This window comes from Struthio camelus, chromosome 3 (genome assembly GCF_040807025.1).
Source record: "Struthio camelus isolate bStrCam1 chromosome 3, bStrCam1.hap1, whole genome shotgun sequence".
Taxonomy (NCBI): Eukaryota; Metazoa; Chordata; class Aves; order Struthioniformes; family Struthionidae; genus Struthio; species Struthio camelus.
Genome location: NC_090944.1, coordinates 113,228,966 through 113,471,371, shown reverse-complemented (window position 1 = coordinate 113,471,371; position 242,406 = coordinate 113,228,966). Strand labels below are relative to the sequence as shown.

The following is a 242,406-nucleotide window of genomic DNA, read 5'->3' as shown; positions in this document are numbered from 1 at the left end:
TGTCTTCTGCTGAAGAGGGAGGTGACCTTAGCATGGACTTACACGAAGAAAGAGGCAGCGGGAAGGAAGCATCTTGCACTCTGTCATCAGCCAGGAGCACTGCTGCAACCGGTGGTAATCAGTACATTTTGTTGGCTGCCTCAGAAAAGAAATGTGTACCCAAAGGTAACGATACCCGCTGTATCGTGAGGTCAGGAGGCGATACCCGCTGGGATCGTGAGCCACCGCTGTTCCTTCGGGTTAGCAGCCAGCCTGGACAGGATAAAAAGTGTTAGGCTTCAGGATAGTCAGCCTAGACGCTGCAGGCTTCGCAGCCGTCTTCGTGGATCCCTCTCCGTGGCAGGCTGTGAGCGTAGCCCGTCGCCACCCTCAACGTCTGTGGGCCTGGTGAACACTGCTGTCGCGTGCATTAAAACACTTCATAGTATGGATTGGCATCCTCATCTTCAAAAGAACAGCAATAAAGCATAAGCTTTCAGACTACTTCAGGACTACTCCTAAGGCTAAACTATACTGAGAGCAGCCAAGGAGTACAACCAGGCGCTATTTTTACCATCCTTTCTGCGTGCACTGCAGTATGCAGTGTGACAGGATCTTCAGGCGGTAGTATTGTTTCACTGGCCAGTATGAAAATCTTTTCAGCTTTACTTTGTCTAACGTTATGCAGAGTTTCCTGTACTTACTAGAACAGAGAAAATTACCCTAGCGAAGCCACGTACTTTTCTTTTTTTTTGAGGTCTCTAAAGCCTGTTGTTCTCATTTTCTGAGCTCTCAATTATTTTCTTTGTGCTCAGGCTTTTCCTGCAGTCTTAGCAGCCTCCCTCGTATTGCAAGCTTAAATTAATGCAAAGACAGATAGCATGCTCTGTGCAACGTTCCTCATCCCTGCTTCTCTCCCCTTATCAGGCCCACAGCAGTTCAAGCCGAAGGTGATTAATTACAGCACTTTTTGCTCAGATTTGTGTGACAAATTGCAAAGGTTCATGTTCCACCTGCTGGTTCTTCAGGCTTTGACTCTGAGCTGAGCTACCAGCAGGCTGAAATACCAGCTGAGCTGCAATACGGCAGGGGACAGCCCTTGCTGCGTGAGCAGCCCTGGGATCCAGCTGTGCTCCAGCCCTCGGCTCCTCATCTGCTGCACCTGCAGGGGCATGTTCAGAGCCGGGGGGAGGTTTCCCAGCTAGTCTCCATGGGCTGTGTGCTGGCACTCCTGAACCCTCTCAGAAATATATTTAGGTACTGCTGCTTCTAAGAGGTATATTTTATGTGCTAGCGTGCAACGGGCAGCACCTAGAAGATGCCTCAGGGTGTGTAGTCAGAGGGGAGCTCTGCCCTCCGGCTGGTGGAGGGCTCAGACCCCACTGGGAGCGTTCATTGCCTTCACGCTGCTGCTGCAGGTGTGGAAGCACCTGGGGGACCCCCTCCTGGCCAGGCAGGAGCTCCTCCTAGCCAGGGCCTGCGGCCCTAGAGAGCTTGGCTGCCGGGGCAGCCAGCAACGACTCCCAGGGGAGTGGAAGTGCTGGCGTCTGCTCTACTTCAGATTCGAGGGTAGGTAACTGTTACTTACCCTGTTTAAGTTTTGCGTTTGGTAACAGGGGTCCCTTCAGTGCCCTAGGGTGCCTTTTAGTAGTGCTGTAGCAGTTGGAAGCACTCAGGTGCCAATGCTTTTGGGAACTGAGCATGGAGTAAATCTGAACAGTATGAACCAGGTCTCTGCTGGGCTTTGTGGACCTGAAGGGCAGTGAATCTATATGCTCTCTCACATATGTGCCATAGCAATGTTTTTTATTTGCATCCACCTGTTACATGAGGGAACACCAAAACTGTTTCCTCTAAATTTGTGCCACCAATGCTTGGGAAACCCTGTGAGTGCTATGCATCCAGGCCAGGGGGCCCCTCTCTTCATAAAAGTCTCCTGGTATGCTCTGATTTGCCCACCCTAGCAGGGCATTGGGAGTTTGGGGCCTCTTGGCTGATGAGCTGTTTTTTGTGCAAGCCTTGCGCTTCACTGAGGTAGGGCTGGTTAGTAAGGCTATGTATCACACTCAAAAATACTGAAAAGGATGCAAGGTTGTTACGGCATTTATTACTACTGTCAGTATGAGGTGTTTATTTGTAATAGGCATATGAAGAATGTTGGCAAATATAAATATTTTTCACTTAGAAGATTGCATTTTTGCTCCTTTCATTCTAACTATAATCTCTGTGATGGTATATAGAAGCCAGGGGAAACAACCTGTCCTATAAATGAAAGACCGAATAATAAGAGTGAGAGATCCAAAGAGGTCATTAGAGTAACTGAACTCCTAACATGTCTGTCAGAAGAAAAGAAAAAAAACAGTGCACAACCATATCTGCAAAATACATGTGTTCAAGACTTGTCTTTTTTTTTTCCCCCCTTCTTCCCGCTTTCTTGCCCTTTCCTGTTCCCCCTTCCTAATCAAGTTCAAGCCCTCATGTATCAATCACAGCCAAGTTCAAATTTAAGCCTGTAAGTGGCACAGCTGTAGGTTTGAAACAAGCCTATTTTGGGGAGGTTCATCTGTAATGACAAATCCTCAACCCATTTCCCTAAAACTTCCAGCTGGTGCTGTGCTGTGCAGGAGGCAATAAGTGTATGAACAAAATCAAATACTTTGCTTTGGAGATGACACGCTATTGTTCTCAACAGTGTTTCTTCCATTTATTTTCAGCTTTGTCCACTTGTGCAGTTTTCCTTAAAATGAATACAAGACTTGCTTCTTTTTTAAGTGAAGGTGGAAGGAAGTAAAGGTAAGTCTTTACTGTGTGAATCTGAGGAGGATGTGATTTGGTATGAATATTTGCCTCCATAGCCATTCCTCAGGCAGAAAGAAACAGTGCTGGAATAGCTATTAGAAATGTGCTTAAAAAAAAGTATACACACACACACACACACACACACACAGATATATATATTTAAAGGTGGACTAAGGCCTCCTCTACAACAGGGGGTTACCATCTGAGGGGAAATGTTAGGCAGTGTTAGCATGTGAACGCTGCATTAAATCTGGGAGCTATCGTGTGCTCAGCAATAGTACCAGGACAGCTAAACAAGAACTGGTTCTCTGCAAGCAATGGCTTACAACAAAGGAAAATGCAAATAGCTTTCAATCCTCTCCAGTGATCTTATTTTGTGGATTTTACTTTTTACAGTTATTTAGAAGAAATAATGATAACAGGAAAACTTACTGAAAATTCTCAACTGTGGAGTGAGGACAGGAAAGAGAGTTAAGAGAATCTGTGTGTAGCCCCAAACAAAAATAAATAATTTGCTTGGGTTTTCCTTTAGGATGGTGGTATCGAACACACAGCTGTACTGAACTTGGGCATTGGAAGCGTGGAGACAAAAGGAAACTACAAAAGCTGAGCTGAAAGCAAAATTGGAAAAAAAAAAAAAAAAAGCACCCATTAGGACTGGCTGGCTAAGCCTTATTGCAGAAACTGTGGAAGAGCTGCAGCATGAAATCACAGTTCTGGGGTGGTAAAATGTCATTGGTAAGCAGCAAATAAAGCACCTGTAGTCAGGTGTTACGAGAAGCTCTGGGCTGGTTGCTCTGACCTTCGTGGTATACAAAGTTTCAGAAAAGTCTAAGCTCATGGAAGTAAATGAAAAAGGATATACCATTAAAAAAGTTTAGCCTTGGATACTCTCCTGGTGGAGTGAATCTGCTGCATTTCCTTTGTTTAGGAAAACAGCTTCTGACAGAAACATAGCTGAGTCTCAGGAAAGCACTTGAGAAAAGCTTCATTTCTTTAGCCTAGAAAAACACAGCAGAGAGGGTGAGCGCAGTCTGTAAGCCCATCAGCAGGGCAGAGAGTTGTAGTCAGAGGCCCTTCCATCGAGCTACCTTAAGGCAAGTTCTCCAAGTCCTGTAGCAGCCAGGTTAGCAAACCTTCAGACTAAGATGAATATTTCAGGGGAATAAAGAGGCTACAGGTTGATGTGGAAAAGCAGCTCTGAGGGAGAATGCTTTTTTTATTACTATGATTTGTTTAATATTATTATTCTTGTCTGTCATCTGTATCAGCTCCCCATCCACTTCTCCATCTGTTTCTCTCATCTCTGAGGTCGTTCTGTGAGACCGCTTGTCCTACCACGTCTCTGCTCACAGCGAGCAGTTTCTCTGCTCTTCCCTGGCCTTTCCCTGTCTTCCCGGAGAACTCCCGCTTTGCCTCCCTCGCTTCTTCGCAGGGCTCAAACGCATCTACTGCTTCCTGGGTTTTCTCTCCCCCACCTCATGAGTGTCCTCAGTGACCTGTACGCATCGGGTGGGCGCCTCTGCCGTGACAAAGCTAACAGGTCGTTGCTGCTCACTTTCCATAGCTGCAAAGGAGGGGGAAAATTTACCCATAGTTTACAGATGTCGTTCTCCGGAGAATCTCGAGACTCCTGGGGGTGTGGGGGACTGCAAGGTTTTCTCCATGTTTCTTATGCTTTAGAGTTTCATAGCCTGAAATGGGAGGGGTCTGTGGTGACCGGCTGCAAACTTCAAGCCCAGGAAGGGCTGGATTTTGATTCTGTTGCCTGCTGGTTTAGCTTGGGGCCCATGGTAAGGCTGTGCGTGGCTAGGGTACTAAAGGACAGTTAGTTACTTACCTACTTAAGCTACAGCTCTGTCTATGCTGGAGGCCCAAGCAGGCAAAGCGTGGGGCTGGACAAGCGCTTGGCTCACTCGCGAGGCAGCCTGAGCGTAGGAAGATGTTTGCCACGGCAGGCCTAGCTATGCCAGGCACCGTGTTGGCCGCGCAGCAGTGAGAACCGATGAAAGGGTTGGCCTGAAGGCAGGATGCAAAGAGCCTAGGGGAGCCAGCCGAAGGATCACTGAAATAGTTGGAAGCAGAGAGGTGACGAAATGAATGTTATTACCCTGTAACTGCAGCATAAAACTACCACTTCAGCACAAAACTACTACCACAAGAATAGAGAAACTCATAACTGTAAATTAGCAGTAACATTGTTTAAAGAACTGTCTCATGAATGTAGATTCTCTCTGTGTAATAATTTGGATTATTATAAGGTAATCCACATATCCAAGCCCTTAAAACAACCTTCCCTCTTCCAGCAGCAGTCTGAAAAATAACTGAATCTTACTTGTTTCCTAGGATTTTCCTTTTAGATTCCTTTACCCACAGTGTAGAAACTTTGGATCTTTAAATATCATTTCCATTTTTTCTATTTTTGCAACCTAATTTTTGAAATCCAAATGCACTAGTGCAGAGGATATCAAGTTCTATGGTCCATAAAAATTCACTAATTTTCTCAAGAACGACCAGCTCTAGAGGGAGTGCTAATACAATTTAAACATCACGGGTCATAGCTGGAGTCTTGTTACTGTACTATTTTTCAGTAAACTTTAATTTTTCGGTGGTTAGATGACGGATCCATCAGTGGTGATTCACTTCAGCTACCCAACCGTATGTAAAGGTTTTTCTTCAGTCTCTGTAGCTAGTGGTATATTTTTGTTACCTGCATTCTGACCGTTGCTCGGGAATTCGTGTGTCACAGGTATCCCATTTCAAGAATGTTTGACTCATTTCCGAAAGTAGCTGGTACAAATATCTTAGGGTATTCACACTTAAACCAAACTGGACCTGCATACAATGAGAGGTGGTATAACCTAGGCTGTGGTCAAAATTTAATTCTGGCCAGCTTTTTTTTCTGTTAAGTTCTGATGTTAGCTTGACCTGCTCTCACCCAGACCTCTGTGGCTCCCAGCATAAGGAAAGAGGAGTTTTTCAAGCCTCCATAAGTGTGTGTGCTTCCCTTGCCAATGAACAGGCTATTGACTAGTGCTGCCTTGCAGTTTTAATGCTGTCACTGTCTGTGCTGGATACTGAGTGCAGGAGCCCATTTTCCCCTGGATCAATAGTTTCTAAGGCCAGTGACGTTGGCACTGAGGCAAGAGGACTTATGCTGCTAGAGACTGTGGGAGCGCCCCTGAATGGGGAGGCTCACAGGCCGTCTGAAGTTTGGGCCTTGAAACTATTCAGCTCAGCCTCTTGCACAGGATCTGAAGATATGTGGATCAGATCCATTAGAAGTTTTCTTTTTCTTTTCCTCTCCTCCTGGGTGTTGGTGGCATCCCCGAAAGCCTCTCATGCTTGGAGCCGTCAGTGCCTACCCCTAGGCTTGGGATGTCTCAGCTGAGATGGTCTGTCAGCAGCAAGCTCCAAGCGCAGGTGACTCACCTAATTGTCAGATGCTTTAGCAGAACCTCGGCTTGACAGCAGCTCATTTGCCAAAAGTGGAGAATTTGAACAAGAGTTGTCTTTCTTTGTCTTTTCTTCCTTTTACATGCAAATGCAAATAATGACGAAAGCAATCCACAAGCAGCTGCAGGTGAACCTGTTGAATTTGGTGCACGTGTACACAGCACCCCTAGGCATCCAACTTCTGAAGGCGGGGTTGGCAGAGAAATGCACTAGAGAGGGTAGATCTCAGAGGTCACTTAAAACAAGAAGCGATCTATTATAATGCAGATTTCCCTTGTTCCTCAAAGGTGTTACAAACTTGGAGTTCTTCTCAGGCCTTTTGGAGAGCAGTAATTCAGCTGTCCCTGCTGGATTAAAATATATGACTCGACTAACAAGCGGCCGCACATCGACAGAATTATTTTGCCAAGCAGCAACTGGCAGAGCAGCTCTGTCGAAGGGAGGGGGTGACTACAAAGAGCAGCCAGGAGGAAGCTGTGACGTACCATGCATAACAATCCTCCTGCTCTGCGCTGATCTTTGAGGAACATCGCGGCAGCATGCCTGAGGAAGGCAAGCCTCCAGTTAGCAAGCGAGAGCTGCAACTGGCTCAAGGGGCAGCAATGACAGAAGATACTGAGCTGCTGCGCAAGAGAAAGGCGAGGCACCGTGTTATTGCTGTGACTAATAACAAAATTGCTGCAGGTTTTTATAGTTAAGCTGTTTTTCCTATGAGCTGTGGTAAGCTGGTTAGTCCAACTAATCTGCTTTTAGCACTCAGATGTGAAAGAGAGATGTGAGCAAAGCCTCACTTGCCCTCTAATCAATACAGAATTAAAGAAAGAGCCACTTAGCATAATTTTGCCCTCTCCAATAATAATGATGTCTGCAGGTGCTTTGTTAACCAAGTTATGGGGGTGGGGAAAGGATGCATACATGTGTGCCATGATTACTACAGCTTTGTGGTGGCTATTTAATCCATATACTGAGACAGAAATGCTGGGCTAGCAAGTCACTTAGGGATGCTTTTCAGAATCACTTTCACATTGGTTTCCTCAGCAGCCAACATGTGCGTACACCCAGCTCAGTTTCAGAGCCACCAGCTCGTTTATCACTGTGCTCTTATGACCCTTCGGAAGTACAGCAGCAGAGCACCCCTACTTAGGACTAGACTTGCCTCCCTGTTGGTTCAGGTGTCTTACCTGGGGGCATCTTCCCTGTGTATTTCCTAGTTCCAAATCCTAAGGAAATGCTAGTTACAGGAATTTTCCTCCTCCTCCTCCTCTCACCTAGTTTTTTTTTTCTTGGTAACTTGGATGCTTACTCTAGTGTTTTCCAAGCCTCTGCAACTCCCTAGGAGCTTCACAGAGGACTTGCTTGAAGGATGGCATTTATGGCTACCACATAATTTCAAGGACATCAATTACATCGTTACCACATAGTAACGAAGAGTTGCACCCAGGTCAGGCTGAGGAATGCGTCTCCAAGCTGAAGCAGTAAGTGACTGTATATGTTAAAGTGCTTCAAGTGCAGCCTGAGCTCTTAACAGAGCTGTGTGTTTGACCCAAGTGTGTCTCATGCCTTGCCTACAGGTGCTTAGTAAGCAGGATGGATCAGCAATTTCATGAGCGGGCTTGTTCTTGAAATAAACACTTTCAAGCTGGAGGAACAAGAACCCCTTTCAGGCGGAGAGTAAAGGAAAGTATTTATTTCTCATACGATAAATACTCAAATGATAAGAAGCAGTTTCTATTTCTTAATTTGTGCAGGCACACTTCATGCTTCTGACTGCAGACCAGGGCAGCAGTAGTCTGAAGGGAAGTATTGTTTTACTTGCATGCTACAGTTTTGGTGACCATTCACAGAAGCATATGCTGAAATCTCACCTTAACTAATCTACAAAAGGTGTATTTGCTTTTTGCACTTGTTCTGTTAAGGACTGCATGTTCCATATACGGCACAAGAGGACTAAAAGTAACTAATGTGGCTCAAATCCATCTTGCAGGCTTCCAGTGTATAATAATTGACGCTTCCTCAGTGCAGTGATGCATTTACTTTTCTTACACCAAACCATAGCTAAGGCAACGTTCTCAAGCCAACACTCAGTTTGAGCTTTATTTTTAGAAACAAAAAAAGTATACAAAACTGTGGGAGATATGTAAAGCACTGGAAAAAATACATGTATAAAAAAAACAATTAGAAGGAAGCATAATCTAGTTGACCTTCAAGGTCATTTCCATATTGCAGTAGGAAGCTTTGCATGCATACAAATTGGAATTTAATCACTTTTTAGCCAGTCGTTTCATATAACGGTAATCGATAAGAGTGAAGAACAGACTCATGACTTTTTACTCCAATGCTAATTCCATCTAATTACAAAGTTTGAGTTAGGTTTCAGGGAATTCTTGCCCTTAGCTCAGTTCTACTCCAGAATGGAGGCCACTATCAGATACTGGTAGAAAAGTCACAGGCTGAGAGCAGTATACTTCTCTGCGATTGAGAGGATCCTTGTAAGTCAATCAGGAGAGCCACGTCTCTGGCCAATTCACATGCATGGTAAGTCTGACTGTCAACAGGCCACTGTTTACCCTAGAAACTGCTCCTCAGGGAAATCACTGCACTCCGATGGGGGGAACCCTCCCCTAAATGTAAAGGGCCAGAGGGGCTGCCTTGCAAGCAATGAGCTTAGTCTCTGGAGGGAGCTACTGAGACCAGAGTTTCAGAGGTAAAAAACTGAAGCCTCTGCCCTTAATTCTTCATAAACAAATGAAGGGGAAAATGAAGGTGGCCATAATTGTGAGCAGCAGAGACATCAGAAACGCAAGGACTGAGCTGTCTATCTTAGGGACTGAATTTCTGGTTATAGGGTTTATCTCGATCGGACTCTTCTGAAGCTGCAGTAGTGATGGCTGGGATGACACTATCTGCTCCTCCCAACAAGCTGAAATGGCTGCAAGGGCACCCAGAACAAGTTTCGACAGAAATTGTTCTGCTTTGGGTTCAGGAAGAGTCTGTTAGCAGAAGCCTTCTCTAGGACTGGTGACCTTTTGCTGTGCCTAATGGAAAGTCTAGACCACGTGACTAAAGGTCTCCAGGCTGCTCTTCGATATCCGTTCAAAAAGAAACATCTGCTCTATGCTTGGGGGACATCCCTTGTGTCACACCTGAGGAGGATCTCCCTTTCCTTCAGAAAATGGCAAGTGCAGGAGCACTCACACAGCTTTGATGCTTGCAATCACACAGGCATAATTTCTCTCAGCTCTGGGAAACCCTGTGTTTTAGCAGAGATGCTGTTGTAACAGGGCTGGTTGTGGGTAAAGGACGTGCAGCTTTGGCTAATTTGGTACTACTGTAACCGAGGGGGGGTCTGTTCTTTTTAAAGCTCTTAAAACACTACTCCTGCTACATCTTTACTCTTGCAGGAGCTGATTGCCTGAACACCAGAGAATGAAGAAAACTAAATAGGTTTACCATTCAGATGGACCTGGAATATCTCCTTTTGTAGCAGAAAAGAACAGGCGGCAGACTGAACAAGTCCCTTCAAGGTGGGATGCACCCCCATAACAGAGGTAATGTTACATGCTTTAGCGCTAATACAAGGTAGAGAGCACTAAAAGCCCAAGAGGAACTGTAAGGTCGTATTTGATTAAAAAGAAAAGCTGGTCCTTAAGAAAAGACTGGCCTCCCTGCTCCCTCTTCAAAAAAAAAAAAAAAAAAAACTCCTGAAACTAGCAAAGGAAATTGTTTAAATCAGGAATTTTAAATTAAGAAATTCAAAAGGAAAAGCAGACTTTGCTACAGTAAGTAGAAAAAAATGGTTTAAGGCTGAAAAATTGCAGTCAGTGAGAACAGCAGAAATATTCTAGCTTAAACCAGAAAGCAATCAAAAAGAAATGATGAGCATCCTGCCCTTCATGGAATAAAACAAGTGGAGAGTATAACCCAGTGTGCCTTTGGACAGAAGCTGAAAGAGTTTGGGATTAATGGATTGTGCAATGTAGGAAAAGGAAAGTTTTCTTTAATGTGTCGAAACAGGCAGCAAACCATTGGAAGGAACAAAAATGGTCTTCACTGTATGTGAAATACCTATTCTGAGATGCAGCATAATAACAATATAAACACAGTTGCTGTTTTATAAATATAACATAATTCAAAATGCTTTATAATTTCTCCCTGTCCCCTGCCATAGCCAGCAGTGTTTCTGGTTTAATTGCTGAATTTGCAACCCGGAGTCAATTAAATGAGCTTACAGTTTTAGCACGGTGATCATATATTTGGTTTGGCACATTCTTCTGCAGAGGGGAAGTATATCCAGTGTAGAGAAGCCGTTAACCTGTGAACCGTCTTAAAAATCATTCACGACACCAAACCTCCGTGTCATTCTCAATTTGCCGCGTACGTACGCTCCCATTCAATTCCAACGTGCGAGAAGCAGTACAGGAATCCATGAACAGACAGTGTTGCCCATGGCCAGCCTATAAATAGAAAGACAGACAATCCTAGTCAGAATAATTAATGAGTGCTACGAGTAGAAACAGTTTCTTGGAACTTATGAGGCTTCTAATTAATTTAATGACCAATTTAATATTATAACTAGAGCCAACCCACAAAAATCTGAAAAGGGAGATCTGGATTGCCCAAGCTCTTCTCAGCAGAGGCTGACCCATTAGAGACTGGATCTTATCCATTTTCAGGGAACTGGATCAGGTTCGTTTCTGGTCAGTACCTCAGAATGATACTTACTGATGTAAGGATGTCTATTTTAATCCTCTCCTTTGTGGCTGGTTTGTCTATCAGGCAGATCCCTGATTGAACCCTGACATTCAAAGCTGGCTGTGATGCTTCCCAGGAACAAAGGGATGCCTAGCCATTATGTGAGTTATTAAAAAATCAGAACAAATCATCACCAGGTACCTGTTCTGCAAAAAAGGCTGAGGAAACCTCTGATTAAAGCTGTTTTGGATATCCTGCAGCTGGGTGTAAAACTGATGTGCATATTCTATAGCCCTGTAAGAGCTAACAGGGTCAAAGTACTATTGTGCGGGGTGCAGAACAGGCAGTCCTCTTTGCCGGATGTGTTTTTTCTTAGATTTTTTTTAATTATTATCTTCTTTTAACTGAAAAGAATAATCCCACTCCCCTAATATACTCAACTTTTGCTGGGGAAAGAAATGACATGTTTTGCCATTACTTCCAATTCTTTTTAGTGAGAGTCACTTGAACTTTTAACACTTAAAGCAGTAACAGGGGTTGACAAGCCAAGATAAAGGGCTATCACTTTCCAGTGGTGCTGTAGCTCACTTCTTTTAAAAAAAAAAAAAAAAAAGCGCTACATTTCTAGTCTTCTAAATAGGATAAATGAATTTGCTCTTCTTGATACCTTCTGTGGCACCTCTGTTCCCTTCTTTCTCCTTTCTCCTATCTTAGGCTTTATGGCCCCTCCTCCCAGAGGCTGAAAGCCCCGGTATTAGTTCCTCTCAAAGCTTTTGGTTTATTGGGAGGACAGGGTTTGGGGTGTGTCTTTTTGTTGTGGACATAAGAATTTTGGTTAGCTCGATGGGAGGCTCCTGTGTGAGGGCCTTGCTGTCCTCTAAGCAGGAGCAGCTGCTTTTGCAAGAAGGGCTTCAGTGCTCCCTTCAGGAGAAAACTGTGGGCTCAAGGAACTTCCTGGTAGGAATAAAATTCTTCATTCAGCTTTGAAAAGGATGGAGGGAGGATGGGGCCTCTCCACAACATGTTATCCAGGAAGCGCTCTTTCTGAAGGTATGTTGACAAGGGATTTTGCAGGCTGCCTTTGTCCAGGCTTCAGGCCAGTTCCATTCTGGAAGAAGTTTAATTGTGCTAATATCTAGCTGAGCCTTAGCTTAATAGCCTGCCCCACAGCAGGGCTTGCCAGCTTGGGCTCTGGTCTGCACTTATGGGGCCTCCACAGGCTGTAAACCCTCCTCTGGGCTCTGGGAGCCCAGGCAATGTAATACTTCACGCTGGAACAGAGCCAGAAAGGATTATTTTTCCCCTGAGAAGAGCTATGTGTTTCACAAATCTCTAATAATCCCATCCTTTTTTCTTGGTGATGCATGTGGTGTAGGAACCTGAATGACTGTCACTGAGACATTTTACAAATATTAACCACTTGTCTTCAAAATAGCTAAAAGCAAAGCTATATCTTTTGCTTAATCATTCGTTTAAAAAAACAAATATCTCCAAAAGATTTTTTTTTAACACCAAAATAACTTTTTTTCTTCAGTACAATTAGGCTATCGCAGACTGGGGTGAGTAGGTTTCATCTTCAGTAGTAAGATAAAGCACAGCTAGGCTTTGTTTCCCATCAGATTTTACATAAAAATATGTCAATAGCTGTAATAAAAACATACCTTTTTCCCGACAGCAACATTCTGGTGCAATATTCTTTATATAGACAGAGCCAGAAAGTTTTGAATGGACAGATACCAGAAGTGTGTGTCTTTAATTTTAAGAGTGCTTTAGGAAATCTTGCTAGATACATGTTTAGCATTTGTAAATACTTGAAGAACTGACACACAGAAAATGAGTCAGCACTAGCCTCCAGTATGGCTTGTTCCTTGCCCCAAGGCACTGCACCACATCCTACTATATAGGAGATCTTGGCAGAACACCTAGGTATACAACGGAGATCCTCCCTAGATTTCTCTAGATTTACACTAAAATTCCACCTCAGTGCCCATGACACGTGTTTAATGGGCAATCATACCACTGTAGCCGGTGTGTGGTAATCCTCCTGGATGCAGGGAGCTTCTCCTATACAGTAAGAGGTGCCAGGGACTGCACTCAGCCGATTATCTCCTCCTGATCTAATTAAGCTGAGAAGGAAGGAGGCAGAAAAAGTAATGAACTGTGGGAGATGAGACAAAGAGGAATTTTTTGTTTAATCTTGCAGCAGCTGTTCTAGGCGGAGCTGCCCGGGTCCCGGCACGCTTGCTGCGCTGCACGGCCGGGAGGCAGCGGTGTCAGAACTGTGGGCGCCTCGGTCTCACCGGCCCTTTCTTGCCTTGCTTTGAACCACGGGCAATGCTGCTGGGGTGAGGAAATGCATATGCCACTTCCACTGTGAATAAGCAAACCCAAGGTGCACCTCCTGAGGTGCTTCTGCTCAGGTCCAGGCAATCCCAGACTAATTACATTCTGCTCAGTGCAGATTTGCACAAGGGTGTCCACACCTGAAAAGTGGCTCAAAGACAGCCTGAAGCAAGCAGGAGATCCTTAAACTGTTTTCACTTGTCAATTTTATGTACTGATTGGATAGATAATAAAATTTCTTGAAAAGACTTAAAACAAACTTGGTTTCCAGTAAGAGACCTGCCAAGAAGGTAACACTGTAGGGAAAGGCACCTCCAGCAACATTAACCTCGCAAGGACATTAGTTCAAATTCTGTTTAGCGTTGTCTTATGCACGTGCCCTGTGTGTGATCCCTCTGTGTAACCTCTATAATCAAACAGCAGCAGGAGCTGCTCTTTCACAGAGTAACTTCACAGGTACCTTTTTCTTGCTGAAACAGTTTGTCCTTGTAAACCCAAACAACCTAAAGGTACTGATGCGCTTGGATCTCCGATGGCATGTTTTGCCCTTCTGCCCAGAGCATGCGTTGCCTTCCTCCTATGGGCCTTTCGATCTCCCTCATCCTGATCTTACCCCCCCCCCCAGCTCAATTCAAAGGGCTCTGCCTTCTGATGGCTCCCCAGCATCCTCTTACCACCCTAAAGCGCTAAATCTTCATGGAGAAAAATGTCCTTCACATTGTGATCGTTTCCTAGCTCAATGCAGAAGTGTACATATGTGCATTCTAGATCACTGTTGTTCTATAAAATGATGAAGTTTCATGAGACAACTCAGATTTTCACCTTTTTTTTTTTTTGTGTGTGTGTGGAAAGATGAATTAGTATTTATTAACATATGCTGTTTATAAAGCCAGGAACAAATTAATATGCTATTTGCAAATCCAACAATATTTGTAAGCTCCACCTGCACAAATTTCTTTTAAGATGGTTGGCCTTCCCTTGTTATAGAGAAGCACTGAGTGAGGAAGTATTTATGGAATCACAACCAAATTCTCTAATTATACGGGTACAGTGCTCCATGAAACTCAAATATAGACGACTTTGGAAGGAGATGAAGAGGACTGTGTAGTCTGTGGTGAGTAACAACAGCGCTTTAGCTGTCTGTAAGGATGTATCAGGCAACCTACTTTTCCCTAAGAAGTCCCCAGTCCCAACTGTGCGGGAGATAGCTAGTGCTCTGTCGCACACAGCTGATGATACACTGTTCAGTATTCTTGCTGGTTTAAAACCCCATCTTAGGTGTTACCAGTATGTTTATGTACTCAACTCTCAGCATCACAAATAAGAAGCTTGCTTTCATTACCTGGTCATAACAGAACTAATACAAACTAATTCCAAGAGTAACAGCTTTCAGAGTTGCTCCCTTTGAACGTCCCAGCTCCGCTTAAAAAAAAAAAAAAAAAAAAAAAAAAGTGCTTCTGGCCACTTTGCAAGCATGTCTAAAAAAGCCATGTTTCTGGCACATTCGGGATAGTGAATTGAAGGGCGCAGAATAAAACCAAGCTTTCAAGTAGCAGTTTGGCTCACAGCTCTCATTACCTCACTTCAAAGCAGCTGAAACATTTAATTCAATTCTTGTATCCATGATGAAACACTTTCATATGGCCTCATCACAACATCACACACTCCAATCTGTAAGATTTAAGAGCAAGGGACAGTAGTTGCATGTTGCATTTTAAAAAAATAATTGCCTCAGTAGCTTTGGAACTTGAATGCTATTTTTCAAATGTGACTTGGGCACAGTCCTCAAAAGCACAGAATAGCTACGAAGTCAACAGAAGTAAGGAGGCGGCAGCTCTCTCTGAAAAGCTTGTCTTCCGGAGCTTGCATTTTACTGTGATTTTCATTTGTAAGTACCTAAGTTGCTGTGAGATCTAGCATTTGGGAAAATTTATCCTTAAACAAAACATGGCAAAATACTGAAGTAGCTACCCTGTAAAGCAGACTTAAAGAAAGACAAGTGTGGGGAGGAGGAGGAACGGGCACCAATTTGTCAGGCAGGATAAAAAGCTAAAGCAAATCAGTATCTCTTTCTTACCTACAATTACTAGCATCCTTACAAGTTTAGTATCACTGTCATATTTTCAGGGAGGAAAAAACCAACACATTCAAAACTAAAGCTCAGTTGAAATAAACCTATTAATTATCTAGCCCAACCTTTGAAACAGAGGATAAACTACAGATTTTTTTTTTTTCCTAGTACTATTTGTCACTTCTGGGTGGACTGATGCTGCCCATTACCGCAGGACATGTCCAACAGGACACATTACAAGCTCTGTGCACTCTAATACCGGATTACAATGTTCGGGGATTTGGAAAAGGAAACTCCACCCATTTTCAGCTGTGTTATCACTCAACAGGTAGATGTGGGACTAAATGATACAAAGCACATCACAGGTGATCTAATTGGCCTATACAAAATTGCTCTATACTACCTAGGGAATTGGATTAAAAATGCAGTTTCTCACCAGCCTGTATTTTCTCCAGCAGCTACTGCAAGACTTTTGCTGCATGCATCAGATGCTGTAGAAAAGGCTTTGGTCAGGGAAGGAGTCTTCGAATTATTTAAATTCTTCCTAATCTCCTGAGCTGGGGGCTCAATTTTTTTATGCTCCATGTTTGAGGATAGGCCCTTACAAATATGAGCGTATGCACTGCAATAGTAGTAGTGGCTGTAGAGCAGATCCTCTTCAGAGCCAGCAGAATTTTTAATATATGCAATCTTCACCTAAAGGCTAACAAAGGCTCCCAGTTTCTGGGTTTTCAGTGTACAATAGAAGATGCTACTACTTCTTAACACTCAGCTGTTTGAATTTGACAGTGATGCATTTTCTTTTTTAAATAGCTAACATGGACATTACTGTCTGTAAGCAGTCAGCTGCGTCGACTCCTCCTTCCCTCTTTGGAGGCATAACCTCACTTAATGACACCCAACAGTGACACCCAACAGCAGCTCTCCAGAAGCTTACAGTGTAGATCAGAAGCGCTGTTTCCCTTGTATAGGTTACATGCGAGTGGGGGATGCTGGTAATTTCGCTCTATAGTTCTTGATTTTTTTGTGGTATTATGTGACCTTAATTCTGCCTTAAGTATTTTCACTTCTAAATGTTGTAAAAAACAAGAAAGAGTGATAGCAGCTATGCCTTCTGCTTCACATTTTACAATAAAGCACCACAGTCTAAATTTTTTCCAACAGAGGTAGTAAGCGGGAAAAGTTTGAGATTTTAGGCAGCAGTCCTGGTCTCACACATATCAAGTTGACTCTGGAATAATCCAACTAAAAACAGAAGAACTATATTAGTGGAAATGCTGAATGTAAATCAACAGTAAAGAAGACAGATTAAAACGGCCGAGCAGAATCTCTCTGCTCCAGGTGATAATTGGAAGAGAAAGGAAAACCAAACCCCTTTAGTTGCCAGATGAAGAAGGGATAAAGCTATAAATCAGAACCAAGCTTCCTTCTCCTCCTAGGTCTTCAGTTGAGAACTATACACAGGTAATGTGAAATCAAGGCACAATAAATACAAAATCTCACTATTTTGGAGGGAGCGGGGAGGTTGCTTGTTTGTTAGTTTTTAGAACAGAGAAAGCAGGAATCAAAGCGAAAGAGCTACCCCTTCCAAGTAAGCTTGGCATGCATGAAGACAGCAGTATGCTTACGATTAAAAGGCTACTCAGATATTCCTAGTATAACCTCCTTAAATATGGTGTGAACGATTATGGAAAGCCAACACTTGCAAAGATTTTACGGCATTTTCTACTTCTAATTATGTGCTGATAGCGTAATAGATACAAATCAAAATACCAGAGCCAAGAGCCTCCTTTCATTACAGTTACTTGATGAAATATCAGAATAAAAAGCTAAATCCACAGAAAAACATAAGCAGCCTGAAGGTAGCAATAAGGCACAGCTGGGAACGTTGCTACCATAGCCCTGAGTTGCATATCTAGTATCCATCTTTGTAACTGAGCAGAGAGATACCCCTAACACATATGGAGAGACAAGCTGGGCAGAAGAGTGAGTCAACATCCCCTCTTCTACAGCTTGTATTTCATGGAGATATTTGAATCTGTCTAATTGGGGTTCTCCTTTTTTGGCATCAGGTTTGTATGTCAGCCTTTTTTTCACACAACAAAAGTCCTTCTCCAACCCTGGAGTCCTGGCACTGAGGAACTCTTAAGAAATCAAGGCTATGACTGCTCAAAAACAGAGAATTTAGACCAGAATTTCAGATATTATCAATCACCAGCAACCAAATGTTTATGTAAAAAGGTGAAGTACTATAATTTATTTCCCCAGCCGCAATTTCTGGCTAAGGTTCTCTAGAATGGTCATGACTATAAAATGCCCAAATGACCATAAAGGAATTAGTTTGTAAATGTGAAGCACTATTTAAGGATCAATTATTCGCTCCTCCCCTTCCTACTTACAACACTGTTTCAGCTACAATTTTCTCTTGTCCTCCTCAAAAACAGGTGTGTTCCCAGACCATTTCAGCAATGCTATGGTGCTGCCTTGTCCCTCACAGCATTAAGAGCAAGAAAAGGACAGCCAGTGTGACAAATTTAACTACTTATAACAAACTAGTATAAATCAGTTGGAAATTATCACAGAGCTCTTGTACCTGAAATTCTCTGTGTAACAAAAATTACATTACCTGTTATTACATGAAACGCTAACAGAAGGGCTGAGAGCACATCAGTAATTTACAGGAACATTGCATTTGGGATAATTGCTATATCAATGTAAAGCTAGCACTATAGCTGAGGACACTGAAGCAGTTAATCACATAGAAACTAAGCACTGAATCACTTAACAGAAAGCCAAACATCTTGGGGGGGGTGGAAGTGCACGGATAAGCTAACTAAGCAATCTTACAATCTCTTATCAAGCCACAACAATCAATTTAGGACTAAGGCTTGTGTCTTGTTTCTGCAGTGTCACCAAAGGGCGAGAAAAGCACCGATGCTACAGTTCACACACAGAACCGTGAAAGACCAGAGACGGCTGAAGGCAGTAATGGGCCAACAGAAAATGCTGAAATCAACCAATCTCTGTCACAATAGCGATAGATCACATGAAATGTAACAACTGTGGCGTAGGAGTTATCTTTAGAAAAAGAGCCATAGATGATTGAATTACTTTTTGGTAACACAGTTGTTTCACTTGTTACCTTGTACAGCTAACCTGACCCAGCTGCAGTCCATAGTAATTATACACAAAAATTATCAGTAAAATAGATTAATTGCAGGGCACCTGTGTGCAATATTCATTTTAATTGTTTGTTTAAAAATAAAAAGTCTGTGTTAGTCCACCATCAAGGCCATCTGAAACAGAAAAAAAAATGACAAACTTGAAATTACCTAAAAGATATCAATACTCAATTAGCTTTAAGTTCATAATTAGAAAATTGACTTGGATATTCTCAGAAAATACCTTTTGGAGTTGAAGACTAAATCTAGCAAGCTTAGAGAGGAAATGTCTGAGCCCATGCTTTCAGGGTGAACTGGAAGAAGCGCCCTCTGTGCCACTGCACGCAGTGCCTCTACAGTAGACCTGACAATTCAGCCTACATATGTGAGTTGCATAAGCTTCAATCATATCTTTAGCAAAGTCTCAAAAGCCATTTATCACATATGTCAGAAAACTCAGACTAGCAATACACAGTAGCCATTTCAGCAGGCAGAATCTCAGCCAATGCTGCCAACTGCACTGAGCTCTTTTCCTGAGTCCAGCTCCGATTTCCTGGGATCTGGTCTGAGGCCAATACTCATCCATCCAAGGGTAGGATTTCTGAAGACCATGAATCTGAGCTAGTTACATACCACTTTGGTAACCAAGATTAAAAAGGTTCTGACAGCCTAATTCCCTTCATCTGTACATTGAGGACAATGACATTTCCTTGCCTTTGTAACCTGCTCAGAGAAATGCAGATGTTGTTACCATACCCTAGCTATTCTCCTTCCTTTCCTGTTTTAAGAAAGCGTGCCAAACAGCTGTTGCATGGCGCTGTGCACAGTCTCTCTGCACGCAACATTACAAGCTTGCATTTAAGATAGTTGTTGCACTGGTGGAGTAAAGGAAATACATGAACAATCCTGTCACTGTTAAAATAATTTCTTTTAAAAAAAAAGTGTACTTTTTCATTATGTCATTAGCAGCATATTTCATTTTCTAGAAGAAGAAAAAAAAGACCCACAATCACCAGCTCCTTTATATTACATAAAAAGGCAAAATACTATTACTACCCCATGCTAAAAAGTTAATGCCTATATTTAAATTGTCTTATATAATAAAGTGCATCTTACTGAAATAAGATGTAATCTGTCCATGTACTTGCTTGGTGCTGTAAAATTAGCAAGGAGTATTATCTTCCACCTGGCTATTATCCCTCTGACCCACCTCTGCTCCTCCATTCAATGTAATAATGCAATTAAAAACCACTGTTGCAAGTGTTTAACAAGACTGCTGATGGCATTAATATACATATTCTGCTCAAAACCAATACAAACATAACACCTGCCCTGAGGCAATAAGTAAGTGACTCATTTATATACATCAACTCTGCAGTGTTCAACTGGTTTCTTGGCTCTTTGTCCAGGTGTGCAATGAAGTGACAGTTCAGCAGTTCATTTGCCCCTGCCACTTGGCAGCCTTGATCATGTTTGCTGTAGCTGTAAAGCAGGAACAGATTAATTCAAGTCAGCTGTCCAACTCCAGAGTAAGCAAAACTAGATTAGCCCCTCGAGGTGGATTTGCTTGACTCCTCACCAGAAGAGGTATGGACCCTCTGCAGATGTTAGGGACACGAGGGCACCAGCGGGCCATGACCCGATTCATCAGGGGCCTCCACATTGCCATTGCCTTGGGAGCTATATTTAATTATATAAAAGTGTACTGTATGTATGCTGTATATACCATGCCTGACCCTGTATTGACTTCCTGGACCTACTTGGGCCCTGCCTCGTCACTACGGACTTGTCTGGCTGTTGCTGGACCCTTGGCTGACCCAGTTGTTGTCACTGGACCTGTGCTGCTCTCCTTGTGGGGGTACAGTGGGGCTGTGCCCGTGTCGATGAAGCCCCAGCACTGCCTGCCCTGCTGCTGCTCCAGCTCCCTGTCCCCCATGGAGCAGCCCTGACAGCAGAGATCAGGCCTCAGTCCCCAGCTGCAATGGGATTTCTCCTAGGACTAATTTCATGTCTCAGGGAAAAGAAATGTAACGACAGCTGGCTATGAAGCAGTCATTTCCATTTGTAAATCAGCTAGCACAAAGGAAGAAACAAGAATTAATTTCCATATGTACAGTCCCTTCTAAACAATTATTTCTATAAAACTCTTCACAGTGTGCAGGCTTCCTTTCTCTGTGAGATCAGCAGCACAACCAGCATAATTAATTAAGTTAGGCAAAATCTTATCAGCCCAGAGGATCCAGTATAACAGAGCTGGATCTCATTTGTTTTATTTCAAAGATCTCAGTTCACATACAATGGTGTGAACACACTGGTTAGTTGTATTAAGTATAATTTGGGGCTAATTAGCAAATTCCATATCTCAAGTGGACCCAGAATAAATTGAAATAACTTTGTTTACAATCAGCATATATCAAAACACCACTTTCTCATCTCCCTGTTTTGAAACCATAACACCAAGACGGAAAAATACATGAATGAACAAGAAAGAATATATAGTGGTTACAAGGGCTGGCAAAGCAAGCATAAAGGCTGCGTTAAAGCAGAATGGATCACTGAGTTTACCGAGCAGTGTAAAGCCTGGCAGTAAAGATGCTCAGTTCCTTGCCATGAGATGGACCGTGCACTTGGAAGAATAAGATGTGGGGAACAGCTGTAGAGGTGATCTGTCAGAAGTTCAATTTGTCTGTAAACGGCCTTCTTAACCTTCTTAATCTCTCTTTCAGGGTCAGTAAATGACCCAATGACTAAGCAGAGACCGCTCCTAACACAGCTAGCATTTTTTTTAGCATGGCAAGAGAAATGGAAAATGAGGTGAATCCACTTATATAGGTGTAGTAAGATGGCAGAAAGCAAGCTAGCCATGCAAAACAAGCTCTCTAAAAAGCTACCTATGATCATCTAATGGCTAGGGTAAAAATGTACGTGGGGTTAATTTGACTGGAGTGGCTTCATTTTTAGTTAGAATTGCCAAAGGTAGAGGTGGACAAACCTTGGTATGCTGGTGAAAGCACACTGCCACATGAAGACGTCAAAGCATCTATCACTCAGACTTACAAGTTGGAGAAGATATGATTGTCAAAAACAGGAGTAATACTGCCTTCAGAAGGAAAACACCCTATTTCAACAGGGCAAGCCAAAATCTCTCCCTCCTTCCCCCAACAAATAGCAGACGTTAGCACTAATTTCTTTGGCAATACTTAGGATACTTAATAGAAAAGAGAGAGGGTTCCTCTTCTTCCCTTCCCCCTTTATTGCCAGTTGGATCTTCTATTAATAGTTCTATTACTACTAAAAATGATTTCATCACGCTGAACTACATAGTTTGGATGCAACAGAGGAGCTTCCCAAAATTTATGCATGGTCACTTAATACAGCTAATTTTTGCCCAGGAAAATGGACGTTTAAAGACAAATTTTTATTTTATTGGTTCTTTATTCCATTTGGAAATCTAAATGCACTATCTGTTTCACCAGCTACCATACACTGCCCTACTCGTTTCTGTCCAAAACCCTTTTGAATGAATACTGGCACACTTTTAGTACAGATTTCAAAAGTCCTGCTTTTAAGATCAAATTTACTGACACAGGCAACAGCATCCTTCACGCCTGCTCACACTGTGTGCATCACAGGGCCAAAGCTGCTCATGTGACTCTATTCCCGCTCTGGAGAAGTATTTTGCGTTGCGATTTGGCTTGGGATTCACTTTACTGCACAACCCAAAGATAGCTATGGGTAAAAGACCTTCATCCGTCCTTCAGTGTTTCAGTGAGTACTGGACTCAAGTGAAGTGCTAAGCCGCAGTCAAAGTTTGCCGTAACAAAGCAGCCTGATTAAATAAGAGAAATTTATCATTTGGCAGAATCCTTCAGTCATTCATAAAAGGAAAAGTCAAACGCAATACTTAATACTTTAATCAAAAACTCTGCTTAAGTCTTTGACTTACATCCTTGGTGACCTTTAAATTGCATTTGAATACATTTCAATTACTGAGGCAGAAGAATTTTCTTGGCAGATGGACCAAGACCATTACCAAGAAACTATCATCTTTATCTTCCGTTTTGCTGGAGTCCCTGTATCCTCTGTGGCTTTAGAACGACAAATTATTTTTTCTTCTTCAGAATGAGAGAGCTTAGTTTGTTTTAAACCCTTACCTGAACTGCGACAGATGTTGTAATGGTGTGAGATACTTGAGAAGCTGGGGCAAGTTGCCATTTTGATTTGCTACTGGAAGTATCAAAACACCATAAATAAGGGACAGAGAAAGAAGGAAGCAGAAGGGTGACCTAAATGGATATTCACTACACTTGACAAGAATCTGAAAACGTTAAGATTGAAGGGTTAAAGTGATCAAAAGAATCTCCAGTCACGAAGAAGAAATGTCAAAGGCAGACAGATAACTGAACGAGGGAATCGCTAAGAAATAAAAGATGGTCCAGGAAGCACAATCAAACTCACAGATTCAAACACGTTCTCTCTTCACTGAAAAAGGAAGCAGAAGAGGCCTGCTCACCCCACCAACACACATGTATCAGTCCAGTTAGCAAATGGGGAAAGAACGGGTGCTATACGCTAGGCTTAACAATAAATAGTCTCAATCAAGTATGTTATGAGAGTGGTAAAACACTCAATTTTTCTTGTTATCCAATACTTGCTTTCTAGAAAGGAAAGTGCTCAGTAAGAATGCTTTTTAAAAACCCTTAGGTGATTATTCGTAGTCTCCAGAGTGAAAACAAACCAACAACCCCCCACCCAGCTCAACAGCCAACGCGAACTTCCCTGCACTGCTCGCCAGCCTGCCTCCGTGCTGGCAGCCCTCGGCACGCTTGGCCCGGCCCAGCTCGCCTTGGGGCTTTGCTGGAGATGGACACCCCCCAAGTGCAGGACTGACACCGAGGGTCATTTGGCAAATGACATCAAAAAAATGACCAGTTGATAAGACAACTGCTACTGAATTGGGGTGGCCTTTGTTAGCTAAAAATGAGCTCCTGTCTTCTGAGCCTTCTTTTAGAGCTATTTTTTTTTTTTTCTCAGAGTAAAGCTTTAAGTCAGCGTAGAGTGAAGGGCTGTAGGCTTGGGACAACTTGACCAGTAGCTTAATTGTAGATGTATCTAAAGCTTACTGATACAGAGAAAGTTTATTGCCTTCCCTCTTGGAAATACAAGTGGACTTAATCTTATATCTCAGTGAAACTTAACGGAACATTAAATATAAATGCTGTCAGTAGCCAACTTCATTAAAGAAGGCAGCAGTACATAAAGCTGAATTGAATTATTAATGAAATTACTCTTGCAGAACTCATGTGATGCAAGAAACCCCTTGCAAAAAGTGTGCTACGTAAAGGCTAACGTTTTCGAACAAACTAACCACTACCTTTGATTTAGGGGGAATCTAATCAGACTATACATTAATTTTGAATCATTTAAAAATTGTCATGTAAATATTTTGTCTCATCTTCCCAAGCCAGCAGAAATTCGGCAAGAAACCCCACGTAATGCAAGATTCTTGACGTAATTTACTTCAGTGACTAAAAAGCTCATAAAATGTATGTCCTTGGTTAAGTACAGTACTTTCATAGTGTCGGTTTCAAGAGAATGATGGCTCAGCAGTAACTATAGTAACAGAAATATGGGAAGGTTACTGTAGGCATGCCTTTTAAGTTGTTTTATACACTACTGTGTCTGTACTGAAGTGAAATGATAGATACTTTATGTAACACCAATGCAGCTGTTATCACAGAAAGTGTGAAGTGTAATCAGGACAAAAAATAATCTTATTTTTCAAAATCATACTGAAAACTCAGCATTTTAAGATGTGTCATCAGTGTGTGTGGTAGTTTCCTTCTCTGCGTGCTTTTGTTTTTGCCAGGGGTTTGTCAGAGGCTAGTAACATCGACCAACCTCTGCCCACAGCAGTCCCTGCACTCTTGTCGACTCTGGTGTGGCAACAATATCCACTGCATTTGCTGTAATAATTATATAGGAGCAGATTCCCAATGGGAAACAGATGCTTGGCCCCAGGAAGCCCCTGCTGGCATTCAGGCTGGAGCTCCCGGTGCTGGCTCGGGTCTCTGCCTGCACTGGAAGCAGCTTCCATGGTTCAATTAGAGACTTGCTAGGCTAAAAAAAACCAGGAGTTTCTGTATCCTTGTGGCTTGCGTGCTCCCCTAGAGCAGAGGGGAAGAGATAGGTCCCCTCCCTGCTCCACAGACCCCCTTTTGTTTCTATCCAGTAACTGCTTAAAGTAAATAGACTTCCCAGAATGGACAAATGGGCAGAAACTAAACCAAACACATCCTACAGATACTTCCAGCTTGTCCTTACTCTTCCCAAGGAGGCACGCCAAGGCAGTTGTTCCAGTAGCGCTGAGGACATCCCACTACCCCATTTCCTCTGGGGAGCAGCCAATAAAGCCGAGGGCAGATTTTCTCATGTGCTGTGTGAGGCCTGACACAGTACACACAGTGGGGTTGTCAAGCAGCCTGCAAAACAGGCTGCTTCAGTCCAAACTGAAACAGGATCCTACCTCTGTGAAGGCTGGACCAACCTAGATTGTTACCTTCCTACAGGCAACGATGGGGAGGAGAAAGTGTAGGAGCATCACTGCCACAGACTGCTTTTGAACAAAAGCAACAAAAAGCCTTTGCTTTTTGCACACAGAGCCTGCTCTGCAGGTGTGAAGTCAGTGGCAGTGTACAAGAAGTCATGGTACAAAATCCAATACGCTGGAGGAGGTGAGGTTCAGATACGCTTTTTAACCTGTGAGATTTCAGCTGGTTTGAAAGTTGCTCAGATACATTTTATCCCTCCTTATTACTTAACATCTTTAATTACAGTTACACAGTATATACCATTAGGTGCATTTTCCCACAACCTATACTGCAACGTTATAATTACACAATACAGTGTCCAAGAGAGTTTAGACCCTGCATACCTTGTGATCTAGACAATCATTTCCACATTTTGTTTACTTAAACATCTTGTACATGAAATGCCACATCAGAATCTATGTTTTGAAAAATTTAACAGCTTTTATTTAATTAATAAACCTCAAGCCTGCAGAAGACAATGCATCTACAGTTGCATAGATAAGCTGCATCTCCACTTGTGCACCAGGAAGAAGAATCTCAGAGTAAGAGCAAAGCAAAAAGAGAAAGACTACAGCATTAATAAAGAAGCCCAACTTATTAAGATGGATAATCTTGGAAGAAAAGGGGAGGATGGGATGGAAAAAAACTATTTCCTTTTACATGCCACATTTCGCCATTTCCTCTAGAATGCCAAACCAGGTAAATGCTGGCTGAACCTTTCATCAGCAATAATGCTACTTGGAAAAACACAAGATAAAACTCGCGTATTCGACATTAATGCAAGAGCCAGCTTTGCTGAGAGACAGAACGGCAATGCTTACTGTAACGTAAAGATGTATTTGTTAGGGAGTAATCATGACTTTTTAAACAAGGGCTTGGCCTTTCTAAATTGGCATAGGTAGAACAAATTGAGACATGCCTAATTCATGAAAACACCTTCTATATACAACACAGTGAATTTTTCATTCGCTAACCCTGAAGCCTTTACTTTCAGCTCCAGAAGCACACAAACCAATGCACTGAAAGGATTTTCTCACGCTTCTGCGTTCCTAGTTAGAGATCACTTCTGACTCTTCCCTCCGTGCTACTGGGCTCTGCTCATGAACCCCCAAAGAACTCCATGTCTAAGCAGGGCTATAAAAAAATCATCCCCTAGAGAGGAATGAATGCTGAACTGCTAACACCGGCCATGAGAGCCAAGATCTATTCCCAGCTCTGCTACTGACTTGCTACTTTTATCTATGCCTTTGTTTCCTTATTTGTAAAACAATCACAACCACAAAATTCTTTAAATCTTGGCATCAAAAATACCAAACAAGACTGCAAAAGGATTCACTGGTCTATTGTCATGTTTTACAAACCATTGCAATGTTACAGTTGGCCAAAGCAGATTCAAATGACATTAGCAGAAGACACCCTTCTATCTCTCTTCCTGACTGGTGATTAGAAATGAGGAAAGGTGTTTTGGGGCCCTCAGCAAGTACCTTTTTGAGCAGCTTCTTCCTACATGTTCCTACATCGGTTTTACTGCAATAAAGACAGGTGTGATTTCAACTTTTTTTATTTAAAAAATGAAATCATGATGTAAAATTTGCATCTCTTCAAAAAGTTTAGCTCAGACAGCAATGCGGACAGAGCTTCATGACAGTTGACACTGTCTTTCAACATAAGACTCTTTGGAAAGGACGCCTGAGAACAACAGGATGACTTAGCTGCTAATTGGAAAGGCCTTTAAACCTGGATGCTATATTAGGTTCTGGGACTTTGCTACTCAGCAGTAAAGCTGCAAGATGGTAGCAAATGATCTAGCAAACCTATACATACCTTACAACTAATCTAGACACATCAGTTAGCACTACAGTAAGGTCCAGTCCCTGTTCTGCATAGTTTTGCCAGTAGGATTTGCAAGACTATTCTTACCATTAATGTTGTTTCAACTACAGGGAGGAGTTTTATCAAACTGGTACGCGGCATGGATTTACCTGAGATGCCCTGCTGGTACAGCCTGTGGATATTCTGGTACTTGCAGCTGTGCCCTCTGCATAGGTATGGCCCCAAGCGTAATAACTGAGACTAGAGAGCAAGGCATCAACTAGACAGAAGTCCCTTCGTGTTTTTTCCCCTCTTTGAAATGTGTTCCCCCAAAGAGACCTCAGCTAACACCAGACACTCCTTTGGAAGTTGCTATTCCTGAAAAATTTCACATCTTGAGATTACCTGCATCCCTCAGAGCTGACCTCTTCTAAATGCAGTGGCCCAGAGCTTAATTATTATGGCTCTTGCTCTAACTACAGCCAACCTTTGCCCCTTACGCCTAGAGGGAGCCATTAGTAATTTTCCCCCCAGAAATACAGTTCATTATAAGCTGCTGTCGAGTATAAGATAGGCTTTGGCTCCTTTAGGTATTTTTGCTCTTTCCAGCATGACACAGAATAGAAGGCAATGTGCATTGAAGTGCTTATGTGATAAAAGGCACGACCGCCACTACACAAGTTGAAACAGTTCAATAGCTGAAAACAACCACTTCCTGCAGTGAACTCACGTGGCAAAACTTGGACTCATTTTCAGAATCAGGCAACAGATCTTCAGCCCAGTACAGAACAACAATTATATCAAATGCAGGCTGTGTAAAATTCAGCAAGCAGTTTTCCCCAAATTAGCTTTCTGTGAGATGGTCTCACTGACTGCACAAGATTTCTTAAGAACAATACCTTGATGGTATTTTCTAAGGCTATGAATGAATATGTGAAAGAAAGACTGGCTGCAGTAAATGTAAGGTTTAATATATGAGGGATAAGCGCCTACTAATGTTTTCATATGACATAATAAGGCTCATATTTAAATACTGTAGTATTCGTAGATAACTGGTTTACCTGAGAAAAGAAGATACAGATATTTAAAATTAATGCCAGCAAAATCAGTGGGGATTTTGCTGCCAACTTGAATGGAAATAGGATCAGGTTCCCAGGGCATGATGCTTTTTTTTGAATGGCGAACTCCACACCCAGCAACTCAGAAGTTAAAAGTACTCAGTAATTTGGGGGGCTGACTTTGCAAGTAGCTGAAATACTGATACCTTTTTCATCCTAGAAATATACTATTTTCTTGTGACACTTACTGAAGGACTTCACATCTATAAGTACTGGAGAACAGAAACGACTGTGTAATACAGAAGGATATAGCTGGAGGACAGGACACCCTCTCACATGACCCCCTCCAAACATACCCCCCCCAGCTCCCCATCTGATAAAAGGAGTACATTAAATATTCGTATAAATAGCAACACTTGAGTATTAAAATAATGTAAGCTTGTAGTAAAATAGTTGGAATATGGGACAGGAAAACAAACCTAACTTTATAGCTGCTTTCATGAAAAAAAGCAGATAAAATTTTGCATAGATAGGTCAAAATATTTCTGTAAAATGAAACTTCTGTTTATCAAATAACTATGAGACTACAGTGTCAGGTCTTGTACTCTGACTTCCCTGAAAACCCTTTAGGAAACAGAAGGCGACCCTTGTTTCTGCTCTGAATCTGTAAACTTCACTTGAACAAACTTTGCTATAATCTCTCCATCTATCACCTTCTTTACTGCAGCGTTCGGCTACCTCACAGCGACCAAGTTATTTACCTACATGATCATTCTGTACGTGGGAATGGTCCCATCTCTTTCACCAGCCCCATTATTTTTCTCCCAAGCCTGTCAAGCTCTGCTCCGTGCTGTGTCATATGGCGGGGCGGGGGGGGAGGCTGCAGGGACTGCAAAGCTTCATACAGCCCGAAGGAGGATGCTAGAAGGTTTAACAATCGCCTGCATTTGCATACTGTCATGTGAAACAGAAGTCCCATCCAGGACTGATAAACGAGGCAGGAGGGTAAAGCAGCGCGAGGAAACGCAAATAAAGTAACAGGCAGGGACAGGAAGCAAATGCAGGTGGACCCCTACAGAGGGCAGATAGCACAAGAGGAACAACTGCCTAAAAACAGGGCCATACAGCAAAGCCATCATGGGGAAATCACGAGAAAGAGCAGTGTGGAATAACAATACGTGAGGGAGGAGGGCAGAATTACAAAGAAGCTGCCATTTTCCCTGTCATGAAGACAAGCTGGCGCTGTTGACTCAATACTGTAACAAACCCACATAAGCTTGAGTCATACATGCTTATGACCAATACATGCTCGTATGTGATATATTTATGAGCTTGCACATGGCAGGCTTAAGTATCATGTAAACCTGCCCTAGAATCCGAGCGGTCTCCATGCCAGCTGCTACTTCGGGATTCTGCTCCACCTGCCCCAAATCAGCTCGGAGATGAGTTTGCATCTGTCGAGATGTGGGCATAGCACAGGCTTGCACAGTGGCATAACGACGTTCTCTATTCCTTTCCCGAGACCGCACAACACTCTGCTTGTTTTTTCTGCTACTGAGCGGTTGTTTTCACTGGACGGCCACTGAGACAGTGCCAGGCTCTCTCCTGAGTTACTGCTCAGTCAGCCTACAGACCCAAAGCTTGGATTTTGTTCCCTTCCTCCCCTCTGTCAACACACACGACTTCAGCTAAGGTACAGGTGAACTAAATTTCTTCTGCCATTCTATTGCTAAGCTACTGAATCCTCGTAAGATCTTCTGCACCTCTGCATGCTTGCTCCTTGTCTTTTTTAGCCTTAAAACCTGAGTATCATCAGCAAAGTTGATCATGTAAAGCAGGATGTGAGCAGATAAGTAATATGTGCCTCCCAGGCACCTGGCAAAGATTTCTTCTTCCCCAGAAGCAAAGAGACAAAGTCAGAGTCACGGCTCCTTTACAATCCAGTTCAGCTCTTGGGAAAGCACAACTAAGGCTGCTCAGGGCCTGTGGCTAAATCTTAGTCTAGACCAGCATGCATAACTAACAAGCACAAATAAGCAAGACAGAGGGTTGCAAAGAAGCCACAGAGTGTATCGATGTTAAGGCCCTCCCTATCCAGCAGTCCTGGCACAAACTAAGCGTTTCAGACCAGATTCCAGCCTGATTTGCACTGGTGCTAACTCACACAAGTAACAACTATATATCACAAACATATAAAAGCACAACTGTACTCATTAGCTTGAGCAGGAATTTCTGGGTAAGAAAAGAGCGATAGGTCAATTCCTGTAAGACAACAGGCCACATCATGACGGAGGCAGTTATTCCTCACCTCTGGGCCACAAACATAAGTCCCCTCCCTACTTCCCTTCCCTTTCTCTGCAGCTCCTACCACACATCAAGTCTTGACTCTAGCCTTTCACAGAAAACTGCCAACCTGGTTATACGTGCTTCAGACCCATATCTGGAAAAGCCTGAAGTGTTCTGGCTGGGTCTTTTCTTCCAAGAGTTAGCCTGAGGAAAAGTAGAAACAAAAATTCCAAGACAAAAAAAAGCAAAGAAAAAATGAATAATCTGGTAGTGAGAGATCTGAAATTTCTCACTTCAGATTTCTAACCTAACTCTATTTATAATACATAAATTTACTCTATTTCAGGATTAGGATAATAGAGAAATTTTAGTATTAGTCTTCAGTCGTCTCCTAATTTCACTGTAAGAAAAAAGTAAAAGTGTGCAATCTTATTTTCACATATGTAAGTGCTCAGGGTGCAGAAGTATAAAAATATTCAGGTAAATACTTACATATATTTGTTCAAAATTATCCTGCCTGTCAGTTTTCATTGAGTACCTCTTTAACCAGCAGATGTGAAATCTGATCGTTGTCATCTTGCACGTTGTCCCATTGGAGTAGATTTGAAAGTCATGAGTTTCTAAGATGTCTAGTAACTTTTTCCGTACAGTAGAAGGGAATGCTGTCAAACGGCACCTAATCAAAACTCACTGAGTCAAAGAGACATTAGAAGTAAGCCTGACTCAATGAACTTGCTGGTCATTTACCAACTTCCCAGTGCTCAGGGTTTTTGCCTTAGTGAATGTGTTCCAGGCACTTTAGGCACTTTGGGGTTGGAAAAAAAGATCATAAAAACATGTCTTGAAGAACCACAACCTGCAGCCTGTTTGAAATTTTTGTTTTATAGCTTGTGTCAAGTCACTGATTAGCAAATAGCAACAGAGCTCACTGGTGGGCCTTGAACCCCCCCCCCCCCCCGCCCCACACACACACACACACAATATGCTGAACCCAGCTTTCTCTTCATTGTACATCCAAAACACACAACTCATGTAAAAACAGTAGAGCCCTACCAATTTGCTTCTGTGATAGACTCTCAGAATTGTCATTAAGTCTTTTTTTCTTCCTCCTGATTTTTCCAATCTTCTTTCCACTTTAAAAGATCTCTAGAGGTGGCAGGAATAATCACCTTCAGTCTCTCCTAAATGAACAGCTCTAGGCTTTCTAGGCTTCTGCTGAACACAGAAATAAACCAACACAAACAAACAAACTCTGAAACGCAGCAGAGAAAGCTAAAAGATGGATCTTCAGCAAAGAAAAAAACAGCAGTTTTCAGGAAATAACCTAGAACACAAACAACCTTTAGCCAAGATTGTTTCTCAATACTTACAATTACAATAATAAAGTAAAACTCAAAATGGAACCTGTATTTTCTATTTCTGAGAAAAGAGATAATTTCTGTTAGTTTTATGAGTTCAGGTATGTGTTCAGTCTCTACTGCCTTGGATAGGCTTTGCAGCCTGACACATGGCATTTCTGGGCAAAACAAGAAAGAGAGATCCTCCAGTTCCATGTTAGGATTTTTTCTCCACGTGATTTTACACAAAAAGTCCAGATTGTTCATCAGCCACCCATGGCCGATAAGTCACCTTTCAAAAATCCTCTTGAATAGTTAATTCTGCACTTTGTAATTTTAAGCCAAGTCTCTGCAGCAGGAGACCATGTGTGAGGAAGATAAAACAGAAAGCTTAACAAAAAACAGCCTCCCGATGTCCAAGAGAACTCTTAACCTGAAAGATTTGAAACAATAATGCCCGGCATTTCAATAGAGCTCCAACATCAAAGCGCTTTACAAACCTCGTGTACACTGCAATAAAAGCCTAAGACAATATAAAACTGTCCTTCATCAGGACGACAGGGTCAGTAATTGTAGTTTAAATATGCCATGTCAAAAGACTTCCATCAACTTCCCTAAGGGCTCACTCCTAATCTTACAGATTTCACAGCCCTGTTGTTAATTGAGCAATCATTTTTTCAAAAATTAGTATCGCGCACAGATTTAGGCAGTGCATCCAAACAGGCAGTGCACACGTATAATACATATACCTGGTGCTAGAAAGCTGCCAAAGTCTGTTACTGAAATTTTGCTTCTGTGGTAGATGGGAGAGATCTTATGAAGACGGAAAAGGAGATACAGGCACAAGGTGTATCAGAAGACTTAAACATAGCAGTGGAAGGAAGACATGAAGCAGGAGCAGCAAAGACTTAGGACTAAAGACTTGGATGGAGCCAAAACTGGGTAAGTCAGTATGTGTTGATGTAAATGGTCTGACCCAAGGCAGAATTAGATTCCAGAGTTGAGGCCCAGCCAGTAAGAGGAAAGATGCAGTCCAATACTCAGGCAAAGAAAATTATTTTTAATAGTTGCCTTCATGATTGGATGGACATTAAGAAACTTATTTCAAATGTTTTTTTTAAATTTAAATCACATTTTAATGCATTTTGCTTTTTAAACAAACTTGTTTAAAATTTAATATGAACCGATGATGACTTTCTTGAACATGTGAATTTTTTGTGATTATTAAAATAATTTAGATAAGGAATACTGCACCTCTGAGTCATGCTGCAAAGTTTAATATGGTAGAGAGTCATGCTTTTAATTTAATGTAGAATTGGAATAAATAACAGCTGTAGCTGTGGATGTCAATTCAAGTTTCATAAATAATGCAGCAAATAATGCTGTGACAGAAGTATCTGTCTGAGTGAACTCCTGCCCTATTTTAAGCACTTTTCTGCTACAAATTCAAGTATTTTCAATTCTGAGCATGAAGATATGCAAATTTTGTCCTAAGTAATTTTCAGTTTCAATTTTGTTAGGGGATGCAGAAAGACATTTTTGTTATTTGAACTAGCTGAAAGTTAGAAACTGGGAATCTAAAAACAGAATTGCTTGTTTTCTTCTTATAAACTACAAATAAAAGCTGGATGAGAATGGAAGAGTCTGGTGCTAAAGAACTCAAGGATACAGGGCCAGACTTTCTAAAGGTCTAAGGTAGGAAGGGTGCTGATAGAGCCTTAGGGGCTATTGAAAACACCCCCAAACACCCAGCACCCCTTCATTTCAAAGTTACCTACTTACATGCTCCTGTCCATAGGGCACATCATCTGCATCTTTAGACACCAAGTGATCTGGTTTTGATCATCAGGGTTAAATTTTCATCATCAGGGTTACGTTTTCAATTTGCCTACTCATTAAATAGGTTAAATAAATCTCTTAAGAAATCATTTAACCCGAGATGCATGTTTCTAGACTTATTTTGTATGTGTCTAAAATATTTCAGGTAGTCTTACTTAGCTACTAAAATAGATCTGAACTTTAGTACTTATATTTTTAATTCAGCTTTCCATCTAAAAGTAGCCGGACACAACTTGCCTAAAAAGTTATCATCTAAAAAATAACTGTCTTATTTTCAGTGTTCATACAAACTGTTTGAAATTAAGACTCTGAACAAGATGTGTAACTCTTACATGAGCATGTGCATTCACAAAGGAACACTGTGATCAGCTGTGATTAGCAGAAAGTACTAGACCAAGTATAATTTCTTTCGGAAAAAAACCTGAATTTTTATACAGAAATATACCCCTTTTTCTCTTTTTTTCAAGGAAAATAACAAATACAACAACAAAATTGAGATTAAAAGATAAAAAAAATTTCCTGCTCATCTGTTCTAAACAAGGATGTAGAAACACTCTGATTTTAATCACTTTTCGTTAGATTGAGGAAGACTTAGCACTCCTCCTTTGTATTCCTACTCGTGTAAAAACCCTTGCGTTAATTACTATTAGACCCAAGAGTAATTTAGAAATGTTCATGTTATTCCTTCAGAGAGCTCTATTTGAATTTCACACCCTTAATCCCAAGCATAACCCACTTACCACTCATTGCTAGTACCTGCCTTCAAGGCACCTTGCTCTACATGCATCCTCCTCCCTCCCGAGCCAGGTGGCCTCCTCCTTCCTGCCAGGGCTGCTCCTTCTCAGCATTTCACCTCCTTGCTCAGGAGATTCCCAGTTTATCAGACCCTGACTACAGCAGCCCAGCCCGGTGCTGCCAAGATGTAGCATTTCTGAAGACTTTCAGTAGGCTGCCTGAGGCAGGTGTGACCCTACAGGACACATCCTGCACCCTGCCTGCTTCACAGCCAATGGGCCAAATCACCACTGCTATGGAAATACAAAGCAATATCAAAAGCTGCTTAAAAGCCCAACTTTTAAGGGGATAACCACCCCACCGCCTTTAAAAATGGGACCTGAGTGCTGTTCTTATTCCACTTTGTAATAAGAATCTTAACCTACCCAACTGTTTCTGCCACAGAAGGCAACCCAAATATAAACTTGCAACAGCCTCACTTTTATCATTATGTCCCCTGCTCTTTGGTTAAATCTATGCATGATAACATGGCACACTACTTTCTGCCAAATTACATTTCAAAAGTGCCACAAAGAAACCACTGATAAAATCAGTATCACTTGTAGAGAAACACAATGTGTTTTTATATACACTGAGGAACAGTAACTTGACTAGATCAAACCATCAGAAGGTTACGTTTAGAGCATAGGCATGAACTACATCAGCAGGCAAAAAGCCGTAACGTTTAAAATTGAGAGGAAGCTCTCCTCTCCATGCAGCTTGTCAACAATAAACAGCAAATTTTGCTATTCTCCTACAGCATATTTGAAAATATTAAGTCAATTTTATAATATAACAATTCTCATATTTAGAGAGTTTTAAAACATTAGAGGCCCTTCACTGAATTAACCCTACTTCTGAAACTGTCTGTGGCCGCAGATATGCCTTTGACCATATATAAAAGTAGGAATTTCATTCTCTTCCTCCTGCCCTTCTCTAATTTTGAGAAGTACTTAAAGCAAGCATTGCTAATGCATCTTTTTCATGCTTGGTTTTGAGAAAGAATAACAAACTTTTCAGTGTTGACCCGAGGTAAAAACTTTTGTTTGCTTCACAGAATCAGTCTTATGATTTGCATGGGTCAAGTAATTTTTCTATATTCCTATCAGGAATAACGTCCAAAAACTGTATAAACCTTGAAACTGTGAAAAATCAGAAAGTGCAATGTGGTACGAAGCATCCGCTCCAGCACTATCAGGTTACAAGATGTTAAGCCATAAAAATCACTTCACTTTTAACAACTTGCCTCCCATTATCACTATGTTAGAATTGCAGGGTGGTTTTAGCAGGCTAGGTAAAAAGGAGATCTCAAAATCCCTAAGGTAAGTGAACCCTCCTGTCAGTGAACCTCTGGCATGAGGGAACAGTAACATTAAAATGACATAAATAATAACATACTCAAGAGGATTAGAAGGTGGACAGACTATATGGTGTTCAGACTTCATAACCTATTCCTAAGCACTCATAAGGATATTAGATGATAAAAACCTTCTGTTAATTGCAACCCCCCCTCCAATCCTTCACCATAAGGTTTTTTCCCCTGTCTTTTTTGTGCGATTGCTCAAATTTTCTTACAAAACAGCCAATTTTTTGATAAAATCATCCCAAATAGAAATTTTTGTCAGCTAAGTAAAAATATCACACAAAACAACCCGGTAATTTGTTTATCCGTGTGTTAAGAGGTGGCAGAGGTACCTCAATTCACTTATGGCAAAGAAGTGTACTAATTAGGTTGTTTAAAACTCAATTAGGTTTTGATTCAACAACCCAAGAATCAAGATGTAGCACTCAGACACTCATGATAGCTTTAAAGAGCACTACTTTTAAATATGTCTAATCATACTTAGTAAACACAATCAGTAACATTTTCCTCAATGAGTGGATATCCATGGTTGATGCTTATTGGCTGTGTTTGTTTGACCAAATTCATATAATTTAATGTACTCCCTGCACGAAACTGGCTTGTCACAAAAAATTGAGCTGGTAATTGAATTTCAGCATTTCATTACTGTAATTCTGAATTCCTGTGTGTCAGGCAGAAGGTCCTTACTACCATTAAGTCTTGAGAATGCTGAGCATAATGAATGGAGGCAACCAATAAACATCCCTGCAACCAGCCAACTGTGTGACCAGAATGTCAAACTTCACAGGATACTGGTAGTTAAATTGCCTCACTGCACAAAAATTATATGGATTTGAAAGGATGATAAAATGATAAAACATCCCAGCTGTTTTCATTCTTTTAAGTCACTTATATTAATAGATTTGCTGGAGGCAACATTCTTCTGCTGCTTAACTTTCACAGATACTTTACAGCCATCTGTAACAGTAGAGCTCTTCCTGAGTGGATATTGTTTACCTATGGCAGCAAATACAGACAACCTATACTATCCTTTTTTTCTTCTTTTCAAGAGTCAAATCAAGGAGTTAGTATTCTTAACAAAGTTCTTTTTTTTTTTTAATACATCACTGGCAAATAGGAATGCAACTCATTTCTTTCATGTTGGAGGAGCAGTATACTGTGGTGACTGCCAGTTACTACAAACTTGCAATTTTAAGCCTTTTCTTATTTTAGTTCTTCTGTCCAAGCCAACAGTTTCATCAGATGTGCACTACTGAAAAAGGGTAGGAACAGAAGTGAGAGAGATGCAGACGTTCTTCAGAGCTATAATATTTATGCATAAGGAAGGAAAAAAGGGTAATAGCTTGTGACGTTAAATATATTTGTATTTTCTTTCTCACACCATTTTCTAGGCATAAGTGCACTCTAGATTTCCAGGGGGGAGAAAAAAGGAAGTAGCTGGATCAACAACTCATTTCTTTTCACATGAATTTACGTGAAAGCTCATTGCCATCTACTAGTTATTTTGGTAGGAAATAAGGTAGGGATGCTTTCCAGTTCTTAGAGGAAAAGTCCACCCGGTATTACTTGGGATGAGATCTTATCAGAAATAACAAGAGCTGAAAGAGAAAAACGAGCTGCTTTCTCATTAGCACCAGAAGCCCCTGCCAGCTGTGTTAGAAAGAGGTGAGCATACCATGTGGAAGCCTGTACCATTCCACCTCTTGGGTTGACAGACAGCTTTTCAACCTCCAAATCAGATCTTGCATCTAATTTTCCATAACACCAAATTCATTCAGGTGTGTGTGTGTAGATGCATGAGTGCGGAGATTTTCTTTTAAACCTGAACAGCTAGATAGTCTCTTATAAAACAGTGCTAAATCATGTTTACTAATTAGCAATCCTGAAGGGTGAAACAAGCTTGCTTTTCCTTCTTTAATAAGGTAAGATACCATATTTTAAGTGACAACCATGACAGAAATATTTCATGTATTCGTTATACTTCATGTGGTTATATTAAAAAAAAATACATGGTCAGTTACACAACAGCAGGGTGAAGTGGTAGGGGAAGAAGGGAGGATAAAAGAGTCCCCTTCTTCTCCATTTAGATCTTTTGTTATATTAATGACATTCATTACATATTCAAGGGGATTTTAATGTGTGCCAAACCAAGAGAAATAACTTCAATTACTTTAATTAATTTTCCTTCAAAACTACATATAAAAATGATAAATAGAAATGATGAAACTGATTTCCATACGCTTGCTTCTTAGTCCCCAATGAGTGTGGGTTTCTCTCTCTCTTTTTTTTTTTTTTTTTCCTTTCTTTAAAAACCTGTGGCATGGAACAGATTGTCCTGCATAAAACTATCATCTTTCTATGTCACTGTCAGAGATGTTGCATTCTGGTAAAAGCTGATAGATTAATTAGTGAATTGGCAATTCATTCTCCAGTTATGGTTCCCGTTCAGCTGCTGGTAAGTTAACAAACTAGTATATGTACATTACAAGGGAGCACTTGCTTTTAACAAGGGGCACTTATGATTAGAAAAACCAAGAACAAACCAGTAACACACTTCTGAAGGCGTTTTCAAGGTTTTCGTCCAAGTAGTAATGTATTTTCAATCTTTTCCTGTGGTAATTATACTAATCTTTTTCATGTATAAATACTCCAAGTTTTGATTTTAACTCAGAGAAAATGGACCTCATTATTAAATACAAACACACTATCTGGTTTTTAAAATGTCCTACTGCGGCATATCCTGCTCGGATGCTGCGGGGGAGGGAGGAAGGTCAAAGCAGCTATTCAACACTCATTGCTTAGACACTGAATGAGAAAGGCAGCAGTCAGTACAATGCTATTGCCTTAAAACATCCAAACTGCTTCAGCTGCTTCAAAAAATTTGAAGTTTTCATTTACAGCTCTCAGCGTGGTGCTTTCCGGTAAAGAAAACCCAAACTTGAATGTCAGTTAGCACCATGGGGCGAAAGAGTGTGCTGGTTCATCAAAGGAGCCTGCAGGGCAGCTGAAGGCTGCGATGGCTTCAGCATACCCACTTTGTCCCCTGCAGGACTCACCAGGGTGACCACAGCACCTCTGCTTTGCGACTCAAGCCCGGCCAGCTCCTCAGCAGCTCAATGTGAGGGCAGAAGTGCTGGCTGGCTGCAATGGACCACAGCGACGTGCCTGTGACTGGCACGAACACTACCCTGTTTGTACAGACGCATCCCGTACGTAGCGGGGCTGGAGCTAGGTGGGTCTCAGGTACAAAGAGCCCTCTAGTCCCAGCAGTGAGGACCTCCACGCCAGCTAACCCTCACAGGAAGGACATGCTTGTAAAGTGACCTGTTTTTTCACTGACACATCTTAATGTACTCAGAGCTTGTTAAAGTTTTAAAAAAAAAAAACTAATTAGGTTCTTTATTTCTCTAAAAGCTTGACTTCTCCATGAAATTTTGCTCTCTAGCAGGCATAGCCCTTAGCTGCATGATCCTGAGGCAGGCTCCAGCCAGACACTCTGCCCAACGCCCTGACAGACACGTGCTGCTCGTGGCCTCTCCTTGCTCTGCTGCACACGTGCCTGCTGCTGGCATGGACTTCCTGACCAGGTCACTGATCACCTTCAGGCATTTTCAACTCATTGTTAAACTGACTCTTTGGGTTTGGAGACAGGGACTACAGCTGCCTCAGACTGAGGAGAGTTATGACTTTCTATTTTAATTAAGCATTTTTATGAGGATAGCAACAAAAGAACATGTGTCTGCCAGAAAATTAGCAAAGTGAGGATAACAAGATATAAACATCAGAGAGAGTGCTGTGTTTCAGAGCTGCTGAAATCCTTCTCCATCAGATGATTAGTCAATGCCATTTACAGGTAAGAAATCAGCCAGCTACCTGCATTAGAGCTGAAGGCACACATTAGAAACATTCATCAGCCATATGCAAAACTGCAGAGTATGAGACAATAAGAAACCAGTTACAGGCAGAAATATTTACATCAAACTATATGTCTGGAACTAGATCGATGTCCAGTCTTCTGTAGATGTAGAATGTCCCTGTAATTTATATATACTATTGTCTCTTCTACAGACCTACTAGTGATCGGTACATTTTGTCACAGATTGAATAAAATCGGCTGTCAAACACTGAACTGGGTCACTCAGAGCTCACACTCCATTCTGGCCACCGGAGTGAAACTGATGCAGCACTGCCACTGGCATGCTTGCCAGCATGTTGAAGATGAGCAGGAAGAGAAGATATGGTTAGTGAACGCTAGTCAGAGCTTTTGTTAAGACTAGGAAGGCAATCGCTGGTAGTCAAGAAACCAGCAACTCTGCTGCTTTTGAAGGAAAAGAGCTCAATTTGCCTTTATACCAAATATCCCTCTTGGCTGCCAACGGTTAGAAAGCCAAAGACTGTCAAAGGACTGTAGTTGGAAGAACACTGAGACTGAGCTGCCCGCAGTCCTGCTATTTTTTCAGTCTACCTTCTCCATTTAGGACTCCTAACACTTTGTAACCCTGACTGAACTTCTCTCACTTTGAAAAAACTGAGGCTGAGCTTGCAGACACTTTCACACTTAACATGCACAAGTATGTTGCAGTAGGAGCACGCTGAAAGGCATGGGATTCAACACACGGCGTTTAGTTGAGAAACCATGGTAGCCGAGAATTTTTCTGGCCCAACTAAAATATACTGACCTACTGAATCTAAAATTGTAGACAAGGAGAGCCAAATTTGAACCAACTTCAGTGTGGCTTACCATTAAAAAAAAAACCTCACAACTCATGAAACAATCTTTACTATTTCCTATAGAAAAAAATATACTCCCCTCTCCCCAAAACTCTCGTTTTGAAATGCACTCTAAAATTTTCTTTCTCAATAAAAAATTGTCAAGTCTAAATGAAATTTAAACCTAAGCAAACACGTCTCATTGGACCCTGTCTGACAGGTCAAGACATCTAACTGTTCCCAGTATTATGACAGAAAATTTTTTTGGAGACAAAAATATCTGATAAACCTCAAATATCTCCCCAAGATGGGAAACAATCTCCTGCCCTCTTTGGTTTCCAAGAAAGATCTTGCTGGATTAGAACAAAAGGTCTAACATAGGAAACTGTCAAAAGATCCTCTACTTGAGTTGAAAGAGCGCCTACTGACTATCAGTAGGAGGAAAATTCAGTATTGTCACCTCCAGCCATATGCTATACTGAAGAGTCCAGATAACCGTTATGAATCTGGCTGTCTGCACCCAGGCAAAAGCATTTGCTGTGGCTGCGAAGGTGGCTCCAAGAAGCCAAACAGTCAGCGCTTGCCAAAACACACAATATAAAGTGTCGCTACTGTCCCATCTGATTGATCATGCAGCTCTTTCAAAGCTGTTCCTTAGTCACTTCTGTTACATTGCAGCCTTAATAGAGAAGCTTTCTGGAGTATCCGCTCCCATCAAGCGTATAAATAAACGTGACAAGTTTTTAGAAGCGCCCTGTTAGCACTATTCTTGCATTAGCAGACTATCTGCTGCAGGAAGAAATGGCCCAAAGCTTTTAAGGATGAACTAAGAAGTGCCTCTTCAAAGGACCAAACTGTTCAAATGCAAAAATTAAAATTCCTGCTTAGTGAAGTTCACAACATTGTGTTTTAAGCATGAACTTAAAAAGACCTTCAGTTTGCAGCTACACCATTTCCACTCAGTAGCCTAGTGAAAGCCAGGGCAGGAAGCTTCATCACAAAGAACTGATAAACCTTTAAGCTCTTTTATGTAGCTCTTGCAGGGAAAAAAAAAAAAGCTTTACAATAGGTCTAGAGTTTGACAGCTTTACACCTCTTTTACATTTTCAGACGCTTAAATTCAAGCCCTGTATTTTCAGTGTGGACAAGATGGAGAAGGACTTGTTTCCACTAGCTGCAGTGCAGTGATGAAAGCAGAGCAATAAGCCAACTCTCAGTTTTGTTTCATATCCAGAATGGGAGCCTACCTTGCTGCACAGTGTGATTAGCCACAGAAGCAAGCACCTACACCCACAATGAACTGAACTCCGATTAACAGGGGGATACCAGTACATTAGGGAACAACTGACCTAATTTGTTATCAGAGTACAAGCCACATGCTGCAATCCTGGAGCATGCAGGGGTCTACACAATCAATGTGCTCATCACTTGAAGCCATTTTGATTCCTGCCTTGAGGAAGCACTTCTTCACCTTGACAGAAGAGCTCACCTTAAGAAAAAACGAGAATAGAAACTGCTCTGAAAGACAGCCACAGGCACACAAAAGCTTTCTGTGAAACAGCGTTACTCATAGCCAGCTGCTTATGATGTGTATCAGCACTCTTATCGGCTCGTGAGTCAGCAGCACCTGCCCCCCAGCACCTTACTGGAGGAGTAAGTAACAGAGCTCAGCAGCTCTCTCTACCAGCCAGCCTTCTGCAGTAGGATCTTGCCCACAAGAGATGCATTGCAAATCAGCCAATATATACTGGTAAATATAAGCATGCCTTATATTATTGGTATTCATTTTACAGATATACAGGAGAAACCAAACAGCTATCTCATTAGAGCACTAAGTCTAAACAGAATCAGATTTGAGCATAATTAGTAAGGAAAATTTTTAGGACACTTTAGGAATTTTTTGGGAGAATTCAGTAGGTAATACTTTAACCTTTGTTAGTCCTGAACCACTGCTTTAGTTTAAGAGCTTCTCTATTTACGTACATACACATAAATCACACACAACTCTGCTCTTCAAACCAAAAGTTCCTCTTACCATTTTGATGATAAAACTACCCAATACTTACACTACCTGATTATATCTGATGACCAGCTGAAGAAACTGGGAGTAATGCGGGATTTCTACTTATTGATAATTTACATGCACATTACATATCTTAAGGAGTATACTGTTCCATACGCCCAAAGCTGCAATTTCTGTAAATATGAAGAGTGCCTGACATACTACAGGTTTACTGTATTATCTAACTACCTCAAGTAATAAGTAATTTTTCATCCATTCAGTAAAGCTATGATAAGCCTAATGTCCTGGTACTTATTAATTATCATCTCAACAAGCCATTCAAGGAGGAAAGAAAAGCATAACAGGTGGCTTCTTGCCATCCTGCTCATTTGCTGTAACAAATGCTTGCAGAGTTTACAACACATCACATTCAGAAAACCGGGTAGGAGTTCCTGAAAGCAACATTGCTCAAAACATGCATGATGAAAACTGGTATCAGCATTACAAAGGGAATCAAAGGAAAAGATTAGTTCTTCCACTCTTTTCACATATATGGGAATTCACACTTGCCTAAGTGGTCCTATAGCCTATGAGGATAGGCTCCCACTATCCCTGCATAGTGGGAATCGCCTGAATTGCCTTTCATCAGGCGAATTAAGGTTGGTGCTTCAAATGGCCTTTTGGGAAACCCCTTGTGCTCATTAGCAATCAAGGTGGTGCAGATTAGTTCTGGCAAAATGAATTCCTCCTTTACATCAGGAAGCGGGATCGTCTAAGGAGGTCATTTTAGATGACTGAAAGAAAGCCTCTCACCTCCATGCATCCCCCCCCAAAGTATTCCCTAACTATGGTGTAGAGATAAAGCCAGAGTTGAGCCCCCCACCCTCAAAAAAAAAAATAACTCCCCCTTTTAATGTGAGCTGACTCCACTGGACTTCATTATATTTGAAAATGGAGTTAGTGATCTGGAGCTTTTCAAACTGGCTTCACATTTGGCTGTCTGTTTTGGAGACCTCAGTCTTAGGTGGCATCATGCATCACCGAGAACAGTGGAAACTTTTCTCATTCCCAGCATTCAAGCACATAGTTTCAGACACAAATTAGATATCTACCTATCTGACCTATGGACTGCGTCAGATGATCACGTATCCAGTTTGGTCTAGATCACACCCACAAAACATTAAGGCTCACTTCACACTCAGGTAAGTACTGTCCTCTTAGAAGCTTTATCTGTTTCAAAGGTGTGCTGCAGAATTTAAATACTGCAAAGAGGAAAAACCAGAACAGCTCTTGGAGCCAGGCAATCCACATCCTCTTTCTGGCTCCGTTGCAGCCACACCAAGGCTCATTGTTTCCTCTTCTGAGAGATTAAGAATATCCATTTCTGTGGATATTGCAACAATTTCTGCACCAGCCGTGAGTTGTGTGTTCTTTATATACATAGTGAATGGAAAGGTAAGGCATAAAGATAATTCTACAGTTGGTCGCATATGCTGTGCTCCATACATACATCACAGGTACTGCAAGACTTCCCAAGTTACCATTGTGCCTATTTACTCTGACAGCTCTGATTTGACTTTTGTTCTGAATCTCCCTTTCTAGAGAACAAAACGGCAGCGACAACAAATGTTGATATGCGCGTAATAAAAAACAGACCTCGTTATCATTCTCATTTATATGGCAGCATAGTGACATTTTGATTTGCCGTTTACAACATCCGTTTGTAGATCACCTTCGAAGTCTCCTTTTGTATTTAAAAGGTTTAGTACGTGGTGCCAGGCATGCAGTAGCTCCCTCATTGTTCCAGCGAGGACTTCATAACTTAACACTTCTAAAGATTACAGAATTTATTTCCTGTAACACACAGAAATCCTTGGATGCCATTAGGAATTACAGAAAATGAAAAATGTGCTTATTCTCTTCCTGTGCCTCATTAGTGCAGTGCAATTTACATACTGGGAACCATGCATTAAGGACAACAGCAGAGATTTTCCTACTCTTTAGGAAGCCATTCTGTCACAGATGCAGTCTTTATTTGACAAGCTCTCTACTAAGCATGAGGTCAAGCAAAGCAGACTTAGGTCAACTTTTGATTAAACTAAACAGCTTTTCCTGATTCATGTAGGACTTGACTCCAAGCATAAGACATCTGGCATAAACTCTGGAGGCTAGGACATTGCATTTACTTATTTCTTCCCTTTGAGTAAGCGCATATATATGCATATGGAATAATTTTGGAGATAATTTTCTTAAAAGTCCATTTATTTAGTGCATTCACTTCCTGTTGCTCATCACTGCTGCATAAAGTACTTTCAGCTTGAGGAGAACTTTATCAGATCCCAAGGATGGCATGACACAAAGTCATGTTTGCTACTAACTATAGAGGCTACTTATAAGAGGAGAATTATCACAAGATGTAAAAAGCACAGGTATAGAAGGTGAGTTTTGGTATGCAAGTATGTCACTTTGGTTTCTTTTTTATTCACCCCATACAGAGTATTTTGCTCAGAATGGTTACTCAGCATGTGGCCTTAAGTCTTCCTGTCAAGTATCTGCATTATATTATAGTCTGTATATACACCAGCTTACACTATTTTTTCACATGTAGTCAGCATCATTTATTACAGGAATATTAATTGTTTATACCGAATGCTTTATAAGCAACAACATAAAACTTCAGCAAAGCTTTGTAAAAATCTCATTTTGTGTGCATAACATACAAAGATACTTTAGTGATAAGCATCAGAGGAAAGTTCATAAAAAGTTAATTCTGTTCACAGAAGAGAGCTTGAATAATGTTCAGTAGTTAAAGATGCAGGGCCACAGACTCTAAAATATTGAAACAAAACAGTGAATTCCTCCTCTTTAACAGTCAGTGCTTTTTATCCTGTGCACTGAATGAGGCCACCTGGGAAGAAACAGTTAGTGAACAGGTTATTAAAGCCTAAATAGCAATACAAGGAATAGTAATTGATGTTCTTTCACTGTAGGCTTTTGGATGTAACAATTATCAACTGTTTTAGACTTTTCTCACATCCACTGACTTTAGTATATATGAAAAAATATGATAACAAACTATAGATCAATATCAAATATAGACATAAAACAAGACAGGTTCAAAATAATTACTTTTAAATCAGCCTTTAAGAAAGGTGCAATGCTTATGCCCTAACTGTATTATACATTTTCTTACAACGTGGCTATGCAACCAAAGCCAAGAGATTGCATAGGATAGTCTCCATCCTCCTATGACAATGAGAAAAAACACACAGGCACACACACACCACATATAGACCTCACTTTTCTTGTCCTATATGAGCCTGTTCTCTATCACTTTTTTACGTAGTTCCCCATAGTTTAGGGATATAACAAAGTCTCATCAGAATCAACACCTCATACAATCAATCTGCAGAAACTTTTGTGTTGTGCTGCATATGAGCCACTTCAATTGTAAAATTCAAAACTAGCTAAGAGGGTGGAGCATTAGACCAGAACCAGAGAATGTGATTTCCATTTGGGGCTCTGCTACAGCCTTCATAGGCAAGACAGGAGAAATTAGTTCACTTCGGCGGGAAGTCTGCTGAAAGCCAGGGCTTACCTACAGGACTGGAGCAAAATGGAAAGCTGATGTAAGTAACATCTGCAAAATGCATGGAAGGTAGGGCTAAAGGCTCTCAGCCTTTCAAAGAAATAGAGGTAGCCAGATGCCACCCCCCCAGTCAATATATATTTTCTTCTCTTAGCTTGAAACAGCCAGACTGAAAATCCGGAAACATTTTTGGCACAGTAAAATTTGCAGGACAGATTTATTATAAAAAGCAAAAACCAAAAAAGCCTCACTAGTCTTAAAATAGCACTAGGAATCATCTAAGAAATGATGTGGCGAGGAAAGAGGGAAAGGAACATCAACACATAGAATGGAACACATTTCCCCTGCAGTCTCTGCAAGTCCATTTGCGTGCTCCTGATAGGATTACTCCCACCTTCAAATTCTGTATTTTCTTTCTTCCTTGAGCTGGAAACCAGCTCCAAGATGAATACAAAGGAAAACAGTAATGCTGAACTACTATCAGAAGCTACCCAGAATCACGTTTCCTTTCTCGGGAAAATTAGGTGGTTCTTTTTAAAAGCGCTGGATCCTGAAGCGGCAACAAAATTTCAGCTTTTCATTGAAACTAAAAAAGTTTGTTTTCAGCCTTCATTTCTGTGAATAGCTACTTGAAATACTGCTAGATTTCTCAGCTAAAGGCTGAGAAAACGAGAAATTATGTTAGAAAATGGAAAAGAAACAAAGCTCTAAAATGATTTCTATGGCATTAACAACTCTTTTCTTGACCAGGCTTCTCATTTTTTGATATTCACACTGGGCAATGCTGAGGAGATCCAAATGACCCATTTCACAGGCCACTGTAAATTGAGACCATGATCCTCTGTGGCCAAGTCAGCTCTTTTGCACTATTTTCCTGTTAATGTTTTCCCTTTAATGCTCATGAAGGAGGGGACATCTTTGGCCATTTGAAATAAACCCTACACTTTTAATTTTTATTTTGAATCACCATCCTGAAAATTCAAGGTAGCTACTTTGGAAAGCAATATAAACCAATAAAAGAAAGGCTGTTCTGCAGGAAAGCCAGGCTAGTGCATTTAGAAGGCACAAACAAAACTTACTCAACAACAACAACACACGAGAAAGGGGAATTGTATAATTTTGTTCTACATCACATCACGTTTTCAGCTGAATTTATAACTACAATTTATTCAAATTTGGCCTTTACTGGATTTAATAAAGTATGATGTTACCTACTGCCTTTTAACAAAACTGCATGGCAAAAAGTAGTAATGGAGTTAATGAGAGACATCAGGAAAATAGTACTGGACAAGCTGACAAACTCATCTGTACATTATGATACAGACCACAGAAAAACTGTTCTATTTTTTCCCCCAATGCCTAATTTGGTTTAATTAGAGAAGAACTGGGAGATGTGCTGAGTGTTACTGGAAAGACATTGTCAGATATTATAAAATAAGATTTGAAGTCTGTCTCACTAACAGAATTCAAATGCAAAAATCAAATGCTAGGGAAGTGAGGGTTTCAGCAGGGTCAGCTGCTATACCTGAGCTGGCACAGAAATGATAGGACAGCAGTCGCTGCTTCCTAAGCTCCAGTTCTGCTAAGTGGCATGGCCACCTGCCCAATCTCTGCCTGCCAAATGTATGCTGCTACTAATTATAACTAGTTCAAAGATGAACGAATGAAGAGAAGCAGGGGGCCTGTTATTAAAGAGAAATACTACAAAGCATGGTCTTATTCTACCTACTTGAAAGACAGATTTTTGTAACTTAACACGAGCGTGAGCATAATCCCACTAATTTCCATGCAGCAAATCCAGTGATTCTCAGGAACAAAACTCCAGCAGTTCCCACTCTTTCTGTCAGAAAAGATTTATTAGCCAAGTGCTAGGTGAATTGTCCTATTCATTGCTTTTTTTATCAGCTGTGTAATCTGAGTGCAGTATCCTGAATATTTCATGTCCTTGTTCTGATTTACCTATTTAACTTGCAGAATTCTGCCATAAGCAAGTAGCTCTGTGCCCTGGTTCCAACTCTTCACTCTGGTGCCTGCCACTGAAACATTTCCTGTGTTTCCCAGTATGTTTTCATTTCTCCTTGTCTGTAGCTTCTGCAGTTTGAATCTCATTTGAAGATGATAATGCCAGTCCTCTGTACAGCTATGAAAAGCGAAGGAAGTGACCCAATGTGCTGCTTGCACATTGTCAATATATCTTTTTGTTTGCATTTCTACAAAGAAAGAGCAAGTTCTACAAGGCTCATTTCCTCTTCCAGCAGATTCAGAAAAGCAGAGCAGCCCTTACAACCTTACAATTGTGTCTGGTGGGCAAGACACAATCAAGACAGCATCACTCCCAGAGATAACAGGCTTCTGAAAGAAATATTCCCAGGGTAATACTGTGCGGTACAGCACTGCATGCAGTACAGTGATCTTCCATTCTGCTGAGTCTGAGTGTGGAAGTACTGCATTTCCTCCAAGGACTTACAGAAATACAGTACTGACACATTCAGTGTCACTACTTTTTTTCAGCTCCTTCTTTTATAGGACACCAGGGCCACTTCCTGCCAATGCACCTTCCACGTCGCTCCTGTTTCTCTCCTCACTCTCAGTGCTTGACTTGATATGACCATCGTGAGCTGCCACCACCTATCACAACAGGACCTCCATTTAGCTCATCCACCCACCTCTCACAATTCCTTATAGCTGCTTCAGCTCTAGCAGCACATCCACACAAACTCAGAAAGCATAATCAACATTTATAGCTTGTTCTCCTCCCTAGAACCCTGTATCCTGTCTGTGCAATGAGCCCCAGGAATGAGCGCCAACGCTGATCAATACACAGCTGAAATGACCCATTTCATTAGCAGCAGAGCTCTGGAGGCAGCCTCTCTCACTGGAAGTGGGCTGTGTGCCACCGTGAGCTGATTTCAATTTTATCCTCAGTAACTTGACACATCATTGGCAGACAACCATAAAAAGACAGGAGGTGATTGTGCTAATTTCCTCATCAATTTTACTATAAAAAAGGGCAACTTGGGAAATAAAAATTTCCTCAATTTCTCCTTTTAATATGTGACATCCAAGTCAAGTCTAGCATATAAAGCCATATAACTCACAATGAAGATTACAAACACTGTGGACTACAGGGTTCTGCCAACTTCCAATATCACTGTATTGGCTGAATCCTTAAAGTACTACGGTTTACACTTGATGTTAACTCAGCCAATACCATGACGGAAGCTGGTCAGTAAAACTAGAAGCTGCATACTCTGCTTCTCTGCTTGCATCTTTCTAAGTAGCAGGTTCAGGAGACAAATCCATAATTCATGTAAGGTCTGCTGCTTACCTCGCATTCAGATGACTGTTCCAAGCAAAGTGTATCAGATAATGAAAAACTGGGTGGGGATATACAGAACTAAACTAACGGGGGGAAAAAGAGGAACCTGAATAATTTAGCTTTAAAGTGGCTGCAATTGATTAGAATCAACTAGTGGCAGTCAGGAGAGTGAATAAACACCTTTTCATATCAGGCTAATCAAAGGTGACAAAGAAGAGAAACCTGCTTTGAAAAGGAGTGTTTGGACAGGATGCCCTTGACCACCACAAGAGAAAGCCTACAAAGGCCTCGGCGTCATGTTTCGTTGCATGACAAGGGCATGCTCAGGAAAGCTCAGTGACACAAATCTCATGGGTACTCGCCTGCTGGAAGGCCTCAGCAAACCCCCAGGACCTGTGTTCAGTTATGCGCTTGTTACTATTTCTATACTGCACTGCTGCAGAGTGTGTGTGTGTGTGTGTGTGTGGGGGGGGGGGGGGGGGGGGCTGAGGTCTGTGTGATGACTACTGTTACCAACCAGCCATTTCAGTGGGCTGCTGGGGATTTTACTTTTCTGCTTAAACAAAATCATATCTTTCCATGCTAGAAAACAGAAAAAGGAAGACTCTAATGTATTTACAACAATAACTGCACAAATGAAACTGGGCTGGTCACAGCTAATGCTGATGGTGGTAAGAAAAAAAGAAGAAAGAGAAGATGTCAGGAAAAGGGTAGCAAAGAAAGAGTAAAGTGGGGAAAGGAGGAAAGACCTGCAGAAAAAGTAGATAAGATAATGGCAATACAGAAATTCTGGGGATGGTCTATGAGAAAATAACATGCACAGAAGGCAAGGGAAAATGAGAATGGAAATAGAAAAAAAGACCAAAAATTAGAAGTAAAATAAAAAAAAGAGTAAATACTTAAGCTAGAACAGAGCGGAACTTTTAATTGTCTTAGTATTCTTACACTGCACCCATCTTTGAGGTACCTCAAGTATTAAGAGTTTTTGCCTGGATGCCTCTGCATCTCATTTGCACTGTTTTGTTGCATTTGTTATGATAAAGCTAATCCTCTTGTATTATTCCCGTTTGAAACTAGAAGCAACTTTTAAAAGTGTTGAACAATACAGCTGAAGGGAGATAAGCAGCTTTATCTGCTATACTCAGCTGCAAGCCTTATCAAAAAAAGAATTAAATCTACACTTCACTTTTATAGCAGCTCAAGTAAATCTAAAGGCTAAAGTGAAATCTGAGAAACCAAAAAACTATCACAGTACCAGAGAGCATAAAAACATTTGAGTATGAGAAGCGACTTGGAGATTTTCCAATCTACTACAGACCGCCGACTCCTCCAGACTCTTACACAGAGTGGTTTTGCATCAACAGTTTTTTCACCTGTGATTCATTTTAAACAATAAATAACACTTACTCAAGATCAGATCTATCTAGTTCATACTGGATGTTCCTGACAGTGCATTAGGGAGAGCGTGAACAAAAAAAATCACTTTAAAAAAGAAAAGATTCACTTTTGAAGTGAATCCTCTGATTGTCTTTGATCTGCATCACAGAGCAATCGTGACCTGCCTGAACTGGATTCCCTTCAGCTGAAAATAAAAGCTAAAAATGCAGTCCAATAAACCCAGAGTTAAGTAACCTCTCTTCGTGGAACACACCTAGGTGCAGGGGTGTGGATGTAGGGTAAGGCTACAGACTAATTTAGGTGACCTCCAGAGATCACCTGCTCCAACCCCCTACCTAAAGCAGCACCAACTTAGGTTGCTCAGGGCTCTGTCCAGCTGAGTTTCAACTCCACAACCTCTCTGGGCAGCCTGCTCTAGTGCTTAGATATCCTTACTTTGAGGATACTTTTTTCCACTGTATTTAATTGGAATTTCCTTTTTCGCAACTTATGACTGTTGCTGCTTATTCTATTGCTTCTGTCTTCTCATACCATTCCCTTACGTAGTTGAAGGCAGCAGAAAGCTCACCCTTCAGCCTTCCTTTCTTAAGGTTGAAGTTTCTAACACAAATGTAGGTTACAGTATCTGTTCTTGAGATTGTTACAACAGCTAATATATTCTTTTTTTTTTTTTTTTTTTTTTTGTCAAAAGCATTTTGTAATCTGCTAACCCTCAGCACCAACTGCTTTCCTGTATAGGTTTGCTCCTGCCACACAAGGCTACTCGCTTACGTATATGCAGCCCGTAATGCCCCAGTCTGTGCAAAGTAAGAGCAAGGACAAAGTGCCTGGGAGCACTGCCGCTCGCTTCTTAAAGAGATAATTCTTTGGCTTGACTATAAGCTATAAGAAGCTTGATTATATTAGTCCTAATAAGTCATTCAGCAAAAGCTCTTCAACAGAGATGGCCAGCCAAACAGACCCTTGAATACAAGCACATCCTTTCAGCATTGGTTCTAGATAGGAGCTAAGGGGAATGAAAAAGTTTCAGCTCTCACAGATTTCAGTTTGAAGTGGCAGGTTGTCAAGGTGCCCACTGTCCATGGTTGGAGTGCATAAGAACTCATAGGATTTTGTCACCATCACAGTTTCATAGTCATCCTCAACCTCAACATTAATACAGAGCTAATGTGGATAAAGTTCTGGATCATCTCTATTTTTTTATACATTTAAACCTCAATTGCTTCCAGTAGCAACTAATTATTTAATTCCACGACAGAAGATGCCGTAAGAGGTTTACGGTAATTATTAGAAACTAATCTGCTTTCTGCCCTGAACTGTCACTGCTGCACATGAACTCATAAAGCAGTGACTGTCCCCAAGCCCTAGAATTGCAAATACACGGTTTTCGTTCTCAGAAAAGGTATCATCATTGTGCAAGACAGTAATATAAAACTATCGCATTCCCTTTTTTAAACAAAACAGAAGATGACATTTGCATCCATCATCTTCCTGTCATCCTTCAATTTATTTCTGTCACTTTTTGCAGTGGGAAAGACATGCAAATGGAGTTCACAACCAAGAACCCTGCCGACTATTTACAATAATGATGATACACCCCATTGCTAATGCTGTACAAAGCCTATTCTGGATTTATTTACTTTTGCAATAAAGGTAAGAGAGTCACAGAATTGGCTGCATTTACAGAGAATTCTTTACCTTCTACTTATAAATAGCATGGGCTGAGAGATATATGGGGAAAAAAAAGCCTGTAAATCACGTCTGAATCAGCTCAACTTAGGATTTGAGGTATGCAGACAACATACATCACAGCATTCACCAGCTACTCTATCACTAAGATACACTCATGATGAGTAAAGGAAGGAAATGGTAAAAAGAGCCCCTCCTTTCTCTGCTTGACACACTGGGCCATCCAGCAGACACACGCTGGGTAACATATCTTCAAGTTTCTCACCTGACAGTACCCCAGAATTCCCAAAGACCTAGGTAATACACTTAACTACGGTGCCAAGTGATTTGATCCCCCTACCAAATTACTAACCAGTTTTTCTTAAATGATGAAAAGGTAGCTGCAGAGAAGTTAGGCTCATTTTAATGGAGAGCAGCTGAAACGGCTGGCATGTAAATCCAACATTACTGATTAGTAAAAGAATGCAGCAAATATTTAGACAACAACATCTACAACCAACCTCTGTGATGACAAAGGTAAGAGCGATAAGCAGCAATGATTTCAGACAAATTAATTATGTCAGATAAATCCATTCTCTTTCTGGATAAAGAACATAGGAAATTTACTAAATCTAGTTATGAGCAAAACATCCTGGGATGGAGTACAGCTGCAAAAATGTCAAACTATCCTCACAAGGTTATACTTGACATTCTGGGAGAAATGCAAACAACAGAAACTTGGAAGAAGAATTTCTAAGTGTCCTTAAAGGACTATAATTAGTTATTGCAGATCAAAACTATGGAAAAATTATTGCGTGATGGTGACAAGACCAAAAGGAAAGCTGAATTTGCTTCTTTCTTTGCCATTAAATAAAAGAAATAAATGATGGGCACCCCAAAATTCAGACGCTAATACAGTATTCTGGGGCACTGGTGTGGACTCCCATCCTAAAGTAGTAGTGATAATATTGTCATGCAAAATTGAACAATTTATTTTTGCTTTTTCTTTTGAACTGTGGAATGAAATAGTGTTCTTCAATGCAATTTCTACTTCAGCTTCAATATGGTATGCTTTTTAACTTGAATTGCCAGAAAAAAATTTACACATTTTTCACATACTAACTTTTTGAAATGATCTAAAACTAACTGTTGCCCTCTTTAAAAGTAAAAAACTAAAATACCAAAAAAACCCAAATCATAAAACCATAAGGTATCATTTTTGCTCTGAGTTCCCTGCATTTTTTGCAGCCACAAGGACAGGATTGCAAAGATGAAGACACAATGAAAGCATGGCCCTGCTGAATCACTTCCACATACGCACTCTTGTTTACAGTCATTTGTTTAATGTACATTTAATTTAGATGATCACAAAAAAAAGCAAGTTTTTTTTTCCTCTTACAAAAAAGGAGAGCAGTGAAAGTCCAGACCAGAGCTACAGCGGGAGTGGTTTTGATGCATTACATTCTATCGTCAACTCTTTTGACTGACTGACAGATATTCCACAGGTAAACAAATGTTATTAAAAAAATAAATCTCTGTAATTAGTTCAATTTTAAACTCCTACTCTAAACAGAGCTACTACCTGTTTGCAAGCCCAAGAAAAAAAAGCTGCTACATTACCACAGACATCTACTTGGGGTATAGCTACAGGGCTTATTCAACATTGTTCTGAAAGTCAAAATGAAGCTTTGCTTTACAAGAAAAATGTGTTTGCGGCTGTCTGAAGCGACAAAGATGATAATTTTTTTTTAACAAAAATATATTTTAAAATGTAGCTTGTTTAGCAGAAAGAACTCACTCAAGACAAGAGACCTCACAGATGCCATGCCATTAAAACCAGAGTAAAAGAAATCAGAGTTGAACTGACAGACAAGCAGTTTACATTTATGATCTGGAGGTCAAACAATGTGCATGTGGTTCACTTGGAACAGAGTAAAGAATGGAGAGGTAGTTTCTGCACAGTAGCATTGACAAGGAATACGCTATTTTGCGGTAACTCTGACACTCTAAATTCAGTACTCCTTATTTCGGAATACTTCTCTAAATAGACAAGCTGTAAGAATCACTGGAATTTCAAAAACTGCAACAAAATGATTATTTTAAGAACCAGAAATTGCTAGCCTGACAAATTATGAGAGAAACTTAGAGAGCTAATTACTGTCATTAAGGGAGAAACATGAAAATCTGAAGTAAACCCATAAAATTTCGGCCGAGTTAGGTCACAGTGGTTAGAATCATAGTGAACTCCACCATCAGCCTTACGAGAACCAACAGCTGATGGTGACCTCCACCATCAGCCTTACTACTTATGAGATTTGGAGAGTACTAATAAGATAGAAAGTTATACCTAACAGAATGAAACAAAATTAAAAAAAAAAATACAAAATGTAAAAAGCAATGCCAGCACATCATTTTCAAGTAAAGTTATATGTTAGGTTTCCTCATGACGTCTCTTAAAAACATTTAGCTTTTAATGCCCTTTTTCTCTGTTTGAAAACCCAAGCGTTAGAAAAATTGTCAGACAACACTGACGCCAAACATTTACCTAACTTGAATAAACAAGTAATCTCAGACACCCAATTAACCCTTAAAGTTTCTCTGTATAAATTAATCCATTGTAACTACCCCATGTGTACTCTTTGGCCAGCTAACAATGAAAGAACAGTTTTTCTCATAGTTTTTCCTCAACAGATGGTGACTATGAGGAAAAATGGCAGTCATGTTACTTTACGGCTATATATATTTATAGACACACATCTATTTTAATTACAGCTACACCATTGCTAATACCAAATGCCTATTTTATGTTAAGCATTTACCTACAGAAAATTGTGGCTTAATATCAGTCTAAGAAAGGCTACATTTTCAGTTCACTTTAATTAAGCAAATGCAGTATTGCCTCAGTCACTTTTAGGGCAAAGATGAGATAAATTAACAAAACCTCATTCCTCACACCCGAGTCCTTACCATCCTCCAGCTGAGATGCAGGCAGGACCCTATGAGCGCTTGTACTCTAGGACAGTAAAACTGATGCCAACACTGGCACAAGCAAACCTGTTTCTAATCTGTGCAGGGCAAGCTGAAATACTCAGCTTCTCTCAACAATAGCTCAGGTGTTGCGATTAAAGCTTCTTCCAAAGCAAGTATCTGACTACATTCATAAATTAAACCTGTTTTATTCCTTATTAACCTGAAATTAGCCTAAGGTGAAACAATGCCAAGCAAGCATTTTACCCCTTATCCTTTAGTCAACTGCAAGACAGTTGTATTCAAACCATTTCTGCATGGGTAGACGTCTCAGCAAATTTCCTTGTAATTACTATAGAGTAACTAGAGCCAGACTGTATCACTGAACGAAATATAAATACTCAATTTCTGCAGCATCACTATGTTACCTAACCTGGGCATGTGGGCATACTAAAAAGCATCCGGTAAGAATAACAACAGACCTGGACATGACATAAAAAGAAAAATTGAGTAAGTTAGGATTCTCTGTTTTCCAGAAAAGCTGATGGATAGGGACGTACTGAATGTGTAAGAGACCACTTGAAAAAGAAGGAAATACTCTGCTTTATATACCTGTAGTGGGTAGGAAAGGAAAAGAGTTCCTTGTGTAAGCACAGTACAGGTTTTTTAATAGGGAGCTAAGGAAGAAAGGGTTCAGTTAGTCTGAAAAATAGTTAGGGAATCCCTGATCTGGAGGTCTGTGAGATGTTATGCAAGTATCTGTCAGCAGTTACACCGGTACAGTACGCGTGTGCTGCCTTGGGGCAGCGGATAACAGGAATGTCTGCTTGAACGACCTGCCCAGGACTACTTAGCCACCTCCAGGTGTGACAGATAGAAAGCACCTGCAGTTTCAACCATTTTGTTAATGTGTAAGGATTCATGAACTTCATTACAATTCATTGACTTCATTACAGTTTCTGGTATATGACTGAGTGTCCAAATTCAATTCAATCCAATTCTCCCTCTCCTCCCCTACATGTTAAGGTATAACAAGGAAGAAAGCAATACACGCTCAATTTGAGGCATTGCAGACTAGTAAATCCTATACCTGTTATCCAGCAAACTAGTGAAATGAACCTATCAGATTGTTGTTCTTCAGGTATTTTTAATGATTGAGGAAAATTGTAATTATTACAACACCAAGACAGTACCTGCATCTTCTGAAATCTTTGATATCGATCACTGTTGCAGACTGGAAACACTAAGATGGTTCTGAAGTCTGAATTTCTATGTTCCTAAACTTTTGACATTTATCATTATATTACCCATTAAAGTGAGGAAAGGGAAGAAAAAGCAGTGAAGAAAAGAGAAAAGCATGTTATTGCAAACAACTGATGAAACTCTGGTATTTCTTACAGCGTTGCACTGGGGGAAATCTACTCAGTTTGCAATACAAATACAGAGAACGATGAGACTAACGCAAAGCAGTAATGCCGTCTTCAACAACTAGTTTGCCAATTGTGTGCTCAGCAGAGTTAAAAAATTTGAGTATCCTGTTTGCAATTAACGTGATAATCCTCCCTGCTCCTGTAATATCTGCAGACATTTGGTAACACCTTTGTGAATGTAATTTATTATACTGAAATCTGCTTTTGAGCTTTTTAAATCTCATTACTGATTTACTGTCTCCCAAATACATTATCCAAAAAAATGCTAGCAACGCCAAATACATCACTTCATTAATCATTTGCATGCCATTCAGCTTCCTCAGGCAGTTGTCTTCCCTTCAGTGTCATCAGACTTTTCCTTTTATGCTCTTACACCATGATACTTTGGGGTGATTTTAGGATTAGGGGAAAAAACCTTGATATCCTAAATGGCCACAGATATGTGACAGCTATTGCAGAGCAATATGACTGTCAATCTGCCATTCATACAAGAACGATAGGCCATGCATCAAACATCCTCTAGCCCAAAGTGAATTCCAATATCTTTCAACGACCACCAGTAAAACACTAAACTGTCAGAAGGAACAATCAGACCAAGAATTAACAGAAATAAAAGCAGACACAAAAATAGTCAACCACTTAATTGTTCTCTGGAGAAGACTAAGAAAAACCCCAGGCAATCAAATTATCTGTTTCTAAAGGATTAAAATAAAAAACCAAAAGAATAGAATAAGGGCAATGTCCCTGCTTTCACATCTTGCAAGTACACTGTCTGCTAAACACAAAGCCTCACTAATGCTGACAGCAACACATCACAAGAGAAAAAGGCACACTTAATCTTACTTGTATTTCAGTAAAATGTAAGTGTTGATGAAGTCAAACTCTTGTATGTTTTCCTGGAGCCAATGCTACTGAAAATAATAAAATGTCCTTTAATTTTGGAACCTCATGAAGTTCCACAAAGGCAAGTGCAAGGTCCTGCACCTAGGCAGGAATAATCCCATGCAGCAGTACAGGCTGCTGGAAAGCAGCTCTGCAGAGAAGGACCTGGGAGCCCTGGTGGACAACAAGTTAAGCATGAGCCCGCAGTGTGCCCTTGTGGCCAAGAAGGCCAACGGTCTCCTGGGGTGCATTAGGCAGAGTGTTGCCAGCAGGTGGAGGGAGGTGATCCTGCCCCTCTCCTCAGCCCTGGTGAGGCCTCCCCTGGAGTACTGTGTCCAGTTCTGGGCTCCCCAGTAAGAGAGAGAGACATGGCACTCCTGGAGAGAGTCCAGCGGAGGGCTACCAAGATGATTAGAGGGCTGGAGCACCTCTCCTATGAAGAAAGGCTGAGGGAGCTGGGCCTGTTCAGCCTGGAGAAGAGAAGACTGAGAGGCGATCTCATCAATGTGTACAAGTATCTGAAGGGGGAGTGTCAAGAGGATGGGGCCAGTCTTTTCTCCGGGGTGCCCAGCGACAAGACAAGAGGCAACGGGCATGAACTGAAACACAGGAAGTTCCATCTGAATATGAGGAAAAGCTTCTTTCCTGGAACAGGTTGCCCAGAGAGGTAGTGGAGTCTCCTTCCCTGGAGATATTCAAAATCTGCCTGGACGCAATCCTAGGAAATATGCTCTAGAGGACCCTGCTTGAGTAGGGGGGTTGGACTAGATGATCTCCAGAGGCCCCTTCCAACCTCAACCATTCTGTGATTTTTTTTTCTTTTTTTTTGAAATTAGGGAAAGAACATTCATTGAAAGGGATATTGCCAATGCCAGCGTCTATCTATAAAACCTGAAGCTGAATATGGTTTGGCTTTTATTCAAAATCACACTATTTTGTAGGTAGGAACTTAATTTTGGATCCGTTTTATGGGTTTTGTATTCTTTTTAAGGTAGATAAAAAGAGAAATCCAGCCTAAGCGTGTTGTCCTTTATGATGTTTCACTTCAGAATGGTAGACATACCAGAGAAACAAGTCACCCTACCTGTGATACATGAGTATTTTTAAATTTAGAAATAAAGGAGAAGATATAAATGCTCAGGGGCAGTGCAGCCAGAGTAACTGGCCTTTACACCATCCTTTTGCTAGACCTTAGTTGAACTCCCTCAAATTACAGTCAGTCTACTGCACGCTACAGCCAGTAGTCTGCAGATAGCTCTTGTAGGTTACCAATTACCAGCAGAAACTGAGAAAGCTTTGAGACTGCTCTAATCTCTACCAATAATGACAAAGTTGTCTTCATCACCAGAGAGTCCAAAGAGCTGCTTCTCTTGTCCACCCAACTTCTCTTGAGAATCAGCTTTGACCTGAAAAACAACCCATCTGTTTCCAGCAGAAATGGACACAAGAGCTTTGATTGCAGAAGCAACCTTCACAGGTTAGGTAAGTTTTTCTAGGTGACATTAAAATGGATCAGAAAAGATTCAGTTCACACTTCTAATAAAAATCAGCATGCAGGAATTTCATAAGCCTAGACCTATGCACCCTATGATTTGGCCTCTGGGTATGCACAACACTAAGTGCTACAGTCTAACATTAATCCCAGTACTAATCTAAACTAAAGCTTCTACTACAGAGAGAATAAAGTGTTCCTTGCTCATAATATCCATTGCATTTGCTAACTGGATTCATGCTTATGTGCTATTATACATATTGAAAAGGATTAAATTATGGACTGCCTTGATGCACTTCCTTAATACCTGCCCTACAATCCTGCAGCCTTGAGTCATGTTCTTTCCAGAGGCCGGTGTAGACTATCAAGATAAGAGAGAACTGCCAGAAAACCACTCAGAAGAGCCATAATATTTGAAAGTCTCGAGGAAGGTAAGAAAAAAAGAAGAACAAAAAAAAAATCCTTTTACAACTTGGAGGAGAGAGAACGAGCAAGAATTCAGACAATGTTAGAATATATTCCAGCTTCACCAGAGGCAAACCTGAATCTGATCTGCTACTGGTGTTACAGAAGCTTATTTGTACCTACTCCTTTACATAGCATTAAAATATATATATATATTACCCTATTGCTCATACTAGCTTTGTCACAATGCTGTGGTCAGTTACTTCGCCTGGGTTATCCTCAGCACTTGTGACCATTCCAGTCATGCAAGCTAAAGAAGCTACCCTTGGGATCTGAATCTGCAGACTACTTCACAGATATAAAGTGGTGGTCTATATTACATTTTTAAATAGGTATAATTTATTCATTCAACTGAACTTCTTGCAGTGAGTTGCTAATCCTACTGGAGTCTTGCATTGTGCTATATACCGTCCTTGTTCTTCAAATTATCTTGCAGCGGGACCTTCAGCTCCATAAAGCAGTCCAGCGAATGAACTGGACAATAGCTTTTTTCCAAGTGAAGAGTGAGGGCCTCTGCAAAAATCATGGAGGGAATCTGCAAAGCCAGACTAGGGTTAACACACGTCTCTCTTCAAGGTTTGTTTTATATAAATTTGCAGTGCTAAGTAATGCTTGACCTGATTTTTTTCTTAGCTGGGTATATCTTGCTTACATTTCTTTTTTCTATTCTTCTACATAGCTGCTGTCCTTTAATCTCTGCTGGAGCTAAAGAAGGAGCTGAACTCGGAGAGCTGAGACTACAGCTCTGTTCCTCAGAGAAGCAGTTGAAAGAACACTAATTACCTTCTGTCTTTTGTTGTTCTTCCTTTAGTTGTAGGTAAGGCAGAATATTTGACTTCTCTGTCAAAGCAGAAGCGTGCGACATCAAACACACATTGGTCAAGTAAAGAAATAATGAACGCTTCCTCAGTTCCATAAGAGAAATTTACTGTTTCAGGTAGGGGCAATATAAGGCAATTATGTACTGCCCTATGCAACAGGGAATTCACTGCAGAGCAAGTAAGTGACATCTCCACTGACCCAGATTTTCAATGAGGCCTGAGTAGTTTTCATCACTGCCAAGACCTTCTTCAGTCATACTAAGGGTGAAGCAAAAGGACAATGTATAAACAAACTACCCATTGCCCTTTCTGAGCTTGCATTGCTCAAACTGAAGTGTGTGCTAGCTCTCACTGTAATGAGAGCCTTTGCTGTCCTGCACTCTCTAGACCCAGTCTGTTCGTTATGCTTTTTCCCCTGAGCACTTGGTACTAGGCATTAGCTAAGACAGGATACTGCAAACGACAGACCAGCCTGTGTCTGGATTGTATGCCAGGACTGGCCAACATACTAACACTCCGTCCACATGAAAGTCTGCCACACGGCTGAAAGCAGTATTTGAACTCTTGGCAGTTTAAAGGTGGGCCTTTAGCCAAGGCTTGCTTGTAACATCTGAATTAGTCCCTCATCTGAATTAGATACCTCACTGGTATCTATGATACTGACAAATACTGCTTTCTCTATTTCTCCTGCACGTTCATCTAAGAAAAATAAAGACCATCAATGCCTAGCATAAAAATCGTCCTTTCAACTGAAGAAAAGGCTAGCCATTATCACTCTATCACATTGCTGGCCTGCAACAAGTTGTTGATTATACAGCTCAAGTTATAACCATTAAGTTTTCATGGAAGGAGGAGTCACAGAATCACAGAATCATTTAGGTTGGAAGGGGCCTCTGGAGATCATCTAGTCCAACCTCCCTGCTCAAGCAGGGTCACCTAGAGCAGATTGCCCAGGATCACATCCAGATGGGTTTTGAAAATCTCCAGGGAAGGAGACTCCACTACCTCTCTGGGCAACCTGTTCCAATGCTCAGTCACCCTCACAGTGAAGAAGTTTTTTCTCAGGTTCAGACAGAACTTCCTGTGGTTCAGTTTTTGCCCGTTGCCTCTTGTCCTGTTGCTGGGCACCCCGGAGAAGAGGCTGGCCTCATCCTCTCGACACTCCCCCTTCAGATACTTGTACACATTGATGAGATCGCCTCTCAGTCTTCTCTTCTCCAGGCTGAACAGGCCCAGCTCCCTCAGCCTTTCTTCATAGGAGAGGTGCTCCAGCCCTCTAATCATCTTGGTAGCCCTCCGCTGGACTCTCTCCAGGAGTGCCATGTCTCTCTCTCTTACTGGGGAGCCCAGAACTGGACACAGTACTCCAGGGGAGGCCTCACCAGGGCTGAGGAGAGGGGCAGGATCACCTCCCTCCACCTGCTGGCAACACTCTGCCTAATGCACCCCAGGAGACCGTTGGCCTTCTTGGCCACAAGGGCACACTGCGGGCTCATGCTTAACTTGTTGTCCACCAGGGCTCCCAGGTCCTTCTCTGCAGAGCTACTTTCCAGCAGGTCAACCCCCAGCCTGTACTGCTGCATGGGATTATTCCTGCCTAGGTGCAGGACCTTGCATTTGCCTTTGTGGAACTTCAGGAGGTTCCTCTCCGCCCACCTCTCCAGCCTGTCCAGGTCCCTCTCAATGGCAGCACAGTCTTCTGGTGTGTCAGCCTCTCCCCCCAGTTTAGTATCATCAGCAAACTTGCCGAGGGTGCACTCTGTCCCTTCCTCCAGGTCATCGATGAATACATTGAACAAGACTGGACCCAGCACTGACCCCTGGGGGACACCACTAGCCACAGGCCTCCAACTGGACTCTGCGCCATTCACCACAACCCTCTGAGCTCGGCCATCCAGCCAGTTCTCAATCCACCTCACTGTCCACTCGTCTAGCCCACACTTCCTGAGCTTACCTAGGAGGATGTGATGGGAGACAGTGTCAAAAGCCTTGCTGAAGTCCAGGAAGACAACAGCCACTGCTCTCCCCTCATCTACCCAGCCAGTCGTTCCATCATAGAAGGCTATCAGATTGGTCAAGCATGATTTCCCTTTGGTGAATCCATGCTGACTACTCCTGATCACCTCCTTGTCCTCCAGATGCTTAGTGAGGACTTCCAGGAGGAGCTGTTCCATCACCTTTCCAGGGATGGAAGTGAGGCTGACAGGCCTGTAGTTTCCTGGCTCCTCCTCCTTGCCCTTTTTGAAGACTGGCGTGACATTGGCTTTCTTCCAGTCCTCAGGCACCTCTCCTGATCTCCAGGACCTTTCAAATATGATGGAGAGTGGCCTAGCGATAACATCCGCCAGCTCCCTCAGCACTTGTGGGTGCATCCCATTCAGTGAACAAGGCTCATGAATCCTGCTTTCTCCACGTATCTGCCTCTGACTTACTATACAACATTTGCCAAGTCACATTACGAGCGTTTACTTGTATTAAACTGGACACAATACTATTTGCACACCTCTGTGGATTTTTGGCACCTGGACAAAAAAAAAAAGCTAAATACGGTAATTTGCTCCAGTAGAAGTACGAGTTTGATGTTTCAAGGCTGTTTGGGGGAGGATATAGTGTTCAGGGCTCTACTGATGGTTTTCCCATGAGGGTCTCAGTGATCCTTCTTTTGGCTTTAAGTGCTGACTCAAAGTGGCACTTTGCTGCATTGGTCAAGCAGACATCCTGTTATTTCTGATGAAGTGATAACTAATCCATACTGGAAAATAGAATGTTGTTCTATCAGGAGAACTTCCCAGTTAGGATATCTTTACTGAGGCTATGGATAAGACTGATGATAATGAGTCTGCTTTCGCTACTGGAAGTAATATCCAAATTGCCATGCAAGTACTCCTTCTAGCACATGTGGGATAAGAAAAAAAAAAAAATGAAATCCCTATTTTTTTTCATAGCTTTCGCCTCAAATGAAAAAACTATTGACAGGAAAAGGAGAGCAGTTCAGTTTCCAAGCTTATTCTACTGCTAGAGCAGACTGCAGACACACCTTGATACTGCTGAGTTCCTGTTCAACAACAGCAATTTTAACTGAACCCTTCCTCTCAGTTTGTATACCAGAGGCAAGGAAAAAGCCATCAGGTAGTATCAACTCTCAGTTGGTATTGACCTGGAAAAAATTTGAACTTAAGCTAAGACGAAAGACTCTACAAACTATTAGCAATTCTCTAGAGTTATTCAGTCATTTCATTTTTCATATTTCTAATCATTCTACAGGTGGACTGTTCCTAAACATTTAAAAATGCTATTTGGGCAGCAATGAGCAAATTGTCCCCTGCCCTGACACCAGAGTAAAGGATAAGATATCTGTACTTGGGATTTTATCTCTAATGAATAGTGCCAGTCTCTTGAAGGTTATCTAGTTCCATACGTGTGCTTTAATTTCTGATTTGCTACATTAAAAACATAACTGAGGCAGTTTTTACATATAGCAGTGAAAGAACATAAAAAGCATTCTTTGCTGCACGCAACAGATGCTGGAACAACGATGACTCTTTTAAGCATTTTAAATCAAAGGTAATAGCATCTGGGAGAACATTAAGATTCTCTGAAATGCTGGTTCTCAGCTAATTATATGCAGCCTATTTGTTAAATAGAAAATGCTTTCTATATAAATATGACTAACAGACTGAGTGGCTGACAAACAACGGTAGTCACAATATTTTCGAGTTTGCAAATAATTGAAAATAGTTTAAACTATTCATCTCTGTATGACGCATATTAACCAGTAGGTAATGGAATAAAATACTTAAACTTTTCTGTCAATGTTAAGAACTATCAATGAAGGTATTTTACCATCTGAACAATCAACTACTCCAATAACTCTTTACTGCTATTTCTAAAGAGCCAAACAACCCTCCCCCACAACAATACTCCACACAAGTATCATGATTTGAGTTTTTATCCAAATCAGATTCAAGATAAATCTTTATTCAGACATAAAAGTTCCACCATTAGGAGATTTTTTATGGATTATTTGTATTATGAAACATAAAGACATTCTTCTTCCAAGGACTGCTTCGATGCCTAAGTTAGAATTTGTACAAAGATTATTATATTTGATAGAAGGTGTAGCTGTAGGTCTGAGAACAACCACATGAAAGGGGGCAGAAGTGACAAAAATCAATAGTCTAATGTTGTTCTGTGGCTAGGAACATGGACGTTAACAATACAAAAATCTACCGCGCTATTTACTGCTTTTCGTATGCAAGCTGAAGAAATTAGAAAGTACGTTAAAAAAAAATCAAAATAACTAAATCAGTTGTTAGCAACGAAGCACGTTTTCTTCTTAAGATGTTTACATCCTGTCAGATTACTCGACAGCTACAAATGACTCGATGTTTACTGCTAATCCTAGTAAAACAGGTAGAAATACATAGGTCTGGCAGCTTGACAGAGATTTGTGGAAAAAAAGATGCAAGTATCTCAACAACTGTCAGAAATAAAGTGGTGGATCTTTTTAAATCATGAAAGACTAAGACATTTGTATCAGGCCTTTAAGCTAAACTACTAACTGGGTAAATACAACACGTAGGAAGATATCCGCAACCTAACTCATCACAACTGGGTTTTAGTATATATTCTCCTTATATCAGGAATTTTACAAATTAGTAAGTGAGAAAAGGGAAAGATAAAAAGGAAGATAGCTTATTGAATAGAAACCTTCCTAATATTTTAAGCACATCAATTGCTTGGAAAAAATACTCTTGATGAAATTCACTGCTCTGAAACTCATCATTAGTTCACTACAGAATGAGCAGCAGATATCAGATGTAATTTGTAGCAACAATTGGGAACGCTTAGGATGATCTCCAGCTTTACAACTGACTAGTATTTCTTGCAATTTATTTAGTCCACTATTTCACCTGCATACTGTTACTCACACACACACACACAGAAAAAAGTCTGACTTTTCTAGGATTATTAAAGTTAAGTCTGGGAATTGATCACTTAAATAAGACTTCAACTTATACAGCTATACTCTTCACTACTCTAATTCTATCCAGTCTCACAGAGTTAAGTGACCTGAATCACGCGCTTGGAAACAGTGTACCCAAACGATAAGCAGAAGTTACTCACAACATAGCCCTGGAGAACACTGCATTCCTGGGGCGCAGCCTGCGACAGACACAGAATGGAGGCTTTAAGCGCTAGAGACAAGTAGGTATAGTATGACAGGACAGCAAGAATCCTGATCTTTGTTTCTGGGACAATTAGAACAATTACATTCAAGTAGCACACAATTTTAGTTGGGCAAGACACCACACCATGCCATGCCTCTTCATGGGTCATTCCAAATCCTTGCACGCTACTGCTGTAGACACATAAAGCAGATGTTTAATGGTGAGGATGTGTTCATCCATGTTAGTGGCTTCTGTGTACACTTGGCACATCAGATGCAAAGCAATCCTAGATGGGATAAGGCTACAGTTAACTTTGCAGCTTTCTCCTTCCACTCATCACACAAAAAAGCCAGACATCTCTCTACCGCATGTCCTTGGGGACAAGACAGTGCCCAAAGAGATCAGAAAAGCTGTAGAGCCACATTCTTCTCTGTTTATCCATTCTTTACAACTGCCGCAAAAGTAACAAAACTACATCAGGGAACAAATCGCAACTATCTAGGAGGGCGGTACACTTCTGCCCTCTTGGGGCTGCCTAGGGACATCAGAGCTAAGTTCACCCCACAGTATGGTGCTGTTTCTCATTTAGTTTGATCAAACTCACTCCAAGTTTGAAATATTCTAAGCTGGGCATGAACTTAAATTCCAACTGGAATTGCATGGTTTCAAGTCTTTGTGGGCTGGGGCAAAGCGCTCTAAGGAAACATGCACTAAATGCTACAGCGTGCTATTTGGTATGACCTGTGACGACTGGAGCTGTAAGTCATTCCACAGAATTATCAACAGTTATGATGGTGTAAGTCTGCAAATTTTATCAAATACGGATGCAATATTTTTGTCTCTCTCTCTCTCTCAAAAACAAATACACACACACTAAACAGCCAACAGTGTAGAAAGCACCATTATTCTTCAGAACAATGAGACAAAGTCTAATAAAGTCAGTCAATTTTTTGCAGAATTGTTGTACTTTTAGTTTTCCAGTGGTCATTTCAAGATAGTTGAAAAAAAGTAAATGCATTCAAAGAAAAAAAAAGTTGCTAAAATAGTCTGAGCCAACATATTTTCTCGTGAACCTAGAATGGAATTATAGACAGAACAGCAGTATCATAATAACGTGGCCTACTTACACAGCACAACTGTTGTACGATGTGTAGTAAAGACTCCTATCAAGTTTGCTCAGTGACAAAAATAAGCACTTACTGCTTTTCATTCCTGTTGCACAGGCAGCACATCTTTTAGAAGAGAAGCAGCCTCCTCTGTGGCCCATGCACCTTCACAACAGAATTGTTATGAGCATCTCAGACATAGCTGCCAGACATGCATGAGTCAGAATGAACACAGCTTGATTTTCTGATCTCAAGCTGATATGCTGGGCTGGCATTTGGAAAAAAATCTTTTTTTCTTCCTATAAGCTGAGAAAATTTGATCTGGCAGGCTCTAAGTGGCAATAGTTGTGGAACCCTACAATGCTGTTTTTAAAATCACTTTTCAGGAAATAAACAACTTAAAAAGAAAGTTGTCATGAAAGTCTCAATGACTGTAAAGCTAAATACAGCTGGTGTTCTAGTTCCTGCTGTTAGATGGTTAATTTCTTTATTTAGGAACTATCCTCTCAAGGAACATTTGAAAAAAGTAAGAGAGTCAGGACTAGTTAAAATCTGAAGACAGACGAAAGGAGCTAACGGAAGGAAGAAACAGGATTCAATGATGAGAAAGAAGTAGCAGCAACAAAACTCTTGGAAATTTCTGAATAAGGGAAAAGGAAAAGATCGCATCATTCTACAGAGAACTTCTATAGATGGTTTTAAGTCTTAGCTGAAATTATTGCTATTACTAATCAGTTAAATACATGTTACCATATCCATGTGTTCATTTATCTGGCCAATAAGCATAGTGACCCAGTGAGCATAAAACAGCAATTCAAGTATTTTATACAAAGCTATGTTACTGTGAGTCATCATGAGGCTTTTTTTGTGGTGTGTCCACATAGGGGAATGAGAGGGCAAAAATGTGAATGCCCTCCTTCCTCCCTAAATTCTTGACTGGGCTATTTTCCATCACAAAAATTGGCAGGTGCAATGGCAAGGAAGAGAAATAGTACGCTCACTGTGGGTCACCACACTTTCCTCTGCAAAGTAGGGCCAAAAATCTCCTGTTGACATTGAGGATAAACCAGATCAAAAGAGGAAAAGAAAGCTAAGGATCCTCACAACTTACTCTCCCCACTACTGCATGGCAGAAAAGATCTGGTATAACCACAGCCACATTCTTATCTTCCAGTGCTGCTTCTGGAAGCAGCAATACTGTTCCCCCGACGATGCTCAGCCCTAGTTAATCTGGTTAATTTACAGTTCTCCTTCTCATCTTGTTAACCTTTCCCAAAGAATAGCTTCGTGAAAACGTTCTGTGGTTCCAAGGGTATTCCGACACGACCGTTTGACATGTCTATCCTCGTATCTGATGTACCTAAGGAGCCACTGGAGAAAGGCACTTTAGAGGTGTTACAAGATTTTTAAAAAGTTCTTCCATAAATTGTAAAACCACTTCCACCTTCCTACCTCTTTATTGATCTCTGCTACAGGAATTACAAGCTGCACGTTGATAAGCAGTAACGAGGCCGTGGCAATTTTGAGCTTTTTGACACAATAACTAGGTGTTTTCTTTATGTTTGTGGCATGCTCAATACATAAGGAGTCCAGTCACACATTCAGACTGCTTCACTCTGAAAGATTCTGCCAAAATGCCTATGCTGATCTGCTACAGCAGCATAACATGCATGTTTGGCAGTATCATTCATTCCAGCTTCCACACTAAGCACACTGCTACACTTATGGATGCATAGCTGCATCCATAAGATAGGCTTGGCCAGCCTAACTACACCAACTGCTCATCATATCATCCCACACCTTGACTGGCAGCTTTGCAACAGAAAGATAAAGGTTGCATGAACCCTGCCCAAGGCATTGAACGCTTTGGGGGTATTTTGCCTGTGATCAACAAAGTAAGTAGCAAATTCATTTTCTTTTTCAAAGAGTTGCATATCACCAAGAAGGCAAAACAATGCAGAATAATCCCACATTTTCTGTGTGTGTTGTAATTTATTTACCTAAGTTGTGTACACCATAACGCACAACGGTGAACTCTGTATACATAGTCATAGTGTAGACTCTCCTTTTGCATTTCTGTAGCTGTATGTGACACGTAAAATAAAGGCTTTATCATGGCGTACGAGATGGTGGTTCTTTGTGATTCTGATCCTGCAATCATATTGGTCTAGGCAGACATATCTGTACATATTCTGGGTCTTCCTAGACAGAAGGATCTTTTTGCATTGATGAGATTGCAGGATCAGGTCCTAAGATTTTAAAGACAAACGGCAAACTTCTGACATCGCTGAGCAACGGCTGAATTTAAACATGGTAGTACTCTGACAGTTTTTACACAGATTGCCAGCTCAAAGCAATGTGATTCAACAGAAAATGGCAAAGAACATACTTTATTCTTACCACTCTAAAAAAGCCTAAGCAAACATGCGAATATTTACAATGCTCTTGTCCTTTGAGAGATGAAGGGGAAAAATCACTGCCTCGATTTTATTGCTGACCAAAATTCAGTTTTCTTGGGATTTTGCCAGCTCACTTCCCACTGCACCCACCAAACAAGGTCACATCAACGACTGGAAAAACAAGTTCTGTTTGTGTATGAAGAGGAATGAATCATTTGGAAAAATGTGACATCTTTAGTGCTATTCCTATTGCAGCCATGCAATATTCCTCTAAATTATGCAATCTATCAATATAGCATTCATAAACGTATTTTTGGAAAAAATGACCTTGTGTAAGTTTCTGTATAACAGCAGCAAGTGTGATTTCTCAGTGAAAAAGAGTATCTGGAGGAACTGGAACTCTGGGAGGCCATACCCCAGCTATTCTGCAAGAGATGCACAGAGCGGACAGCAAAGTATCACACAGACACAGGGAAATTCCAGCGGACAGTTCTTGTGGCCTCCCTTCAAGTCTTTCACTACATGATTTTCATTCTTCCTGCATCTTTGAGGCATTTTGTATCTAGATATTTACAGATCAGGTCCCTGCTACTTATCTCAAAAGTAGCTTAACTACAATATGGCTCCTGATACATCAGTGTATGCCCCCTGGCAACACCTCAGAGCTAAGGAGTCTGATAAAGCCCTGTTTCATTCAATAAGTTCTAACAGCTTTGTTTCACCTCCTTCTCTTGACTTTCTTCAGCCCTTAAAATGAGTTTATCTGTTAACTAGGCTAACTAGAAACATTCAGTTAGTCTCTGAAGGGAGAGATGCTGTCATATGAACTACTGATTGTCCTGAGGCACTTTTACTATACTCATCATTGCAGCAAATGAGGCATATAATCAGCAACACTTCTAATGGGTAGAAATCATCCCCCATGATCCAGCCCACAGCATGTAACAGCTGATATAGGGATTTCCTATCTTTTTATTTGTTATTAACATCTCACACATTACTGGAGCTACATAATAAGTAACTCGTGTTTTTTTAATGATTTAGCTGTTGAACAAAGGAAGATATTTCAACCACTAGAACAAAGGACGTCATTTTACTGTCTTCAAAATCAATGGTGAAACTTCCACAGATAAAAACAATCCAGGATCAGTCCTGAAGGACCCTTGCAATTCCCCTCAAAATAAGTGTCAGTCACTACCAAATTTACACAAAATGAAACAAATATTTGTTCTGAGAAAATCCTCCATACTGTGATATAGTGCAATTAACAAATAATGTCATTTGAATTTAACGTCATCATAGGATAATGGTCTCCTGCTGTTCCTAAGACAGCCAGTATTATTGAAAATAAACATTGAGGCAGGCACACAACTGTTGTTCAGCACAAGAAACATGTGTCTTGAGACAAAACTCCAGTTATGCATGTTACACCAAATGGTGCAGTAGCTACTGTTTGGTTCACTCAAACCACTGAATCTGGCATGCCATTATCATGGAAACTCCTACTTGCAAGTCAGTATAGGAGACACGTCAGTGGACACAATCTGAGATGGTGCTGCAGACCTGTAAAGAAGTTCAAAGCTAGTTTGCCTCCATAAACTAGGTCAGATAATGTTTCCGGAAGCACATACTACGGCTGGGTAATGCTTCCGGAAGCACATACTACGGCTGGGTTGGAAGCACCATATTTGGAATGACAAATAAGCATTCACCCTTGTCACCCATATCTGAGACAGCAAAATTTATTATCTATAATACTTATTGGTAACAAGATAATCCCTGTATTTCTTCTCTAAATTAACCTAATAGCTGAATTTTGATCAGTAATAAAACCTAATTTTGTTTTGAAGGGAGCCAAAAGGGACAACCGTGGGAAATTAAAGGCTTCTCCATCATTAATCAGTGAACAAAAACCAGTCATTGAGAAATCAGCTTTAGTTTTGTGTAGTACAACTGGTTTTACATACTCTTAGAAATGCTCTAATGAAATATTCATATATAGCACTATGCATTCCATCCGACAGGCTGGAAGAAAAGAGCAAGTATGAAATAGCAACTTTTTCAGACTTCTCCGTGACAGTATTTGCCAAAAGTTTAAAATTGCACCAGGATCTCCACTAAGTCGTATCTCGGCCACAGCACTAAGGGTTTTTTCCCCCATCAGACTGTCAAGCTTCAAAAAGAAACTATTCTAAAATATTCACAAAACTGCATTTATGTATATTACCCTAGCCTTTAATTTACTGACGAAAAATATAAAACAATACAAAAATCCTGCTGTGCTCTACACAGAAATCTGTCAGGTAAACAGATGTATCTGCTGATAAGCCACCTCCAGAAAACAGGGCTTGGAAATGGGTCTGGAGATCATTCAGAGGTTCCTCCTACACCAAGATGAAACCAGTATTCTCTGCATTGCTTGAAAGATCTGTACCCACCTAGAGACTACCCTCCAAACATGGCAATCCAATCCATGGCAAACATGGCAACTTACCTAGGTAATATGTTTCAATACTTACCAAGCCTTACAGTTTGAAAATTTCTTCTATCTAACAGAAAACTTCCTTGCTACATTTTACAGTTGTTATTTCTCTTAACCTCACTGAAAATAGAGAATAGTTTATTAACATTTGTTTGCAGAATCTTCTATGTACTTTTTTCCCCTCTCAGTATTTTCCTCTCAGAGCAAAACAATGCCATGTGTTTTCAAGATCATGGCTTCTAGACATGTTCTGCTGTGCTCCTCTCTGTAATTGTCAGATGATTTTTTTTTTTAATTGCACTACCCAAAACTAGCCATATTTTAACTTTAACTTTCATAACATCAGGTACCAGAGGAGATTCTTTTATGCATTGCTGCCATCAACACATTTCACCATATGGTCTATTTTTGTTTTAACTGGTATGACATCATTCACTCACAGAGTTTGCGGTCTGGTAGAATGGTCAGATACCCTTCATGGCAGAGCCTCTGCCTAGCCAGCCATTCTGCATTTCTACAGTAAATCATTTCTAACTGAGGGTGAAATTCACTCTGCGCTCAGTATCTACTAATAGACATCTTCCTAAAGGTTAGATGTGCAGTCTAATCTAGTCTGTAGAAAACGCTTCTACGCTCAGTGGGGAGTGACACTGCACCTCATCCAATGCTAAGATGGATGGCATGTGGGATGAACTGACCTCATGAGAGGCACTCTTGATAATTTAGAGAGGTAAATTGCATAGTTAAGCACTGGTTTACAGTTAAGTCGAACAACAGCTGTCTCATTTTCAGACAGCTATTCAAAGTAAAATATGCCCCATATGCACTTAGCACTTTTCTCATTGATCTGGGCTTGTTCCTTATAAAGCAAAGAAACAGCATGAAGCAAGCATTTTAAACTTTTACCACCCAACATACTTGTGTCCTGTTTCAGCTTAACATCTTTTGCCGTTTGCGGTAAGATAATTCAGTCTCTTAACCAAAAGCATGCCACAGTGCTAGGCTGAGGAGAGAGCCCATCCATGCAGAACCCCACTTGACCTGGCCTTCTACTTCAAGGGGAAATATTAATTAATTACGCTGAATACAGGAGTAAAAACAGTTTGTTTTGTAGATGACATTCCTCCCCCTTACTCATTAGAATGATGTTGTTTCACATGGTAAAGCCTTACCAAAAATGCCAAATCAAATACTTGTTCCAGGAACTTTTTTTCTTTATAATTCATTTATGGGGCTGATCCTGAGTAAAGTTTTAGAAACAAACACTAAGGCTAGTCCAAATGTTTCAAGAACAAAAATTTAGGAATCAATACACATATATATAATACATACACACACTTGCTCTTGTAATTTTTTCAGTAGTGTTTTCAACAATTCACAGAAATTCATTTTCAAGCAAGAAGAATTTCATTTATTTTCCATATGAAGCAAACAGAAAGTAAAAAATACTGCTACCTGGAATGCTCAGATATAAATTCTGCTTTTCAGTGGTATGGGAGCTCTACAAAGCACTACAAGAACAGTTCAAATGTCAGTCAAGCAAGAATTCCAGAAAAAGAAAAGGGATAAATGTGGCACAGCAAGGGGCATTACAGCATCCACAGATTACCATATATGAGAAGCAAGCTCACATAGGTCCTGTTCCTAGAAAGCAACCCAGAAAATTTTCATAACAAAGGTAGCTCATCTGAACAGTCCCCTTTGTACTGGCTGTGCTGCTGTGAGGTTTAACTGCTTTCATAGGCGTGCTTTCAAGTTCACCCTCACCTGCTCTCAGACAACTGTTTAGATTGTTGATATACTCAGTCTTTACAAAAGAACAAAGTAGATCTCTTCAAAGCATTTTCTCTGCACAACTAAACAGCAAAACTAGAATTGTTGCATGTTGCATGTTCCCATCTTCGGTAAATCTTCTATTTTAGTCAGTAATCAGTCATTTTAAATCTGCATCACTGTCACACAGCTACAAATGAACAAGTATCTCCAGCATACGCTCAACTCTAACACCAACACTGCTCTGTTTCTTGTACACTCAGCGCAGAGGCTGGCAGTGAATAGGTAGGCATTACTGGGTCAGAGGCTTGCAAGTTTGAGATGGAAGCACCCCTAGAACTTTTCATAAAATTTGAAGAGCTCAAAAGTTAATTTTTAAAAGAGTAACTTAGGAAAAATGTCACTTTCTTGGAAGCAGCATTTTGATCACTGCTTTTAGATATTACATGATAGAACTCCTAACTTCTGACTGCAAATTGCTATACACTTGCCATCTGTGATCTTAAAATAATAATATTCTGAGATTCATTTACTTGCCAGACCTGAAAATTCCATGCACAACACCTAAAGCTCCAACTAAAATTGGAACTTCGATTTCTGCTCTGTATTTTATTCCTCAAGTTTAGCATATACATCTTTGAATTATTTTGCTAGTGATCTACAACTGCCAAATATAAACTGTGAAATGCACATTTGTTCTCTTTCTGTATTCTTCCTACTAGTATACATACAAATCTTTGTATAAATAATTCTGTGGGATTTGAACAACGGAAGGGAATTGACTGTTCTTGTGCAGCTGATGGGCAGGTGGACAGCTTGCTTTCCACAGCTGTTCTTTCAGGTTGACCTCTACTCCTTACCTTCTAGGGTTTTTTATCTTACACTATCGCTGTGGAGCCTTTCGCCTCTTCAAATCAGTCAACATCAGGCCCCGCTTGATGCCAAGGCTGCCGAGAATGTAGAGATGCCCTCCAAATGCAAACGTTTACTCTCTAGATTTGGTTTTAGAGCGGTGCAAAACCCTGCTTGGGCTTCCTAAACTATGATAAATTTCAAAAGGATTAAAAAGCTGTTTAAAATAGAGTAAAAATATTATTCTTAATATTTTTCATCTGAAATGCGCTAAAAATCTTCTCTCTTCTCAACTCAAAGATAACAATTACTGATTCAAACTAACTGGATGTATCTCTAAAATGTCTTAGTAATGCACTGTACATCAAAGCATTGCTTTGTCTGCCACGTGCAAGGACACAGATCTGGATTTATGTAGAGAAGTGGCTTGGGGATCCCTCGCCAGATTCATTGACTATTCTTAAGATGACACTGGTCTTCTTAAGGTCAACATCTATTCTAACCAGAGCTCTTCAACATCCTAATGCACAAAAGAAAATCTTCATACATGGAAACTTTACACTGCTTGAATCACACCATAAGAAAGTGTAACATCCCCCCCCCTCCCCAAAAAAGCAAGATAAAACGCCATACCACTACCACCACCCCTAAGTCAAAGCACATTCACATTTATTTTTTGCAAGGGTAATGACAAAGACTAGAGTTGAAGACAAGCAGTTAGGTCATCTCACCTATCCTTGGGCTAATGGAGGGATGACCAAGCAGTATATATTGTAGTAACTGTTTTAGTCTGAAAGCGTCAATGAACGGGATTCATCAGAACAGTGCAAACTATAACACATAGAATCTATATTATCTTTTACCTTCACGCTCTCCAAACATACGTGTACGTTTTTCGTTATGCCCCCTACAGACCAACACTTAAATTTATTTTAAATTGAAGAATACAGTTTTAAATAGTTCTTCTAGAATTGAATGGCCTTCAGTGCACAGCATTTGTTCAACAGTAAGAAAATCACAAGGGAGCAGGAGTGCAGATGCAATAAAATCCTGAGCTGATGTTTTAGTTTGTAAATGTGAGTTGTGAGAACCATAATGCAGCAGTAGAACATACTCCTAATCATCTGTGTGACCTGAGGATGGAGGAAAATAAAGCTCGATACTGAGATTGCTGCTAGTAGAGTATAAGCTGCACTAAGCAAAAGCTTTTAAGTTCTAAAAATAAAGTTAATTTGATCAACTCATCATGGAAACAAAGTTACTAATGATCAAACTAATTTGTTATTGCTATCTTAGACACCTGGTACTTGAAATCGCAGTAAATATATGCACTCAAACCATATGCACAGTAACAGACCACAGAACTACAAAATAAAAAAAAAACTAGAAAAACAATCAGACAGTGATCTAGTTTAATTAGAAATAAATAAATACTGTTCTACTTACTAAAGTATTGTCCTTCATCAGATGCAAAAAGAAGCATTTTGCTAACTGCTAACTCTTTTGAAGAAAGGGTTATACTTTTTCCATTTATAATACACAAACTGCTTTTAGAAAAATAGTTTGCACCAAGCCATAAACATGAAATGGGCAATTTCATTAGTTTTTTTCTGTATTGATAAGAAGTGATACCTAATTCAATTTCCAATCTTACTGTGTCAGCTAATTTATTTTACTAAAACTATTAGCAAACCAATGGGGAGGGGGCAATTTAACAGAAAATGAAGCCTTTTAAGAAAATAAAAAGCAAACTTTCATGCTTTAAGAGCAAAAATGAATCACGAACTAGTATTTCACTCCATCTCCTCTGTCCAACATTAACAAACAAGTTTTACTATATTGTATGCAAAAAATGTAATTCTTAGAAAAAAAAACCTCTAATTTCTCAGTACTGTTTGTATCAACCTCTCTCTTGAGCACAGAAGATAAGTGTTCAGTTTATGTACATAACTTACTCCATAACAGCTTCATTCTTCTAGGATGCTTAAGTAGGAGCTTGGAACTCAAGAGCTACATTGCAAGGAACCAGAGGAGAAAATACCGCATGAAGGAGCAAGAGGAGACATCAGTGGCCTTTGTAGGGCAGAGTGTCTGGGTAAGGAAGCTTGCTAGTACCTCCCTGGTGAGGATGAAATATTCCTCTACAAGACTTTGTTTGACAACGTGGGGGTCCAGCAGCAATAAGAACCTAAGAACGGAACTGGCCCTATTCAAATTGAGCTCTGGGGAAAAAAAAAAAAAAAATCCTGCTACATTTGTTCCCTGATTCAGCTCAGAGCACAACCCTGCGTAACCGCTTATTCAACAACACTGTAAGTTGATGTTGTCACCAAAGTTTACATGTCCTCAAACCCTGACCTCAATATTCAGAAGGTCCCTATCCTGAAAGATCTACTACACATACACACACACACACACACAAAAGCCCAGCTCTGCTCTATGATAGCCTACGTTAAATATAGATCTTGCTCATTACCATTCTACAGAGTCTATCAGGTTGGCTTTAGTACACTTACTCTTACCGACAGACACAAAATGTAGAATAGACTAAAAAAAAAAAAAATCTAACCTGGCCAACCTATCACACATTTATTATTTGATTTTCAGTGCTTTCACTGACAGAGGAGCCTGATAAAGCTCCTCCTAGTCTCGATGGGGGAAATGCAACATTACTTTGTACTTGCACAGCCTGTACTTAGATTTTGCCAGTCAGATTTTTTGATGGTTCTGAACAGGAACTGAAAAAAGGTTTCTCTCAAATTAGCGTAGGTACATTGAGAGGAGAACCTGGATCAATACACACAAAGTAATTTGTGGAAAGTTCAGTTATCTAGAGAGCATGTCAAAATAAGCTTGCCTTCCATAAAGATCCTGTTCCAGTAGATTTTTCCAACGTGATTTCCTCCAAGAAATATTAGATTCGATAAAATCAGCATTGAAGTGCAAACAGATGCCAGGAGAGCATGAAGTCGACGATGAATTCTTGGTGAGAAGAAACGATCCTGAGGGGCAAAAAAAGGGCAGAAGAAGTTAACAACCCCCTCCGATTTTGCAATAAAATGTGTGGAAGCAATGTTAGAAGAGGGACTGTAATTACGAAAAACAACGTTTATACAGAAGTTCAAATCATTCAGAAACATATCCTGAAGTTTTCAACAAACCTAGCTGATCTCCCACTGATGCCATTAAAGTTTGGGTAGGATTTTGTAATTAAAAGCAGTGTCGAATCATAGAATCATGGAATAGTTAAGGTTGGAAGGGACCTTTGGAGACTGTGTAGTCCAATCTGCCTCCTCAAAACAGGGTCAGCTAGAGCAGGCTGCTTAAGATCGCGTCCAGGTGGGTTTTGAATATCTTCAAGGGCGGCGACGCACAACCTATCTGGGGAACATGTTCCAGTGTTTGACCACCCTCACAGTAAAGAATCATTTTTTCTTATGTCTAAATGGACTTTCTTGTATTTCAATTTGCACCTTCTGTCTCTTGTCCTTTCACTGGATACTACGGAGAAGAGTCTGGATCAGTTGTCTTTACTCCCCCGAATCAGCTATTTATACATATTGATAAGATCCCCCTTGAGCCTTCTCTACTCTAGGCCAAACAGTTCCAGGTCCTTCAGGCTTTTCTTGCTCCAATCCCTTCATCATCTCCATGGCCCTTTGCTGAACTTGCTCCAGTATGTCCATATCTTCCTTGTGCTGGGGAGCCCAGAACTGAACACAGTCCTATACATTCTCTATCTTAATTATTTTTGTATTAAATATAGTCTTTGATGATTTTTTTTGTTGATGAATGTAAACAGTAACACCATTCTCCTTATGTGGATAATACTATCCAATAGGTTCCAATATGCAGTAAAGCACTTCAGTACAAAACAAATAGCACTAAAAAAAAGTCATCAATGCTTTGATTGATAAATAAGACTCCACCTTAGATCAGAACTGGTTGTTGGAATGAATCTCTTAATAAACAGATTTCAATATGAAAGTGACTTGAACATGCAATACAAATTTATTCATTGCAGATATTACTTCTCATATTTTGAGAAGTATAAATATACACGGTAAGGTTTTTACTACTGTTGTCCTAATGACGCAAATAAAGTAAGTCAATCTCCACCATATACTACATTATGCATCTATATGCACATGCATCTATATTTTGCATTATCACCTGAGACATAAGCGCAGCAGAGACGCTGCAGGAAGGTGGTAAAAGAAGGGTGAGAAAGTTTTAGCCTTCTCCAATCTTCAGTTGTTAGAATGAATTATAAAGACAGCATTATAGCACATCTGGGGAAATATTTTCTGATTACAGTACTGCATAAAGAAAAATATCTTGTTCATCATGTCCCCAAGCTGAAAGCCTCTTTATATAGTGCCTGAATCTGCAAAAGACTGTGTGGCTCTTGCAAAGGGATGAACATTTGTCAAGTCATGGGAGCTAAGGACAATATTGGGAGGCTCCATGTCCTAAATTTTGATGTTGCAGGAAAAAAAAAAAAGCCTTGTTATTGCAGAATCAAAAAAAAAAAAAGCAGAGCAGCAATTAATCTGTAATAGCTGCAGACTACAGTTCATGCTGATATACCTGAAGCAACATATGCATATGCTCAAAACAGACCAAAAAATATACTTCTACGGAATTAAATTGCTAGTTTTGTAAACTAGCAAAACACATGTTTCAACCGCTAGATTATAAAGTCACAAAACTTCAAATGAATGACAGTTACAAGCATAAAAACAGAGTTTTAACATGTTCTTGCAAAGTACATCTCTGGTAAATTGAATACTAGCCACACTGGAACTGTATCTCATGTATGAATCAGTCTGAGCCAGCACAAAAATGTGCATAGATAATCTTCAAGGAAAAAACCACTATCAACCTGTATGCATGATACAATAATAGTCAATTTTCCAAACAACTTTGGCAAAAATATTCACATACGAAAACAGACAGAGATTTTTCTTGTAAAATTCTGGAGCAAAACCAAGGCATCACAAGGAAAGGGTACAGAATATAATATAATTATATAAATATTCACCAGACACTGACACTTACTTAGTGAAGTAACTTTTTCCATTTCTAGTACCCTGCCTCCCTAAAGCTGCCCAAAGACTTCCAAAATGTTCTCCTTCAGTTCACAGACAGGTAGAGGGTACATTTCTCCTGAAATGTACCATATGAACGTGCATCGCCATGGATGAGAATGCAAGCCTTTTCAGAACGCATCCACTGAGCTGATGGAGCTGTGGCTTATTTATAGTGCATAATCTGCCATCAGATTTACTTTTCACTCTTCCTTTGCCTGTCAGGCTTATCCATCAACTGTATAGAGAAACAAACTGTTTCAGCAAGGAAAAAAAAAAAGAGAATCTTCTCTTATAACTGTAGAGTTAGAGATGGGCAATCCATCAGACAGCTAGAATTTGACTGCATTTTCCACTGAGGCACTGATTAGACCTGGAAAGTCTCAGGTCTGCCTGTTTTCCAACCCAAAGTGGTATGACTAAGACAAACAGCACGAGTAGCTAAAAAAGCTCTGCTGCCTTTTTTTTTTTTTTTAAATGAATACAGTTATTAAAAAAAAAAAACAGTTGCATATAATACATCATCCTCTACAAAAATGCTGTATGCTAAATAGTACAAGTTGTCTAGAGAACAGACCATAGAAGCCTTTGGTCATTTATAAGGCATAAGGGAGTACTTTAAGACAGAAACAGTTTAGACAAACACCGAAGCATTTCAGGACTGTGCTGCAGCTTATTTCCATTAGCTTAGCTAAGCATTGATCCAAAACGTAGCACAGATTCTCTTAAGTCTTTAATGTCACTGCAGTTTTAATTCAACTGCAACAAAGGTTAAAAAAAAAAAAAATTCTTTAAACATCTCATATCATCCAGAAAAAAACAACTATGAAAGTACCTGAGCAGCTATTGTGCTTAAATACATTTGAAGTATTAATTTACATATGAAAAAGGACTGAAGCTAGTCTAGATAATCAGTAATAACGTTTGCGATTTAAGTATCTACCAGCATGTATATTTTTCTGAATATACAGCATGTTGCTTTCATCAAAGCAGACAAAATTTTTAAAAAGCTTCCATGCTCACAACTCTTCCTTATGCTATTTCATACCTTTAACAATATGATCCATTGCAACAATATCAGCAGCTGCTATGGATTGTGTTGTTTCTCTGGAAGCTATTGCTGTTTCTCTCTCCCCTTTTGGTGTTGGAAACACAGCCAGAGAGGTAAAAGAGCACCTAGTGTTAAAATGACAACAAAGCTGTGGCTGCCTCGCTGAAAACCTTAGATATGCATTCCTCCTCAAAGCTCTGTTTTATTTGCAATCTAGCGTCAATACTTCATAATACTTTACTTCCACTAATCACTTATTTTTTTCCAGTATGAAATAAATGGACTGCAGCATTTAAAGCTCACAAAGACTAGATGTATTGTCAGGATACTCAGTCTGGAGGTATGCACTGTGATATAGGAGGTGACTTACAAAGACTGGCTCAGGGCACCTTTCCCTGATTCGAAGGGAGTCCAGGCTGATATTCCAACCCAGTTCCTGCTGTAAATCAGCCTCAGACAACATTTGGTCAGATATTAGGAAGGACCTATCTCTGCACACTGTTGGGTTTACTAAAATTGGCTACTGTCAGATCGCTCTCAACCCAGCCTCCACAGTCATCTTACAAAAACAAATGATGCTATCATGTAATGGCATACCTTGAACAGTAAGCTTGTGTATGTGTTTGAGACACCTGGGAGAAGAGATAGGGGCAAAAAGGATTTGCACAGGTGAAAAAATTCCCATTCCTAAATCCATTTCCTGTTACGTATGCATGTCATATTAAGCCTCTAAGTGAAAACCATGCCAGAAATAAGAAGTTTGTATAGTAGTTGTTTCCGACGAAAAATAGTTTACTGGCAACGTGCACCAGAATAGATCATTTAAGGTAGAATTAAGAGTCAAAATTAAAGGAGATTGAAGTTCGATTGCAAAGGATGCGAGAGAAAATAGTCCTGTTCTTATTCGCATTGCAGGGTAATCTCACCCATATTGGTACAAAACAAACAAATAGGGCGGGAACACTGGCTTAAGATAGCAGAGCACCATTTAGCAAAACTTCTGTCCAAGACAAGCTACAGCTAATTGACAATAAATTTGTATTTTCACTAATATATGACACTGGTGTACAATGATATTACTGAATGGCATAGAGAGATGAAATTTAGTGTCCACATATATATATTTTTTTTCAAAAAGGCATTTACACTTCATAGTTGGGCAATCACAAAGAAAATATTTTGCATCCCTCAATATGGAAGATGGGGAGAAACCCAAGATGGAATTCTGCATACCAGTCAAAACCCAGGCAGTTCTATACAAAATATCAAGATGAAGTCTTCTTTTACAGAAAGATATTCCTTAATATTTTATCAGTGACCAAACCCTACATCTTCCTACAGCAGGCCTTCTTATTCTTTAAACTCTTCTAGGAATAGCGGTGGTATCATGGTAAGTTGGCAGGTCCTAAATGCTCTTTCTTCAGAGATCTTTTGAATTCATTTGCGGTAGCTTGCAGACATGCAAGTGGGTTTCAAACATCACACTGTTTTAGGGAGGGCTTAGGAAATGGGGTGCACATTTTCCATTAAGCTGCAAACCCCACTTGATGACAAGGATTGCATATGGCAAGAAGCCTCTGCTCACAGAGACTAGCTGGTAACTTCTTGGCAAGTGCTTAGCAGATGCTTCATTCACATACCTCATTTATATGACTGCACTGGGACAGATTAGAGCAAACTTCCACATACAGTCAGTGATGTTATCAAGCTTGCTCCTACCCATAGTACTTTAACAAGTCACATATAAGGGAATTAATTTTGTTGCAATTTAAACAAGTGTACATCTTCATGGAGCAAAACAGCTATTTATAACATTTATTTTCTTTTTGAACTACCCTTCCAGAGTTTTGATAATCTGAGCAAAATAAGAGCGTATGACAATATAAGAGTGTATGGTAAAATTAGAGAAGCAATTGAATATTTGTCATGGGAACATATGCACTAAGAAATGTCTGTCAGATACTATGGCCAGAGAGACATGAAACATGTGCTTGATGCTACAAACTGCAATATTGCATATTACATTATTCTATTTTCATCCTCCTTTGCTTCTAAAGAGTCAAAACACTCTAGCAGACTTTTCAGTGGAGCTGTCATTTTTTTTTAAAGCACATGATGCTTACTATCTGGCCTACAGATTTCATCCTCATCCACTTAACCCCATCAGCCAACTTATCCATAAAAACTTTAAAATAATATAACATTTGGACCATATACTGGGCTATTGCTGTGTCAAAGAAAATCAGCAAAATAACTAAGATGAATATAAAACTTAATCCATCGGTTATCCTCCACCGCCAATGCATGAGTGGGGAGTACAGATGCTGCTTAAGATTATTAAAGCTCCAGCCTTTCACTTTCCTGAATGTTTCTACTATGTTTAAAAGTAAGTTAATGTAATGTACTCTCTATTTACTTTATTCCATAGAAAACTAAATGAAACATTCTTTGCAATGCTTGATTAATATAGGGTTTACAAGAAAAAAAACAGGAGGGGGGAATGTATGTCGAGTGATTCAGTTACTGCAATAGGACTAGAGGTGCAGAGGTGTATCAGGAAAATTATGTGTATCAGGAAAATTGCTGGGGGGAAAAAAAAATTGTTCATTGGAGTTCCTTTTACCAGTGCAACCTAGGGATCTGAACTTTAGTTTTCACTCCTCGCTGCATTATAACCAAAGGGTAAAGTCCATATTTGTTTACTTACCTACAGAAGCAATATGGAGCATTCAGTTGATCTTATAAACTCTACTAGCTATTTTCTTTCAGGAAACATTCTTAGATAAACGATAGACCAACATTTCAAACTCCATCCCTGAACCCTGCTAATCACCCCCGTTACCACAAGAGTGAAAACCTCAAAGCATCCCTTGAATCTGGGTCATCCGCAATGCAGCCATTTGCCAAAAATAACGACACAGCATAAAAATAAGAGCACGGGTAAAACGCTGAAAGAGAACGAGGAGCAGATGGGACAGTGGGAAGGGAAGTGATACATTCTGACTAACAGTTATTGGCTATTTTATCTATCTACAGTTAGGCGCACTGAAAATGGAGGACAGGGTGTGACTGAGCAGCTGGGGTAGCAGATGGGTTGGAGGAAAGACTGAAAATTGTGACAAAGCTCTGCCAAACAGAACATCGATTTATTTAAAGTGAGCAGTAGGAACGAAGATGGGGCGGGTCCAAGCAGCAGGGCAACTTTAAGAAGTATTTGCTAACATATATTGTCAATGTGTAACAGTGACACAAGTGGGTTTGGGAGACTGCAGAAATAAAGAGGAGCATATCTGCTCATTAATAAAATGTTAGCAGAAACTGGGCTCAAAGAGTAAAAGGAAAAATGGAAAGGCAGCTGATAAGAGGTTGACATGTCAAGATAATACCCAATCCTGCACTCTGAAGCTGAAGGAGAGATATTGAGCAGTATAACAGCAGAGACAGTACCACAGAACAGAGCAAAACAAAGGAAAATAAAAACAAAAACCCACCACCACCACCAACAAGAAAAAAGATCTGGGTTGAATATCCACGCAAAATATCCATTTACAGAATAGCGCCCCTCCCAAAATTGTGGAATAACCAGAGCTATAACAATAACAAGATAAGAAACAGGCCTGCAAGTGGAAAGTAGACTAGAAGAGCTACCAGATCTTATCCATCAACAGCTACCACAAATGGAAGGATAAATTGAATTTACCATCAACATACACTGTACTCTTCAGTAATCATGGAAATCATTCCTGTTTGCTCCATTCTTCATCTAGCTCTAACCCAGATGCAGGCCCCTTTACTTCTGTTCACTTAATTTCTCTGGCATTTTGTTTTGGTGTGGATGTTCCCTTCTCCCTCAGTTTAACTATGGCCCAAGGTCAACTCCTCTTGCTTTTCAAGGTATATATTTTACTTTCAAAGCAAAAGCAGAAAATAGCTCCTGGAAGGTTCACAAGGGAAGGAAAGAACTGAAAACATTTTTCAAAGAGGCAGGATGATGCAAATGACCTGTAATTCCCTACAGACAGTACATCACTCATATAAAGAGAGGATCACACAATTAAAATCAAGCAGATGTCAGTTAAGATCTATTTTCACAAATAGAATGTGCTTCTGAATTTAGAAATAAATGCTATATATGGTATTTGAGAAGATACTCATCTCTATTCCTTTCTCACCAAACAGTCACTCAACAAAACGCTGTCTTGCACTAGCATCAGTTCATTTTTAGATTTTCCAAAAGATCTGTATTTATAGCATCTCTCTGCAAACAGCCAACCCTCACTTCTGTTTGAAGAAAGCCTCCTAGCAGCTAGTATGTATGCACTACACTTAAGGATGCATGTGTGAAAGTTTTACATACACAGAAGTAAATTTCTGTACTTGCTTCCACACTTGCTTTCACTCCAAAAGAACCTGCCCAAACAATCTTTTAAAAAGTGGCAGCTTGTGAAAAGTGCTAAATGAACAGCATTCAAGTATGCCGCCCTCTTTTCTGCTTTTCATTTAAAGTAGTTAATTTAACAAAGTAACGCACTGCATACATTTCTATAAACGTGCCTAACCTCTCACCGAGGAGGACAGCTTCCAGGTCGAGTTGTGCAGCTTTCTCCACGTCCACCTCCTTGCCATCATTATTGTTGTTCCTCTGGTTTCCAGTCTCCTCACTCTGGTCCCCTCAGTTCCCTCATCTGCATTTTAATGTTTTCACCTTTTAAATTCTAACCAAATAGGACAGGAATTAACCTCACTAACCACTACTGCAGCGTTTTCCACATGGGGTCCTGCCCTTAGGGCTTTCCCACACTGCCACTGTAAACTATTAATAAATAAATAATATATAGTAATAATCTCCATGGAGACACCTGATAAATGTTCTCAGCAAATACAGAAGTAATTTTCCACATGGCAAGGTTCTGCACTTCAGCGTTATGCTGTGCGTTATTGCACAAGGCTCTGAAAGGCACAGTCGAACAACAGGAGAATGTGACAATTCCTTAACACTTCAGTAATCTTAACTTGTATTTCCATAAATGCTGAGATCTATTGTCTGGACTAATTTTTAAGGTGAACAACAGAAGGAGGCTGTATTAACGCAACAGCAACAGAGAACTGCACAAGCAGCATCACTCTGCCTTCTTTTCATTCCATGGCATGGTTTACCTGCTCTTCAAATTGCATTACGGCCTGAGCAGCAGCAAGCTGCCTGATGTGTCCAAAACAAAACAGGAAATACATAATGCTGCTAGGTGGGAGGAAGATTTATTTGTTATGACAACAGAGTAGCTACTGTGAGGGGGTCCCAGTTGACATTGCTCTCTGAAGCAGAGCAGCATCTAGTTAAAGGTGGAAAATTATAACAGCTTCTCCACTGCTGCTATCAAAAATAATTAATATTTCACACAGATTTGACAAAAAAAATAAATGCTAGTGCTCAAAAGACAGGAAATGATAGAAAGAATGTTATCGCTGAAATTTTATGTCAGCCATTTTTGTCATTTGCTGTATTAAAGCCTATATCAATGCATATGTGCCCCTGACACAAGACAACACCTACCAGATTTTCAGTTTTTGTTACAGAGCCTGGGACAAGAAGTTCTGTAAGTAAAAGGCACAGGAGTCAGAGTGTGTGTGTGTGTGTGTGTGTGTGTGTGTGTGTGTGTGTGTGTGTGTGTACGTATCTGCACGTTTTCAGCAGGAATTTGCCAATGTTTTATGATCCACTTCCATGAAAACAAACAAACCTTTAAAATGAGAGGGTGGAGGAGAAAGGGGAAAAAAAAAAGATCAAGCAAAAGCAGAAACATGGCAAGTTATGTGACTCAGAATTAATAGTTTGGCAAAGTTATAAGCAACTGAAAAAAATTAGTACACATCAGGCAACCTTAACACACAATGCTACCGTTAGCCATCTGTAATGCTGCTACATCAGACTGGAACATACTTCACCCAGATTCACCTCTGAAGGCTGTTCAGCAGCTTAGTATGAAACAGCACCTTCACCTTCATAACGGAGCTCGCGGCTTCTAGATACTATGTAACACCAGCCATCACAAGTCTGGTCTGGCTAAATTCACATGGAGGGAAAGAATTTCCCATTGATTTTGAGTCAGAGTACATCTACTCTGGATAGTAGAGAGTTCTGGTTAGGACAATGATAAGGCTGACATCAAGGTGTGTGTTGCGGGGAGATGTCTTCATCCCAGCTAGAGAGCATTCGACCCTGGGAGCGCGTTCCTCCACGAAGGCAGGATTTGCTCTTTAGAGCGTGATGCCAAGCCCTGGGGACACACTGGTCTGGGTTTTCTCATTGTGGGTGATACTTATACCTCAAAAGACAATTCTGCACTAAAGACTAAGAGTCTGATTAAAGTACGTCGTTCAGCTACCTTACCTTATACTCTTACAGATTCTCAAAGAGTGAAGAGACAAACCAAACAGAATTATACACCAAGCATATAAGGAGGTTAAAGAAGAAAGTATCATTGGAAATGCCTATCACCTAGTTGAACGAGTGTGTTGCAAAAACAACATGCCTGAATTATACGAAACTATTAGTAAAAGAGAAAAGATCAGTCAGGCTCCTGACATTTGTAAATCAGTGATGTAAATATTCTTTCCAGCAAATGAAGTAAAACAAAGATCAAAGCCTACTATGTGCTGTAGAATAGCTGAGCACGGTCTTTATTTATTACAGAGATCTTACAGAAGATCTAATCTTGCAAGGTGCTCAACATACTTCCCTTGAACGAAGTATGTTCCCTTGATTCTAAAATGTTTGGCCAGATCTTACCTCAGACAGCTGCAGAAAGAAACTTTACAGTAAGCCTAGCTGATGAGGGCTCACAGGAAGTTACACTTGCAAAAAGAAATTTGTCATTTAATGAAATAGCTGTTAATTTGCTCAATGTAAATAAGACTTGGTTGTGAAATTCAAAGTAGTCCTTACTTTGACAAGGCTAAATTACAGCCCTAATATAGGGTTGAGTAAGTACTGGAGCAGAACCCAATTGTTTTCTTTGTCCCACTGACTTTGAACAGGAGGGCTCAACTTACTTAGGTATGTTTCTAAGGGTGAGGTTCCGAGCAGCTCAGCTTCTCCTAGCCCACTCCCACTCCTAAGCTTTCACCTCTCACTTTGTACTGCTTCAGGTGTCTTTCAGATTCCCCTCCATGAGGCAAATCATTTCACCACCTAGCAATAAAATAACCAAAGAAAGAAAAGTTTTCTCCTGGGTTAAAGACCTAAGTCAGCTCAGCAAAGATTCCAACAAGAAGGAGTGCAGGTGAAGATGTAGGAAAGGAGGAAATAAAACTTTTCCCATTTCAATAGCAGTGAACCATTAAAATAAGTTTATCTGACTGTAGAACCACAGCCTTGAGGTAGAGCTCACCAATGAGCATCTTTCCATCTCTAGTCCACTGTCAGCTGGATCATGGCATAATTTATTATGAACAACTATAGAATTCTTTATGCTCCAAGTAAAAGAAACAGAGGAAACAAAATCAAATAGATTTAAAAAAAAAAAAAACTACTTTACCACTTTCAACTTCTAAAATTCTCCTGTGTCCAAAGCTCAGAATACCAATAATCATCGACTATGTCTCTTGTACTCAGTACAAGATATTTAACTATAGGGACAAATATATGAAGCTCATATTTCTAAGGGGAAAAAAATCCCCAAGATCTAACACATCAAGCAAAAGTACACACATCATTATATGAAATATTTCACCTTTTCGAAAGAGGAAAATATGCTGTTTGCAGTGCACTGAAACAAACTTAATTACCGCACCTTGTCCCAGCCATAAATAAAATTTAGAAGTCAGAGAAGTTTTTTACACTTTCAGAAGGCAAAAATTTGAAGGAATAGTACAAGTTATTTTAAAATATGCCATGCTTAAAATCAGTTGATTTCTTAAATTGAATTATGGTATATTTAGTTTCTTACTAAATAAAGTTAGAAATAAGATATTAAACCAGAAATTCACTACAGCATGATTTTTGGAAGAGCGATCTCTATGTTCCACTTAATTTAAAAAACAAAAAATTCTTACTAGACTGAATGACAAGTTTTTACTTTACTGGGAAAGAACTAAGATAAATTGTACTGTTTCAATTGAGATTAAAACATTAAATTTAACAATCTGCCAACTTTATTCTCTTTGCTATATCTTCTTTTGGATTATTTCCAAATACTTCCTTTTAAAAAAATCCATTAATTTCAAGATGTCAGCAATTCTGAGGTTTAAAACCTTTTTAAAATCTACTTACAATATCTACTGTCTCGTGTAGATCTATATTTTGTTTTCCTTAAGGAAAAGGAGGAGGGGAAACAATTGAAATCACTAGAAGAATCTTAGACATTAGCATTTTCTTTCAAAATGTTGACATATTATTTATTAAAAGTCATTACCAATTTTATCACTGATTCCAAATGAGTTACTACTTGGGGTGTCTGTTCATGTATAAGATACTAATACAGCCTCAGTGAAACAAAACACTACTTTGCTTGGTACGGTTCTAAATATCTCAAGAAAAAATAAAAACAAAGAAGAATGGATAAAATTCAGTGAAACTTCTCCAGTTTAAAACAAACTTCCCAGATGCACGTTAGCTTATTACTGCTACACAGTAATTACTGTCGTTTTACATATAGTGCTTTGATGAAAAGAATTAAAGTATTACAGAATTTAGCTCTAATTTACTGATATCTGTAAGTAGCAGTCTGGGAGAAAAAAAGATATAGAGGTAGCTTCTCCCAGCAAAACTCAGCGAATCACAAAAGTTCTAAGCAATGGAAGCTGCAAACTACACAAGAAGGAGCATCAGCTTTTTCAGAGCTGAAATCAGGAAGCTAGGCACTGTTTGAAACCAGTAAAAATGAAAAGCTACAGATCAAACCTTGCAGGTCAGAGAATTTACTGAGGAGATTTTTGTTTATATGCTGATTTTACTTCTCATGAATAATGCCCATGCTTCCTTGTTCACTCCAGTTCAATTTGCCTGAGATGACACTCAAAAACTGTCAGACTGAGTTTAAAACTGCAAAAGCGTTATTTGCCCATACTGTGTTGTGTTTGAGGTGCTGAGCTTTAAACTACCATAAAATCTGTATAAACAAGCCAATTCTTTTTATACATGTTCTTAGTCAGCACAAAGATTAGTGAGAGACAAAAACCAAGTGTGCTTTATTTAGATTTCTCAATCTCTCTTTTGCAAGAGAAGTGAGAGAATACATGGAAAAAAATGAAGTTTTGTTTAGTGATCATTTTTAAAAACAGAGTAGAATTTAAATTCAACTTGTTCTTTAACCTTATTTTTTTAAATCTATTTTACCAAATAAACATCTCCAGCTCAACTAAACTCTGCAACTCAACTGTAACAACAATACAGGAGTAGCTTTGGTAAATAGACTGGGTAAAAAAAGCACAAATCTGTTCTTTGTATTTACTCAGAAATTCATCTGCTATTCTGAGGACAAAAATAAACCTTCCTTTTCAAAAACAGCCTTCAAGAGCCAACATCGTGAGTGAGGGAAGCACAAGCCTGTAAAAGACTTCAGCTTGTCAGCAGATGAAATCTACGTGCAAAATCTTCAGCCAGAAATGAGGTTCTCAAAGCTGCTGTGACTAGCCCTGCAGTGAACCTCAGAGTCAGGCATACGCGAATGCTTCCAAAAGTAACAAGAGCCAGATGATAAGTGAACAAAGAAATTTATACAGGACATCATCATTAGGGTTGTATTTCTTAGAGAACATCACACCACTCCACCCCTTGATAAGGAAGGGTTCAGCTACCCCTCTGCTCACCAGTGCCAGCTTCCAGGAAGAAAACAAGAGTTGAGGGGGGAGCAGCAAGGGGTAGGTGGCAAAGCTTCTAGCTAGCTTTGCTGTAGAGAAACCTTCAAGACACAAGGCAAAGCATGACTCAACCACGATCACATGCAGCAGGATCTGCCCAGTTTACTAAGTCAGACGAACCAGTTCATTCATAATCGTGAGTAATTATTCAGATGCCAAAACTATTCACATTAAAAATGTTGTCTTCAGAAACATTTCGGGGAAAGAGGAGGAAGTCCCTCCTAAGGAAGATCTATAGCCATGTTTCCAAACAAAAGTGGGAAACAAGGGAGTTACGGAAGAAATTGGCTAGGCCATTAACACCACCGGATGAAACTGCAGGCAAAGAGAAGGGGAAGAGCACTTGATCATATTTAGGGGTTTAATTTATACAAAAATGAACACTGTTGCCAGCACTGGCTAACTGTAATTAGAACTACGCGTTAGTCATTAACCCAACACACTGAACCCCACCTTCACAATGCCACATCCTTCTTTCTTCAATGGCATTTAAGCACTTAATTCCCTAGAGCTTTACAAATTTCTCAAACAGTGACATCAAGTACAGAAAGCAACTGTACCATAAAGCTGGATGCCTAAGAAACTATGCTGTTCTCCAGTCCAGTGACAAACGTACGCAGCTGGTGAGATGGTGAAATTCTGTTTCCTAGCGGACAAATTAATGGATCTGATGAGCTTATTCTTCAGGAAGAAAAAAGGCAGCTTCCAGACTTTCACCAATTTCACAGTGATGGACAGATGGATGACATAAGGTAGTATTGCCTAGTACCGGCTAGTAAATTACTTGGCTGTATCAGTAGCCACACACAGTGAAAGTGCCACAAGAGTGAAAGTTGAAACATTGGAGATGGGAGTAGATGGGTGGAGAACAAGTATGATAATTACTTCAGCATGAGGACTTCATCAGGTTGGAAGATGAGTCACCACTATCACAGTATTATAGAGGAGTAAGAATTCCGGGCATTTGTCACTTCTAAGGAAATAAGTTACAGGAATTATTTATTCTTACAAATAGTTACTAGAAGATTTGGGATTTAATACTGAGCAAACCTGCAGACTAAAATCACCATCAAAATTTAAATAGTGGCTTTTGCCTATGACTGCATGTCTAGGGCAATTTTCTCCTTCTGAAATGACAGCATGAAGGTCTAAACTACAAGCAAAGTGAAAATATCAGAGGTCTTCAAAGACAATATTTTCTTTATTTCACTCTTTACTGGCTTAAGATTCCCAGTGTAAGCTTGTTCCCAGGTGCAAACAGCTGCTACACATTCATTTGTCCAACAGACACTTGGTTAGATAAATAAACTCCTAATTTTGGTGAAAATTAATATTTTAAGGTCATCCTGAGTGAATTCATAATACAGGTATTAAAACTGACTTCCATTTAACCATATACTGACAAGCTGTTACCTACCCTGGAATTGCACAGGAAGCCTTTAAGCCCACGCACGTTTCCGTGGTTGCCTAACTGACACGCGGCCAAGCTGTAATTGCACGGCTTACCTCCGTGGCAAGGAAAGGGTGGCAAAGGAAACGCTAACTGCTCTACCTGCTAAACAGGAGCTTTAGCCTAGGCTAACACCAAACCAGTAACTTCCAGTGAGCACAAAGCCAGGAAAACACAAAGTGAAAAGAGATTCGACTTACAGTTAAGCGTTGAATAAGTGGAACAGAGAGTAGCCCCATGACGCCATTTTCCACAATTACTCCGAGCCAATTAAAAGTCCCCCAGTACCAAAGGTAGCTCTGGCCTCCATGCCAATAGCTCACAAACGCAAAAGTGAGTGCTGTAGAGAAGAGCCTTCCAAGCATGCTAGCCTGAGATCCTCCCATTGGGACGTAAATGTACCTGCAGGTGAAATGACAGACACACAGTGTTATTAGGGCTTTCATAAAAATCTCAGAAAAGCATCCACTGCAAAATAAACTGGTTATGGAGTAGCATAAAAAACAGATTTGAGTAATTACCTGACATTCTCTATTTATAGAACTTACCCTAGTTTCTGCAACCACGGCTGCAGACCGTTTCACAAAATATTTGCATATACCACTCGGCAAAAAGACTGTTTTGTGGTCAAGGGAACTCTGCATTAGGCAAATGTAGAGGATAAACTATATTCTCAACACACTCTTTTTTTTTTTTTTTTTTTTAAATGGCAGTAGCTGTAAGTCAGCTCATACACACAAAAAATATAAGTAATCTACCTCGTATGAATTTTGATTAAAAGACTCTTAACGATAAAATTTAAAACATTATATAAAGGCACATTACACAGGCATAACCCCCAAACATATTTTCCATTTGTCAGAAATGTAGACACATGCCTAGAGGTTTTATTTTTAAAAGCTTACAGTTTCTTTCTTTTTAGAATTTACACTAAAAATTTACTAACTAAAAATATTTCCGATGCAGTTCTTGTACTGTGCTCGCAGGATCATGTCTGTTTAATGACCATGTTCCAAAAATTAAAAATAAACCTGCAGTGAAGCACGCTGCGTGCAATTATTTTCTGTATTTAAATTGAATCCAGGAGCCAGAACTCCAGTCTTTAATTGATTACAAGCATCCAGAAAGCAGCATTCGTTCAACAAAAGCCCCAGAAGCATCGGGACTGTGAAAGCTGGCACTGTTTTCCGGTCGAAGGACTGGGTCGCTTCACTTCCCTCCTGCCCAGAGAGCTGCGTCCACAGCCGGCAGCATCACGAGGAGGCACGGCCGCTGTCCAGGCTTTACGTGAAAGAGTTGCATGGTGCTGCGGAGTCCCTGCAGGCCCGCGTCGTGCAGTGCAGCTACCGCTCTGCTCTCGAGTACCGCCGCAGGACACGCGGCACGCTGCGATGCTCCTTAGCTGTCGCTCCTTCGTTTCTGCAGCATCACACACTATGCCGATCTACGACTCGACTCCTACTCGGTAAGATAATTACAGGGTTTCCCCCCCCCCCCCCACCACGCCAAAGAGAAAAAAATCCTGGTAATCAGCTTCAAGGTTCAGAGATAAATATTACCTCAAAAATTTAAAAGGAAAACTGATATAGCCTTTTATTCCTCATCTTAAGAAGTAACAAACCACAGCATTAGGGGTAAATTAAGCGATGAGAGCAATTAAAGGGTAAACGGAAAAGTGATTCAAAAGAAACTTGAAATGCTCCAAATTCTCTCTAGACATAGCATCAATATAGTTTTTTCTTCCACTCACTACAGGGAAAAATCAGGTTACATTTATAGTGATTTTCAGTTTAAATGTATTTTTATAGAGTACACGAAAATACAAATTAATGTCAATAGTTGTCTATACATGTTGTAATTTTCTTCTCTTTCCCCTTCCTATTTTTTTCTCAGGCCTAGTCTTTTCTCTTCTCACACACGCACACACACATATATATATATAAAAACTATATCTAACAGTTTTACAATAATATACGCTTGGAATTACAGTAGCCACAGCTGTTTTCTGTCATTAGTCCATGTGGGCAGTGGTCATCAGGTCCAGCAGCGAGAGGTGTATCAGAGCGATCTGTAAGCAGACAGATCCCCCCCAGGGCCTTTCTTACGCTCGGACAGGGAGGGTGAGCAGAGCCCAGCCACACACACGCTGTCCTGACAAAGTCCTGCTACTCAAAGGACGGGAAGGGAAACGGAGGACAAAAGCAGCTCAGCACCTCTCGGGACATGCTTCCACAACTCCTTCCCTCTTCCTTAAACACAGAAAACACTACGTGAAAAGGAATATAGGAAGGACTGCTAATATGGCTGTTGTTAAGGACTGATTTTTTATTTCTCCGGGAGGCAGGCTGCAATTGCACAGCTAGCCTTGCGGCCTAGCTGTAGATGGGCTGACAGCCGGTGTTGGCAGCCTGGCCGCGAGATCGCTCAGCGCAGCGGCCGCCTGCCCCTGCGGCTCTGCTCCGCCGTGGCCGGGCCACAACCCGGCTGCACAGAGACTTGCTCCGGGGAGCCCCTGCGGTTGGACCTTACTGACACTGCCGTTCTCAGCAAAACTCATCCCTTGCCGTACCATTGCCGAAACACGGCATCTAAAAGTAACCCAGACACCCTCCATGAGAGGGCATAGCTCTGTGACAGAAACCTTATTGAAGGCCCTGAGGAAATCTCTTTACTCAGCTCATAAGGTTAAATCCACTGCTCGCAACGTAGCTGTCACTGCAGAAGTAGCTCTGGTTTTCCATACAAAATGTCCCTCTCCTCCCACTGAAAGAGGGAAGCTGTTGCATAGACACCAGCCAAGTGTGTCAGCACAAGCAGCTTCTCTTGTCGCTGGGACCGGCAGCAACAGGCTCAGGAACGCCACGTCACTCCTTTGCTACTGCAGCTCAGTTTAGCTTGGTCTGAACGGCTTTCAGCTTACTGTGCAGAGAAAAAATAGGCTATTTTCTGATTTTTAGTGTTTAACAGCAGCAGTTAGTTAACTGGGCAGCACTTATTCATATTTGGTAAATGTTTAAGGTCAGTGAAATTTTAGCTCCTAGTGAGGCCCACGGTAATCATGCCATTGAAAGTTTGCTTGCACCATCCTTGTAAAGACTTGCCTGAAGAGGCATAGAAGCCAAATCCTGTCACAAAATATTTATTAATGTTTTGACCTTTCTATACAGTACTGCGGAGAGTCTGCCTCCTAGCCAGGTGGAAAAATGCAAAGCAGAAGGCAAAGTCTCCCTCGCTCCTTCTAGCTACGAGAAGGAAACAGGAAAAAGGCTGCCTGACATCTCTTGTGTTCTGGTCAGCACGCCACTAACTGCCTTTAGATGGCTCATGCCTTTGCTTGTCAGAGCATCCCCTAACAATTTTAAACAGGGTATAAGAGTCTGGTGACTGTTCATTTCTTTCAAGCAGTCCGAAGAGATGCTCCGCCTGTCCACATGTTATCTACACAGAAGAAATTTGTTCAAAATCTATAGTTACATTACAGAATCAGCCTTGGTTTGACCACATCAGGCGAAAAGAAAAAAAAAAGCCACCTTATATACGTACATCATATCCACAATCTATGCTTGTTTTTACATTCTCACATAGACAGGCCTGTTGGCAAGCAAGTAGGCAATTCAGACAAAATGCAGTCGGGGCAAGATCCTGGCTCCATGCCAGCCACTTTGTGCACTCTGATATAACCAAAATCATCTTGAAAAGAACCACAACAAGAGCACTTTTCATTATAAAATGTGTTTTGCTTATATGGTAATTTAGCATCTAATTTCTCAATAATTTCCACGTTTCGGGAAAAAAAAAGTATTCATTTCATTTCAGAAAGCTATATTTATGCTAAAGACAAGTGTGAAGGGGAATAAATCAGTGAGTAGTATTATTAAGCCATAAGACAGAACAAACATTATTATTATCAGTAGGTAACGCATGCATTTTAACTCACAATTATGTTCTAAACAAGCAGAGAAGAATAAATCGTTTACAAGACACTTTCTTCTACCATAGTTTCAACCTAAGGTGCTTCCTGGAGTAAAATGAAATGCTGTGCCCCTTTGGCTCAGGAATAAGACATTATGCATACTAATAGTTGAATGAAAGAAACAGAAACCAGAAAAAGAAGACACAAAGCTGCCGCTATTCCCAGTTCTCCTGATGGCTCAGGTACGAATTCTGGACACATGAGCAAGCTAGAATCAGGTCCGTTTGCCCTATGTTTCCATTCTGTGACTGATACATCATTTCCCTATGTTAGCACTTCATAACTTTTTCAGATACAAGAAACTTGCCCAAAGGTCAAATTCAATTGAGGATGGCTTGATACACAGGGATGCCACTGGTATGTGGTATCTCCTTTTCCAGGATGTCTATCCCTTCTTATGGGAGGGTGCACAGTCTTTGCACCACTTGTAGCATCCAGAATCTCCAGTAACTGGAAACGGCTGAGACTGGAGCACAAGGTAATGGAATTGGGAAGAGAAAGAGTAAGAAAGAGGTTCTTACAGTACCTTAGGTAAATAGCTCTGTCTTCCAGTTCACTAATCAATAAAATCTGAGAGAATGAAATTGAAGCTATTTAATCTATTAGAGAGAGAGAGAGAGAGAGAGAGAGAGAGAGAGAGAGAGAGAGAGAGAGAAATACAGTAGTTGCTCTGTTTTCTGCATTTTCCCCCCTTATTTCTCTAGGGTCCTTATGTTAATTAAGGGGCAATGGCTACAACATTTTGATGTCTTGATACATACACATGCTTCTCAACTTTTTAATCAATACTACCTTCTAACCAAAATCTATCCTCTGGTCCTTCTATACTGTGATTAAAAACCAAAAGGTTAATGGTGATGACTATTTAGAAGGCATCAGTAGCTCACATGCAGGAGGCTGACTGAGTATCCTCCAGCTTCATGTCATCCCATGGCATACACTGTTATACACAAGTACGCATTCTTGCACTCGCACACATACAGAGAGATTACTGTAAAGTATGCTAATTTGCTGCACCACATACAGAATGGAATTATGTAAATATCTCATCTTAAGCTCCCATGCAGTGGTTAAGACTATTTCCATCTCTAATCATAGAAAATCCCTGGAGAAGCTAAAAGACAACAGTTTGGGGGCTATCAGCACATAAAACTAATCATGGATCTCCATGGCAGACCAACACAACTCAAAGGAACACCCTCCTAGCAGAATTTCTTAACAGCTCATAAGCAAATTATACATTTACCATAGATGTGCAAGGAAGACAGACTCATCTGAAAAATGCGGTGCCAATGTGCAGCAACTTTATCTAAATTCCAGAAAAAAACAAAACCCACACAGGTTCCTGGTGGTCAACGAGCCAAAGAGGGATAAATGAAGAAAAGCACTAACAAAGTATTTTGCAAAGAGAAGAGGATACTAAAGCAAGCGGATCTGAGGATCATTGGTCATGTCCCTTCAGGTTATTTTAGAGGGACAAGTAACAGTGGCCTCCCCTTAAGAACCATGAAAACTACAGACATAAAGCTTATACCTGTGGAAGTTGTTTAGTACTAAAAAATTGAGGCTAGGTGATTATTTAGAAGTAAAACATCAATTTAGGGAATCAAAAGTCAATCTCCGTCAAACCTTTAAAGGTCACATTTATCAGCCCTGCAGGGCTTTTCTTACTGGACCGCTTTCTGAGCCTGTTGCCCAGACCCCTGGCTGAGACTGCAGTGGGGGACGGGTGTCAGTTGTGTACCCTCGACCTGCAGGTGGATGGGGCAGCCCTGGGGCTGACTGAGGCACTTCTCTGGAAGCCTCGTGGCACTACCATGTTAAGTGATATCCAACAAGCAGGAAGACCCAAGGTGCTTCTAAGAACTAGACATTCCCTGCTGAAAGAATAGATAAGATTTATAGGGAAGCTCAGGCTGTCAACCGGGAAATCATGACTGCCAGAAGCCGCAGTTTCTGAATGATCCCAGGCACTCCTAGGCTAGGCTTATGCTAATAACAACAGGGAAAGGCACTTCATATTACCAGAAGTAAAAGCTGTGCATATTAGAAGGCAAGTGAAAAAAAGAAAGAAAAAGAACTCAACCTAGATTAAATATCTCAAAGCATTCAGGGCACATTTAAGGTACATAAAAGCAAATAAATATTGAAAAAAAATTGTAGTAAATATAATTTGAGAAAACCATACACTTCACTAACAGCATGAAACATACATGCTTAGGCTTCCTCTCCCACAGTAGAGCCACTATCAGTCTTATGTTCACATCTATCTAGATTTCAAACGAAAACATACATGATATTTATTCAACATTATGTTATTTTCATAAACCAAACATAATTGTGTGCGTCTTCTGAATAACCAGGTACCTTCCTTTTAGCCCCACTTAGAGTAGCTTAAATCAGCTTATCTACAGCCAGCAAGCTACTCCATTTATAAAAAATATATTTATTTTACCTTACTAAGTGAACATTAGAGTATTGGATAAAATATGTAAATGGTACCATTCAAATCCCTAAAGTAATGCAGACATAAACATAACGGCTGAGGTATTTAAGAGAGACATATACTTAGAGAGAAAAACTTTTAAATCCAATAAGCATTTTGTTAGTTGTCTTGAAGTGGTAATCTACAAAACAATCGTAAGAGATCTGACAATCACTTCCTTAGAAAATACATTACTTTTTTAATGACATCGACATTATAAAGTTTTTTTCCTGATAACTTTAAAAAAAAAAAAAACAAACACATACTAAGAAGATCATTTGCAACCAAGTAAGAATCACTCTGAATGGCTTTTATTCCTCTACACCCCAATATACTACTCTTACTCAGACAGCCATGTAATTTTAAAAATAATTAAATCCTGAAGTAAGTGCAAGTAAAGCACCTTTTTAAGTGCTGTCTAGTCCAGGGGCTTTCTTGAACATGTGCTTAAACTTCTTCCTGAACTAAGGCAATACCTATAACGCTACCTATAATTTGTCTTCCTCTCTCTCCTTAAGGATGGGTCTTGGAATGCCTTCTCCAAAACAAAGTGAAATGTAAATTAAAAAAAAAAAAGTGAATTTGTTTGAAATTGCAAAATTCTTGTAATTAAAGTTCATTTACAAGCCTTTTATGTTTTCTTTCTGGGAACATTTGATGCTGAAAATACCAATGCCCTTTGAATTTCGAAGCATTCAAGGGTTTAATCATATTGTTTCAGTAGGACAGTTACACAGCCAATACAGTAAAAGTTAAAAAGCAATAATAAAATCTTCCATCTTACACTATAACAACAGAAAGAACTTAAGGCTCTGTATAGTGTCAGTGTCCATTTGTAAGCACATATATGAAGTTTTGTCCAGGCAGCTTTATACCTGGAGAATCTAACCCTTTAACTCAGAAAAATGTTCCTCATGAAAAGTTAAGAACTCAATGGTCAAATTTAGCCTGAACACTTTTAAGGAAAACTTCACAAACTGAATTACTGCTCATTTTGCTTCTGAATTTAACCCAAGGATTGTTACCACAAGAGAGATTTGGATGAAATCCAAATCATTTCATCCAAACAGGGTTAGAACCGGAAAGGAATTTCCTCCAGAATCAGGACAGGCTTTTTTTTTTTTTTTTTTTTTAAAAAAAAAACAACTTGTGTTTTCTTTTTCTGGCCTTAAACCATTGATTTTAAGCCATGTCTCTTTAGCATTATCAAAATATTTCAGGTCCAGTTCTGCAAACTCTTACTTCCATATGAACTATTATGATTCCTATTTTGTCAAAAATTCAAGCTGCCACTGACTTTAATGGAACTATGCAGAGTGCGTAAGTAAAACCCATGTGTAAGTCTTTGCAAAACAAGGTCCTGCATGAATAGATCTGTTGTAAATCACAGAAATGCCTCCTGTAAACAAGACTTTGAAGGCTGCCCACAAATTTGCACCTCAAATCAAAAAATAACCATAGATATTCAAAATATCAATTGGCAAAATTTCTGCTAGGAGAGGTGAGCCTTGTTCTTCCTGTGAAAACCAATTTTTAACATGGTCTGATGTTTTTGCTGCATTGCTGGCAAAGCTTTTTAAGCTCCGCAAGATTCTCTCACCTCACCAACTTAATGCGATCTTTAGATAGCCTTTGACAAAGGCAGAACCTTTAAAATATTTAAGCTAATGTTGGCTCCAGGCAAGTCTTACTAAACATTTTTGTGGTAATTTAACAAGAAGTTAAATTCATTTGGGTTACAAAGCATTAATGAGAATATTCATATGCAAGAACATTCTACTATGACCTGAATTTTGGCTCATTTTCCAGTTGTTAGAGTGTTTCCCAGTGAAAACTGAGTGTGTGGTTTCCTACTAAAAACCTGAAAAGTATCTCAAGTATTTTTCTTCCCTTGCATTAAACACCAAAAATGATCCGAGTCAGGTTCGTATGTGAAAGTGCAGATAACTAGAATAGCGAACAACTCATTTTGAATTCATTCTTCCAAGAAAGCTCATGTTTTCAATGAGATTCATTTATTTCAAATCAAATGTTAATCTAAATCATAATACTTCCTTTTAATAGAAAGAATTTCATTACCAATAGATTGCTATGCTTAGTTTTCTCTCAAGGAAAGAAAGAAACCCTGTCTACCATCTGTTCGCAGTCAAATGCAAAACTATCTTTGATCACAATGGAAATAGAATAGGTTCCATATGACCAAACAGCTGAAAGACCATTTAAATCACGGAAGTCCAAACCAGGGTCCCAACCTTTTCGGTGATGGAAGGAGCATATATGTTATTGCTAAAACAACCCATAAAGCTCAGCTACTGTGCGGGAGGTCAGAGGGGTGACGTGTGTCACCACGGTCTCTGACCAGAGCTGGGAAGTACCCATCTCCTGCCTTTTTTCATGCAGAATTTATAGAGCTCCCTGAAGATGCTCTGAATTTAAATCGCCTCAGGGGCCCAACTCATTCCTGATGCTCTCAATATACTGACCATGTACTGATAATATCTAAGCTCAGCATGAAACACAGCAATCAGGCTATACTCTTTTGAAAATCTGGCTGGAGGAGGGCTCTATTGTCACTCTTTGCTTATAAAACGGTAGAGGTCAGGCTCTTTGCCAAGGAGACCAACATACTTTGCCTCCCAGAAGAGCCAGCTGTTTGTTACCAGCCTGCCACTAGACAGCAAAGACAGTGAGATTCAAAGAGTGAGTATGCAAGAAGGAACAAGTCTGTAGCTAGGGCATTTTCTTGAGAGAGGCAGAGATCTCAGTTCTGGTCTCTGCACCAGGAATTGCTCATTGTACTCCAAAGAATCATTAGAAAAAAAATGCACAAGTAACACTAGGAACACAAGACCTTCTTCTCCTCATTTTGTTTACCTTTGCTGACTCTTACACTAGATGGCCTAGCTCAAAATTCAGAGCTCTGCAGATCTGCATCAGAGTTTGCATAGGCATAGCTTTCCTACATTAACAGAGTTTTCGTAGAAAATCACTTCCCTTGCTATATCCCCTCTCATAAGTGTATATTCAAAACAGCACATTTTTACAGCAATGGCTATAGTGATAGAGACCCTTTCTGAGGTATTTTTCTTCCTATGCATGTGTTTGCACATATCCAACTATTTCTGGTTCAGTTAGTGAAAAGCTGCTAAGAGCGTGTCACTTGCTGCTTTGAGCACGCTAACAACAAAGTGCTACATTTTTCCCTCTTAGCTAGCCGCTTGAAATCCCATAGGTATAAACACAAGCTATTTAGCCATCCTGCTAATCTTAGTATGCCAGGTACAGTGGACAAAATGCAGATCCACACGCATGTACATACCTAACACAGTATACCAACTGTTCACTAATTTGATGGAAGTTAGGAATCACCAGGGAAACCTTGTCTGACACCACAGCCACTCAGTAGAAATAAGCAATCTTCAGCATTGAAGCAAAAAATTGACATATTTAATGTCTACAGAACAGGCATTATAAAATATAAAGAGAAAGGAGACACTTAAAATACACTCATCACTGTGCATTTAACAACTACCTTTTCCAGCATGCCTCTGCCAAAGAAGTGCACGAGCTGTAGTCAGTACAGTAGGACCTATATTTTATTAAAATATTTTTGTTTAGGGACAAGGGAATAAAGTTTAACAGCACCCTGCAATTTGCTAGGTAACAGAAAAGACGGTTTAACCTTCATAGATTCTTTTGCAGGGAGCCTGATGATTCTTTTGCATTTATATATCACTCTGTACACATGCATGCCAAAGGGCTTTGTTATTTTTCATAGATCACACAATAGTTCCCCTAAACCATACAATGCCTTTGCCTCACTGGGTTATATAGTTCTATAAACAAGAAAATGGAGGCTTCAGAAAAAACTTTTACCTTGAACACCAGGAACATAACATGTCACAAGACCAGAATAAAGTTTGAGATCTGAAGCCAGGGAATACTCAGTAGGTGTTACTACACTAAGATTTCAAATCAACATCAACAAAATGTACTTAAAATGCATCTCTGAAAGAAAGTTAAGGAAAGTACTTGATGAAAGACAGAAGTATAGAAGAGACACTGCTCATATACTGCAGGAAACATGCTGAATATCAACGTATTTATTTAAATGTTAAGTAGTATTACTTATTTCTCCAAGTACTATATGTACAACCTTTAACGAGTTAAGGTTCTGAAATTGTTCTAAGTTGAATAATTCACCCATGTCTCCCGAGTTCACCTTTCTTAGAATATACTGTCTACAGCACTGGGGAAAGATTAGTTATAAAATACTGCCAAGGCATTGTGAGATGTCTTGACAAAGCTGGGATGACTTAAATTAAGATTCTCTCTCACACTAAAGAACTTTTATACACTCTACAGCGTAGGTCCGAGACATTTCAAACAGCAGCGGATTCAATCCCCTCTAATGTACAGTACAATCCCTATTTACCAGCACAATCCATATTGCTAAAATGTTATTTAAATGAGCACGGATATCATATTTAATCAAGCAAAGTAAAGCAAAATATTTACTTCTCTTCAAGTGGCACCCTTATATAATGATGATCTCTTTTTTTCATATTTAAAAAGAAATCATAACCACGCTCTCTCATACCAGTCTGGAACATTGGTTCAACACAGATACGAAATTATGTGGGAAATGTCAATGTCTGTGAAGTCAGCACTTGGGTAGAAGAACAGATCCAACAGATTCATCCTGAGAGATGAGACAAATCAATTAAGAAATTTTAAATACACAGCAACAAGTTATCCAATGCACGGGTAATATTTGAGTCACAGTTTTGTAGCTATAGCCAGAAATTTAAATGTATGTGTAAATAAAACCGTAAGAAGGAGGGGAAAGAAACAGAAACAAAAAGATAAATGCTTAAGAAAAGAGGAACAGTAAAAGTCTGTTGGGGGAAAAGCCTCACAAAAACCACAAAAAAAGCCCCACAAACAAACACCACAAAACATAAGTAGAAAATGTTTTATAATTCCTCTTACTCTCCTACTAACATCTGTCTAGTTGTCTAATGGTGGTCTGTTTGCTAGAAAGGGAGAACAAATAACGATTGATAAAAGAAAGTTGAAGTATTTAACAACTTCTCTGCATCAATCTTCACAAAAACTCCCAGGCCAATGACTCAACAAAACCTGTTTTAACTGGGAAATACAGGTGTACCCCAGAAAAGACTGAGAAGAGGTTAAAGACCATTTCGACTTGTCTGAAGCATTCCAGTTGGTGGGTCTTCATGAAAATCACCTCAGGATATTCAAGGAAGCATCTGATTTACCTTGGGCCATTAGCTTTTCTGTTTTCTGCTTCCTGAAGATTTCAACAGACTGTATAATAGCAAACATTATCTCCATTTCTTTCTTCAAAAGAGGATGAACCCAAACAGGACCAGAAAACTAATGCAGGTGGGGAAGTGCCCAACACAAATTCCTGGCAGTGTTTTAGAACAGACTATTAAACAGCAACTTGTGCCAATACAGAAGCAAAGCAAATAATAGTAAGATAGAAAACAAGCTATAGTTTAACTTTGAAATTGCTCCAAGTATTCACCAAATATTCGAGGTGGTGTTAAACCTCCTTCAATAGTCAAAAACTGTTTCCCATCCTTGTGCCTAAAAGGAACGGAAATTGCATCCAGGATGCCCATGATTGGGTCTCATTCTACATCTAAGACCTCCACAACAGCAAAGTATAAGCACGTAAAAATGCAATATGCATTTCTTTGTTCTGTTAAGGACCTGCTCCCCTCTGTACTTCAGTTCTAGCTCATACACATCAGTAACAGGATGCCAGTACCTCCCAGGGATGTAAGCTCTGGAGAGTAACAAACCTTATGAAATGCCTCCATTCTACTGCAGAGTTTTGTCATGATGGTGGTGAAGATGACAAAAAAAAGGAAGCACATGTCTGAACAGATTATTCCCTGCTACACTGCATGCAGACATAAGGCTTGGCACCCAAAAACCATCGGAGACACTGAATGGAAGAGCACTCATCCTAGACTCCAGCCTTGGCAGGGAGGCAGTAGGTAACCACTGCACTTAGATTTTAGTTTTCCATTTTCTTCTGGGACTGGTATCTGACTGGATAATTGCTTCTGCACATCATAAGTCACCATCAGAGCAGCATATATCACTCAGCATGAAGAGTGACCAGCAGAACAACGTTTTCTGATACCTTCTGCCTCCCAGCTGAGGTAGACATCTGCCTCTAGGAGTGTTTTTCCCTCCACAGGCAGGTTACTTCAGAAGGAAGGAAGCAGGTGTGCAGCATTTACACAGGTATTAAATACCAGCTCCAACAGTTGAGAGCTAAGAGGTCATGAAAAGGAGCATAAAGTTTCAAGTGCAGCCTTCACCAGTGAATTGACTGCTTGACTTTGCCCTGAAGTAGACTAGAAATGGTCCACCAGGTTCAGGAGGAGTCTCCTGTTCTCTTCTGCCTTTACTTAAAATTCCTGATTGTCAATTACCACTCAGAGAATGGTAGAGCATAACCATGCGGACAGAATTTGTGCATACTGAAGAGTCAGATATAGTTGTCTTAGGTCTGGAATGATATTATTCTGGATGATATTCTGGAACATAATCATTTAGCATTGCAAACAAAATTAGTTTAACTGCACCACTGCAGAGACTGACTGACAAGTGATGATCCAGCTCTATAGTACTGCTTACTGATGTTCACTGAGAATTAATAAGATTTTTAGTAGCCATAAAATTATATTCTCATTTTTGCTTGTTTACCCCTTTCATTATTAGTGAAGCTAGACTTTATCATTTGTGTTTCTCACCTCTTTCTGCACGCCAAAGATGCTCCTGTACCACAATAACAGCCCACTCCAACCTCTCAATTACAGTTAGTCCTAAATGGTAGCTTTTTTATGATTGCCTCAGGTGCCATTCTATCTTGTACACTTCAGTGACACTGAAAATGAATTCAAGAAAGTAATATGAAAGTTCAGGGCAGATTCAAACCTAGAGACAGGCTGAAATAGAAACCTAGAGATAGGCTGAAACTGCTGGGAGAAAAGCATGAATTGATGATTGAAGGCTAAGAATATTTCACCAGCTGCCCCAAATCATTAGTTCAGATTGTTATATTATTCTCAAGACAAAGAAAATACAAGTGTTCTGCTGACTGACACCAAAATATTGCAAAGTTGGACACTGAAGTTCTTTGAGAGTGGTAACCGAGATCAGTTTATTTGCCCTTCAGACAAAAAGCCAGAGAATATTTTCTTTTATTGACAGCAAGGCTTTTGTTATCAACTTCAAATGGATAGGGTTCTGGGGCCTGTGCTTTTCTTTGCCAAGTCTCTTTTCTACTGAATCTTCTGTGCACTATTCCTACAATTAGCCAAAGCACAACCTCCTCAAAATTTTAAGGCAGAATAACCAGTAAGATTTCTTGACCTTTCCACAGCTGCACAGATGAGGCTACAACTAACCGTTACTTCAAGAAAAAAAAAAAAGAATAATTGTGTATTTATAGTATTATTTTTAATGTATGTGTTCCCCTAGGTGCCTTGGCTGCATGCATGCATGTTTTGTGAGTTCTGTGGATACAGGCGTGGGGTCCATTAAGCAGAGCATACATATAGCAGAGTAGCAATACAAAAATAAATTCTTCCATCACTAACTTAGTCTGCATACTGGATTTAGCAGAGTGAACCTGACAGATATTTTTGTAATTCGAATAAAATGACATTTCAGTTTGTTCAAGTTCTGGAGTATACATATTAAGGGATTTCCATTTTAATCTAAAAAAAACTTGTTTCCTACATGAAAAATTCTTTGTTTTGCTATTAAAAAAAGCTGATACCACATGCAAGATGCAATGATTTTCTTCTCTAATATGCTGGACAGGATGGCCACGCATAATTATGATCCGACTGTCTCATTTTAATCTTCCAAGCACTCCCATATGTGAATTCTTACTATGGTCCCATATTCTATTGCTATTTTTTGCTTGCATATTAATTCAGAAGTAATTATCTCCATAAAATGGCAAAATCATCAAGAAAATACAGTGCAAACTAAACTGCAGTCTTTAAGAGAAGGGCATGAATTGCAACATCAAGCATGTCAGTTAAATCATTTTCTGACTGCATGTATAGCACTAACTTTGCAGCTAAACTGTGAAGTGCCAGTGTTAAGCTCAAGCTTTACTTCTGCTCTCTGCTCCTGTCTGGTAGGAGGAGAAAGTAGAAAGGCTGGGAATCCAAGGATCCTATCACAGTCTAATTTAAATGAGCTCCAACATCCCTGTAAAGGTATAGGGGACAGTATACAGCCAACTGTAACAGTCCATGGCCAGTATTTGCTAAAACTTTTAACGGCAACCACTGCTGGCAGAAGAAAGTTGAAGATTTCAGGAGGACTGCTGCTATTCAGAACAGGAGGCGATTTCGGCCTCTTACAGTAACATGAGCAAACTGCCTATGAAGGCAAGTGGGAGCAAAATTTAAATCCTAAATTGAATTTTGGACCTAACCCTAGTTCTCAAACATACGTTTCTCAACCATAACCCCAGCAATCAACAGAGCCTAGGCACAACATAACTTATCTTTGCTAGCTTGATCTGAGCAGGAAAACCTGGCCTTAGTTTCTGTAGTGCAGGTTTTTTTTTACCATGTTAACATAGTTCAATATTAAACATCAATACGTTCTGTGAAAGAAGCTTGGCTCGGATTCTTACGGCTCTTGTTTTGCTGAGTAGGTAGAGCTTAAATCAAAAGCAAGAGCATTCTTCCCAATCTTCTACCTTCAGGCACCTTCGTTACACTTTTTCACTTTCTCAAGAACAGCAATATAGAAAAAAAAAAACCATACTGTTCCATTGTAACTCAATCTTTGAAAGGGAGGGTTTTCAAGAAAATGCCTGTATGATCAATCTTCTTTTTTGTTAACAAAACATATATCAAAAACTGTTTATATGATTTAAAGGAAAGGAAAGGAGGGAAGAAAAGCAGGAAGAAGAGAGAGCAGGGGCAGAAAGGAGAAAAACAAAATTAGCAACCACTGGAGTTAACTCAACTAAAACCAAAAGAGGTCAGGGAAATTGCAGAACAACCTACATCCACCCCAAAACACCTCATAGCTATATGTGACATCCTCCACAGCTAAAGTTGATAGTCTTAATAGAGTGACCATTGCTACAAGCAAATCCTGGCATTACAGAGATAAAAAGGAAGTCTTAACAGCATGTAGGCTTCTTTTTCACCTCTCTTTTTTTTCCACTGGGTGCAAACAAGATAAAGAAACTCACTGCATCGCCTGTTTACTGGGTGATGTACTAGCAGCAACTGATCCATTCTACCCCTGTTTCAGTTAATATGAAAGTGCAATCCCAAAATCAAAATGTTGGTGTAATTTCAGTACTACTTCAAGTTAGGTAATTAAGAAAGATTTTTGTTAAAAAACAAACAAACAAGAGCATTCTTCTTCCAAGTTCTTTATAACAACAAATAAAGCAGTGAAGCCTTTTTCTGCATCCAGATATCTTTTCTGCATAAAGATCCTGCAAGAATCAATGATACCACACAGCCATGTCAGATCTAGGAAGACAGCCTGCAGATAACATCCAGTGTCAAGCTGCAGCTTGTTCAGAGTGCTTGATATGTAAGGCAAGCCTGTCCTGTCTACGTTTGAGAATTTTCAAGCTGATGATGTTACTAAGATTTAACATTTTGACAGTTCAGACAAAATCACTGCACTACAAGCACTGCTCTTCTGCTGTTACTAGCTTTGAAAGCCATTACATGAACAAACAAGATATGTCAAGCTATTTAATTGCCTATCTAGGACATGTTTAAATTCTACTGACTCCATGTGAGGCATGGACTTAACTGTTTCTCTTAAGTGAGATAGTATGCATATGCTTAAAATCAGGCATGTTCTAAAATAACATACAGAACCTAGAATTTTTAAGGCGATCCAAAAAGCTTCCCTTTGATTTATTTGCCCTCTTTTCAAACTAGTAATAACTAACACTCATCCCTTCTACTTCTCAGTCTATTGGGCTGCTCAGTTAAGTTATTTTTTTCAGTATTTTCCATGTGGTAAATTTTTCTCTTAATCATTATGGCTAGAGGGCTCAGTAACCAAAACCCCTTAAGATTACTGGTCAAAAAATCTAAAGCACACAGACTAATTCAACAGTCAGTGTAAAGTACTCAGCTATCCCATCTCTGCCTCCCAAAAAAGTCACAAACTAAGACAACAACAACCACTTACACAGTGCAGCCCTATCATTCTCAACACAATTCAGCATCTCCGGCGAAACATTTGCCACATGTCACACTTTGCAGGAAATCAGTAATCCCTGGGCAAGATTTTAGAACGCATCTAAGGAACGCTTAACAGCTTACTGCCAGGTAACACTGCACTCAGCTTGTGAGAGCATTAATGAGCACAGCAAGGCCTGCACCCCCACCTGGGTGGGCCTGGGGTGAATTTTTGCATGCGTGTAGGAGACAGAAAAAGGACAAAGAGGTAAGAAGTAAATGTTTTAATGATAGCATCTGGCCAGTCCAAAAGCAGACATGAATCAGTATCTCTCATTTATGCTTGCTACTGGCAAGAGAGGATCAAGCATGCAAAGTATTCAAGCTGTTATACATGACAGAAAACTGTGTTATAACAAGAAAATAATTAATACATTTATCCTCAACTTCTAGGCTGTCTTAAATTATTTTGATTCAGACACTAACAACAAGTCACTAAACACACTCCCCAGAATATTTTATATAGACCCAAAGTTTTAATCCCTTGTTCTATTGTATTGGGATCAGCTGCATCTAATAGCTAAGTGATTGAACACATGCTTCAAAGCAAAAGCAGATAAGGACAGAAACCTCAACTTCTCCTCAACTTCTAGGCTGTCTTAAATTATTTTGATTCAGACACTAACAAGTCACTAAACACACTCCCCAGAATATTTTATATAGACCCTAAGTTTTAATCCTTTGTTCTATTGCATTGGGATCAGCTGCATCTAACAGCTAAGTGATTGAACACACGCTTCAAAGCAAAAGCAGATAAGGAACCCGCTAGCCAACTGTGCAAGCACCCTACTGTTCATTTTCACTAGCAGGTTTGCAAAAGTGAGAAAAAGATCATGAAAAAAATAATATATGAAAATGAATTGCAGAAGGGAAAAGGATGCTAGTTTTTTTTTCAGCATCTTTTTCTTTCTGTGCAATTAAAGGACAAGACCCAATTTATAAAAATTAAGGCAGAGCGGAAGCAGGAATGAGAGAGACAAATTAAGTCTATCTTAGAAATTTGCCATTTGACTGATATTGTGGAAATGGTTTTACTGCCCGGATAGTAATTACGTTTTCAAATTATATCATAATTATTCAAATGCAAGTGACCTTGTCGTGTATAAGTCTTAAAAACTGCTCACACATTAGAAAAAACAGATTTTAGACTATTTACAAGCTGAAAGTTGATTATGCTGAAGCACTGCATGCCAAGAAATAATGTGTTCTGACTCAGTGAAAATGAGCTTGCTGAAAGCAAGGTGGGACATATTAATTAAAATTTGTGCAGCATGTTGAAATGATAGTGTTTTAAGTGTAAGGTGTCGTCATTACCAATGTGTAAATATGCGTCTCTTTACGGGTGAAAGACCGTACGTGAAGAACATAGCTAGTGGTTCTTTATTATCCAGAACCTTCAACTTACTTATTAATTCTGTACTGATAGAGCTGATGCTGTAGACTGTTTAGAACAGGTTTCTCATGACTTTTTGAAATAATATTCTCTCCTTCTGCATACTTGAGGAAGGAGAGCTGTTTACAAAGTAGATGAATTATGTTCCATTCACTCTTGAAACACTGTAAAAATACCTTTAAAAATAGGCAATCTGCTCTACTAACGTTCAGCTGGTTCACGTTCTCTCACTAGGGTTCAGTAAAGCTTCCCATGCACTGTCTGAGTGAAATAGATATGTGGACAGAGGCAATATTGAGGCAGATAAGAAGGTAGACAAAGGAAGATTTGTCATAACTATAAAGGTTAAAAACGCAAATTCCATTCTTTCTGCTTATCTCACTTGGCCAATAAAGTTACACTGAATGTCATCTTAACATACCGTCTATTTTCTGGATGTCATGTGTGATTCAGGGTAGTGTATCTGCTCAAACCAAGGCACGAAAGATTTCTGTTTATTCTGAAGTGATATTCAGGCACCTACGAGCGTTCTGTATTTTATCTGAAACCATCAGTGGCTGTCAAAGCACACACTTTCTCATTCTATGAAAATGCTTATCCTATCCTCATCACCACCGTATCTGAATGCTTTCAAGTAGTGTATTAAAAAAAGCACATATTCTGTGGGTTACTCACTCTTCACAGAGGAAAAAAGGGTGTGCAATATAGTATACCAGTTTGGCATGGAGGGAGACCATGTGCACATTTTTGTAAGCACAGTGCTGTTAATGTTTAAGAAAGAGAACATTTATTGTGGTCCTTAGTCCAGATAGGTGCTCACCACACAACCACGGACTGTATTATCAGATAGAATAAATGCCTGAAAAGATCACCTTTAACCTGCAAGTACAAAGCCTGATTATGTTTGAAGATTAGGGTCATTGAACCTGGTCCACCTCCTCGATCTTTAGGATCGAATCTTCTGGGTCTCTGATTCCCAAAGAGCCTAAATCTTGAACTTGATTTCATACTTCCCAGTGCAAGAGCATGGAGAACGCCCATGTCAGTTAGCAGCCTGCGGCAGTGAAAACAACGCCCAGCGAACAGCACTTAGTGCCAGCTGCACTGCTCCATGTACATCGCGCTGTGGCAGTCTAGCTAGGAACAACAAAAGTTGCTCAGCAATAACAGTTATAAAAGACAAAGCACTCTGTTAACATAACTATACTGTTTCAAGGACACATTGTATTGTGCCATGTAGGATAGCTAAACCAGAGACTATCTGCACAGTACAAAAAGCGATTGGGGTTGGGGGGAGGACCCTATACAAAAAGAAGAAGAGTTGCTCTAGAATCTAGTTCCAAACTCTGTCCTGTCCTCTTGTGACACTTGATTTGTATGAGCAAGTATTTGACTGCACCTAAGCTTGTTATATTACCCATTATACTTCTGAAACACATATAAAAATAGGCCTACCATCTATAAATATGATATACTGCATAATGACAGTCTACAAACATATCATGTCACCAGGGAAAAAGCAAAATTGACAAGGAGGTTGTAAACAACTTAAATCAATCCGCTCGAGGGATTATAGGAGCTCTCCTTAAAGTTACCCTTCCAGAGGTAAAGCCAACTGTTAATAATTTGTAACTGGACTTAAACATTTATCCTAGAGTAGGGGAGAGGACGAACGACAAACCTGTGAAACACCTTTTGATGATAAAACCAGCAGAACTCGCTCCCATTTTCCCACCTAAACAACCCACTGCGCCGAGTAACAGTGAACAACCTGTACAAACCATGGGAAGCCTAGTTTATATTTACAGTATTTCCATATGCGCTGGGTGTGCATATGTTGCTCAACACATAACTATTTTTAACCAAACCCTGAAACGTTCAAGACACAGGAACGCTTCCCACAGAACGTCATGGAAATACAGCGACGTAACAAACGCTTCCAAGACAGCCACAATACAGCACACACTGTCAATCAATAGCGCTGTATCTGTTCCAGCTTCCTACATAGCAATAATAAGCTGGACTTTCGGAAAGTAAGAAAACACACTGGGGAGAATGGCTGATTGACAGAGAACAGATACTGTAATTAGTTAGAATTATTGGTCATCCTTGCTAGTGCTGTTTTTTTTTTTTTTTATCATAATTAAGAATAATTTTGTGACAGCAGCCAGATAAGGGCACCACAGTACTACACAGGCTGTCTGAAGGGGGAACGGAAAAAAAGTTGAGAGTGGCAAAAAAAGCAAAGGCTAGAAAAAGCCAAGCTGACAGGGAATAAGAAAAAGGCAGAGATAACGCGAGTAGATGTTTAAAAACAAAAAACAAACAAAAAAACCTGAATAGACACAATAAATTTACCCATCACCCCCAAAACTCCAAACTCTCAAGTGCATTGAATGGAAAAGGTTAAGTATAAAATGAATTTAGAAGGAAAGAGAGACAGGCTACCAAAAGAAAGTAAGCTATAAAAAAAACTACCTCAAGAAAGATTATGCTGCAATAGAAAAAATTGCTCAGGTACAATGACAGAAAAATGCAGTTTTCAGTAAATTTCAGAATTCAAACAAAAACAAAAAACCCTCAGAACCTGTGAAAATCTCAGGTAAAATATGGAATTCACAGCAAGGAGGCACAGACATAAGATGATATTGTTTGAATGTCTAGAATTCTCAATCACATATCACGTACATATGGTGTTACGCTAATTTTTCAACATTCACAACCTAATACATTTCATTTTCTATATTTCTTCAACTCTGCTCATTAAATATACACACTGCAAGTAAAACATTAGAAAACTTCTGTGTTATATCAGAAAATTATGATATGGACAAAATTTTATGCAACTAGCAAGTGTCGAAGTGAAACAGCCTACTTATTTCAAAGTTTATGTTAAGAATTTCAGATGTTTATCTTATGTGAATACACGAAAAGAACGGGACACAGAACTTACAATGCCTAAACCTAGAATAAGGCATTTAATAGGGGTCTCCATTTACAGAAATGATTACCACCCTCGTTTCCCCTCATCTATGCAGTTTTTTGGAAAAGTCTAAGAAAGGAAAGAATAATTACAGCAAAAGTTACATGTGTGCTTCACAACATAGGCACATTTAAAAGGCCCTCCACCTTTCAGATAAATTCCTTACATCTTAATCTTTGAGACATACCATATAAACTTCAAGGGTCAAGCCACAGCAATTTGACCCTGAATCAAGGGAGTAGGCAAAGATTTTGCTACTGATTTCTTCACCTTTTCTAATCCTGGTAGCTGGATTGTAATGGCTGAACTTCCTTTTTTGTGTAAGTCACTGTGTGAACAGGGAAGGGTGCACAGATGTCCCAAAGAAAACTACAGTGGTCACTGGAGAATTTCTCAGATAGCCTAAGATAAACAGTTGCAAAGGAATTAAAAGGCAATGAAAATTTCACTTGCAGCTTCAATTATGTACACAGTGTATATCAAAAATTGCTGGTGTGAACACTGAGTTAAGTGGCTTGGGCTAATGCAGAAATCCATACTTATCTGCCTAAAGCTGCCTTCTTTAGGATGTGACGAGAGCTTTTTAAATAACCTATGCCCCAAGTAATTAATGGTTGAGATCCTAATGCTGTTTTGCTGTTGCTAAACTCGAGGAAAAGCATTGAAGAAATAGTGATGATAACTAACTTTCAAGCTGTAAGAATCCTAAAAAGGAAAGCGTGTGTCTGACATCATCCTCCAGAAGAAAAAGACGACTAGCATCCACGCTGCCATAAAGATTACTGAATGACAAAAAGTAATGAAAAGGGAAAAACCCACCCCACGAGACTTGAATGGACTATACCAGTGCTGTTTCATACTCACTAGCAACCCAGATTCAGGAAAGAGCACAAAACCCACTGTGTTGGCACCAATTACTAGCCCCGTTTCAAACATTCACCACCACTGCAGGCAGAAGTAGTCACCCAAAAAACGAGGGCACAATGAGTAGCATTAGGCTGGAATTCCTTTGTCAGTGTTGCTCACACAGCCTTGATACATTATTTCCAACCTCTTAAAAAAATAAAAGAAAAAGTGAGAAAGAATGTGCCAGAGCAAGGGCACTTCTGGACAAGGCATTCATGTCTTTGCTGTAATGCTTTTAAACTGAGTCCTTAAAACGTTTGTAGTTTGATGATACTCATTCAAAGTCACCTTTCTGATACCACCACTAAAGCTGCATGTCATCAGGAAAAGAAGAAAATTGCAAATATTAGAAGGCCCCTGAAGTTGAAGAGCTGTTAGGAACAGATTCTTTCCGTTATCTCCTAATTCAAGCAGAAAATATTCTATTTGTAAAAAGACTATATAACACATAAGCACATGCAGTGTGTTTATCTACAGTCCCTACTTGGGCAGATGGTAACCTTTAAAAAAACTGAAAGAGAGCAATGACAGAAAATTCTCTCATCATCGCCTTAGAACTTCCAAATCCACACAAAGAGACACCAACAGATAGGATGTGGAAGGGAAAGAGACGGAAAAACCTAAAACAAGCTTGACTGCTCATCTGTCAGATAAGAGTTTCATTAATCTGTGACCAAATTTTGCCATCACCCTCTCCGGCAAAATAAGTCATGTGTTCTTGATTTTGTGTTGAGTCTAGTTTGTAAATGCGTACAATTAGTCACGTAAAGTGCTAAAGCATTGGACTTCACCTTTGCAGACAATTCAAAGTCTAGCAAAATGCTGGGTTCCTTTCAAAAAACAAAACAAAACAAAACAAAACAGGAAATAGATAAACTGCCTGAAGCACTCCATAGTAACTGCTTACGTAGGAACGGAGAATTCCAGTTTTAAGGCCCACTGTGTCCAGACTGCTTAAGAAATTCCTACACGTGACGAGGACAAGTACAAGGAAATAGCTACAGAACTTATGTTTTCCATTGATCTTTCATCCTTCTTCACCTGGAAGACAGAACTACTCAAGCACCATAAGCTGTGATTCCATTAAGAAAGTTAGCTGTTTTCTGAAGCAGTTAGCTAGATGCTTCCAGAAATCCCAGATTTTCCACATCTTCCCCTCTCAAAACACAGGTCTGAGCACTTATCCTCACCCTTGATATTATATCACAAGGCCAGCTGCATTTCCTCCTCTCCAGAATGTGTCTCCCCTTCCACCTCTGTTTTTGATCAAAATTCCTTCATGATTAGTCCAGCACATTTCTGCATTTGGGGATGATATCCTGGAGCAAATGAAGAAGTTAAGGAGTCACAGGACCTCTGGAAGAAACTGCAAAAGGTCAGGGAAAAAAGCCAGTTTGTTCCTCTTACGAACTAAGCCAAGAAAAAGGGAATGGTGAGAAACAATGACCTACTTTCATCCTTTAAGCAAAGGCACTTAGGGCCATATTCACAGAGGGACTACGCAAGATGACACAGAACACGGCTACAGCCAGCTTGTGTGCATGTAGGTTCTAGAAAGGTATTCTAAGCCACATCAGCTGCCTAAATATCCATTACAATAAATGGGATGAATTAAAAACCATGAGGATGAATAGGACTTTTTAGAAGCCAGACAGCTGAAAGATGGACCCTAGAGCAAAGAATGCTCCTGACACAAAACTATCCCATAGCACCTATGTGAGATGAGGATTCACTGCCAAAACCTTTTAGATTCAGCTGTAAAGTCATGGTCTTTGCTTTGCTGTGTTGGAAAAAGTTAGTCTGTAAACGAGTAAGTAAATCAGGAGATATTCTGTCTGTAGGCAACATATTCTAACTTCACAGATAGTCCCATAGTACTACAATATTCAGTAGGCCTGTCGGTTTGGCTAATAGTTAAATAATGCATCCAGGAATACAGACTGCTAGCACACAGCACACTGTGTTCCTCCAGTGTTTTGTAAGAGACTAAACACATACCCTTCTCCATTAATATAGTTTTTTATTGGCCAGCCTACATGATTTACCAGGACTGCACAATCCAGACCTTAGCAAAATCCTGAGAGCAAAATATATGAACACCATCCCTAGAAACTCTGCTTTCTATCATAAGGATCAGGAAAACACATGGCTCCGTTATAACAGAAAAAGGTACAAAGATGCTGGATGTCAGCTAAGGAACTTTATTCTCGTCTAAAAGGATCAATAAGGACCTCTTTCAGAGCAACTCTTGAGCAGCTTGGAAAGAGACTTTCTGGAGATCTTCTAAGCACAAAAGGTTTTTCTTCCCAGATCAGAAAGAAAGGATTGGAAGATTCATTCATTTCTGGCTTTACTTAAATCAAATAATTGAAAGACTGGTAACAAAAGCAGTTGTAGCAGTCACTTGCCAGGGTTGAAAGACAGAGAGATGAGCCTAACATAGCTGATTACAGTAACAACTATCTCAAACCCTCTCAGAACCTATTTCATAGAAATATCACTTTTCTGTGGAATAATTACTTCTAACATGCCCAATTCCATTCCTTACACGCATGTTTTAATGCTTTGACATTTTAATGCCATCTGCCACCAAGAAACCCAGTCTGCTGAACTGCCAGAACATATTCCAAGCGCTGTGTTCACCCTCCAAGTTATTTGATTATTCTCCTGAATTTAGTGGAATAGCTTCTCCACTGCCCAGTATAATGATTTACTCTTTGGCTAAGTGGGTAGGAGACACTACCAAAAGTGAATAATAGCAATTTTTAGCCTATTTGAACGTTTTGTGGCTACAATTTCTGTAAAGTCATAAGTAATCACAGCCTGTTGCGCTTGGAACCACCAACTGCCTTTAAATTATGTCTTCGCAGGCTTCTGTGCATGTAATAGAAATAACAGAACAATTCCCTTCTCCTCAACCCATAGCAATGGAGAAAAAACCTCAAGCATGGTCTACCTCAAATCAGCAAACGGGCAGAAGTTACGGGATTACCAATGGGATTTCCATCTCTGCTTCCCTTCACATCCCTACGACCTGAGCTTCCTCTCTGCCTACTTGTAAACCTACTTTTCAAGAGGCAAAGCTTGACCGGTATCTGGCTTTTACTGTGGTGAATGCTTTCCTGCAGGAGAGGTGTTTGAGGAGGATTCTGGTTTAGATAATGTTCCTATTCCTGGGGAAAAATTGGAGTATAGGTATAGGTAATGGAATGAAGTGAGCTTTTTATGGTTTCCTTCCCCAGCCGAACCTTGTTCCTCTATGATTACCTTTTTTAAATGATTCCCATCTCCATTTCAGAAATCCTAGGAAGAAATTAAAGGGGAAACAGAGCAGTCTCAGGAGCAGAGATCTGACTCAGGAGACCCAGGATTATTTTCCTAGCTTTATGATTCACGTGTTGAGCAAGTTATTTCTCCACTTTCACTTTATGTGTTTGTGTAACAACTAATACTCTCACCAAAGCAAGACACAGCAAGCTGACAGGAACTAGTAAAAATCATGGAAGGAGAGTACGGAGCAACCTCAGTGGTAAAAGTTGAAATTTACTCATGTCGGGTTTGCATGGTACATAAATAAGAACTGTCTGGAAAACACATGACAATTTTAATAGCAAGGTATAGTCCATGACTAAATCTATTGGTGGTAACACTCATGAAAACTTACCTCCTCTGTAAGGCACACTGACATCAAAGGAGTCAGGTGGCTACATATCATTATAATCATTTACTCTTTTAACTCTCCTGCCTGAGGAAGAGGTACTGGAAGGAACGGGTCCTAATTCAGAATTCCTCACATACCAAAAAAATCTAACTGACTTTGGGAGCAATGATTCCTCTATCACCTGTTTTAAAAAGGTGAAGGTTATCAACTTTCAGACATAAACATCTGGGATTTTGTTTTGTTCCCTCCCCCTTCAGTTCACTATTTATACCATGAATTCTACAAATGACATGGCACAAATACCGGCTTATCATTCCCCAAATCTAATTTTCCTTTACTGTTAGTGAAAGGATAAAACCCACGGAGCTTCTCTTCGTAATGCTTCTCATCAGTACACTAATAAATCATACTAAAGTAAGTAAAGCAATTGAGTTTCCACATTTTCCCTACTACTCGTTTTGATACAGCGTACCTGGATGCTTATTATCGGGTCTTTTAAGTATTCTATTATAGCTACTTCATCTAATCTACTTTCTCATTATGGCAAAATATTATCACAATCTTCTGTGTGCCTTTAAATTTACTGAACCCTATACCTGTTGTTATCTTTACAAGGTAAATTTGGAAAACCATGCATCACTAGTCACAAACACTATCGTTTTACCTGTAAAGCACGTATTAGAAACAAAAAACATTGTAGATCCAAATTCAGCAGACAAAGAAAGCTAAATCTTCACACAAAAGGCTAGGAAGACAAAGGTGGATTAAGGAAGAGGCTGGAAATGCATGCACTACAATCAGTGGGGTTCATGAAATCCTTTACCTTAGCTGTGTCCTGTCAGACTACCAATACCATTATGGACACCTGTAACGCTACAGTGATCATTGTCAAGCACGCAGGCGATGAATACAGATCCTGCAGATCTTTGTGCTGTTCTAGTGTACTTCACTTCACCTTGACCTTTACATACCTGATGTGAAGGAAACAGCCAACTGGTACACTGAGGTCAAGTCTCAATCACTCACATCTTTCACAGTCCATAGTAGATGTCTGAGGTGATGACAGAGAAGGCAGACAGCTTGAAGGCAGAGAGATTTAAAAATGCCAGTCTTAGTTTTCCTTAAACCATGTAGTTTAAGAAAAATCACCCAACCAAAAATCAAGGGTGTAGGCCTTCATCCCTATTAACTTCAGGAATCTTTCTTAAAGCTCCTGGGTACTCTCTACAACCAATGAAGAGAGAGAGGCTCCTTCGATGCCTTGCTTGGCTGAACTGCTTCTGGAGGCACCCATCTCTCTATTGACCAGAAAACTATATGACTGACTGCATGTGACTCTCCACTGACTATATCTAGCTATCTGGAGCAACTCCACTCTCTAGTAAGATGCCAATATAAAGTGCCTTCAAGTCAAACGGGATTAACTGAGGTTATCTTCATTTTCCAACATTTTAGACATAAACAACCCTATCTTGTATACAAAAAAGGCAGAGAGAGACAAGCACATACACCTTAGATAGCCAAAGTTTTGTCTTAGATCATTTGTATAGTAGGAACAGAGATTTTTTTATTTCCTGATTTGACATCTCTAAATAGTGATTTTCATCTGAAATGTAAAGCTTCAATGCAACACAAATAGTGCTTAGGAAAAAGTTAGAGTCAGTAAATACTATTTTCACCTATATTTAGGCATTTAAGCAAGGCTAGGTCTGTGCGCTATGCTAAGGGTGTGCAGGTAAACGTGAAGAAACAAGAAGATAGAAATATTTCGTTTTTTCCTAACTATCGGTGGTAAACATTGATTCTAAAGCCCAATCCTGTTTCCTGCTTCCACAGCTACATCAGTTTTAAAAACGACGTGCTTATACAAGGATGAAAGTCCACACAAGGATCATTAATCATGACTTTTTGAAAACAACTGCACTGCTAGTACTGCATATGAGCAGACCAGTAAAACTATGCTACTATCCTCCACTCATTCTCCCTTAATGTTCCCCTATTATGCATTTCATGTTTCTTTTTCCAAGTCTAGCGATTGACAAGAAGTATTATCTGTTCCTATCAGGGCTGCACAGTTGCGTCAGTGCTCCCCTCCTTGCCGACTGCCACTAGTAGTAACTTCTCCGGCCTGAGACGTCTCAAAAAGTTGGCAGAATTTTGCACTAAGCGTAGTTCCAAGTGGCCAGGTGCTCACATATAAATATTTCATTGATATCTTTTTGTTTAGCAACAACTCAAAAAAGCACAGATGGAATGAAATGAAACTTCAGAATAAATTAATTTCATACATAGACAAATCACACACTGTTTTATTACATACAAAGGAATGCAAACAGATCAGCTCTCTTTAAAGTTCCCTTTCATTCCTTTGTATTAAAAAAAAAATACTGATTGATTAGACAGCTTTCCAAAAGTCACACTGCTCTTTAAAAACTACAACTGAGATAAACCAGCAAAGCAGAGGAAGCCATTTTCATAATCCAATGTATATCTCAGTGGAGTCATTTATTAACGTAATTTCCTAACGGCTCATACTAAATTGATCACGCAGAAAGAGAAACTCACACCCCTTTCATGTTGATCATAAATCAAAACCAAATAAAAATATAGAAAAAAATTAGAAATGTCCAATAACAAATACCAGCTTAAAACACTTCTATAACATGTTTCAGGACTACAAAAGTACATCTGCATATACTTTTAAGTACATTTTTTTCAAAATACAATAATTATCTTCATCTTACCAAAAAAATCATTTTACTTTCTCTTTGTAGCACTCTACAAGTTCCAGAAACAAAAAATGGAATTTCATCCAGGCTAAATACATATCATAATTCTGTCTATCAGCTGTAGTCCACTTCAGAAAGAAGTGCAGCTGTATTTTGCAGACTAACAGTGAAATTATTATAAACTGTGGAGTCTTCTCATGTTCTAGGAGTCTGAACTGTGGGACTTTTTGATCGACTTTTTTAATGAACCTTTAACCATTCTTACGACAAACTAGGACCTATAACATACATCTCTGGGCAGACTTATTCATTAGCACATCTTAGGGCAGCATCAGGACCTAAGGTGATATGTTTCTTGGGAGAGACCAAATCTTTTTTATTTTTATAAGCCATACCAAGAAGTCTGTTCATCTCAGCACATAAACATGAGGATCACTTTGGAACAAAGTGCATGCATTTTCAAGGTCTGAAGCTGCATGATATGGGAACACAAACAATCAAGCACAAGACGCTGACCAACACCATGATATTAATAGTATAACTTTTTTGTCTGATAATAAGAACAGAAATGCATTTTACTCCAGGGGAAAGTGCTTGAAAGGTTTATTCACATATATGCATGGTTTATTCACATGTTACTGCACTTTAGAAAAGGTTCTCTTCTTACTATATGCTGGCACAAACGATGAAGTTGGCAATTCTCTGGATTGCTGATACTTATATTTAATATCTACAAAATAAGTAACAATATCATACCTACAGCAATCTTTCCTACATACTGCCCTCACGTGACTTCTGTTGGAACATGACAGGAGTCAGCATGCTGTGACCACTCACTATTAAGACTCTGAAGGTCTATGGTACTTCAGTGAAGTGATAATTACACAATCAAGATGCATGCTACCTTCAAGACACTGATCATAATCAGCATAAAGATATACTGGCTTTCCGTGATTAAATGATTTGTCAATCTGATCCTAAAGAGGATTTGTGCATCTACAACCCTACAGAAGACATGTAACTCCAACACATTTGCTTCCACAGCTGAAACATCTTAATGAAAGCAGTCTTTATTTTTCTAATTTACTTCTGAACTCTTCAGAGACACCATCAGACAAAGTTTAACACTTTTGCCTGAATGCTGCTTTCTGAGCCTTTGTTATAAGCCATGCTTAAGGTGAGAGAATTTGAGAAAAATAATTTCAGGCTTTCCCCATTGATTTGCTCTGTGCACTTGATAGTACTTCATAAAAGCTTGTTTCACTACTTCCTTTTTGAGTTCGATCAAGTTTTCACCTTTTCTCAGGTCAACAGATGAGGGGAAAAAACATTTAAAACAATAAAGTGAAGCTTAAAAATAATTTGTAGGGGCATGTACGCTACTCGAAGCTAACTTTCTGAAACTAACTTTTGAGCAATATACCTTTAACCTGCTATTATTGAAAACAGAACTCCCTTTTCTAAGCATTGTCCAAAAAGCAACAAAGGTTAATGTTTTTATAATATGGTACTTGTCTCTGTACTGAAATACTGAAGTACTGAAGTATCTTTTAACTTGGTAACATAAAGCAAATAAGACCACGTCTAATGTGAGCAATGCTTTTCATCACAGTACAACATCTGACAAGGAACTACAGTTTTGTTGGTGCATGCCTTAACTCTTCTCACGCTACACAAAATTCAGATTGTGCCTAGAAATTCAATCACAGTCAATTCAATCAAAACTTTTTGTTTAGTTACCTCTATACTAAAATGTTCAGTATTAATTTTTGACAAAAAAAACTAGAAGAAAGAATTTGATATCACATCTGCAGGAGAGTACAAATAACAGAAGATCGGCCTGAAGCAGCAATTTCTGCTTAGTGCATCAAACACTGTCCCTATTAAGGCTGCTTTTCACAGAAGCGCAACGCTCATGGCTTCTATGTAATTTCTTTACTTGAAGTAAGGACTTAATTCCTACCTGCTAAAGCAACTCCTGTAGGCAACTGGCAATGTCCACCAGATAGAATGTCCTATAGTCTACCTCGCTATAAACCAAAAACAGAGGCAAAACCATGAACAGGAAGCTGCAGAATTAATCATTATAACTTTTGCTCTTTAACCACTGCTCTTGACTCACTCAAAGCTCTGATCAGGCTGTTCAAAACATTAACAAATCCTCAGTTCTGGAATCAAGAAGCAGAAATAACAGGAAAAACTTTGCAAAGATGGGTATCTCAAAGAACTAGAACTGCTGCCCATAAAAGCAGGGAACACATTTCCAATAAAAATGATGGAAATCCTGGCATGTAGCATTCATTCCTAAACCAGACTGAGTGCAGCAGAACCAATACTGTAGTAAGCAATAAGTCACTGCTCCAGACCACTGGAGGATCACAAAGAAGTTATTCTCCAACTCAAGCCTAAGGATGATACAAATATTCTTATGGAAGTCTAGGGAGGATTAAAACAGTCAGGTAATAGATGTCTCAGTGTATCTAATTGTTCATCTGACAAAAAAAATTTAAGACTACTGACTCTCCTTGCTGAGTTTAAGAGTAATTATTTTCACACCAATACGTAGAGAATCATTCTGAAATAATAATCTAGAATTAAAACATAAATCTGGAGCACACCATATTTTAAAGTACATAGGTGTTTCCTAAAACTGTCTTAGATTATGTAAAATCTGTATTTTGCATTTGTACTTTTTATTTTGTGAGGAATTAATTGTGAAAGTAAATAATACCAGTCTTCTTCCTTATGGCACTTCTATTGCCAAAGACTTACAGTCTCTAAACATAAAATGTGATTTTCTTTCATATTTATTTTTTCAATTCCATAGATCCTGGATTGATCAGCTCTGAAAAAAATGGCCTATATATTTCCTTTTTGGCAATAGACTATATGACTAAAAAAGCAAGCAACACTCTCCCGCTTTTTCAGAAGGTTCCTAAGTGATTGCAAGTGCAAGGAGAGCGTGTCTCCTCCTCTGAGAGTCTAAGAAGAACAAAATTGCACAGGTAGCCCCTTCTTGCAGTGCTTTTCACCTTTACAGCGGTAATTCCAGTCTAAATCAATAGTGTCCAAAAGCTAGTGCACACTATAGACTATTATATATGAAGATGCCGCTCCTGACTCAGGAAGTTCCTGAATCACAAATCACTGAAGCTGTTTCACGGACAATGCTTAACCTAACTGTACACACCTCCTTGCTAGGTGCGCCACTGCTAACTGCTAGCAGAGGCTGACCGCTTGGCAAGAACGAGCCCTGCCCTGACCAGAATGGTTGCTCTTATACTCGTAGTTAACTTCAGCTCTGACCTACTAGGTTCCCGACTTGTCTCCGGAATCTGAGGAACCAAGGAAGAGACCTCAGATGACCTTCTTTTCTTCAAAGTGGAGTCTCCAATTTAAGGACCTTCCCCAAAAAGGTGCTATAATTTTCTGTAATGATACTTTGATCTTAGACCAATTAGCACTCATATGATCGAAATATTAATAAAAACCTCTCAAATGACTGATAATCTGTTTTCCTCACCCAGCACTTCATAATGAAAAAAAAAAACTATTCCAAATTCAAAGATCTCATTCTTCAGAAAGGTAGAAATGAATTTTGTCACTGAGTCATGACCTGCTACAAGCGTTACATACAGTTGTTTGGTACCACTTACTTTACTCTTGCAATGCTACTCCATATAAGGAATATGAACGCAAACTCTCACTTTATATTGAGTATACACATTTTAGTCTATTGGTTGCATGTGAATAACCTACAACTTAAAATACAGCTTTTAAGGATTATTTTGTTTATTCAGTTCAAATCACAGTGAGGGGAGAAAAATGGTAAATATCACCAGAAAGGACATCTACACATAGAGGGATAGAAAGACGATAAAGCAGGTTTCTACTGTTACTTTGTTAACCATCTCCATTTTGCTGTTTACATAGTTTAAAGAGAACAAGACACTGTAAATGAGAAGAAATGAAATATTTATTAAGAGCTACATTACAGAAAGATTCTACCATATGCCATGTCTGTTTTAACAGCTGACTGTCAAATGAAGCTCTGAAAGTAGTACTAACATCTACCAGCTGCTGGTACTGTCAAGTATATTTTATAGGACAAATCCTTACTGAACAGGCACAGAATTCCTTCCAGAAGGCATTGATTAAAGTTCATTTACTAAAATTTCATCTGTGATTTATTTGCAGAAGATAAATTTTACCATTGCTCTCAGGGCAAGGAATTAAGGTGTCTCACCACTCATCAGTAAAAGTTCTCACTTAGCTGTCAACTAAAACTAATTGTCCAAAGTCTGTTCTCAAGCTCTATCCATTTAAGCAGCTGCAACTGTAATCATTTACTTCTACTTCACTTCTAGTTCCTCTTATCTTGAGAGTAGTTCCTCTTTTCTCCTCTTACCTTCCTAAAAGGAAGGTTTATTCTACATAACAGCACTTTTCAGCAAAAGTCACCTCTAAATCTGTTTTTTTTTTTATTTTGTTTTGTTTTGATTTCCTGGAAACCTTTATTCTAGCTGGATTACTTATTGTTTGACAGAGGAATTACTAGCACCTCTGTGACACTGCTAGTACTGGGAAAGACTCCAGATTCACACCCAAAACCCCACAGATCCCATAGGGAGTCCCCACAGCTGGGAAGTCTAAAGAACAGAACCTCGGTATTTGGATACAGACTTCATTCAGTTCAGAACAGGAATACAGTCTTTGGTCCTGTTTGCAGAGTCAACAGGCAGCAATGAAGCACAAATAAACCCAAGGTAGTTCTAGACTAGCTAACTCAAACACTGACAGCAGTCCAGCAATACTGAGTTCAATACAAGACGGTAAGAAGTAGACTACAGTCTAAGTAACATAGGGAAACAGAGACAGGTATATTTTTCTAACAAACAACATTTTTGCTGCTGTGCCTGCAGCCAAAAAGTGTCCTGGGAACTGTTGTGCACCTTGAGGATTATCAACCTATTTTACAATCCTATAGTCAGCTTTGTGCATTTCAGTGTTGCTGTGTGTTTGCAAATATTTCCATCACTGAACAAATTTTATTTTATTTTATTTTTTTTTTTGAGATCTACAATGTGTGATTTCTTTTAGACAATCTGTGAATCTTCTAGAGGTGAGATAATCTCTCCCCCATGGCAGGGTCAACTCTACTTAGGAAGATATTTGCTCATGAACTGGTGCTATACTCTGAGCACATTCAGATGAGAAAAGTCGAGTAACTCACGGCCCGTTTTGGCTCACTGCCTCAATCTACCCAGAGGAGACTGATTTTTTTGATGTATTTGAACTAGGCAGAACTGAAAGAGAAATACTACTGAAGGTTCTGTTCTAATGTTATCTCCTTATCACCACTCAAAAAATTAAGGTCAGTATTTAAAACTACTATGTCTCACTAGCAGGTTGTATACGTCTATATTTAATATTTTCAGAGCAATAGTCTAATACAGATTTGAAAAGCAACTCATTGTACCAAAATGCTAGATACATTTTAAAATAATCTCTAAACTGTCCGAATTGTCTCCAGAAAGCACTAGCACATGGCTACACCGTTATCCTTATAGCTAGCTGAGATAATACTCATTATGTAATAGTAACATAAACCAATGGCAATTCACAAAAAAATAGTTGAGGAATACTTATTATTTACCCGTCCTGATTCAACTTACATGAATCAGTGGAATTCTGCTTTATTTCATGCTTTTTAAATTTAGAGTAAAATCATGGAACTCAGGTGAACAAACTTCGTTTTGCTATTCACACAAAGCAGAACACCAACCACTTTCTGAAAAGCTGAGACACTTTTCAAACATTCAGTTGACGTCTACTTTTAAAAAATTCTCTTGATTTTTGAGTTCTGTTGCAGGGAAAACACTAAAACTTCCTCAGGAAAAAGCGAACAAGAGCTGTGTGAAAGCCGATAAGAAGTATTATGCTTTAGCTTCTATGACCTTCGCTCATTCTTCAGCACTGCACGGAGGTACTGCAATTACATTTTGGGATATACTACAAAGCCTACAGCATGTTTTCTTTACTATCCTATTTCAGGCAGTAAGATAAATAGAAGTCTCCAGTTTTTGACCTCTTGTTTCTTCAAAAATGAGAGTACTACCCAATCATTGTTGATTCGTGAACTTCAAGAGGGAGGTTTGCATGGCACTTTCATTCACACGGCTTAATTTCCGTAGAAGCTGGGGGACGAGTGTCCCCCATTGAATGGCAAAATGTAAACAGCATGTATTTGCAAAAAAGGTAATTGACATAGTTTATATATACTTAATTTTTTTAATCTGCTTAAAAGGGCACTTTGTATTGCAGTTCTCTACTTATGTTCATAATCTGCCAAATTAAATCTAATTAAGAGTACATACAGATTGCAAAGAATGAATGATATTTTTGGGGTTTTTTAGCCTGAATCTTCATCTGTGATAAAATAACTCCAAGTGCAGTGTTTACTTCCTGTCCTGTTTTATCATTTGCTCTTGGTGTTATGTAAAGAGCTTAAAACAAATATCAATGTTTAGCTCTTATATAGCGTTTTTAATCCATAGATCTCAAGGCATTTTACAAAGGATAATCACTATCCTGCTTCAGATCATAAAAGAAAAAGCATGGAGACCTTCAGGGTGAAATTCTGATCTTGCTGAACTCCCACAGACTGCAACGAAGCTAGGATTTCACTTTACGTTATAGTACCACAGCTCAGCTAAAACGTTTGGGGTTAGCATTTGTATCCAGGACTGGGACTGGTATTGCCAGGTGCCAGAGCCTTCCATTTTGCCATACTGGCGGCCTGTGATTTGCATTCAGCAATTCCACATACCTTTTAGGAATCAGCCCATAGAGAATATAGTTTTCAACATAGTACCTTACTGAGCTTAACACTCATTAGAACGCCTCCTGTCCCACACAGGCAGCACTTACAAACAGCGTATTCTGCCTTCTCTTAGGTATCTCGCTTACAGCTCTGAAAACACTAAAGTTGCCATCAGTGCTGCAGATAACTGCAGTGAAGTCCTTTATCCAGGGCTTACTATTGAAATCAATACTGCTGCAGACAGACATAGCCCCATCAATGTCTAATGACTCCACTCAGGTGTCTCAAAATATTTGTACCTCCACACTTCACGAAATCCTCAAACCACCAGAACAGTGGTAACTAGATATGTGTCATCAAGCCTTCAGCATTCATCCTTTCTTCCTGCCTTTTAGATTTGTTTCTGATGCCCACTCTTTGCATCTTGCTCTAATGTAGATCTTAAACTGCAGACTTCCTTAACTCTAGAAGCTCACTTGAAACATTCAGACACTCTAGAACTAAGACCTCAAACTATACATATACTTATGCATAAGAACTTACAGGATCGGGGACAAAGACTGAAAGGCAGATTATCATCCGCCATACAAGTTACTGGAGTATTGATCTTATCTTAGTGAAACTGTTGCATGCTACTGCAGTACCGAAAATAAGCAGTAATAGTATCTCAGATATAGCAAAACATAACCGAAAATGTACTATCCAGATCTGAGAGAATTTTGTAACTTACAAATTCAGATTAAAACTAAGGGGTTGTTGTTTAGACATTCTGTATTACTCCATAGCACATCTCTGCAAGGCCACAGGCAATGCTCAAGCATTAGGTTTTAACAGATCATCTAATGAGATGACTGCGTAACTATGGAGCCAGGTAAGGTGAAGCCAGCTGACCTCAAGCACAAATATTTGAGGAAGAGCCATGATCTTCAGGAAAGGATTCAGATTACTTAAGTCCACAAAAATGCTCCAAGCGGTAAGGTAGCTGAGGAAGAGAAACATAGGCAAGTTTTACTGTTTTGCTGTCCAATGGGATAAAGGGAATCATTCTGTATTTCACTGTTTTAATCCACACCTTATTTTCAACAGCTGCTCCTGGCACCTCTTACCTTATACAAACTGCCTACTGTCTGAATTGGTACTTTCAGGAAAAAAGGAGGATATAAAGAAAGCAGAGATCATATATTAAACTTTTTCTCCTCAGATGCAGACTTCCTAGAACAGGACTGTCCTGCAAAACCACAAGGTCAGTCCTGTGGACTGCCATCATTCCCTACAACATTCGCCATACAGAGAAAGATGACAAACAGATCACAGCTCAAACGTGAAAAAGTTCACCTGTTCCCAAGCTTAGCTGGGTACAGATGAAGTACGAGTGCAGAAAGACAAATTGTAGCTCTTCAGATATTGCCAGACAGTTCTTTGGGCCTGCAGTTAGGTAGAATATATTGGAGCAGCCTCTAGGTTGCTCTAGTTTATGACAGGTCAGGCGAAAATTGACTTCATGCGGAGGAATAACAATTCACCTGTACGCACTCCTCCATACCCACAGGAGTCAAGAAAATAGTCCTATATGCTAACGCACAGCATAAATTTCTACAAAATGTTAGGACAAGGCCACCCTCTCGTGGCAACAATGCTGCATAGCAGGTGAAACAACCTGAACACTTCATAATAAAACTAAGGCAGTATGGCTGCCTCTTGAATGCATGATACTCCCACGCTCAAATTAAAACTCACATTAAATACAGAAAATTTGAATGCCCTTTTAGAAATATAAATCCAGATAAACCACTACTTCTAATTTACTGAATTAATAGACAGTCAGATAATGCCACTGTAATTTAAGGACTAATTTCTCCTGCATATGGCAGGGAAAACAGGACAGGAGGTTTATAATATTTCTTTTAAAGAGGAAGGATGAAACGTAACCTCAGAGCAGCAGCTGCTAAGATTACAAAGGTTTAGCCTGAATCATGTGCTAGCTTAGATCTAATTTATGGCAGTTGCCCTGCATAGAATTAATTTACCAGAAGCTGGGAGTAGAAAAGAACGTTCTTTTCATCCTCCTTTTTCCACATTTTTTTTCACCTGTAGTCTATGTTTTAACACTGCCAATACATTATCACGAAAAAGTGACACACAGCTTTCTGAATCACATCTAAAACATACAACATTTTCATTAAATGAAAATATTCAACACTTCAGCTGTGAAACTGAAATTTGTTTTATACCAATTGCATCCTACCACTTCACAGTTGTAACCATGTCTCTTTGCATGCCAAAGCTCCAATACGGGTCGCAACATGAGGAAGGAAAAAAAAATTAAATATTAGAAATTTGTTTGTATGTTTAGACTTCAGTTAAAAAAAAGTATACATTTTTCTTTAACTGCAAGTGTTTGGTGGAATTGGAACCACTACGTAACATTTTTTATATAAATAACATTTCTTATATATTCAGTTTTGTAACTCTGAAATGTAAGTTGCTTCAGTTATAAAAGGTGCAGAGATGCTCAGAATGAAATCACAGGTAAATTTCAGACAAATTCTGCAGTTTATAATCAAAGTCAGGGGCCAAAAACGTATCTGTGACATGATTCTATGGACTTCACCAAGTCCATAGAACAAATTCAGAATCTCAGGTGGTTCAGAACTACTAGGCACATACTTTCTTCTATTATGTTGAAATATACCCTTTGATCCATCTCCATTAAACTACTCAGTAAAATTTTTAAGAAGTGGCCTCAACTGAATCTCAAAATATTTCATGTTCCACTCACTGCATCTTTCCTGCTTGTAGATAGTAACTCAAACACCCTGCAACAAAAATAACAAACTGTTTTAATTCACAGTTGCAATACATAAACATGATGAGATCTGTACCTTGTTAATCCCGACTTCCCCACTCCAACAGTTTAAGTTAAATGTCACATTTACATAACATTTACATAAAGATTCAGTTTTGTTTATACAAAACAAGCCTTATTTTTGCAACATGCTTGATACTAATTCATTATGTAACAACAGACTGTTTTCTCTATTTAAAAAAGATTTAATTCTGAGAAGGCATTTGAGAGACTGCAGTTGCTCTGAAGCAATTTGGTATTATTCTTCATTATTGCCTGACCGAAATTTTATTTATAACCACCTTGGTTTTTTGGATATACTTATGCCTGCTACACACAGCAAAAGAACATTCAAAGAGCCTCCCACTACAATCCACAAGAGTTTAGCTGTAGACTCTTATCAGCAGCAAGACCGGGTCTCGCTGTTGGGATCTTTCTAGACGCTTCCAAGTATTACCCAGTTTTGTTATGCCACTTGAGTGTTATCAGTGATTTCAACACAATTAGACTAGTGCTGACCATTTCCAAAATTGCCGGCGTCAGCATACATTACAAAACTTTTCCATCATTTATGAAAACAGAGCTGTCAGAACTCTGCAGCATGGCTGGATGCAACTACAATATTTTATAAAAAGAGCTATAGCTCATAGCTCCTCCATGCAGGGGTCTCTATGGATAAATGGATTGCTATTCTCTTCTGTATTTTAGAGCTTTAAAATGATTTGCACTGAAAGCCTAAAGCCCTATACTGAAAGTCAATTTAAACAAGAAAGAAGAAGTCCTAAGCTAATGTCACTACCCCTTTATAGTGATATATATACTTTAACCTTAAAACTACATACAAATTAGACACAAAGCCATTCAATCATCTCAAGGTCTTACTACAGTTGCTTCCATTAGCAGCAAGACTATATTGTTGATAGCTGAATGTGCTAACAAACTTAACTTATTTAGCCACAAAATTTCAACTAAAGCTCTTCCAGAGCTGTCTGCTGGGTTGTCTCCAATACATTACATTTGCATCACAAGATTTACAAAAGGCTGTAAGAATCACTTTTTGTTCTTCTTACCTCCTTGGCTATGGAGGTAAAGTAATATTTCCCATGCACCCCAATTTTGTCATTGTTGTTATTGTGGGGCCTCTTTGTCCAGTGGAATGTTTTTGCAAAGTAACTTGGAAATATGTGTTAGTCTGATCGCCTCTAGGAGCTTGCTTCACAGTTGGACACCCTGGACTGAAAATACTTTTTCTGCTATTTTCACTGGCTTTATCTGCACTTCTCCAGAACAGTACAGTGATCCAAGACAGTAAAGACTGGGGAATAGCTGCAATAGCCTTATGCCCTGCTAGTCCTTGCAAGGACCCAAAAGAGAATGAGAGCACAGTAGTAAGATGTCTGAGCGGTTGCATATATCCTATACACTCATACATACCGTAAGGCCCAAATTTCACAGGCAACAGTGAACCCCTTCTGCATGTGACAAACATAAGACACTAGGATCCTTCCCCAGGAAGTATATCAGTAGATGCAAATGGAATAATGCAATGTGCCACTCACATATTTGGCAGTTTATGCAGTGTTACATCAAGCAGAACTCTGCATGTTAGGTTTGCACTGCTTTGGCGGCTGGGGTTAGACAAACCATTTTTCTTCATCCAGATGCAGTGCTGCTTAGTCGATACAGCACCTTTGTGCCAGTGCTGTTACAAGTGAGAAGAATGACCTCGGACATAAAATTGTTATGGGCATGCAGTGGGTAACACAAAAAACAGTAGTGCTTCTTCCGTGGGTCTCATATAGATGCATTGGCTACATACACTGTATCAAACACATCTGTTTCAACGAGTCATCCTGGACTCTGAGGCAATACTGGTACAAAGAGACTGTGCAAAATTACTTAGAATTAACCTCATTTGGAACAGACTGGCCAAACCCAGACAACACAGAAATTGCCCTTAGGGCATAATGTTGTGGTCCTAAGAGACCACAACATTCTGTGTTTGCTTTTCTCAGCTCCAAGTGTTTGAAGGAATGTGAGGGCAGTGCTGTGGCCTGTATTTATGGCATAAGATTGAGGCTACGTGTTAACAGCATGGCCTGAAAAGACAAAAGTGAAGTCCTGAAAGTGCAAAACCACTGGGGCAATACTAGTGAACTGTGTAGGGCACAGGAAGACAAAGCTGATGTAATGTTGTCCATACCACTTCTTGGAAATGGCGGATGGAGTGAATGACCCCCAGAACCACACTCAGGTTTTGTTCTAGAGGAAACTATTTAGTTTGCTCCAGAAGACAGTTTGGAAGTATATTGTCATTTATGCAGTAAAAGGATGATTAGGTGACCAGGACACAGTGTAAACTGAGAAGTGAAGCTTTTTGACAGAGCAGACATACCGAAAGAGATAAGAAAAAGGAAGCATCCCTGTGGGACTTCACATCTAGCGACTTCAAAGACAGAAGCAGTTATCGAAATACCTCCATCAATCCTGTTGCAAGAAAGGTGGAATCTCTAATGCTGTGCTGTCCAGCCCAGCTAGAATGTCAGTAATATTTTACAGGCAGTCATGTTCAGAGTAGCAGAAAGGCTGTGTACCATCAGCTCTGCTATTTAGCTCTCAAAGGAAGGTTCACCTTTTAGGCTCTTTTCATTTTGCACTCCAGCAGGAAATCTGCATCTGCACTGGAGCACAGAATCACCATGGATCTTGCCCAGGAATAGAGTTAGAGGAAAGGTGTAATACAAAGTGGAAGAGACTGTTTGCATCAGATGTTGACTTTACAAGACCTTGGCGCACTAGAGAGAGGAGGGAAGTTTGGATGTTTGATTTTTTCCACAGAGGTAGAAAACAGTGATAGCAGAACTGCTGCTTTCTTTACTGTTCTCACTAAACAGCAGGAGCATACATCTCTTAAGCCGGGAATAGCTTGAATATTGTTGAGGGCTTCAGTGAGCAACTACACTTCCATGGGGGTTACCGTTACATAGTGACTTGTCAGCATCTCAGTAGAGAATTGTGATGCCCTTTGGAAGAAAATGTCTGCATTTTAAAGAGAGTTTAACCTCACAGGAACTCATCTCAGCAGCACCTTTCTGAACAGAGTAGCTAGGAAAAAAACTGATTGTTTAATTTACTGAGCAAAACTTTTATCAGTCCAGTAGATCATTCATTATCATTATTATTCTGTTAGTCTTCTGGATCGCACAGAAATATGTGGGGTCCTATCATACTCCACAGAGAATGAGAACAGGAGATGAACTGGCTGATGAACAGATTTTTCCCTGTTATCTTCTGTTTTTTCAGCAGAGAGCCAAATTTAGAAACTTAATGCCTCCTTCTCCATGGGACTGTTGTGCCCTGACACGCAGGTGTGTCCTGGTTCTAACCAAAATCAATAAGGGTGGCAATACATTTACTGAATTTTGACCCCAGCAGACAAACTTTGCCTTGCTTCCTGTGATAAAATTAGAAAATGGGATGGTTTTGAAGTCTTTTATCTGAAGAACCTCTATACCAGGAAATAAGCTAAACTTAAATAACCTGAAGCTCTAAATAAGCTGAAGTTACTAGGAAGCATGGGGTGAGCAGTGAGTGTTGGCAACAGATGAACACCTTTAGGCGGTGTTGGGGGTTCATGATCCTGCAGCTTTTTGCAAAGCCATCTCTGTGCTGGAATGAAGATGATTCACATTTTTTCAAAGGTACAGCAGTGCTGCAAGGGTGGAGATTTTTCAAAAAGACCATGCCTCCAGGAACTGTAATTCTTCTCCATTTCCCTGGTCAGCATTGCCCTAAAGGGAGCATTTTTTGGCATTAACAGAATAAATATTCTCATCTGTTCAAGTATTTATTTCATTCAATGCCCTGTTCTCAGCATTGGATGAAATGCTTGGATAAAATGGCTTCAGTGAGCGAACAGCACTAGGCAGCTTCATTCTAGCTCGATCTCTCACAATAAACTGCTACCTCAAAGGCTACTTTTATGCGTTTTGAACTCTGACAACACACTCATCACTCTGTTCTGAGAATGCCTGAATTTAGAAAACACATTTTTTCCCCGTAGCGACAAAGAAAAAATTATCTGTTTGTATTTTACTTGTGTGATTTGTATAGCTTTGCTTAATAATCTTGCTGACCCTAAAAGGAGAAGTAACAATTACTTTCTTTTACGTCACAATGTGAAAACAGTGGGCAAATGGTGACCTTCCAAGTATGGTAGCACATTTTTAATGGGTAGTATGAAAACACAGTTTTCATCACGAAATTACTGATTTTTTTCTCCCATGAATTTCCAGGCTCCCTAGGTAAGAGTATGATGTAGCTAACAAATATTCAAGGCCCACACCTTGAAACAATTATATTCAATAGCACTTGAATTTCACAGACAGCAGTTCCTTGATGCTAATATATTTCAGCACACAAGCAACGCTATTAGAAATCTAGTCGTACAATCCAGGTCAGTTCAAACCTGTAAACACCACCGTTACTTTCTTTTTAATATAATACGTACTCTTCCATAATATCAAATACAAAAAAGATGGGACTTTAAACCTTTCTGAGCTTCTTAAATCCTTATCAGAAGCATAGTTCAAGCCACAGCTAGACCCACAGAAACGAATATATATTTTTGCTACAAACACAGAAGAATCTGTGTAGCTCTAATCCTGTGTCACACTGTGTATTAAGCTTCACTCAAGCAAGCCATCTATTGCGTATGCCATGGTATGTTCTATCCCTTTCAATTAGCATTCTAATAAGTAATTTGGCATAGTGCATCCTTTAAAGCTGAGACTATTTTTTACCTTTGTTGGTCCTATATTTGAAAATGTCACACTTTGCTCCCTGCTCCACTGTGGGCTGGTGTACTTGCACTTAAAACAATGCAGTATCTCTTTAACATTTCAAATCTCACGATTCATAGATTTTTATCCTTGCTGCAACTGTTATTTTTTCTTTGTATTTCACATCTAGAAGCCCAATCAGTGAAGGGGCTCTTTTGTAACAGGTTCTATATCAGCACACAAGAGAAGATCTGTAGTTTCTCAGAGGCAGAGACTGTCTAAATGGACAAAACCAAGAAAGGTAAGAATTTTCTAAGGGTCACATGACAGATCAGTGGCAGAGATGCAAACCAGATCTTCTGCTCCCTGACTCCTCCTCCACCTACTAAACAGTGGTTTCTTTTCACTTAAGGACAATTAAGCAAAACTCAAATTGCTATAGCAGAGGTAAACAATATTTGCTCCTTAACAGAACAGTTACAAAGGAAGTGCCTACTGGTTCTCCAAGTTATTAATAGGGAGAGCGACAGACTAAGAATGAAGTATTACTAAAGGTATCTCTAAGGTTAGAGCAACATGCTCTTGCACAGGAGCCACAGTGGCATTTGAAATGATGACATATTAGTCAAAAAAAGAGAACATTCAACTCATTCAAATTCAGGGCCTATTTGCACATGACTAATACAATCTCCCCATGATGTAAAATATCGCAGTACATAAGAATAATATTGATTACATTCTTCACATGAAGTAACTGACTACATCTCCTGTGACAGGTGCATAACCAGTGGGTCAAATTTAGTACATCAACAGTTACTATGATTTTATTCTTGGTTAACAAGTTATTTGTATTCCCAGGAGATTTTGTTGTGTACAATATTCCCTTTACAGCAGTAGCATATTTTTGTACAAAGTTCTCACACAATGAATAAAAATCCTTTATCTGCTAGTCTAAATATAGATGTGACTAATTTTGTAGAATTGATACTGAAACTTAAATATTCATTAGTCTCAAAACTATATCTACCTATCAAAATGGCATATCTGTTAATGATATTGACAGTATGGCTTCAGTGAATAGAGCTGTCTGTTAAACACAGTCATATTACCTGCAAAGAAACATATAAAACAACCTTAAGGTTGCAAAGTCTACTGCTCAAAAGTTCTGAAATGTCAGGATAAGGGTTGTGCAATCTTAATTCACATCCCCTTTCCCCTGTAACAAAGAGCTCATGTGATCTCACAGAATATTTTTGTGTTCCATTTAAACCACAAAAGCATGGTGTTCAGTAAGAGACTAACTAATATTTCTTCCCCTCCAGGTATGCTCTTAACATAATACGGAAATATATTTCCTCAAAAATGACTCAAACACTTGTGCTGAAATTTCCTGAGTCAGGTTTTCCCTGAATGCCTCCTCTAAGAGGTTCCTTAAGAGTTTGTCATAGGGCAGATATTTAGCTCAAATAGTTAAAACTTCCTCAAACTAATATATCAATGGAAAAGGAAAGGGGATCTTGCCATAGAAAGTATCAAGCAATATTTAGTACACATGACATTACCATCTCTACTAATAACATCAGAAATGTTCAATATTGAATTGCAATTTAAAATAATCGTTAGCTCACCTGACCAGAAAGCGATGTAGCCCTACATCAAAACATCTGTAAGAAGAAAAGATTCAAATTTAATTATTAAAAAAAGCTACCATTATACAAAGATAGTATTTCAAAATAATCAATAACATATAAGATAATTATAAAATTACTAGCATTCATAAAACAGGAGAAAGAAAAAGCATAATATACAATTTCCTTTAATTTATACAATGATGTATGTGAAATTTAACATAATACCACAAGGAAGGATTTAGAGTCACTTAAAGGAAACCTCAGAACTTCCTTATCTGAATATTTCATCTGAAATTTTCAATAAAGTAATAACATTCAGAGTAATATAACTCACTGAAAGAATAAATACGAGTTTAGACATTGTGTTACTTGAAAGAATTATTTTAACCATCCCCATGGTCTGCATGCTTCCTGTCTTATCCATGCAGGCACATCTGTTTACCGAACTACTCTTTCCTTCTCTTTACCTGCTCCGTACTACACTAAAATGCAAGGGATTCCTTTAATTTTTTGCATGATGTAGAATAATCAAACAGTGTCCATATGCCTCTCTTTTTCAGATACACAGAACATACTGAAAAGCGGATTTTGCAAGTGTTTTCCTTCAGATCTGTTAAGAGAAATAACTGAGGACCTTTGACAGCAAGTACAAGTTAGACCACCCCAAGGGACAAGAACTGTGCCTAAAAAATTTCACAACTACAACATACATTGACACTTTAATGCCAATGGTTCTTTCCATTTTCTGTTTCCTGCATTGTTCAGCCAGTTCAAGAGTCAAACTCATGAACTAGGTATTAGCAAATCCTTAACACTGCAGAAAGACTAGGCATCTGCTGATTTTCCCCAAGCTACCCAATATCTAAGTGTGGGGGTGTTGGGGGGGGGGGGGTGTTTTAGTTAATCTCAGATTAACTGTGCGCATAAAACATTAACATGTTCCACTTTTGCCATTATTTCCAGTGCTGAACTTACTCACAACCAGGCTTACGCTCTGTACACAGAATCTGAAAACATTTTAAACAAATACTAAGCTCTTGAGCAGCCTATTCCAAAAAGACTAATCGGTCATCTGAGTACATGATTTTATTTTAATAGTACTACTCGCAGTGTCCTAGTTCCTACGTAAAGCAGCAAGAGAAATCATGGGATGCTGTTATGAATGGAATCGGGGTAGCAGCAGACACATAATGAGCTGTAGACATTCTAGAAGTTAATCAGAAAGGAATTTCCATTGATTTGTCAGCGTGGAGAGGAGGGGAGCAAAATTCTCTTTCCACCATGAGGCAGCTTTTTAAAAAGTTTCTGCCAAGGACTGAACATGGCCATCATTAAATGTATATTTTTATATTCTTTCCCTAAAAGTATTCCCCTTTTCATATTACTGTGTAACTTTAGTGTTGCAGTGAACCCTGTTCACTACTGCTCTGTATTCCTCCTACTCAGATACAGATTGTAATTTGCTTCCACTCTTCACTAAAACACTCAGTGCTGTACAGGCAAAGTCTTCTGTTTCAGTTTTGTCTCCAGTCCAGACTTATAGTTCTTGATACTTTTGTATCTAGAACCAAACGCTTTTATGTGTTTGTGCTGGGATGGGAGGAAGGGAAGTTTGCATAGTTCCAGAGAACAGCTGTATGTTAACCAACTGTATTAGACTTTTAAGGCAAGCTCATTTTTTCAACTAATACTGACTACTTGGCATGGCAATTACCAAGTCTAACATCATCTCTTTTTCTGCGACTGTAGCTCATAAAGAGACATAATAACAACAGAGTTTCTCGTGGACAAGGACGCGGACCATAAAAACATGACGACTTTCGACACTGAACTGAAAGTCAAGTGACTTGGCTGAGAATGGGCATGGAGACTGCACGGTACTGCTCAACTGCGATGTTCAGAACAGCGCTGAAGTAGACTGTGGCGGATAAAGCCGAGGCAAACAACGGATTTAACGAGGAAGGGAGAAAGGATCAGTTTACTGCTTATGCACCACCTTTTCGCACATTTTTCACACTTCTCACAATATGATAAAACTTGGTGTTAAAAAGATTTATAATAGGCCATTATTTCATACTGGCTACCTCTATTAAAATATTTCTACAAAATCTTCAATGATAAGTATTAAAAATGAACATAGAGAGAAGCAATTTATTAGAATAAATTAAAAAGGAGGAAAAAAGATCAGAACCTCACTTCATATACATCAGTATAGATGTACAGATCCCACTGTTCCTCAGTTTGATCTCGTACTGATATATTTCAATTATCTACATAAGATTCTGAATTCTCAGCCATGTAAAGTAGTAGTAAATGAAAGAAATAACTTCACTATACTCAACAGAATTACGAGAACATACAGTAACACGGGCATAGATCTTAAAGAAACTTCAAGATAGCAAAACTGAGTAGTTTCAAAACCAAAAGCGACAATGTTGAACAATCTCCAACTGCAAATGAGATAACTAGTTGCATTACTCAAGGATAGAGATATTGGATCCATCCTTTTTAAACACCTAAAATAAGAACAGAGACATTCTACATGACACACAGACTGGAAAACTGCGATTCCAGGAAGCTGGTTCTGACAAAACACTACCACAGACACTTTGAACTGTTCTGCTTATTGCATATTTAAATACATTCTGCATTTGTGTCTACAAGAAAGTGAACTGAAAATATAATAAAAAAGCCAGAGAAACAGACCTGGTAGATGTAATTACTCTGTTCATTCTGAGATGGAAATAAAAAAGAGAAAAAGAGGGTCTGTGTATTTTAAAAGTTGGGGGAAAGATAGGCACTTTAATAAATCAAAAAAGAGAACTAGTTATCACACTGCATTTGTTTTAATAATTTCATTATCATCTTTTCAACATCACAGGAATTTACCTATCTGGCCCCCACAACTAACTTGATAGAATTAAACCTGCCACATATGTAGCAATATGGTTGTCTACATCTTATATATGCACTCATATTTACTTGAAACTGCAACGTAATTTATAATCAACCTCATACAGCTTGTTCAATGCTGAGCTCCACTGCAAAACATTGCATTTATTTGGTAGCCCTTGCCATCTCAGGGTGCCTCAGTTACATAGGAGGTAATTTCATGAACGCTTTTTGAAATCCTCTAAACATACAAATGATTTTCTGAGAGAAAAGTTTCAATTAAAACCTAAAATAAAAAGGCAAAGGATATCCACTGCAACATAAGCAAAAAACAAGTTGCCAGATAAAATATCTATACTGTTCAAATGTCAGTAACGCAATATATCATTCTGATTTTTAGAGACAGCGGGCAAAATCTAGTTCTAGTCTTTCTGAAGGAGGGAAAATCTTGACTAGTCATTGGAACAACATTGGAGAGATACGCTTCATTTCATAGTCATGTTATTCATTGCAGACTGTTTGATAGCTATTTTCCTTATAAAAATACCTCTGACTCTGTTCATCTGAAGGGTGGAAGTTCTGAATCACAGTTCTGTAGGCAACCTTAATATGTTTTTTAAGCATAGACGCTCTAGCTATTGATTGCAGCAGAGTGCAACTACACTCCCCCAACGCCCAGTCTCAAGCCCAAAGCGTGGTGGAGTACAACTACTCTCCTCCCTTATCTCAGGCTCCAACTGACCACAAACAGCTGACAGCACCCAGGGCTGACCAGGAGGAACTAGGTGATACTAGAGGCAAGTGGTGAGGCCAGAAACTGGCATGAGATTAGCAAAAGGGGGTATATTCTCCCCTATACAGCAGGAGATCAGCAAAAAAGGCGCATCTCCACACCAAACATTGTATAACCGTGAGTCAAACTCCATGCCCATAAATAGCACCGCAGACTAAAGCCCATCGAGCTCTCCTGCATAGCAGCTGGCTACACAGCGGTGAATCCCCCCTTGAACTGGGGCACCTCTCAAGGTTACTCCTGAAGGTCAAGAGACTCCTTACCTGAGACAGATCCTCAGTAAGAGACTAACAGCATGCTGAAACTTTGCAAGCTTTGCTAAGTTGTATCTCGGATTGACTTGTGCACATAATCCTTTAGACATAAACCGTCGACCAAGTCTGGGACTAAGGAGGAGTTTGGAAAGTAAGGGAGTCCACTTTGAACCCCATGACTCAACAGGAGGGTCTCCTTGATGATTCTGTCTGACCTCTATGCAGTAGACAACCAAGTGAACCTTGCCATCAAATCTCGTTAAACCAGTCTTACTTAACCATTGAGCTTTTTTTAATCACTGCCTTATATCAATAAAACATATTGCTACTTCTCTCTTATGAGTGAAGTGCATTATTCCTCACTCATCCACAACACTGATTCATTTTCACAGAAGAGTATACCTATAATCCTTAATAATTTAATTCATCTTCTCCCAGTATGTTAACAAGATTTCAGGGTAGCCAACAGTAAAATCAACAAGGCCCTTTTCCAAAATATTATCTTTGCAATCTCTGTCTGCATACATACATCTTATCCTCAAGGTACATTTTAAAAGTGATTCACAGAACCGCAGTTTCCGATTTGAAAGCTAAAGGCACAACGCAACAAGCCACCTCCAAATTTGCATTCAGCACAAAGCTTAGGAAAAAAAATCCCATTATGTAGACAAGATAGGAAAAGGCAGAAACGCTTTGGTGTGAACCTCAGTCTGCGTCAATAGCACATTCACTGAAAACGCAGTGCTGATGATTCCCTGGGACAAAGTATCAAGATCCTCTTTTAGTCCCAAGGATGCAAAAGGCATATATACATACCTGAAAGCCAAACGAACAAAACAGGGATGAGTTTGTCCATGGTCATGCTTTCCACAAAGCTTTGCCTTCCTTTACCTTAAGTTTAAACTCAGGGTCCCTAACAGTGAGGTTTTGCAACATCTCTATATACTTCCTCGAGTTCAGTGAAATTATGTCATCTTACATCAGTTGAGGATCTGACCCTACATCTCTCAAAATTAATACTTACTAGCTGTGCTAAAGAGCATGCATTGAGATTCCATTGTGCTGGCCATGTCACTACAAGGCTTCATTCTGAGAGTGGATTCCCGAAGACTTACAACATTAGGTAACACCCAAAGATAAAAAAATCTAAGTGCCAGGCACATGTCAGAATCATATGAATCAGTTTAACGCTAAACTCATTATTGATACCATGTCTTTCCATTAAAGTATTTGAGTTGCCAAACTCAGATTTTATTTTGTACATATATTTTTTAAACACGTGCCGAAGAGAAACTACCACGGCCTTGCTTTTCGTCAGTCTGTCCCTAGGACTGATAGGTGTATGCTATTCCTGGAAGAAAACACAGCAAGTCATGCATCATGGAGCATAATCTGGGAAGTGTTTGGCTAACCACGCATTTAAGCAAAGAAGCCTGTTTAAGCAGATGGAACGTCATCATTATGTAAAGCCTCATGCACAGACTGAAGAGAGGACGCTTAAAAATAAAGAAGTGGGAGTTAATTATCATCTGATTTAGCCCAAGACAAAACCAAGAGTTACTGCCCTGAAATCAGTAGATGCAGGACCAAATCAAATCCACATTCTCTAAAAAGCAGGAAATATTTACTTTAACACAAATGGGACACCCTAATCATGTCGGGATGTGCAGTTTTCGGGCCTAGACTACCTCGTGATCTCTCTTGTTGCTAATGTCTCTGTACCTCCACAGGGAATGGGAAAATGGGCAGATATCCTTTATAAAATATGTAAAAAAAAAATCAAATTTTCTGTACCTTTACGGTAGCATAAATGAAAGACATGGTCTCTGAAGCAATGTAGTCTTAAAACTAGCTCTTACTCAAACCCATTCAAATCTTACTCTCTCTGTTACTGGATACAATGCAGTATGTGAGGGAAATACAATAACAGTTAGAAAATACCACTTCTTCTGGGTCGGGAATACAACAGGTAAGATATCAAGACTGACATATATCCAAAACTCAAAATAATTGCAGATGTTAGCCACATACATGGAAAATAAAGACACTTAGGATGTCGAAAGGACATAAGGAGAGCTATGTTAATGGCTAGGATCAGGTATATTCTGCACATTTTTAAACAAATGAAAAATCCTTCGTTCTCACAATAGCTGTACTTCATAATTCTGGAGATCCTGAACTAGAATCACCCATGCTCTCAAAAACGTCAATATTTTTATTTAAGATTATTTTTAAGAATATTTTTATTTAAGATTTATTTGAGATCACTTGTTTCTCTGTGCCAGCTCTATCAGGGACTTATAAACCATTTTTGCTGCAGCTAATGCACAATTTGACAACAAATTGCGCAGCATACAGATATCATTCTAACTTTGTGCCCTGCTTCCAGAACAAAGGATCTGGGTGGATAGTTTGCCACTTATTATAGTTTCAATGCTCTCTACTCTCTGGGCATTGTCTCTTAAAAGGAGTGCTATAGTTGTCACTGTGTTTCAACCATGGATCTCAAACCCTTCCTACTACAAATGTGGCTAAACCTCATTCATGTTAGAAGGTCTAACTTAACCACTTATTCTCAGTGGTACCTGTTCTTTTTACTGAAGAACAGCATTTGCAAAATCAGCACTTCCATTAGCAGTCTCTGCTAATAACTCTGGCATTTTGCTGGCAAGTTGCTAAGAGCCTCTATGCACCAGAACACTCTGCAGTGGAGACTGAATAGTTACTGAACGATAGCTGCTCTCACTGACACAGTGCTCTTCATAAGTTGCTTCACCGTCCCTCTTTCTCAAGGAATGTCTTACAGCAGTGATATCCAAAAGACTGTAAGAACAAGAGAAGGTTCCCTTGATAGATGCCCCACCATTTAGCAGTTCTAAACTACTTTCCCTGCCTGTCTTGTATCTGCTAATCTTTCTTCCAGTGTTGCCTGTGGCAACCTCCCTAACTGGCAATCCCCGAATGACGGAATGGTTGAGGTTGGAAGGCATCTCTGGAGATCATCTAGTCTAACCCCCATGCTCAAGCAGGGGATAACAAAGGCTTCCAAATTATGAATAAATACAAGCATGCCACAAAAGTCTGAAACACGCTTTAGAGTCTTGTCTGACTAGGATGACTATAAGGAAAGCGGATATAAAACCTGGGTATGGAGTTTGTTAAGGTCTACTGTTTAATATCTTGATTAATGAACTACAAAACATTACTAAAGCAACCCCTAGAGGGGTTATGCTGACTAGACGGAATAAGTATTTTCCGAGTAACAAGTCATACCAACTGATTCATCATCATCATTAAATAAAGACTTGGACTCCATCCATATTTGTAAAAGACACTATCGCCTGTCTATTGCTTGCATGGATTCACGCTTGTTTTCTGGAAGTTTACTTGAAACCTACGCCTCCATAGCAAAGCTTGTCTCTTCGATGACAAACACCGCACTTATTTCTAAGTAATACAACTGTCACCATGGCAGGATACAGTACTCTGAAAACAGATACACAACTTAGAATAATGAGAATTAAATTGTCCTAGAAAATACATTACAGTTGATTTACAGTCACATGATGGTGAATTCTGCCTGCACATGTATTTTAAGATTTTGTCCAGTGACATAGTTACAGAATCAGGAACAAATATGCACATCCAGTTTTTTTAGGCATCCCTTTAAGATAAAGGGCAACAAAACCTGTCTTTTCCTACTCAGAAACAAACTCAGTCCTTACCAGGCAACATACAACAAAACAAAGCCTGACTCAGCTTTGTTTCTCTGGCTCAGAGAGAATACCTGATAAAGTGAATTCAATGTCCTTTTAAATATCAAGATCTAAAAACAAGCTTGAGCCTAGATCTCAAGCTTCAAAGGCCTGTCTTTTGCTTGTGAGCGTTGATTTTAAGCTTAAACCATCTACAATGCAGCAAATTGGTAGTAGCAGCTTTCTTTTTTCTTTCGTCTCCATGTAATAAACGTAACTAAAGGGGTTTTAAAAAAAAAAAAAAAAATCAGTATTTGAAAGAAAAAACATGAAGACCATCAAATGCTTTTATACCAATGTGTTTGATAAGCATTTTCTTATTATAGTAATAATAGGCTGGATTTGTATATAAAGACACCTTTAGCATATTCTCCGACACTTGCTTAAGTACATATTGGAAATTTAACACTTCATTTTCAGATGAAACTCTTCAAATTCTTGCTCTGTTTCTTAATGGAATGATTCAGCAAAGCCAAGTTGCCTTTTGGTTTCCCACATTATTAGAACAACCAAAACTGTCACTGTGCTCAGTACATACTGGATGCCTCCATCCACAGCTCTCAGTGCTCTATGCTTTTTCAACATCAATATAGGATATACTTAAAGACATGCCTTACTTCACAAAACAGCACTAATAAATACTGGTAAGTAGTCCTGATGACTTCAAGACTGAACAGGGTAAACTCTAAACTTTCTACTTGCAGCAGAGTATTTCCTGCATGGAGTTGCCAGGAGAAGATACAGCTTCTACACCTATGAAAATGGTGGGGATCCACAGTGAAATCTTGACCCCGCTCAAATCAGTAGCACAACTCTCATTTTTTTTCAGCAGGAGCATAATGGCCTAGCCTGACTCTGGGCATCCTGTGCACTGCAAGATTGAACTCAGAAGTCTGGCATACAGACATTGCAGACACATTCACCTGAGTAGAAAATATCAATACAGAAGTCCCAAAGTTTCCTCTGTGGAGTTTTCAGCGATTAGCTTAGAGCTCAGGTTGGAGACCTGCATAGCAAAAATAATCCACAATAAGATGGCCACAATTAAGAAGTTCCTTTGTGCATTGCACAAAAAAACTTCATAAGCTGCAAGTGGCCTCCAGACTACAAATTAGATCACTGACCTAATTTGTTTTGTTTCGTTTCATTTCAACTAAAACACTCAACTGATCAGCTGTATCATACCACAAAGCCTGAGGAAGGCTTTAATGATTTTAGATAGAGATCTTTTAGCAACTTCCAGGCCAGAGACACAAGTACATTTTTGAACGGGCATCAGTCATTGCTAGCGCTAGTGTAAGATTACACAGATGTCTGGCTACATAGGAGACTCAAGACTATAAGTCAGTTTTGGTTTCACATCTGCACCTCATATTGTATCTTGGCGATACAATTCAGCAGATATGCTCTTTTTAAAAAAAAAAAAAAGTATCTCAATTGTATTCTGTTAATCTCTCTTGGAACCATTCAGAAGAAACATTACTTTAATTTTATAACTTCCCTGGTTCTTCAAAAAGCTCTGGTATCTCATGGAGGGTGGATGCAACCTGATGCCCATAATGTTTGTAGTAAACTCCCATAGGGGAAGTTTTCCTTCGGTCTTCCCTTAGTAGACCCTTGCAATGCAGCGTGTTTGTCCTATTACTATGAGAGATCCCTATCGTTGCTGCAAATGGAACAATAAAGTTTATTACTCATTTTCTATAGTAGTTGTGAAGAGGCAAAGTGCTCTTTGCCAAATGTAAGACACTGGAGCAGCAGTAACAATAGCCTAGATCTATACAGAGCAATTGTCAAATACTATAAAGAATGGACTTGGTGGGTGATAAGAGGTAGGTGGTCTTTGAATTTTCTCCATATAGAAAAGGGCTTGGCTTGTTCCTTAAAAAAGCCCAGCAACTTCAAATTAATTGAAGTTACAACTACAAATAAGTTTCCAGTAATTATGCAATTTATAGCTGAGAAGGATTAGGGGGCTTCATTATTGCCTCTTTTTACATTCTGAACAGAAAAATAATAGATTTTTCTCTACTCAAGAGACTTAAAGAGCCTTTTAAAGCTTTAATATAACCAGCAAATTGAGCTGTACAGTAGGTAAGAACTGTAGCACGCACTAATCTAGCTGACATCAAAAGCAGTTAACTCTACCCTCTGTATCAGTGAGAGAACGACTAACCAGTCGAGAACAAAAATGTCTTTCCTATATTCAGGTGACATGCTAGCTGAAGAGAACATATCACAGAGCAATACTTACCTTTAAACATGATAACAGCTAATGAAAATTACAGTAGTAAATTAGAAAAAAATGTTACTGATCTACTTCGAAACAAGTTATTCCACTATGAAAAAATTCTGCAATGAAATGCCCAACTTTCAGACTAGCAGCTTAAGTATTTTGATATTGGCAAGCAGGTCTAATGCTTAAAGATTTTGTTTATATCATACTGTACACTTGAATGCATGGTAAGATTCAACAGTGAGCATCAAAATTAGAAAAAATTTAATACAAGAAAAGGTAAATAAAAGTAACAAATATTCACATGAAGAGTAACATTAAGCTAACGTGACCAGTAACTCAAGAAAATTTCCCCACAGGAAATTTTTAAGTGCTACTAGAATTTGACCATCTCAATAAACAGGAAAAGTACCCTGTTTGAGTATAATTTTAACCAAAAAAATACTTTATATGAAATACATGATATAAATAGTACATTATAAGACAACTCATGTATGGCAATATTTTCAGTATCTAAATCTTCATATCTAAAATACGCTCATGTAACAACCTAAAAATATCTGACAAATTTAATAAAAAGTATATTTGCTACAGTAAATGAATCAAAACTGTATTTTTCCAATCTAATGCTAGAAAACTTAAAAACGGTAGAACCAGAGAAGTGTGCAGTCAGATACGATCATTGTCCTAGAGCAATCTGGATTTTTCGTTCCCTGCACAAGCAGCCTTTTTCTCCAGAGTAAGACAGTTTAAAAAAACAACTGCAACAAACCACACACAAACAAAAAAAAAAACCCCACACCGCATTTTGTCTATCTGGATAAACTATTTTGGGGTTTTATTAACCTTCCAGCTGTGTAAACATTCTCTACCAGTTTCCTTAATTAATAGGCACTTGGATATAGCTATGTCACTACCAAACTACATGCAGTAATAACTAGGCTGATCCCTTGAGCGACTATTTCTTTAGGCCCCACTTCTTGAAAGTGCTAGGTACTAAGCTTCATCCTTATTAAGGATCCTCTTAAGCATTCGCTTAATATTTTGCGCTGTCTTAAGTCCTACCAGCACTTAACAAAACTTACCTATTTGCTTAAGCCAAAAAAACCTGTTTCAATACAGTCCTAACAGAGACGTTCATGTGAAATCCTGACATCACTGAATTCAATCAGGGGTTTGACAGTGACTGCAGCAGTGCCATAATTTTATCCGATGTCTTCATCCCCCTATATCCATAGGGAAACTAAAATGCCAGTCCGCACACTACTCATCTTCTTTTTCAGGCACATCTACAAGCACCATAACATCAAATAATTTCACCAGCAGCTTCGCGATTCTCATTTTCTAGTCTGTTCACTGACCTCCATTTGCCAACAGAGGCAAAAAGGTCAGAATCATCATGTCTACAAAACCTACAATCCTATATGCCATAAATACGGACTGAAAGGCTGACTTCACTGCTGCCTACCACTGCTATCAATGGTATCAGAATTATAATGTAATGTATTTTCCTTTGGTGGGAAAAAAAGAGGGGGAGGTTTTGAGTAGAAGAATTAAATTAAGGGATTAAAAAAAAAAGAGAGAAACTAATGGAAAGTTCTATCAACCTCACACTAAACATTTTTTAAATGGTTACTTCATTTAATTTACTTTAAAATCTAATTAAAATATCAAAGTCTAAAATTAATTAATTATAAACAATACAGAATTATGAAATTCATAGTTAGACACTTTAGTTCACTTTTTCACAAACTGTAATACTACATTACATCCCATACTGAAGCACTAGTCTAATGGAAAAACATGTCACAACTGATTATACTTTCCTCCACTGTGGTAACAACATACTGGAAATATGTTGATATGTGCGTCTTACCTCTGTAATCATTACAAATGAGGTGAAAACCTCAAATTTTATGTAAAGAAATAAATATCAACAGAACAAAAAAACTTGTCTAAGGAAAAGCAGACTAATCAAAGTAGTTCCCTGAAGTACGCTCTCCAAAAGGAATGCAAGTTTTCCAAAATCTGTGAAGTATCATACTTAACAGATTTAACTAAGCAAATATACTGCAACACAGGGAGACGGGGAAAAGGAAGGGTAAAGGGATTTTACTAACGGCCTAGAGTAAGGCAGGAAAGGCACCCTCATTAAGCTGGCAGGCAACACCAAACTGGGGGGGTACAGGCAACGTATTTGAGGGCAGGCTGCCATTCAGAGAGACCTACTGGAGAAATGGTCCAACAGGTACTGCATGAAATTCAACATGGAAAAATGCAAATGGCTGCACCTGGGACAAAATAACTTTGCAATAGCAGCTCTGCCAAACAGGGCCTGGGAGTCCTGGTAGGCAGGCTAACTATGGGTGCCCTGGCAGCGATGAAGGCTAACAGCATATACTGCGCCGCACCAACAGGAGGGTAGCCATCCAGGGAAGCAAATATTACCCTTTACTCGATACTTGTTAGAACACATCTGGAATAGCATGCCCAGTGCTGGGCTTCCCAATGCAGGAAAAATGTTGATAAATTGAAGAAATTTCAGCAGAAGCTGCCAAGATGCTCAGGGGGCTGGAGTGCTTGTCCTGCGAGGAGAGGCTGAGGCAACCAATCTTGCTCAGCCTAGAGAGGAACTGGCTTTTGGGAGACCTAACAGCAGGCTGCCAGTGTCTACAGGGAGGTGATCAAGAAGATTAAGCCAGAATATCCTAATCATCAGCCTGAAGCCATTCCACAGGCAGAAAGAATACATGCTTAGTCAAGCCAAAACAGAAAACAAGAGCATGTATAACTCTGTACCCTATTAGCAAGGAAGAATACATACTTAGTCAAGCCAAAACAGAAAGAGCGTGTATAACTGGAGCTTAGTAGCGACGGCTCCTCTCTGCAAAAGATCGCTCCAACTCCAGCTGTTACTCCACAACAAAGCAGTTGTATATTTTGCATAGGACTGAACTGCTTACAAGTATTACGGGGATTGTAGGTAGAAAGGAGATACAATGAGACTAGCCTTATGGTTTCTGCTCTACTCCTTACATGCCAACAGGAATTAAAAAGAGCCTTTTCTGTTCTGAAGATTCTGCGTAATGGACTCAAAAAAAAAAAAGTAAAAAGCTTCTCAAGAGTGAAAACTAAAACCCTTTATGTTCTGTAAAGCACACTGTCCACAAATATGTGCAAACACAAACTTTCCTTGGTAAGACTGTTCCTACGCAAGTTATTTTTACTATTGATTTGGGATTCAATTCAGCATACTAGTCGATAAAGGACACACAAAACATCTTACTGACTTCAGTGCATTAATGTTTGCAAAAGAAGGCTTAACATTGCTCATAGGCACTGAGGTACTTGGGCTTCTGCTTACTTTAGAGATAACGACTTCTTTTATTCATAAGTTTTAGTACAATTTCCCCTTCACCACAAGCACTAAGATATTTCAGCCTTTCAGGTGTAATTCCATTTAAATCAACTATGCTTTTTAAATAATTTTGTTCTATATGTAAGAGATGTCTAAAAATGAAGGGCAGGGAAAAGGTGCTAAAAAAATAAATAAAAAAACAGTGTTGTGACATTAACATTTCTTGCAATGAAAGCCAGTAAGGAACAGATCACTAGAAACATTTTTGTTTTATCTAATACACTGCCTAAAATACACAGGACAACTTTTTCTTTGAAAAAAATCAGCAGTGCTGGAAATAGGCCAGAAATGACACTCCTAATCTCCAGGGAAAAGGCAAAGATGTGTAAGTGTCTTTCCTTTTCTTGTCTCTCAGCTCCAGCTGCTGGGCAAGTCCCATCAGAGGGCAAGGATTAGAAAGCTTTAATTCTGGACAGCTGTTTTTCTGAAAGGACAAAACTAATCACCTCCAAATAACTTGATCCTCTTGAAGCCGACTGCTAGGCCATTCATAGGAGTTAAACAGAGATTCTCTATTCATAGCAGAAGCAGACTTTGTCCAGCACACCTACGTTAATCCCCAGAGTGTCCTCTCCCCAGGCACAAAACACCAGCAAAGCTCCTCCTGCAGGCTTTGGGAAGCAGCCGCTACTGCTGCACTCCTTGCCCCATTGAGGTAAGGAGCAGAACCGAGCCACAGATCCGGGTGCACCAATCATATCTCTGTCAGACTCTGACTGATTCTCCATACTGCCGTGAAGATGTGGAGCTGCTTTTCACCGCCTGCCTCTATTTCCCTCAGGCAAATCATGTAAGGATTTGTCACATAACTGACTCAAGGATACCTGCCAAGGGAAGGAGTTTATGACCCATCATTCCATGCCCTTACTTTTTCCTCAGTAATTACCTGCAAATGACAAATTCCAAGACAGTAATTTGCTTTTATTACTAGGATATAATCAGAGAACTAATTCATGGGAAGAAGAAATTCAGGGAGAAATTCTGCTATCTCAAATTTACACCATCAGTCAAATTATCCAGGAACATCGCAGTAAAAGAGCACGATTATATCAACAAAGAATACCAGAGACTTCCATAAGAGTTTGCTACAGTGCAAGTCCCTAAAATTAAAAGTGTATCTACATCCGAGCCCAGAACCAGGGATGTCTTCCTGAATATGTATGACTGCAGCACAGCTAAGTTAATCGTGTCCGCGTTCATTCATGCCAGACGTTGGCTACTTCGGAATCTAAGATGACAAGCTTCCTGAATCAAGCATTGACAGAAACACCCATCTCTAGTCTTTATTTAAATTTCCCTAATGCTCTCTCATACAGAATCATAGAAAGGTTGAAGTTGAAAGGCGTTTGTAGAGATCATCTAGTACAACCCCCCTGCTCAAGCAGGGGTCACATAGAGCACGTTGCCGAGGACTGTGTCCAGACAGCTTTTGAATATCTCCAAGCACGGAGACTCCACCACCTCTCTGGGTGAGCTGTTTCAGTGGGCAGTCACCCTCACAGTAAAGAAGCTTTTCTTTATGTTCAGATGGAACTTCCTGTGTTTCAGTTTGTGCCTGCTGCCTCTCGTCCTGTCACTGGGCACCACGGAGAAGAGACTGGCCCCATCCTCTTCATGCCCTCCCTTCAGATGTTTGTATACATTGATAACATCCCTCCTCAGTCTTCTCTTCTCCAGGCTGAACAGCCCCACCTGTCTCAGCCTTTCCTCATGTGAGACATGCTCCAGTCCCCTTCAGCATCTTAGTGGCCCTTCACTGGACTCACTTCAGTAGCTCCATGTCTCTCCTGTACTGGGGAGCCCAAAACTGGACACAGTACTCCAGATGTGGCCTCATAAGGCAGAGGAGAGGGGAAGGATCACCATCCTTGACCTGCTGGCAACACTGCCTATTGCAGCCCAGAATGCCATTGGCCTTCTGGTCACAAGGGCACATTGCTGGCTTACGGTCAACTCGTCGTCCACAAGGACACCCAGGTCCTTCTCTGCAGAGCTGCTCTCCATCAGGTCAACCCCCAGCCTGTCCTCGTCCATGGGGTTACTCCTTCCCCGGCGGCGCGATTCTGCATTTGCCTTTATTGAACTTCAGGAGGTTCCTCTCCGCCTCTTTTCCCAACCTGTCAAGGGACATCTGGACGGCAGCACAGAGCTCTGGTGTATCAGCCACTCATCCCAAACACCATGAGGTTTTCAATAGCTCACTTCTCTTGCTTTATTTAATATGTTAACTCCCAAAATGATTTATTCCAATATAAAATCAGAATCCCGAATAAAGAAAGTACATAAGCTCAGCTGAGACAGTGAGAAGCATACGTGAAAACAAACTTAATTTTTTTTTTCCCCCCTTAAGGACAGGTCTGAAAATCTCTTTTCCTTGTTAAAAATCTATCCAGCATTCCACATCACAAACTAAAAGTAGGCAACTGGATGCAAGCTGGATGTTTACATCATCAAATGTCTAAGCCAGAAAAAGAGGATAGTAAACAATTTAATCTTTTTTCATCATTCCAAAATTACTATATGCAGTGATAGTAAACTCTTGTGCTTGCACACACACATAGCATCAGTACAGAGTCTTCTTTTCCTGAAAAGAATCTGAAAGGAAGGGAAAAATACCTTTCATAGTCCTTCTTGATAGACAAATGCAACCCTGATTACCAGTGATGGAAGATTTCAAAGACAATGGGGGGGGGTGATAAAAGGAACTATCAGGATGAGAAAGAAACAGATACAGGAGAGATTGTATTTTCATTTGACCCATTTTATGCTGCATGTTTACAGCATGTACAGCATGTTAGAGAATATGACTAGCCTACAGCAAAATTCTAATCCATAATTTGAAACAATTCACTTAAACCTTGCATACAGAACACTTCTCATACAAGGCAAGCAATCCGTTAGCAGTAACGAGGCAGGTAAACTAAATTGAATTGAAGGCAATTTCTTTCAAACCATAACCTAGCTAGCATTACTGGATGTCACCAAAAACACCTGCGAGATAAACCTGATGTGCGTGCTTGCGTGTGCATATGCACACAAGTATGTGCAAAATTCAGCCCTCCTAGTCTATTCCTTAGGAAATGGCTTTTTTTGACTTATCTCAAACTACTATACGGTCAAGAAACGGAGTGCTAAGCACAAGGCGGAATCTAGAACATATAACAAAGTAGTTGAAAGCAGCCAGATCTTTCTCTAGCATTGTATTCAATGATTTTTATCTTGAAGTTCTTCCATTCACTTTTCTTTATTCTGGATAGAACTGTGATTCTTAAGAAATTTACCTTCCACAGTCTCCTTCCTACCGCTTTCCTGAAAAGCCATGACCTTTGTGAATGCTAAGCTACATTAAACATCCATAAAATTTTAACACAATTTGCCCCCAATACAATTGTCTCCAAACTATTTCAAGACAAGATACTTGAGAAGGCACATATTTTAAAGTGGACAAAAACAGAAGGCAGGAACTTGCTTCTACACACCCCCTATCAAACTTATGCTGCTCCCATGACATGTCAAAACATATCTGATCCATGTAACCAGTATCTTTGCCGAAAAGTACGCACAACGCTCAGTAAAGTAGTTTTGACACACAAAAATGGCAGTACGCTTTTTCATGAACAGCATCTAGGCTAAATATTGTCCCAAATTATGAACTGACAAGTTTCTTTGTGGAATACACTGTCAAAATCATCATCTTCATTAAGAAGTCAACATTAGCACAGGGTTTAGTATATGCTGTCTACTGTTTCTCTAGTCTCCACACGCTTAATCATTAGTATCCCACTGGGAGAATATTTTTCCATATTGATCTAATTTGCAGTTATCAGTAATGCTCTGCTGACAGTAGCACAACTTCTTCCAATTACTCTATACTATTTGCTCCCAATCTGAGAAGTTATAGAGCAGATATCAGCCTTGAACAATTCTTCAGGCGCTTAAACTTCTAACAATACTGGTTCTTCTCATACACTTAATTACCTTGATTTTACCCTTGGTAACAAAAACAAGTGTTAATTTCTTGTGACTTAGACAGGATAACACAGACATTAAAAACTCTAAGATGATATATCACTGAACTATTGCTCCATCTGGAATTCGGGAGCTGCGAATCTCCTCTTCATAACTATAGTCAAGCTTATGACTAGTAATAAATTAATCATGCGTTTATTAGATATATAACGGCATGTTCACCAAGATGATGATATCCTGGTAATATGAAACCACAGTAACACATGGAACACTTGTATTTGTCACGAGATGGAAAATAAGATTGCTAATTTTTTGTCTCAGGAGATTTTCCTGACTAAATAAAATATAAATTAGGCAGAATCTACTATAAATAAAGTTGATAACATTTTTTTTAATTATAGCCTTTCATAAGTTTGAATGGGCACAATTTGACTAATTATTTAGTATCATGGGAGACAGAGTAACTGATCTGTTTTTCTAATATCTGCTCTGCTTTTGAGTTCTAGAGAAATTTTAGACAACAAGCTGCAGTATTTTTCTTAACTTCTGAATGAAAGCTCTTCTGTATGCTATCTCATGGAGCGAATTATGTCAGCATTTGTCATTATAAGTGACGCTGGTCTGCATCTATCACACCAAAATCTTTGTTGGTACAATCAAAGAATGCCAGATTACTGGTGCAATGCTACAACCAATCCAGGAACACTCTTCAGTGTCACATTTGCATTCCTTGCATCTATTGTGACTTTCATATTGTCCTTCTCTTTAGGCTTCCTCCCTCTTTAGAGATCTACACTCTTAATTACTTTGAGACATGAAAGTAGCAATACTAGGTCAGCCCAAAGCCTTTCTAGAATAATACTCTGTCTCTGAGAGTAGCCTAAAGCAGATGCCAAGGAACATGGAAAGCATAAACACACACTTTTTCTGCGCATCCTCCAATATGCCAGCCTGCCGGTGAGTCCATCACCTGCCTTCCAAATCGCTTGTACCTTCTCCCTGCCAAATGTTATTGTCACCAACTGCTGCCTCAGTTGACAGCCCTTCTGCTGGCAACAGTGCACTCAACCTTCTTATCTGGCTCATTCCACTCCACTCCATTTCCCAATTAGTCCTGAGAGTCTTTAACAGGCTTTACCAGGCTATCATGCTATAGGAATACATTCGGCAACAACTCTTCTCATTGTACCAGCTTAAAGTTAGACAGTGGGTTATTAATATTATAATTTGAGATACTCTCCGATACAGCTGTTAAGAACAGTCATTTAAAAAAAATTCATAACCCAACTACAAAATTGTATTTAGCGCTTTAGCACAGAGTCATTGTTCATGAGACCTCATAACACGTTATTTGCTTTTACAATTTTTGTAAGTTTTCTTGGAAAACTCATCATTTCCCCTCTTGCTGGTTTGAGCCAGTCCTGCTCAGACTGTCATACAGTTTATTAGCAAAGACTGTCATTCTGTCCCCAGCTTCTAACACTGATGTTCCTATATAACACACCAAAACACATTAAAAGGCCTGCAAGCCTCTGGGTAGCAGTGATTCATGAGTGTAACTATAATCGCATAAGAGAATCATAATTCAGGGATTCCGAGGGCAAGCTGTGCGAGATCTCTTAGATAACTGCAATTGATCCATAATTCACTAGCAGCCATGGGAAATTCTACTATTCGCATGGCTTTGAGAGCAAGAAATCACATTAGCTGTACCTAAACAGATTTTTCAACCTCCAAACAAACAAATCCCATTTCTGAACTAATTTAATTATTTCTGGCAGTGATCGTTAGCTACATAGTATGCGAATGAATTATTTGAGCAAATAATAAATATCAGCAGTTCACATTTTTTCCTACTGTAAAAAAAAAAAAATAAAACTTCATCTGCCCTAGATACTAGTTTCAATTTTCTTATGAGATAAGAAAATGTTATAAATATTTTTTAAAGAGTACCAAACACTTACCAAATGCAAGTGAGACAACACACCTAACTTTGTAGGCCCATAATACTTTTTTCCATCAGCTGTTATAATTACCTGACACAGCAATCTCATTAGCGTTTGTGTTACAGTTCAGTTTCAATTGACACCTGCAGAGTAATACTCAGTTTCCTTGGCATAACAATTGCCAAGGAGGAAGCACTGCTACTGTTTGAAACTCTGCTTGCAAGGGCCAGCAGGCCAAGAGACACTGATCTCAGGAGGTTGCCTGATAAAAACCACAGATTTCTATTTCAACTCTGTAGGTCAGAAGTTCAGTTCAAGCTCTGAAGGAGAGCTTAAGCCAAAGGCGCTGTTAGCAGCTCAGATCATTTTCAATAGTTCATCTCCTCTCCGCTATTTATGCTGCATTTCTTCTTTGAATATCAGACACCTACAATGGCAAACTATTATAAACCATGAAGTCTTCTTGTTACATCTAGCTTCAAGCAGAAAACAAAATTAAAATCTCATCCAAATAAGCTCTGATAATAGCAGGGCCACTATTTTTATGACTAAACGTGAAAAAAATTTTCCTCATATCACAAAGCAACCGGAGACTCTAACCAGGGGATGCACCACTGTGCTAAGCTCTGTGCTAGCACAATGTAAGAGAGAAGTCTCTGCATCGGAAAACTGGGAAGTCTAAATCATTTAAGATAACGTTTCGAGAACGCTGGGGCACATCCTCCCACACAGTGGAGGAACCAGAGGTAATGCAGAGTGAAACAAGGCAGGGGAAAAGTCAAGTGAATCCCCTGCTGTACACAGGCTAAACAGCAAGCAGAATCCATTTCAGAGACAGTTTTCAGAAAAAAAATACTTTGGTAAATACAGATCTAAGAGTAACTAAGATTCAAAACTGACTTTTTTCTGGAGTATCATGTGTGAATTCTTTAAAAACAAAGGGGATACAGAACTTCATCCTGAATTATAAGCAGTTACCATTTTTCATCGTATTTTTATTATGTTAAAGATTTTCTTTACTGCATGACGACATATTACAATGTTATATCCACAGCTTTCCTCACAGAATAACTAATCAGGCATTTCTTTTCCTTTTCTGGATGAATATCCAATGGAAATGTACTTTCTGGACCAAGAGTGAAAAATGAATCATATTTAATAAGCATCTGGAAAAAAAAATTGAGAGCTTAGTGAAGCTAAGTGGGCTAAGTCTAATTCTAACAATTAAGACGATGAAAATACGGTAAGGGATGCTTCCCTCTACCTCTGCTGCATTAAAAAAGTAATAATCAAAATAAAGCTCATTTAGAAAGTGGACAAGTTGAATCATGGGGAGGGAGGAGGGTGAGAGAGAGCGCGAGAGAGAAAAAGAGCACAAGAGCATGCAAGCAAGCATGAAAACACACACACGTTCTTTTACATTCACTGCCAGTAATGAATTGTTTAAAAAGGAATAATGACTGACCTCCACATTTTAGTGAAACTGTGCATCCGGCTTACACAGCAAGGAAGAGCTGGAGGTTTCAGTCCATCCATTTGGAGGAGGAGGCCAGGAACACCATACAGAATCAGGTATTTCACATAAAAAAATTGTACTTGAGCTAAAGCCAGGCCACCTAGAAAAAAAAAAAAGGCAGAACAAATTCCTATCTTAAACAACTCCTGAAATACTTTTAAAAACTATTAATAATGCTTGCTTCTAAATATGCACAGTCCAAAGAACTGAAAAAAAAAGACATTATTGGTTGACGGGGTATACAATACCTAAATTTTGTAACAGCTATAGAACATGGAAACACATACAATTCTGACTTTAGGCAGACATACAAAACAGTAGCATCTTTCTAATACAAAGGCATAAATAAGCATCTATAGTTTCACTTGCAAAAGCTCTGTTTGGACTGCGGGTATTGACCACTATGAAAAGCAAATGTTGACTCATGTTGAGTTAAAAATCAGAACATGTTGATACAAAGGATGAACATTTACCACAGGGACAATCAATTTTCATATTAGACCAAAACCGAAGTCAATACTTGGCACGTACAGCATTGTTATACGCACTCCTCACTTCTTCCTCTAAAAGAGGCATAAACGATGGTTATCTTTGCAGTTTTTCCTGATAACTTCACAAAAAGCCCACGTAATCTCAGACTACTTGGGAACCCTCGAACAGTTCACATTCCCACAACACTCCCATCGTGATCCCTCCTGACCCAGCTAGGGCATGGAAGACAGGAACTCCGCTCCGCATAACACTTAAGGTATGTTTCCACTTTAAAACTACAGGAGAAAGGCCTCCTTAAGTGCTTTACCTGCCTGATTTCCAAGAGAGAAATTCTGGCAGTGTGTTTGCCCACAGCTTAAGCTCAGAATATAGCAAAAAAAAAAATGCATCAATCTTATACAGATCTGAGATTAAAAAACTCACACTGGCTGTTCTCACAAAGTTGTTACTCACGTGAGTATAAGTCTTAGCACAGAAAACTTAGGATTGACAATAATAAGTTCAGGCACCCTGAAACTCTGCCTGACAACTGCCAGTGTTGACAGCTTATGATTTCATACTGAGCCTCATGATGCTTGGTCTTTTTCTCAGAGGTCCAGAAGGTTGTAATAGCAACAAGAGAATTTTGACTTCCATTAAAATAAATAAATAAAAATAAACAAAAACAAACAAACCCCGTACCACACAGTAATGGAGGAAAAAGGGAGTAAAACTTTATTTATTTTTTTAACCAGTGTCCTCAAAAAGCCCAAAGCCCAAACAAAACCCAAATATCATTCTTGTGTCCTCAAATTTCAGGATTTCAGGGAGGAAAGGATCCTTTTAGCAATTCCGAATGCTTAATATTGTACATAAAGCAAAATGGTAGATATCAATACTCCAGACGTCCGCAGAATAAACTATATTTGACTAATAATCACACAAAACAAAATTCAGTAAAAGGCTGAGGCCTACATCTTTACTGAAATTGGTGAGAGTCCATTCCTTCTTGAAGTTCCATTGAACTTGGTAAGATTTCTTCCTCTGATTGTCATTTATATTGGTAAAAATCTAATCTCAGAGGAGGAAAACTGAAAATACTACAGTTTGGAGGAGTAAAAAGTTATGATAATGCCATTGCTATATTTCCTTCATTTTCAGTGTATTGCTTTCCCTCACTGAAATTAACTATCTTGTGGTTTGATTGGAGTAATATAGATGTTTATTGTAATTTGAAAATCTTCCAGATGACTTTCCTGAGAGACTAAACTTTCAATCCGATTCCTGCATTCTATGAATGTACATCTGTGCTTTTCCCCCCCCCCCCCCAATGCATCCCTTTTGCATTCTGCTGACTAAAGCGCATACCGTGGACGACAACCAAAAGTTAAACATTAAAAATTCATCTAACGTATAACAACCTAGGGTGAAGTTCTGGCACTAACAACGTGCAAAACTCCTGCTGGGCTTACACGTGGCCAACATTTTGTTTTTAGTTTTTAGTTTTAATATCATCAGCCAGGTTTATGATCTAAGAAATCATTGTATGATACAAGATAAAAATTGATACCTAGACATGAAGCTTATGACTGCATCCTTCTGGGATGCAGTCATCTAGTATTCAATAATATTTTTCCCCAGAGGAAAACAAACAATCAAAAGCAGAATTTGGATACTAGCCAATTAGCTACACTAGATTACTGCTAAATCATCTATCCAGCCAACTTTCTGGTTTAATTCCCATCTCATTCAATTTCTCATTTCTTTTCTAACAAATTTCATTGGAGAGCCGAATGCTAACACCCACACAAACAAATTATGAAGATCACAGCTGTCTGTGTGTTGGGGAAATGCAAAACCCTTTGGTTGTGCATGATGGAAAAAGATGTTTAGGGACTGAGACTACCACCCTCATGGGACAATACAATCAACATATTTCCTTTTAAAGTTGAAATATTTAGATTATTCAAATATAAAATTATAATACGCATGTTTCAGGAAAAAAGCACTCCCACTATCTCTAATAACTAGTGTATATCTAAGTTGTTATTATTAACAAGTAGTCAGCTCAATAGCATTGGTATCTTAAACGTAGGTGTCACATTGCTGATCATTACCTGGCACACTCTGGCTAATTTGTATGTGGCAATTCTAATGCTTGCGAAGTCAGCGATGTGAAGTCCCTGTCAACATGTGTATGATGTTCTAATTTGTCTTCAGCTCATCACAGCTCTGTAAATGTGCTGGGGCCACCCACCAAAAATCTCAGGGTAAGATTCACAGCTGCAAAACAGCTGGTCTGAACTGGCAACACAAGGCGGCTATAAACCTTATTTGAATACCTGAAATACTCCAGTTGCTTTATATCTGCTCCATCATAGCACAAAGCAGCCAGGAGTAAACTGTTTCATCTGATATAAAACTAAAAGAGAAATTATTTAAAATTGATGTTAAATTTCTCCAGTTCATTATCAATATCATATAATTTGTTCTCTAGCGTTACATTTATACAGCTTAAGAAAGAGGAACTCAGACAAAGGATCATCTTAAACTGGAAATAAAGCTGGGAAGCTATATGAAGCATACATTAAAAACACACTTAAGGGAAAAGTTATTGTGAAAATGCTGTCTTTTCTCCAGAAAAAAAAATGAACTTGAGGGATTCAGAGTCAAGGTCAAGTTTCAAAACAACTGAAACATGTTAAGATTAAAAAATTTCAAGTTAAAGTACCCATAGTATCTCAATCCCAATCACTTCAATAGTCAAGCTGTTTGAAATCCCAGACTAAATTAACTGACTTTTATAGAGATTGATACTTTCAATTTTTCATCTTGCAATCTTTATAAAACTTTCTAAGGTTCCCTGGGCATTAAAAATGCATTTACGTACCTTCAAATTTTTACCTTCCTTAAGTTTACTACAAAACTGTATTTCATAAATTTCATAGAGCTTTGCTTTAAGATAATTACAACATTCACAATCATTTTTAATACAAGTTCTTATCTCAAAATTCTGCATAATCATTCGACAGGAGTTGTCAAATATATCATTTGTATACATAAGCGAGAGAAGATTTCGATACTGGGACTAGAAACCACACTGGCATTTTCCTGTCCATAAACCATCACTAAAACGTATGGTCAAAAGTTGTAACTTAGCTGGCAATTTTATTGGTGATGAATGAGCATAAGAGCACAGGTTTCCCTTTTCCACAGATACAATGACCCTACAGCACTACTGATTGTAGACACTTGTTTATTGACAGTAACAGGGCAGGTGTGACCACAAAATACGTATCACACAAACATGTAGTCGTATTTTGAAAGGGTTACTGACACATGGCACGAGTCTAATAAGAAACAGACATTTAAAACAGCTCAGAACAAGAGGCCGTACCATCAAATTCAAAAAAAAAAAAAAAACTTTAGGGGGTTCATTTACTTTTTTCCTTAATCCTTACATATGTCTCCTCTGCTATGGAAAAAAAAAAAAAAAAACAAAAATAAAAATTACACGGAAATTCACTCATAAATTTAGGGCTCCATGAAAGAACATGGCTCTGCACATGCACCACACCAACAATCGTAAGATGTGTCTCAAGCCTCCAGCCTCACTAAGCAGTCCGTAACAACAGGACTGCTGACAAGCTATGCAGCCTCAGAGATGGCGTTTTCTTGAAGGCAGCACACCCCTCCCTGACAAAAGGCCCAAGACTGGACCTGCTAACGCCTTCCTGGCCTGGTATTGACCCTGGCAGGAGTCCACAGTTCACACTGAGGGAAGCTTTCACGTGAATGTATTATTACTACAGTGCCAGGAGAACTCTCCACAAACCGCTAGGTAAGTGGTCATTAAAATCCAGAATTCAGCAGCCATTGCCAGTACGTCAGAAGTAAGAAAAAAATCCTAAAATGCATGGAGAGTGGGGCAAGGAAGCGCATCCCGGGATGCTTGCCCCGAAGGCTAAGTGCTTCCTTTTAGACAACAGAATTGAGTGGACATAAACATCCCAAAGTAAAGCAACTTAAACGAGACGAAACAAAACTGCCAAGGGACTCTTAGCCACAGCATAGACAGGTCTTCCAGATCACCTAACACTAAAACAAAATCAGAACCCTTTCAAGGGTAAACATGCCCTCAAGCTACCTACCTTAAATACTCCCAAAACATCCACAGTACACACTATGCTCATTAGTAAATATTTGTGGGAAAGAGCTCTAAATAAATCAACAATTATCACATGAATAAAAAAAGTCCTCATTAAAGTAGGTTAACTGCCAGAGTACCTGAAAGTTTAGCCTGCAGGAGAGCTTATAAAAATTCAGATTTTTCTCACATCTTTTTATAAAGCAGTGAGCCACATAATGTTTTAGAGAAGAAAATCTTATTAAGCTTCCTGAATTCTGTTTGTATTTCCAGTTTTCGAAACAGACATCAAGATGCCAAATATTTTATCACGTTCCCCTTATCATTATCTTGTAGGATGGAAAAAAAAATCTCAGCAAATTACTCTATTAGCATTTCATTACCATTTAGATGGATGTACAGACACCATAATTTCAAAAGCAAAACACTGAGCGCTTCTTAAGAATGAACTCAGAAATCTATTTTCTATTCGTGGAGCATTAGAGGAAAAAAAAAAAAACTGCAACACATCAAAACTACATCTACAACTGACTTACGTGTCCTATTCTGTAGGTCTCACTTTTTGATAGAGGAACTTATGCATCATTTCCTCTTTTAACAAATCAAAACACGAAATTCACCAGCTTCAGATCAAGCAGGGTGGCCACACCTTTGAACAGATCATATCCTTCTAGATCACTTTTAAACAAACAGCACTTACATCACAAGAAGAATATTCTTTTGGAACACTGGAACCTAGTTAATAGTCATAGCAATGACAGTTAACGAACACGGCAAATCATGCACGCTTCACTAGAAGGAATAAACAGCATATAGTTAAGACCAATACACTAGACTCACAGAAAGCTCACAACATGGTATCATACACGCATACGTCTCTGATGCACCTCTCTACATCTGATACACACCTCCGATACAAAACACATACAAATTCCTAGTCAAATATATTTTCACAATTACTATCTTAATTAATATCCTTGATTAATCCCATGTGACAACTGTGTTAGAAAATACATGGTCTAACATAGGACAACGTAAAAGTTGCACCATGGCTTCTGGATTATGCAGTCTTTCCCTAGCATCTTCAAACAGAATTGTGGCTTTCATCATTTTCTAGACTTTGTGAGACTGACATCAAGCTTTGTTTGGATCAGCAGAGATGAGTAAGTGGTGCTGAAGCATTGAATCACAAGGCTAAATTTGAAGCCTCGTATGGGAAATATAGACAGTGCTCTTTAACCTCTACATTTTCAGAATCAGATTTAAAAATAGATGAATTAGTAACATTCAATAGGCATTCCTGTTTCCATATAAAAGGAAAACTTCCCCATGTCAGAGTGAATTTTACTATTTCTATTTTACTATTTCTATGTTGTCATAGTGAAGAAAAAAAATCAATGATTTCAATTTAAGATCTTGCAACTAGTACTGCTGAACTCCCTGTAGTACTATATAAGCCAGTGAATCAGTCATTCAGCTACAGAAGCCAGAACAACATACCATACCAAGGATCAACAACCCACCTACCTTTTTATTATTTTTTCCATTCCCCAGTTGCATTACAGAGAACTGCTTGAGATTAGTCACTAGAGCACAAAGGCTTTTGATCTGGCCTGGCATGGCTATCGTTATAGTATACTGCAGTTCACCATTAGAGTAGATTTTTGGAATCAATAGTGGCTTCAGTCTTCACTGCCTGCATATCTCCTTTATGCAATGTAAAATACAAAAACTAAGTTCAAATAATTTTTAAAATTGAGAAGAATAAATTATCATTTTCTTTGTCATGAAATACAAGTCTTCCTGCTATGTTATTAATTCTAAAAGTATCCCATCCTTTAAGACAATATGCCCAAAGCTGTAAGAATGAGAAGAGCAGCATTGACACAAAAAAATGGAATTGCGGTAAACGCTGTGCTTGATGCTCAGAATAGAATAAATACAACTGTGCACAAGTGCCCTGATACTGTTCAATATACCAACAGTTTACTATTGATGGGTGCAAATATTTGCACTACTGAGAAGAACGTGAAGCCGAGGTCTGCCTTGAACAGAGAAGGGGCAGGATGAGAAATTCTGAGGAACAAGCAATTCAGAGGAGAGTGGCGAGGACCAGTCTATGAGCAATACTTGCTACTGTGCTTTTGGGTGTTCATTATATCTTGGGGATTCTTGGAGAGAAGAGACTATTATAGCATTTTCTGCTGTAAGATTACAGAACCTTTGAAACCCATCATATTGAAAGGCTACACTGGCCAGTACAAGTGATAGTGAAGAAACAGGTGAAAGACTTTGAACTGATTATATAATCTCTGTCTCACACTACCAAGGGGGTATAGCCTCCCCAACATCTAGACACAGAATAAGATTTCCACTGCCCAAAAAGGAAAAGAATAAAGTCTCTTCAGGGATAGAAGGTATGGGAGGATGACCTGAGGTCATTTATACCTAAAGTTACCCTCAGAAGTTGACATGTGGATGTCCAAAAACACCTCTGACCAAAGCTAGCTCTCACCTCCTCCTCTATTCAGGAGGTTGTGACATTTCTACTTGGACATTCATCTTGCTACCAAACATGGCTGTGGTCATTATGAAACTGTGCTTTCTTCAGACCAGTAGATGCAGCTTTCTTGTTAATACGCACTGCATCTGTTCTCCAGCAGACTGTGTAGAGTTGCAGTTACTCAGCTGAAAACATCTTAGTCGCTCTGGACACGAGCAGTCAATCTAAAAGGGTACATCAAAAACAACAGCATAGGTTTTGCTCTCTCTGACACCGCTCTCTCCCTGTTACTCTGCTGCAATGAAGATAATCAAAGGCAGCTGAGCTCTAACCCTTCTGGTATCAAAGAGAGTACCATTGCCAGCACGCCCTCTCACAAAGCACTCCCACTTGAGAACTGCATTCTTCCTGTGCTATGACCAACACAACCCAACCTTTCTGTGATATAAACACGTAAGTGTAAAGCAGTATGCAGAGAGTGCTAAAGGAAACAAAATTTAAACGCGAGAAGGAATATACAGCATAGGAAATTCTGATATATATTTCCACGTGGGGCTTGTATTATCAAGCAGGGGAGAGAATATCCTGTGAAAACAGATTTGTAATGGTTTTCTATTGTTTTTTAGTCAACGAAAAAGAGATGAATGCAACCTCAGGTCAGCTCTATCAATAATACACACTCATCTAAAAATAAATATTCAAAAAGGAAAAAAATGAATTATTCAACAACAATAGATTTTGCATTGTCTGGCTGAAGAACCTAAATAATGAATGTCTGTTTTCTCTTTTAGTAGAGAAGCTCTTCTAAATAGTAATACTACTAATGATAATAGTATGAAGAATAATTTTAAAAAGCTGCTGTCCTTCAGAGTAGCCTCCAGCCAGGGCTCCAATCACTTTTCATTTAAATCCCTAAAATCCAGGAACCTCAGTGCAACAAGACACTTGCTTTCCTGCTCATTACAGAACTGATGCACAGTGGATGCAATTTGCTCCATCTTAGAGAAGGCTGATGATGATGTACTTCTGTAGCGCACTGATCCACAAGGTGGCAAAGCAAGCTGCTTTTCTGCTCAGAAATACAATCTAGTGGCTGATATGAACAAAACAGGCAATGTAGGGAGAGGAGTAATCCAGGAAAACAGGGGTGGGTGGGAGGGAAGGGAATTGGAAGTTCTACCTTTATACAAAACACATGTACGCTGTCTTTAGCCTTCTACTTACAATTCCCAACGCTATTATCATCCAATTAATGACCTTGAAAATTGACAGTTGCACATATAAATTACAAGTAACATAATTAAAGAGACTTCATGGAGATTACAATTAGAGCAGCTCTTCCATCTATAGTACAGTAACATCTCTAAACAAAAAGTTTGTGTGGCATCATTGTTGTTTATCCAAGAGAAAGTCTTCACCATAAATAAGGAGGGTCAGCCTCCCTTCAGTCCCTAAGAACATTATGGAGCAAATTCTCCTAAAAGCCACTTCTAAATGCATTAAGGACCAGAATGAGATTGGGAAGAGCAAAATGGGTTTAACCGAGGGCAAACGATGCCTGAACAACTCACTGCTCTCTATATGAAGAGACTGGCACTTTGGACTCAGGAAGGACAACGGGTATTGCATACGTTTGTTGTCTATATGTTGTATACATACACAGAACATTCTACACATTCTCTGATAGTCTCTCATAACCAAATTCATGAGATATGGGCTGTATAATTGGATGATAGTGTGGAAAGAAATTTGGCTAGGACTGGATCAGCTGCACAAAGCCTAGCTGACAGCCACTAACTAGTGCAGTCCCTCAGGGATTACTGCTGAGACCAATATTGTTTAATGTCTTCATTAACAACCTGGATGATGGAACAGAGTGCACCCTCAGCAAGTTTGCAGATGACATCATATAATTGCAGGGAACAATCCATACACTGAAGGGCTAGGCTCCTGTTCAGAGAGACCTTGACTAGATGGACAAACAGGTGAAAGAATCAACAAAAGCCAATGCAAAGTGTTGCATCTGAATGGAATAATCCCATCAACAGTACAGGCTGGGGGCTGACTGCTCATGAAGCAGCTCTGCAGAAAAGGGTTTAGAGGGTGTTACTGGACAAGTTGAACATGAGTTAGCAGCACATCTTTGCAGCAAAAAAGGACAACCGCATCCTGGACTGTATCAGTAAGAGTGGAGCCAGCAGGTCCAAAGAAGTGATCTTTCTGTTCTGCTTTGCATTTGTGAGACTGCGTCTGGAATACTGTGTCCAGCTTTGGGCTCCTCATTACGAAAAAGACATTGACATCCTGAAACAAGTCCAGGGGAGAATCACCAAGATGATAGGGGTGGAGCACACAACACGTGAAGAGAAGCTGAGAGAAATGGGTTTGTTCAGCTTCAGAAGAGAAGGTTCAGGGAAACTTGACTGCTGTCTACGACTATCTGAGTAGAGGATACAGAGAAGATGGAGCCTGTGGATGTGCACAGCAATAAGAAAAGAGGCAATGAATATAGGTTGGGAAATAGGACGTTTCATATAGATAGTAGGACTTTGTTTTGGTTTCGGGTTTTTGTTTTTACCTTGAGGCTGATAAAATACTGGAACAAGTGCTCAGAGAGGTTGTGGAGTCTCCATCCATGGCAGTGTTCAAGAGTCTACTGGACAAGGCCTTCCTTGAGCAACCTGATGTACCTAGACCAGAGCAGGGCATCGGACTACATGATCTCTGTAAGTCTCTTCCAATCTAAACTATTTAGAATCTAAACTAAGATTCTAAATATTCTACTATGTACCTTTTCTCTGGCCTGGCCTTATTATTTTGCACCACCACGTAGCATGAACAATTCCACACAAAGAGACACTGAGTAAGCTCCTTTAGGAAAAAAGGCAGTCTCGCAACACAATGGACCAGTGCTCGTCATACCTTCTGTATAATGCATGAACATATTTCCCATTTGGCGAAAGTTTTGTTGCTTTTCACTTTCAGAAAACTTTTTCCTTTTAACCTGTATACATGTGATGAAGAAAAAGATGCACTCACTAATGCTACTTTAGGTAACTCTAACATTTCTGTCTTGTCATTTGCAAATGCAAAGTCAGAACCAACTTTCAAAACACCGACTGACTGTGGATGAGGAGAGTGAACCATGGAGGTAAACCACTAGGTTTGCTCTTTTCAGCAAACTAGCTCTCTGTCTTTTTCTATGTATAGTATTGCCCTCTACTGGCCAGAACTCAATATGTCCTCTTTCAACACATACACTCCCTATCATACATACGTGACCTTTAATAAACCCTGTACTGGGCCTATCAGCATGTGTATTGATTCCTGTTACTTGCTGATATAATAAGAGGCATCTACTTCAAATCAGTAATTCATCAAGTCTTTTTCAGAATCCAATTTAAAGGGTGGGGGCTCCTCTGCTTCCTTCCCCCTAACCCAGAGATACATGTAGCAGGACAATGGAAAAGTCATACCAACCACGTCTGCAAGTGGCTTACAGGTTATCCTACATCTATCAACATACCGGTATGCACAGCTCTTACCATTTGATGTTATATTCATGAGTGCTCATTCATTTTTTACCGACAGTAAAGAATTTTAACCAAATGTGGGGGAAGGTGGGAAGGAGCAGGGGAAAACAGAAAGAGAGGCACAGATTAGTACTTTTGGGTCACCTCACTTGCACACACACTCCCTTCCCTTTGCTCTTTTAGTGAGTATTGCCATTTTAAGTTTCACCATGGATAAGAACTGAGTAAGAGCTGGAGGAAAGAATTAAAAACACCAAACACAGAAGAGATCAATAAAGCATGAGAAATGTTTTCAATCTTAACATTTCCCTACCTCCATCCATAGGCTAAACAAACTCTTTCTTGTTTTAAATGACCAGCTCTATGGTAGAGAAAAATATAAGGACTAGAAACACCCTCACCTTTCAGATGGGGGTGAGGGGGTGGGGGGGGGGCACAACAGGATACAGAATATAGAATATTTTTGAATTTTGCAAGCAGTTCAATAAGGTTAACTGTAAGCTTCCTAAAGGACCTACATGTACTCTTAATAGTCTCAATCATGTTTTTGACATCGAATGGTCATAACATACAATCATACAATTAATAAGTACTAACAGATGGACATAAAAGAAAAATAGACTGGGGGTTTCTGGAGGTTGTGGGGGAAGGAGAACTTGTTCAGTATTTCACACTAACCTAAAGCCCAGTATGACACAGCTTCCAAAGGTGGAGAACTACTGTAGATAGCATGGATGTACATGAGGTGAATCATCAGCTCAGCCAAGCACCACCAAAAGAAAATGCGAATTATGCCCACGATTAAAATTCCAAGATTCGTCTTCAAACTGAAGGCTTCTTGCCTCCTCATCTAAAAAGAAATCCAAAGAGGTTACATGATACATAAATGATGAACTGTTTTACTCAAATAATCACATTGAGATCATTTTTTAATTTCATCTGTTATTTTGTTAATATTAAGGGGAATTTTTGACTAGAGCATTTGGAAATTCTTGCCATACTCTTTTAATGGAGTCCATTTTCTACTCCGAAATTTAGAAAGTAGAAAAAAAAAATCAGCAAGTAGTAGAAAACTGAATGGTAAACAAAGCCAAATAAAAGTCTCCGGTCAATACCACAAGACTACATGCAGTACTTAACAGCTATTTAGTTCCATTTGCATGCCTTGAAGAACTTTTCCATACCTCCACAGGACATTCCCATTCTCCTTAAACTGCAAAACTATCTGTGCAGCTGAACCCTCTGGGAATGCAACGGTATCCACTACAATGGTGTACTTTCCACATTCGGCCCCCTAATGCAGGAAGAACCAGACTATTCTTACCTCATACTTTTCAGGTGCCAAAGGGTCTGCACAATGCTTTGCTAGTGCACACTGTATGTGCTTTACATGTATGATCTTTGTACCTGCTCCCATTTCCATTTATTCCAAATGGACACTTTAAACGGTCTGGTCCTGCAGGCATATCTCTGAACATACAAAGATGCAAAGCCTGCCTCACTTTTATCCCTGCACTGTTAATTCAGAGATTGCATCATAGTCACGAATTTCCTCCAGCTGCTGCCAAACAAATTTAGGAGCAGGAGGCCTAAGGTCCGTTATATTCCATATTATCAATTTCAAGATGGCTCAAGGAAGAACTGGGTTGGTAAAAGCCACTTCATTACTAGAAATTCTCAAGTTTGACAGCCTTTTAGAGAATAGACCGTGACTGCGTGAATAAATTCCTACATGTTTAATACAGCAAAAAGTATCTACTCAGATATAAACACAAGTTTATATCTGCATTAACAAATATATGATATAGCAAAAAACATATGAAGCATATGACAACAGAACTTTTCTTAACTTTTCTAACTTTTTTCTGCATATCTTCCAATGGCACTAATCATCCTAAGGCCTGTTCAAATAGAAGATTTCAACATAGATAGAAGGCGCTGTACAGGAGCAAAACAAAAGTCTCACAAGAAGGTATAAATTACCTATAAAAAGTAGAGGTAGATAGCTGCCCACCCATCTGGACGAGAGGTTTACAAGCAAGACATGGAGCTTTCATACAATTTTCTCTCCATGCGACTGTTAAATTATTTTGTCTTATAAGTTTTGTGGAAGTTCCCAGACACCATGGAAATCATGCTAAGAGCATAAACAGAAAGGCAGTATCCTCAGCAAAAACCCTGTTCCTTTCAAGTTGCTAATTTTCAGAGAAAGCTTTTCCCTTCAGACTCTTGTAAAAACCTCCTATAATTAAAGAGTCTTGAATGGGTAACGCTATTATTAAAAAAAAAAAAAAAACCCAGCAAACAAGAAATTGGGTTTTTGCTTTGGGTTAGCAAACTGTTGTCTAACGACTCGAGAGCTATGCTTAAACGTGAATAAAAAGAAACAAGCAAGAAGGGTACTCACATCTTACTTAAACAATCTTTGCACTAAAAGACAATTAATCAGACATCCTATCCTAAGGAAGATGTTTTAGAAAGAAATCTAGGAAGAGCCCTTACTTAAAAAAAAAAAACACACACTTGAGGGTACCTGTTAATAAGAACAGAAGTTCTCAAGGTATCATTGCTGACCTTGCAGAAAGCTAGACAACAAAAGAAGTCAGATAGTCAACTAGAGCATTTCAGCTGATTGCAACAAACTGAAATAAAGCTAAGAAATCCTAAGTCTTACGAGAAGCATGGCCACTTAAAAAAAAAAAAAAAAAAAAACACAAACCAAAACACTCAACATGCTTTAGTGAGCAGTTTAATTCTGTGCCATGAGTATGAAATTCTGTCAGAGTATTTCAGTAACTGAGGACTCCAAAAGGCCTTATTGTGTTTGATGTCATAGACATCATGTAATGTTCTATACAGGTTGGTGTATCCTAGTTCACACACTCACCATGCATTCCTCAAACATTAATACTTTGCAGCAACTGAAGTCTTCCAGTTTCGGAAGTACACAGTCATCAGCAACACATCTCATGCAGGAGAAAGCCCCGTCCTTCCTTCCACAGACATTCACAAAATCACAATATGCATACACTTTGGTAGCCCGCAGCAAAGAGAAGTAACATAATTCTACTGCAGAACACTAAAAGGGCTACTTGTTCAAACTGTCCAAGCAACCTATAGAGCAGGCAGACACCTCAAAAACAGGCCGAGTTATTCTGAAGAAAGCAGTAAAATCATAATGACCAAACACCAAAGTACAAGGAAAACTATGCACAAAACTAACATTTCAGTCCTGAGGATATGGAACCAGCGCACACTATGGCTGATCATTAATCATTTTCTCAGGTCCTACAGAACCAATCTGTTGCAGAAAAGGACAAGTGCTATTAACCTTAACAGAATCCAGACATGAGACATTCATTTTTTAATTCCTGTACTTTATCAACATCTATAAATAACGAAAAAAAGTTGGATGAAACTACAACTGTGAAGGAGAATAAGATTTTTCAAGCAGCAGTTCTACCAAACACACAGAAAAAAAAGTAACTGCTTGCTCTTAAAATATCTCAAACTTCTACCAGCTGCATTGGATTATTACTTGAGAACAGTTCATCATTCTTCGCCTGCAGAATTGCCAAGGTCAGTGAAACCCACGTGATGTGTTGAGCAAACACCCGTTAAGTTCAAGTGAAAAATCAGATAAGGGAAGGTTTGCAGTTGACAAGTTTCTCAAGATGCCCCCCAAATTCTTAGGCACTGACCACAGTAAACATGTTTGTATACTATTGTTTCACCTTCCTTCTGCAGTAAAACAGAATTTGATCAAATAACTTAATGAAAAGATAGGATTGCGTAAGTGTTTAGTAATTTCTATGCATACCTATTATATGGCATGCCAAAATTCCTACTTGTGTTTGTCACTGTGCTTCTACCCACTAAAATCAGCTCTGAAAATAAATATTTCACATGTAAAACCAAAGATAGATGAAAATCTGCGCAGAAGAGGCAAGTTTTCAACTGGCCACCAAAAATGCACGTGCAAGATAAGCAATCCCACCCATCTGCATGGGCAAAAAGTCATATTTGCAAGTACAACATAGAGCTAGAACTCCATTAGCACTGTTCACTTGCACTATTCCCTTGAAATAGTTTTAGGTAAATTTGTCCTATCTAGATGATATTTTGGAGACTACCATTTAATTGCAGGTATTTGCACAATGGAGCTTCAAACCTATGACTAGAACTTCTTTGTACTACTTCCATCCAGAAATTTTAAAAGGCCATTAATGAAATGTCACAGTTTCTCATTTTTGCATAGCAAAGAATGCATATTACCAGTATTACTACTAAGCTCTTTGGTTCATACATCAGTTTTTCAGTTTCCTTTTTCAGGAATTCTGCTTTCCAGTGTGCTGAAAAGCAACACTCTTCTCAAAACCAGCTTCAGTTAAGTGGTTCTGTAGTTCTCATTCTCCTTTTGTGCTAAGAGCAATAAATATACTTTTTATATTGTGCACTTCGAGCATAATGCTGAAAACTGCTAACTTAGAAACCCTTCTCTAATCTCAGCTGTCAAGGTAGTATCTTCTTCTCGTGTAATAAGTCGGAAAATGCACTTCAAGCAAACACCACCAAGAAACATATGCATATTTAAATGAGAACATATTATTGACATAGGCATCCCAGCCTTCTTTGCGTTTGTCTTCTCCGCACTTTGTCTCATACAAAGAATAGAGACTGTCTTTATAAGGGAAGAAAGGCCATATGCAGATAATCAAAGTTTCATTTCAAAATCCTATGCACAATTTTTCCTACCAACTATCTCTAGTCCACTCTTTACTCAAGGTCTTGCATAGGTCTTCTGAAACATTCCTCGAGAAACTCATCTCTTTCCACAAGAGGTACAGGATCATAGGTGGAGTTTAACACATTTTAGAAGCCAAAAAATAGTAAATAGTAAGAAATACTTTCCTCAGTTTCCATGCAAGTCAATCTAAAAGGAGAACCATCTTATTCATTTCAAGGTTTTTAATCCCCATTTCCCCCAGCTATGTTCTTTTCCTGAAAAGGGTTTTAAAGATGCACAGATTGGCTTGTTCTCAGTGAAGACTGGAAGATTGCTTATTACATGTTTCTGTCAGTCTTCCAGATGCATTTGCTTATCTGACTCATCTCCCTTAATGACATCTCATTGCCAAGTAAGCACTTGAAGAAACCAACTTTCCTCACAGTGATGAAAGATCACTTGACTCTGCCCCTTTAATTCACACAACACTTCTGTCAGTCATAGCTCAATTAGCATTTCAACACCTCTGGTTCCTATTCTACAGCCTCCAGTCTCCAGGCTCATTTAAGAGCTCATGCTGAGATATTCAAAGCCACAGAGGATTTGGACACCTGCCTACTATTAAATCTAATGGCAAATGAGCATGCAAATACATTAGTCAGCTTTACAATTTTAGTGTCTATTTAGGGACATACCTTGCCTCTCATATTTCACTTGTATGATTCACAAAAGCTTGCATTCTTTCAGTAAAGGAATCAGATGTTCTCCACTGCAGCAGAAGGGAAGCAGAGCTGATCCCTGCAGGCTGACTTAGCTACAAGGACGCCATTTCAGTAGCTCTCACAAAAGCACAGCCCCATTGGTGAAAGTTCCTGACATTCCCCAGGTAACTCAAGCCATAGCAGCCTATCTCATCGTCCGTCAATTGGGCTGAACTGCTTTGGACTCTGTCAGTACACCTGATCATTTGCTTTCAGCTGCAGTTATGGCCATAACTAGACTAACCTCCTCTTCTCAGCTAGAATTTATTTGCCTTAAAATCCCATGTGCTCTGGCAATAGTGAAAGCTACTTCATCAGTCGTCTTTGTTTGAATTTCACAGCTCTGGTTTGCTTAAGAACTGCACCTCTACGTTATCTCCATCTTAAACAGTCAACAGTAAACCGCATTTGATGTCCTAGTGTTTCTTCAAGCTATTTCTTCACTAACAGAAAACAGCAATCTCTGTGAACTGTGATTGACTTTCCAACAATACTACTACATCAGACATACATAGTAGTTAGCAAGTGAATCTGTACAAGAGATTATCTTTCTTCTGTGCTGAAATTATACACCAGCTGCCTCTGATAATTAGGGCAAAACTGTAAGATTTGCTATGTTTTAAGAACACGCAAATAATATCACTCTTACAAAAGAAAGTCTGTGCCGTCAAAGGAGTTTCCACAACATACACACAGCAAAAATGCAAGAGTAACAACTTACATCAATTATAGGAAAGAATTCTGTGGTATAAGTTCTTTGATCAAGATATGAATCTGACCAAAATCACCAACATAGATGACAGGAATCCACCACTTACAAAACTATGAGGCCAACTATTTATTTAGGCTTCCTATTGGCCTCTCTGAAGTCACAGTTTAGAGATAAGAGTCCCGTGGTCTTCTTTTATTCCTGCAATATCCAGTCCAGGATAATTTAAAAAAAAAAAAATTCAACCTTGTGTTTTCCAAAGTCATTAAATACAAACAACTGTCAGACTTGCCACTCATGCCTCAACCAAAATCTCAGTTTCCATTTTCATAAAAGCTAATTTCTATCTCTTATGGTTTCAACAGAAAGTTTCCAAATATAAAGTAGTAAGCAATTCACAGACTTCCAAATATAAACATGAACAGTAATGTCATGGTTTGAACTGACCACTTATCTGAATAAACCTTTATCCTATTGATGTTAGCCATAAACATCATTGATAGTTATTTCATTTCTTACCAAATTGTGCAAAAAAAAAAAAAAAAGGAAAGCAATAAAGCATGAAAATATGTTTTCCCATTTGCTATGCAGTTAATTAACACTCCTGAAGTACTGGTCGCCTCATCTCCTTAAGGAGGGAAGTAAAATAAAAATATAGTAGCTATATACTAAAATTATGAATAATCTAGGAATGTAGTGACACAGTTGAATGGATGGATCTATGTCAGACAAAAATAAACTGAAAAGTAGAAGAATTTTATTTTCTAATGTGGAATATCTTGAAGTATTGTCAAATTACCATTGATGTGCTCAGAACTAACCTAGCTTAATATCAAATAATGTTATGGGAATATCATCAAAATTCAGTGGAAGATATAGTTTTAGGCAACGAACAAATTCTTATTTTCTCAAGATTACACAGAAATGGAAAAACTTCTAAATAACTAGGAAGAAAGAAAAATTATACAGAATCAGTTATAGATATTCCTATTAAAGTCTATTAAAATTCTCTTCTATTCTTCTTCTCTTTCTAAAGTCTATTAAAATTCTCTTCTATTAAAATGCATGAAAACTCATTTTCTATTTGTTTTTTCAGAGTACCTAGTTGACTGAAAAATAGATATTTAGTTCAGAAGGAAATAGAGATTAGGGCCTGATAGAAAAGATTAATCTGATAGCCTTCAGTACCTTTTTTTGTTGTTTCTTGCTACCCTCTCTTTCTCTCTAACCTTACAGTCTAATCAACTTTTCTGTGCCCAAACACTAGATATAAAGGCCTATTTTGACATTTCTCTTTAATCAATCAAATATATACTCAAAGTTAATTACTAGCCTTACATGAATTCAATATTACTCTATGGCTGATATATAAACACGGATACATAAAACTAGCTTCCAAGTATGGCCTTCCCTTTCTCACGCAACACACTTCAGGATGTGTGAAGAAATGGAAGACAAATATATGCCTGAAAAACAGGATGACAAAGTTCTGTCTTGTCTATCTAATATTTTCTCCTGATTAATGTTAAGATCTCTCAAATTATGTTTCAAAAAAAAAAAACCTATCCTTCAATTCACTTCTAATGCACTGCAGGTTCCATATGTAGATTTGCCAGCTGAAAAGATATTGCTATTTTCTTTAACAGTTCTTAGTTAAATTTTAGTCAAGCACAGATGCACTCAAAATCAGTATCTGAATGATCTTAAAAATACTGTTACCTGCTTACTAAACTCATCGAAGTTCATAAGGGGTCCGTTGTGGAACATAGGGTAATAAAACACATATGCCAGCATCCACAGGAATGAATGGGATGATTTCTGGGTAGGTCCATGCCAACAGTATTCTAGGCTGAAACTAGTGTAGAAGAGGCAACGAACAGACATGGTGAACAGAAGCAGATAATACTCATTTTCAGTGTCATACCATTTTCTCTGTAAGACAAAACAAAAATAGATCACGATATGCAATGCTGTTTTAAATATGGCAGTCCTACGGTATCAGTCAAGATCCTAACTTTAACAGTCACCCGCAGCAGCAGAAGGCAACTAATGCTAAAGAAGATTTGAATGAATATCTCTTGAATGAATGTCACTAACCACTTAATGCATGCAGAACAAGCATTGACTGTTGACAGAGAAAGGGCCTCCAGAGCTGCTGCAATAGGCATAAAAAAAAAACAAAAAAATAACTGCACAATTTCAAAAATGTGTCCCGTTCCATACATTTTCAGTCTTACCCAGAATAACTATGAAATTAGGAAAGCTTTACTTGGAGGAATACCAGTATTTTCCTCAGTTTTTGTCCAGTAATGCAATGTCCAAAATGGATGGCAGACCTGGTGACAGCCAAGGAGCTACCAAGACTGAACCCAGGGCTGCAGTTCAGATCTCAAAAGAATCAGCCACTAGTTAGAAAGCCCAAGGTTGGAAAGATTTGACTGACTGCTTGTCAAGTGTGATACTCTATCATGCATGCTTCCACCAAAAACATATCATTACCCAAAAAGAATAAGTAAATAAATAAAAGGGGAATATCAGCAAACTTAGTATGGCTGATTAAATTTGTATTGCAGTGGAGTTAAGAGGCCCTTTCCATCTCTCAGTAAGACAGAAACCTGTCCATACAGCACGGAAAGGCCCCCTAGCTCTCCCTCCTGCAAAAACACGAAAACAAAAAAGAAACAAACAAAAACACAAACAGAATGACAAGCCACAAGCCATATAGCACATTTCCAATTTTTGCTTAGTCCAGATAACTGCAAAGACATTTCCTTACAACTGAGTAACATTTTCTCCAAAATCTATATTTCTCAGAAAAAAGAATTAAGAGAATCACAGAATCGTTTAGGTTGGAAGGGACCTCTGGAGATCATCTAGTCCAACCTCCCTGCTCAAGCAGGGTCACCTAGAGCATGTTTCCCAGGGTCACATCCAGATGGGTTTTGAATATCTCCAGGGAAGGAGACTCCACCACCTCTCTGGGCAACCTGTTCCAATGCTCAGTCACCCTCACAGTGAAGAAGTTTTTCCTCAGGTTCAGACAGAACTTCCTCTGGTTCAGTTTCTGCCCGTTGCCTCTTGTCCTGTTGCTGGGCACCACGGAGAAGAGGCTGGCCTCATCCTCTCGACACCCCCCCTTCAGATACTTGTACACATTGATGAGATTGCCTCTCAGTCTTCTCTTCTCCAGGCTGAAGAGGCCCAGCTCCCTCAGCCTTTCTTCATAGGAGAGGTGCTCCAGTCCCCTCATCATCTTGGTAGCCCTCCGCTGGACTCTCTCCAGTAGCGCCATGTCTCTCTCTTACTGGGGAGCCCAGAACTGGACACAGTACTCCAGGGGAGGCCTCCCCAGGGCTGAGGAGAGGGGCAGGATCACCTCCCTCCACCTGCTGGCAACACTCTGCCTAATGCACCCCAGGAGACCGTTGGCCTTCCTGGCCACAAGGGCACACTGCTGGCTCATGTTTAACTTGTTGTCCACCAGCACTCCCAGGTCCTTCTCTGCAGAGCTGCTTTCCAGCAGGTCAACCCCCAGCCTGTACTGCTGCATGGGATTATTCCTGCCTAGGTGCAGGACCTTGCACTTGCCTTTGTGCAACTTCAGAAGGTTCCTCTCCGCCCACCTCTCCAGCCTGTCCAGGTCCCTCTGAATGGCAGCACAGTCTTCTGGTGTGTCAGCCTCTCCCCCCAGTTTAGTATCCTCAGCAAACTTGCTGAGGGTGCACTCTGTCCCTTCCTCCAGGTCATCGATGAATACATTGAGCAAGACTGGACCCAGCACCGACCCCTGGGGGACACTGCTAGCTACAGGCCTCCAACTAGACTGCACCACTGACCACAACCCTCTGAGAATAAGAGCAACAAAAATGAATTTGCATGAATATGAGTTCTGAGTAGGCAACTCTTGCCTGGGATAAATCAAAACGTTAGAGAAACGGATTTCGTTCCCATGCAGAAACCTGCACTCACAAATAAGATACTGTCAGGCTTGACTAAGCAACTTCTAGATATGAACCCAAAAATCGACACTTTAAATTGGTATGATTACATCTCTAATGAAGCAGAAATGCATTTACTAGAGCTCTAGTAAACTGTTTGTTTATCACACCCTATCTCTATTGAATAACACTTAGACACTATGGCACATAATTTCATCTCAATGCACTGATCAGCATGATTGAGATGCTCCTCATGAATTACAATTAAACGTAGCGAGACTGAACCACATTGCAAGAAGCTGATCTGAAAATCCAAACCCAAACAGAGAAGGGGGGGTAACTGGGTTTTTCATAATCAGAACATAATAGGCAGACCAAAACGAAGAAAAACAAGTGCCCTAAATCTGCGGGTTTCTCAGATGATTAATCAGGTGGATAATGTATTACAGCCCTATTCTAAACGGACAGCATAAAAGAAAGGAAGAGGTGTGGGTGCCTCAATGCCAAAACAAAGCCAAATACATTTAAAGAAATTTTGAACACAAAGGAAGTTCTAGGGGAACTTCAGATAGCAACTCATGAATAAAAAATTAAATATCAAAACGGAGTAAATTCCATCATACAGAAGTAGCTTGATGACAACAACACTAACAAGAATTCATAGTCTAGGATAAGGGCAAGGATCTGAGCAACCACAACAAAAATTAGGTGAAAATGCTTAGGAAACATTTGGAAGAATTTCAGCAATAGCCATCAGTGCTTGGAAGACTGAACAGCAGAAATGGTTTTTGACCTGTACCAATATCATCATATATTCACCACAGAAATGTCAAATACTAAATCTGCTAAAGAATTCAGATCCAAATCAAACATTTCTGAAGTTCAAGACACCACAGCTATTTTAAGAAATCTTAGAATATTTTTTAGAAAGGTTAAAAATTATGTTCAGATATTTGACACGTTCCCCATTTTCAATAAATCAGATCTACGGGAATGAGAGCAAGACTCAGGTTTTGTTTTCATTTTCCTTTGCTGATCTCACAGCAGAGTGCAAACATATGTTTGAGCTTTGAAACTGTATTCAGGACATCCATTATAATATCCTTATTCATTTTTTGAGAACTTCTCTTAATCTAGGTAAATAGTGCAGGGTTTATATTCCTAGACAATTCAGACTGTGTTTTTTCATGTCACAGGTTACAATTCTATGGCTAATCACGTATTCACACAACATAAAAATCAAGAAAATTATAAATAATACATCACCACAGTGACTGGACACTTTTATAATGTAGTATCAGACCTCTCTGATATTCTCTTGAGGTAAGTTTCACATTATGTACTATAGTGAAATTTTACTGAAAACTACCATGGACAGAGATTTAGCTATCAATCATTTGCACTCTGTTGTACATTAAATACTATTTTGTTGCTTTATAGAGTTTTCCTAAGTCTTCCTGTGGTTTATTAGCTGTGTATTTGCAGTTTGCTTCCCATTAGATACCAGTTAGATACCTTCACTGTGCTTCCCAAACAGTAGAATACACATAATAAGGAAGCTGTTCTAGCTTCCCTTCACTGAACAAGGAAAAGAAGCTATTAGTAGCAGACAAGTGGTGTTCTGGTACATAAACATTGGAGTGAAAAATTCACATTAGACTCAGTGGATCTTTTCTTGCACACATTAAAGTCAGTGTGAAGATACCCACTCATCCAAGAGGCACTATCCATGGCACAGTCAGGACAAAGACAATGAAGAAATGGAAGAGGGTGGCACAAAGGGAAGAAAAGCTACAGGAAAAAAGAAATATTACTATAGGACAAAGTGTGAGGCAAAGGAAAGCAGCAGAGGAACTCAAAAATGGTAGACAGAACAGAGATCAATTAAAGAGACAGGAGACAAAGCAGACAGCATGCTGGTGGATCTCCTGTTGAGTTTTGTCATTGAACTGTTTCTTACACAACGAAAGACCACTACATTATCCTCCAGAGAACCGTTCTGTTCATTGGGGGTAATTAAGAATAGGAATTCAGTCATTTCTTATGTGCAGAAAGAGTTCTGTTACAGAGCCTTCTGACAAGAAATGACTCTACAAGGCTGCATCTTCTCTACAGTCATTGCTTGCAACCTCCTGTTTCCCCTACCTTTTCCTTTTCTTAAGTTTCTGGGATTAAAAGAAAAACAAACCAAAACACCACACACACAAAACAACTTTTAACACCAAAGAAGCAACAGCCCTCTCCCATCAAAATGTTTAGATGTTTCTCAGATAACAGATTGCCAGTTTCATTCATCAACTCATTTGCCATTTTAGAATCCTGCAGGATAAACAGTATCACAATAGAACAAGGCAAAAGGAAGAGCACAAATACAATAACAAATGCAAGCAGAGCTACAGACAGTTTTAATTAAACGTAGTCAAAACTTTAAGGGAAGATACAGCAGGCTAACATGTAGCATAAATGTAATCTAACTTAATCATGTCATCTATTATCTAAAAGATTACAAGAGTAACTAAAATGGATGTCCTCTGTCTTCTCAGAGTTACCTCAACCGTGTGCCTCTGCAGAGAAACAGGAAGTGTTATGACTCGGGTTACATACCATTTTAGCGACCTGTCTTTCAATTCCTCATGTCTTGAGAGATGTTTGAATCCACAGGACAGAGACCACTAACGGGAGGGCTCACCATGCTTATTAACATATCTACATTTCTATTTTTAGAATCTCTGCCAAGGCTGAATGCAGCTAAACGTTCAAAGTTTTTCTGAGGTAACCTGTGCTTAACTGAAGAAGTAGTAGTTTTGCAAAAAGATAACTACAGTAATGACAAATAACGCCATAAATAAGTTCTTCCAGACTTAATTCAGGCTACTGAACTTACCTTTGCTTCTTCCACAGCTGGTATGCGTAAGGTGGATAACAGGATAAGAGAGCACATCCATGTCAGGACTGGTATCTTAAACTGAGCCACAACAAACGAAGTAATTGCATGTAGCAATATCACTGCCAAACCCTTGATTCCTAACAGGAACCAGCAGGCCACCATTCCATAAACCATCAGACACCAAGGCTTATACTGCAAGAAAAGAAAGAATTATCAATTTTTACTTCAATTATTTCAAACATTAAAAACACACTTAATATCCAGACTCTTCCAGGTATGCTTTATAGTAAGGAAAAAAACAAAATTAAAAGGTTAAAAGCAGCTTTAAATTACACAAAGAAACGTAACTTTATGGATAAAGAGATATCAGAAGGGATTTCTTAATGACCTCAGCACTATGTATGAAATATATGGACTCCCTGAAGCTCTTGGATTAGGATCCCAATTCTTCCCTAGTTCAGAGAACGAAAGGAAGTTTATTTTTGTGAAGTTTTGTGACAGCCTTCCAGAGGACACCACAAAATTTAATTGCTACCAGTTTGGCTCAGACGTTATCAGTTGTTGAGCAGTGTTTAACTTGAATAAGGTACCTTTTCCAGCACTCCTGATCAATTTGCCTCTCTCTCTCTTGCAGGGCATGACATCCAACAATGATGGCCTTTCCTATGCATTAGTATGAGCCCTAGCAGGAACAGAGCAGAAGACAGCTCCTTCAGGACCAGAGTAGGGTTGCTTTTTTCACATCAATAAGAGGACACCACGGAAGGGAGATGCATTCTAACAGAACGTAGTCCAACAGAGCTTGAGACCAAATTTGGATCAAACCAAACACCAGAACAGCAGTTTCAATGTTTCCTTCTCACTATATAACAAAACCCAGTAAGAAAAGGCATTGCTTGGAGCCTTCCATTTTCTCATTAAATCTGGTCTTTCCCCTCCCCCCTTCAAAAAAAAAAAAAAAAAAAAGAGAATTGTGTTACCTCCTGGAATAAGGAGCAGACATGATAAACCATACAGATCTAAAAGGAATTTCAAGACCAAATGAAGAGTAACAAAAACACTCTCAAATATAATGAATTAACTACCTTTCACCTTGATTACCATTCAGCCAGGTACTCTCACCACAGATCTTGCTAAGTTCCTTCACTCATATTCTTAAACCATCACAGCTACAAAAATACTACTGTTAGACAGAAGTGCCATACAGGTCTCGCAGATCATAAATAAAACAAATGTATATACTTTTTTTAAATCTTACAACATGCCACAGGATTTACACTTGCTTTCTATGATCTTCAACAGAATTCTAGGATCTCTAAGGTAAGGACAAAAGCACACACAGTTAACATCCAGGCTGAGAGCATTATCCTTGCAGTATTCTACATTTATCTACAATTCATTGGAGTTGACTGACTGGATGTCTCTCGCATTGTCCTATTTTTGAAATGTTAAAAATAAGGACAACATGATGCTAAGAAGAAACAACCAATGCAATTCCAGCTGTCCGATTCCAATTTTCCTTTTAACATATTTCAGGATTACTTCAAATCAGAACCCAGACAAGGTGCATACACTTACCTCATTGCACATTATTACTCTATATTCAAAAAACAAAAGTAGAGAATCACCCTGAAAATCATTTCAGTTTAATAAGAGCAGAAATTCATTCATCAAATTTGTGAGACTGATGCTCATCTAATTCATCCAAACTGATTCTTCTGTGAACATTAAACTCAAATACAATTATCCTGCCTATTAATAATCTGATCACTTTGATGAAACCCTATGATATCATATTTTTGTCATATTCTTATTCCAGAGAATTTCAAGAATGTTAGTCTCCTCTGTGTAAGAATGTAAAAGCTAGGAAAACACGTCTTATGGAAGACCATTCATAGCTAAGCATGGGCCTAGGAATTAAAAGTGATAAAATGGGATTCTGAGGCAGCACTCATGCCTAAATTACAGTTCATCAAAGCTTTCTGCACAAGGGAATTCTGAAGAATTCTCTGCAGAAGCCTCTCTCCCTTGACAATATATAGGTAAAATTTACTAAAGTAACTAACGTGTGCTCCTAGGGGGCATCCAAGTGGGATGCTGAAGTTAGACATCTAAAATTAAATTGTGTGGAGGCACCCATGCATTACTAATCAAAGTATTCTTTGTTGTAGTCGAGGCATGACTTCTTTCCTGTTCTGTATAAACAGCACTACTAAAACAACTCTCTCTGGACTCTACAAGCTACACACCACAAAACTCCTATGAGGGAGTGCCACAAATCACATCCTGAATAGTTAAAGCAACCAAAGAAAGCAGAATTTCAAGCCTGGTTGATAGGCGGAGAAGAAAACAGTCTCCTAGTGATCCGTTCTAGGCTGAGTTGGGCTGGATATGTAGCTAGATCCCAGTACAGCCTTGAGGTCTGAAGTTCTAGCTCCTGCCTCTGTCTCACCTTCATGCAGAGCCAGGCATTGCGGGTGCTTAAACTAAGTAGCTCTTGCACATAAACAGCCCCTCTCCCCATAGATACACAACAGAACAGGTCTGAAAGCCCACCCTGAACTGCTTATGAGCTACCAAGAGCCAAACACCAGCCCTCCTGTGCTACAGTCACAGAATCTTGCGGGTTTATTTGGCACGTGACAAACTTCTCTAAGAACTACAAGGGACTACACGTTGCGCAGGCTTATGTGATTATTCCCTTTATTAGGAACAGCTACTGTTCCAGCCCCAGGACTCTCGGGATCTAGATAAAGTATGCCCTAAATTGCGGGTGGTACTTCCAAGAGTCAACAGAAAGTCTCAACATAAGCTCTACAAAAAGCTATTTGTATGAGAAAAATGATTATGTACAACTTTACTACACAAAGGAAAGTTGCCAAGGCCATAATTTCACATGCTTCAGGACAGAAATGGATCTCCAGCAAGAGACAAGATGACACGTCTTCTGGAACATTATTAGCAACTCAGCATCTTGAAGATTTTTCAGCCTCCTCTGAAATATGTTATATGGTCCAGTATCATAGACAAGCCATAGCCCGTTCTGCCACAACAAAACTTGTGATGCCCGTTTTGTCCTGATAACGATTACTAATACATATCCTGCATTTTACCTCTTCTTTTCAAAACTGATCTAACTGATTTATCACATCCTTTCTTCTTTTTATCTACAGGAACCAGTATTTTTAATTCTATTTTCCATGCATAAAGATAATTTAAATTTTGAGAAAGAGCTAGCAATAGTGGCAATAATAGTGATATTATGGATATTACTATGGAAAGATATCCTCAGTGTCGTCCAGTATATATTCCATGAACCATAACTCCTGGCAGTCACCTCTCCATTTCAACAGAGCCAATCTATTTAGGGACTTGAAGCTCTCTCTTTTTTTTTTTTTTTTTTTTAAATAAACTTCTCAACTGAAAACACAGAAACAGGTATCAAACATTCTACACAACCCCCAAAGAACAAATGAATAAATGTTTACTATAGTTTTAAGTAAGGTAGCACACTAAAAACTTAGGAGTGGATATAAAAAACAGAACTGACCAACCAATGAGACTGACCAGTAACCACCAACATTACTAAAAATATTTATTCTGTCTGAGGTATAAAATGAACCAACTTCAGGCTCAAGTTCTATATAATCTCAGTTAGTTCTCTCTACCCTACTATAAACCGAGAATACAATTTATGACAGAGGATGCCACACGTTTAAAACAGACTGTTGGAACTACCAGCACCTGGAACAGCGTCCAACAGGATATACCGGGCAATCATCTTAACAGATGGAGATGCCAGCCCAACTGCAATTTAGGCTGAAATTGTTCAGGCAAGGCCTTTTTTAAAAAAATATATATATATTGCAACCCAAGCAGTTTGACCACTTATAAAAATGCAGTGAAGGAAAACATGCTGTTCTGTTCACACTGAAAAATGTTGACAGTTTGTTTTTCAAACAATTCAGAGATCCCTCTGATACGGGAATGATCTTAGCTGGGGCTAGAAGCCCAAGTTGGCCCCCATCTGGTGAAAATATTAACTAGCCTTTAAAAACTGTAGCTCATGTTTCTTAACAATTTCATCCATCTTGACTGTGCTTCAGGCTGCAGCATAGCTCCTGTGGAGCACCCTGAATCTCTGTCTAGGTACCTCTGTGAGAGTAAAGATGACTCTGGAAAGAGCGCTGGCCATGCTATCATCCACACCACACCAAGGCACATCTGGGAGAGTGCCCTCTGGTATACGCCAAAACCATGCCAGGAATCATACTAGCAGTTAAACAAAGTGAAGGGGCACGTACCAGGGCTTTAGAACTTGCCATAGCCCTGTTTAATCATATAACTAATGGTCCCGTCATTGTGGCAAAACAGCACTGAGATGAGAGGTCCTTGCTTCAAATGCAAAGAGAAGAGAAACCAAGTACGGGAAGTAGAGACTGGGACAAGTTGCTGAGGAAAGGGTGAATGACTGTACAGAGTTGAAGTGGGGAAATGTGGCAGGTAGGGAGCTCTGGGGCAAACAGGTTGCAATAAGAGTTCTGATCGACTAGTCTGTAGTGGAGATTAGAAATTGGATGAAAAGTAAAGCTGGAAAGGAGGCAGGGCAGAAGGAAGAAAAAGGAGTGACAGTATCCATAGCTGAGACAAATGAGAAGAGTCTATATACCCTAGAGAATACAACTTGCCAAAACAGGAGTATGATCCAAAGCACCTGCCTCACACTGTTCCCTTGCTGTCAGTGAATGCATGGGAATCTCAGAGAGTTATCACAGCTTTCACTGCTAGTCCACATAGAGGATGACAACCTACTGTTACTCACGTGGCAGAAATCTGTGCACTAAATCTAGCAGTTGCAACCCCGTGATCAATCCACACCGATGCCAATATGACGCCATAGGATGCAACCTGTCTAACATGTGTAGCCATTTGCTAAAATATTTTTGACGTTATATATACCAGCGTATAAACATTGCAAAGGTTCACGTCTCAGAAGCTAGCTTCATTTGGGGCATTTTGACACGTGCAATGCTTATTCATCTCCTTCAACGTGTGCAGTGTTTATTTACCTCCTTCAACTACATGATGACATACTGTCACAGGACCCCCGCCCTATCCATGGCATGAGCTGGCCCTGTTCTGTAGAAGAATCACAGCAGCAGGGCAAAGAAGGCTGCCCTTTGTCAAACTCATTCAGCATTTCTCGCAATAGCCAAAGCTGGACCGTAACCAATATGTGAAAATGATAAACTATTTTGTGAGGTATTCGATACCACAGGTCAATGGAAATGAAGAGTCTTCTCAGCAGAGTTAGTCAGAATCAGGGCACTTCCATTAGCTTGAAAATTCCAGTATTATAGCACATTTCTCTCTATGCTTAACCAGTGCCCTCAAAACCAAAATACTTTCATTACTCGTTGTGCATTGATAGTATATACAAAGGAAAAAAGCTACACAACTTTAGATTTTCTAGGCAAAGAACTGCTACTTTGTCATGAACTGCATATTCATGTTATTTTTCATATAATCATCACACCAAAAACTGAGCAATCATCATTTCAAGATCTTGAAAGAGAACACCTACATCCTTTTAATGTATACAAGTTAAATAATATTTTTTAGTATTTCACAGCAAAATATAATTTTTAAAGTTTAAGGTATGAAGTGTCCAACTGTAGACCTAATGCAACCAATTTCCTCACTTTGTACATCATTACAATTCAATTTAAATAACGCATTCCACAGAACTTGCTTTTCATCAGTTTGTAGTCTAAATGCTTGGTTTTCCAATCCCACAGCTAATTAAAACAAATGAAAACTCACTGCTGCAAAATAAATGTATACATACCTTTTCCATAAAGAGCCTGGACATTTGTGATACCAGTAGATGACCAACCAGAAGCCACAGTATATGTTCCCTTCCCCATTCTATCCAGTAACTCCACTCAAAATCCAGGGGATCCTAGGGCATCAAGTGAATTGGTAAATATGAGTGTCTAACCACAAAAACATATTCTCAAAAGACAATGAAATGTCCTAATAAAATACCGGATCCTTTATCCAATATCACAGAACGCAATATGTAAGAAATTTATTGCTTGAACAGCCAAGTCTGATTATTCACAGTGATGAGCTCTGAGAACTCCATTTGGACTTCAAATTGTTTAAAATTCATAGAAATGTTTTTTAGACAGTGTCATGTTTCATAAACCTAAAGACAGATCCAAACATAACTTGACAGGAGTCTTAAGTTTTCCCATCAATACTGCAAGAATTTTCACATCATAAGGCGCACACACAGACACACGCACGGGCACGCGTATGCACACACGCACACGGTCTCCCAGAACACGACACAAACTAGTGAACACACAGAGATGGAATAAGATTCCCACTTTTAAGTGCTTCCCATTCATCAAATGTATACTTGTTTTTGTTCAGTTATAACATTTCTTTAGGAGGCCTAAAGGAACAGTATGTATTCTGAATCATGTTCACTAGGATTCATGTACATAACAGCTGAACAGCATGGGAATGAAGTGTACAAAGTGTGTTTGAAACAGGGACAGTCCTTTAAGCAAGCACATGCTCTTCAGGCTCTGTTCCACCCTCACCAAGCTCGTTAGTCAAACGGAGCTGGAGGGAGGGAGGAAAAAAGCAGTTTCCAAGTGGAGTGCTTTATGTCGAGGAAAGGGGGAAAAGAAGGAATTGCAAATACACCTGAACTACTCCTGGGATTACCCAGTTATGCACCTCTGTTACTTCAAGATCCACATAACAGTGTTACCTTAACTCAGGTCGATTATCCTGGCACTCTTTCAGCATTTATGCAATTTTTAACTTTACAAAAATGGACTAATGGACATGTACATGTATTACCAAAAATTTCCAAAACTACATATATTACCTTGGCTCCTAGCCTGAGGTCTCAGACTGATCACAACAAAATATTTTGTTTTTGAAAAAGTTCCTACCTGTACATAGGTTTTGTAGAAAGAGCAGTTCCTACTATCTGCTCAGGGTAACAAGTACATATTTAGAAGTTCATTCAAGAATAATCTGAAGGAAAAGAAGAAACTAAGGAAAAGAAGAACATTCTTCTCCAGCTAGGCCGAGAAATTACATGTGAAACGTTCCACGTGTTAGGAGGAAAGGGTTTTCTCAAAACAAACTGTTCAACTAGACAACAAATTGCTAAAGGAATCGCATGAAAGACAGCAACGCATCAGAGCAAATGGTATCATAGACACTGCAAGATGTCACCAAGCACGCATTATACCAGAAGAAATACCCAACTACCTCCAGAATCAAAATACTTAAACTCAACACAATTAAAAAAAAACCCACACAAGGAAGAAATACAATAGAAATACAATTGAAACAATGCTGTCATTCTTTAAGACCCCTGATATCTTAGCACAGGACTGAGATGAAGATTTGACCCCAAATGCCTAGAAAGTACGTTTCAGAGTCTCTGTCCATCTGGCTGTCTTACAGCCATTCTGAGACACCACCTGGAAGCTCCTGAAATTTCAGGACAAACTTGCAACAAAGCAACAACAAAGACAACTTCCAGCTGCTCATTCAACTTGCAGCGAACATCTAGAGTGAGTTCCTCCCGAGAGAAATAATTATTTTGAGCAGCTCCGTTCTTTCCGGTAGAAGGTAAACTTGCCCGAAATCCTTCCACTTGCTTGAACTCTGTTTGAATTTTCTCATTGCCTTAGCAGTCAAGTACTAACACTTTTTTTAAAAATCACTATTAGAAAATTGACAGAACAATCCATGCTGGCCTGGGCTAAGATCTGGCTACATGAAGGGGGGGGGAAAAAAAAAAAAAAAAAAATCTACTTCCCTCAGTTCAGCTGGGATCAGAGCCACCGACAGGGCTAGCGCCTGTCCCTAGCACTCTGACCAAACTTTCCTTTCACTGTAGCCAGCCACAACTCCGTCCCAGACTTGCTCCACACGAATGAAATCAGCACCTTCAGGGATCTTTCCTCTGTATAGTGGAACTTCAAGAAGCCACAGATGTCTGTTCACACACAACTTCGGCAAAAAGGTCAAAAACACTTAAGTGAGTAGCTTACTTCATAGTTTCACTGAACTGACAGAACAGAAAGTTAAGCACATAGGTAAGTTGTTGTGAGGCAGAAGGAGAACTGGTATTGTCTCTTCTGTTGTGTAGATGGTTTCTTCCACGTGAAACTGAGCACAGAAAAATAATTTAAGATAATGGAAACTGTGACTGCAAAGCTACACGAGCATCACACTACAGTCAATTTGCCTCCACAGTCAGATTTCCCTCTTGTGTCTGACTATTTTTGCAGACTAACATAGTTTTAATATGATGAATCCTGATCTCTCTCCGATCTTTAGCTGGTAGCAGTGCTCACCACAGCAAATTAGTCCGAATTTACTATTCCCCGACTACTCAAATTCGACAAATTCACATCTCTGTCTGCACTGACACTGTATCTTATCCCTTAAAATATATTTTCCTTTTAATCCTAGGCTTTTTTCCCTGTGGAAAAGCAAAGACTAATCCAAAATGGCTGTTTAACTCATGATATAATTGGGACTACTCTTAACTCATGATATAATTTAAGCAGAAATTATTCTTTTTCTCATTTCTGTTAGCGTTTTAAGAAAAAAAAAATTTCCATGCACTATTAAGTTCAAATTGTGTTATCAACTGCGTTGCCATTTCTGAGCGCTTATAAGAAAAACGAATGTATGCACCACAGTTTATGAATGCAGCCATATGAAAACGGCAATCATCAATACTAATTCAGCAAGTATGGACAGAATTGTCTTTCCTCTGTTGTCCTGAGTCACACGTGTCACAGCTGCTAAGGAATCCCAACCAGGAGAAGAAGAAAAAGCCATGATATGAGGTACAAGAACTCACGAAGGGAGGAATATCTCAGACTTATTAGCTTTACACCTACGAGTTTCTGGGGACTAATCACAAATAATTGGAATTTATTTTCCTGTAGTTTCTCTACTATCAAGCATTTACCTCTTTAATATTTTCAAGAAATATCAGAAAAAGGACATACAATAGGATTTCTTTACAGCTTACTTCATGACAACTTGATCTCTCAATGTACAGGTAAAGTCTTGGCCTAACACAAACAATTTACATAAACTCTTCTTCACTGCTGAAAGTACAGGAAAAATAACAGTGTTCTTAGTGAGCACTGTCCCAAAATACTGCAAGTACCTACATCAACTGTGATATACAGAGGGAAAATTAAAATACCTATTGATGTAAGGAACAATAAAAATAAATCCCTCTGCCCTCTTCTTATCTGGATATACGTGATAGAAGCCAAATCTTGAATATTGAAGTCCTATCAGATCACATTCACAAACATTCAGACTCCAAGTCAGTAAACTTAAGTTATGTGCCAAAAGAAAGAGCTACACGAAATGACTGCCCCTTCTGTCTGCCAGCAGAACGCTGTCTCCCTTCTGTAGGCAGTGTGTTCTTCCACTCGGCAATGCACCTGCAGGCACAGAACAGTGTGGAGTTAAAACTGATCATATCTGCTTTTTAGTCTCTTAGGACAGTTATCAGCTACTGGCTCATTCATCAGAGGCCAGCTGGGGTCACTTCATGTCTCTTCCCTGACTTCAGCTGTGCTGACTCACATTCACTAAGGGCCAGAGCAAGGCCTGCCGATCCAGCATCCTACTGGTCACTGCAGTCATTTTTCACTGTTAGCTTAATCATTCAAGCAACTCTACTATTTGCTACATACAAAAAAGAGAACAGAGCTTTAGGAGCTGCTGCAGTCACAGTGTAGCAGTCCTGTAGCACCCCTGCACTGAGAAACTCATGCATTTATCTAAGTTGCTCCCCAGAAACTCTCCTGTTCCCAGAACCATGGCCGCATAATAAATTCCTACCCAATTAAAAGAACAGGCTACCCAGTGGTTTTAGCGCTATAGGCTGAAGAGCAATAGGACGCTGAGAGCAGAGCATGAGTACAAGAAACAGTAAAGTGAGCTACCCAGAGCATACACTGGCTCCATCAGCATATAGAGATAACACTACCAGGAGCCTGCTGGGGACACAGGTGCAGAGCAGTATGACAATGCTCCTACTGTCAACTAAGACAGAGATCACAGATGGCTCAGACCCTGAGTCCATTCCAAAGTACACAAGCTTTGGAATCCAGTTCTGTGACAGAATCCTATATATTCCACTTCTTTTGATGGAACAGGCATCTAGGATGAATTAATCTATTGCTAGCAAGTGCTTTATGCTCATTACAACATTACTATGAGTGCAATTAAGTGCTGGGCACCTTCAGTATTTACCTGAGCATTTACTTTTGTTGAAATCTAATAAAAAAACAGCAACAAAATTGAAACGTACTCTGAGCAGGAAGCAAACTCATGAGCCATGCACTCCTCACAGTGGCTTTTGGCAAGATTTCAGAGGAAGGCAGATAATACAAACCTGTTGCTATAGATGTTCAACAGTCGCCTAGTGAAAATAAAGCAGCATGAGTGATAAGGAAGCCCTGTCTGGTATATATGATGGGTAGATCATATGTAATTGTACTGATTCACCAGCCAAACCTGGGTAACATGAAGGGATAGAGAGTAGCAGTCACGATTTCTAAAGGCTGAAGAAACGGAAAGTAATACACCCTGCCTCTGGTGAGAAAAGGTAAGTCAAAACACTGACTTCCACTGCTTGGCTTTAACCGTCCTCCTGACTTCTCAGATTTTCCCTCCTTGATAAAGACATCTGCAACATGTTCTTCTTAGAGACAAGAATGCCACAATTGCCAATGCTTGAACGCCCTCCATTGGATGCCATGCCAAAATGCAGCACTTACCTTCCTCGCTAGAAGGCAGGTAGGTTACTTTATGCTCTGAAAGCAAGGACAATATGCCAAATCCTACTGTAAGGTATTTCACACCGCACAATCATACTTTCGGCTGAATTATACACAGAATTTTTTAAAAGCCTTTACAGATTACTTTGAGTATCAAAATAGGCATTTATCTGGACTTTTTTGAGGAAAATGGAGAGCAAACCTAAAATGGCTTGGAGAAGTTAAAAATCGGATGAAAATACACCTTGCTTGAAGAGAAGCTTCATTTACTGTTTCATTAAAACCCAGTTTTGATCTGATGAAGTCAGGTCAGTCTGAAATTCCTGTTACATGCAAATGTCATCATAAATCAGACAGAAGGGATATGCTGGGAGTCCCATTTCCTGTACAGAGCTCCACTAAAAGCTAAAAGACTTACAGATGCATGCAGCTGTTTGCATGACTAGACTTAATTTTAGCATTTCATATGAGCTTCTAATTTTCAGAATTCTTATTGTTTTCTTTAAAATAACAAAACACACATGAAGGGTCCCACAGCGATGGTGATGGGTACCTAAAGTCTATAGATATGCATTTTTAATTTTGCTAAAATAATCTTTTATATCATTTACATGTAAAAAATTTTTCAAAAGCATTATCCAAACAACCAAGTGACTTGAAAAATAGAAAAAAAGACTACTGGGAGTGTGAAAGGTCCCCTGAAGGCCAAAACCAGCATCGATTAAGTGATTTTACTACTGAAAAACACTCCTGGCAAACAAACAAGAGAAAAAAACCTGCCACTAGAATTGCTAGGTCTGGGTACACCAGGCAAGTCTTTTTTTCCTCATGAGAAACAAACAAACTTAACTATGAATATAAAAACCTATAATCTTCTTATAATCTTCTGAGGCTAAATCAGTATCTTGGGCAAGCAAATATCATTCCTGGAGATGTTTTGCTAGCTTTATTCTCATGCTATTGAAAGGCAGTTTGGATAAGACTAGGGTGCAGAGAAGGAAAAGCACTGGCAGCAGGAAACTAATCATTTTTCTGTTTCCCCCAAAAAAACTCCTAAGCTTGCCTGCTCTGACACAAATTGAAATACATGTTAAAAAAGTTAAGTACCACAGGCCCTCTCATAAAGAGGTGCTCATCTACGTATTGGCACATTTAGGAAAAAATGGTACTTATGCAGTATCTATGCTTGGAGGCTTTTTTCTTGTTCTTCATGGAGCTTTGGATTCAGGACACTACAGGAGTCTGGCTATATAGATGGAGAGAAATATCTAACCACGTCAACAAAATCTGAAAAACATTAAAACACGTTAAAATAACATTCCCTACTAAGGGGTCATCTCAGGAAAGGAAAAGAGCCCAACATACAGTGTAGTAATTTGTTCCATGAATTCCGCCTCTCAGCAGAACTTCATTTAATATACTAGATTACTGAAAGATGACTTTAATGAATGTCAAGGACAGACATTTACACTGAATTTACAAACTAAAAATGTTGGTAACATGCATTAATCATACCTTTTTAAGCCCCCGAAACAGAACGCCCTCTTCCAATCCAAAATTCCTGTCAATTTCATCTTCATATTCTGCAAAGAATAATACAGCTTTAGTAATGACAGAACACTAAGAAAAGCAAGAGTCAGTGCCACGGCACTCTGTTTCCAAACAGCAACAAATTCTCCCTGTTTCACACACATGGACACTCAGCACCAGGGAAAAGGCAATTTCTACACGGAAGGAATTTTAGAAGCATGAGGCAAACAAACCAGCAAAATTTACTCCTACTCAGCGGACATAAACAAGATGCCCTTCTCTAGCCAGCTCCTGGGCTTTAACCTCTACTGATCCTAAATTTTTGGATGATGAATGCATAATAGCCCGGACCACTGGACACAATTTTCCAACCCTTTTTGATCTACACAGGCTAATGAACTTCACCATGCACAAGTAAGTCAGCACGTTACCATTCATCAGCCCAGTTGCAATATCTGGCCAGGGAAGCATTCTTAACCAGTGGCAAATGCAGAGCACATTTAGTTGTACTTGTACCACTGAAGTATAATGAAAATATTCATTGTTTTACACATAACTGTTGGTCTCTAAAGAGCATTAGAAATGCACCAGAATAAAGGGCAGATATTTACTGCAGTGGGAACAAGTAACCCATGAAATACATTTCAAAACCAGCTAGACACCTCCCCAGAAAAACTATGATAGTCAAAGAAACTTCAAATCTCACTTCAATTTCATGACGGCAAGAAGCTGTCTGTAAGCACTTACATGCTCAGCCGAAAAAAAGAAGAAAGTTAAAAATTTACACGAAAAATGCTCCAGTTTCTCTGCAAACCTTCAAGCTCTAACTAAAAAATTAATCTCTGAAACATTTTTTTTGCCTCTTACTGTGATACAGAAGATAAATCTGTAGAAAAGATAAATCTGCAGAAAAGCACACTCCTCCTCTTATCTAGGAAAACATCCATCTTTGCTCTACCACTCTCTAAAAATCTTGTCAATCCACAACGACTAAGTACAGAAAAACTGTTGATGTTTTCGAGGACACCTAGCTGACCTGGAGCAACCTTCTGTGGTGATGGCACTGGAAATAAACTGTTCCAGGGAAATAAAGGAAAAACTTGTCCTGCTTAGTATTTACACAGAATTTTATATGCAGTTTTTAATCGCGTCTCACAATCTGTAAGGTATCCTGTTGTACAAGTGGGATCTACAGAGCCGTTATGTATTCACAGAGAGGAGATGGAACTTAAGTCAGAGACAGAGCCCAGGTTAGAATTTGATCCACTCCTATCAGCTGCTTCTTGTTTAATCAATGGAATTAACTGAAGAGAATGAAGAATGACGCTGTGGGGAGAGCTCTCATCCTCACAGCACTTCCATACAAATCATTTCCATTCCACTTCAACAAAAACCTCCCAGAAAAAAACATGGAGAGATCCACTCCTTACAGAACTGCAGTCAGAGTCAAAATACTCATCTTCCACTCTGCCATCAGTAGCCAAGCATACTAGTGGCATGAGTAGCCACATCATTGTTACAGGGTTACTAGTCTGCTCGTCTGTCTTGCTCGTCATGCCCTGTTCTTGCACTTGTGTTTAATTAGACTCAGTTTTTCAAAGGGCTCCCACTGGGAGCACTCTGGCTCCTGTTCCAACTGTGCTCTTGATCTGAGCAGCCTCAGGCCTTAAACAGTGAGGTTTTAAGCTCAGGAACGTTCTCTTCTCATTTTTTGCATAACGGCATGCTGATCCTGTGTTGGGCTCTGAATATAACCATAAAACAAAATTAAATTTAGAATTATAATTAAATGGAAAGGCTACACTGTGTAAAATTAATCATTACTGTAGAAGTACACAAGGGAAAACTTGCTATATTCTCACTAATGAGAAAAGTATATCTCAGTTTTAACCTCCAAATTCCTATAAGCCATCTACACAGGACATTTCCAATATAGGTGGAAAAAATAATTCTGCTTTCACCAGCTGTTATCCTCTATCATAAAACAGATTTTGATGCTAAGAATTATAATCCAAAATCATAAGTAGAATAGATACAAGGGAAATCACAGCTGGGTTGTTTTAACCTGCAGAGCATATAATCAACATTATTTCTAGTGTTTTAAGACTGTTTCATATCTCCCTCTAGTGGAAAAGAAAGACATGAGACTTGAATACGACATAATATATGATGAAGCCTTTCGGAGAATAGGGCCTTGAGAGTCGGTTTTCTACGAAGCAGTCTACCTTCTAAACCGGCTCAGTGCTGCAAACTCGTATGGACCTCTCAGTACCCATTTATGGGGTACTTCACTGATTTCTGTGGAAGCATATTCCTGTCCTTAATTTCATTCACATAAGCATGTTTGGGAAGGCTTTTAGTTAACACTGAACAACACATTTCTCTAATTAGCTATTATTTTTAATTATGTAATACAACACTTGTTTACACTAAAATAAGAATGTGCCAAAATATAGCTTTTTTTTCCCCTTTCAAAATCTTTTAAAACCATTATCTTCAATATACAGCCAAATCTAAAGAGAACAAAAACAACGTAGCAGCTAAAAAGAGAATATTCAAAGAATATTCATATGCTTTTAAAAGAGCTGATAAACTGCATAAATAAATGAGCATTCACTGAAAGTTAACAGCAGAATACCTTAATTCCAGAGTTCACTGCAGGTTAGCAACACATTCCCTGCTGCCTTCCCCAGATAACCAAGCCTTAAGGACCTTTTAGCACAGCAATGATAAATCTGGACTGCACTGGACTAGGCACCTTCTACCACTTGTCGGGGAAACAGAATCACATTAAAATCCTTCCAACGCTTATATCACACATCAAGTCTCAAACCCGATTTCCCTAGACGCAAGTCTGGTGCTTCTTACTAGGTCAGCAAGTGATTCCCTTCCTTCCCTAGCGCTGGCAAAGCAAAACAACAATCTGCCCACAAATTATACATTTTGAATTTTAAATGTAAACTCTTGTAATAACTTCCAACAGTGCAAGAAGAAACCTCAGCTACTCAATAGACCCTTCACTTCATAGGGCAAACTCCAGGCTACTTGAGGGAGGGGGAAAAAAAAAGTTCAATTACTTGGTTAAAACAGTTACTGAAAGGTTTTACTACAGGAGTACAGCAAATCAGGTAAGACACTTGTGAATACTAAACCTGGAAAAGCCAGCAGCAGACAGGTGAAACTGAATATTTAATATGCTAATTGAAACGACGATTCCATAGTTCTTTAAATTTGTGTAGCAGCTCAGTTAACAGTGAGAGTAAATGGAGCAGATGTTTTGACATCAGCATAGAAATGCAGCAAAGCTGCTTGCAACGTAAACATGAATTACAGATCACTACGTCCTTTAAATATCTGCCTTACCCCTTTCAATTTCATACATAAGCAACCCCCACAGCCAGAAAAGAACTCATGTGCGCTAAAACCCCCTTATGAAAGGAAACATGATTACGCAAGCCTGCTTTGAGTAAATAGATGAGAACAGGTGCACGCAATTCCAGAAAATAAATTCTTAAGCATCTGCTGAGAAACCTATTTTGATGCATAATTTGTCTGGTTTTTTAAATTTAACTCTGTTATCATTAAAAAGGTTAGCCACAGAACCTTTTTTAAATTACTACACATTATTTATTAAGAGATCCATCTTACATTCTCTGCTGCAGAACACCAGTAACATAAGATCCAATTAAAATACAGAATAATCACGAAGCATACCTTTTTCTCAACCGCTGATTTTTAAAACACTGCAGGTGATAGTTTTCAAGATTAACAAGGAAAATACCAAATTCAGAGGGATTGTTTGTTTTTGTATTTTCCTTACTTCAGCAGCTAAATAATCTTGTGCTCAAAGTAAGGAATACACATAGCTGAACTGACAAGTACGGTCCTGAATGAAAGACAGACTACAGAAAAAAAGGCCCTGACCCTGCAAAGACATAAAAACCACAGTCAATACCTTGCACCATAAATAGTTCCTCTGCACTTCAGTAGGACCTCTTATGCACAAAAAAGTATTTATTGCTATGTTCCCTTAGCCTGGTACAAAGATGTTCCTAGTGACAAGCTGACAAAAGCCTTGGCATTTACTTTATAATAAATACACAGCATTTCTGGCTAATGGTTAGTAAAGATCTATGGACGGGCAAGGCAACTGAAGGAGAAACAGGAATATTCCTGATAGCCTGTTGTAGTATTTTGCTCACTTTCTAGCATATCTAGAAGGAAAAAATTCTGCTACTGCGGAATTTATTTCACTTGTAATCTAACTATAAGTTCATTAGACACTGCTGCATTAAATCATTGAAGATTATATAGAATGAGACTTGTGATGTTTGTTCAGCAACAAACTATGATGTCCTGCTGCGCTAGGACGGACAGGTTACAGCACTTCCTCTTGCCTGGCTTAACCGTGGCAAAGTTTATGGGGTTCGCTGTCAGCTAGGTAGCGCTTCCCAGACACAGAACATTTTGCTGCTCCAATGCATATGTAGATACTGTACATCTACGTATACAACAGATACATAACACCAGCAGGAGAATGCTGTTCACGTGAAAAGCAACCTTAAAAGCAAGACAACTTACAAGCATATATAAAAAAACCATAACCCACATTATCTCTTTATTCTGTCACCTTTCAGCTAGACTGAATAGCTGTCACCAGGGAGCGCTCACTCACTCAAGAGGTTACACTCAAAGAACTTAATTAGCCCTTACACGCACACAGTTAAGGCCGTGCTGTGCACAGCACTCGCAGGCCTATGGCCTGCATGCATGTCAAAGCCACTGGAGCAAAATGTCAGATGTGCACCAGAAGTCAGAAATCCCTGGATTTTAGCCATGTGCTTGGCCCACTCATCTCCATCAGCTTCTAATCTAGGATCTGTTCCTACAACGCCTCCACGTATTCACTTCTGGCACACAGAGAGACTACTGAATTTTACAAGGCCAATCACGGTGTTAAACTCAACCATGCACACTACAGTTTGCCTCACCAGGGCCTTACTGCTCCTGGAAAAAAAAAGCATGTTTTACAAAATTAAGAGAAAAGCACACATTTGTTCCCTTTCATAATATAATTTAGACTTCAGAAGTTTCCATCATTTATTCTGACAAGTAAGCATCACGATACCATTACCAAGGAACCTTTCCACGATTTTAAGCACAAACTCTTGATAAGCCTCATCACAAAACGTCTTGCATAGCTGCCTCCTTGCTAATGTTTACTTTTATATTCCTAACTTACAGCAAGAAAAAGAATAGATGCTCCAGCCCAAAAGCCTCTTTTGGGAGCCCTGTGGGAGCCTGACTGAAGAGGAAACTAACAGATAAATAAAGTTAAGCAATCTCATGTGCCATACAAGGTAGAAGCACTACAAAAGTGAATGCATATGCTTCATGGACTTACTTCTGGAAACTTTGTACACTTCATAGAAAGAATAAAAGTGAGAGCCAACTGCAATAAACACATAGAGATACACTTCCCATGCTGGTAACATCGTTAGTCTTAGAGCTTTTCCACCGTTGACTGCACCGATCGCAACTTTGTAGTTAACCCCTTAAAAAAAGAAGGAAAACAAAGGAACATGATACAATGTTGCTCGGTGTCCAAATGCCTTTAAAACAATGAACACAGCTACAGGAAGACTGATAATGCAATAATTTTTTAAAAATCATTTTGCAATCATGTAGCGTTTATTTGTTTACTGCATACCATGAATGCCCGTACCTTCTTAGAGTAACCACCATAGGGAAATGGCTAAAGTTTATAAACATTCTCCTAATGTTTTGATCATAAAGTGATAACACGTCTAACAGTGTTGGCATTTAACGCTTTTCTTAAGGATAACTGAAAAAGTGCCTTTCTATGCAAAACAATCCCACCTGTAGGATTTTAACAATCACAGAAATTAACACTGTCTCTCGATGTACCTAAGAAATAAACATTTGCGTTTCAATTTCAGCTTCATAAAAAAGAAGAAAGCATCAACTAAGTTTGATATCAAAATGGTGCTGCATATGTGTCTTTTATAAATAAAGGTAGCTGATGCAGATTCATTTAATAAAGAATTATGCCAGCTGGTTTTTTGGAATAAAAGCACACAATATACACTCCATTTACAAAAAGATAGGTAGTCTGAAAACCATATTTAAGTTATAACTAACACATATTAGTATAACAATGAAATCTAAAAATACCATATGTGCGCATGTGTATTTACACACACACCCCTACATATATAAACATTTTCATAAAAATCCTTTACAATTCCGTTACCCTAACAAGCATAAGGCATGAGGACTTCCCTCACACATGCGAGATTGCAGAGTTCTCATTATATGAAAATATATGCTTACAATTAAACATTCTCAGCAAAAAGCTTCAAAAATATATTATACACAGTAAGAGCATTTCTAAACATCAGCATACAAAATTAAAGCTGAGTACCTCATTTATTGCACGTTCATTGTAACAGAGGTATTATCTCCTTACAGGAGTCTCACTTGGAAGACTTCATTTATATAATTCTTAAAGTTATTTCAGCTCAATACGTAGCTAATATAGACCTGGTACCAGAACAGCTCTATCACGGTGTAAACACAAGTTTTGAATACGCTCAACTTGCTGAACTGAGCCCTGTCAAAAGAATCGTTCTCAGAAAAAGAAACGGCATGCTTGAGGCGACCTTATTATTAAAACACCACTTACACAAGATAAGCCAGCTTCCAGCCAAGTTTCCTCCCAATGAGATGGGCAAGAGCTCTCCTCGCCCGCCCCTTCCTCAGGCGGGATTTACAGGGTACGGACCGGGGCGGGAGGGGGGCTGCTCCGCCCGTGTCGCGGCGGGGCGGGGAGGGAGGGAGGGAGGGAGGCGGCGGCAGGGCAGGGCAGGGCAGGGCAGGGCAGGGCAGGGCAGGGCAGGGCAGGGCAGGGCAGGGCGGCCCGGCCCGGCCCGGCCCGGCCCGGCCCGGCAGCGGCAGCGGCAGCGGCAGCGGCAGCGGCAGCGGCAGCGGCGCCGCCCGCGCACTTGTCCGCGCAGCTGCCCTCCGCCGCGCTAGGGGGCTGTGGTGAGTAGGGCGGGAGGAGGGGGGCTTTAAAACCACGCGGGGACGCTGGGACCGAACGCGTGGCCTGATATCGCAGGGCGCTTTAAAGGTTGAGACGGAAAAGGGAGACAAGGTCTGCCGCGGCGATCCGGCCGCGGCGATCCGGCCGCGGCCCCTCCGCAGACGCGCCCGCTTCCCCGCCACCAGCACGGTCCTGCCCGCGGAGGCCGAGCCGGACGCGCGGCGCCGGCCGAGGCGAGGCGAGGCCGGGCCGCCCGCTCGCCCTTACCTCGTGAGGGGCTGCCCGCCGCCGCCGCTCACCTCCAGCCCGGCCCGGCCGCCGCGGCCCTCCAGAGCGCCCAGGGGCCGTTACCGGGCGGCAGGGGGGAGGGGCGCGGCGCGGCGCCGCTCCCGGCCGCCGGGTGGCGCCGCAGCCCCCTCCCGCGGCCGCGGAGCAACGGCCGCGCCGCGCTTCCGCCTCGTCCGCCGCGGCCCCCTGGCTCCGGCGGCGGCCCGGGCCTCGGGGCAGGCACGTCCTGCGGCCCGGGCAAGGTCCGCGGGAGGCGGGCGAGGCCGAGGGGCAGAGCTGCAGGCCGAGGCGGGGTGGCTGCCCGCGGTTTGATAGTTAAAAGTGTAAATTGCGCTTGTGGGAGGTGAGCAAGGCCGCTTAGGCCTTCCATCGCCGCCTGGGCCTAGGTTGAAGCGGTTTTGTCGTAGGAGATTATGGAGGGGGAAGAAAATGGAGTGAGGAAGGAGAGACCAAGCTGCGGATGACACGGGGACGGTCAGGCCGCCGCAGCGTGGTGCCGAAAACGAGGGAGAGGTCCTAGGGAAAGAAGGTGGCTCTGCAATACGCTTCGTGGTGTCTCGTGCCGTTCTCACGCTCTCGGTGTTATGAATCGACGTAAGACTCTCAGTCTTCCTTTACAGTAAAGCTTTGTGACGCTGGCTGTCATGTGAAAAAGCCAAAACGCCAAGGGTACCCTGGATTAGCAGGGTAAGGATTAAAAAGGATGTCATTTTTCTTTTAAAGTTGTGTAATTTTTAATCTGACCTTCAATTTTTAATGCAAGTTTCAACTATTTGGCGTCATCTTGACTTACGGGAAAGACAGACAATATTGAAAGGATGTTGTGCGAGGCAGATTAGCAGACAAGATCCACAGTATATTGAATAAAAGTTTGCAGACCTTTTTTGATAAGAACAAAGTCAATTGAATTTATTGTGGTAAGGAAAGAATAGTCATACTGAATAAAATATCCCTGGCCTCACTCACTTTTCCAGTAACTGCCGTATTTCTCTTTATTTCCAAGCTCATTGAACATTCCTGTTCTCTTATTTTGTCATAAACCCCTCTATCGTGTCCTCTGTCCCTGTAACCAAGTGATACGCTCTTGCTAAAATCTTTAACAAACTCTTCCTAACTGAGCTTGTAAGTAGTGTTCCCTCTTCAACCTTTGACTTTCAATATTAAATGTGCTGACTTTCAAATGTGCTTTTTTTTCTAAAGATCCTGTATTCATCTGACTTCCATGACTTGTCCTCCAGGAAACTGTACTCATTCACACTGAATGGAAATTACCCTCTTTTCTACTTTCATATCTTTTTGCTCAAAAAGTCTCATCTGCCAACACAAACTGAACTACTTCTTTATGGAGATGGTGCCTCGGTCTGTCTTGCTCTTCTCTCCTGCTTGATCTGCAGTTCTCACCTGGCCGACATTCTTGTAGATACGCGGCACAAGCCCAGTGTGGCCACACTAGACCCTTCAACTCCATTCCATTGAGCCTTTCATGTTTCCTTCTTTCTGAGTCACTATGGACAGTACCGTTACCCTTCCTGTCGTATCGTCTCTGACTTGAGACAGAGACTGAAGACTGTGGGTCTGTTGACTAAATCTGGATCTTTCTATTCATCTTTGAATGAAATGCTCAATACTGTTTCTGTGTTCGTTCATAAAGCTGAACCTCTTGTCGCCTCGTAACTCAGTTGATGAAACTTCGTTTTCTTTGGGTATGAAAAATGCAGTGTAGCTCCACTTAATCTATTGAGAACATTGCCTGATTCACTGCTGCAAAGACCATTTTTGTGGCCCATGACCTTTGCCTGCTTTTGTTCCCTCTCCCAGCTGGCATGTCTTTAGTGGCATAAAGTACCTGTGTCCTATGTGTCCTCTCTCATTCGGTGTCGGGAAGTCAGCTATCCCAGTGGAATCAGTCTCCATTGCCCACTTCTTACACTTGCAGGCAACACCTCATCCTTCCTTCTTCATTCTCCTCACGCCTGGGAGAGGTGTCCATAAACATGCAAAGCCGTGTCACAGTTCTCCAAAGCTGCCTTTAGGTACTTGCTGACACCAAAAACCTTCGCAGTCGCTAGACTGGTGGTACACTGAAACCACCACCATCATGCAGGTGAGCATTGCCCCATTGCTTTCTTGCACTCTCTTGCCTGTGTTTGTTCACAGTCACTTCTCTTGTATTTAAACCATTTGGGTAATGTGTGACTAGAGATGTAGGCATCATAATGATGATGACTGATGAAAGGATGATAGAAGTACATTACATGTTTAAATGAGTTGCAGGAAGATGGTGCCAACTGTGGTACTTTTTAGGAGTTGGATGGACCTTTTGGGATAAACCAGAGAGAGAGTGGTGAAAAATAGTATAGTGCTGTAAAGAAAATTAATAACAGAGTAATCTTCTTCAATACATATACCTCTCGAAAGTTGTTCCAGAAAAGGCCATGTAAATTAACTGTGAAGTAAAAATGAAGGATCGTATTAAAACCAAAGTCATACCATTTTACAATAAGACATTCACAACAGCCATTTACAATTATTTTCTGCTGGAGTGAAAGATACCAGAATAGAGTGACATGAGTGATACCTGGTTTTGCAGTAATCACATGATAACTTTAGAGATTAACAAGCCCCAAAACCACCCTCAAAATAGGAACGTGGGACAGGAAGTGCCAATGCTGGCAATCATATCATAGAAGCCATCTCAACCTGCATTTTCAAAATGGGGGGGGGGGGTTGCCCTCCTCCTTATACTTCAAACCTATTTAATGAACCTCACTGCTGTTATTGTTAAAATCGTTTTTACTTTCTGGCCTAAAACATGTTGGCCAATTTATATTTGCACCTATTCCTGCACCATGTAACTCTTATCCCTCTTTGTTGTTGACATCTTTGATGTGTGTATACTGGGAAGTGTTTCATATCCTTTCAGATGTCATCTTGCTAGATCTTGCATAAGTTCCTATTATAAAATAGGATTTCAGTTCCCCGATCACCTTAAGAGCCTTTCTTTGCATATTCAAATTCATCTTTCCTGATCCTCGAAAGCCAGACTTGCCTGTAATATTCCAGATGAGGTCTCACTAGTGCTTTGTACAATGTGTAAAGTTTTCCGTATGTGAAACAGGAATACATCTCCTGGTGTCTCCAAGAATTGCATTTGTCTTTGTCAGAGCCGCGTGATGGTCTATAACCATTCTGACTGATGCTTCCAATTTTTCTTTCTGTCTTTTCCAATGATGACTCACACCTTCAGCTTACAGTGTCAATTGTGGTAGCCCCTAAACACCTGATACTGTATTTGCATTATTGAATTGCTGCAAAGCTTAAAGTCAGGTACATTTTCCTCTGTGATGCCCTAATCCTTTTCCCTGTTGACAGTACTTTCCAAATTGTTGCCATCAGCAGTACTTTCCCTAAAAAATTGTAACAGTGCCTGCGTAACAGCACCAGACAACGCTGCTGAATTTAGCAGATATTCCCACAATACCACAGAAGAGTTATGGCCACTAAGGGTCAGTAGCGCTTACATTTTCCTATGGTCTTGTGGTTTTGGTGCAACAGCTGAAGTCGATACAGACAGAAAGCCCTCTAGATGGCTGCATAATACAAGCAGTATGCATGTAAAAGTGGCAGTGCAGATTTAAAATGGAAGGAGGTATAACAAGCTACATCACTTACAGCAGGTTACATCTAAAATTACATCTTTTTAATTAGTTACATGGTGGCATCCAGGAGTCCGTGCGTTTCTGTGACCACGTTAAGAGGCTATTCGTTCACAACACAAAGTTCACTGACAAGCTAATTGAGCAAGAACACTGACAAACTCTGACAATAGTCCCATCTGGGAGATTTTGCTTCTAAATTAGATGAAAGGGTTTTTTTCACCCGTATTCAATGGATTTTTAAATAGTAAAATGTGACAAGAATCTCAATGAATGACTTTACAAGACTAGCTGTAAACTAAGCTGTAGAACATAGCTGGCACAAGCTAGGTATCTACACAGCCCTCGCAGCTTTAGACGGCATGGGTAAAAAGAGAATCCTGCTATTGCTATGGTGAATGACAGGGAGCTGATGAACTAGGAAGAAACAACCCTAGAGAAACGGTAGCAGAAAACCGCACTTCTAGTTTGAGCAACAAAAATGCAAGGTGTTTTTAAAATGTATATTGACATCCTAGCACCTGCGAAAGCCTGTCTGGTAGCCTGTTCAGGGTACTCTGCACTTTCTGAAAGGCGTCGTTTGGTGCTGTGTACACTTGCGTCAGGTTTCTCTGAAGTCAAAATACAGCTAACCAGTTGGGCAGAAGTATGATCTGTGATGGAGGTGCTGCTCTCAGATATGGGGAAGACAAATTCAGAGCATCATTTCTGCCTGAAGTTTTGTGCCACCACCCATACCGGTCTTCAGAATGGCAGCAGGGTGGAGAGGCAACGGCCTGCAAAAGAGACTCGTGTCCCTCATAGCTACTGAAAGCCAGCAGAAAGGCATACAATCTACATCACTGCCTTGATGAACAGGGAAGGGCATGGTGCCACCCTCTTGCAGATAAGTTAGAGCCTCACTTTAAAAGAAAGTCCATCTTTAGCAGATGTTCAAATAATCTTTTCTTTTTTACTTGCATCTCTTCTGAAGCTGGTATAGCACTTGTTCAATGTCTAATACTGATGAAGTTTAATTTGCTGGGTTCATGAGCAATTTAAACCTTATCTATACTAATTTTTTTTTTTGCTGAGAATAAGCAGTGTCACATAGGTATACAATTTCTGACTGTCAACGCCTTAGCGTAAATGAAATTACGCTGGGGAAAAGGAAGTGCTCCTGCTGGCACACTCCTTTTCCTTTTGAATAATTGGCCTAAATTGATAAGCTGCATACTAGGAAGACTGGTATATTGGTAAAGCTTTCCCAAGTAGATAAGGACTTTAGGAATAGTGTTAGAACAAAGACAGCAGAAATTATGTCAGTATCTTTCCTGGTCACAGCCAAACTGTATACTTTGTTAGAATTATGGTCCTGGAGGCCCGGGGAGCAGAGCGCAGTTCTATTGTTTGCTCTTGAAAAGAGGAGTCTTCCAGAGTAAGCTTTCATAAAGTTATTCTTCTGTATGTCATTTCAACATTACATTAGTACTTCCCAGCTATTATTTCCCAGTTATCCACTTGGGAAATGCAGTTTGTATAATGTATAGCTGGCTGTCAAGCTGTGTAGTTGGGTGAAAGCTTCATGATGTGTGGGAACCTCAATGACTTCTAGTTCACTTAAACCTGGAGTTTGAAGTTTTCGTTTATAAATATAAAGTTCAAATGATGTTTGAGAGACAGCTTCCCTCTCCAGTGTGACCAAGCGATAGATATGGTCATCAGAGACTTACGCAAACAACTTCCAGAATCAAGAAGGACAGAGGTAGCAGAAAGTCTTTAAAAGGACCTTATTATTGACTTTTTGTGCAAGTTCTTCAGAAGCGAGCACATTACGAAACTCTCAGTTCCTAGGGCTTCTTCATGGCCATGGTGAAAGGGCAGAGTGGGGGAGTGAAAGATGGTGACGGGGGTGAATGAGGCACTCTGTAGCTGAAAAAGTGAAACCATGTTTATATTTTTTGAGAAAACCTTTTTATCAACGCATCATTAGTTTAGAATACAGTTAAGAAGTCAAAATGAAAATTTATGAATTTGGCTGTAGAATTCTTGTGCGGGCTAAAGCACTGACTTCCTATTGCTTTTCTGAATATAAATTCCCCCTGGAGAGCCACGAAGCTGTGCCCTAAAACTTTACCTTATAGGTCTATATATCACAGTACTGGACCAAGCCTCTTGTTTTCGTTCATTCACCCTCTGTAAATCGTGCAGTAATGCCCCATGCATGCAACATCTTAATGATGGGACACAGTCAGTATCCACTGAAAGTCTACTTATTAGAAGTTCGGCAACATACAGGATTAGCCATGTATGTTTAAAAGAAATAACAAGTATGACAAGAAATCTCCATGTAGCAAAACAGCAATATTAAGAATGGGGAAAGTCAGTAATATGAAAGGTGTGGTATTTACAAAGGGAGCCAAGTAAGTCTTCCAATAGCCAAGTTAAATATGACACAGTTGAGGTTAATGTGAACCCTCCCTCCGTAGATCCCAAGCATGGAGTTGTGAATTCCAGGGAGAAAACATGTAAGTTTGCCCTTTTTGTCTTGTTTTGCTTGGCTTATCGAGTAGTGAATATTACACTAAGTCAGTTTTGGAGACATCTTTACAGGTTTATCTCTGCTTTGACTCCCAGCCCCCAGCTTGGCACTCTGTAAAGTACTAAGAGCATTTTTTTTTTCCATCACGTTTAGCTGTATATGTGTAGACCTTGTTTATAAAGAGATTCTAGCAATCACAAAGTCAGGATTTCTGTGCAGGCAGATATAATCATTTCCCTGGCTTCATTTTAATGAATCCCTTGCATCTTTTAGAACCTGAAGCTGAAGATGTTTCATGCTCTAAGGCTGGAAAATTACCATTATGCTTCTGACTGGGGATTCATAAAATTACTTACAGAAAAAAATACAGTAATTTAATACAATATTGTAACCAAGCAGCTCACCACTGGATGCATGCTGAAAATCTCAGAGGCTTCCTCATAAATACACTACATGCTTTGCTTAAATAAAGCCCTAAAAACCATAGCTCCTGGTCAGAGCCTTTTAAGGGATTTCTTCCCTCCAGTGAAAGCAGCACTGTAAGCTAAGCCATACTGCCTTGCTCTCACCATGGAGGTAGGCTCCGCTTGTTTACGGTTACTATAAATGAGCTGAGGTTTAACTATGCTACCCTGATCATGATTGAATCTTAATTAGCAATCCCTGCACAGCTTGCTCCCTTTTCTAAATAGTCAGCTATTAACCGTGAGGTTTTTCTTTTTACCACAATAATGTCTAAAAGTTGTCTAGTTTTGAGTGTCACGTTATGGCGTTTAATGGGATGGTGAATCAACTCCTACGTGCCTTGCCCATAACATTGAAATCTCACGATTGCTGGCAAGTAAGAGTAGGTAGTCCATTACTGTCCATTACTGGGATGTTTAAACATCTGGGTATTTCAGTATCTCAGTCATCCTTGGGCAGAACAGATGGCCTAGTCCAAAAATGGAAGAAGGGATTCTTCAGAAAATCCCTACTTGAGACACTGCTTTTCTTATCATTTTAGAATAAGAGTGGAATAAAGTTCAGAAAAAAGGCCAGGTCATAGCCATTTTACTCAATTTTAATTTAAATCATTACGGACCACAGCAAGACTGATCTCAGACAGGACAAGTAACTGACAAAACTAAGTGATCCAAAGGTGTTTTAAATTTAGTTATATTGAAATTGTAAATCAGATGCAAATCTGATTCTATTATATGCATAATACACATCTTTTTCAGTGGCATAAGAAATTACTCCTATCTGTGCACATCTATATTTAATCCATAGCCATATTTCTGAAAACACTGCCTTTTTAATCAATTCAGTGAATGGAATAAATGTAGCAAAAAAATACATTTCAGATTACTGTATGATAATTGACCAAAAATATTCAGACAGAAAGCTCGCTCTCCCTGCCTGCTAAACATTTTTTCTGAACTCTTTATCTCTTGACATCTCTTGCCTATATGAACAGCCAGCAAAGGATCGTTTCAATTGTCACTGCCATCTCTATTTTAACAATCTATTTCTTACTTCCTGCTGCTTGCCATACCCTTGCAAAAGCGTGGGCATAAATATCTTTCCAGGTTGGCTATGACTATTTTTTATTTGACAGAGTAGTTTTCTTTTGTCTTTTTAAAGAAGCTTGTCTTTAGCTGCAAAGCAAAAAAGACTCAGTGGAGCTGACTGTTCCTAACGTCACAAATGGCGCTAACAGCCCTGTCTTGTAGCCGGCTGTTGGAACAAACCAGCAGTGGAATCAGAAACTTTTCCCTCATAGTAATCAGCCAAAAATATAATCTCAGTCTTTTTCTGTCAGCTTCCTGCAAGGAATATTATTACTTATAAGTATTTCTGATTCAGAAGATAGTCTGTATACCATTATAACAGTGTAGTGCTTGGATACATTCTGATGTCTTTTATGAACAGATTTCACTATGTCCTAGCTTCATGAGCAATGCCAATATTTAACTTATTTTTTAAGGCTGCCGTTTCTTCAGGGCCTGTCTTTTTGTTCCGTGAGTGTGTGGGGCCCGGTCTTATTTACCAATTGTTCCTTCTAAGCTCTGCTGTAATACTAAATACTAAAGTGACTCAACATTTAAGTCGACATAAGTATATGACTTACCACTGCCACGCATGCTTCTTAGTTAGCAGATGTATTTGTGACCTGATGGCTGCAAGGTCCCATTCCTTCCTACATACATACACCTTGTTCAGTCTGCATCTGCCTTCACGTTGTATTGTAACTAAAAAGCTTGAAGTTTGTTTCCTAACTAAGTACACGGGTGAGACCTTAAGAAATAAGCTAACTTCCTATTATGAGCCAGAAGGAGCCTCGCTCTAAGCATATTTTGGGAAAACAGATACTTTTGTATGTTTTATCTGAGCAGCTTTCCTGCTTTGTGCATCGACTTTCCCCTCATTTGTCTCCATTTATGTATTTTACCTCTGCTCAGAAAGAGGATAATACTCTGAAATGGGCCTCCAAGCCATAACAAAAATGACTTCAGGAAGCAGATAGACATCTTCTGTTTTGCTGCTGTGTTTATGTAACAGGGCATAAATGTATTATAAATGATGAGAAGTGCTCTGTCATACTTGAAGCATTTTTGTAGATTGTTCTTGAGATGATGCCTTTCAATAGAAAAAAATTCAAAAGCTCTCTTGGTGCCTGTGCAAAATGCCAGCAACATCTCACCCTTTGTGGATAATCTCTTCATATAACAGTGCTAAAATATTAGCAAAAATTGCATTGAACTCATAAATATTTACAGCTATATGAAATGCTAGGATTTTGTTCAGCGACTAGCACAACTCAACTGAGTAACATTGCGTGCAATAAAGAAGTGGGTCACTACCAACTGCCACTTTAAAACTGCAGCATGATTTGCAAATGCATTGAATTGCTGCCTCAGGACGAGATACCACTTTCAATGCACAAAGTGCTCATTCAATACTGTAGATTTAGAACAGGCTTCCAACCTCACATCTACCATGAATTGCCATAATCTTCCTACCTTATTTAGTCTGGGTTGATAGCTTTTTATTGGAAAACAAGAAAGAGATTTGCCTCTTTTGAAACAGCACCTGGACATGGAAAATGAGCTGATTAAGGACCTGCCTATCAAATGATGCAAGCTCTAGAAGGGGACTCAACACGCCTGGTAGGAGACAACTCAGGGTCGCTGTCTCTGGTCTGACAGCTGGCTACGCAGTTATTCCAATGGAGGTTTAATGCAAAATGCAGAGACAATTGTATGAAAGACCAAAACCCAGGAAAGTCCTTTTCTTCATGACTGTTCCGGTCTCTAACACTTGCACTTTTTTCTCTGTCTTTGGCCCAGGTAACCTGTGATCATTTTTTTGTCGAGCAACAGTCATCCCATGGGAAAGTGGGAAGCTGTCTTTTCACCCCACATTGTCTTTTGTGAGTTCTCTTCTGCAATGCAGACACTGGGTGGAAACTCTCAAGATGAAGAGAATCAAAATCTGGCACTCTTACTTCCTGAGGTTTGCTCTGAACTCTAGCATGTTATGAGGGACGTAACCATTTGTATTTTAAATAGAAAGTTGCTTTGGGGGTGAGAGGACTGGGTCTGCTCCTGCTGCTGTGGTAGGGGTGTTCTGAGCAGCCCTGGGGAGCGCAGCGGGACCATTGCTGAGCTCCGAGATGCTCTGCAAGCCTTCACAGCACTCCCCAGGGCACGCAAAGTCTGCGCGTGAGCTAAAGCAGAGTTCCAGGTGCGTAAAGACGTTTGGGGTCGGTCATGAAAATGTCAGAGCATTTCAGCAGCCCTGGCATTAAATGGTTTTAAGTTGCAGTGTTCAGTTAGGTGCCTGTGGGGTACCCAAATCCTGTTTTAGATGCCAGTCCTTCTTTGGAAGTAGCCCATCATCCACCAAGCTGTTCACAGCTGTCACCCTTTCTTCAGAAAGTAGTTTCTAGTGGAAGTATGAGACAACAGACCTAACTCAACTAGCCTCATGATTCAAAAGTGGCAGCCCACACACAGGCAAGGCTAAAAAATAAAGCCCTACTATTCCACTTACCTTGAGAATTACTTTTTGTTTTAAAGTATGGTCTCCAAGAAAACCCTGCCTTCTAATGCCACTTTCTGGTGCTCAGATGGCCTGCTTTGTTCTGCCCCAGACGTGCTGCTACCTGATCTACGGCTACTTTGCAACACAAAAAAATTGACACTTGAGCTACAGGACTGCCAATGAGCTACACTCAAAGGCAGCTTGTGCCCAGGATTACTATCCACTGAGTTGTCAGTTTGTTTTCAGCTGAAACACTCTGTGGACGTTTTGAGTGAAATGCTATTAGCAGAATATCTCTTTACCATTTCTGTTGCAACATTCTTACCACAAGGAAACAGTGGGGAGCATTTTTGGTTTGCACTTTCTATAGCTTGTTCTAAGGAAATGCTATTGTGGATTGCTCTAAAAACTCAATTGTAGGTCCTGTGGTGTGACTTCAGCATTTAATCTATCCTGATTACTTTATAATACAGTACAGAACGCTATCCTTAGGAGTTGTTTGTATTAAATTCCACAATTAAAATGTACTTTTTTTTTTAATCTTCAAAGCATTTTCCAAACATTAATTTTACAACAGCCTGTCAAATCACGTGGCAAAATAAAGCAATGCTATCCCTACTTTACAGATAAAGAAACTGAGGTGAAGAAATGAAGTGATTTACCCAAAGCCTCCAGGAGGATCATAGAGCTGGGCCTGGGAGTTTCAGATTTTCTGTCTTGTGCTCAGAACAATACTTCCTGCTTCTCATCTAAATACTAACTATTGCCAGTAATCGTCCAACTCATTATCCTTCAGGGCCTGCTACAAGGCACATTTGCTTTCCTGAACTGAGAGAAGCTGTGAAGAATGGTTCTGGTGAGAAAGCCAACAAGCCTTCAGCTACTGGGTTATTAATTGCTGGGCGATGTCTCTTCTTGGAGTAGTCTATTTGGATAATTGTATTTTTAAAAATGTACTGGAGAGTACTTTGAGAAAAGTATTCCTTTTTAACTAATGAATGCTTATAGGGAATAAATATGTTAAAATAAGTCATCAGTATTCTTCACGTCAAGAGCTATTCTCATTTATGTCCATTTTCTAAAACTAGGAGACTCAACAGAAAAGAGGCAGATGAAACAATTGGAAGTTAGATATATACCTTCTTGAAGGGCATAAATGAAGAAATTGGTAAGTCATTATAGTTTGAAAGCAAGTAATTTTGGGGGATATTTTCTGAAGAGGAGAGAAAATAGGTAGAGAAGTGTGATATTATGGTAAAAACTGCTTCAGGAGGGTACTTATGTTCCCTTTCTGAGAGGCTTGCTAGCTGTGATTCCTCAAAACATTATTGTAAAGAGGAAAAACATTCACCACAGCCTCAGAAGAATTTAAAAATTTGCACAGTGTTTCAGAGAATAAATGTGACCTATTAGCGAAGAATACTTTTCAACAGTAATTTTCAACAAATTGGTTTGTTTTCCACTACTGTATAACATCGGCTTCTTTTCTTTTTCATTAGAAGACTAGTCAATTTTTTTGAAGCTCTGAGTGGAGAAAAAAAACAAAGAAAAGCGTAATTGCTAAAAGTATCTTAAGTGCACGCAGTAAAAAAAAAAAAAAACCATTTTCTACTCTGTTACCAATTTTATTCTTGGTATTGCTGTTTCTGTGGAAGAAACCAACAAGTTCTTGTTTACTACTAATACCTTTTTCTAGCGTCCTTTGTGAATCCCAGATATTTGGTCATAAACTGTGCAGGAGCAAGAGTTGGGCATTTTCAAACGACCTTTTTTGATTCCTATTCAAAAATCTGCAGTCACTTAAACCTCGCCTGCTTCACAGTACACACACCCACACAAATAGGACATTGTTCTCTATTCATCGTGCTTGAAAACCATGTCTGAACTTGTGTGTTAAAAAAAAAAAAAAAATCATGTGGACTTAGCTGTGGGATAGACGTTTCATTAGTATGGCCTGCAGCATGTTTTTTGTTAACAGCACATAGAATAGGTGTAGTGTAGTTTTAAGAAGTAGGACAGGATAATGCCACTTTCCCAGGGCAATGCAGTTCTTTTCTTACCGTTGTTTTAGGAGTTGGCTGACAGCGTGTGTTGCCTGCGTAGCTATTCAAGAGTCTGAATCAGAGAAACCCAGAGTGGCATAGTCTCTAACGCCTTACTTATACTGGATTGTAGCTGGATTTGAAAAATGAGATTGAGTATAGATCAGCCTTAAAAAGGGTTTTAATCAAGAGGAAAAGCAACGATTCCAGCGTTAATGAACAAAATAGTACTATCAATTTATAAACAGAGACAGACACAGCGATAGTCCATGGATCTAGACCTAGTACACGTAGAGACAGACTTTGCGTCCAGAGGAAGAATCTGCTACTGAAAAGTACTGCAGCCCAGTGGACTGCCAAATATCACTGGCAGCAGAGCAAAGCAGCATGTTTAAATCATTGACATGCTGTGCAGGGGGTTTTGGTCAAACTGGATGCAAGCACCATTTAGTCTTACAGTCGTCCCAACATAGTTGGTATAAACCTACAAGCACCCTTGAAGTTGGACGTGATATTCTCAGGCACGTTTTCTGCCTTTTAGTAACCTTTTGGCAGCCAAGCAGGCCTGGAAAAGTACATAGCCATTCCCTACTTCAGACTACTGTTCTCCAGACGAGTTACTTCTCCCCTAATAGAAATTTTTCCAAGGTAGGAGAAGGTAGTTTTTTCAGGTAGGAATATCACTCAGGTGCAAATCATACATTTTTCTTAATAGATCTGCTCAGTCTGGAGCTGCTTTTCTTTATTTGGACAGGTATTCCTTAACTATGCTTCACCTGAACAGCAAAGAGGTGTGTTTAATCAGGCACACTTACGTGATGGGCTTCCAGGAAGGATCAAATTATTATGGTCCACCTAAGCCTTGTTTGATCATGTCTACCTGGCTAAAGGTGTTCACATATTGAGCTGTTGTAATACCGGAACAATTTAATTTTTAAAGTGTTAAACTGGTCTGTGTCCTGTCTAAGAGGTAACTCCTTCTCACCAAGCAGGCAGTTCTCCCTTGGATATCAGCACATACTGCTCTCATGGGGAGATGGGAACTATGTACACATAGCTATCAAGCAGAACATTCCCATCCAGTTTTACCCCAATACACAGACTATCCCCAAAATGTCTGGTCCTACTGCAAAGGATGAGAGCAAAGCCTTATGTAACTACTAGGGACCCTTTAGGCTCCAGGTCAAAACAATCATTCAAATTAATGGAACTGAAGCGCACGCTTGAGTGGTTTGCTGAATAAGACTGATTTGCTCAGCTGAGACTTCTGCCTTTGAAGAGTCAGTGCTCCCAGCCGAGCTCTCATAGGCAGCCTTACAATAATGAACATACTCTGCATTTTGTTAAGTAAGAACGTGAAAATAGCACCAGGTGAGTAAGCAGATTGCAGTTTCAATGGTGTTTTCATCACAAACACAGGGTTGGTTTTTTTTTTAATTATTATGAAAAGATCTTTGACAATGTCATTTTAAGTAAGTCTTTCTCTACAAAGCCTTTTTATTTATTCTTTACAATTTCCATCATCAGATATTAGCTTCTTCAAAGGAAAAGCAACTTGTCAGAAAAAAAGTGCATATTTCAGAATTTAATGAGAACATTCATTCTTTTTTTTTTTTTTTTCCCTCTGAAGAGGATTATAATGTGATGGGTGAAATATAAAGAATAATTAGTCCCATTGGAGAGTAAACTCCGAACAATATTTTCTCTTTTCACAATCTGAATTGTGTGAATAGGGTTTGGTTTTGGTTCACCAACCAAGGAAATTATTAAAGAACTCTAATTGCAAAATCTTTGTACTTGTTGATGTGCAAACCTTAAAACAGGCAGCTCGGCTTTCATATCCCCAGATATGCTTCCAAGAAGTAGGTTAGAAAAATCATCATTTCACTTTTTAGTTGTGCAGACCTGTTCTGGATTTCGTCATTGTTTTATAGCAATGCTATTCAGAGCACAGGCCAGCTCTATGACTAGAAAGACAGGTTACTGTTCCATACGTGAAGTGTCAAATGAGTAGTGCATGAAAGCGTGTTTAGAATGCATGAATTCAGATCATCAGCCAATATATTTATTGTACATAGCACTAAAGACATGAACTAGCTAAGAGTTTTATCCTGTAATCTCAGAACTGCTAAATTAAGACATAACACAGCCAAGGGATCACAACAGGCCAGGGATGAGGAAAGACATGGTTATACTAATGAAAAAGCATAAAATAGGTTCCTCATACTGTTAGTTTCGGTATGTCTTTAGTTTTTCATTAAGAGCAAATCCTTTAAAGTGCAGAGGGGATTTTCTCAGGGCGCAGGCTGAGAAAACGGGTGGAACCATTAGGGAGAAGAGCTGGAGTGAAGACCACAGCTAATTAAAGTGGTCAAGCATAACCGGCATAATAGGCATGAGAGAAAGAAGGCAGTATCAGTATCCGCATAAGAAGGAATTGAATCGTTCAGGGGCTGGAAAACCAGCTGGCCAGCTATGCAAGGGAACTAATCTCCATGTTGGGGTCCTCATGTTATCTCAGCTCAGAACTGTATTTGGCAAGAGTTTATGCTGCTCTTAGAGGCCTCTGGTAAGTCATCTAGCGTAATCAAGTGGAATTTCAGACACACTCCCCCCGTTCATCATATTGATGAGGCTAACATGACAAAAGCAAGCACACAGATACAGAGACAGATACCTGTTATACTGTCCAGAGCCCTTCCACGCAGGCATTTGGGAAAAGACTGGGGAAACTACAAAGGAATTTCTGAGTCTCGTTTTCCTGATTCACAGTCCTGGAATCAATGCCAGACTTCCAGACTTATCTGGCTCCCAAAGAAGCCTCTGTCATCCTTGTTATATGTTGAAGTAATCTATAATGAAACGCAATAGCAGATTTTTTTCAGACTGGGTATTAATGTGGAAATTATTCTCCTGACACTGTCCTTCTGAGATGATCCCATTTTGTTATCCCATCTGTTTGGGTTCTTTGCCCAAAGAGGCTGGTCATGACCTGGGCAAAGATGACTTTTGTTTCCAGAAAAACCCCCAAACCAGAAAGTAACTTTCTGCTCACAGTTCTAAGGGGAGAAGTTGGGAAAGGGAGCAAGTTTCAAGATAGTTTCCAGTCACAGTGGGAAATGAGCAGCTAATTGTTGCAGCCACAGAATACAAAATGAAAAGGAAGCAAGACATAAAAATGCAGCAGTAACAGTCCTGGCTGCTAAACTAACAGAATTATATTATCTGTCTGAGAGACCATGTTGAAAGCTTGCTGTATTCCAAATCACATTCTTTTTTTCTGATGGGATAAGGCAACATCTTGTTGCCACCGCAAATGTCAAAAAATAAGTGATTTAAACCAGACGTATGATGTTTGTGCACATTTTAGGGCAGCTCCGATTTAACAGATGCCTTGTATTAATAATATACAGTTGTGACAGGAAGTGTGGTTTAGGTTCCTGGAAAAACATAAAAGCTAATTCCATTACTCCATTTCATGGTGCTTTTCCTCAAATGCTAGGCTGGTTTTGATTACACTGAAACCTTATAGTGAGAAAACTTTGTCAAGAGTATTAACTTATCGGTGCTTATCCTCCTTCCTACACGTCTCCTCCCGCTGACCTACATTCTGCGCTACCTGTGAACAAGCCTAAAACACACAGACGGCACTGTCCTACAGCCCTGGTAACACCGCAGAGTGCTTGTGCTAAGGCTGTTTCAATTATTATTTTTCCTTGGAGATACTGTGTTCTGCTTCCTGTTGCCTTTTAATTCTGCCTGAATAAAAGCATTCAAACCTCTTTCAGCTTAACAAAACGTTCCAACAACAACAACCCCCCAAAACCTCTTATCCATAGTAACTAGACAAATCATGGTAATTGATCTCTAGAGGGAGTTTATTAAAGGCCTAAGAGCAACACTTTCCAGAACACCGCTGTAATAAGCATGAACTCAAACAAACACTCCATTTGCTATCTGCATTTCATCACTTCATACATTTTGAGCAACTGGCTTGAAAAAGGCTTTTCCTTCCAGAAAAAGGGAAGCACATTCTGGTGGATTGAGAAATAACTTGTAGCAAATTCACTGCAGTGTTAAGTTTTTCTTCAACACCAGAAAATTTATAGAGCTTATGTATCTTTGTATGCAAACAAAAGTTATAATAAGAACATCTGCTCCTTCCAGTGCATCTAAATGCATATATTTTTATACCAGCAAACCTCAGTGAAGACCTGTATTCAAGAGCATTAGTCTAATAATTAGCAGAGTATTTTATAGCCAAAGAAGGATCAACTATTTAATTACTACCTGGTAGTAGAAAAGGGTAATTCAGACAACAGCAAGCAAAGAAGCAACCCACACCACAAACACAGACAAACATCTACAGCTAATATTGTGTTTGGAGCAAAAGCAAATGTCTGGAGGTGAATTACAAAATTAGAAAAAGCTGAGTTTAATAAGAGCTTAACTGAGCTGCCCACAATGGAAAGAAACTACTTTGAGGTTTCACAGGGCTCAGCCCCCCCCCCCCCCCTTTCCAAAAACCTCCCCGTCAGGGTATCGAATGACAGCACACTTAACCAATGAAAAACTAATCAGAAGCTTTACATCAAACTTCCATTATTTCGTCACCAGATAGGGACACAGTCCTGCGACCTCCTGAAAACTAGTGGGTACTTCCCCACCACCACCAAATGATTCTTTCCTAGGTATCACCTCTGCGTGTGGATCTGTCACTACCCACTCAGGATTACATTGGGTATCATGGCATGGATAATTCCTTACAGCCTAAGCGCTTGCTGTGGCTTGTGGACTTTTAAAAGGTTCTGGTGTTGTAGCCTATGTTTTGACCTGCCCCTTAGCCTGGGTGTTAGGTGAAAAAAAGGCATGAGGCACACGCAGCAGACCCAAGGGTAGCATTAGAAATCTGGGGGTGACTCTACAGTGCAGCTGACAGGCTCTCAGATGTGCTACCCAACCCCATGGTAGTCCTCACCTTAGAAAATCACTATTTGGAAATCTCATCAGAATTACATGAGGAATTATGTTTACATTGTTTTAATTATGGTTGCATCATTTTTTGTTCAGGCATTAAGAGGTATTACCCCTCCAAAATCCCCCTCTTTGAACTGGCTGAGCAAATGGAGAATGAAAAATCTATTTATCCATCTGAAGTGTTTTCTCTACTCTTACTATTATTGCATACCTTTACCACTTTACAATAATCAATAATAGTTTTCTGAATTGTTCTGAAGATCTTGCTCTGCAAGCCATACTTGTTGTTATTTATCTTGTAGCACCTGGAAGTGTAGCAAGTGATTGCATAAATAAACAAGAGTCATACTCACTGCTGTGAAGAATTTTCAGTCTAAAAGGGAATGTCAATGGCTAATGACTGCAATTAACCTTGCTTAATATGGGTAGTAGAAAATGAACTAAGCTGGTTATTTGTTCTGAAGACTGTACCCTGAAGTCCCTGCTGAAATTGCAGCTGTTCAATAGTTTTGTTGTACTACTTCATAGCAGAGCAGCTGATAGAAACAACGCCATTTAACTATGCTTCTGCAGACCTGCATCAATACAAATGCGAGCCTTGTACTCACTTTAAAATCATATGGTAAAAAAACTGAAGATTGTTACAATAAGAGATTCAGGGAGTAAAATCTGCTAAGTGGTGTCATAGTTCTGATTGTAAGCCATGTACAGGAAGATTATATCAGATATTGGAGAGACAAATGCATGATCCAAAGCCTGAAAGCTGAAACTAAAAAAAAATTCAAGTAAGAAATGAGCAGCTGTGAGGGTTCTTAACTCTTAGGTCGGCCTTCCAAACAACTGGCAGGTGCACCACCACCTGAAGGATCTACAGCAAGACTGAACTGCTTCCTTACAGTATACACTGTAAGTCAACTACATGCCAGAGGGATTTCACCAGGAAATCCTGGGTAAAGTTGTGTGCTCTGTGTATTGCAGAAGGTTACACTAATTTATCACACTGCTGAGGCATGTTCTTAAAATATATGAAATGCTAAAATAGATGGCATACAAACATTGACACAGAAGCAAAGTATGTTACATAAGAAAAAAGAAGATACCAGGTGGAAGGGAAGGGATTATATCCTGGAACGAAGAGTGGCAGCAAAAAGCACACATTATGCTTTCCTAGGCTCTAAGGTGATCTTACAAAACAATGGGATTATTTACATTAAAGAAAATCTGAAATATTAAAGTACAATAAGGAAATGCGTGGGTCCCTGTAAGAAGTCATCATTCTTCAAGAGATGACCCAAACAAATACTTCTGTCTGGGACCAAGGTGAGTGACAACTGTTGAAAAAGCTTTACCTCCCTTAAAGTTTTAGTCAAAGTGTCCCATAGGGAGTGCTGTCCTGATAGGGGAAAAGGATTAACTTGCGGGACTGGACTGATAAATAATTCTTAGTGCCAACTTAGAAGGAAAAAGTAAGTCCCAGTTGTTACAAAAAATCTTTAAAGCACTAAGGAGAAGAATGTTTGCCACCTCTGCATGAAAATCCATTTCAATGTGAAAATGATTACCTATCATTTGCACAAAGTCTAAATCTGAAATTTGACTTGTGACTGGCACAACTAGGTGCTAACTTGGATCACAGATTCATGGAAATGTGAGTTGGAAGAGGCGTCCGGAGGTCAGCCACTCTGGCCTCCTGCTCAAAGCCCCATTTCAGGAGAGCCATGGCTTTGTCTAGCCAAGTCTTGAAAACTTTCAAGGATGCAGATTTCGTCACCTCTGTGGGTAACCTATTCCAGCGATGCAAGATCCTCCCGGTGAGGAAGTTTTTCCTAACATCCCATCTGAAAAATGATATTCCAAATAGCAGCAGATTAAATTGTTTCACTAGTGAAAGCTTACGAGAAAGAAGTTAAGAAAATCTAAGGAAGCGTTTGGTACTGTGTGAAATGCATCTAGGGGGACTGAATGACTGCCAGGGATCTACGCAGGGACATTCACATGGCTGACTTGTGACACATTGTGGTGTCAGAAATTTCTGAGGATTTTCAAATTTGCCTCTCAGCACTTTTCAGAATGTGGCCTTCCAGGGAAAGAGACGTCAAATGGACTTCTGCATTACCATTTTGATCGCTATATATGTTAAGGAGTATATTTTTTTACATATACATGCACACATAAAAAGTTTATGTAGCGTGAAAATTTGAGTCAAAGCACCACAGTTCTGTGTTGACAGTAGAAATAATTTACAAAAACATTTTATTTTGATTACTTTAGGAATTTGGGTAGCTTTTACTACACTCTATGTTTGTATAACTACACTAGAATCAAATAAACCTTTGTGGAAATACTAACTGTATGTATTTGAGTACACGGGCGTATGGCTATAGCCAGAATTTTTAAATATGGAAAAGTATTATCCCAATTTTGAACAGTACTCCCCAGGAAAAAAAGTGTTTTGAAAAGAGAGCATAAGCAATTTGATAGATAGATGTTCATAACTGAACAAGTTGCTGACGCAACTGAGTGCCACTGCATACTCCTCCTTCAGTTGAATGATACATGTGCCTATGACTAAAACCAGGTGGACAAAGATATCCTAAATGCTGTGGTCATAGTTTTCCTGTACCTGTCTTGCTCTAATAATATAGCTGGAAAAAGCAGATAGCCTCCTGGGCGACAAACCTGACTTCAGCCGCTTTTGGTATGACACCGACGGAAGCTTGGAAGAAAGGAGAAAAGTGTATAATGAAGATCCCACTAATATTTTCTTTGGTGGAAGATGCTCCTTCAGGAGGCTTACAGAGTGAGCATCTAAGCAAAAGATTGAGCATTACTAAACCTCTGATGCATGTGTCTACACTACAACTGTAGCGTAGTCCAGAGATATCTAAGCTGGCTTTAAACGAGCTTGCTCAAATGCTGGCCACAGTCACACTGCAGATCGGCCTGCCAAGGCATGGGGTAGCTTACCCTCTGCTGATCTCCAAGCCACTGCAATTAAACTGATCCCAGTATCTGAGCTAGCACAGGTATTTCCGCAATACGTTGCAGCTTGAAGTGCAAACACGTGCCTTAAAGTGAAGAACTGGTCAATGCTGAAAAAAGCTTAGAACCTTATCAGCGCGCAAGTGGAAAAAAGGTAACTTGACTAAGTCATGTATAGTTGTACTAACGAAAGTCTGATTAAATCTAACACCTTGGAAAGGTCAATAAACACCGTTGCAGTTGGTGGGTTTCCATCAACTGCTACGGAGATTTATTAAGAAGCTTAGCTTTTCTGAGAGCTTTTCTGAGAAGCTTAGCTTTTCACCGAAGTGAAGACACTGCCAATTTTTTATGGTGACTTACAAAAATAGTGAGCCTATGTCATTAGAATAGCATTACATTTCTTCTGAAATTTCTGACTTTCTGTAAAGGATCAAACTATATTTCAAACCTAAACAATGCTTATGCTGATGTGTAGTCTGAGGATCTTTAGAGCAATCACGCAATCTGATTTAAAAGGAGATCTCTGGGACTTTGGCAAGGGTACAAGCACAGTGAGCCCTTGTACTGTGATAATAACCTTGAACAAGCAGTGCCCTAAGAATAACCTGAAGCAGGAGTATATGGCCTGGAAAGATCCTTATCAGAGTGTGGAGGGCTTTTGGGTGAATGTAGCAATTATCTGGTTTGCTTTATTCTTCTGGGTGCGTGTAGAATTATGTACAACATGGGGCCAAAAGGAAAGTTTGCATCCTTAAGGAATGTAAAATGTGATGACTTCTTGTATTTCACTTAATAGAATTATCTGACTATGCCACCAAAAGTGGTTAGAGATGCTCCCTTTAGAAAGGGTAAATTGACTAAGGAGAGATGCTTCCAGTAAGAATTCTTGTACGTGCATTCCTGGTAGCCTAGAAACTCCTGCAAAGTGTTGTTTCACATTTTTACTTTCGTTAAATCCTTTGCTGGGAGTACTAGAAAGCTATCAGTTAGGAAGTGGTGCAAAGTGCATCTCATCCTCATTTCATATTACAGGCTTCCTATGGAGTCTTCAGGAGCTTTTGAGTTTAATTTAGTTTCTGAAAAAAAGAATGTTTAAGAAGTGGAGGCTAATAGCTTCTGATGGAGAAACAGCATATGCTAAATCTGAATTTTTTGCTGTGTGCATAGGCATTGCCTGTTAAAAATACAGTATGCTAAAAAGGTCCAATTCTCCTCTAGCATTTCTAGGAGTCAAGATTAACACCAAAGAAGTGAAACTCATCTCCCCAACGGCGAGTTGATAAGTAGCAGCTCTTGGTGGACTGGTCGTTTGTCCTTCTACAGCCTTTTCATATCTTGGCCTCAGGAGCATAAACAGCTCTATGCACTGACTTTGAACATGGCTTTGAGCCATGCGAAAGTCCATCAAAGGCTATTCAGCATGATGAAGTGGATACAGTCTCTGGCTCAAGAAGACCACTAGCTGCAGATTTCCAGAAGCTAGAAGGGTATGCTGAAAGCAACGAGGCTGTATGCTTGTCTAGTACCTAGGATTCTGGGTCAGGACTCTGCTATTAGCCCACATCATGCACAAGCTACTGCATCAGGCAGACCTCTGCTCTGACTTGCTCCAGCCATTCTTGCATTCAAAGGGGAGGAAAACGGACAGTCTTTCAGGCAATGGGCTTTACAAATGTGCAATTGCCTTTCATTCACCATTTCAAGTCTTTTTTTGCCTCTGTGGAGCTTAGTTACTTGTCTCTTCAGAGACAAAGCGAATGTAACATCAGGGGTGCTGACCCACAGATAGGTCCTTGCTCCGCTCGACACACCCTGACTATTTAGCCTAAGTCTTCAGACAAAAGAGAAGCCACAGCCTGCCGCAGCATGCAGCTCAGAAATTAAAGGCAAAACTTAGTGATGATATTATGTTGTATTTTAGCTTCATTTTGTTTAACTTTGCAGAGTTAAGCAATGGGGTTTAAAGGACTGTTCTGTCCTGGACATCAGAGGATAGAAGGGCACACAGAGCTTCTTGCATAGAGGTGACAGTGTAAGACCTCCCCATAAATCCTAGGTGCGTAGGTGGAAGATTCAGTGCTCCCTAGCCACATGGACCATCTGGATAATTGTGGATCAGGACCCCGGAGGTGCTGTGCTACACAAATGCAGTCTGTGCATAACTCTAGGTCTCAAGGTCTAGGAGCATCCCTAAGCCCAGCAGCATGCTCGGAGCAGTCCCTGCACACACGTACTGTGTCTGCCAGCGCCTTGTACCCTGCTCTCCCCACAGAGCCCCCCTCTGCTCCCGCTACGTAAAGATCGCCAGAGCACATGTATGCTCCCCTTCACTTAGCCTCACGCCTCGGAGTCGCTGTCACTTTACAGGATTTGGCAGGCAATGTCCTGCACCGGCTTCCAGCCTCTCATCTGCAACGGAGCAGGCAAACATCACTCAACCTCAGACAATGAGGAAAAAAAGCTTTGATACACCGGCTTAGCAAAACCCAATGTCCTGGTTGCAAATCCACTGTAATCCCATGTTATCAGAAGGAATTCCCACTTGTTTGAGAATCAGGAAGCTGTTCAGTGGTATTATCCTCTGTAACAGCCACTCTTCCCCTGCTGCTCTGCTTTTTTTTGGTTTGTTTGTTTGTGCACTGCTGCAGTAGGTGAAAGATCCCGAAACTGAGCTGACGATAGCATTGCACCTTTAACAAACTTGCGGACTGATGGATTCTTACTAGCGACTGTGTTCACTGAGCAAGCTTTAAATTTAGAAAGGCAAGCATGTAGCTTAGCTGAAGGGAAAGTAATCCAAGAACTGATGATATTGTTAGATAAATGCCTGAAAGGACCAGCTGTAGTAAAGAATAACTCTCAACTTCTTTCCTAATGGACTGTGGCTCCTCCCAAGGAAAAAAAAAAGTGTTTTTATTATTCCAGTCTTTTACCAGAATGTGCTATCATAGCATATCATCAGGATATGCATGAAGAAACAGGAAAAGCAGTATACACATGTGCATGGCAATGTCAGTTCAAGATACTGGGGGGAAAAATTACTTCTAAGATTTCAAACATGTCCATTAAGTTAAAATATCACCCATCTGATATTTGAAGAAAACTTGGCTGGAGTGAAGCTCTGCAAATACCACATATCAAACCCTAAGTGGAGCATGTAACAACAGAAATTGTAACCCTCCCCCGGGAAAAACAAATGAACAAACTAATACCACCATACATGTTCTTAGAGGTCTCTCTCCCTGCAAATATTATAAAGCCCCCTGGTTTCCAGAAAAATGGAAATGGCTCTTTCTCGACAAAAGGCCCTTCAGTGCTCGGGGTCCATAGAGAAAAAAGACCAGATGTTAGAGGGGGGTGAAGGTTTGCCAGCTAGCCCTCCGCTGCGGATCGACTCTCTTGCACCACACCCTCATCCCAGCCTCTCGTTCGTACGAGAGACTCCCTCCTGCCTGCGGCCTCGCTCGGCAGTGGTGCCAGGCAAGCCCCTCTCACCGGCTCCCCGCACCCGGCTGCCTCCCGCCGGGTGCCGCTCAACACAGCTCCTTCCAGCCCCCCTGTTTAACGTGTGCGATAGCCACAGGCGGCAGTTCAAGACAAAACAGTGCCCCAAACGATGCCAGCTTCCCTCCTTCTCCCTCCGCTGCTAGCAATGCTCCCTGCCGGGGAGCAGGGCGCCCCAGGCGAAACAGCGAGCAGCTGCCACCACCGAGCACGAGGCAAGAGCCCGTGGGTGCAGAGCCACCTGCCGCAGTAGAAACGCCACCAGCAGTGGCGTCCCATTCCCAGATACACGTGTCTGCCCACCGCCCCGCGCTGCTCTGACCTGCAGTTTCTTTGAGGGCCTTTCATCCCAAAGCTGGCATACAGCACTTGAAGAGCGACTTAAGAAAGTCCCAGCCCTGGGGCCGGCCGTGCGCTGCTCGGCATCTCGCGGGAGCCTTCAGCATCCTCCTGCTGCACCTAAGAGCCAGAAGAGGAACTCTACCTTTTCCATGGCTCTCTCCCTTCTCTTAATTTCTGTGCAATTTCTCCAGAAGATATTCTGAACTAGAAGAAGATATTCTTGCACTTACGGAAATTTTTGCTGCGTTGAACAGCCCGCAGTTTTATCACGCGTATTCTGAGCTGGATTAGTACAGACTTCCCAAGTCCTTTGCATTCCACACGGCTTGTGCAGGGAACCCCCAAACAAGCTTCTCTGAAGCACTTGCTTTGCCTATTACTTATTTAGCTGCCAGCACCAGACAGAAGTCTCCAGGAAAAACAGTAGTTTGCAGAAACTTAATTTTTCCTTTAGCCAGTTGTGACAAAGTATCTGAGTAAATTTTAGCCCACTGATTGTTTTGGATCTGTCATCTGTATTAAAATTAAAAGTTTACTGAAAGGATCTCTTAAGAAAATTGTTTTAAAATATAGTCACATAACAATCCATGTATAAAAATCATAATTAAAAAATTTCAGACATCCTTTAGTTGTGGCAATTTTATTTCTGGAAACTGTTTTTGTTTTGGGTCTCCAGTTACAAGCCAAAAATCCACATTTCCACACTCAGGATATAACAAAGGCCTCTGAAATTGAAACAAAAGGACAAAAGTGACTTTCATTTTAGGGATCGGGTAGTTGACAGGGAAATACTATGGGAAACAGATGAGAAACACAGCCTGCAACTGAGCTGCGTGAAACAGCCAGGCCCTGTCTGGTACCACAGAAAATGGCAGGCACGTAGAACTTCTTTTTCCTTTTTGCTGCTTTTTCTCTTATGCTCTGTTTTATGTTCATTTTGGGAAATGTAAGCAATTCTTTTGCTTAAGGTGACTGTCCTGGCCGTACCTACCAAGTCCATGCACCACTCGGGGAAGCCAGCCAGACTGACAGGTAAATTCGGCTGGCAGGCGCCTGGCCCTGGGGCCAGCCGAGCGCAGGGGAGCCCTCGGGGAGGGATGAAGCCCGTGGCTCTGCTGCGGTGTGCCCGTGGGAGCCTGCGCACGCATGCGCGCATGAGGGAGGACGGTCATGACAGCATAGAAGATAAATTGGCCTGTGGAGATCTGCAAGTCGTTTGTGACCAGCCTGTCTCCCAGGGCTGGCTGGGACTGGTTCCCACAGAGCTCTTGAACGTTTTTTGAACAGAAAAGCAAGTTATTATCTATTTTTGCCAAGCGGTTTAATTGAAAAAGGAAGAAACAGCAGTTTTACAGATTGTTCATCCAAAAATGCTGTTCCCTGAAAAGCACGTATTATCTGCATACTTTGAGATGAGTCACTGATGTCCTGCTATGTCTGGAGAGCGAACAAACCTATCTCAGAGCAGACAGTGTCTCAAGCGGTAGTTTAGCTCTAGTACAGGTTACCAAGGGAGTCTGTGCAGCTCCCATTCTTGCAGATTTTTTTGGAACAAAATAGGCAAACAGCTGCCAGGAATGATGGGCAGGTGCAAAAGGGAAAGGGAAGGTTTCCCCCGAAAAGGGAAGACTACACCTCGCCATCTCCTGTGGTCCTACATAGCTATGAAAAGACCCTTCAGTAGAACGCTTTGCATTTCATTGTTAGTCACGGATGGTAGAAAAACCCACCTTGTATACATTCACTATCAACTGGAGCACACAGGAATAACTCTGAGACATTATTTCTGCTGTCACCCAGAAACGATGTTCATGCGACAAGCTGACATCCAGGACTTGCCTGCATTACAGCCTGCTGATAACTGCCTGTTAGTACGTACTAACTCCCTCCAATGGAGGAACACAGCATATGTTAGGAGACCTGGACTCCACCTAGTCTAAAGTTGAACATTTGAGGGCTCTGGGCAATTACAGCAATAGAAATAGAAAAGAACTGGATCCTTGAGAGACCTACTTGACAGAGGAGCTTTATTAGTTAGTGTGACAGATCAGGCTGGTAGGTATGAAGATTTACCTTCCATACAGGAAAAGGTACCTGGCTTTGTTAAATGGTTAATGGTGCAGTAAAGCCCTGGGATGTGTGACTATTTATATAGCAGCTGGACTGTTCTGACATCAGGGATTTTGATGAAATATTTGCAGGGTCACTTGATTCTAATGATGTTGTTAACGTTCAAGTGTGGTAAATATAAATGGATTGATGTTTAAGCAATGGAGTAAGTTGTCCTCAGCATATGACCATATATGACTTACAACAAATATAAAGTAGTCTGAGTTATAAATGGCTTGTTTAGGACTTGCTATCTGGAACTTATGCCAGATGATTCTTTTTTTTAATTTCTTGGTCATCTGCTTCTTGCAGGACAAAGAAATTATCAGAATAAAAAGGATGTGCTGCGAGAAAGGAGCTGCTTTGCAATATGATTTTAGAATAGACGATTACAGATGTTGCGCCCTGGTTGCAGCAAAAAATAAATCAAGAGGGTTTCTCATCATAACTTTTGTCACAACTTAAATGCGAGTAGCAAGAAACAAAGGCAGCAAAAAGTCACAAATATTTGGGCTTTATCTAGTCTTAGCCTGGTCTGAGAGTCCACACGCAGCGGCTGTGGCTTCTAACAGAGACCAAGACAAATGAGACTGTTGTAGTCCAGAACTGGGTGGCATACATGCTTGGAAAGCATGTTGGCGAAGGCTTCATATGGACTTGGGTTGATGTATTGACCTACATACTAGCTTGCTGTAGACATACCATGACCTGCTTCAGAATTTGTACTATACTTAATACGTTTACACTTCACAATGCAGCAAACGCACATTCAGCATGATACAGTGTATAATAGGTAATGGCTGAAATTTAACAGGAAATCCGCAGAAAGAACTGCAAGTCAGATGGGAAGGAACTGAGACATCCAAGAACGTAGCCAGGCTACTGAAATAACTTAGTGGCACAAAATAGTAACCTTAGTTCATTTCATCCCTCATCTCCATGAGTCTTCACATCTGCCTCACCCCCAGGCTTTGAACCTTTCCCTATGAATTCGACAAGCCCATATTTACTTCTGGGCACAATTTTTTTCTGCAAATCTGGGGGAAGGGGGCACAGATGTCCCTAAAAGTCCAGGACAACAGACAAGTCCCAGTAGTGACAAATGTGATACATGTCTGGGATCTTTTCTTACATGGCTAGCTACAGCAGAGTGCGTGTGTGCATGTGTGTTTGTGTGTATGTGTGCGTGTGCACTCACGATACCTTATGGGTAGATGGTTTGCGTTTGAGTGTGTACATTCTCCTCAGTACTTAGGTAATATGTAAATGAAGCCTGCAGCCTTTTCCATTCCCACTCTCCCACCCTCAGTTATGGTCTCCCCCAGTATGAGCTCCTTCATCAAAAAAACATCTGCTCTGTTCCCGAGGAGGGGGATGTTACACAAACTACACAGGACATCAGAAAAATCTCTTGGAACCCTGTCTCAAAGAGAGCAGAAAACCATGCCTGGTCTAAATCAGGTCCTCTCTATCAGTGGAGGGGTCATGACCAGAAGATGCATGAGGGAAGGAACTGTAATTTCAAGAGATTCTGTCAGGGTATGAATGAGTCCTGAAACGATAGACTTGTTATTCATTAAAATCTCTGGAAAATTATGCTTGTACCCTACGCTATTTGCATATTTGTCTCCCTCCTGAGTCCATACTTGTTCATGGTATGTGGCATATCGTTTTTATGCAGGCATATATGATCAACAGTAATAAAACTTGAAATGTTACAGAATGCCCTAAGTTGCTGGCCACAAGAGGACTGACAGACTGGAGGTGCAAGGGACCACACTCCTGATCCTGACAGGGTTAAGAAAAAAACTGAAAGATCTACAGCTCTTTCCCTGGCAAACCTCCTCTCTTTTGAAGGGAGAAGCTAGGAGACCTAGATGAACCGACTATACTGAGAGTTGTATCATAAGTAAAAGACCTAAAAGAGTGGGTGTATTTGCCAGCCATTGCTGAACTAAAGATAGAAGGCTTTCCTTATGCATTGACCCAGAATATCTGAATACATGAAAAGAGGGCATTTTCCACTGTCTACAAATGGAGAAACTCTGGAAGAAGGGACTGATGCCAGATATTTTTCTAAGCTTGATGTGTCAGAAGGGCTCTGGCAAGTGCCTTTAGAAAAACAGCTCATGTTTGCATATATTCACCAACCTTTTGGGGAGGCAGTTTCTTCAGACTGCCAGTTGGGTTGTGTTTGGCACCTGACACATTTTATTGGAAAATACAACGTGTTTTTGTTGTTGTAGAAAGTAATAAGGTTTACAAGATTATGTTTTGATCTGGGGGAAAACAGTACAAGTGCATGGCTGGGGACTTCAAGCAGAAGGAGCCAAAGTTTCTCGCTAAAATTAAACAAGCAAAAGTATAAACTCTCTCTAATGGAAATAAAATACTCAGGAGAAAAATTAACACAGTGAGAAATACAAGCAGACCACGGTACGGCTGAGAGCATCACAAACATGCCTGGTCTAATAGACAAGGAAGTGGAACAAAGAGTTAATGGAATTCTGAACTGTGTGTGGATTTTGTGCCTCACTTAGCTGAAATAATGCCTCTGATTCTCTCAGGAGTACATCTCTGGTAGCTTTGGTATTAAGATTTCAGGCAGCTACACAAGACTGGCTCACTGCCTTTCACACATACAGCAATTTTTGAAAGTTAGGAACGTTTGCCTTCCACTATGTGAATACATGTGTATACCAGGCTACAGCTTTGCACTAGGAAAGGTATTTTTAGAAATGGTGTTTACAGAAGCCAGCCTGCTCTGACTGTAGGCAACAATCTCAGGTTTGACCTCAGGTGTGTCTTTCAGTACCATGATGGCCCTGAGGCTGTCAGGCAATTACCTTCCTAGGGCTTGCAGCATGCCCAGTAAACTCACATATCCCCAGAGATGTTTGCATCCTTGAGCTGTGACCCAGGGACAGCTGTGCCAGCAGACCAGCTCAAGGGGTCACCTGCTGCTATGATTTTGTATGGTGGGCAATTTAGATTTAAGCATTACACTAGCTGATGAGGCCTTGCTATGACATGTGAGGCCTGATTATGAGACTTGCTTGGACTTGGACAGCAAGAATGCTTGGGGCTATCGCAGTACAAAGAACAGGAGAAGCAGGAAAAGTTAACAGGAGGGAATATTCTCCTCTATTAAGAAGTCTATAAAGACCTATTGTCTTGTGAAATTCGGTTTAACCAAGGCGCAGATTTTTATACATAATGCAGTATTTGTCTTCACTGATCTCCTCATTTCCAATTTCCCTCAAAAACATATGTCTAATCGGTTTGAATTCTTAGCTGCGCAATTTCTGTGACCTGTCCAACAGATTGCCCCTAACAAGTATTGCCTGTACAGCATCTACATGTTCCTCAGGCAGTGCCCAAGGACAGTGCCATGCCCAATGCCAAAGCAAATAGCTGTGGAAGGGCTTTGACTCTTTTAAAACAGATAGCAACAGATCTCTTGGTATAATTTGCTTTGGCCACAGTTGTGACATTCTTTCTTTATGCAGCTGTAACACAATTATCTCTTGAACTACAGACTGATGGGGAAAGATCAGACTGATGGGGAAACTCACAGGCAATGGGGAAATGAAGAGTGCAAAAAAATGGATTGTAGAGGAACAAGTTAGTGGTGATTTTTCATGCAGCCTAAGCAACAGCGAAAACGTTAACTGTATTTCCGATATCCATGGTTTTTAAAACGGATTCCTTTCCCTGAGGAAGAAGAAAACTAAACGGGAAGATCAGATATTCCACAATCATATATTTAACAGCATGAGCCTCATTTACATACATCAATACATGCATTGTGCATATGCAATGCTTATTGCCTAATTCTCTAAACTCAGTACAGAAAACAATGCTCAGTCATCAGACATCTCAAGATCTTGGCTCCCATCCCCAAGACTGGATTGAAAAGGTGTATGATTAACTAAAAGACGTGCATATCTCCCATAGACAAAAGATGTTTACCATTGAAAGAATGCCATATATAGGAGAAATACTTGGAAAGGGATGGAAATATCTGTAGACCAAGGACACAAGATCCCACAGCAGAAGGCTACAGCTGTCAGCTGGAAGACTCACTTGCCATCAGTACTTACCCGCCTGTAAAAAATGGAGACCTCCAGAGCTTTTCAGAGTTTCTCCAATACGGGATTTTCCTACAACTTTACAGAAGCAGGTCATCACAGCCATTTCATTAACATTTCTAACCAGCAAAACCCTAGAGATTTTGCACCCCCCTCAACGCCCCGCCCTGGCTGGGCAACATCTCAGTGTTGATTCCCAGCCCTCCCGAAGGCTGCCATCCCCTGTACGCCTGAGCGGTTTGTACAACAGGTACATGAACGTGACCTCACCCTGCAACTAACTTCAAAGACCTTGGCCGCGATGTTGGTCTGATATTAAAACCTTGGCATAAAAGGTAGGCTTTCTGGCCCCCAGCTCATAGCTGAGAATAGGACTGTACTAACAGGAATCTCCTCAGGTTTTCTTGCAAAGCTGAGGGCAGCCTGCGGCCATTCCTGCCTGGACATCTGCTCTAACGAGGGCATGCTTGAGACTAGCGAGCAACACTGAAGTCAGCTCTTCAACTGGAGCCACTCTTAACTGGCTGCCACGTAGCAAATTCTCCCAGAGCTCACTCCCAAGCCCCCAAGATGCAAAACACTGCTCATACTGAAGTGCCACGTTTCCTATTTCTTGATATTTGGAGATTCTAGGCTTTTTTCAAACATCGCCTTGGTGTTGCCATACCTCAATACTAAAAATTTTGAAAGTGTTGCTACAACACAACAACATCCCCCAAATTAATATGAGCGATCTTGCGCTCAGATTCTTCCTATGCCCTGTAATCCTACTCTTAATCGCATTTTTTTCCTTTTTTCTTTTTTATTGCCTATATAAGGATCTTCAGACGTTAATAGATACTGCATGCTTTGCCCATGAGTAATTTTGTAAGGCAGTTAAAAAAACTCTTGGGACAAACTATTCGCTATTAGGAGATGTTACTATGACACATTCTTTACAACAGGTACTGCACTTCCAGTGTCCTATTTTTCATTTTAGCAGGTTATTGGATTCTGTTTTAAGGAATTAATCTGAAAACAAAGTGTATGTATGTAGTTTAACTCTGCAGTGTTCTGTTCGAGGTGGTAGGTAAAAAATATTAACGTGGTTAGTAAATTGATAGTTTACTTCACGATAATGTTTTCCCTTATAGCGTAAGAGCAAGAACTTAACACCGTTTAGGTCAGCATTTCCCAAGGCCTTATGGCCAAAACACAGTCCTGAAAATTCTGTGAATTACTGGGGATATTAAACACTCAGGATAAGATTACAGAGCAACAATGCAGCCATTTTGAGCGGAGCTTTCCCACAGTGAAAGGTTCAGTGAGGCCCAGCTGGCTGTTTTGACTTCAGACACTGACTCAGGGATTGGAAAGTTGGACACCAAGGGTGGAGTAGAGAAATGATTTGGCAGGCGAAAGGAAAAAAGCTTAACCTTTTTCCGTCCGCATGCTGCTTACGGCACCTACCAGGCACTGCAGGGTCTAAAAACCAGATTAGCTTATATACGGCATGGGGTTTAGTAGCACTTAGCTGACTATAATACTTCATTTTGCTCCTCCTTTGTTTGTGCTCTGTCTTAAGCCGGGAGCCTGGCAGCAGCTTGTGTACACTATTTGACTTAGAGGGGCCCAATCCTAGCTAAAGGTCTCAGCAGGGCCACGACACAAATAATTGCAAGTTACGGCTACAAAATAAAATTGCAGAGAATACACCTGAGTTTCTAAAAATTCACCTCGTTTTTCCAAAGCTTGTTCCTTTTTTTTTTCCTCTGGCATTTGAAGTTTATTCTGAATGTTTCTTTTTTTGGAAGAAACACGAACATGCTCTCTGCTACCTTGACAGTAGCACAGCTATTTTGATTGTTTTTCTTCTTAGACAGTATAACATTTGTTCACTACAGCGGAGCGACTCCAGCTGAGCCGGGCTTGCTCGAGGAGGGTAACTCGAGCGCGTGCCGCTGCCAGGACGAGCTGGCTAACTGCACCGTGCCCTCGCGCCGGCGCGAGAGCTGCTTCCCTCGGCTTTGCAGCGGCGCGTGAGGCTGCAATTTCACACGCTTACCAATACCGAGGGAGCCAGCAGGCACCTACTCGGTGGTTTACAGGCATCGTTTTCTCATGTGCTCCTCGCGCCCGATTTTGCTGACTTTAGGCATGCGTGACTCCCAGCGAGATCAGCGGCGACGTTGCCTTCATTGAGATTGTAATCCTGAAGCCTCCAAGAGGGAACATGGGCAGGCAGTGCCAAACCGCTGGGTATTTTGTGTTTAGGAGGCTGTGCAGGCTCGCGGATGGAGCAGAGCAGTGTCATTCAGGGTGTATTTACTGCCGTAGCGTGACGCCGACAGCATCGCCTGACCTCCCTGCGCGCCGGCTCCCCAGCTGGCGAGCCCGGACTCGGAGGGCTCTGCAGCCCCACTTGGAAAACGTGTTGAGATGCTTCGGAGAAGAGAACAATTGTTTTTACAGAGTTATTGTTCTTTGAAGAGAATAACTACTTTTATAACCAAGAACTATGGGTTTTAAACAGAACTTTCTGTCTTAGCCTCCCTCTTCTTTCAAGCGAAATATTTTTTTGTCTAGAGGAAGCCTCAAAGGCATCGTTAGAAACATGTTTTCCTTCCTCTTTCTAAAATCCCGCTTTTCAATTTTCTTTCACCATCCAGTCTCAGGTTAGCGAGTACTGACAAATGCTATCAACACATCTCGACAGCGAAAAAAGTTCTGTCTAGAGCCATTTCGCCCTCGCAAACATGTTGAGCTAAGAAAGCTAAAGAAGAAGCGGGGGCAGAGAGAGAGAGAGAGAGAGAGTGAGAGAGATGAGAAACGTTTCCAAACATAACATAAAAGGTCTTGCCTTAAGACCATGGATTTCCTTTTTGGTACTTTCAAAGAATGCGTCTTTAGTTCTCCTTGGCTGTGTGACCAACAGTTGTGGGGTGTGTCTGTGGTTTTCGTCTCTTCACAGTAACGCTATTGTTCAGAAACTGCAGCCAATTTGTGGAAGGAGGTGGAATGTTTATGTAACTTACTTTGCTTTAGACAAGGAGGGAAAAAAAAAAAAAAGACTGGTGGAGGAAGGCCAGTCAAAACAGGATTTTTCTTCCTTTCTGGACACAGATGTTGGGAAAAAAAAAAAGCCAGCTCTGTCTTCGCGTTAAGCCAAACAGCATTTCCATTTTTAGAGACTTTTTTAATTAAGTAGGTCAGAAAAACAAAATCACCAATTAGATTAGTGCTGTAATTTACTCGTTTCAAAATGTGCCATGTTTGAGAGCTGCTCTGTTGACATGCTTACAACACCATAAACTGAGAAATAGATATATTAGGGTCAGATGATACCACTTTCACCTAGACTGCTGTGTCCCAACATATAGTTGGCAAGTGCTGCTAGACTGCAGATGGTGAGTGTCTCTTTGTAACTAGAACAGAGTTTCCTGCCATTTCCAAATTAGCTGAGCTTCCAATACGATTTGCAAAATGCAAACTAAAACAAGGTAGCCAAAAAATATGTCTTCTTACTTCAGTGTCCCAACTGTCTGTATGGCAAAAGCAGAAAAGCAAGGATCACTCAATTTCTGCCATATCTACCCAGTGCCCTAACACTGTAACACCTAACACCTTGCCGGAACCCTTCTTTAACTAAAGTACCCCTCTAAAAGGCTTTAGGTCAAAATTTTGCCTTTCTTAATAGGACAAAAGTTTGATTCACTTCAAAGATTTTAATTAAATAAGACAGAGGTCTCTAAAGCTTAGGGAATCCTCAGGTGAGCTCTCGGGAGCTTGCGTGTGTCTGGCTGGACCTCATTTCAGCAGAGCTAGGCAGGTGTCCCTCACCTGAACCCAGCACAGTTACATCAGAAGCATCTCAAAATCTGGTTTCAAATGTGAGGAACAGTTTCCAACCATTAGTCAACTCCACCACAAAATATATCCTGCTCACATCTTAGTGCCACCAGCATGAAACCAAGTGGGCATTGAGCCAGGCTGTGTAGACACCAGTGCTGACATGACTGGACTACAGAATCTAAATTTAAAATCTGGTCTTTTTTTGTTTCAGACATATACACAGAAGTCGCACAAAAAATGACAAGGAAAATACTATAAATAGAAAACAGAATAAAGCTTGGTGGATCATAACTCCAAGTGAATGGAGTGTTCTCGTTAGCCACAAAAAATTCAGAGCTCAAGAGACACTGAGGAAGCTGCCCCTGCCAAAGTATTTCAGCCTTGACCAGAGAACAATTTCTGGAGGAAGATTCAGTTTCTATAATTATCTGGTCCTTCTCCTCACTAAGACCACCAGTTTATTGCACTGGGCCAGTAAAGGCTCTTCCGATGCCAGTAATACCCACAGCTTTCCGTCCAAGCGCAGCACTCAGGGCAGAGCACTTTTAACCTATTATCAAACCTGCAAGCCATTCGAGTCGGCTGAAAAGCGAGACTGCACCAGTGTGACCGAGGGCTGGAAATCGTTCCAGCAACATTATTCAGCTTGAAACCCCTACTCAAGTGTGTCGAGAGTTTATTTGACACAACGGGCCAGATTCTAGTCGTGATTGCCTTACCTCCTCCCAACTGCAATTGCATTGCACAAGCACGACTGGAGTCTGGTCCAATAACAAGTAATTTGCCGTATGGAAGCTACTGAGCAGACATCTGCGGGACACTGAAAGTGCTTTTCTCTGTGCAGCGGAGAGTGCCACAGTTGTGCATTCCACAGAGACTCCGATCGCAAAGGGATAGAAATGAAACATTATTTAGGGTTTTGGCTTCTTGGCCTTGAAAACTGAAATCTGAAAACAATTAAAGCCCAGTGCCGTACCAAATCAGTTATGCAGTCATTCCTGGATTTTCCCATGGAATTTTTACATAAGAATTAGGCTGTATTTGATGCAAACTAACACACACAAAGACTCGTGCTGGCCAGAGGCAGGCCAGCTTATAGTCGAATTTCAGAAGTTTTTGCAAATGCATGCAAAAATCAGTTAGAGGCATACTGATATACACTGCTAAAGATTACTAGAAATTAGATGACAGCTCCCTCATTAAAGGCTCCGTCATGTCTCATAAGTTGTCCCTGAGAGATGGTTTCCAGTACCCTCCCATTCAGGCACTGCTTGTTATATCGTCATTGTCCATGCAGATTTCCTTCTCTGTCTCACCTTGTGTGCTCTGTCCCATAAACTGGGACCCTGGACCTACCTCTCTGACCTCTCTTTGGGCACCTTTTGGTCGCGGTGCTGCCGGGGGATGGAGCAAGCCCTGTGCTTTTTCATGGAACGGGCAACCTTTGCTGGTAGGTTGGCCGCTGTCCAGGAACACACAACGAAGAGGCTCCCTGCAGCTTTCCCAGCAACTTATGTACCCGTGTAGCAGCTGGGCACAATCTTGCCTCACAATAGTGTGCCTGTAATGACACAACCAAATCCAGCCCTAGCATGGAAGGGAAACACCATCCAACTGGAGGTCAGGTTTTGAATTATAATGGTGCCCTCCAGACTCCAAATATCTGAATCAGCTTCCTCCTCCTTCACTCAGAGCGCTGTAGCTAATGTCTCTTTACCCGATTGCCTTGAGAGGAGGGGATTTCTGCGATTCTTTCTGAAAAATGAAACTTTTCCCCATGCAAGAGAATGAAGACAACAGCATGTTCTCAAGACAACCGAGCCGGGCAACAAATTCTCCTTAGTTTTCATTCATTGTGGGGGGACCTGATGCAAACTGCTAGTGTATGTGGCTTTGCAAATGCAGGTCCCAGATTATTTTCAAGTACCTTATTAGTGCACTTGAATCAGTTCTCTTCTCCAGCCCATTCACGAGTACTGAGATCACTGCAAAACTACTAGACTTACTGGCTGTTATCAGACTGACCTGCAGAAGAGTCCTGGAGGTGGATCCTTACCCAGATCTGAGATGTGGACAGGACAGCTTGGAGCATAGAGTCACCAAGGCCTGCCTTAAGAAAAAGGAAAGGAGGAAAAAAAAAACCCACCCACTTTCCTTGAGTTTGAACCCATTTTGAGCCTTTTATGGTTATCTCAGAGCTTTTCTTTCACTGAGCCAAATGTTGTCATAATTTTCACTGCATTAATCTCTAGAGTTCAAATCCCTTTTTTAACATGACACTTTGGATGTGAGATGACAAGTGTTAATATTCATTATTCTACAAAGCTATAAATATCCTGAGGTACTGCAACTCACTGGAAAGGACATGACCAAATCAATTTCCTCAGCCCTGTGCTTATATTCCAATCTTCACCACAGATATTATTTTCCACGTACTGAAATGCTTTTGTTGCACTTATTTTGGCACTGAAGTTCACTCATACACTTGCATTTAACCAACAGTTGTAATAGTGAATTAAAATACTCAAAGTTTCCAGTTCACAGTAGGCAACTTGCACACACACATTCATGTTCAGGGTATACACCACTATCTCATTGCAGTGCACAAAGAAAAGCAGTCATTTCAGAAGCTACTGGAGTTTCCCCACTGGATTTTTCTTATATATATTATTTTTCTAGCAAGAGCGTACTTGCAAAGTGTTTTCCCGTCAGAGGTTTGCCAGATTTTAGGGGCAATGCTGAACAAAGGTCTTACCACCTTTATAACACTAAACAGCGTTTAGGCTCTTTCATAAACTTGATAGCCCGTAAATCTGAGCTGGTCCACACCCTCTACATTCCTGTGTCGCATACTAACAGCCTCTTCTTTAATTACAAGGTGTGGCATTTCTGGACAAGAGACAGCTAATCCTCCAGACGTGCGTGTTATTTACATTTACCCTAGAATTTCTCCTTTACGCAAAGCTTTGGCTCCAAAACTGCAAAGGTTAAACCTTCCCGACAAAATCTCTAGCTCATGGCCACACTTTGATGCCATTTAATGTTCCAGTTTACTAACGATTAAGTAGAAGCGTTGTGAAGATACAGGGTTCAGATCTAAAAGCTGGGTGGTATTTGGATCTGGGATTTTGCTTCGTGCTGGTATCTGTTACAAAACATAACCATCTGCAAAACTAAAACTTCAGCGGAGTCCCAGATTAGCATATTATTTAACACTATGCCTAACTACAGCTGTGAATCTAGAGGATAAATTGGAAGAGCAAGAGCTCTCGGTGTCTTGCATAAGCGAGCACTGTGGGAAGGATCCCAGGACGCCCCGGCAGGAGCCCGGGGCTGCACCACCGTGGGGATGGCAGAGCTGCTGGGGCCGTGAGCAGCAGGACTGGCCTTGGCGAGGTGGCAGAGCCAGGGCCAGCAGTGGTGTTGGACGCCCGGCTCGTGGCCACCTGGCACAGGGAGCCCTGCGGACCCAGGCGGGAGGCCAGCTTCCCTTCTTCTGCCCACCTTGCGCCGAGGCCCTTCCTCACCTCCATCTGCATCTCACCCGCTCCACTTCCCAGGCTGTCCTGCAGACTTTCCTCAGTAACGTGATGATTATTTATCAGCCAACAATAAGAATTTGCGGAGACAGCAGAAGTTAAATAATTCCAGACCCCCTTTAAAAACAGAAGCAGCTCCACATTGGCCTACTTGTATATATGGTTTACACTCTTCACAGACACCTACAAACACTGAGATTACAAAATACCTCCTTTTTTTAAATTTTACATATTGGTAATGCTGATTGTAGAACAAAAACTCTCTTCCAGAGGTGCAACAGCCTGACTAGCTTGCAACGTGAATCCACACTTCCCTCAGCTGTGAACTGAGATACTGGATTTCACTTCCAGGAAAGAAGGATCCATTTCTGACCTTGGACATATATCACAAGTGACATAGGCCCCAAATCTGTAAGGGAACCTTTAAAAGCAAAAAATTTCAACATTGCAGCACCTTGAGGAAAAGGTCTCAATTTCACCTTCACTTAGTACGCACATCCACATCCTCATGCCATTCTGTGAAATAACTCCTGCACCACAAGGGAGCAGCAGTTCCTGGATGAGTTTGGCAGAAAGTTGGGTGCTGGAAGGGGAGTTCAGGGTCCCCAGCAAGGCTCTGGCTCCCCAGATGCAGCTGCCTCATTTCCTCCAAGCCTCCCCTTTACACTCCAAAAGCAGTGCTGGGAAGAAAAATGAGCTCACTTACAAAACTCATTTGCAAACTTCATGTCATGGAAAACTTTCTTCATGAAAAAAAGAAAAACAAGGTCTGCCTTTACATATATATATTTACCACACTTCATGTCTCCTTTTACAGTTTCTTCAGCATCATGCATTCAATGCGGCGGAAGTCTCCGAGATGCTCGTGTGCTTTGGTGCGTCACCATTTGTTTGGAGGCAGCCATCACACCCTCAGCACAACTCTGGATTAAAGAAAGCAAAAATCTTCATTTTAGCCCCTCAGAAAGGACTGTCTGACTACCTGAGTGAAAATCATGAATTGGATCAATGATAGTATAGAAAGAAGAGAAACAATGTCAAGGAAAAGAAAGAGTTACCCAGACACCACAGTCTTAACCTGGTACTCATGATGCTTCCTGATGAACGGGGCCATTATCTGAGGATTGCCCTGGGCACAGAGCCCCATTTCAACACCAGCTTATCATGAGGCCGCAATTCATGGGTTTGTAACATAGCTGTCTGCAAGGATGAAGCTATCTCTGCCTCCAGCCCAGAGATCATGTAATTAAATAGGATAGTTTTTTTTCCTGAATCAAACCAGAAAGACTGCACTGGAAGAGAAGGACCCCGCGTGAAAGAGATCAGGAAAGTCACAGATCAGGAATGAACAGCTTAACTGGGAAGGATGTGCATAGCGCTCTTCAGGGTTGCTGTGAAGGGTAGTTCAAAGTACTGGGGTGGGTTTTAGCTCATAACCTTTTGCTAACCAGCATCATCTGTTGGCAGATGCAGCACTATGATGCTAATGCACTCCTCTGCCTGTTCTGCCTAGGACTATGCTCCTTTACCCTTTCTTCCGATTACGCTGCTTAAAAATGCCAGGCAAGCAGAGAAACTACCCCTGCTCAGCAGCTGAATGCAGCAGAAATTTTATTAATAGAAAAAGAAGAAATGCAAAAGGAAGATCATCTCTGGACGTAGCCCAGGCAAAATATAACTTGCCGTAACACAGCCCTGAAAGGCACTACTAGCAAAACACCCTGGCATGTTACAGCATCCTCCCAGCTAGCTCAAAAGCTGCTTTGTTGCTGATCTCAGTTTACTCTATTCCCAGGCATAACTGAATTGTATTTCTTTTTTTCTTTGTGTTTTCCTCTCCTTCCCCTTTCAGTAAGCGTTCTGGGCCATCATTAAGGCTAGGAAAGGCAAAGCTCTTACTTTATTTCTTCTTTCCGTAGAGCCTCTCTCTAGCCATTCACCAGCTGGTCTGCTGAAGCTACAGAAAGACGCGCAGGTCCTCTCCTGAAGCAGCCCCTGAATAGCCAGCTGCTCTGTCTTTCTTCTGTAGTCACAGGCAGTGAGCTGGGGGCTGGAAGTTCCCTGGAGGTCAGGGTCCCCAGCATTGCTCTGGTTCCCCAGACCCAACTCTCTCGCCTCCTCCAAGCCTCCCCTTCACACCCCAAAAGCAGCACTGGGAAGAAAAATGAGCTCACTTACAAACTTCACTTGCAAACTTCACATGAAAAAGTTTCTTTGCAGAAAGAAAAAAAAAATCAGAATGATAGGCTTTGCTGGCAAAACTGCTTCCTTCCAGCTTCCCCAGCTTCACCTGCTCCCCATGCTTGACACAGCAAAAAATCCCATAAGAAGCTTATCTCTTCATGCCCAGGAACTGCTCATGTTACTAATGGGCATAATCTGGATGGAAAAGTCATCAAAACCTTAGTACATCCCTGAATCCATATCCTGTCATATTCATCTTGGGAAGCACTGATAAAAAGTATCAACTTTTACATAAAAGACTGATTTTTTTTTTTTTATGGTCCATGGAGTGAGTAATAAAGGTGCAATGGAAGTCAAAAGGAGTGATCCAATTTGTCTATCAGGACCCTCTGGGAATGCAGTGAGAAAAAGGGAATTAGTAATGAAAATGTTCAGAAAGTTGTGGTTCAAGTAAGGACAGGGCAGCCATCTCCGCCCCTGCGGCTGCATATGGACAGTCCCTATATATGGAAAAGCTCCATCAGGGAGGAGACCTGCCTGAAGAAAATCAAAGGCAGGGTGATGTGAAACTAGAGACGAGGCGAAGGAAGAAGACAGAAACTAATGAGAAGCCACTGGTCCAGCCTCTGTGCTGTAGCTGGAGTTAGAGGAAGGAGGCAGCAGATTTCAGAGAAATGCTTGTTTGAATTCATGAACTAGTTACTGCACACCTCTTCCCTGTCTCTGTGCCCTTGCATCCTGCTGTTGGCTGTCCCTCTGCCATCATCACATCTCTTACGGACAACAACATCCGGTGACGAGCCGTGAGAGCTATAGCGTACAGCTATTTGCTTTACTTTGCACCTGCTCCGCAACTGAGGCAGAGCGGCAGGCCTGCAGCTCAGGTGATGGTTCATAGCTTGGGAACCTGTCAGCTCAAAACTCAGCGCTATTTCAGCGATATTCTTAAAAGTTTACAACCAGCAGGGTGGTGCACAAGTAATTGCAGAAGTAATTGCTGTGCAAGCCTCCAGGAACACAGTGCCAGGTGGTTGCTAGCAGACACATAATCATCTTTTAGAGTCACAAAAACAAATTTCTGAATCACAGCTGCCTCTGCCACCTAGGTGCGAGACACTCTGCAGCTCACAAACCGGAGGAAGCGCTTCCTACAGCTCCAGGAAGGTGGCTTTGCCATGCAAAAGGTCTGGGCTCTCTTCTGCCAGCTCTCTCTATAGCAGCATAGTCCCAACCTCTACGCTCAGAAAGTGTATGTGTGTGTTTGTGTGTGTGTGTTGGGGGCACACAACATAGGAAAGAGCTCTCTGAACTCTGTCAAGGCCAAGAGATCTGATGCTAGTTGTACTTAGTAGTCACTGCCACCGCACTGGGCAAAAAAAAAAAAAAAAAAAAAAACTGTCTGATACACTATCTGTATCTCTTGGCAGCAGCTTTTGCAGAAGCACGAGGCAGGAACAAAGCAGCTGCATTTCAGGTCTGCCCATTGCAGAGATACAGAGTCTGAACCCAGACCCAAATTTTTCCCTGCAAAATCATGGCTCCAAGCCCACTAGGGGCTTAATTTCAGATCCAAACTCCTAGGCTTGTATCTTACTGGAGAATATATGATTTCACTTGTTAGATAGAGGCTTAACAAATGGTTTGAGCAGAGATTTCACAATGAATACGTGATGATTAACTACAGGATCACAGAGATTAAAGGTGGGAAAGAGCTATTAGATCATTGTAGCCCTATGGCAGTTGCAGAAATGTTCTCTGTAGCGTATCTCTCCCAGCACCGTGTTCAGGCTAGTTTCAAATGGCTCAAGCAAAGGCTTTCCCAGTTTCTTTCTGGAGGCTGTTCCACCCTCTAGCAGATCTTGCTGATATTTGTAATATTCAGTTTCACCTAGCTCTGTTCTATAGCCAAGAGCCATCGTAAATAGACCTTTTTCCTATTGGCGACTCCATGTTGTTGTTTTCTGCTGTTATGCCGCTTGTAAGTTCGCATTTCTCTGCTCACTGTCATATCCTGTGATCATGATCAACAGAGCCTGAATAGCATACTTCCCATGTATGCTACACCTGCTCCAATTTCCATTAAATTAACCTTTTTCTCCAGACATATGACATGGAATTTCTGTAGCCTGACTCACCGTGCCATTTCCTGCTCCGGATTTTGACTCTTCAGGAGTTGCCAGAGTGACAGACATCAGGACCCACCAATTAACAGGATGTAATGATATGAGAAAGGCTTTTTTCAGGTAATTGTTTTTGAGAGTTTGATAGATACAGGCTCAGCTCGAAGGCCTCTAGAACAGTATCAGGTCAGCTCCCGCTCCAGCATGGACCTTTAGGCCTTTTATTCGCAAGAGCCCTGCATCAT

At 40.0% G+C, this 242,406-nt stretch overlaps 1 protein-coding gene and 1 long non-coding RNA gene across 16 annotated transcripts; one reads left to right on the top strand and one right to left on the bottom strand.

Moving 5' to 3' along the window:
- Positions 1-2,066: 2,066 nt before the first annotated feature.
- On the bottom strand, positions 2,067-200,345 carry HHAT (hedgehog acyltransferase). Of its 5 annotated transcripts, none has more exons than XM_068939740.1 (12): positions 200,211-200,325; positions 198,282-198,431; positions 192,863-192,930; positions 186,340-186,453; positions 180,489-180,683; positions 175,386-175,598; positions 168,149-168,320; positions 156,766-156,916; positions 136,035-136,070; positions 91,736-91,937; positions 76,944-77,088; positions 2,067-10,688 (listed from the first exon to the last, which is right to left on the bottom strand). In XM_068939740.1, the coding sequence occupies exons 2-12, from the start codon at positions 198,370-198,372 to the stop codon at positions 10,597-10,599; spliced, it is 1,479 nt and encodes a 492-aa protein (XP_068795841.1). In that variant the 5' UTR covers positions 198,373-198,431; positions 200,211-200,325; the 3' UTR covers positions 2,067-10,596. The 5 variants fall into 5 exon arrangements, with proteins under 5 accessions (XP_068795841.1, XP_009667247.1, XP_009667248.1 ...); XM_009668952.2 differs by lacking the exon at positions 200,211-200,325 and adding an exon at positions 199,584-199,693; XM_009668953.2 differs by lacking the exon at positions 200,211-200,325 and adding an exon at positions 199,323-199,341.
- Positions 199,825-224,908, top strand: LOC104140277 (uncharacterized). 11 transcript variants are annotated; one of them, XR_011140405.1, is made up of 4 exons: positions 199,868-199,942; positions 200,852-200,918; positions 206,356-206,394; positions 209,741-217,752. It is a non-coding gene; the product is annotated as an uncharacterized lncRNA (long non-coding RNA). The 11 variants fall into 11 exon arrangements; XR_011140402.1 differs by lacking the exon at positions 206,356-206,394 and adding an exon at positions 202,168-202,335; XR_011140406.1 differs by lacking the exons at positions 199,868-199,942; positions 206,356-206,394 and adding exons at positions 202,168-202,335; positions 221,660-224,908 and having other exon boundaries at positions 200,410-200,918; positions 209,741-211,605.
- Positions 224,909-242,406: the final 17,498 nt, after the last annotated feature.

Excerpts from the sequence above, each read along its gene's own strand:
- HHAT (XM_068939740.1), bottom strand. The coding sequence starts at position 198,372 with ATGTTACCAGCATGGGAAGTGTATCTCTATGTGTTTATTGCAGTTGGC. Across the intron at positions 168,321-175,385 it reads TCGATGAGTTTAGTAAGCAG|ATGAGGAGGCAAGAAGCCTT; the intron begins GTAACAGTATTT and ends ATTTCTTTTTAG. Across the intron at positions 156,917-168,148 it reads TGTGTCATACTGGGCTTTAG|GTGGCCTGGCTTTAGCTCAA; the intron begins GTTAGTGTGAAA and ends TTTTTTTTCTAG.